Genomic DNA, 288,358 nt, shown 5'->3' with positions numbered 1-288,358 from the left:
CTGGGCTCCAAAGGGCCATTCAGAACTAGACTGCTTCAATCTGGGATCTTGACTGGTGCAAGTATGACTGACAGCTACCAACCCACCATGGAGCAGCCTCTGCCAATAAAAGCTGGTTTGCTTTGCACTTAAAGGAAGGACAATACAATATTACTATTCTGTACCTATAAAAAACACCAAACATGTCAGACAGTGGAACTGTGCAAGGAAGCCTAAATGTATCTGCTGAGACCTGTCCATACTCACACTGTCTTTACTGACTCAAGCAGAACAGACAGACATAAAACCAAAGGAAAATTTCCAAAACAACATACAGGCTTGATGTCCCGATGCAGGAATCCCACAGAGTGAATGGCTTCTATTGATTCCAGAATCTGTTTGCCCAATCGCAGCGTTGTGCTCAGGGTGAAAGTCCCTCGAGGCTGACTCCTTCTGAGATCTGCAAGATTTCGGCCCTGAAACAGTCAATAGAACACTTAAACCACCACAGGAAAGCAGAGCCTTTCACAGCTGTGTGTTCTAACATGCAACACCAAAAAAGCAGACATGCTACCCAGAGAGGAGCTCGTGCCAAATAAAGCTCTGCTTTATTTCTTGTAAGATCTTGCAGTTGTTCATTTTAGTTTTTAAGTGATGCATTTGCTGATGAGAGGATACCAGATTGTTATCTTGAGAAGTCAGCAGGTCACTGTTTGTACATTAGGCATGGCATGGACAGCAGTGCCTCAGACTGGAGAGACCAGCATCTCCTCACTGTTAAACCCAGACCATACAGAAGCTGAATTTAGCACAACCTCTGACTGCTCTCTGAGCCTTCTAAAGATTAAAGCAGTAAAAATTCCATCAGCAGGTCATGGTGCTGCAGTTTCATCAGAAACTTCCTAGCACACATTGTCTGGTTCAAGCTCAAGCCAGCATTGTTGTGGCAACACCACAATGGGGAAAGTTGTCTATCAAGAAAATCATACCCAAAATCAGGAGAGGAGGATTTTTCCACTGACTTAATACTTATCAAAACAAATTGCTAATTTACCTCCAGTTAATTAAATCTCTGAGGAAAAACAAAAGGGCTACCAGCTATGCATGAAAATCAAGACAATTTAGGAAAGAAAAAGGAAAAAATGACAGAGTAAATGCAAGAAAAAATCCCAGTGTTATTTCCTGTCTGTCATCTCAGTTTTGTCTGTACCTCTTTAGCTTTGTAAAGAGAAGCTACTAAAATGACTGTATTCCATGGCAGAGTGCTCTTGTAACCCACAGAACTAATGCATTTACCAACTCATTAAAAACACTAGAACAGGAGCCTGCTGTTTCAGAGAACATTCACAAGGAATAAAAGCTATAGGGACATGCTGTTCATTGCTATGCTTTAGAATCTCTTGATTCTGCTTCTGTAAAGACATATACAGAAGACATCTAGCATCAATAGAAGACATATGCTTGTAATACAAGTCCACATGAATTCAAGCATAATTCCCAACAGCAAATATATAAAAAAATCCAAACAGCTGAGAAGAAAAGAGAGATTGCTCTCCAAATGCCATCTCTTCATCCACTTATTTGCAGTTCTGAAGTTATGTACAGACACAATCATGGTGCTAGCTGGCTCATGTAGCATATGACAAGTCTCTCAAATTGTTTTGAGCCATGTTTCACTTCAGGCTCTGGACCCTTGAAGAATCACACCTGACACAGGCCAGCTCATAGATACAGCCAAGCCATGGCACACCACCCAGGTTTGCTCCTTATCATGAAGAAAATCAAACTAAACCACCTCTCTAGTGGTTATCTTCTTGAATTTCTGTGACACTTTACTAGAGGCAGCACAGCTTTGTCACTGCTATTCTGAAACATCCAAGTTATTGAACTGACAGCAGATCTTGCTTTCCACTGTAAAGCTGCTCCTTGAACACCAGCTCTCTTATCCAATGATAATATGGAAAGCAAGGCTCATTTTTTCAGCGCTGCACACTGAAATGTGCTGTAAGTTTCCCCACCTGCTATTGCTACCAGGAAAAGACACAAAATGAGCATTATTTTCCAAATAAACACTCAGGCTGATTATGGACCAGTGCAGATGCAACGAGTTGCAAAACTTGGGAGTGGAAGCCTCAGTCCTGGTGACTGAAGGGAGAACTGCAGTACACAACATTCAGAGTGACACGTGATAAACCATGTCTCAGCAGGTCTTGAAGTTGAAGGAGAATTTTAGCCTGAACAGTGATGGTGCAGAACTAGCTAGTGCCTTATGTATCAACATCTTCATCTGCAAATAATGAAATTATTTTTAGCTCTGCCTACTCTACGAGCTCGGTTACATAGTCAAGAACAAATTAGAAAGTAAGAGAATCCATGCAGAGAAATTTCTTTCCAAGATAAAGTCTCTTTTATCAGGCTTGGTAAGGACAGGATTGGGAGGGTAGAAGCCTTGTTCTTCCATGAGCTCCAGGCTAGCCCTTTCATGAATCATATTCATGTTCACACTGCAGCAGCAGCAGTAGCCAGGGTTGTTTAGAAAGTAAAGGGTTTTTTCTATCCATAACAGCAGTTGGGATGCCAATGGTGCCTAAAAGGCAAAATCAAGCACCAGGAGTTTACTGGTTTTATACAACTGCCTTGCAAAGCAGAACAACAAAAGAATCAGAAGATTATTTTAAAGAAATACTGGGATTTGCTGGTACCTGTTTTGCTTCACCTACTGCCTAGCAGTGCAGTCACCATGTGGTAGCTACCCAAGTATTTGTCCTTATTGACTTGATATCAGCAGTGTTCAAACAGGAGTAAACACTTCCACAGCAGAAGCAGAGTTACTGCTGAGCTTGGGAGAGAGAGGGGAGCCAGAGATCACGGCCTTTCACAGAGAAACTGTGCTGCTGCTGTGACACCACGGCTCACTCTGAGCTCTGATACCAGGCATATTTTGAATGCAGCATCACAGCTCAGCAGGAGGTATTCCAAAGAGCTGCCACTGCTGCACAATGCTGTGGGTTGCTCCTGTGAGCATTCTGAATTGAGTGCTTTCCCCAGAAAATTGACAGAAAGCCATCTTAAACAGAAAAGCAGAGCTATGAAATATTTTAGCACATCTTGACGACTGGAGCCATCCCAAGGGATATCAAGAGCAGCACCAGCCCTTCTCACCCTCTTCCATTCCACCCTCTTTCTGTGTACAACCAAGTCTTTACACCAGTGCTTGCCCTTATTCCCTCAGTGTAAATCCTTCCCAGTGATGCCATCTCTATTGGACAGACAGGAGAGGCAAAGGACAGAACTCACCTGAAGCTGCATGACCACATAATTAAACTTTTCATTTCTTCCACAGCCAATAAATCTGCAAACATGATCCTTCCCTGAAAAGAAACAGAAATGAACAGAATAGAACACAAGATAACAACCCTGTGATCATGATGTTTAGAGAAATGGTTTCTGATTCAGGGCTGGTACCCATAAAATGGTATCAGGTAAGGAGTTATGCATAAAAAACTGAGCTCAGTTCATTACACCAACTTTACTCAGTACAAGCTGACTTGTACACACCACCACCACCACATTTACCTACTAGCACTGCTTACCCTGAAACAGCTAATCTAATGCTACCTCAACATGAGCAAACCCTGATTTTTATAGTCAGAGACAACTGAAAAACAAAGATGTTTATGGAAATACTCCACTGAAACATAAAAGCAATTTCATAAAACAACAGAAAGAAAAAAATTGGGGCCATTCAGTGTCAAGTTCTGGCATGATGTTAGTACAAACTACACCTATGCAGGCAAAATCAAACTAACTCAGCCAGCCCACATTACTCAGCTGGTCCTCGGGGGGGAGCAGAGGCTGTGGTTTCAGACCCTGACCTGTAATGGATTTGGGATGGTTTGCTCTCTGGATTCTCGGAAGGGGAAGGATGAGGCATGAATTCCCTGGTCACCATCATATTTTTCTGAAAAATCCCCTTGCCCAGGATTCTTCCCCTGGGAAGCTGAGAAGCCTCAGAGAGAAACAAAAACAATATTATCACATTTGCTTCTCCTGTGTTTTGCTGCTTTGGAATATGGTTGGAGATTGTTTATCCAACATGTGAATTGTTTTAACTTAAATGACCAATCACAGTCAGGCTGTGTCGAGGCTCTGGAGAGAGTCATGATTTTTTCATTAGTATCTTGTTAAGCCTTTTGTAAGTATCCTTTCTCTATTCCTTAGTATAGCTTAGTATAGCATTCTTTAATATATTCCATAAAATAATAAATTAGCCTTCTGAGAACATGGAGTCAGATTCTCAATTCCTCCTCTGTCCGGGAGACATATGCTGATAACAGCTATTGAATGTCACTACATGACTGATAAGAACTACAGCATCACATTGGGAGATGCTCTGCCCAGAGGGAGGAGCCAAGTGTTCCTACCTGGATATAATCTGGGGATTCTGGAGATTCTGGAACACCAGCACGGCTTCTCCACTGGATTTCCCAGAGGACCAGCTGCCTCTTCTTCCACTGGATCTTCAGAGGAAGACTACACCTTTGCTACAGGATCCCTGCTCCAGCAGAACCACCCCTGACACTGCAGGAGGGCTGCAGCCACAATTCCAATGGGACTGCTACCAACACCCTGACCCACAGGGTGTCAGGTCATATTCTGACTCTGTCAGTTTTGGTTTGGTTTACTGCATTGTTTATTTTATCTTTTTATTTTCTTCCCTAATAAAGAGCTGTTATTCCTGCTCCCATATTTTTGCCAGAGAGCCCCCTTCATTTAAAATTTATAGCAATTCAAAGGGAGGGGGTTTAGATTTTCCATTTCAGGGGAGGCTCCTGCCTTTCTTAGTAGACACCTGTCTTTCCAAACTAAGACACCATGCTGCGCCTGATGCCCCCAGGACAGGTTGTCCCTCCTGGCTGCCAGGGCACTGCTGACCCATGTTCAACTTGCCATGGACCAGGATCCCCAGGCCCCTTTCCATGGCACTGCTTTCCAGCATTTCATTCCCCAGTCTGAGCATCCAGGGTTGCCCCAGCTGTTTTTCAGTGCCTCCTGGAATCACCTTCTCAGTAACTTCACCAGGCACTGAACTGAGACTGACAGGCCTGTAGTTTCTGGGGTCCTCCTTCTTTCCCTTCCTGAAATACAGGACAGCATTCACCAGCTTCCAGTCAGCTGGGACCTCTCTGGACTCCCAAGACCACTCAAAAATCATTGAGAGAGGGTTTGCAATGACATCAGCCAGGTCTTTGAGGATTCTTGGCTGAATTCCTTCACAGATTTGTAGGGACCCAGCTGGAGCAGCAGACTCTGCACAATTTCAGGGTCAACTGGGAATTGATCATTCTCACAGTCAAGATCCTCCAAGCTCAGGGCACTGAGACCCCCTTAGTCCATCAGCCGTGTTGAAGACAGAGGCAAAGAATGTGTTAAACACCTCTGCCTTGTCCCTGTCTCTGTGAGGTGACCATCCCCATCCTGCAAGGGGCTGATGTTATTTCTACACTGCCTATTTCCATGAAGATATTTGAAAAAAAATCCTTTTCATTGTCCCCGGCAATTCTGGCCAGCTTTAACTCCAGCTGAGCTTTGGCTGCATGAATTTTCTCCCTGCAGTGGCAAGCAGCATGTCTGTATTTTCCCCATGTCACCTGGCCTTGCTCCTACTGGGCACATGCTCTTCCTTGACCCTGTTTCTCACATACCAGCCTGAGGGTGGCTACAGATACTGGGTGCCACTGGTTTTCTGCTGTTGACAAGCTCATTGCAAATTCAGTGTTGATTTTGACAGGTTTTTGGTTTCCTGAGGAAACCCCTTGAGATACTGTGTGGATCTAGAACGCATCCTGGTGTGGGTATTGCCAAGAAGGAACGACCAGGAAGCCTCAGCTGTCCCACCCACCTTTGTGCCACATGTCCCAGTAGGGCTGGCCGTGCTGCCTGCCAGTGTGAAGGGACCCTCAGAGCCAGAGCTGTCACTACAAAGTCAACCTCAGAAAGAATCAGTTCTGTTTCTTTAGGATCTCATGACACTTCTGCGCTTCAGCAAACTGGCCACCCACACAGGTGGCAGAGAGGATGGACAGGAGCAAGCCCACACTCATCCCAGCCATGATTCACAGATTTACACTGAGTCCCACTTGCTTTGTTCGCCTTTCAGAGCACCAGGGGATGGATATTGAGGCACAAGCCAAAACACAGTGACTGTTTCTAGTGACAATGAGAGCTATTGTGTGGTGAAAAGGGTAAATTACTCTTTTTTTTTTTTTTACTTGCTTTTATTTTTTTAAATAATTGCAAAGCACGGACACCACGTGCTTTTTGCTGCTGCAAAACTACAGATAAGCATTAAAAACCAACCCTCTGCCAGGGAGAATCTGCCCACCTAAATCACTAATTTCAGTGAAACCAGAGAGGTAGTGTCCAGCAGTATGACTTAAGAAATATCCTTGCTAATTTCTAAAAATTCTTTTAAATCAGTTTCCTCCATAACACCACTACTTTCTGGATCACAACATTTTACAGAAAGAAAAAGCATTTTAATTTTTATTATTATTAAGAATTTTTTGCTTGTTTAGGATAATAACGTGTTTCTGCTTACTACAATTTTTGAAAATGATGAATGGACTGACAATTCTTGATTACCTGCATCCCCAAACTGACATGATTTTATACTGAATCCTCCTTTCCAGTCTAAAACAGGCTCAAACCAGTTGGTCTTGGGAATTTAGGCTCTGCCTGGAACAGCTCTGCCATGCACTATCTTGCAACACAAGCAACACCAGGAAAATAGAAGAAAGGAGGTGAAGGAAAACTATGCCCATTTCTGCATGAAACAAAAAGAATATAAGAGAGTGTAGGAAAGGCAGGCCACATTTAGAAGTGCTGCATGCACAGCCAGCCAGTCCTACAGGATGGATGAATGCCTGCAGCACCAAAGCCTCTGGGTTCCAGAGGCTTTCACTCATTAGTCATCTAAAGGAGGCACCAGATTACAACTGTTTGCTCTCCTGGAGCAGTTCATGCCATGCTGAAGTAGCAGATGGAGGCTGACAGTCAGGTGTGATTTTGGGATTCCTGCAGCTCAGTCCTGAGGCTGATCAGAATTATGAAGCACACAAGAACAATCGTGTTAATTACCTCCTGTGCAGACAGGATGCTGGAATTGTCATTCCATCCATGAATTCCCTTTAAGGCAGCAGGAAATAGCCTCTCTTCTCACACATGCCCTCCTCGAGCATGGAGATCATAGAAGAGAGCAGCAAAGCATATTTGAACCCAGAAAAGAAAGAAGGGAGGGGGGGAATGTATTTTTTTTCCCAAGGTGTACTTGGTATGGGAAGCATCACGACCCTTTGACTGCACCAACTGCCAGATGACACTTGCTCCTTTGCTAGACTGCTCTGCTCAACAATCACCCAGATATTCCAGAGGGTCACAAGTTATACCATAGAAAATATGCTCTGTATCTGCTTTTGTTTGGTACTAAAACAAAGCAAAAAACAGGGCAATAGATTATAAAGAGTTTTGGCCAGTTAATTACCTTACACTAGAGGAATACATCAGCCCAATGTTCATAAGCACTGACTTGAGAAAAGTTTCAAAGTGTTTTATTTTGTTGACAAGCATTTAGTTAAGGCAAAATTTTAATGTTCAGCCATAGAAAAATATTCTTTCTACTGCAGTCTTTTAACTACAATGAATATAATAATGTCCCATATAATATGGGGTAAGAAAGATTTCAGTCACTGAAATGGTCTTCACCATTCCTTTTCTGAAGAAACTTAAAAATGACAGTTAATAATTATGTTCTCATGTATAAGAACCCCTTCAACCCTTGGAGAGATATTCATCACCTTGTAGAGATATGATTAAAGTCCCCATTTGAATACTTTAAAATTTTCATTACATGAAAAGCTTTCATTACACAGGCCCTAAAAGAACCTAAATTATGATCCTTTTTTGAGTCTATTTTTTCACAAGGATCAATTTCAAACTGGTGGACACCAATATTCATTCCAATCTTCTACTCATTTAAGTTCTTAAATATCCCTAATGTATTTTCAATGCAGCAATGAAACGAATCAAATAAATACTAAGAAGGAAATATGTGACATTATTGTTGCAACTTGAAGTTGGTTTTTTTTGTAAGAGACTCCATATTTCCTGTGTTTTCACCAGAAAATCAGTAACCACTCTTCTCCACAAAGAAGTTTAAAAATGTAATCTTTTAATTTTATGCTAAAATTCTGTGATTCACCTCCATGGAGTAGCTGTCTCATTCCTATCAGTTCACCCAAAACACTGAAGTAACTTCTGCTGCATGAATTATCATAAATCTCATAGCAATTGTTACTCTTTTTACTGTTACCTTACCAATTCTTGCATTTTCTCCTGCACAATACCAACATCACGAGTTCAGCAGGGCCACCAGGATGGTGGCAAGGAAAGGAAAATGTAACATTAACAGAAAGTGCCAGAGAACTGGGTTTGTTCAGCCTTTAGGAAGGCAGCAGAAGGGAAACTCTGCTGGTCCAAGAATGCCAAGAAGATGAAGCCTGAATTTCCTCAGAGCTTGTCCTGGTTTCATCTGGGCCGGAGTTCATTTTACTCCTAGTAGCTGTTACAGTGCTGTGTGTTGTATTTAGGATGAGAACAGTGTTGATAACATATGAGTGTTTTTTAGGCTGTTGCTTAGTTCCTACCCTAAGTCAAGGACTTTTCAGTGTTCCCCTGCTCTGCCAGTCAGGAGCTGCACAAGAAGCCAGGAGGGAGCTGTGAGACACTGCAAAGGTTGATGTCTCGAGATATTTTAGGGCGCACGTGTGTGGGGCAGGGCAGGTTGGGCCTTGGCCTGGCAGTGCACCCCTAGAGCCAGCATACCAGCCTGACAGAGCTGCCAATTGTCACACTGGAGGAAATGCCCCACACCCCATCCCTGGAGCCCCTAACCCAGCTCCTGAGTGGCCAAGTGACCAGAAGTCACACCTGGGAGAAGGGCCCAGGAAGGCCAAGAGCTATTTAAGGCCAAAGCACATCTTGACCCCACCTCCTCTTGGAGTTTCTATCAGATGAACATTGGTGGAACCCAGGAGCTGGTAGCTGTATGTGTCCTTCTCTGTATCATTTCTGTCCTTCTCCTTCTTCTAATTCCCTCTTTCTCAGTAACTTAAAATCAAATGGGCTTCGAGTTTGTGAAGTTGAGTGAGCTAAGTCAATGCTTTGAGAAGTGTTTTGTGTTGATTGAATGCTGCTCCTAGCCTTTTGCCAAAGTTCTCTGATTTTCTAAAGCTACCAGTAAAGCTATTTTGTTGTTCAAATCTCTTGAGAAGATCTTGTTGGTGTTTCTCCTGTGTGTCTAAATGAACAACCATGAGCTCTGTTAAAAGCTTCATTGAGAGAGTTTTTTGGGGCCTTGCAGGAGCACAGCTGGAACAGCTGACCTGAATGGGCCAAAAGGATCCTGCTTACTATGGGATGTCATCCTGGGTATAAAAACTGGGGCTGATTCACCAGGAGCCACTGCTTGGGAATGTGCTGGGCATTGCTCAGAGGGTGGTGCATCACTTGTACTTCTTGGGTTTTATTCCCCCCTTCCATTTTCTTATCTCCCTTTTCATTACTACTGTTATTGTTCTTATTTCAATTAATAAACTGTTCTTATCTCAGCCCATGGCTTTTATATTTTTGCCCTCCTCCCCATCCCATGGGGGCAGGGGTGCTGAGTGAACAGCTGTGTGGCACTTAGTGCCAGCCACCCATGACAGAGGCACAGAGAGGCACTGGGCATGAGCTGCAATATGGGAAGTTCCTATTAGATGCTATTTCTTTATTCCTCCATGAGCATGGTGAAACCCTGGAACAGGGGCCCAAAGAGGCTGTGGGATTCAAAACTTCACTGACAAAAGGCCAGAGCAACCAGATCTATTTCTTTTCTGCCTGGAGCATGAGGTTGTACTAGAGACCTCCAGAGGTCTTCCCTGAGAGCCTAAATTTTCTTCTGGATCTGTGTCACACACTGGGAAAAGCCCAAGTGCTTAGGTCACTAAACATAACATAACTTGTTTGAGCACTTGGCACTGCTGGGGTCTCAATGATATGAACAGCAATGGACATGTAGCTGTACAACTGCTCTCACTGGTATTTGGAAAGCTGCAGTTGTTTCTCAATGCTCTACATTATAGTGTACATTTTACACCCAGACTCTTCTTTATTTGCCTGTCAGTGTCAGGTTTATCAGCTTATCACAGGTTTTGTATGGTGGGGATATTGAATTAACTTCTGTGCAAATATTGTAAAGAAATGGAGGATTCATCAGGACTAGAAAATGAAATGAGAGTTATTTTCATCATCTAACTTTACTTGAAAATGCTGCCTTTAGCTTGGCAGAGCTGGCTCACATAGATTTCTTTCCTCTGCAGTTACCAAGTTTCATCTCTGGCCAGACAAACCAGCCAGACTTCAGGGACTTGTCAACTCAGCTGAACAAAGTTTTGAACATGAAAGAAGACAAATTCTCTGCTGGAAGTAAGGCTTAAATAACTACACTACTCAACAGTAATCAGCTAGGATTTAACCAACTGGATTAAGCTTGCTATTGCTTCTGCAAAAAATCAGTGAACTAATAGGCACAAACCCAAAAGGTTGGTCATTGTCCCCTAATCAATTAAAGTTAAAACTACCTGACCTTGCACAGCATAATTTCCTCTAGTTGTTTCCCTAAACTAAATTATCATTACTTGAAGAGGAGTACTGATAATAGATCCCACACAGGTCAAGACACAATACTACTGGAGCAAAAATTCAACACAATCTCAAAAAAATGTGGTTTAAATCCTTTTTCAGCCCTGCCATGACCTTCCCCCACCCAATGGCACCATAGCATAAAAATCATGTGTAACAAATGCCAGCTCATTCAAACACTTCCACATGGAAAAATGCAGTGATGGGTAGAGAGGCTGAAGTTACAGCAAGTCTGTGAATCTGCCACCCTGTGATGGCCTAAAAGCCTGACAAGGGCAATTTACTCTGTTTTCTAGTCTTTGCAGAGAGCTTGCTTACATCCACCTAGAAAAATATTGTAGAAACATATAAACTGTGTCTACAAAAGTAAAAGAAACTGAATCATAGAGCATTAAGGTGCACTAAGGCACCACTTTAACACAAAAAAACTCACCTGTAATAAGAACAAAAACCCCTAGGACCAGCAAGTAAGAAAAGCAAGGTTCCTCTTCTTCCATTATTTTGCTAGGAAACTCTTAAAGAGGGAACAAGCAGTACAGGATCTGCTGTAACAAATTCAGGTACTCAAAAACTACACTGCCTGTGACCAGGCTGCATCTTGCACAACTACTCAATATGCAGAAGATCTCTGCACTGCAGAATAATATTAATCAGAGTCCTACACAATGGAACTGGTTACACTGAAAAGAAGGCATTTACAAAGAAAACAACACACTGAAGAGAGCTTAGCAATATCTGGCAGCCAAGAGAGATCAAAAGCAAATACTCAAGGCCTTGTAACCTCACACCAGGGCAACATTGCCACTGCAGATGAACAGAAAACATTGCTCAGCACAAAAATAATCTGGCCATTTTAAATTACAACCTGCTAGGCTGCTCCAAAGAGAATCTCAGCATAGGGGACTGAATGTTGTGGCCATATTTAGAGAGCCTATGGACTAGGAGATATACAAACTGCACTCCTTGTGACAGATCCTTGTGCAGCACTGTTTTGGTCTCACAGGTCCCCAGGGTGCTCCCAGAGACACCTACCAAGAAGTGGGTAAGGACAGGGAGAATGCCTTTCAATTCAAAGCATCTGCTTCTGAGCCTCACACAGCCCCAGCTGAGCATCTAGAGAGAACACAATTCCTGGTTTGGCTCCTAAGATACTTTCCAAACCTCTCTCTGCAGCAGCCCACTGGATTTAATCAGAGATACTGGTTTACAATTTCTGCAATTAAGGCTTCTGTCAGAAAGGCAGACTGATAGGGACAGCCCAAGCCAAGCACCCCAAAAGCTATGCCAGAGCTGGTCTCACAGAGATGTGGCATTTTGATTAACCTCAAAGATCTCAGAGACAGGAAACTGAGTCCAGGTAGTACTGATGCTCCTTTGCCACCTGAATATTGCTCCGCAGTAAATCCAGCACTGGGAAAAAAATCACAGGGAGAGCAGGCAGATCACTGTCCATTTGTATTTCAAAGGGTTAGAAAATCATTGAGGAGATGGAAAAACATCTGCTCATTCAGATGTGATAGTACTCTCCCTTCCATATGTTCAATGATAGGAAACCATCACATTTTTTCTCCTCATGATTCAAAAAAAACAGGAGCCTCAGAGTCCTGGTTTACAGAAGCAATGAGGTTTTAAAGAAAGCCCCCATACTACCTTAAATCATCCCAACTACCATGTGTCAGTGCTCCCAGAGTGGCTTTGGGTCATGTAAGGTTTTCTCTGAGCAAACAGACCATGAAGTTCTATTTCAGGAGCATACCAAGTAGTCCCAAAATCCTAAATGAGAGGCCAAACCAACAAATGCACCCTCAGACAGGAGGGCAGATTAGAACTAACCCAAATCAAAATCCCAATAAAGCCATGAAGTTTACAGTGTAAAACCCCCAAGCCATATCTGCTGGAGATGTACAGGCATGAGCAACTGCTGCTCCCCACTGACCTGCAGGTACTGCACTGCTCACTAATGGAGACATTGCTTCAGAGGCTGAAACACAGAAAACCCAGCCAAAGCTGTTCTTGCTCTCTGGGTATTCAAGTTACTCCTTCACTTAGCCACACAGATCTTATTTCCATTTACTTTTTAATGTATATGATCCAAAGGCTTGTCTGCACAGCAAAACACTGGCAGGTCCAACTGCACCAGCAACTTTCCCTGCTGGAGACAATCTGCAGGAAGGGTTTTGTCACTGCAGCTTAGGCTTGGTTTCAAAGTGCTTGACTGCAAAGTAGAAAATCCCATTATGTTAAGATTGTGTGCAAATGGTACAATCACACACACACACCCCTCACTTAAAGCTAGTTTTGCAGTAGTGGTTAAGGGAATAAAATGAGGGCTTGGCACAAAAATAGTATTCTGACAGAGAAGCTGTATTCATGCACAAATTCACTGTGCAGATGTGCCCTAACTGTCCCTGAAACAGTTTCTGAATTTGTTATTGGTAAGATTTTCAACCCTAGTAGTGTAATTCTCTACTAGCTTCTCTAGGAGCAACAAGACGATGTAAGGCAAACACTGCTCCACAAGGATTAAAATAAAAAGCTATCTTGTGGTGCTCTGATTAGAAGTGGTCAGATAGAGTAGCACCAGACAGAATATCCTGAGCCCTGCAAGTCCAGCCTGGACAAGGAAATATTCTACAGCAGCTTTGTGGGATCAGGTTTTGATTTTGACTAATAAGGTCTATGGAAGGCAAGAAAAAGACACAAATGCTGCTAAAAACTTCTTGGGTAAAGGTGCAACAACAGGAAACGGAGAGCTTCAGCTTATCACCTGCTGGAACAAGAAACTCCATAAGCTCACTTCTCAATTGTGTTTCATCCAAAGCATAAAAGTGCACCATTGCTGGTGTTTCACAGACCCAAGACAGTGAACAGATTTGGAAGTTTGGTCAGAAGACAACTTATGATCCTTGCAAGTAACAATGCAAGTTAGAAAGAATTTTGCCTTTGGGAAACATATTAATACATCTAAAAGATGCAGAAAACTCTGCATCCTATACATCCACTATACATCCAGAAAATTCAAATCAAGTATGAGCAGAACAAAATGACTCTACAGAGCAGGTTAGAGATACTGACATGGCAGTGATCTCACACAGCCAAGCTCCAGTATCTCAGAGCCATTTGTGTTGGAAGGGACCTGTTGATATCATCCAGTCCATGGCCGTGCTCAAGCAGAGACAGCTAGAGCAGGTTGTCCATGGTCACATCCAGCTGGGTTTTCAGTATCTCCAGCCATCTCTCTGTTCCAGCACATGACCACCCTCACAGCAGAAAACTACACATGGTGTTTATCTGAAGGTTCAGAGACCCTCTAGAAGAGTTATTCCCTGACTGGCTCCCCAGCTGCTCTGTGTGGATTGCTAGTGCAGGACATTGTGAGGGACCTACCTGGAGCTGTGTTTCCCTATGTGACTATTCCAGAAACTGTCCCAGAAATCCTAACTGTTGGCAACAGCCTGCAGTCCACACCAGCCAGGAGCTACTGCACTCAGAGGTCAGGCTGTACCCAAACCAGTCTGCAGTATGGGCCAATGGCCAACCTTCCCTATCCCAAACTCTGCTGAGCTCTAGTAACTTGTAAGATTCTCATCACAACTTCTGGAAAGAGCAGCAGCTCATTCATAAGTCCCTTAAGGTTGGTGTGACACCTAAATAGAAAACCATAAAGTTGCACTGTTTAAGAGGGATTGTGATTTTCAATTCTACCAGAAAAGTACAGAGGAATTTTAGACAATATTGTTCCCTTGTTTTTCTTCTGGATATCCATGAACTGACTGTATCACCTATGACAATACCAAAAACTTACTCTACCCACCAACTGTTGGAAAAAGGCAGTATCTCCCTCCCTGAAATGTTTCTCACCTCTTTGCAACACTCACAGTGAAAACATACACAATACGTGATTCCCCATGCTCTCAACCCAATTTCTTATTTTAACTTTATCATTTATTTCAGTAAAGCATTTGGGGATTAACCTTTAACCAAAAAAAGCTAAATTCCTCACAGAACAGCTTGATTTGTAAAAACATGGCTGAAGTAATGTGTCATTCTTACACAGGATAGCTGATGCACAGCCAATTCTGCTTCTTCTGTCTTTTCTGTCCTTTTCTTGAATATTTACTAACTGCTTTGCCAAGGGGCTTTTCCTAGTTCCATATACCACCACTCCCTCTCCCCAGTTACCAGCATCATTCTGTACACAAATGTGGGTGTTTTTTCAAGCATTTGGTTTTCTCAAAAATCTTCCAGAAATAAACACAAGTATTAGTCAACATCTTCTGATGCTAGTCCTGCTTTAGTGATTTCAGCTCATGCTTTTCAAGCATTCCCTACCCTGGATGCAGCACCTATTGGCAGTGGCCAGCATGACAGCATTGTTTGTGGTACTCTAAAATCCATCATTCCACACAGTCCTGCCCTCACTCAATTCAGAGCAGTTTGAAGTGTACATCCAAACAAAAAAAATCTCAATCACAGCCTTACTTGCCCTCATGGCAGTGTGTCCAGACCTCAGACACCCACTCTGCTCCTCTCTGGGAGCTTGTGTATCCCAGGCCTTTCACAGATCAACAAGTCCTCATAATGACCTGGGCTGATTTCTCCTTTACACAGCTCAGCTGCATCTTTTACAATCCAGAGTATTCAAAAGAGGCCTTATCAGTCCTCCTCTTGGGAGAGCTGAAATGTGGAAAACTATTTGACCTTCAAAAATAATTCACTGGCTTTTACCTAGAGGCAATCTGTCACAAACATTGAGTAACTCATTTCACAAGGCCTGCAACAGTCTCACCCTTGAATTCAGTTCAATCTCTGGAGATTTTGTACAGAGGCAATGGTACAGATTCATAGGGCCACAACATTATCTCTGAAGCATGAGCCCTGGTGATAAGGACCCTACTCAGTGCTTCAGCAGGTGTTTCCTCAGCCCAAGTGGGAATCCTGCAGAAAGGAACATCTCTAAAAATGTGTATTATACTATAACACATAAACTGTACCTGGCAATAGCTGGCTTTGCCTTAAAAAGGAAATCCATGCACAATGCCCTTCAGGCAACAGCAGTTCTCAGTTCCTCAAAGGCAGTTTTAGAAATTCCTTGTTTACATCCCTCCATGACAATCTTTTTAGTAGAAGCCCCCCTCCTTCAGCCAGGAACAACTGCATGAAGACAGCTCCTTTCCACCCTCATTAAGAACAGGCACATCACTTCACTCTTTGCCTTCAGGACAGTGAGGTACATGAAAAATTAGTTAATAGTCAGTTTCCCTATACCTCCTGTTGTCCACTTTTTGCATTTCTCTACTAGTCAACCATTTTACTTGGAGACTCTGTCATGCTTTAGTGCTCCATGTCCTCTGGGAGGCAACCTCATTTTTTAGTCAGATGCTGCTCCCTCTATTCCTTATTTTCTAATCAGTATCACTAGATTGCACAGACCAGTGGACCAATAGTTCAGTCTAAATCTCCTCATTGTCCTTATATCCTGGCAGACAAAATAGTCCCTGTTGTTGGATCTCACTTGAGTTGCAGAATGTAACAACTTTCTGAGCTGGATGACTTAACAGGACATCACATATAGATGGAAGCTGAAGAGAAAACTATAAAAACCATTTGCAACTTTGGATTCTAATAGTTAACATGCACTTTTAGTACTTCCAAATGGCTTTTTGCCTTACCTTGCAGCTTTTTCAGGACAGCCACTTCCATCTTGAGAACTTGCTTGGGCTGCTGAGCTGATTCCACCTTCAAGGCCACATTCTCACGGGTCAGCAAATCCATTGCCTCGTAGATCTCCCCAAAGCCACCTCCACCGATCTTCTTCAGCTGCAAAAGTACAAAAGGGTTTGCTACAATGTGCACAGAGGGATCAGCAAGCTGCCTCTCACAGTGCCAGCTCCTCGACTGTGTAAGGAGAGCAAGCTCAGCTCCCAATCTGTGCTGTGCCTGAATCCCTTCACTGCACAGCTTGGCAAAAGTCCAGCTACCCACTTGACAGTGCTATGTATAAATTCTTTGCTCTAACAACAAAGAACAAGCCTAGCAAGCAATGACAGGTGATATTTTTTTAAAAGCAAATGATAATGCCTATGGCCTCCATGACGTTTTTGCCAAAATTCAAGGAAAGACCCTTCAAGGAGATAGCAGAACCACTGTCATTCCCCCCCAACAAATACATCTCTGTGGTAAAAACAAATCTTTCAAGAAATAAGTTAAATGAAGTTTACATCTCATTCAAAGACTTTAAAAACAGAATAAAACATCCACTGGAATCTTTTACAAGATTCTTTACCTGGAGTTACTTCAGTGTCACATTTCAAAGAACTGCTAACAGGATTACCTCAAAACAGTTGGGTACAAGCCACCAGTACAACTCCATTCTTTCTCAGCCTCTTTTTCTCTTTAGTTTGAAAGCCAACCAAATTACGCTTTTTGTGTCTCTGAGCAAAATTAAAGACCGTTCCACAATAGGAATCCATGACTTCAGCTGACATAAACTCAAAGCTAAAGACGTCTAAGTTTCAGCATATTTGATATGCACCTTCTAGAGACAGATTGTCTGCCTGTTCTAGAGTAGCCTCCCATTCAGAGAGCAAGTCAGGATCCTCTGCCTTTCCTGGAAGGTGATTCCTTGATCCTCCTTCTGCTGAGACTTGACAGCATATGTGCACATAGTTATATATAATCATGTATAATACAGACTCCTCATGTGCTGCAAGAGTCAATGTCTATGCCAGGAAAATAATTTTATATTTGTTTCTCTTAGATATATTTAAAGCCTACTGTGCTGCCCAGGAGGCAATTCAGGTTTACACTGAATAACACTGAACACTTAAGAGAGGAAAAGAAGTTTCAGTCAGACAGACAGTCAAACATGGATCTTACACAATGTTTAATCAGGTTTAGATGATATTTTAGTGTCTTCTGTACCACCAAAGGCCTGTCCTGTGCATCTGTCCAGTTTGTTGAACAAAGGGCCCTGCCTACCAAGAGCAGGGTTCTTTCCCCTCAAAGGTGACCAAAATAATTTGCTTTTCTGGCTTCCAGGTCAAGAAGAACAGTTCCACTTGAAGAAGGAAGTGTTTTCCATATTAACAGCTTGACAGCCAGCCTCGTCTCTGAAGCTCTAACTTGATAACCCTTTGAAAGCTGCTGTCCAGAGCAACTTCTTGTCATTTTTCCTCATGACCTTCCACGGGGCTAAACAGGCACATTTATGCAGTAAACAGCCAATAACTAGGTCACCACAGATTATTCATAAATTATTACAGTGCAGCCCTACTTCCACTTGGAAATTCACACTAAGTGAGCTGGCTATTAAAAATCTTTCTTTCAAAACAGTGCTACATTCAGCATAGCAACAACACGTCAGCTAATACCTCAGGATTCAGCAGACAAGATCTTCTGTTGTCTGATATATTAATGAGAAAGGGAAAGGGACAGTAGAAGCTACAGAAGGCAAAAAGGTAAACTGGGAACTGGAGGGACAATATTGAGACTGCACACCCGGCAAAACAGCCAAACTGGAGGACACATAAAGGTCTACAGAGAAACAAATGGGAGATCACACAAGATCAAGATCAAAGCTTCTGCTGAATCAGAAAACTGATTTTATACACACATTCCAGCCAATGGAAGGCTGTCAAAGCTGCCTTTGTTTCCTTGCATCCTTGCTCACACTCTTATGGAAATTATGCTCTGGCATACTTTTCCCAGCACACCAGATGGTACCATCCATTCAACATCACCACTAGCACTGCCATACTTCTTGGTTTTTCAGCAACAATGAGGCTGTCAGGAGCCATTTCCTTTGCTTTGGTCCAGAGCAAGCTGATGTAAGTCAAGGTCTTGGCTGAGGTCAGGAGCTTATGTCACATCCATTGCCTCAGTGTCTGGGTGCTCCATGGGAGTTCACTTTCTTAGGTAAACTTGGAATAGCCTTTTATTAGCCTTGGACACAAAGGAGAGATGGGCACATACCACTCAAAAAAGCCCAAACCAGTAATGAAACTGCAAACATAAAGTCAAGGAAGAGAATGAAGCATCTAACTAGAATTACCTAAGTGGTAATCATGAGTCATCACCCATGTTAAGCCTCACTGCCTTGGGGATATTCTCTTCTGGTCCTGCCACAGCCCACTTACAGTTCTGACTGGGATACAGGCTGCCAACACCAGCAGGATTCATCCCACCTAATGCACGAGCCCCTGTGTGAGCTGGGTGTCCAGGTGTCTATTCCAGGCTGTGGAATCAAGTGAATAGTTCATCTGATCAAACAGGTAGGTATTTGCACTTGGACACAGACAATCAGGAGTTACACAGCACACAAATGGCTCCCTTTGAAGTCTCCTTTAAATATCCTGAATTATTTTTGATTTATCCTGAAAAAGACTCTTGTAGCACAATCTTCCAAAGCTTACTAAAAAAAACCCCAAAACAACAACAGCAACACACAGCCTTCTCACTAAGCAAAAATCAGTACTTTCAGACACAGTTCAAAAAACCAAGGCAACACACAACTCCAGCCAAAAATAAGCTTGAATACAAATTTCATCTTTTATTCCAGAAGCATTAACGATACCACTGCTCTGAACAAAGTCTGCCTTCCAAGGATATCATATAAGGACTAGACCTTCCCAGGATGACATTCCAGGACCAGGGCAGGAATGGTTTGGTGTCAGAATTGGTGGAAATGTAAAGAAATGTGCACTCTAAATCCAGTGCAAAGGACCAAATGGGAAGTCAGCAACCCTTAGTGAACTCAGCCAGGGTCAAGGCTGTCATCCACAGGCTTCAGAGATTTGACAAGGTCAAACAATGACCACTGTGGCTGTCTCCTAGGAGCACTTGTACAGCCAAGCCTGCAACTCCTGCAGCCCAACTCAATGGGCTACTTGATCCAGAAAAGGCCAATAGGCCTCATCTGACTTAAGAGCTCAGGAAGAGTTAACCCTTGTTCACCAAACTCTCCGGAGTCCACTCCACTTGCTTAAGTTGACCGGATCTGATCTCAAGGGAAATGAACTCATGTACAACAGGTATGAACTGAGAAGCCAATCAAGAACTCAGCCAGCCACATTCTAAATCATCTGAAGACCTGTCAAAGCCCACTTAAAGCAATTCAGAGTGAGACCAAAACAGGCCCTAAGTCTGACAAAGAACCTTCCTTGTCCCAGGTTCCATCTTGGAATAATAAATTGCCTTTCGAAACAAGACAACGTAAAGAATCCACTAAAGTTTTGTGAGGTTTCTGGGAAGGTTTTCAAAATAAACTGGAGAGCTTCAGATCAAGAAGCTCAGAAACCTGAAAGAAAACAAAACATGGATTGCACCTAGGGAAAGAACATACACATGTACAGGAGTCATCACTTGTGTTCAAAGCTCAGTGCAGGAGCTGCCAACTCTGTCTTGCTAATAAGTGTCAGTTGTGAATCCCCAGTAAAAGGCATTCATGTGAAATAAAGAGATACATCAAAATTCAGCTTTAACATCCATACCTAGTTCAAAGCAAGTACAAGTTACATTTCACTTTGTTCCCTCCCCTGAACAAAACTGTTCACATCATTCAGAGCACACGTGGATCAAGACCCTCTGGGGACTCAGAAAAATGTGGCTCCAGTACTGCCTAAATTTCATCAAAAGTATCTGCAAGTAAAGAATGATGACTATAAAGAATACTTCTAAATCTACAAGTTTTGATAAAAACCATAAGCACACCCTGTCCATGTCTTTTTCATAAATAAGAACAAAAATGTTACTGCTGTCAGACAGCCAAATTTACTGACTTCAAGTGACAGGAAAATGAACGACCAAGAGGCTAACTGCAGAGAACTAGCATCTTCATTTGTCAAAGTTTGTCAGCCAGCAGAAAGGAGGAAAGAAGGAAAGGAATTCAAGGAATACATTACACCAATCTAAAATTAGAAATCGGCTCAATAATGGAAGTATGCCAGCACTAAGAGCTACAAGGTTCAAGCAGATGCCCAGCCAGAGACAGTCAGAGACACTGGGAGGACAAATTACACAAAAGACCTTCTGGCAGTGGCACCCCAGCATCACATAAATATGCCACACACCTGCTTGAGCAGGATCCATCACCCACAGCAAAGATTGGACCATACAGCTGGCACATTCTGGGCTAGATTCAGGAAGATCTGTGACAAAAGGAAAAAATGCTACTCCTGATACTACAGCTGTATGCTCACTTTAAGGTACAGTCCCTTTTTCCTTGGTCACTTGATCCTATGCTGTCCATTTCCTTGGGCCACCAGAAGTATTTTCAGAGCTTTTCCAGATTACTCCAAGCCCCCCACAGCTTGTGGTTCTGAATGGTCCCACACCAGCTTAAAGAAAGGGAAAGGCACAGAAGGGCTGCCTAAAAGGAAAGGGTCTGCACTTCACTCTTTTTTTTTGGGGGTGTGGGGGAATGACTGTTCAATGAAGGCTCACAGTGCACAAGTCAGCTAGCACATGGTCAAATTCCCAGCTCTACTCAGAGCTGGGAAGAAAGGATTTCTCATTGCTATTTACAGCCTTTAGCAAGTCATGTCATTTCTCAGAGCCTTCAAGTGGGGCAATGACCTCACTGCAGTATTTAAGGCTACTGTGAGACATTATAAAACATAAAAGGTTATTCCTCTAATTAGAGGTAGTTGTTGTTGACAATACAGCTGCACATTTCTATCTTTTCCAAGGCAGAGTTAGTAGGCAGAGCTTCTAGTGGGCCCCAGTCACAGATTCATGCAACAATGAAGCACCAAATCCCACACTTAGTGCCACTACCAACTTAAAAATTGGTTTGAAATGTTCCCTGTAAGCATCACCGAGCTTATTTTAGACTTTATTTGGAGGTTTTGGTGCTTGTAAGAGTTCTGCTGTTGCCAAGAACGAAGTTACTTTGTTTAGACCTTGTTACAAAAATACTCCCATCATTTACAGAAGTTTTAGCACTCGTCTCTATGAAGAAGCAACTCCAGGATTGATGAATAGGGAATGGTACAAGCTAAAGTTAGCCAAGGTAAAGGAGAACAGAGAATCCCAGAATCACAGAACTGTTCAGGCTGGAAGAGACCTCTGCAGATCACCCAGCCCAACCCCTCTGCCTCGACAGGGTCACCTGGAGCTGGTGACACAAGAACCCATCCAGGTGGGTTTGGAATGTCTCCAGAGATGGAGACTCCACAGTCTCCCTGGGCAGCCTGTTCCAATCCTCTGCCACCCTCAATGTGAACAAGTTCTTCCTCATGTTAAGGAGGAATCAGTATTAGCAATCATGCACCTGAAGCAAAGGCATCAGGAGAGTGCTTTAATTCAGCTTGGCAAAGAAAAGCACCAATCTGACCAAATTCAGGCTCTGGGGAAATTTCTGTTTGTGCAGGGAGAGACAGCTAAAAGCTGCAATCATTATTTTCTGAGACACTGGTAAGCACAGGGCATGTTTCAAGTCCCCTATGTCAGTCAACCCATGGATCATCCCTCCAAAACAAGTACAGCTCCAGTCCAGAGCTGCAGGAGCTCAGCAAAGCTTTCCTTCAGCTGTGACAGAAAGCTTTGGGAGGGGCAAAGGGGCTGTCTCCATTTTGGTGTCTAATCACAGAAAAAACTGAGCTTCTCCATCTGCTCTCAAGAAGCCAGGAGAATGAAGAACAGTTTGAATTCCTTAAATATAAATAGGCTGCTCAGCAATTGGCCAGACAGAAAAGTGAAGGCTGAGGAGAATGCTGGAACAAAGTGGAGAGAGGCAATGGGGAGCAACAAGAACAGGGCTGGGTCTGATGAAAGCATAATATTTTGTCTGAAGTGGGCTATTGAAAAATAACCTATCCACAGCCTGGAACCGAAGTGAATTCAGAGTCCCAAGCTTTTTTAGTCCTCTGCTCTCCACACTCCACTGCAAAACTCACAGGGCCACTGTACCACAGCCAGTCAGCATAAAGAACAACTCAGTGCTATCACTGCAAATCACTTGTAGTTCAAACTAGTGAGGCTTCTGCTGGGAGTTTAACAACTTAGAGAGTGCTGGTAATCCCAGTTAAAAATTGAGACAATGCTATACATGGGATTTATATGTTTTTTCAGCATTTTAAAAGCAAAGCCTGTCCAGCTTGCACAACATGGGAGATAAGAACTAAAACTCTTAACATATGATGGTATAATTTTAAGAAGTATCTCAATAAATTTACACAGAAGTTGAACCAGCTAGTTAGTCATGGACTTTCTGGCTCTTGAAGTAGCTGATGTTCCAACCCAAAACATTTGGTTTTACATCATCTTATTGCAATGCAATTTATTTATAGTCATGTCTGTAGTATTCTTTGCCACAGTAATTTGAAATCTAATTTTCTACTAGAACACTATTCAGTCTGCTGCAACAGTTCAATCCTACATAAAAATCCTTGGCAGATTTAGCCTTCTGAAAATACCACTCAAAAACCCTTCTCCCTGCAGTATCTTGCTGACATGTCAAACCCTACCACTCCAGTGTTGCTTGCCAGAGGCCAGGATTAAGCAGGGAAGCTGCTGTAGCACTGCAGGAGGAGGAGGAGGTTTGTTTGGGCCATTAAAACCAGAGCTACTCACCACTTTCCAGCGATCTTTGACCACGTAGTTGGTCGGGAGAATGTCGACCTGTTCCCCTCCACCACTCATGTTTGGTTCGTCCTTGATGACTGCTGCTAGGCACTGCATTTGCCAGCCAGAGAGTATTTCAGTAACTCCCAGTTTAAATGAGCCATTTATCTGAGGGAACAAAAAGGGGCAGGGGAATGAATGACAAAATTATTCCAGGTCGCAGTACAAGTATACATGCTGCATTCTCACAGGTCTTGCTTGTGACTAAATCAGAGCCAGCCTCTCAGGAAAGAAGGCAAACTCACCCTGCAAAGCCCTGAGCTCACTCCATGCATAACCTGACAGACACAACCCTGCTCCAAGTCAGCAGCACAAACTAAAGGCTGACAACCACCAGCTACACCATGCAGGAGTCCTGAGCTCTTGGGCTTGACAATGCAAGGAGAATCCAACACCAAAATGTTGCAAGGGCTCTCATTGTTACCAGGTGAAGAAGTCTTGCTTTAGCAGGGCAGCTGCTACCTCAGCAGCTTTTATGGCTTGCATTGGATGACATCCAAGACAAATCAGAAAGGTTTGCCAGGTATTGCATTCAATAAGCCTAAAAAGTCTGAATAGGGTGGAAGGACTGTACAGGGCCAGGGTTACAGACACATCACTGTAATGAACAGCCAAGCAGAGCAGATGGGGAGCGTTAGAAAAGGCTCCAGCCAGGCACAAGTTAGTCCTCCTCATACCCTACACACAGTGCTAAAGATGATCAAATTAAAATACAGAGAGATAACTTGTGCCTGTGGTGTTCATCTTGCCCCTTTTTCCCGCTTTTATATGGAGCTCCAGATAGTCTATGTTGATATGAATTTTAAGGGGTTTTTGTTATAAATCTTCAGCAAAAATGACTTTTAGAAACACATTAACTCAGCTTTCCTAGAAGAAAATGAATGAAACAGGCCTAATAAAAGATCTTGCTCAGATATTTTACTGGCTTTAGAAGTAGGCTGTATCTTTTACTAAGCATGGATCTTGGCAATTTTATTGTCATTCCCCAAAACCATGAATATCTTCCTTTCTAAAAATGAGTGTTACTGTAGCACTCTGGTTGCAATCTTAGATTAACAACATAAATGCCAAATTTTTTAAAATACTAGAGCTGGCCACTCAACCATCACATTTCTTCAGGTTCAAAAAAAAGGCAAAAAAATGACCAGTTAATTATCAGCTCAAGTAGAGAAAATAACTCATTCCCTAGCAATAAAAGGACTGAGAGGGAAGGCTGTGAAGGGGCCAGTATGTAATGTGCACAAGGAAGCAGCAGACAGAAGTATGTCAAAAGTGCAAGACAAAGGATGATCAAATAAAACATGAACAAAAGATCTCAGAGATCTTACAAAAATCTTCACAAAAGAAGATTTCATTCCAGATATAGAAGATAACTACATGAAAAAAAAGAGCAGCAGACTAACTCAGCAAGAGGGCTGCTGAGAAATGTTCAATTCAACATCTGCTAAAGGATAATCAAAATAATAGAAGAGAAATAAGAAAAAAAGTGGGTATTAAAGAGATTCAGAAGAAAGGTGCTGCAAAATGTTCCAACTTCTCACTGAAAGAGTCCTGCATCTGTATGGGGTAGCTGTGCTTTCAATCATTGGGTACAGAAGTAAGAAACTGGAAAGAAAAAGTACCTGCTGTGTTTGGCAGCACAACATTTGTGCTTCTTCTTCTTCTAATGAGCAAGTGGAATGCCATTCCCAAGTTCCTTTATGCTCACCAGAACACCTGAACCAGCCATCCCTAAGCTACCAGTGAGCACTGAGCACACAACCTCCCTGCACATCAGCTCAGGAGGCACAGCACCCCTGCAAAAATGCCCCTTAATGTTGGCTTTTCTTCTGGTATTTAAAGAAAATTTAGTTCATTATAGACTGCCCCAAACTTTTAACATTACAAACAATAATAAGACACAGAAATAAGTATGCCCTCCCTACTCTTGAAGGTCTCCTCACATCACTTTAGTGATGCATGTCATAGTAAGATTTCAGTCTGGTGACTGTGGTGGAAAGTCATCCCAAGGAATAATTTTGGGGGAGATACTGAGCATGGAAGTCCACGAGCACTCAAAGCCAGGCAAGGTACAATCGCTTTCCCTGGTGCAATATTCCACTTTCCTTTATCAAAATTTTAATACATGTGTACAAAGATATCATGTGTGTTATTTAAAGGAATCTGGCTTTGAAATAGAATAAAATTCTCCTGGGCAATGCCATGAATAGCAGCCATTTGGCAATATGGAATTACAGAACTAAGTTTACAGATATGCTCTGGTATCACCAGAGTAATGCAGCCAAAACAAATGCCAATTTAATTATAGGCTGAAATGAATTCCAAGCTGGTTTAGATCACAGTAGCAGCACAAATCTAAACTTTATTCCCTAGGTAGTACAAATACTGCAGAAACATGCTCAGGCCTATGGGCCAAGCATTACCTACATCCATGGCAAGACATAACACATCAAACTAAAAACCCAGGAGGGTCACAAGGGGCAAAAGAAGCAATGAAGGTACCTTTGTGCAGAAACCACCAGCACAGAAGGGAAGAGGCAAGAGATGGCCAGTGGGAGAGTGGTAAGGCAGTTCCTCTCCTTCCCAGTACACAGCAGAGAGCATAATTTCGGCATGTTAAATGTTACCCAAGCCCCAGTCTCCTTACCTTTGAAATGTACTGACTACTGAATATAAAGAGACATAATTTAAAGTACAGTGACTGTGAAAACAACAACTTTCAGTTTGTCTTTTCCTGTAGGAAATGGACAAGGTGTCAAGAGATTCTTGTATCCCTGTCCCATGAAGTCATGCAAGGGAGTTGAGCAAGCTTAAGACACTCTAAAACTGCTTTCCTAGAAATAGCAAGTGAAGCACAAAGGAAAGCAGCTGAGAAATAAACAGGGACAACAGTAGGACCAAATTCCATCTCTTGGCCAACCTCAGCATGAAGAAGTGTGAAATCAGCTCTTCCACACTGATATCTCCTTCAGCCAACTACAGAAACTTTACAAACATAGAAACTTTATAGCTTTTTAAATTTAGTCTTGGCATTTATAATAAAAGAAATGCAAAAAATCCCCATGTTCACCAGTATACTGAAAGTGGCAAGAGCAGTCTGAGGAGTCATTTTATATGCCTTCCCAGCTTTTATTCTCTATCCTAGACACCCATTCCTAGCCAACTCAGGTCAGGATACTGGCCTAGATGGACCTGTGGTAGGACTCGGTATGGCCTGACTTGTGTTTTGGTGAGGAGTGTATTTTCAGCAGAAGGAGTGTATATATAATATATATGTCTTCTCTAGCTGTTCAAGGTGGCCAGAGAACAAAAAATAAAGAATCAATGGGAAGAAATCTCATATACACAGCCCAACCACCTTTACAAGGTTGTCTTCCATACAAGCAAAATTTTAAACAGCTTTATTGGAATAAAAATATTTCCTAATTTTACAGGATTATAGCATTCTTAAAATTAAACCTATAAATACCAAGCACACCCTGTAGGAATTCCTAATGAATATATGAGATCTTTGCTATGTTGGCTTGCTTCACTCCCAGTATATCACAGTTGGAGAGCTCAAAATACAACCCACTCACATCAAGCTCAAAACTCATCAGACATGAGGTGGTTATTAAAGAGCAGAACAAAGCTATGGAATTCTGTCTCTCACCACCTTACTAAGGGTCTTAATCTCACTGTGGAGGTATTGCAATATCCCACTTCATTTCAGGACACATCCTTACCTCTGGAAGTCTACAAATTAGAACAATTTAGACTGCTGTAACCCATGACCCTCTTTACTTGATCAAATTCCCCATCATGAAGCAGCTCAAGAGCATGATCCACCCAAAGAGTGGATCCCAGAGGTGTTATGGAATGTTGATGTAAACTACAGCTTTTTTTTTTGTGTGAGACAAAGTTGGATAACTGCAAAACCAAAAGAAGTAGCCCAATAAACTGCAGTCTAGAAATCAGGTCAATCTCCCTGTCCAATACCTGCATGAGAGGAACAACCAAAAAACAGTTGTAAGTAGAATTTAAACATAATTTATCTGTTCCCAATATGAACATGAAAGAAACAGATGGGCTGGGGAATAAGATGAGAATATAACAAGTAAGACTGAAGCCAGTGGAGTTTCCAAGTGCCACTTCTCAGCAGCACTAAGGCTCAGTTAATGGAAGCAGTAACTGCATGGGCTCAGTGTCCCTCACTGTTTTCCAACATAATCTCCTTCCAACACATAATACCAACCATAAAAATTAAATCACTCACATTGAAACAAATAAAAAACCCTTACATCTTTGTACCATGCACTAGCATTCCGTTATCAGGACAGGAATGTGTGTAACAGTACAGGAAAATAAGTTGATTTAAAAAAAATACAGTGCACTGGACTAACAGCCCCTCAGCCCTGGAATACACCATACTCCCTGCTGAACTTGAAACAGCAATGAAAAACAAGCCATACACTGTTAGAGTAGGTCTGACAGCAGGAGCTCATGAGGTTCTGAATTATTCCTTGAAGACATCTCCCTTCACTGCCTGCCCCTGCTGCAGCAAACCCTGCTTAGAGAGCAGGCTCAACTCCTACCAGCTGCAGCCCAAAGCCTCCTCTGGGACATATTCTTCTCATAGGCAGGGAATGGCACTAACCTGAGAAATTCTGGACTTGCTGTTCAAAGCATTTCACTTCTGTAACAATCAAAACATCTAAAGGTGAGGTTGCAAGATGCTGGGACTATTTTTCATCTTTGAATGGTTTATGGCCATTAAGGAGTAACTGGGAAAAACAAACAAACAAAAAAAAAGCTGCAATCAAGACAGACTGCAATCAATCAAGGTCCAGATTCTCTGCTAACACGAGGCTGCACTGAGCAGAACATACATATTAAACACAGTAACAGATGCACCTTGACAGCATTATTATGGCTACCCAGTTGCACAGCCAACTGAATTATCACTGCCTGCACAGTGAAAGTAACAGCACAGGACCAGAGGAAATCAAACAAAACCCCCAAACAAACACCACCACACTGCCAGAGACTGCATTCACACACATTACAGAGCAGTCAGACACACCAGTAATTTCTGTGCCAAACCCACCTATCTGCAGGGAGAATCAGCACAGGTAATTATGACAACAGATCATTAGGAACATACAGCAGATAAGCACGCCTACACTGCCAGGGGTTTATGTGATCCTAATCCTCCCCAAATACATCTCAGCAGTAAAAGCAAAACAATGGGGAGCAGGACAATTTGAAAGGAAAGTCTGTTATTATCTTCCACCAATCTCCTTGATAGAGTTTCTCCAAATTTGAAACAAGCAGAATATTAAATCCAACTCCAGGAAATCCCTCTGATATCATAACCAGCTCAACCTCCACTAATTTAACAGGCAAGCATTATGGTTTGCTTACAATGAACATTTAACTGCAGCTTAAGTATCTGTACCTGCAAAATCAATATAAATCACTACTGAAAAGCTTGAGTAGTCTGCTGGCAGCCAAAACAAATATATCTGAATAAAAGCAAGAACTAAACATAGGTTGTACTTCTGATATCAGACTCAACCTACACCTGACACACAAGGGTATGTTGTCATCACCTGATCCTGGACCAGAGTGTGACCAGACCCTCAGGTAATGCAGGATGTCCCATCAGGCACATGCTGTCCCTTCTCTGCTTTTGTGCAGAGCCTGTTATTCATCTTCCATCAAATGTGGCCAGTCCAAGTCAGTTTTCAGAGTGGCCAATAGGACCTTCCTTGAGTCTTTATTCTTGAAGAACAGGATTTTATCTTGAAAAAAAACACTCAGGCACATAGCAAACTGATAACATCTGTTGCTCAATGGTCTTATTATAACCTATTATATCAGGTTATTAAAGGCCCCATAGCCTAAGATCAAACATTTTAAACCTTCATTCCAGAAAAAGCTGTGTTCATCTTACCATTCAAAAATTTTAATGATAGATGCAGTCACCATAACCATCAATTATTAAATAAACTTGCCAAAAAGTTCTTTAGAGGTTAGGAACATAACAGTGAATTCCTGATGAGAGATGCCATCATTTGATTCAAATTATGGGAGACAGGGTATTTTCCTAAGAAAATTCACGTATTTATAGATTTGCCATGTAGACTTCATATTACCAAGCACATTCATAATAAAAATTAGCATAAGTGGGGCAACTACCACTTGCTGCACTGATGTCACATCAGACTAAATGACACTAAATGGAACAAATTTTTTTTTAGTCTTCAAGCCCAATGCTGATCACAACAGATATTCTATTTGTTATTACACAGAAGAGGTTTCCTGGGACTGACAAAACCATGACAAATCATGCCAACTGTTAGTCCCTTAATTCATCCTTCTACAGCCCATTTTCCCATTTTTGTAAGAAACTCTTCCCCCTAGTTGGAGCATGCTCAGGGAAACAGGTACATCCCCCCTCTGCTGCTGCAAATCTACAGTTTCATTCTCTGATCTTCTGTCTCATCCCTTTTTAGTTTGCAGACAGCTGGCTAAGGAAATTTTCCTGTCTGAGCATTCAGGAACCACTCTGGGAGTCACACTGGCACCACTGGACTTTTGTGCCCTTACAGGCTGTGTTCCTCTCGTGCTCTTGGTGCCCCTTGCACATGCTGCTTGGTAAACGGGAATATTTGGTCTGGGGTCTTCTCCTGTTTTATTTGGGCTCCACAGTCTCTGCATGAACCAGCCAGCCAGCTCTACATGTCCCCATGCCCTTTCTTTGGCAAAGGGGTGGCACCATGGCTCCTTGCCTGGGCCTCCAGACATTTCCTGCCACCCAGGGCACAACCTGCAGCTCCCACTGCACTGCACACCCAGCTACCTGCACCAGGTGTGTTCCTCAACAGTTCTTCCTTTATCTCGATTAATCTCACCTGCTAACGCAATAAAAGAAAAAAGACAATTTTGAAAACAATTCTGAGGTGTTGAATGTGTCCTTATTTATAGTAATGTCCTACAACATTACTAAAAATAACAAACTTAACAGAATTGAAACTAACAAGATTACCACAGGGAGAGTCCATAGATTCCTGTGCACAAATACTTAAGTGATTCCCAATTCAAAATCATGAGGGATTCTCAGAAGCCAGTCATTTATCAACTGGCTGATTATCTCTACTTGTTTGATGTGAGAATGGCAGATTCAATTTTCCTTACCTAAATCTTTAAAAGCAAACTAGAAACACAATAAAACATGGACCTTCCTGAACAGGTTCTAGTTTGGATTTCCTAAAGAATGCTTTAATTAATACTTCACTTCCAGGCTGTATATGATGCGCCAGCATTTCAGGGAGTGATGGATATTACTGAGCACACTTTGTTTGCTCTTTGAACTCTGTGCATATAGCAAACATACTGGATCAAGTGTTCACATGCATCCAAGAAGCTGGATTCACTGGGATTTAAGTTCCTGTTAGCTAAAAACCTTCCAAAGAGAGTTTGTGATTCTCTGGAGCCATCCATGCCTTTTGTACGTTGTTAGCTATTGCCTCTGTTCCCCCTGGGGCTTTTTCATGCAACCATCCAGCCAGAGTGATTAAATATTTCTTTGGCAGAATCAGTTTTACCTCAATTGTCCCTACTCCATCACCATTTTGGGTTGCTTCCCACTTTTCCCACTGTCTCTCTTCTTCTGTTAAGCAGTCCTTCTTATACATAGTCCTGGAGTCTATCAGATTTGGCCTTTGCCTCTGGTCACTGCCACAACAGCACCTTGTCCCAGAGGCTGCCTGGCCACAGCCTTTACAGCTGCCCTGGACTGGGTAATTCCTACAGAATTCCCACAGTGCCTCTTTTGTGGGGTGGGAATGCATCACAGCAATTTCTGCAGGTAACTGTACTGATTCTAGCAAATTGCATATTCCCCCTCCACTCCACACCTTTCCTTGCTGACATGGAAACCTCCACTCTTTCCATGAGATTCTTGCTGCATGACCCAACCCAAAAGCACACCGAGACTCCACACAGATGTCATTTTCCTTTGGAAAGAGTTGGTGCAGTTTTGGGTTTTTGTGGTTGAGATGACCCCTGAGGTATTAGAAAGTCTTGTTTTTCCCAGCCCCACGACCGAAGAAGAAGTTGAGATTTGTCAGTTCTGCTTTTCAAGGTTGTTTATTTTTTCTTATTTATTGTATTCTTTTTCTGACTTGCTGAGATTTGTCTGGCAGGTCCGGTTGTGGCACACAGTGTTTGCCTTTGGGGTGGTGTTAATTTTTTATATTACAAATTATGTCTATTTTATTTACAATAATTTTCTAATACCTATCACCTATGTTAGACAGTCTGTCTCTACTCTAAACCAATCAAAAAGTGTAACCATCTGAGCAGAAGATGGAGGATAAGAAGAAGGACAGGACACACCTAGAGTATTCTATTTTGCTTCTTGAACCCCCATTCTAAAACCCTAAAATTCTACTTTTTCGCTTTGTGACAAATTAACTACCATTCTACTTAAATATTTGTGGCTTGTAAATCTTCCCACAAAGTTGGTAATTTTTTCCATGGGCTAAAATCAAAGGCACAGGTGTCTTTGACTCCCTGCCAAGGTCCCAAATCACCCAGGGCAGCCAGAGCAATGTCCTGGGTCCCAACAGTGCAGCAATGATGTAACAGCTCAAGCTGGTGCCTCTGAGAAGAGTCTCCAGCAAAGGAATCCCTGGGATACTGCACCCTCACTGTGCACTGCTTCCAGGGGTGGTATTTCTATGCAAGAGCATCCTGGTAAAAGACACAAAAATTCTTGTACGTGCAAGCATGGTCTGTTTGATTCCTTTCTGCACTGCTGTGTGAGTCAGTTTCCAAGGAACAATGGATACCAGGATTATGGAGAGTTCTACAAGCTGGTCAGGACTGCCTCTATAAAAGCCACTTCCACACGTGCTGAGAATGCCATCTAGTTCTCAACTGTCAGTACCTGCCTGCACTCTCCCAGAGCAGGCAAACAATTGCTTCCCATCCAGGAGTTTTCCTATCTGTGGAGTTAAGCAGCTCCATGACTGAGCTCTATGCCTTCTCCTTCTGCTATCAGATTTTACACCAGCTTGTTGTGTCATGGGGAAAAAAAAAACAACCTAAAAATCAACAAAACCTCCAATACAAAAAACACACCAGTAAAATCCCCAACAAAATTTCAAAATGTGTTCTTCTGGACCAATTCATTGACATAAACCACATTTATACTTTAATCCTTCATTTTCCAGTGCTATGCCAAGTAACTGGATTCTGAGAATTTCCTGTTACAGAACTAATATGGTCAGAACTTGTTTCTATGAAAAAGCATCATAAACCTTAGACCATCTTTTAATGTAAAAATGATTTTCTATTCATAGCTGTAGTAAAGTACTGGAAAAGTAAATTTTGTACACGACTTGGTCAATGCTCATAGCAATTCTTCAAACCTATCTCAACCTGAAATGAGTAATTGTGCATTCTGTGTTCAGCTTGCCAGAGTAAGCTGGCTCCTGGTGAATGCTCCTAATAATAAATACTCCACAGACAGAACAATTACTGGTTCAAGTCCAGCCTGGGATGTTTGGAAGGGGAAAAAATGTATATAATCTCATCCCAATCAGAAACACGGGCAGCAAGGTTAAAGAAAATGTGTTTTGCAAAAGAAGAAACAAGCACACCAGAAATACCAGCCTCTGAGCTGCCACCAGACTTGAAAAGAGGCTGCAGGACCTATGCAACCAGATAGCTCTGAGCCCTGGAGACCAAATGGCTCCTGTAATTTCCTCCAGATTACTGTCACAAGAGTGACAAACTACTTGACTACCTGCCCTTTGCATTGCCACCTTTTACATTTTCTTTTTTGTCTTGTTCAATGGACAAAGCCCCATAAACCTTGTCTCTGCTTGAGAAGCAACCACTCCTTATTGCTTCATAGAAATGGGGAAGGGCAGAAAGAAAAAAGTGCATCTTCAACAAAATGCTTCTTAATACAACCAAACTCATGCTTAGACATCTATGAATAAGCCACAGAGGTCATGAACACAGAGCAGAGCACTGCTACAGAGAGAAGCACAAAAAAAAAAGGGGAGGCAATTCTGTCCTTGCCTACTCTGAGAGACAGTAGAGACTGGTAGAGTACAGTAATCTGTGCCTCATGGCTACTAAAAATCCTGAATCAGAAAAAAATCAGAAAAGGTGCCTTCCACCTGAAAACTAAACTCTCTAAAATGCATGGAACTTAGCCCAAAGAAACCCCCCCTCCCCCCCCAAAAAAGGGAATGTAGTGGAGAAGTACTTCTCTATTATGAAAATTTAAGAAACTGAAAGGCTCTGATATTCTAGCTCATCTTCTGCTAGAAGCTGAAACCTGACAACTGCAAATTAGTTTTTCATGGGTGTTTTCCTGAAGGACAGGATCTGGAACAAGAAAGAGGGTGGATTCTCTTTTCAGACCAAGGTTGGGCACCTCTAAGAAAGCATGCTTTAGCTACTACCAATTTTACTAAAAGCAGAAACACAAAAAAAAAAAAAAACCAAAAAAAAACAAAAAAAAAAACAACCAAACCAAAACAAAAACACCCAACACCCACCCAAAAATCACATTTTGGGTGCTTACACACTAATGAATGAAAGGTGAGAATTAATGGGAGCACTGTTACACCATATTACCTACACTACCCCATAAATCCTACAGACCCCAATCCTGGATCCACAGCTTCAGGTTCCTAATAAGCCAATCTAAAAATCTGCCTGAAATGAAGAGAAACAGTTCCCCTCTCTCCTCCCAGCTCTGAACTCATGTGTGTAGGATTCCACCACGGGCCAGTGGCCACCATGGGTCCAGTGACCTGTACTAGCAGAAAAATTATTCCTCTTCCTAATAAATAAGAGCATTTCCTTGGCATAGAGCTTCCTGAATTGGTTCACTGTAGGGTCAGTCAAATGCAAGAGGAGCAGACCTCAGATCCATTTCAGCTTCAGTCAAGCTGTGCTCTGTGTTTGTCTCCACAGCAGGAAGCTCTTGGCCTTCTGTGAAATTACAAGATTCAGTCCCTTCTGCTTAAAAACAGCAACTCTGGAGTTACTGGAGTAACTCTGCCTGAGGCTAACCTTTTTTTTCCCCCCCAAGAATAACAAAATTTAAAGAAATCAGTTTCAATAAATTACTTGCACAACTCCTAAACTAGTAAATTTTAGAAGTCTAATGCAACTGGATTCTGTTTGAATAATTCAAGACATAACTAGACCACAAAGTCTTAAGTTTCCTAATACAATGTCACCACAAAGGTGACTTCTATTCTCTGGCTGAGGTGCTACAGGAAGCAAACAAGCAACTTTCATGAAATGAGGGAAACAAGCCAGACAATTTATTAGAGTGTCCAATCAAGAGAAGCACTGTGCTGATGCCTCTATGAAGGTGAAAGTATTGGACAGCTACACCATACCCTTGTTTCAGTGAGCAGAACAAGTACCAACAGTACCAAGAATTTAAGATGCATGTCAAGTGGCACAGCAGGTGCTGGGAGGCAGATTCTCAGGAAGAGCTACAAGTACAGGGGAAAAATGGGCTGAATTTTAGAAGAAACATCTCACACACACACAGAGAAAGAGTAGTTTCAGGATTATAAGGTATTTAAATGGAACCCAAAAAAACAAAGAGATGCAACAGGTTTCAGAGGTATGGTAGGGAACAAGGATGAATGGATTCATTCTTGCTACCCAGGCACATTCTCCAGTGCTCCATGGAAAAGGTACACAGAAAAAGGCCAGGTCACTCCAGGGGAGAAAGAGTACTACACACTACAAAATAAACAGCCAGTCTCACAGGAGATAAAGAAATAATTGTGTATCAAGGCTAAAGGGAAAAAATGTAATAGTAAAGCTACCTCATCAGACCAGAATAAAGCAGCAACAGTGATTTGCCATGTGAGAACAGATGGCCTGTGCCTTTAGGAAACAGGAGGCAATGGGGAACTTCAGTTTCCTCATGCAGATCAGACTATATTACAAAGATGAAATTTTAAATATAACTTACAAATAATTCCACTTTGTTAACAGAAATGTATCACCTTAAAAAAAAAAAAAAAAAGAAAAAGAAAGAAAATCTTTGGCCAGTGCAACTTCTACTTTGTTTTAATTCTGACTTACTGGGCCAACAGAAGGTTTTTAGAATAGAAGATGTGTGCAGAAGAAGAAAACAGTACAAATTATTCCAAGTGATGATGTTTTTTCCTGATGATGTAGAAGAGGTTAAGTAAATTCTTCTGGATAAAATCTACATATTTTCTACCCATATGTGATGAGAGGCCACCCAGCCAGTCTGCTAAATGATGGACAGATAAGAAATAGAAAGACTTAAGGAAAGATCAGAAAGAAGATATCTAGGATTTTTGGCTGCTGTTTGTTTTGAAGAGCTCTGCAGAGGATCTGGAAGATCAGTCTTCCACAACAGACATGTTTAGAAAACTGAAGATTAAAAATTAAACTAAGTGGCAGGCAGGAGGGAAGAAGCCTTGATTTACAGATCTATTAGGATAGGCAAGGTGCTTTTAGGAAGACTCAACATGCACATGTGTGGTATCAGGCCAAAGGCCTTGGAAATTAGGATGTTCCAGGATAAAACTAAAGTTTCTCTAGAACTAATAACTGGCTAAAAGAGAGGAAAACACATAGGAATGCAGAGGTAGGTTTCACAATAGAGTGCTCTTAGCACACCCTGTGTGCATGGAAAATTACTCAGGCCAACAAACAAAAAGGCTGAAAAGCTGCATCCTGCACCCCCAAGGTGGTAAGGCCTGTGACCAGGACAAGCACAGTGTGCCCACCTTTTTAGCCTTTCCTTGAGCATCATCTCTTGGTCACTGGCAGAGAAAGGCCTGGAGCAATCCAGGGGTTTGGCCTGAGTGATCCTGTAATCAAAACCTTTTCACCAGACACCAATGCCTCCCTTTGTCTTTTCCTGTCTGACTGGGAGGCCACCCAAGCTTTGTACCCAGCAGCTCCTGGGCTGACAGAGGGCCTGACAGCAATCTCCTGCTGCACAGACAGAGAGGAATCCACCTCCATCTGCCACAGCTGACACCAGATCTCTTTCTGAAGGCTGGGATGCCTCATTTCTCCTAAGAGGAAACCTGTGCCCACAGGCATTCTCTGCCCTCCATTGCACCTATCTGGCTGGAGCCAGCCCAGGATCCAGTTTGCTCCTTTCATATTGCTCACCAAATTAAAGATGACACAGCCTGACACCAAAAGGAAGGGGCTTCCAAACACATCTTGTTTGATTAGCTCTACAGTCCATCACACTGTCAACATCTTCCTTTTCAACTACAAAATAAGATCCTTTCCCATGTGTGCAGCTCTTGAGCAGAGGAAAAGGCCCAACAGAAAACAGTGTGGGACCGGGTAAGACCAAAAGGGACTAAGGGATTGTGAATCCTGTGAAAAAAACCTACTGTGGCAGTTTTATATTTTCCCCATTGAGTCTTAATATATTGATGTATCCACCAGTGTCCAGAAAAGCAGAAAAGTTCATGTGAAAAACCACTCGATACATTAATGTCGAAGACACATTGCCATTGCTGGATTATTTTCCATATTTTTGGGGATAACTGCTGTGGCTCTCAACACTGTGATCCACAGGCACTGGGCACTGCTGTGGAGAAGACCATGGATTGGTCTGACCAACAAGGATTGCCACTGTCCATTTCAGAGCTGGGCAAACTCTCACATGCAAGGGAGTCTCAATTTTCAGATGCACCACGTAAAAGCCACACCATCTCCCTCACCTCTCATTCCTGAAGTTTCAACAAATATCCAGCAGATTCTCCCACTCTTCCTCTGGACTAGGGAGGGAGGTCTCATAGCTGGCCTTCCTTATTCCTCCCTCTCAAAGTAATCTTAACATTTATTCCAAAGGGACTGTGTCCCACAATGACATTTAAGGGGATTTCATGATGTTTCAAAGGAATACTCATTTTTTGTTATCCTTGATGGAAGAAGGGGAGGGAAGCACTGGTTGTGTCCACTTTGCTTCTTGCTCAGTAGACTAACAGAGCTAAAACAGTTTTTTAGCAACTGCTTCCACAATGGCTCTAGCAAATATTCAGACTGTGCCTTGCAATACTCAAAGTGGAAGACACCAACCAAGCCCAGACATCCTAAAAAATTAAGGAAGTTTACGAAGTCCTTGAAGACTTTATAAACACCTATTCCTCCATAAGGACCTATTTTCTGTCCTCTGTTCTGTTCTCAAAGTGAATCAATGTTACTGGAAGGTCACTATGGAGTTTGGCAAACAAATCTAACCTAGGAGCTTCCCAGGATGAGGAACTGTTCCTGAAGTGTTTCCTGTAAGCCCTGCACATTGATACACACAGAGATAAGACTAAGGCAAAAAACTAAAAGGACACAATTGAAGAGATGAGCCCACAGCAAGACCCAGGTGAGAGGAGTGTGCTACCTGACAAACCATAAAGTCATCAGTCAATCTTTCCATAAGAGAGAGCAAGAAACAGCATGAAGGGATCCCCACACTGAAGATAGAGAAGAAGGATGGACTAGGCTCTTCCTGGATCTGGCTGATCATTCCTGCTTTGGAAAACAAGTGCCAACTGCTTCCAGTGGAGGAGAGCTGCATGCAGGCTGCCTGCTGCCTTCACCAACAAACACTGAGGACAGAGAGGGAAGGAAATCCACCCATGGGCCATGAGCACCACTTGGTTAACACCAACACTGGGAGCTGAAGGAATAGATTTCCTAGCACTAGAGACACTCCCTTCTGGAGGACCAAGAGCATTGATAGGGATCTGACTTCTCCCTTGAGGACTATTCCAAAAAAAAAAAAGAAAAGAAAGGTTAGGCAGGTGTCCCCAGGGTGTGGTAAAAGTGTCCTATAAGAGATTCCAGTGTTTTATTTCCCCAGAGAAAAGGAACCCAGCCTGCTCCTGAAGGAATGAGATTATCACAAAGCACGAAAAAGCACACAGCAGTAACATCAGTGAATACCACATACACCATTCATGAGCACCACATCTCAAAAGTTTCTGAATCCACCTATATCACCAGGAGGATGCTCCTTGTGAGCTGGATGATCACTGGCACACAAAGGAAGAAAGCCAGAACATTAACACATCATTCCTATTCTGCCCCTCTTTATCCTCTCAAAAGAAGGCAGCACACTGAAACGTGGTGACACACTGACACTCGTGAGACAGAACTGATGCTCTTTACTCAGAGCACCTGTACAGGCACAGCACCTACGAGCTGAGGGAGCATTAGCACACCCTGTGGCACAACACAACATGAAGCTAAATTCCACTCGTAGGAAGTCCCCAGGATGATAATCTCTGTTGTGACTCACTGAGAAGTTTATTGCTAAAAGGCAACATTTTCAGTGAGACTACAAGAAATCCATGTGAAATGGTAGAATTAGGAAACCTTTCCTTCTATCAATCAAGATTAAGAAAATTCAAAACAGGTTTGGTTTGAACTGCTCAGAAACATGATACCAACAGGTATTGAAGTCCCCACCCCTCAAAACACACGATGGGTCTTGAACTTGAGCTGTCAAGAGTGACAGTGTGACTTCAGTGCCTCGTGCAGCATTCTGGTTCCCTGTTAAATCCTAGATGCACGTCAAGGTCACGGTGTTCATCGGGAGAGTCCTCAGTGGGTCAGACCCAGGTTACCGGATACCTCCTCTCGCGGAACGCAGGGAAAGCAGCACAATGACTACGGACACATCCAGCAATGTCAGCTTGGGCGCCACCAGCAATACCGACACCATAGCAGGACACTCTGAGCCCCAAAGCTTCAGGAGACACGGCCGCGCACACAGGAGCACCATTTCCACCCCGCCAAAAAGGAGAAACTCTCAGCCTCCTGCCTGCAACCCGAACACCACGGAGTTATCCCAAGGTAACGCGGCAGAAGGAAGCGCTCGCTCCCTCCCCAGAGCCCTCCAGGGAGCGGGCTGCCTTTTCCCGTGCGGCCGGACAGGCACCCGCTGGCCCCGGGCAGGATGCCGTGCCCAGCCCCGGGCGCCACCGGTCCTCCCGAGGTGGCCGACACCCTCCGTGCGTTTCCCCGGAGCCCGGCCCGCCACAAGGCCGTGGCTGCCTTCGCACCTCGGCCCCCGCCCGACACCGGGACCGCCGGTCCCCGATACCGCCCGGCGGGGCCGCTCCCTCCGGCGGAGCATCTCAGGGCTCGGGGCGCCCCCGCCCCTGCCGTGCACAGCACAGCGATGCCGCTGCCCGCCCCTCCCGCGGCGGCAGCCCCGGGCATCGCCGCGACCCCCGGCCCGGGCAGGAGCGGTGCCGAGGGGCGGCCGCCGCCCGGGCCGCCGCCCTGCCCTGCCCTGCCCTGCCCTCACCTCGGGCCGTCCCGCCTCCCCCCGCCGAGGAGGTGGCCGCGTCCGCCCCTGCACTGCAGCTGCCGGCACGCCGCCCCCCCACTCCCCGCCGCCCCTCTCGGCAGTTGGTTCGCCCCACCCGGCCCACCTTCTCATTGGCGGCACCGGGCCGTCACTCCGCCGCTGGCCCGCCCACCCCCGCGGGCACGCTGGGAACCCGAGTCCCGCGCGCGGGACTCTCTCCCTTCGGCTGGAGGCGCCGGGTGGGGCGGCAAACTACATCTCCCGCAGTGCCCCGCGCGCAGCCTCGGCACGGCCCGGCCCGGTGCGGTCCCCGGTCCCGCATCTCGCAGGCCGCCAGCGGGACGCTCCCTCCGTCCCTCCCTTCCCCACCCGTGCCCGCCGCGGCGCGGCCCGGCCCGGCTCACCTGGCCCCGCCGCCGCCGGCGCCTCCCGCTGCGGCCGGCGCAGGCAGCGCATGCCCCACGCCCTTCAGTGCGGCTCGTCGGGCGCGGTGCCGCCGGCCCGGCGCGCTGCGGCTGCGGCTGTGGGACGGGCCGGCCCCGAGCGCATCCTCCCCCTCGGAGCCGCGGCGGGCGGCGGGATTCGCCCACAATGCACCGCGCGCCGCACCGACAGCATCAGCCTGACATCACCCGCGGGCCGTCCCCGCCCGGCCGGGCCCGCCCCGGGCCCGCCTCCGCCGTCAGGCGGCACCGGGCAGCGGCTGGCGGCACACGCGGCCGGGCACCGCAGCGCGCCGCCGCTCCGCGGGCTTGGAAGCAGCGCACTGGCGTGGGACTCGGCCGGGGACTGGGAGCGGCAGCGGCACGGCGCTGCCCCGCCCTGGGACCGGGAACGGGACCGGCAGCGGCAGTGCCAGCGCCATCGCGGGCCCTGCCAGGACGGGACCGGTGCCTGTCTCTGCGCTGGTGGCATCAGCGCTGGCATCGCCAGCATGGCCCTGGGCACTGCGCTGCCCTGGGACCGCGGCCAGCGCTGGCACGGTCTGCACAGGGCCGGGTGACTGCACTGCTGGGACCAAGGCCAGAGCCAGCACATCTGCCGGAGGCTGGGCTTTGCATTGCACAGGGACCGGCAGCGACACCACTGTGGGCCCTGTGCTGGCAGCGCAGTTAGTCCAGCAGTGCTGACCTGCAGCTTTTTACTCCAGTCCTCTGGGGCCAGGGCCAAGATGGGACTGGTGCACTACACTGCACTGCAAATCTGCCCAGGACACTACACTGGGACCAGGACCAGCATCACTGGCCTTGGCACTGCACTGCTAGGATCAGAACATTCCCCATCCACACTGGGCCAGATCTTGCCCTGCCAGGGCTGGGAACAAACCCAGCAACTCACAGCTGGGTGCAGCACCCAAAACAAGGCTCAGACAAGTGAGGCTATCCCTGCATGCAGCTGAGCAGTGTGCCTGTCCCTGGGCAGTTTCCCTACCCTGAGGGGCACAGCAGTGCCCCTGCTCCAGAGAGGTGCCATTCTCCCTGCTCTAGCTCATGGTGGATCACACTGTACTTGAAGCACAGATAAGCACGTGGCTCCTCCAGATGTGCCGTGCAACGCTCATGGCTGTGCCTTCTTGTTCCCTTTCCACTGCAAATCATCCATATTCATGCCTCTGTCCCAAACTGTGGATGGGCACTGTTCTGTGCCTTATTCACCTTCACAAAACACTGCTGCCAGACCCTCCCTGCCACACACTGGTGCCTTCTCCCTGTCCCCATCAGAGTGTCCCCATCAGACCCAACCTGGTGCTGATCCATAGATGGAGGTTCCCATCTGTCTTGTGAATGGGATGTCACAGCAGCTTCCACAGGGCTGCTGTGCTCCCCCATCCCTTGTGGGGCACACCTCCCAGCCAGGACTTTTCCCCCCACCAGAGCAGTCCCTTGGTAATAGAGGGGATTTGTGGTGACAAGACAGACATGCTTGTGCCAAGGCAGACCCAGCACAACCCTGGCCACCCCCAGCCACTCAGATCAGGGAGAACAGGGCTACCAGCCCCCCACAATGTTCCTCCACTGGCTGGAGCCCCCTGCATTGAGGATTTGCTCTGTGCAAGCATTCCACAGAGACTCCAGGGAATCTTAGCCCTGTAGCAGCTCATCCTGCAGTCCCAGGGGTTAAGGCACCCACAGCTGCAGCTCATGCCAAGGTTCCTGTCACTCCGGGTTTATGATTGAGTGATGATTAGCAGTTGCCATGTGGGCTCTCTGTGCTGCAGGTCAAGACCCCACCACTTGTATTCCCAAGCACTGAGAATTCATGGTGCTGGGTTGGAGAGGCAAAGGAAGTGGGCAAACCAAAATGAGGTGAGGGAGCTGGTTTTCCCCATGAGGTCATCTTTACTTCTCAGCATCACTCAGATCTCTCTTTCACAGTGCTGCTGGAGCACCAAGCACACAGCCAGCAGTAAATTGGGTTGAGCAACAGTACCAAGCTGGAGGGGATGGAAGGGTTTGATGCTGGAGCCTTTATTCCACGCTCAGGTAGGGCAGCCCCAAGTGCTGCCTAAGGGGAGATGTGGAGATTCATCAGCAAGGACTTTCTGGAGCAAAGCACATAGCAAACCCAGTGTGGGCTGCTGATGCAGGAGAGGAGCCAAATGGGGAAGGAAGTTCTGTGTTGATGGGTGTCAGCAGCAGCACTGAATCCCCTTGGTTTGAAATTCAGCCTTGAGCAGAAAACTCTGGAGAGTGGGACAGCTAATGGCCTGGCCTGTACAGAACCAGTCTAGTTATCTGGATATTTTTAAGTATTGTTTTTCTCCCCTATCACTCATTGGGCATTTATTGCACATTCTTAAATGGAAGTGCAGCAAATCTACATTTTTCACACAGTTTTGACCTTTGTTTCAGGTGTGACCAGTTCTGACAAAGATTCACATTCCAGATTAGCTCAGGTACTCAGCTCCTTCAAACCTGCTGCATTTCCCATTGCTTTGGACACAAGGTCTGTGTTCATCTGTTAAAGTGGAACTGGAGCCACTGCATTTTAGCTTTATTTCATCCTTGGTCTAAACCTCCCTTCTGCAGATGGAGCTGAATGGGCTTAGAAACCTGCTAGAACAGCCACCTGGGAACATGTCCAATTTAATCTGCAGGCAGAAATGTAGCTGGAAATGATCAAAAGATTTTATTAAAATCTGGGTTAATTGTGGCTTGGGAGAATTTCTAACACAGACCAGCATGTACTTTTGCTCTGTGGTGGTGTTTTTGCCTGGCTCTGATTTTCTTTGTGGAGCCAGATATCAACTGTGTGCACACCATGTGAGAAGACCATTGGAAAGGACAGTTAGGAGCAGATCAGTGATAACCAAGTGACAGTCCTGGATTCCACAACTTTACTATTCTTCTTTTTAGGTCATTAAAAATAGGAAAAACAGAGGGATGAGCAATTGAGAAACATAACACCTCATTGAGTAAGTCTTTTATGTACTGACAGTGTTGTATTTGTAGGGTGCCCCATGGCAGGAAAGAAGGATGTATCTGACTCCATGTTCTTAGAAGGCTAATTTATTATTTTTTGATACTATATTATATAAAAGAATACTAAACTAAACTGCACTAAAGAACACAGAAAGGATTCTTATAGAAGGCTAAAAAGATAATGAAGACTCGTGACTTCTTCCAGAGTCTCAACACAGCTTGCCTTGATTGGCCACTAAGTCAAAACAATTCACATGAAACCAATGAAACAATTTACCAACCACCTGTTGGTAAATAATGTCCAAACACATTCCAAAGCAGCAAAACAAAGGAGAAGCAAATCAGATAATTATTGTTTCCCTTTTTCTCTGAGGCTTCTCATCTTCCCAGGAGAAGAATCCTCCCTGGATTTTTCCAGAAAATATGACAGTGACACTGACAGGAATCAAAGATAAGGCAAATAAGTAACTGCTGGTAGCAGTTAAGAATAGGAGTAGAAAGATGTGGAAAGTTGGGGGGTTTTGGGTTTGGGTTTTTTAAGGTTTTTTTTCCTACAGTTCTGTCAGCAGAAATCTCAGCCCCTATTCAACTGGCACTGCTCATCAGTGCCTGCCATGACTCCAGCACAGAATACCCTCAATCCAGGCCAAGATCTGCAGCTGTTCAGCAGCTGTGCCAATTACCTGCTAAAATCTCCTGCAGGGCACTGAGATTGCCTGGCTGGTCTGGGAGACTGTGCCAGGAGGCTTGGCTGTAGCAGGGAATTATTTCTTCTGCCCTGGCAGCCACAAGCATTTGGAAGCTGTCACACAGAGGTGGCATTTCCAGATGAGGGTCTCCAGAGCTGGGAATGCCAGCATTCCTGTTGGGACTCCATAATTCCAGAGGGCCCTAAGAATGGAGAGAGAGACACAGTGAATGGAGGAAGCAATTCTGTGACAAGTCTTTTATCCAGCACCAGCCTTTCCTGTCACACTCAAAATACTTAAAAATGAGAATTGCTGTGACACCCCTAGGTTCTCAAAAAGTCAACAGCCTGATATGCCAGCCTTCACTCCCTTGATCAGAAAGTCATGGGTAGAGCAAGTAGGCATTGCAAAATCTCAGGGACTTTTCCTCTCTCCTCATCTCTTTTTGAGTCAAGAAAGGAGATTTGGGCTTGTGCTTGGGTTCAGCAAGCGATCTCCTTGGGGTGATCAGACTGGATTTGGATTGTGTTGCTGCTGGCCATGGTTTCCTCTGAGGAGAAAGGCAGCCAAAATTTGAGAGCAGGGGATGTTCTGGTGAATCATGAGCATAACAAAACTTGCTGGTAGAAGACGAAAATCACCCTTAGTGGAAGAAAACCAGAGAAGGGTAACCAGATTTCAAAGGCTGCAAATGAAGCAGGTAAGCTTTAACGACAAATATTCAAATTAATGCTTTTTTTTTTTTTTTTTTTTTTTGACGACTCGTTTGTTTGTTTTGTGAAATAGCATTCCTCTGAAATCCTGAAAGGGGTAGGATTTGCATATGAGTCATCCTTGACAGGAAACTTCTGAGCAATCCTTGGGCAAACCAAGTGAAGGCTGAAGTGCTCTCCGTGCCCCTGTCTGGCACCAGGTGGCACACGTGCTGCTGTTTGGAATTTGGGGCTTGGGCAAACCGAAAGTGACAGTCAAAACACAAGCAATATCGAACTACAGCAGCCATACACTAATGCCAACTTTACAAGGAAATTAAAATTGTCCTTATTCTTGCTTTTTACCTATAAAACACAGTAGAAAAGTTCAGCAGTGTCAGAAAGTCTCACACAAAAATCACAAAAAAGTGCCTGGTGATATATTTAGAACAGAAAACCACCATTTGTTTCTACCACTGCCAGAAGAAGCTTCATAGCATATAGAGTTATTTTAAGTTTTTAATCTTGAACGTGAAATGTGTTTTGCCTGCCCAAACCTTGGGAGTGAGTAGAGTTGATGCTCAGGTACTTTGACACTTCTTAAGGACGCCCAGACCATGCCACTCTGAGCTTTCAGACTCTGTGCTGGGAGGCTGGACCAAGCTATCGAAAAGAATTTGTGCCAGAAAAGAGCGTGTCTCTACTATAGACAAGGAATAAGCTCTGTGCTACCTGCTGTAAAACCTTGCTACTCATTGTTGAGGGTTGGCACCACGAAGTCGGGGTGAAATCTGGTCCTTAGATTAATATGCAAGAAGTGTGATACCAAAGCCAGGAATTCCACGTTATGGATGGTGCTGGCAGGGCTGCCAAGTAAAAAATGGATGTGTACCCGGCTTAGAGACACCCACCCATTTCGAGCAGAGGGGGACAGGGCTATGACCACTGTGTGTATGGTGGTGTAGAAGGGCACAATGTGTTTGCCACCTACCCAGGAGCACAAGTACTGTCTGTGCATGAGGACTGTGCCGCTGGCCATGCTCACTTTGTGCTCAGTGTCTGGTAGATAAGACAGCGACAGCGTGTGCGTGCTGAGAGCTGCTTTTTATGCTAAAGTTCCTGGCTGTACCTGGGCACCCCTGTTGTGGCGGTGAGGATGTGAACAGGGGCTCACCCCTGCCTGCACATCCGTGCAGGTGATATCCCCACAGGGCGAAGTGCTGGGTTTCCCCCTCTGGGTGTAGGCGTATCTCTCCCGGGTGCGGGGTGTCCCTGGGCGCAGGGCGCTCCCAAGGGTGCGGGGTGTCCCTGGGTGCGGGGTGTTCCCGGGTGCGGGGTGTCCCTGGGCGCAGGGCGCTCCCAAGGGTGCGGGGTGTCCCTGGGTGCGGGGTGTTCCCGGGTGCGGGGTGTCCCTGGGCGCAGGGCGCTCCCAAGGGTGCGGGGTGTCCCCGGGTGCGGGGTGTCCCTGGGCGCAGGGCGCTCCCAAGGGCGCGGGGTGTCTCCGGGTGCGGGGTGCTCCGGGGGGTGTGTGCGGGGTGCGGCGCTCCCGGAGCCGCCCCGCCGGGGCAGCCCCTCCCCGCAGGCGGTCTCTCTCGCTCTCTGTTTCTCTCTCGCCCGTTCGGTCGCTCCCTCTCCTCCCGGTCCGGGCGGACGCGGCGGGGACAGCGACGCAGGGCCGTGTCCCCATGGCGCTGGCGGCCGCCCGAGTGCGGACTCTGCGCGCCCTCAGCTGCCCGCGCCCCCCGGGCCCTGTCCCGGTGCCGGTGGCGTCCCGGAGCCGCTGCAGCCCGGCGGGGGCTCCCGGGGCCCTGCCGCCCGGAGGGTACCGGGCCTGGCGGGAGCGGGCGGCCCGCGACCCCGCCGGGTTCTGGGCGGACGTGGCGCGGGGGTGGCTGCGCTGGGACAGTCCCTTCCACACGGCCTGGCAGCCCGGCGACACCGCCGGTTCCGCCCGCTGGTTCCTCGGCGGCCGCCTCAACGTCTCGGGTAAGGGGTCCCGGCGGCGCATCCCCGGCGGGGCCGCCGGGCTGGACGGGAGGCGTCCCCGAGGGGCGAAGTTTCGCCATCGCCCGTTTTTAGGGGTGAAAACGAGGATTTCGGTTGGGCGGCGCTGGGAGGAAACAAGCCAGGAATTGCGAAATGCTGTTAGCGGGGAGAAAATCCGAAGCCGGGATAACCCTGGCTAAGCCTCTTGCCCGGGCGCTGCCTCGCCCTTCGACCTGCGGGATGGGATGCCCAGTTTGGGCTCTGCCCGGCCCCGTGGTGGCTCAGGATGATCAACAAGTGGGGAACGGTCCCAGGCTTTTATGGCAGAAGCTGCAGGGATTTTTTTTTTTTTTTTTCTTTTAAACGAGGATCTTGGTATTTTCCTCCAATTTCACCACTCAACATGAAACAAGAGTAAAATTTGCCGTGGCTGCCCTGACTGCCTTTGAGTTTTGTCCCTGCCGTGTCTTGCCCTGAAGGTCCTGTGTCCTGTGTCCTCTGGCTGTGCTTCATCCTCTGGGAGTGAGCCCCAGCCCGTGCAGGGTACCACGCAGTGGTGATGGCTTTTAACAGGGATATGAACATTTCTGACCTTCATTTCCCGTTCCTCGGGGAGAGCACCGGTTCAGTAGTGCAGTAACTGTAACATCTCTGGCCACTTTTTTTTGACAGCCAAAAGAGAAAACCCTCCTCAGGTCTTCCAGAGAGCATAAGAGAGTGTTTCCTCCCAGGGAATGATGCCCAGCAGTGGATCCCAAGCCTATGGAGATGTGTGTACAGCCCTGTGCCCAGCAGCCAGCAATCAGAGGATTTTAGCCAGAGTTTTGTTGTCATTAATTCCTGTTGAAAGGAAGATCTTGTCTGAGCACAGCCTATCAGGGATCTATTTCTTTCCTCTCTAGAGTGGGATCAACACTTTCTTCTGGATCCTGTGTCAGATCTTTGATATCCAGATATTGCTGGGCCTTGGATCTGGTTCCTCAGCAGACAGAAAATGCCACTCAGGTTTTGGGTTTTTTTTGCATACATAAAAGAAAATCTTTGAAACAGATGCACAGAATGAAACAGGTTTGCTGTTGCTGGTTTTGTTTTCAAGCGTGATGAAGGCAGTGTGGGGAGCACAGGAAGTGAGAATTTTTCAGTACTTTGTCACGGCCAAGTGGCTGTTTTTCTGTTAGGAAACTCTGATTTTGTCCTTTCACCTCTTGATTTGAACACTTGCAGAAACATGGCAGCAGTTCAGGTCCCTGATCCAGAGCATCCTGTGTGCATGTCTCCCAGCACAGCTGAACCATGAGCAACTGAGTCATCTGATGCTCTTTGCTTGAGGGCCCTTGCAGAAGGATTTTGGGGACCTCTGATCTTCAGAGCTTCTGGACTTCTTGCACTGTAACTCCTGGCCAGGAGAATAACCTGGCAAACTACTGCATTTCCCACCAGGACACATTCTCAGGAGCTTGTCTTACTGAGATTTAATTGTTTCTGAGCAGTCAAAGAAGCAAGAAAATGTATGGAGAAACCACTAGGGTGTAGTAGTAAGGGGAAGGTCACTAAATTCTATTTTGTAAAATGAGCAAAAGGCTCATGTAAGCCTAAGATCAGGAAGGAAATAATAGCACTTGGCTCTGGTTCACCTGTTCATTCTTACTGAGCACAGGGCTAAATCTCCCACTTGGCTCAGCCAGGGCTTTCTGCAGCAGAAATTCCCTCTGAAGGCCAGTCTGGCTGCTCATGAGTAAGAAAAGTTGTTTGGGCAATGAATGCCATTTTGTGCTTCAGTGTAGCGTGGCACATTAAGTGAGGGTGTAGCTGTGAGGAGCTTGGAGGTGGGAGTTGCTGCTTGTTGTGGACCCAGCCACAGCAATGGACACAGGCAGAGGAACCCAGTGTGTAACTGCTTAAAAAATTCCCCACTAGAGCTTTTGTCCTCTTGTATCTTATTAGGATGACTTAAGAAATGGCTTTGTCTTATTTTTATGGTACTGCTGCAGGGTTTTGCGTTAAAAATAAAAGACTTTTAACAGCTGAAGAGTGCTTTTTCAAATTTTTGAGATCAACATTTGGTCTTGCAATGAAATGTGTTAAATTCTGAGGAATTTCTTTCTTTGTGCACCTTTAGGGGCTCATTCCCACCCCGTGTGATGTTATGATCACAGAGCAGCCAAAGCTACTGCAGCACACAGCTTTTTAAAATTTATCTGGAAAAATTAAATCCTTTCCCATCAGTATTAATATTTCCAGGAAATATGATCTGAAATCCAGCAATTTTAAAAAAGGTTTTTCTCTGTGTTATACAGCAATGTCCCTGACTAGTTGCCTGTTGAAATAAAGTAACTGCCTTTGAAAGATTACAATGCAATAAGTAAGTGTCATATAGGCTTGGAATTAATATTTAACAAGGATGTTCTCTAACTATCAGGCAAGTTGCTAGTGAACATGCAGGCAGGTTTCTTTTGTGGATTCTATAAATTTCTTCAGGTTGGGTGCTCTCCCTAAGTCCTCCATTTCAAGTTGCTGAGGGGGAGAGATGCACCTTTAAAAGGGAATTTTATACCTTTAAATTTTAGGAGGTGGAATACACAGCCTGAGACACATTAATCTTTCCCATGAGTCTGAAAATTTGTAGATGTCTGAACTTGGAGTTTACCATAGATCCCACAGTTTTAGACATTTTCAGTTAGCTGAGGTTCAACCCTTTGTTATACCCTGGAACAAAAATGTTTCACATGAGCTTTAATTAGAAAATCCAAATGGTGCAGTGCTAAATATGCCAGCTGGGGAAGACTGTCTGTAGTGAAATGCTGCTCTGGGGAGCAAAAACATCAAAAGGGTGTCTTGCCTTTGTGCTGCTGGGAGCAGGGGAAGGATTTGGGCTGGCTTAAGTCTCGCCAGTGGAGCTAAATGGCTGAATTGAGCCATGAATTCAGCCCGTGTCTGCATTTGCCATGGCCTCTCATGGGTATCCATCTCTAAGGCCACTGTGCCAATTAAGTGTAGAATTTATTGTATAGCTTTACTGGAGCTGCAAATGCTCTCAGTTCCTCTGTAATACATTAGTGTGTGTCTAGCAACCCAAAAACTGATGTTTCATCTTCTGTTTGCTTGCTGTTGCACTTGACCAAGCTATGTTTACAAAGCACCTTTCCTCTGTTCAGGCTTTGTTTAAACCTTTGGGGTTTTTTTACAGTAAATTGCTTGGATCAGCACGTCGAAAAGTCTCCAAACAGAGTGGCTTTGATTTGGGAGAGAGATGAACCTGGCACTGCAGTGCATGTCACCTACAGGTATGGCACCTTCTCACTATGCCTGGCAGTGTGGGGAACAGGAAATGGGATTTTTTTCCACCTGACAGTTTCCTTTTTGCTTGCTGGAGATACACATGGGAAAGTTTCTGTGAGCAGCTTCTAGTTTAAGCAGAGTAGAAAACATCTTGGTGCAAACATCTTGAGTTTATGGTCAACAGCTTGATACTGAGCCCTGGCTGGAGGGGATTTTAAGCTCTCCATGTTTCTCTTTCCCATCCTCAGTGCAGTTTAGAGCAACCTTGAGGCTGCTCTGAGTGACACTGACTTGTGATTGATGCTACAGATTGCAGGGCTTGTTAGAACATGGCAGGTTTAAGCATATTTTTTTCTCCTTGCTATGCGCCCTCATTTCGGAGACAATACTGCCTTTTACATCATCTCTGTCTCTAGTGAGATTTAAATGTTTCCCAGACTTGTACGTTCCTCAGTGCATGTTTTAGGGAGCCAAATGTTTGAGCTGCTGAATCTCAGGGAGCCAGATGTTTGTTCTGTTAGATCAGAAAACAGAGGAGATGAAGAATGTCCCTAGCATCAGACCTTTACAGAATGTTTTCTGGAACTTGTTGGGATTCCTAGAGCTCCTTGGGTCTGAATAGATTTTAGTGGTCTGATTCACCTCCAGAATTTATGAAAGCTCCTGGAAACATTATTCATTCGAGTGAGGAAAGTGGTCAGCAGGGAGGAGTGGGTGTAAAAATAACTTTGAGAGGTTAGTGCTCCATGCAACAGAAATAAACACTGCCTGATCTAAATCTGTGAGAGGAGTGCATTGGTTTTAATGTTGGTATTGTTGTTTGGCAGGGTGTTTAGGCCTGTTATGATATAAATACGTTACAATGAGCTGGGTGGCTTGGCTCAGTGCTTTTGCATTTTGCCATTCTGGTGGTAAACATGGAGATGGAGCCTGAGGTTTCTCCCGGTGTTTATGTACGGTATGTTTTTCTCCCAGGTCTGTGCACTTTTACCTCTCTCTTTATGCCTCAGGCATGAACACTAGGGGTAGGAAAGAGGTGACAATTGTGCTCAGATCAACCTGATAAGAGAAGCAGCCCAACAGACAGCACAGCCTCATTCAAGGCGGCTCTAACCTTCCCCTCAGGCTGCTACTTGAAATGTACTGAGCTGCTGCAGACACTCAAACATCTTATCTGCAATCTCTGGAGATAAGGGACAGCTTTTCTGAACAGCAACAGGTTTTTTTTTTCCCTGGTCATGCCCAAGTTGGGCATTTGGAAGAAAGTATATTTTCAGCGTGTGGAATTGTGATTGTTGTGACATGAAGACAAGTAACCATATCTAAAAACTGAACCCTTCTTTGTGCAGCCTTACAGAGATACAGTAACTGGTACCAGAAAGGAGAAAGACGTATTGGCAATCTCTCTTTTCAAACTTCTGCCTGTATTTGAGAGCCATTTTTCTGTTTCTGCCTGATACTCTGGGTTAGGTGTGACTGCATTTGAGTTTCTCAAGAGACTTTGGTCCTACCACGTGGTAAAACAGGTCACTCAGTTCTCTGCTTATCTCATTAAGGCAGGAATAGCTTTGTTGAAAACAGCAATACCCTATGAGTATTTTGCCTTTTCTGTGGTCTTTGGGCTGCATTTTTACGGGTTTTTAATGGGTCAGGAAGGCTCAGTTGAAAACCTTTTGCAGTAGTGCCTTATTTGAGCTGGAAATTTTGTAAGGGAAAGCCTATCAGGGAAGGAGGTGGCCCAGGAGGTGGGATGCTGGTGGTCCTTGGTGAGCCTTCTGCAGCACATCAGCCTCAGTGTAAAGGGGGAATGAGAGGGATGCTGGACGTGTCTTGGCAGAAGAGAGATGCCCCTTTCCTTAGGATCTGGATGCCCTGTTAATGGCACAGCAGCCTCAGAGTAAGGGCTTAGCACTGTAGGAAAACAAAGACTTTAATTTGGGCACTGCCTTATGGACCAGCTTTGAGTAAGGTCATGGATTCAGCTGGGAGAGAGCTGTGCAGGGCTTATGTGCAACATACTGCAAGGCATCAGTTTTCTGCACTATCTACTTTGCAAAGCTTGCTGCTGTGAGCTGCTTCTCCTCAGAGATAAGCCCTGGGCAACACAAGGAAAGATGCAGCTGCTGGCCTGGTCCTCTGCCTTCTCCTCTGGGGAGTTGTCAGGGACAAGAAAACAGCTGAGTGCTGGCCTTGTTCCCATCACAGCCTGCAAAGGAAGAAGGTGGATGTGCAGGAAAAGGGCTGGAACAGGCTTTCTCCTCCCTGAGGAAGGGAAAAACCTTCATCAGTGGATTGTCCTCCATGCACTGGCAGGAAACACAGCTGCACTGAAAGTGCTGTCCCAGCTAGCTCATCCTTGGCAGAAATAAAAGCCTCAATTTGCCTCCACTGTGGGCAAAGAGCTGGTGGGCTGTGCTGTCAGTCAGCTCACATCCCTGCCAGCAAGGTGGGTTGTATTTGTGCAGCAGAGTTCAAGTGCTGTGTGCTAGGGAAGGAATCCAAACATCTGCTGGTGGGCAAAGATACCCAAAGCCATGGGTGAAACATTGCACTTTTGCACCAGGAGATGATGGCTGCCCTTACAAGCCCAGATGTGATGATCTTTTTCACTGCTGAGTTTTGTCCTGTCTCTCTAGCTGATGCAACTCAGCCTTTTAGGGAAAAAAAAAAGTTCACTGGCCATTTTTGCTTTTTCTTCCCTGTGGGTTTCATTTCTATCAAGTAGAAATTTAGCTGAGTTTCAAATCATCTCTGGTTTTGAATGAGTAGGCAAGAGACTTGGGTTTTTACTGCTTTGTAACAACAGGGAATACAAACCTATTGGGCTCTGGTGGCTGCAGTCAGCAAAGTGGGGACAGATCATGCAAATCAGTTTTTAAGAGGCTTTCTGGCTCTCCAGAGGCTGAGCCACCAAAAGCTCATTGGTGGGACAGTGGCTTAGCAGCACCATGGTGCTGTGAGCTGACAGCTGAATTTATTGTCAGAAGAGTCCAACCAGACCAGGAGTGTTTTGTCCTGCTTTGTGGATGTTGTCAGGGCTCAGGGCCTTTGAAACCTTGCAGAGGAATTCCCCAGTGCATTGCTGAGCCTGGATTTTTAAAGGTTCTGTGCCTTTCAGAAGCAGGTGGAGTTGGTGGCCAGAGCTGTTGGGTTGCAGCTTCTGTAAGTTCAACAAGAGGAGGTGTTGAAGACAGCAGCTAAAGTTATGCCAGCCCTCCCCCTGTCTGACATGGAGCTATTTATTCTCTCTGGTGCTTCCTGGTTTACCATTGTCTCTACAGTTTATCCACCTGTGGATCTGCAAAATCCCATGGCTGTTGTCAATGGGAGCTGTGGGAAGTGGGCAGCAGAATGCATTAGCTAACCTGTTTTTCAAGAGTTGCAGCAATCAGTTGATTTCCTGGAACCATAGTTTGGATTAGGCTGAAACTGTTTGAAAATTCAGGCCAAGTGTCCAAAGTGGGCATCAGAGCACAACTGCCCAGCCTTCCTGCAGACATCCTGAACCCAAGGCAAGGGAAACCCCTTGTAACCTTTTTCAGGTGAGAAAGTGAAAAATCCATGAGCTGTCTTGGATGGGGAAAGCTGCAAGCCTGGGCAAGATTTACTTGTCCACTTTCTCAAAAGAAGGGTGATCACTTTGGTGCTGGAAATGTTGCTGCCAGAGGGAGAATTCAAAATGCAAAATACAAAGTAGGGAGAGAGGAAAGCTAAATGACCAGAAATCAGGGGTCCTAGGTAGGTGGGAGGGAAGTGGTTGGACGTCTTCATGAGCAGCATGACAGCTATGCCTTTAAAAACCCAATGGATTCCTCAGCCTGAGCTAAAATAGATGAAATTGTATTAGAGATCACAGTGAAGACTGTAGCTGGAAGCCATGGTGGTACTTGCCATTGGCAGCAAACTCTTTTCCAGAGCTGCCTTTGTAAGTCGAGGTTGCAAGTAAATCTTGCCCAGGCTTGCAGCTTTCCCCATCCAAGACAGCTCGTGGATTTTTCACTTTCTCACCTGACAAAGGTTACAAGGGGTTTCCTCTGCCTTGGGTTCAGGATGTCTGCAGGAAGCCTGGGCAGTTGTGCTCTGATGCCCACTTTGGACACTTGGCCTGAATTTTCAAACAGTTTCAGCCTAATCCAAACTATGGTTCCAAGAAATCAACTTGATTGCTGCAAGAAATAGTCAACCCAGCTTTTGTGCCATGACAGCAGAGAGCATGGCTTGGGCTAAGGCTCTAAACCAGGTACTGTCAAAGCCTGTATATGGCATTGAATGCATTAAGAAAAAGTCTAGAATCATATTGCAATAGGCTGCTTCCCAAAGAAGGTCTTGCTGCAATTTTTGTTTTTATGTAAAAGGACCTGGCTTCCTTTGTTTAGAAAGCTGTACGCTGTCTTGCTGTGGCAAAAGGTAACATCAGACTTCTTACTGGAAGGCTGTTTGTGCAAAGCATCCCTGAAACGCGTCAGAGAAGGGCCACGTGGTGCTGATGGCTTTTACAGAAGTTGTTCCAGACACTGCACTGAGCAGTGGGCTCTGGAAGCTGTATCTGGGGAGAGATCTGGGAGAAATATGGTCTGTCAGTTCCTGAACAGAGATGTAAGGACAGGGAGAGGAGTGCTGTCTGTTAGATTAGATAGAAGGGCTGGCCTAAGCAATGATAGGCTGGCTCTGTTGGAGAGCCAGCCTTGAAGGTCTTGTGCTTAGGAGTGGTGCTGTGGTAGCTGAGGAGATGCCTGCATAGTGAGTGATGAGTCTGGAAGACAACAGGCTCAAACCTTGTCTATGGACAAAATGAAGCACGCCTTTTGGAGAGAGACACCAGAGTTAATTATTAGTTTTAGCCCTTAACACTCAAATCCTAAATCATACTGAAAGAAATAGGCCCTGTTGGTCACCACTGATACCCACATTTGTCTGGCAGCAGGTCCACATGTCTCTTTCTGGTCCTTTGTCTGTGTTCATTAATGCCTCTGCCACCTTCCTGGCTTGCTTTGTTCTAAATGCACAGACTGGATCTCTTGCTCTTTCTCCTTAGCAAATGGTCTCCCCTTCTGGTTGCTGCTTCCCCGTTTCTCCTCTCTGCTCTGACACTTTACCTGCTGGAGCAGTGTTTTCCTGTCCAATTTGTTCTCCTATTTGCTCTCAACTCACAATTTGCTTTTGCAGAGGATCCTCAGATTGTTGTTGCCATGAACTGACTCTGCGGTTTCTGTGTCGGGAGGGGCTGAGCGCTTCCCTTGGCTTGCAGCACATTTCCTTCTCCTGCTGTGGCTCTGCTGAGATCCTCCTGCTGTCTGCCCTGCTTGCACAGAGGCTCCAGGACCTTCTGTGAACCCCATGGCTTTGTTCCTCTCTGGTGGTTGTTCCTGCCTCCCTCTGCTGAGTGCAGTGCCCTGCTCTGAGTGGCTGCACTGGGAATTCTCCCAGGGAATGCAGGCAGCAGGTGGATGTGCCATGCTACCAACACCATTCTGGCCTGCATTCCATGCCACTGCCTCTGTGTCAGGGGTGGGGCACTGGCTGGGTTTGAGGGTTTCAGTTACTCTTGGCTCTTCCAGCCTTGTGTGATGGAGGAACTACAATGCCAAGCTCGGCAGTAGTAGCAGATGGGGAGGGTGATGATGGCTGTGGTCACCTCCTGCTCAGTTTGTTTAGGTCCAGTGACTCTGCACAGTGCTCATTCCTCCCCAGGATGTGTCTGGGTTGAGGACTGACAGTGTGTAGCACGTTGCCTGCCTGTTAGATAACAAAATGTGCTTGAAGGAGTCAAGGGAAGGATTCCTGACACAGTATTCCTGCTAACTCCCTTTCCTGAGCTGGAGAGCAAGTCTGACTTGCTGCCACAGGAGCCAAAAGACATACCTGATGCTCAGGGATTTATGCAAGTCTTTGTTGGAGTTCTTGGCTTCACCTTTTCCTCACCTTTGTGTCCATTCTTCCATGTGCTGCAGCTCTGAGGGCCCTCCAAGGCTTTTTTATCCCAGCATTTCAGCACACAAAGAAGAGGCAGATAGATCCATGGGTAAAGACTGATCCATGTTGTCTATCACCTTATTTACACATGCTCATTAAGCAAATATCAAATTGGGGTTAATCATATAAAACAATGAGAGCTTTTGCCATTGTGGCCACCAAATCCTGAATAAGCAAAAGGAACAAGAGGAATCATGAAGTTGCTCAGAAAACAAACCTTAGCCAGAGATACTCTGGCATTCCTGTATAGGAGAAAGAGGCTGCAGCTCAGAAAGCACTTTAGTGTTTTCCATTGCAGATAAGAAGTTTTCCTTTTACTTTCTCACAGCTGTCTCTCTGGGGCTGTTTTCCCTTCATGTACTTTGTAGTTGAGCACCTTTTGTTTTGCCTCTTTGTTATTTATCCTCATTGAAATTTTTCTTTAATGCAGCATCAGATAAATTCCAGGCCAGAAAATGTGGCCTTTTAGGACAAGGCACCAAACCAATGGTTGGGTGGGAATTCATTATTGCACAGAGTTGCTCAGTTCATGAGCTCAGTAAAAGCAAAATAAGAAATCTGTGCACCTCCATGGTCATGAGGGGCTTGAGGAGAGGGTTTCAGTGTTGTGCTTTTGAGTTTAGGCTGATCTTCCACTATAAGGGATTGAGGAGAATTCAGTCTGGGGTGCAGCTACTCCATCCCTGCTTTCTGCAGACTTGTGGTTACTGCAGGGGCAGCTGTTACCAGCTACTGCCAGAGAACTGGCACTGAACACATCTGGCCACCTCTCAGAGTTCAGAAATGACTCTTTATGTGATGCTACAGGAGTAGTCTTAGAATAAATAGAATAAATAATATAAAATAAATAATATGAAGTGCTGTGCCTTGGATTTGTCTCATTTTCCGTGTCTTCTCTCTTGGTTTAAGACAAGTTAAGGGATGGACTCTCCAAAAATTACTTATTCTCAGTTTTGATAAGATATTTCCAAAGCAGAGCACTTCAGCTTTTATTTCTGACTTGCAAAGGTTTAAAAAAAGGAACAAAATATTTTTTGATGGACCAGAAACAGCTTTTATTTTATTTGCTGCTTAGCTACCAGTTGAAAATTGGGGTTTTTTTGCAGCTATTGCTAGTTATGGAAGAAGAGGATACTTAAGGATGCTGTAAAGCATGAATCCTTATTAGGTAATGCAACCCCCCTCCAGATTAATTTCTATGTTAAAAGTTATGAGGGTCTCTGGTGGTGTAGCTTAGAACCCCTAAGGGTTCACAGGTGGCAGGTTGATGATGAACATGCTGGAGGGTAGAAGATGTCTCTCTTCTCTGGGCCTTGGTACTTAAAGAGTTCATGAACCCAAAGGACAATTCCTGGCAGGCTCTGCCAGTCTGCTCCTCAGAGCTGATGACTGGCACCAGAAGGAGAGCTCTGCTGCTCCTTGTCAGCACCTCCTCCCTTGCCATGGGACCACTCCTCACCTGGCACAGTATCTCTTGTTCCCAAAGCCCTTCCACTGCAGGCATACAGAGCTGTTCGGTCCATGGCACCATCCTGGCCCCAGGTTTATTTTATTGTCTTATCCCCTGTGCAGGCATCAGAATAAGGGAATGTGCAAGCCCTTGCCCACAAAGTGCTTTTTCATTCCTCAGAGGAACGTTTTTGTTATTGTCACCGTGTCATAGCAGAGTCCCATGAAAAGAGACTTTGTTCCCATTCTTGGTGTTCCTGAGTTTCTCTGTGCAAGAGTGGCAGCAGTACCTGTGTTCTGAAAGGCTTTTGGGCTGCAGGTGATCCAGCTTTGATGAGAATCTTGTAAAATCTGCCCCTATACAAGTGCCTCCAGAGTCCTCCTGTCTTTCCTCATGCATGCAAACATGTTGCTTACTCTTGCAATTTAAAGAGAAGCTCCTGGTTGAGGAGCACTCCCAGCTGTTGCCCCACTTAAACAGTGTGGCAAATCTTTGGACAACACTTCCATTCCATCTTGTGTTTATCCCACTTGTGTTCCCAGTGGCTTCTGACTGGGTAAAAAAGGCATCAGGAGTGACTGAAATGAGCCCTGATTTCTGGAGTGTGAAAAATGCCAATCACTTGTTTTTTAACATTTTAAAAGTTTAATAGTAATAAAATGGATATAAAAAATAGCAATACAATTAAAGTAGTAACAACTTGGACAAATTGAATTAGGACAATATGAGACAATAAATACAAAGAGTTACAGATGTCCGGGTACCTTTTTCAGGGCAGCACAAACCCGAAAAAGGACACACAGAGGATTAACCCTTAAAAGCCATAGCCTGTTGCATATTCATACACCTCATACATGATGTATAAATTCCATTCAAATACAGGATTCTGTCTGGTCACCATCAACTTCTTCCTCCAAATCCTAACAGCGCCTTCCAGGTGGGAAGAAGTTGGTTTCTTCTGCTAATGGAGCAATAAATTCTTTCTCTCTGAAAGATTTAGGTGTCCTATGGCTGCTATCTCACTGAGAGTCCTTTCTTTAAAAAAAGTATCCTACATAGCAAAGTTTCTATTTTAACATTTTTTATAACCTAAAACTACATTTAACACAGTACTTAAGAGAATTAATACAGCATTACTTTCTAACACAACACATATAATATTCACTTTAATATTTGCAAAAAGCCAATAATAAAATACATGCATTTTTCACATGGAGGCAGCATGACAGCACCTGGCTTGCTGCCTGCTGTGGCCACATTACAGCCCAGCAGCTCTGGACCGTGCCTGCAGCTCTCTCTCCTGTCCTTCTGCAGCAAGCACCACTCTGCCCTTTCTTCTCCTCTCCACAGTGGCAGGAGCAGCCTGGCTGCCAGCCTGCCCCAGGCCACCCTTCTTTAAGATGCCCTGTACTGCTGAGATGAGGTGCAGAGGTGAATGTGAAGCCTCACTCTGCCCAAGTTCATCTTTTCTTTGCTTGCCCCGTGTAAATCAGGTTGTGCACTCACATGACAGCATTCCTTCTGTGCCACAGGGAACTTCAGGATCTGACCTGCCGCCTTGCCAACACCCTGAAGAAATATGGGATCCAGAAAGGGGACAGGGTGGCCATCTATATGTCTGTGTCCCCCCTGTCAGTGGCAGCCATGCTGGCCTGTGCCAGGATCGGTGCTGTTCACACCGTGGTCTTCGCTGGATTCAGCGCCGAGTCCTTGGCTGGGAGAATCATGGACTGTGAGTAGATGCAGCCTGGGGAACAAACACCTCTGTTTCAGTGCTCCAAGGCATGTCCCAGCCCTGTGTTTTCTTGGCAGAAGGAGTTTTCTTGGTTCATTCTCGCCTGGCAGGGCAGTTCACTCTCCCCTGCAGAGTGCAGTGAGGAGCCTTGTCCTGAGTGACACGTGCAGTGTCCTCTGGCCTTAGAATACTTAAGAATTTGCTTAACATTCAGTGTACTCTGGGTTATTGCTTGACAGCAGTGAAACTGGAAGGAAAACCAGATCTTAGGGATAGGGCTTGATTTGTTGTTTTGCAGTATAATTGCAGTGTTTCTTTGATACTCTTGGACAGAACTCATTCTGCATTCTCAACTGGGATCCTGTGATTTATGTACAGTACTGGAAGTGTTGGCAGCCTGCCCCTGCTCAGTGAGCCCTTCTACCAGCAGACAGAGCTGTTCTCAGCCCCAAAGTACTTGTATATTGTGATTAGGTAAAAAGTGATGCTAAAAATAGCAACAGAAGAAGAGGGAAATAGCCAGTGACTCATGTCCTAGCAGTCACATCAGTTTCTTTGTGGCTAGTGTGAGGGAATAAGTTTTACAGAAATTGTCATGTTCTTTTCTTCTTTCTAGTGGAGTTGATCTGCAGAGAGCAAGTGCATGTTTTAGTTATCCCTCACACAGGGAGCTGGGAAGAAGCTGTTCTGCATGTCAGCTTTGCAAGGCAGGGATAGATGGTTTAAACTGCAGTGAGTGACACTGAGCCTGCACGTTGGGAAAGACTTCCTCTCATTCATGATAGGCTTTGGAGTGGACTGCTGGGGAGAGGGTAGGGTAGATGCCACTGGAATGTTTTAGGAAGATGGAAGGGATAGCTGTCAGGAGTGGTTTAGCTGAAGCAGACCCTGCCTTGAGGTGGGGGAGATGGACTGGATAACCTATGGGGGTCCCAGCTACCCTGAATCTCTGTGTGTCTCAGGTTTTAAAGTTCTTTCATCAGTGACACTGACTGGTTTTGACTGGCAGCAGTTCTGAGTGTTTGTCACACATGTTGTCCTGTACATCACCCCCAAAGTAATGAAAGCTGGGTGTGCATACTAGCCTGGAAGACAGGCTGGCATGTCTGCTAATTCTTTCTCTTTTTAGCTGGATGCAAAGCAGTTATCACATACAACCAGGGAGTCAGGGGAGGCCGAACCATAGAGCTGAAGGCAACTGTGGATGAAGCTGTGAAGAACTGTCCAAGCATCAAACATGTGTTTGTGGCTCAGAGGACAGATAACAAAGTCCACATGGGTGACCGTGATATTCCCCTTGAAGAGGTATGTTCTTGTTGGATAACTCCTTTTAGGTCTGAGTGTTGGCCAGGATAACCTTTCTCTCCATAAGTGCTTTTGGGACCTGAGTTCTGCTCCTTACAGCATCTTCATCCTCAAATGGACTGCCTGTATTTGCAGACTGCTAGGATTGTGAGTCCATGCAGCTCAATCTATGTCTGGTTTATCTCAGCATGGGCAGGGGCTGTGCTGCTCCATTTCACAAGTCTTGCAAGCAGTGCTGAGATTTAAGGAGTGTTTCCTGAGACCCAGAGGCCATGGAGACCATCGTGGCTGTTGTTATTTTGCTGTGTTCAGACACTGTGTTATGGATTGCATGTGCACTCAGACTGGACCCTGCTGAAAGGCAGTGCAGAAATAATGAAGTTCCTAGAGAGGCTTCATCCAGCCATGAACAGTGTTGTGGTTGTCCCATGGTGGTAGAACAGTGATGGCTTGGAAATATTTAGAGCCTGTGCTTCCTGGGGAAGAAAACAGCAGCTGTTTTTATGTATTTAGTGCCACACATGGGATTCCAGCCTAATGCAGAAGTAGCTTTATCAGTTTGCTGGCAGCAGTAAACAGGAACTACTCATGCTAATAATGCCTGGAAAAAGCTAATCTGCTGGCAAGATAATTGCTCAAGAGTCTCTGTGCTGGTCACATGAGATAGGAAGAAGTAAAAGTGTAAGTTAAACAGAGAAGACAAGCTTTACTCAGAAATTGTCTTACTCCTTACTCCACAAAGGACACTGATTATTTTCCTTGGTCTGCAAACAGCCTGAGGTACTTTAATGATCCAAGAGCTGAGCTCATGCCATTGTCAGTTTTGGGATCTGAAACAAAGCAAGTATTAAACAGTTATTGGTGTTATAACTGTCCTTGCTGATCTTTACAGCAGCTGTACTTTCCAGCTCTTGTGCAATGGCTTACTGCAAAATATAAGCTCATGTTGTAATGGAGCATATGAGGATTCCATCTTTGTTTCAAAAACTGACAAGTCAACCTGAATTGGCAGTGCTGAAATGTCATGAGAAATACCTGAGATGAGCAACAGTGCTCTAACTCAGAGGCTAAGAATTACATTTTGTGAACTCTTCCTATTTTATTAAGCTTTGTTTGTCAGATGATTTTAAACAGCTGGATTTTAAACATTACCTACTGATGGTAATGTTCACTTGTAACTACAGTGTGTTTATAGTGTATTCTCATAAAAAGGCAGTACCAAGAAATTCCTCCAAGGGGCCACCTAATAATTCTTGCAGGAATTATTCATTAGGACAGTACAGAGCTCGAGAGAGGCTCTGACCCAGCAGGGCATTGCATCCTTCCCTCCTGTGGTTCTGACTGTGGGGGTGAGGAGAGGATCTCACCCAGCTAGGCAAAGAGGGGAGTATGAAGAGAGTAAAGACAGAGGCAGGAGAGTAAAGCACTCTTCTTCTGGGTAGAAAAATTAGAATTTGAGGATGGACAGGGCAGTCATCCACTGCTGGGGCCAGGGAAGGGAGGTGAACACACAGTTTAACTGTAGCACTGCAGATTTTACAGGAAAAGGAATGTACTAACAATATCCAGCCAGCCTTGCTGCTGCTGTCAAGTGTTTGCAGTCACATTTTGGATTTCTACCAGCAGCTTGCAAAAGCTTGAAATCTAAGCAGCTATGACTTACCATTTATTCCCCAGAAATGTTATTTTATCTGGCCAGTTCTCCTTGACTTCTCTGCCCAGCAGAGGTACTGGTGGAAATGTTAGATGCTGTGGTAGGAACCTTTCCACCAGGTGAGCCCATTTAAGCTATGATATATCCATGGACATTTGTGAGGGGCAACAGCAGTGGTGGCTCTTGTCTCTGGATGCTGTGGCCTTGCTTACAGAGGGAGTGATGCTTGGCTCCATATAACCAGTCTTTCCATTATTATCACATTTTCTTTCTCAGGAGATGACCAAGGCAGATTCCACCTGCCCTCCAGAGAGCATGGACAGTGAAGATGTGCTCTTCATGCTGTACACCTCAGGCAGCACTGGGAAACCCAAAGGAATTGTTCACACCCAGGCTGGATACCTGCTGTATTCTGCTCTCACACACAAGGTAACTCAGCTGCCTCCTCTGAGAAAGGTTCACTTTTTTCAGTGCTGACAAGGGAGACCTGGATCAGGGAGGGGTGCTGCATTCTCTGCTTGCTGCCCTGTTGGCTTATTGGTTGTAAACAAGCTGGAAAACATCTGAGCTGTGTAATTAATCTTCAGGATATGTTCTGAGGAATATGATACTATGCAAACCCGAACACAGAATTATGAAAGCAAGGAAATAGCAGCGCTGCTCTTGCATTTAAAACGTGCCAATGTTGGCTGCCCAAAATTTGCAGCTGAGGAGATTCTGGAAAGAATCTTACTGGCAGTGGTAATGTGGATATTATTGTAGTATTTTGCATTGGGGTGCTGCACTTTTTTATTTCAGAGAGGATCTGGACACTTAAACCAGCCTCTTCACATAGTACTTGTTCTCTGAAGAACACAAATTGTATTTCTCCTCTTGTGTTTGCACTTCTGCTTTTCTGGGTGTTTCTGGGTGATCTGGGGAAAATGTTTTAACCTCCTTTCTCATGAAAATGGAAAGAGTCAAGGCACTGCTTCTTGAAGCTTCTGGTCTGAGGTCTGCATATTAAAAGGTAACAGTGAAATGAGGAGAGGACTGTGGTGACAGATCCCCATCTGGTTTTAGTGGTATCACCCTGTTTGTAATCACACACAATTCATGTGAAGGTTTTCTTTCTTTAGGCTGACATGGTTGAATTTTTAGAAGATCTGAATGTTCAAGTGTCAGACTTCTCTGCATGAAGGGCATTTTTACATCAGCTTTTCTAAGTGACAGCATAAACACCAAAGCATCTCTTTCTTAGTCCAGAAGGTAGATCTGCACCTTGGTGCATTTTCTCCACCTGCAGAGTGCAAGAGAGGGAAAGGCACGTGGAAAAGTAAGGTGAGAATTGTCTTTTCTAGATAGAGAGATCAGCTGACCTGTGTGATCTCTGTGGTCTTTGCACTCACATGTGACACTCTTGTCACACACTCATGGGTTTGTTTTTTGTTTTTGGTTTTTTTTTTAGTTCTGATCCATAAACCTGACTCCTTATGAGTCAGGACCTCTTTACCATATGGTAGAGGAGTTAGATTTACAGTGGGAAGCATTTGCCATATCCAAGAGAAGATAATGAGTTCTCCAAGATCTTTATCTTGAATTTGATGAGTAAGGAGAGGGTAGCATCTGGAAAGTGACGCTCTCATATAGAGAAGCTGAGTGGCTAAGAATATTTCTCAGTAAATGTCTTATGGGCACCTATCTCCAGGCAGGTGATCCAGATCTCTCCAGATCTCTCATGGAAATCTGTTGATATTACTGAAAGATCTGAGACTTTGTGGTCTGTAGCTTCCCTGCAACTCAGAATCAGCTCTACTGTGTGGACCACCTGGAGCAGGCATCCTTAGGTATCCAAGGCTCTGAGCTTTGGTTGGAGCTTTGTTGCTCCAGCTGAGCAGCTGCTGGTACAGCTGTGCTTCCTGTGTGTTTGCAAACGTGCCAGGAGCCTGGGAGCCCTGGTGCTGGTCCCTCTGATTCACTTCCTCACCTCAGGCTGGTCTTTGTTTGGCCATGGCCCACACGCCAGGCTCCGCTTGCCCCGTGCACTCTCCTGCTCCCAGCTGGATGCCCAGTCCAGCACCTCTCCTTTGAGCACCTCCAACAGGAAATCAGCTGGCCTTACATTTATCTTTGCAGTATGTGTTTGACTACCAGCAAGGCGATGTTTTTGGCTGTGTGGCCGACATTGGCTGGATCACAGGACACAGCTATGTTGTGTACGGACCACTCTGCAATGGAGCCACCTCTGTCCTGTTTGAAAGCACTCCAGTGTACCCTGACCCAGGTGAGGAAGTGGTGGGAAAAGGTTTGGCTAGATACAGTAAACAGGTTTAGAGACCTGTCCAGGGTGACCTGCCTGCTGAGGAGAGGTAAGCTCCATTGCTTTGGATCCTGTGTATACAACACTCAGGAACATCTGTGAATCCAGGGTAGGGAAAAGAAGCTGTCATTGCTTTTGCTGTGTACTCACAGTAGTAACAGCTCCAAGCTTTGGCTGTTAACCTTTCAGCTGAGCGTTTGCAGCAGTATATCAGTGCTGGAAAGGGAAAAAGCCACTTTGTGATTTCCAGGTCGTTACTGGGAAGTGGTGCAAAGGTTGAAGATTAATCAGTTCTACGGTGCACCTACGGCGATACGCCTGCTGCTGAATTATGGAGAAGAGTGGGTGAAGAAATATGACAGATCTTCCTTGAGGGTTTTGGGTTCAGGTAAGGGACATGAAATCTTCATCTGAAAAAGACAAAGGGTTCTAGCTGGTGAAATGAAGATGCCAGAGGAGCTCAGCTGATCACATGGAATGTGGTTAGAAAAAAGATGATGAAGCAGGCTCTGTGTCTGGCTTTTCAAATATTTTCTCAGCAGAAGAAGCAACAAAATCACATTTTGGGTCCATTGAACTTTTGGATGATTGCCTGTTTCCTAGATTATTCTGCAGGGTCACATTCTTGGCTAAAAAGATTTATCTAATGTTAAAGGGCATCACTTTGAATTTTACTGGCATAGGTGACCCAAGCAGCATTTTTCTGCATTATTTTCTATTCTGGAGGTTCTTATTACATGACCTGCATTGATTAGTTACTTTCAGTGATATTAATTTCTTGCCTTTTGGTCCTTCTGGAAAAAGTCAGTCCTCAGTTACATGAGTGCATCGCAGTCCTTTGTGCATCCCAGGAAAAGTGTGGTGAGCGTTCTGCTTGGAGATCTTGTGTTCAGCTTGTGGTGCACCAAGAGGGAGAATGAACTGCCTGCAGTCTCCTGGGTCTCAGGTTGTTTTCTTTCTTGTTTTGCTCTAGTGGGAGAGCCCATCAACAAGGAAGCTTGGCAGTGGTTCTACCAGGTGGTGGGAGAAGGGCGCTGTACCCTCGTGGACACGTGGTGGCAGACAGGTAAGAGGCAACTTTGGGGGGCACAGGGAACCCAGACAGGCTGCTGGTGGGGAGAGAGGGATTAACACATATCAATTTGGTCCAACAAGTCTGTCAAAAAAACCCCTCCTGGCATTTGGATAAGCTTTTGAGAGTCACTGGGGAGTTTCTGCACGTAACAGCAATGTTATGTGCAGAATGTGTTTTACAACATGTAAAAGCAATAGCAATGTTGGTTTTTTTGTTTTCCTCTAAATGTTCTTTGATATTCTGAGTGCTGGAAAATGCCAATTGCTGCTAGAAAAACGAGGCAGAGATTGAATTTCTGGGCAAAGCTGGCAATAGTCAGCTTGAATTGCAAAATTCATATTCAGTTGATTAACTGTCCTAACCTTGTTATGGTGTTTTCATGCAAAAGCACTGAAAGCACCGCATGGCCACAATCTATACTTAGGTGTGCTTTGTTCTCCTTTCTGGGAATAATCAGGGCAGGATGGGAAACTCAGCTGTGTAGTCAAAGGGACCTGGTGCAGATTGGAAAGGAGTGAGTGGAGACTTGCTGGCTGCCCACCAGCAAGGTGGCTGGAGGACAGTGGCCATCACCCAGCAGGGCTGCTGAAGAGCACCTTCTCCCATGATTGAATTGATGTTCTGTAGCTGCATCGGCCCTGGAGCTCTGATGCCTCAGAAAGGATGCACTTGTGTATTGGCAACATGCTTGGCCCAGCTGTGGGCAGCAGTTGAGGTTTTTTTGCTGTGTACAAGCTGCTGGACACAGTGAGTGCTGTCTCCAGGCCAGCTGGAGCAGAGCTGGCCTCTTCCTCCTGGCCCCCCTGGCCACGTGCTGTACCCAGAGTGGGGTTGTACTGCCTGGTGGGGTCCTCTGCTTGAAGGAGCCCTGCAGCTCCTTCCTGGCTCCTTCCTCAGCACCCAGTCCTCTCTCTTCTGGGCACCAGCACTCAGGAGTTGCTAGAGGTGTCTTGCAATATGTCCTTCTCAAGTCATGAGATCCAGTTTGCCATGGAGACAGGAGCACAGCTGCTGGCATTCTGCCTCTGCTGAAAAATAGTCTTAAACTACCATTGAGCAGCATATTCATTCCCTTTCCAGTCAAGCTGCTCCTGATTTTGTCCTTATTCCTGCTAGCAGGCTCTCTATCTCAGTGTGATAAATTTTCTTCTGGCACACAACCAAGTTCCATTTAATCCAGACCAGACTTGCAGGCTCTTTTTTTTTTTTTTAATTTTCAGAATTGAAATAAAACCACCTCAGAATTCAGAGCAGCAAAGTTAACTGCTATCTACTTCACCTACTGATTTCTTAAATCTTTTGAGTTCCTACATGCTGAGCAGAAGGAAAGATGACTGGCTAGGTCTTTCCTCATCATATGCTTTCTTCCTCACTGCTCTGAAAGAAAACACCATGGAGAAGCAGTTGGTTACTGCACACTGATGTAATTGAGAAGAATTCAGTTTTGCCCTAACACTTTTTGGTTTGTTTAACAGGTGCATGCAGTGTTCATGCTGTGTTATCTATTTCCTCCAAAGTACAGTGTTCTATCTTGCATTAAACTGTATCTCTTCTGGGATTTTGTCAGGTGAGGGGTTAAAAAACACTGCTAGTTTTTTAACCCCTGTTAACAGTCTGTTAGTGCACAGTACTTGGTCTTGCCTTGAACCAGGCACAGTTTTGTAGGTAAACAGTTACCAGCTCCTGGAAGCATAATTAATGATAAATATTCATGACATTGATTTTATTAGAAAGTGGAATCAATCTTTTTCTACAGTTGATGCTTTAATAAAGAGGAAGCCAGTTTAATCCTGGAAAGATTATATATGCCATTTAAACATAAAAGGAGCGTGGGAAGAGATCACAGGAGCAATGTGATGGATGCTGGCTGTGGTCCTGCAGTGTCACCTTTCCTATACAGTTTCAGAATAGCTGGTTAATTGTGCTGCTGTGTGCAGTGTCCTCCACGGGACACTGCTCTCCAAAGCAGCAACCTGTTGCCAGCTAATAAAGCCTGGCAGGCATCAGCAAATGGTGATTTAAGGATCCACTTTAAAGTCTTTGGATGAGGCAAATGAGTGAGAGAGCAATCATGAGAAGCAATTTTAATAGTGTGGTGAGTGCAGATGAAAAATTCCTATGGATCTTGCTGTTAAGATACCTGGTTGTGATTGACAGTAAAGCTGTGTTTGAGTTTTAGGTGTAGTTCTTCATGATGCAGAAGAATCACTAGGTATTTTCACTTTTGTCACTGATTTCACCAAAAAAAAGCAGCCATGAAGAGTCTCAGGTTTCTGTGGTTGAGATGACCCCCGAGGTTTTAGAAGGTCTTTTCTTTCCCAGCCCTGTGACTGAAGAAAAAGTCAAAATTCATTGGTTTTGCTTTTCAAGGTTGTTTATTTTTTCTTACCTAATACATTCTTTCTCTGAACCACTGAGGTCTGTCTGGCAGGTCAGGTTGTGGCACACTGACCGCCCTTGGGGTCGTGTCAGGTTTTTATACTAAGAACTAAGTGCACTTTATTTACAATAATTTTTCAATACCTATCACCTATTTTAGGCACTCTGTCTCTACTCTAAACCAATCCAGAAGTGCCACCATCCCAGCAGAAGATGGAGGGCAAGAAGAAGAAGGACAGGACACACCCAGATTCCTCCATCTTGCCTCTTGAACCCCCTTTCTAAAAACCCCAAAATTCTACTTTTTCACCCTGTGACAAATTAACTATCATTCTACTCAAACTCTTGTGGCTTGTAAATCTTCACACAAAGTTGGTCATTGTTTCCATGGGCTAAAATCAAAGGCACAGGTATCTTTGACTCTGTGCCAAGGTCTCTGAGCCCCCTGGCAGGGTCTCAAATCACCCAGGGCAGCCAGAGCAATGTCCTGGGTCCCGACAGAAGAGAAGCTGGTTTTGAAAGACATCTCTGGATACCCCATGGAAGCTTTTGTTGTTGGCATTGTCTCACATTGGTTTAGGCTGGGTTGGTGCTTCTGGAACAGATTTCCCCAGAGCAGTCACTCCAATCTGTGTGTAGTGGCAGAGAGCCCCACTCTGCTGCCAGCCAGGATCTCTCCATGTGAGAGGGGAGCCCTGTTCAAAGCACCCATCCCCTGCTCAGACCCTGCTGTCCTTGCCCAAAGTCTGGGTGGGTTTGTACCCTGCTGACAGCGTGGGCAATGTGGAAACACAGCTTTTCCCTGCCAGCTCTGCCTCTGAATAGAAAGGCTTCATAAGGGCAGGGTAGAGCCTAGGAGTTTTGCTTGATGTCATCTGTCAGGGGTTAAAACTGGTACTTCTAAACCAATTTATAAGAGGTCTTCACCGTGCAAATGATTTTTAAGGCACCCTTGCTACCATACAGCTCCTTCAGGAGTGAGGCTTTGCTGCCTGGTGTGTGGCTGGGGATGTGGCAAACACCATGCTGAAGCACAGCTCTCAGTGCTGCCTGGAGGATCAGGAGTGGCTTAGCAAGAGCAGCCTTCAGCTCAGTCAGGGTCCCTGTTCTGATGCAGGTTTTGTCTGTGCAAACAGAGGTCAGCAGGTGTCTGGGGTTCCAGCTTCTTCCTGGAACAATTCAAGCTCCTCTTTTCAAAAGTTACAGAAACATGAAGTGAATGCATGCCCGTCGATAAAATGGGAAATACTTCTATGTGTGAGCTACATGTGAAAACATTTTCTAGAGATCTAAAGCTTAAGGACATCAGAGACCCTTCTTCAGAGCTGGATGCAAATTCAGGGTCAAAATCAGCCATTCCAACCCCTGGTTTCAATTTTCACAAGCTCAGCAAAGCTGGTAGAGGAATGCACTCTCCATGTGGCAGAACTTACCTTTATTTATAGAGCTGTATTTTTAAAAGCCTTACTCTCCTTTGTTTTTGTTTCTCTCTTGTGTTTCTGAATTAGATTTAGAATAGAAAAGACCTCATTAAGGCTGGAGTCTGATTTAATGTTCATCCCAGCAGGAATGGAAAAGGATGATTAAAAGGTTCAATTTTGACTAGAAAATAAGCTCAACCTGCCTGTAAGGGGTGGGTTAATCTCATGCTCTGTAATAACAGTAATTCAGACTCCTGAAGTGTTTTTCCTGCTAACCTTAGACAGCTGTGGAAACACTAGAAGGAGATAAATCCCCTGACATGCTGATGCTTTCCCTGTAAAATCACTTCTGGGTAGGAAGTGGGGCTGCTGAGTGCTGCCCATGCCAGGCTGTGCTGCTTTCAGATGTCTGTGCTGCTTGGTCCTGCAGAAATCATTCCCAGTGGCTTTCTTGCAAGGTGGCTTCACTGTTTTTCTTCTTGACCTAAGAAGAGCTGGAATTTGCTTTCACCCAGCCGTGGATGGACTACATATATTTTGTTTTTCATTTCTCTTCCAGAAACTGGTGGCATCTGCATTGCCCCACGGCCCTCGGAGGAGGAAGCTGAGATCATTCCAGCTATGGCTATGAGACCTTTCTTTGGGATTGTGCCTGTGCTCATGGATGAGAATGTGAGTTGGAGCTGTGCTGGGTGCCCAAATGAGAAGCTGGTGTGTTTTTCTGCTTTAATCACCTTTTGGGTGGCAAAGGAACAGCATCCAGAAGCATGATTGTTTCTCCTTAAAAGTGGTGGAATAGATGATCAATTTATATTTATACATAGAGAGAGCATATCTCAGTTGTCCATACACATTTCTCAACAGGGCATTGCAAGGGTCTACAAGAGTTGTTTGCATTTATTTTCTCCACTTGTGACCCTCCCCTGGCAGTCTGCAGTGAGCAACAGGGTGACTCTTGCTGGATCCATGACACAGAAGCTGTTTATTATTCCTCTTTTGTTCACCTGTTCATCCTTGCTGTGCTTGAACCTGCAGGGAGAGGTTATAGAGGGCAATGATGTGTCTGGTGCACTCTGCATTGCCCAGCCATGGCCTGGCATGGCCAGAACAATCCATGGAGATCACCAGCGCTTCATTGATGCCTATTTCAAAGCCTACCCAGGTAAGGAAAGTGCCAAGGGAAGGCAGTTTCACTGCACTAAGAAGCACACTGAATATTTTCAGCATGAAATTATTGAATATTGAATATTCAGCATGAATACTGAATATTTCTGTACCATGGTGGCTTGGGGTGTGTGTCACAGGTTGCAAGCAGGCCCTGATGGTTTTAGGTAGTGTTGACCATTCTAGCTGTCAAAATGGATGTATTTTCTAGAAAACTTTAATGCCCAAGCTGTAAAGTCCAAGTACCTTTTCTCTGGAGCTTTGTATCTCACTTGGGAAAAAGGCATATTGGATGGGAAATACCTCATGCATCACTGAATCTTAACCTTCCTTTTTAAAATCTGGTCAAGTTTTCTGGTAAGTAACTAGAAGTGGCAGAGAAACGTTTTTGATAGGACATTGGACAAGACAACTGTCTTCACTCAGGAGAAGAAACTGAAAGGGATTTGAAAGCTACAGGGTGGCAAGAATTAGGCAGGCAATCCTGAAAATTGCACGAAATACAAAATGGGCTGGATAATAAGAATGGGAAACTGCTACAAGAAATTGAGTGACCCCATAGTCTCTTATTACTCTCTACATTTGCATTTATGTCTTGTTGTTATTTAGTTGATAGTTGTTTAATTGATCTGGAAGGGCAGAAAACATGACTGAAAGTCCATGAATAGGGCAGTAATGGGTCCTGGCAAGAACCACCTTCAGATTTCACAGCAGTAGCTGCCTGCTGCTTCTCAGATGTGCCACTGGAACAATTCAGATCTAAACATGGGCTTGGTGAAGAGCCAACACAATCTGTGTTACAGGATGTTCCTCAGTGACATTACAGTTTCCAGGAAACCTTGGGCCTTTTCCAGTTTCCATCAAATGGTTTAGACCCTCCATGCTTATCATGGGCTGGTTTGGAGTTTTTAGCTGATCTGATTAGCAGTGTTTCTCCCACATTCACATGCTAGAGAGTGACTGTTATCTGGGACCTGGATCTTTGTTAGCTGGGAGGGAAAATGGCTTTTCATCCACCCTAGTGTAAGTGATTAAAAAAAACTGGCAGTGTTCCCACGTACAAAATGTAATAGAGCTGCTCCCTTTCAGCTGAACAGCTGGAGTTTTCCACTGTGTGCTGCCAGCAGCAGTTCTGAGCTTGACCAGTAGCCTGTGGCATGATGGCAAATGTCATTTGAAGTGGTTTTGCCTTAGTACTGTGTGCACCAAGAGGTGTGAGCACACAGCTGCTGTGCAGATGTAGGCAGGCAAAGCCTAGAGAGATCAGAGAGCCCCTCTTGGTTCTGTAAATCCAGCTGAGCGTGGCTGGGTTGTGTGGCTGGGCTTGGTTTTATTACAGGAACCTCAGCCACTGGTTGCTGCTGATTGCCTGCAGTGATTTGTCCATCTTGGCAGAGACCTGAGTGTCACATACATGTTTCTGAAAAATCTTTTTGCTAGGATTTTTTCTCTTGAGAAGCTGAGAAGCCTCAGAAACGAAATGTAAACAATAATTATCTGCTGCTGTGGAATGCAACAGGTGCATCTTTGATTAGTCCATTTGGTTGTTTCTAATTAATGGCCAATCACAGTCCAGCTGTCTCAGACTCTCTGAGAGTCACGAGCTTTTGTTATCATTCCACTTCTTTCCTTGCCAGCCTTCTGATGAAATCTTTGCTTCTATTCTTTTAGTATAGTTTTAATATGTCATTTTCTTTTAATATAATATATATCATAAAATAATAAATCAGCCTTCTGAAACATGGAGTCAAGATTCTCATCTCTTCCCTCATCCTGGGACCCCTGCAAACACCACCACACCTGAGCTTCACCATCTTGGTGCTATTCAGGTGCTTCTTAGGAGCCAGCACAGCCCAGGTGGAGCAGAGGAGGGCAGGGATGGCAGAGGGGAGTGGGAAATGGTGGGGGGCAGGTCCCACAGCTGTGAGCTTGGGAAGGTCTGTGAGCTGCCCTATGGCCATCCTACAGTGTGGTCTGTCCTGCACCAGAGCCCAGCACTGGTCTCGGGGGTCTCTGTGCTCCTGGCTGGCCCCAAGATGTGTCAGAGTCTCTTTTCCCAGCCCAGCAGCCAAAGGAGGAGTCAGGATTCTTCTGTTCTGGTTCTCAAGGGTGTTTATTTGCTGTTATCTATAATATTCTTTCTCTGACTCACCAAGGTGTCTGGCAGGTTGGGTTGAGGCACACTGACCACCTCAGAGGTGGTGTTATCTTTCATACTACAAACTATGTGTACATTATTTACAATAATTTCCCAATACCTATCACCTATGTTAGACAGTGAGTTCCTACTCTAAACCAATCCAAAAGTGCCAACATCACCCAGAAGATGGAGGCTAGGAAGAAGGAGAAAAAAGGACAAGGCACACCCAAATTCCTCCATCTTGGGACCCCAAGCCCCCATTCTAAAAACCCCAAAATTCTACTTTTCACCCTGTGACCAACTAACTATCATTCTACTTAAACTTTCGTGGCTTGTAATTCCTCATACAAGGTTGGTCATTTTTTCCATGGGTCAAAATCAAAGGCACAAGGGTCTGGGGCTCTGTGCCAAGGTCTCTGAGCCCCCTGGGCAGGGGCTCGAGCCCTCCAGGGCAGCCAGAGGGATGTCCTGGATTCCAGCACACTGGCACACTTGCTGCTGCTGACCTGCCCTGTGTCTTTCTGCAGGTTACTACTTCACAGGGGATGGTGCTTACAGGAGCCACGAGGGCTATTACCAGATCACAGGGCGCATGGATGATGTCATTAACATCAGTGGACACAGGCTGGGGACGGCAGAAATTGAAGATGCAATGGTAAGAAGTTCCAAGCAGGTGGGGGTCCCTTGGCAGGGCATATTCTGTGGGGTAGGGTGACCCTTTCAAAGCAGCTTTCAAACCCCTGCCCCTGCGTAGGCACAGCTTGATGCACAATGAAACAGCAAGTGGAAACAGCTCCCTTATTGAGGAGACAGCAAATGAGCAAGTGAGGGGAGCCACACTGTGGGCAGTGCCTGCAACTGAGCTGTCAGAGCTGTGTTTCCTCTCAGTGATGCAGTTAGATTTTGGATGCTGGTGGATACTTCATAAATATCTCTCCTATCTCTTCCTTCCCCTCTGCTAATACCTTGTGGTGGTGTTCACAGGGGTCCCAGGATGAGGGAAGAGATGAGAATCTTGACTCCATGTTTCAGAAGGCTGATTTATTATTTTATGATATATATTATATTAAAAGAAAATGATATATTAAACTATACTAAAAGAATAGAAGAAAAGATTTCATCAGAAGGCTAGCAAAGGAAAGGAAGGAATGATAATAAAATCTTGTGACTGACCAGAGAGTCTGAGACAGCTGGACTGTGGTTGGCCATTCATTAAAAACAACCACATGAGACCAATCTGAGATGCACCTGTTGCATTCCACAGCAGAAGATAATCATTGTTTACATTTCGTTTCTGAGGCCTCTCAGCTCCTCAGGAGAAAAGATCCCAATGAAAGGATTTTTCATAAAAGATATCTGTGACAATACCTGACCTCTCCTCCCTAAACCTGTGGTTCCTGCTTATCTGAACTGGCTGAGTATGCCTGAGAATTAGGCAATGTTAAACACAAAGCAACATTGATTTATGTCAGCTGCAAAACTAGCCTGCCATTTTGAGAGAAAATAATATTATCTCTGGGAATTGAAAACAAAAAGTCCTCAGAGGGTTTCTATTTAAAGCTTGACCTGTATATTTATTTCTATATTATGTGCCTTGCTTGTAAATGACACTTAAATGTAACATCTGATGAACTGAGCTGTTTTCACATGCAACACAGGATCCTACTTTATCCCCTGTGAGTAATTCTTTTGTCTGTGCAAGTTTCTGACCATAGCTATAGGATCCAGTTCCTCTCACAATCTATGTATGTGTATGCATCTGTAAAAGAAAATATATTTGTGTGTAGATTGCTCTCTGATGTTTACTTTCATATTTTAATCTAATTTAAGATAACATAATCCATTCTTGGGTGTGGGATGCAGATACATGGTTTCTTCTGGTCTGTGCACTTCTTACTGCAGAAGAATGTTAAATTAAACTCTGCAGTACAACAGAAATAATCACTGATGTGTAGCATAGTAACAAAAATGCATTTTGGGTTAGGGAATGAAGAAATCTGATTCTTTCCACTTTCTGGTGTGCTTTGGGCACTTATAAACACAAGTCCAGTGTGGGCTGGGATGTTGGCAGCTTCACTTTTTACCTCTGCTGGCCACAGCTCTCTGTAGCACTGAGAACTGCAAGACTGGTTTTGCTTGTGGTTTGCCAGTGGCCAGTTGCCATCTGGGACCACAGTCATGCACAAAGAAGGAGAAAGAGGGTTTCCAGCTGTTGCAAATTCAGCTTGGTGTGCAGTGAGCTTAGCAGTGGGTAGTTATTTTTTTGTTTATAAAAGCAGGGCCAGTACAGAGTTACTCCCTGAGATGTGGCTGTGGCCATGGCCACCAGCTGACCCTGCAGCAGGACATTGGCATCCAACTTTCCTGCAGGGCTTTCAGCAGTTCTGATTTGTGTATTTGTGCTTGACTTTTTGTGAAGGCTGATCACCCTGAGGTCCCTGAGACAGCTGTGGTTGGGTACCCACATAAGATCAAAGGAGAAGGTATGTGAAAAGTAGTGTCCTGTCATGACATCTGCATACACTTCCCTTAAATTCTAACCCTGCATGTTAGGAGTTGCTGAGGGAATGGGAGGGCAGTTATCCTTAGGCTGACTGGCACTGCTGCCCCAAGAGACAAAGACAGCCAGGAAAATAGCTACATGTTCCTAACCTGGCTGTTACTCCCTAAACTGTTTTCATCCATAGTGTTTGTGTATATGGTAGAACTTGCTTTAATAGGATTGTGCTTAGAAATGTCCTCTGAACAGAATGGGAATGGCTGATTTACATTGGCCAACCTTTGATCCCAATAACACTTTGGTCATTTATGCTGACTTGTCATTGTCACTGACATCAGTCACAGATGCCAAGAAAAGGCTGGGCCATCATTTGAGGGCTGTAGTTTGACTTGCTTTTGTAAAAAAAATCAATAGTTTTCTTGTAGGTCCCTAGGTTGTGCATAGGAATGATTTGAAACCTTCTTTGGCATTCAAATGAGCATCCTTGGTCTTTCCAGACAGTATCTAATATGATGTTTGTGCCTTCTGCTCACTTGTCTTCCAGGTGCCTTTGCTTTCATAGTGCTAAAGGAACAGACAGCTTGTGTAGACCATATCAAAGAAGAGCTCAAAACCATAGTGGCTTCCAAGATAGCAAAGTATGCAGTGCCTGACCACATCCTGGTAAGTGGGAGACTGAAACTGGTACCAGCAGCAGGAAATGGACACATCACACAACCCTCACTGTCCTGCCTGCAGTGCTGCTGCTGTCCTGCTCTGGCAGGAAAACAGAACTGGCAGGAGGGATCCAGGGAGGGGGAGGGCAGCTGCAGTGGTCTGTCTGCATGTGAGAGAGGCACTGAGAGGCAGTGACACTGCCCAGCTGGCTTGCAGTCAATTAGCATCAACACCAGACCTCAGAGCACTGACTGTGTCTGTTGCACAGCAGGCCTGGCCCTGGAAGCACTGATGAGCTCCAAGCTCTGTCTCAAGCCTCCTCACCTTTCAGCAGCTCCTTTTATTTGTTAGGGGGAGAATTCACAAAGCTGCCCCTTAGCTGTCCCCCAGGCTCTGCCTGCATCCATTTCTCTCTTCTTGGAGGCAGTGACCAGACACTTCTTTGAGGGGCTCTGCTTTAGCCACATGCATGTAAGGTGGACACCAAGGCACAGGCAACAGAATACAACAGGAGCAGCCAAGAGTGGCTCCTTCAACTTGGAACACCCCAGGATATCCTCAGTGGGTTGGAGAAGCTTCCAGAACTTGCAGGTGTGCAAGGGAATGCCTCCATTTCCCTGTGTTTTGGGGTAGTCCTGCAGAGAAGTCCTCTAACTCTTTCCTTGCATGTCAGTTAATGCTATAGAATTTTGTAGCCTACTGGCCTGATTGTGCAGCAAAATGTGAGACCTGTTGGTGTCTCTGCTCAGTGTCTGAGAACTCTTCATCAGGCTCACATTTATGCTAAAGCCTTTGAATTTGCTGCTAAGTCCTTCCCAGGAGGCATAGCCAAGGCATTTAAGATTGTTCTGGTTATGAAGGAAGATGTGTAGGCTGACAGATACCAGGCAGAGAGAACATCAGCAGACAGGAGATACCCCTTGAGCTGGAGACCCTGCAGCTGATGTGCAGAATTGTGTTGCTTTATATTCCTGTAATTTTTCCTTTATACTCTGTAAACCTGAATTATATATATTATATATTTATTATAGATATATTATATAATTTTATATATATATATATATATACACACATATATATTTCTGTCTGTTCTGGTAATGTGTTGAGATTTATGTCACCATTTGTGCTTAAGTTTTCATGTGTAATTAGATTTTAATAGTCAACAGCATGTTGAGGACCTGATTCCTACAGGAGCTGTGCATCCTGCAGCACTCAGTCTGTACATGGAAATGGGGAACAAAATCCACTTAAAATAAGAATAAAATGTATGGCTAGTGACACTCCTTTCCTTGGATGTAATCTTGTGTGCTCCAGGATGTATTTCCCAGGAGCCTCAAAGGAGCTGTGGCCATGAAATAGTGTGCCAGGTTACAATGGTCCAGCCAGATTTCCTTGTGGTTTCCAGCAGGACTCCAGTTCCATTAAAGGTGCATCCTTCCCTCCTTTGCAGGTGGTGAAGCGCCTCCCTAAAACCCGATCAGGGAAGATCATGAGAAGGCTGCTGAGGAAAGTAGTCACTGAGCAATCAAGCAACATGGGAGATGTCACCACACTTGATGATCCAAGTGTTGTCAAGGAGATACTGGATGCTTACCAGAAATACAAGGAGAAGAATTCCTTGTAACAGGCGGCTCTGGAATTTCTCTCCTTCGGAAACGTGGAAGGTCTCAAATAACCAGGCAAACAGCATAGTTCTCTCTTGGTGGTTTTTTAAAAAAGCTGTTTCCTTCTAGGGGAACAAGATTTTCCACTCCACAACATTTTTTGGGATGGCACAGGGCTAGGAGCAGTCTGCAGTTTTCCACTGTCAGTGAACTCCTTTTCCTTGTGCTCAGGGCTGCTGTAGAGCAGCTGCTGGTGGTTTCCATGAGCTGTGCTGAAATTTAACATGAGCTAAAGCAAGATACAGATGCTCTTTTTAATGTTACTGTACAGGGAAATGTTTTTTACACCATGCTTCTTGCTGTTTTAAAAGAAGCCCTGGAAAACACTTTTTCAATGTTTTCCCTTCAGCTTGGATATCTGAGTCTAAGCAGCTGTATTTCACTGCAACTGTGGTGCCTTTTCAGCAATTCTGGGTATTCTAGAAGGTGTTTCATGTGCATTATTTACTAGGGACATGAGAAGGACATGGCCACTCTGATAATTCTTCCTTGACTTTACCCATTATTCTAATATCTCCTTTCCTCATATGGATTTGTTGCTGCCACCACATGTCCTGGGACTTCCCAGAGATGGTGAGCCTGTGACCCTTCATGTCCCACCTTGGTAACCCAGCACCAGCACTTGCAGCTGCAAAAAGGAGCCACAAAGCCCCCCACTGACTGGACTTCCTACATCTCCTCAGTGCACTGCTGCCATGCTGATTTACCAAAGAGTTAAGTGCCATGTGGGTACCCACAAACTGCACAGTCCTCAAAAAAAGTGCCTCTTGCCTTTTGGAAAGTGAAGCAGCATTCCAGACCAGCAACCTCAGAATAGCAGGGAAAAACAGCCTTTGTCATTCCTATGCTTCCAAGATTGCGATTAATGTAGTCAGTGTTTTATTTCTGGATTCATTTTATCATGACCACATTCCAGTTGAAGTGCTCCTTACATTTGGGCTGTACAGAAGAATTTGCTAGTAGGGCTACTTATTCCTGAATTTAATTGGAGCAACACTGCTTTTTCCAGGGTAATTGTGTACCAGAAGGACAATTTGTGCACCTAACTGGAGGCAGGGAAGGCAGGAGGGAAATGGGTAGGTGATCTCTAGGACTGGGAAAGGTGTGGGGAGTTTTTTGGCCAGCAGAGATTCTGGTACCACAAGGGGAAGCAGGCTGCTTGAAGTCTGATATGTCTTAAAGACAGGTGTGGTGTCTTAGATCCTCTGAGGACACCAGCTGCATTTGCTTTTTTTAAAAAAAATATTTTAAATGTCTCTAGGGACTGAATAGTACAGTAAGGAATACCATGCTTTGTTAAATATCCCATCCTTCTGACTGATTGCATTTTACATAAGGTAAGTAGACACCCTGTGGACTTTCTGGGAAGTTGAAGATCAGAAGGTTTGAAGGTTTGACAGGATGTTAATATTTTAGGAGATAGACAGTACTTTATTGCCATTGCAATGAAAAAAAAAACAACCTGCTTCCTTAAGTAATTTTCAAGTGGGAAGCAGAGAAGAGTTAATGTTTTTGACAGAAAAAATGCTCTCACTTGTTTAAACAAGTTGTCTCCATGCAGTCTGAAATAACAGTGTGGAGGAAGAAAATCCTTTTCTTTTAATCAAGAAAGCATTTTTTATATTATGGACATAAAACTTCCCTGTCTTGTTGACCTGAAATTTCCCTGTGTGTTGTGCCAGTGGTCACAGACCCATGGTTTAATTCATCTGAACTTTCACAAACACTGTCTGTGTGAGGAGCCATGTGCTCTGGTGCATTGGGACATCTGTCATCCAATTCCTTTGCTCAGGGAAAATGAGAGATGGGAGCACTCCCTCACCTGCATCCCTTTTGTCTCAGCTTGCATGGGCTTAGGGACCATGGCTGCCAGGGAGGGTCCAGGCTGGCCAGGAAGCTGCAGAAGCACAATGAATTCACAGCTGGCACAGCTGTGCTGCAGATGGAAAGTTATGGATGCCACATCCCTGAAAATGTTGAAGGCCAGCTGGGATGGGGCTGTGAGCAGCCTGATCTAGTGGAATTTGTCCCTGCCCATGGCAGGGGGGGTTTAACTAGATGAGGGGGTTTAAGTAGATGATCCTTGAGGTCCTTTCCATACAAACCTCATTTCCACAGCTGAGCTGTGGTGCTTGGGATGCCCACCTGCTCAGAAGCCAGCTTGGGGTACTCCAAGAGAGCAGGTGCTGCTGCTGTGCTGCCCACATGGTGTCCTGCAGTGGACACAGCTTGTGCTGGGCAGCCTCAGTCTCTGGGTAAAACTGCAGCTTGTGCCAGTGTCCCAGCACTGGCTCTTGGAGCTGAGAGCCTGTGCCCAGCCCATGCTGTGGCACCCTGAGTCTGGTAAAAACACAGCTGGGCAGGGCTTGGAAAGAGCACCTCTCATGGAAAGCAGGATACTGTGATTTACTGAGTAAGCTACTCATAGAAAGCTTTAAATTGAAATCGAAATTTTACATTTTCCTTCCGGAGTTTAAAGTTTCCATCCAGAGAAGTCCCCATTTCTTCTTTCTACCCACTGTGTCTGCTAGCTGCAGCAGTTGCCTCTTCACTGCAAGCTTGAGCTGAGCTTTGCATTTTCATCAACAGCAGCACTGGTGTGTGGTGACAGTGCTTTCTACTTCACATGCAGCAGGCTTGTGGCTCAGGGAGGGATTCAGCCCACAGCATTGGCTCTGGTTTCCTCAGTGCCTGAAATGCCAGGAAGGAGGAAGTTTCTGAAGTACCCCAGGCCTGCAAGGCTCTTAAGACAAGCTGATCTTCACCAGTCAGTGGTCAGATATCAGTGGGATCCTGGGACAAACTTGGGGGCAATTGCTTCATTTAGAAAAGCAGAGTATTTGAATTTTTCTAAACCTTTGTGTGTGCATGAGTGATGTACAGTTTGTTTGTCAGACTGCCTTTGTATCTTCATTAAAAGAGATCCAAAGTCAATTTTACCTGTTGCCATTTATTGCAAAGGGCCAGTATGCTTTTGTCTCCCCACTCAGTTTGCCAAGACCTGGTCATGGTGCTTTTCCCCCCAGGTGGAGACACAGACCATGATTTTTCCAATTCTATAAGGGGAAAGCTCCATCTGTCCAGAAGTATGTTTTGTACAGTCTAATGTTAAGCCTTTAATTGGATTTTGTTTACTTGTAATCATGCTTTAAACACATTTCTTGTCCTTTACCAAAACCAGTGTCTTCATTGATCTCTGTATTCATATTTTCAGTAAAGGAAATAGGTGTGATGGTTTGGCTTTCCATTGTAGGTGTCAGACCTGTCCTGTCAAGGGTCTGGGACTTTCTCAGTTCTCTGAACTTTCAAAGGAAGGCAAAGGAGTTTGAGATCAGAATGAATTGTGATCCAAATTGCTGGTTTGCTTTGCTCCTTTTCTCTAAGCAGTAGCTCAGAGGAAATGAGTTAATGCCAGAAAAGTGCCACTGCAAAAAAGAGCAAAGTAGAAGAATGTTTGGATGTCAATAAGCTGCATGTCTCCTATGAATCCTGAGATCCCACTGCTTTACACGTTTTCCTGTGTGATGCAAACAGAGAATAAGGAGTGGGAGTATTTAATTACCATTAATTGATATGGATAGTTCTGTTCCTTGCTTTGTGCACACCTTGCACAAGCAGAAAGCAGTGAAAGCAGGGTGTGTGTGGGCAACATGAGAGACAGCATTGTGTACAAAGTGTATAGCTGTTCCAGAGACAAGCAGGTGAGAAGGAATTTCTTTCCAGGTGCCTTGGATCATTTGCCAGTGACACAAAACACATCCTCTGCAGGGTGTCTTGTCCCTTAAGAAGTGAGAAAGACTGAGTTTCACCCTCTGCCTGCCCCGTGGATAAAACAATAGGTGTAATGAGGGGATGAACACCGTTAGCCTTCTATCTCCAGCAGCTGCTTTTGGAAAGGTTCCAGTGCCACTTGTAGCCCTCTGGCAAGTCACAGAAAGGTCAGAAAAGCAGGTGTCCATCTCCTCACTTTGTCTCTCAATGCCACAGCTGCTCTGATCTATTTACTGATAATTTACTGGTAAAAGTGGAGACTGTTTTCTGGTCTAACACAATTATGTTTAAGGGCTGCCTCTGTGACCAATTAAAGCCACAGAAATTGATTTCAGCAACAGGTTTGTTTTTCAATTACTCAGGAACAGATGATCCTTTTCCACCTTGAAAACAGAGAGTTCTGGACAGGGAATTGCCCTCTGCATGACTCTAGAGGTGAAGCATGTTTTTCATGGCCTGTTTTGTCTGGGATAGAAGGATCTGGGGACATAACCACCTTTTGCAGTAGAAATGATCATGGCTGTGCAAAAATTACCAGCCTACAAACAGTGGCAATAAAATCTGCTGTGGCAGATCATTCTTACTCTTGCTTCTGTTTCTCTGTAGCTTCTGTGTATCTGCCTTGACTCCTCGTGTCTGAGCTGACAGCTTACTTTGGCTTTTGGGTATGATGGGGCTGGGAGAGTAGAACCCAGTGCTTTTTAGTGTTCATCCTGTGCCTGGCATGCAGAAGACTCAAATTTCTTTTTATACTGGTTGAATTTTGGGGATGTGATTTTACTTTTCTCTGCAGAAGACCAAGATCTTGTACATTCCCAGGAATGACAGCCTCACAGTTAGATGGGGTCATGGAATAGAGGTCCCAAGATTCTGGAGTGAGCTGGTTGTTCAGGAAAATGGATGTCCTAATGGATCAGTGCTGCAAACCTCATTTTGCTGGGTCTTTTGCCTGAACTCAGCCAGAGCACAGAGGGAAGGCCCCCCTGCCATGCCTCCCTTTCCTGGCTAGAGACCCTTGTGGTGTTTGTGAGGTCCCTCGGATGAGGGAAGAGATGAATCTGACTCCATGTTCTCAGAAGGCTGATCTATTATTATATTATATTACATTACAATACATTACATTACATTACAATACATTACATTACAATACATTACATCATGCTATACTAAAACCATACTAAAGAATAGAGAAAGGATACAGACAGAAGGCTTAACAAGAATGATAATGAAAAACTCATGACTGACTCCTCAGAGTCCAACACAGCTGGACTGTGGTCATTAATTAAAAACAATTCACGTGAAACCAATCAAACATGCATCTGTTGGTAAACACTCTCCAGCCACATTCCAAAGCAGGAAAAGAGGGAGAAGCAAATAAGATAATATTGTTTTTTTCTCTGAGGCTTCTCATCTTCCCAGGAGAAGAAATCCTGGCAAAGGGATTTTTCAGAAAATATGACAGTGACAGACCCTCTCTGTGGAAAGCCCACACATTTTGTTACTACACAAGATGCCAAACAGCCTTTCACATTCCTTGGCCAACTGAATTCTGGGGTCATCTACTGGGGAGTGCAAACCTGCTTTTACTTCAACTGCCTGGTGCCATTGTTTGTGTCCCACCACTTTGTTTGATGTGAAGAGAATGAAACAAAATCCCACACAACAAGCTGCAGCCCAGAACTGAGTGGGAATTACAGAATTAAAGGCCTTGACAAGTGTGCAAAAATTTGGGAAGGGTTCTACATCCTAGACAGTGTGAAAGCCTCAGGCCTGGCCTGGCTGGGCTTAGGGCTGGCTGCCCTTGGGAAGGGAATGGAAGGGGATGGAGCTGGGCTGGGGTTTTGCAGCCATGGGAACGAGAGAAGCATGGGGAGCGTGTCACAAAGGGGCAGCCCAGGCTGGGCTGGTGCAGGCTGTGGCTGACACGGCCCCAGGGCAGCAGCCGCCTCTGGCTCTGCCCCTCTGTGCCGAGCGCTGGCGATTGGAGTCACCCTTAGGCCTTGTCTAAGGCTGGGCCCAAGCTCCCGGCGCTGCCTGCACTGAGCGTGTTCCAGATTCAAACCCTGACACTTCTGCCAGGCAGCAGCACGGCTTCAAACATGGATTTCACCAGAAAAGGAAAGACCACGGAAGGAAAAGGTGAACATAGAAAGGAGCGGAAATGCTGGAGCCAAATGGAAAAAAATCCCCCCAGACTGCAGGGAAAACTGGTCCATGGTGGTCAGCACTGGCTCTGAGTCAGAGTAGGTGCCTGACAGCTACAGATGATCCTGCAAGGACACCCATGGCATCACAACACTGTCTCATTAGTTTTCACTGCTTTCTCCTTTTTGACAGTGGCCAAATGACTCCTTCTGTCAGCCAGGACAGGGACTGTGGCCACAGCTGACCCCAAACTGGACATGGTCATGAGATGCAAACCCTGTTGCTTTCTTTGCCTTCAATGTTGAGTCTCACTACAGATAAATTTCCCATTCTTCCTCTGCTTGCTGATCGGGTCCAACCCTGAGGATGGTATTATGGCGCTATAGAAACACCAACAAGGCCTGCCTGGTGGCTGAGAGGTCTTTGTGGTTTTCAGAAATAGCAGTCACAGCTGTGTGGGTATTTCCTGCAGATTCACACAAGGCCAGCCTCAAGAAGGAATCTTTTTTCCTCTCTCACCATTGGAGCCTTCCATCTTTCCCTTCAGACTTGCTAACTCAATACAGCTCAGAGGAATTAAACAGTCTAGTTTCAGGAAAAATAAAACCAAAGAAATTGTCTCAAAAATTAAAAAAACCCTTGAGTGTCTCACCCATTAGATGTGTTGATGAAAAGGTGGGAGTTCCCCTAACTCACTTCTTGCCTTGTGAGCATGGCTCAGCCTCACACAGAGGTGAGGTGGGAGCTGGGCCGCTCTCTGTTGGGAGGAAGGCTCTTGTGGCAGCCCAGAGAGGCTGTGCACATTGGCAGGGAACAGCTGTGCCCTGCATGTGCCCCTGCAAGGAGCTGTGCTGCTGCCAGTGCCCCTGGAGCTGCAGGGCTGCTGAGCTGTGGGGCAGGCAGAGGAGCAGGAGGGTGCATGTGCAGCTGAGCCATTCCTGGAGAGCACAGGGCTCTGGGCTCCCTGCTGTCCCAGGGCAGCCCTGAGGCCAGGCTGTGCCTGTGGCAGCTCCATGGAAGTGGCTCAGGGTTTCCCCCTGGCCTGATTCAAGTTGCTGCCATTCAGAGCATGTTTCCCTGTGCAGCTGTTTAGAAGTTTCCAGGGAATCTGTCCCATGAAATACAGAACTTCAGGTGCTTTAGGTTTGCACTGCAGGCTCTGATACATTTTGTGTCTCCACTTTGCAGGCCTGACTGGCTCCCCTCTTGCCAAGAGGGTTTCCCTGGCAAATCCCTCCATGCTCCTTCCTTCCAAGCCATTGCCTCCCATCCAGAAGAGCTCTCTTGCAGCCATGGCAAGCAAGATATTGAGCAGAGAGCAAGAGATTGGCAAAAATGTCACCAGGTATGATGAGGACAGTAGAAAAACCCAGGAGCAGAGTTCAGAGAGAAAAGGACGTAAGGTAAGGAAACCAACCTAAGTCCAGTGTGGTGAATGTTCAGTTTATGTGCAATAGGAAGAGCTCTGAGACCTTTTCCTGTGCTGTGAGCCCAGGGACATCCTTCAGAATGACTCTGTGGGCACTTCAGAGATGGAGATCAGCACTGGCTGTGAGGCACCTTAGGGGCAGGGAGAGAACAGTGATCTAAACCCACTGCCATGCCATCCTAAAGGCCAGTGGAGGCACTGGCACCCCAGAACACCTTGATGCCAATGCCAGCTGGGAATGCAGCCACACTTGCAGATTAGTGAGCACGACGAGTGAGCTGAGAAATGTGGGACATGGTCTCTCCCTCACCAGTTCCTTTTCCATTCCCCATCCTGAGCCAAGCTGCTGCATCAGGTTGACTTTTCCTGTCAGTCCCAGTTAAGAGCATGGCTAAACTTCTTGAGGCATCAAAGGGGGCAAGCTGGATTCTTTATCTGAGCACTCTATTCTTTATCTGAGCACTCCATTCTTTATCTAAGCACTCTGTTCTGCTGTTTCCAGGTTCTCTTGACGCCCATATGTCCCAGTGTTGGGGTTATGAAGAAGAGGTCATTGCTGCCACCTTTGATCCCCCCTATACCCAAGGCAGGCAGTCCAGCCTTTGGCAGTGAGTACAAGGTGAAGGCTGAGCATGGCTCAGCCTCACACAGAGGTGAGGTGGGAGCTGGGCCTCTCTCTGGCAAGAGGAAGGGTCTTGTGCCAACTCAGAGAGCCTGTGCCCATTGCCAGGGAATGGCTGTGCCCTGCATGTGCCCCCTGCAATGAGCAGGAGCATGTTTCCCTGTGCAGCTATTTAGAAGTTGCCAGGAAAATGTGTCCTATGAAATATGGAGCTTTAGATGCTTTAGTTTTGCATTGTGGCCCCTGTTATATTTTGTGTCTTCACTCTGCAGACCTGACTGAGTGTGGCGATCCCAAAAAATTTTTCCTGGACACTCCCTATGTGCCCTTACGTGCCAAGCTCTTGCCTCCCATCCAGAAGAGTTCTCTTTCTTCTGAGCCCAGTAAGATGTGCAAGAAGAAGAAACAGGAATGTAGGGAAAATCTCACTGTCTCTGATGACAGCTGTGGGAATAAGAAGGAGCTGATTTCAGCAGGATGTAAGGTCAGGAAAGAAAGCAAAATCCTGTATGGTAGATTTTCAGTTTATGTTCTGTAGGAAGCTCTGAGACCTTTTCCTGTGCTGTGAGCCCAGGGAAGCAGCTGAGCCAAGGAAGAGCTCAGCTGGACACTGTGCTTCAGGCTGTATTTGCAATGGGTGTGTAGTGCAGACTTCATGTCCTCAGCATGTATCAGTAACAGGAGAGGTCCTGGAATGGTGTCTGGGCTCTGTCGTGGTTCCTCATCTGTCTCATGCCTGAGAAAACACCAACAAGCAGTCAGAGCAGCTCAAGCTGTCCACTCTTATCAAGTGTATCTCGGTCTATCCCTCACCATTTCTCTTTCTATTCCGTACCCTAGGCCAAGCTGCTTCATCAGTCTGACTCTTCTTTTCCTGCCCAAGTCCCAGCTAAGAGCATGGCTAAATTTCTTGAGGCATCAAATGGGGCAAGGCTGGATGCTCTTGAGCTGAGCAGAGTGCTGTACTCTTTCTAGGTTTCCTTGATGCCTGCATGTTCCAGTGCTGGGGTTATGAAGAAGTGGTCGCTGGGACTGCCTGTAATCCCCCCTATCCACAAGGCAAACCATCCAGCTCTTGGCAGGGAGGGGAAGGCTGAGCCATGCTCAGCCTCACACAGAGGTGAGGGGGGAGCTGGGGTGGGAGGAAGGGTCTTGTGGCAGCCCCAGAGATGCTGTGCACATTGCCAGGGAACAGCTGTGCCCTGCATGTGCCCCCTGCAATGAGCAGGAGCATGTTTCCCTGTGCAGCTGTTTAGAAGTTTCCAAGTTTCATCTGTCCCATGAAATACGGAGCTTCAGGTGCTTTAGGTTTGCCTTGCAGGCTCTGATATATTTTGTGTCTTCACTTTGCAGATGTGGCTGGCCACAGTCTTTCCAAGAAGTTTTCCCTGGACCCTTCCTATGTTCCCTTACCCACAAAATACTTGCCTCCCATCCCCAAGAGCTCTCTTTCCTCTGATCTAAGGAAGAAGCTGCCACCGGTCCAAAGAGTATTTAAAGAATAGGATTTATGTGTTAGGGTTCCTAGTCAACAGATATTCTGTATGTTCTGATATTTAGATGTAATTTTGAATAACTGTGTTTTGATTGTGTCTTTAAATGTTGACGACATATTTTTAATTGTATATACTTTATTTTGATGATTTAAAAACCTTAAATAAATAAATTTAATTTAAATAAACCAAAAGGAGAATGTGAGAGCAGGACCTGCTAGCCTAAAGATTATGGGAATGCAGCTCACTCAATGTGCCAGTGTCTCACCACATCCTTTCTTCACTGGGCTGCTCCTCATCCTCTTTTGCCATGTTTTCTTTGTGTCATTTGTGCTGCTGTTGTAAATGTGTCATTACAACAGGGCCACACATTGACATGTTTGGGGGACAATGGATCCAAAAGATCCTGTCTAGTCAAAAGTTTTCTACCTAGATGAGTTCTGTGCTCACCAAAGGCCTAAGCAAAGAAACAAAGAGAAGTGTGCCCAAGTGGCAAAGCTTTGCTCCTTTGCAATCTCACACAGATCTGGCTCACCTGGGTAACCTGTTCCCAGTTCCTCACCAGCCTCACAGTAAAGAATTTCTTCCTAGAAAATTGCAAAGAGAGTAAAAATATTTCTGTAAATACATCAGCAACAAATGGAGGGCTAATGAGAATCTCCGTCTTCTCCTGGACATGGGGAGAAACACAGAACAAAGGTTGAGGAAAAGCCTGAAGAACTGAATGCACTCTTCCCTGGGTAAAAACTGTCAGGATGGCTGGGCCCAGGGAGGGGTGGGATTCAGTGGAATTAAATCCAGCTGGCAGCTGTTCCCCGGGGCTCAGATGTGATTCACATCTTTGTCAATGATGGGGAGGATCAAGGGCACCTCAGGCAGTTTACAGACGATGCCAAGCCGGGTGGGAGTGTTGATCTGCTGGAGGGCAGGAAGTCTCTGCAGAGAGATCTGGACAGGCTGGATCATGGGCTGAGGCCACTTGCATGAGGTTCAACAAGGTGAAGTGCCCTGTCCTGCCCTTGGACCACAGCAGCCACAGGCTGGGGACAGAGTGGCTCCTCCAGAAGAGGACCTGGGGGTGCTGGCTGGCAGTGGCTGAAGGTGAGCCAGGTGTGCCCAGGTGGCCAAGAAGGCCAATGGCATCCTGTCCTGGGTCATGCTTTAGTGGTGGCCTTGGCAGAGTCAGGGGTCTCAGGTTATTGGAAGGACTCGATGATCTTAAAGGTCTTTTCTAATGGAAACAGTTCTGCAATTCTAAACCTCCTGTCCTGTTTTGAAGGATGCAGTCCCAAATAGACCTGCATTTGTGTTTTTAAGGAATTTAGCATTGACCTCTCCTTGAAAGTATTAGGATTCAGGCTTTAAATGCTCTCAAAACACTCTTATTCCTTGATCTTAAGCTGTGTGTTTGAATTGAGGTGCTTTTGTGCAGGAAGGTTGGACCATGGGATAAATGCAGGCAATTCAGCTGCAAAGGCACTTTTTTCACCTGCTTTTCTGCTTCTTTTCCCCACTGGTGGCAGATTTGGGAGTATTTGTCTTGTGCTTTGACTTCTGGCTCAGACTTGCTCATGGATGTGTTTTAAAATCTTATCTACCCCTTTGTAGTGAAAAATGCTTGCAGTCTGGTGGGAATTGCTAGAGACAAGGCTTACAAACCAGCCCCCAGTATGATTAGCCCAGTGTCCCTGCTTAAATCCAGGTATGCTTGTATTAGAAAGTAACTAACTATTCCAACTCCCCTGCCCCCTCACATTTTTTAAATCTTTTTGTAGCTTTTGGGGCAAGTCCTGTGTGCCATGCCAACTCTTTGTTATCAAATGTGTGAAGTGCTGTGGCTGCTGTAGCAGCAGGCTGAGTTCAGTGGAAAAGCTGATTATATCAGCCCACTGAACACTGAGGAAATCTGATGCAGAGTGCAAAGCTGCTTTGAATAGACAGGAGAGATGAGACTTGAAGAAATAATTTTGTGAATAGAGAAAAAGGGATCAAACCTGTGGGACATGGTCTCTCCCTCACCACTCCCCTTTGCATTCCCCATCCTTTCCCAATCAGCTCCATCAGTTTGACTTGTTTATTCCTGCCAGGTGCCAGTTGAGGGCACATCTCAATGTCTTGAGGCATGAATGGGGGCAAGGCTGGATGCTTGATCTGAGCACTGGGTTTTATTCCTTCCTGACCTCCTTGCGTTCTTCCAGCGTTGGGGAAATGAAGAAGGGGTCATTTGGAAAATCTTTGATCCCCGTAATTTGAGCTCCAATCTGTAGAAATTTAGCAAAAGAAGTTGGACATTCAGAGGATAAAAAGAGAAAAAAATGCTTTGGAAGGATTTTTCCTTGCTAGTGAGTGAGTTTCTACCTTAAACCAATCCAAAAGTGCCACCATCCCAGCAGAAGATGAAGGCCAAGAAGAAGAAGGAGAAAGGCTGGACATGCCCAGATTCCTCCATCTTGCCTCCTGAAGCCCCATGCTAAAAACTTCCAAAATCTATTTTTCACCCCATGATAAATTCACTATCATCCTACTTCAACTTTCATGGCTTGTCAATCCTCCTACAAGGTTGGTCATTTTTTCCATGGGTCAAGATCAAAGGCACAGGGGGTCTTGGGCTCTGTGCCAAGGTCTCTGAGCCCCCTGGGCAGGGTCTGGAGCCCTCCAGGGCAGCCAGAGGAATTTCCTGGGTTCCCACAGGTGAGCCCCAGGCAGGGCTCAGCCCTTGGGCATGGTCAGCACAAAAGTGTTTCTGAAGACCACCATGGGCTGAGGGGAGCCTTGTGCTGCCAGCTCCTCTGTCCATGGGCAGGGTGGGAAGGGCGGGTTGGGCATGGCCAAGATTCAGTGACCGCCCACAGGAAAAATCTCAGCCTTGTTGTTCTCTGAATTTTCAGGAAGGAAAAAACCCTGCCTGTAGGTATGTAGGGGGATAGAATAGAAGAAAATAAAGATAGTATAGAAAGCAATCTCAGCCCTAAGGAGTTGCAGCTGGGCCAATGATCAAAGATTGGGAGCAGGCCTGACTTTACCAGGCCACAGCTGTAAGCAGTGAGAAGAAGATGCTGTAAAAGAGTGGCTGGGGTGGCTGGGTGAGAAGGGCACTGGAGTCAGTTGGCTGCTTTGTGATAAGAAAGAGTCAGTGCTCTGAGGAGCTGCCCATGCACAACACCAAGGAGGTATGAAACTTTTGTGATAAGGAGACAGCAGTATGGAACCCCTGCAATGAGATGGCAGCACAGGTCAGCTTTGGCTTTGGAGCTCCTCCTGGGGCAACTCAGGGAATTACTCGGATGGATTCAGGTCCAGAGCAAGCAGGGTTGATGCCAGCTTGCCTATTGCTGCACTGTTTCATGGGCAGATGTTAAAAACGCCAATCATTGTTTTTAACATTTTTAAAAGTTTAATAGTAATAAAATGGTTATAAAAATAGTAATACAATTAGAGTAATAATAATTTGGACAAATTGAATTAGGACAATCTGAGACAATAAATACAAAGAGTTACAGACAGTCCAGGTACCTTTTTCTGGGCAGCACGAGCCTGAAAAAGGACCCACATTAACAGAGGATTAACCCTTAAAAGCAGCAGCCTGTTGCATATTCATACACCTCATACATGATGCATAAATTCCATTCAAACACAGGATTCTGTCTGGTCAGTGTCAGCTTCTTCCTCTGAATCCTAACAGCGCCTTCGAGGCAGGAAGAAGTTGGTTTCTTCTGATAAGAGGGCAATCAGTTCTTCTTCTCTGAAAGATTGAGGTGTCCTGTGGCTGCTATCTTGCTGCAAGTCCTTTCTTTTTAAAAAAAGAATCCTACACGGCATCGTTTCTATTTTAACAATTTTTATCACCTAAAACTATATTTAACACAGTACTTAAGAGAATTAATACAGCATTACTTTCTAACACGACATAATATTCATTTTAATATTTGCAAAAAGCCACTCATAAAATACATGCATTTTTCACAGCAGAGTAGGCAGCTAAGACGTCCTAAAAAGTAACAATTGGCCCAGCTGCCACCATCAGAGCGCTGAGAGCTTTGGCTGTCCTGCTCTCCCTGCCCCACTCGTGCTGTGTGGGCTCCTTGCTGCTCCTTCCCCCAGGCCCTGGGGAGGGAGGCACAGCTGAGGCTGCTGGCTGGCTCCCGTGTTCTTGCGGGTGTTTTTATTTTTTTATTTTTATTTTTCAAATTTTATTTTTATTTTTTCATTTCTGTATTTTATTTTTTAAATTATTTACGTTTCTTTAAGGGTTTTTAGGGTTCCTTTACCGGTTCTTTACGGTTTTTAGGGTTTCTTTACCGGGGCTCTACGCCGATTGCGCCGGCTCTACGCCAAATGCTTAGCCGCACGCCGTTTGCGCAGGCTCTACGCCGATTGCGCAGGCGCACGCCGAGTGCGAAGGCTCTACGCCAAATGCTCAGCCGCACTCCGACTGCGCAGGCGCACGCCATTTGCGCAGGCTCTACGCCGATTGCGCAGGCTCTACGCCAAATGCTCAGCTGCCCACCGACTGCGCAGGCGCACGCCGTTTGCGCAGGCGCACGCCGTTTGCGCCGGCTCTACGCCGATTGCGGAGGCTGCACGCTGATTGCGAAGGCTCTACGCCAAATGCTCAGCCGCACGCCGTTTGCGGAGGCTGCACACCGATGATGCAGGCGCACGCCGATTGCGCTGGCTCTACGCCAAATGCTCAGCCGCACGCCGACTGCGCACGCGCACGCCGATTGCGCTGGCTCTACGCCAAATGCTCAGCCGCACGCCGATTGCGGAGGCTGCACGCCGATTGCGCACGCGCACGCCGATTGCGCTGGCTCTACGCCAAATGCTCAGCCGCGCGCCGACTGCGCAGGCGCACGCCGTTTGCGCAGACTCTACGCCATTTGCGCAGTTTCTACGCCGATTGCGCAGGCTGCACGCCGATTGCCAAGGCTCTATTCCAAATGCTCAGCCGCACGCCGATTGCGCAGGCTCTACGCCGTTTGCGCAGGCTCTACGCCGATTGCGCCGAACTTGGAACAATTTCCAGCACCTAAAGGGCTACAGAAGAGCTGCAGAGGGACTTTTTACAGGCACGTGCAATTGTAGGACAGGGGGAATGACTTTAAACTGACAAAGGAATGTTTTAAATTGGATAGTAGGCAGAAATTCTTCACCGTGAGGGTGCTGATGCTCTGGAACATCTTGCTCAGGGAAGTCTGACCGTGGTCCCTGGTGTTCTTGCCTTCTTCTAGCCATTCAGTGGTGGCTGGGAGCTGGGATTAACTTCTTAAAATAATGGAAAAAACTTGAATCTATTAATTTGATGCGTATTGAATATTGGCCTTTAAAGCCTGCTTTTTTTTTTTTTTTTTTTTTTTTTAATAATAATATGTAGAGCCTCTTTGTCTGGTATTGACTTCCATCCTTCCATTCCTGGGACATCCACGCCAGAGGAGGTGACCCTTTGTCAAACACCTGTCCTTTTAGGGTCAGGTGTTCTTAGGAGCTTAAGATTAGACTTAATTTACTGCAGACTGCTCAGACCTTGCTGGGAGGTGGCAAGAGATCAGCCAAGAGTATCAGAATGATCCCCTCTGGCCTATTTGTATTTCTGTACAAGCAGTGATGATCTTTCCTCTAAGCGCCTCTTGGCTTTAGGCGGGGCTTGAAAAAACAGAAATCTCCCAGACATCCAAGTGAATGAAATGAATAATGTATTGAAGAAGTAAAATTGCTTGGCATAGGGTCAAGTGAGACAGTCCTGGTGGCACGTCCTGCTGGATGGGAGGGAGGGAGGGAGGGAGGCAGTGGGGGTGCTCTGACACTCCTGCCCAGGCAATGCCTGGCCACAAAAACTGCTCCGGTATTCCTGAAAGGCTCTGAAGTGTGTCCTGTCCACAGCTCATGTCCTCCATGCCCAGTTAATCCCAAGGTCCAAGGTTGTGTGGGCATGAGCTACAGGTCTGAGTTGTGCCCATTTGTGTTTTGTTTCTGTCAATGAAGTCCCTTTCGTTTTGTGCATGTCAGAGGAAGCAATTGAGGTGCAGCAGGTCTCTCTGGCAGGAGCCAGGGGATGGTTTTGGCTCTTGCAAAGATGAATCTGTTCCCTTTAGGTGCCAGTCCTTCCATCTCAACTGACGTGAGACTCCTCCACGCTTTTCTATTCCACCTCATTGCCCGGATCCATAACTCTGGTCAGGAAAAACTGCCTTCCAGCAGAGGGAAGAGATTCATTGTTGCTGTGAGCAGAGTCCATGCAGGTTTGCCATGAGGTTTTAGCAAGGCAGCAGGAATTACAGGGCACATCTGGAGCTGATGAGCCATTTGGTTATCAGGCTGTTTCATGGCACAGTGTCAATAATCTCTCAGCACTCCATTAAGGGGGGGCTTTCAGGGCATGCAGCTCTTGTTGGTTCATGACTGCCTCCTAATCCTCATTTTCACCGTGTGCTGATTCAAGGTCTCCCAGTGCTTTTTGCAGAGCACAACTGTTTTGCAGTTAGGACTGCCCAGGGAAAGGGGTGCTGGGCTGAAATGCACCATGAGAGGCCAGCAGGGGCAGTGAATCCCTAAGGCCATTGCTCAGGGGTGCTTCTTTACCCAAATTGAAAATGAATCTGCTGCTGGGAGGAGGGGGAAAACCTTTTTCCAGGTTTAACCAGAAAGGGAGAGGAATGCACATTGCTAAAGGACGGCAATGATTCCATAATGGACACAAAGCTGAGTCTAGGAGACCTTGATTTTTGGAAATACACTGAACTGCTCCTCTAAAGACTTAATTTTAGATGCTGTCAGCACCCACAGTGAGGCGGTTTGTTGGTTTTTGGGTTTTTTTTCCTGTGGAGGGATGAAATAATTATGTAAAAACCAACTCAACCCAGCAAATATTGGCAGTGCCATGACAGCGAGCAGTGCCACACTGAAAGCAAGCTGATGAATTATGTTTGTTTAAACTTGCAATTGAAGAAAACCAAAGCCCAAGCCCTCTTCATTTGATAAGCTTGGAAGGGCTTCAGACAGAGGGCCAGAAGTGTTGGCACATCTGGAGGGGATTCTCTGCCCTGCAGTGACAATTGTGGGGCCCTCCCTTGTGAAAGGGGATGAGAACTTCATGCCCTGCCCTGCTCTGCACCTTTGAACAAGGCCAGCTCTTGCTGGGGTGTGATACTGGGGCTGTGAAGGTGACCCCCCCCGACAGCAATGCCAGGTGGATGCTCCTGAGCCCTGGCCTCTGCAGGCTTGCACAGGAAAATGCTCACTCCTGAGCCTGGCTCCTGGCTGAGAGGTTTCATTTGGGTGTCTGTCAGTTCATTTCTGTGCTTCACCTATTGTAGTTCCTCAGATGAAGAAGTCAATCTTTTCTAAAGTTCTAATGTGAGAGCTAAAATCCCTCTTGTAGTGCAGAGGCAGCAGCAATTTGCCAGCCCAGCTCCATCCTGGGGCTGTGCCCATGTCCTGCCAGGGGGTTTGGTTGCTGCTGGCCCTGCTGGCACAGAGACCTTGTCCTTTGCTGGGGCATTGCAAGGAAAGGGAGGAAGAAGGGCTCAGAGTCCATCTTGGGTGATGCTGCTCTTCCATGGCTGCCAAAAGGAAGGGAATCTGCTGGCTTCATCTGCAGAGCCCCAGGTTGCCAGAGATGGGAAGGGACGATGGTGATGCTGATGATGGCTGAAGGTGCAAAGCCTCTGTTTTCTGTGCTGTGAACCACAAGGCTGGTGCACAAAATGCTCATCAAATGCAGAAATGAAGCTCATTCAGGCAGTTGTCTTTCCAGGGTGTCAGTCTGTCAGAGAAAGCTGTACCCAAGCTGGCCTCTCCCAAGCAGTTCTGTATTTTCGCAGGGTTTACAAGCTCTGTTTCCATTGGGACATCAGTTCAGCCCAGCATGCCTGGAGCCTGCAATTCCTGATAGACAAACAGCTGTGCTCTGCTTCCCCCACTCTGGCCAGGTCTAGCTTCTCCCTCCCCAGACACTCCAGAGGGACACAAAACCTGCATTTGTCTCGGTGAAAATGTGCTGAGGGTGGTGAGAAGTTGCACTCCAGGTTGTTTCCAGCACAGGATGCAGAAATGTCCTTTTGTGCTCTCCATAACCAGCAGCAGTTGGAGGCTGCAGGAGTGTTTGGAAGCAGCAGGGCTGTGTTTGCTCCAGTCTTCCTGATTTCCCTGAGGGATCTGCTTTTGGCTTGGCTAGAGGTTGGTGTTGGGGCTACAGGAATGTTCAAGCAGCTTCAGCTCTTAAAGCCTTTGGAAAGGATCTGGTTTTGCTCCAGCTCTGAGCTCTCCATCCTTCCAGAGCAGCCTCTTAAACCAACTCCTGCTGGTCAGGGACAGAGCCAGTGCCTTGTTTGCTCACTTGTGAGGAAACAGCTCTGCAGAAATTCCCAAGTCTCTCTGTAAACAGCTCCTCACTGAGGTGCTGCCCTTCAGGCTTTGGTTGTGAAGGGTGTGAGGAAAGCAAGCAGCTCTGAAGCAGATGAGCCCCCTCTTGCCTGTTGGAGTGTTGGATAAAGCAAAGATGAACCTTCAAGGTCCCTTCCCAGCCAAACCAGTCCATGGTTCTTTGGCCTGGAGGCAAGGGTGCACCTGTCACCTCATTTCTCTGCACAGAGAAAAGCAAGGCACAATTCTTCCCAAGAATATTTCTGGGATTCACATTCTCTGAACCTCGGAGGAAGGAAAAACCATTCTTACCTCCTTTGCTGTGCCTGTGTTTGTGCCAAAGTTGAATGCAATATGGAGATGGTTTACCCACAGTGATGGTGTTTTGTGTCCTTGGCCTGTCAGGGCCAGGGGTGTGTGTGTGGGGGGACTGTTGGGTGACAGTCCCAAGTTCTGTGCAGTGTGAGCAGGGTTGAGTGCTTGGCAGGTTCAGTTTAGATGTAATGTAATATAGTATAATAAAGTCATTAATTAGCCTTCTGATAAGGCAGCATGAAGATTGGAAATATTTGCACATATAATACTAAAGCACACATGAGCCACCTTTCTGTGAGACAAAGACACAAGACTTGGCCCATCCCTAACTTAGGACACAGCTAAAAAATAATAGAGATTTTTCACCTATTTTTGAAGAACTCTCTAAAACTAATGGCAGATGATCCAGCTCTTTTATCTGGCAAGCTTCCATGCAAAATTTCCTGCTGATGCTGGCTCAGACAGATGGAGATTTGAGAGGAGGGGGAAGAACAAAGTGCCATAGGGCTTTATTGGATGAGCCTTGCAAGGTTTCTGCAAGCTTCTCTTGCAAGGTTGATGAACCTTGTGCTTGTTCACTTCCGTTTTGCTCAGTGTTTTAACCCTGCTTTATCTCCTGTGGTCCAGATGACAACATTTACACATCTTTAGAAAATTCAGTGGGATGCTCTTCAAACAACGAGTGACTTTGCAGCAGTGAGGGCAGAAAGTTGATGGTTTTACCTCAATCTATAGTTTTTCAATATTGCTAAAGAAAGTGCTTTTCTGTGAAATGTCTACTTTGGTTAGATCATGGAAATTTAGTGCTGGCTGGTGCTTCCATAAGATGAAGAGTAAGAATAACTCAGGAATGTTTCATCATTTGTCTCTGCACTAATCAGAAATGGTAATTTGAGCTCCAATCTGTGGAAATTTAGCAAAAGAAGTTGGACATTCAGAGGATAAAAATAGAAAAAAATGCTTTGGAAGGATTTTCCCTTGCTAGTGAGTGACTTTCTACCTGTAGGAGCGTCGGGGGGTAGCGCGGTCGGGAGAGACGGAGCCGAGAGATCTCTGAAGCCAGGTCATGGAACTTGGGGTTTATTGCCAAGGGCCTGGGTGCAGGGGCCTTTGGGAACTTGGGGTTTATTGCCAAGGGCCCGGGTGCAGGGGCCTTTGGGAACTTGGGGTTTATTGCAGAGGGCCTGGGTGCAGGGGCCTTTGGGAACTTGGGGTTTATTGCAGAGGGCCTGGGTGCAGGGGCCTTTGGGAACTTGGGGTTTATTGCCAAGGGCCTGGGTGCAGGGGCCTGCTGGGAGCTGCCAGGCACACCTGAGAGCAGGCCCGAGAGAAGAGAGGGGTAGAGAGGATGAGAGGGTGAGAGCATAAAAGGGTAAGAGAGCAAAGGCATAAGAGAGTAAAAAGGGGTAAGAGGGTAAAAGGCAAGAGAGCAAAGTTCCCGTTACAATACAATAAATCTTCTTCTGTATTGAATATTCTGATTCTCAGTAACCAATCTAATACAGTATACAAATCCTATAGCATTTACATACAGCCTATAGGAATCACTACATTACCATACTGTGTTACATTTTAAACCCTAAAAACTCCTCTTTGAACCCCTTCTGCTGAGCTAGTAGGGTCTGCTCTGACCCTTGGACCTGTCTGCAAGCAGAGGGTGTTGTTTCACCAAAAGGGGATTACCTTCAGCTGGTCAGCGGCTGGACCGCGGCGTGGCGCCGCTGGGAGCTCGTAAGCCGGGCTGGGGTGGCTGCCGCCCCGGCGGGCAGGGACGGGAGAGGCTGCAAGCACCGGTGCAGATGCCGCGGCGCCGGCACGGGGTGGCTCGGGGGGCCGGGGCGGCCCGGTCCCAGCGCAAGCGGTGCGGTGCTGGGACGGGGGGATGGCGCCGAAACACCGGCAGGGACGGGGTTAGCCACGGGCGTCCGCACTGCTGCGGGGCCCGTGGGCAGCTCGGGCTGTGCCGCATGTGCTTGAACGCCGGGGGCGGGGGGCAAGGTTCCCGCGGCAGCGGGCACAAGGGCGCCGGGGACACCAGCGCGGCCGTGCCAGGCGTGCTCGGCACCGCAGATCCGGGAGCGGCGGGGGACTGCAAAGATGCGGCAGCGACGGACGCAAGTGGGACTTTGGCCACCATGGGCGCTGTGTCGGCGGGGGCGAGGGGGACTTGGGGGGCGGGAGGAGCGGCCACATTCGCCAGGGGCGGGGAGGACCGGCAGGGGCAGGAGGGGGCGGGGCCGCGGTTAAGCTGGTGGGCGGGCTCGGGGAGGCGGGATTAGGGGGCGGGGCCGGGAGAAAGGCGAAACCGGGGGTGGGAACTGCGGCAGCCGGGACAGGAGAGGCCAACGGGATGGCAAAGGCAGGGATGGCGGGAGCGGTGGGAGGGGCCATGGGGTCGGGTGGGGCGGCTGGGGCAGGGTGGCAGCGGTGAGCAGGACTGTGCTACCGGAGCCGTGGGGTCTGACGTGGAGGTGAGGGGGCGTGTCCTGTTGTGGACTCGTGGCGGCAAGGAGACGGGGGACTCGCAGCAAGGGCGGAGCTGGGTGGGGCGATGGCTGCTGGCACTGCCCTTGCAGCAAACAGCTCAACCAGCGCCCTGCAAGCTGGGACGAGCACCGCAGCAGCCATATCCTGGAATAAGATACTATTAAAGTGCTTTATTTAAACTGTGTCCCAAAAGACAGTCGCGCTTTACGGCACCTTTTACGACAGTCGCGCTTTACGGCACCTTTTGCGACAGTCGCGCTTTACGGCACCTTTTACGACAGTCGCGCTTTACGGCACCTTTTACGACAGTCGCGCTTTACGGCATTTTTTTGCGACAGTCGCGCTTTACGGCACCTTTTACGACAGTCGCGCTTTACGGCACTTTTACGACAGTCGCGCTTTACGGCATTTTTTGCGACAGTCGCGCTTTACGGCATTTTTTGCGACAGTCGCGCTTTACGGCATTTTTTTGCGACAGTCGCGCTTTACGGCACCTTTTACGACAGTCGCGCTTTACGGCACCTTTTGCGACAGTCGCGCTTTACGGCACCTTTTACGACAGTCGCGCTTTACGGCACTTCTACGACAGTCGCGCTTTACGGCATTTTTTTGCGACAGTCGCGCTTTACGGCACCTTTTACGACAGTCGCGCTTTACGGCATTTTTGCGACAGTCGCGCTTTACGGCACCTTTTACGACAGTCGCGCTTTACGGCAGCTTTTACGACAGTCGCGCTTTACGGCACCTTTTACGACATTCGCGCTTTACGGCAGCTTTTACGACAGTCGCGCTTTACGGCAGCTTTTACGACAGTCGCGCTTTACGGCAGCTTTTACGACAGTCGCGCTTTACGGCACCTTTTACGACAGTCGCGCTTTACGGCATTTTTGCGACAGTCGCGCTTTACGGCACCTTTTACGACAGTCGCGCTTTACGGCACTTTTGCGACAGTCGCGCTTTACGGCACCTTTTACAGCAGTCGCGCTTTACGGCACTTTTGCGACAGTCGCGCTTTACGGCACCTTTTACGACAGTCGCGCTTTACGGCAGTTTTACAACAGTCGCGCGTTACGGCACTCCTGTTTATTACAGTTGCGCTTCATGGCACTATATGGGGTTTTTTTTCTTATTCATTTATTTTAAATTAATTTATGTTTTAAATTTTAACGTATTTTTTAATTTTTTTTTTTTTCTCTTTTTAAAAATTTTTCTTTTATTTTATTTGGTGCTGCCCAGCCCAGCTCAAGCCAGTGATTGTGGTGGTGTTTGAGGGTCCCCAGGACAAGGGAAGAGATGAGAATCTTGACTCCACCTTTCAGAAGGCTGAGTTATTATTTTATGATATCTATCCTATTAAAGGAAAATTCGATATTAGAACTATACTAAAGAAAGAGCAAGGAGACATCAGAAAGCTGGAAAGGAATGAATAATAAAAACCTGGGACTGCTCACAGCCTTGACGCAGCTGGACCATGATTGGTCATCAAGTAGAAACAAAGCACAGGAGACCAATCCAAGATGCCCCTGTTGCTAAACCATCTCCACAGCCAGCAGAGAGTTATTGTTTCCATTTCTGTTCTGAGGCTTCTCAGGAGAAAAATCAGTGCCAGGTGATGGCACAGGCAGCATGGGCTGGCCGAGGTCACTGTGTCATCCCTGCCAGCCCAGGTGTCACAGCAAGGAGGAGAGAGCTCACCCTGTGCTCACATAGCCCTGCCAAGGGACTGGCTGCCAAAACAGAGCCGTGCCATGGATGCCAGTGTCTGCATGGCAGAGAGAGGACATGAAAAGCCACTGAGGAAGCTGCCACCTCCTCCCTGAGCTCTGCCCCGCAGGCCAGCCATGGGCAGCCACTTTGGGAAGGCTGCATTTGCTGCCCATCAGCTGCTCTGTGTCTGACAGGAATTTCAACAGCCCAGGTTTGGGTTGGTGCTGAGCAGAGGGCAGGGAGGAGAAAGGGAGAAGGCTCTGCTGCATGGCAGGTGGATCCAGTCAGGGCCAATCTGGGGAGCAGCCTTGTCTAACAGCATTTCATTTTCCAGTTCTACCACATTTCATTTCATTCTTCACTTCTGCTAGAACTGCACATCCACAGGTTTCAAATATCCTCCTCAGTCACAGCAGCCTGCTTGAAGGTGCTGTGTCTTTATCAGACCCTTGATGGTCCTTCTGAAATGTGAGTCTCACTGGCTGCATCCAAACCTTGTGCTTGGAGAGCATTCCTAACTAAAGCAATTTGGGCCTTTGGGGAAGAAGGGGCTGCAAAGCATTTCCTAAAGCATTTTCTACTCCAATTTCATTGTGAGGAAAAGCATCTGAAGGATGATGCAGGGATTAGGATTGAGACAAATCTGAGTTTGGTGGGTCAATTTTACTTTGAGAGCTTGAGAAACACAGGAAGCCCAAGTGATGATCCCAGAGGGTTGAACACAGAGGTTTCATCCTCCCAGACATACAAGGGCCTTAACCTTAAAACTACTGCTCTCAGCACGGAGCTGTCTCAACGCTGCATTCATGTTTTCTCCTCTTTGTGCATGTGTAGAATTGCAATCCCTCCTGGGGAGGAAGCTTATTCCAAGTAAATTCCTAAACAATCAGCTGAGAAAAAACCTGAAAAGTTCTTTCATTTGATTTTCTACTCCCTGCCAAATGCATGTGCATGCCAGGTCTTGAGCCTGGTACTGGAGCTGAACCTTGAAGGAGGAATTGTCTACACAAGGCTTCTCCTTCACTTTTGGGATCCAGTGCTGATTTCAACCAGGTCTGATGAGAGAAGTGATCGTAAATACACCACGTTTCTGTGTGGTTCATGAAAAATGAAGAGCAGGTTTGGCCCAAGGCAGGTGTTGTGGTCAGATCCTGTCTGCTCTGCGTGGAGTTTTTGGTCTCTGGGGACTTCTTGTGTGGGGCAGGAGTTCACATTGCCAGCATCTCCTGCTGGGCTTCACTCCCACATCCTCCACTAATGATTTTTGAGGGTTATCTGGCTGCACTGGCCAAAGATGCTCTGCTAAGACTCCTTCTCCTTCAATTCTTCCAGGTCTCATCAGCTTTCACAGCTTTGTATATTTTTAAATCCTTTGATATTTGAAACACTGTTCCCCTGCAAGGCCTTCTCCTACATCCCAGCTTCTCAGAAGGCCCAAGGGGACAGGGTTGGCCAAGGGTGGAGCTGTTCTGGGTTTGTTGGTGGTGCCTTGTAATGAAAAGTGTGTTCAGAGCTGCTCTGCTGCTTCTGCCCATCACTTTGACAGGGAAGGAGTGTACGGGGATATGATAAATCACTAAATTGTCACTTCTAAATGCTGCTTGCAATGAAAACATTGTGTATAAACCCTCCTGAATGGTGTTAAATTTGTCTGCTATATTTCTTCCCTCCCACCCCACCACTGCTGCTCTAAGTATGATCCCTTAGTAGCTCAGTCTTTCTTTGTGTTTTGACATTTATGCCCACTTTCCCCAAATCTCTGGGGGTTCTTTCTAAAATGTGATATTGATTTTTTTTTCCTTGGTTTAAAAAAAACCCTGAAATACACACACACACACACACACACAAAAGAAGCAGTTCTCCATGGGCTCAGCCCTGAGTGGTAAAGGAAGAGCAACAGGAAGGTTTGGAGTGCTGGAGAAAGTCTCTGCAAGGCTTAAAGGAGCATCCCATTTCCACAGATAGCTTTTCTTTTTTTTTTAATGTGTTATGGTGCTGGGAAGATCTGGAAAGAGTGCAAGTCCCTCATTCCAGTTTGGATGTTTTGTTCTTAGAAGTGTTCTTTCAGCTCTTGGAGAGCATAGTTTTGGATTCATCCTCACATCCTCCAGTCTTGGTGGTTCTGTTGGTTTTTTATTTCCCTTTCTCTGCCCTTTTCCCTGCCCTCATTCCCCTGATGGCTGCAGGGGATGTGACTCAGGCACTCATCACTGCTCTGTAGCTTCTTTACAGAGCTAAAACTGACTGGGTCTTTTACCCTCCTCTCATAGCAGTGGTGCAGAGTGAGGGACATGGCAGGGCAGGGGTTTTATCTGTTGGTTTATCTTCTGGTTTGATGTTTAACACATGATCACCATGTCAGGCTAGGCTGCAGGGGAGCACATTGACAGCAACGCAGTGGCTGCACGACAGCCACAATCTGATAGAAAAAGGGTCTGAGGCTTCTAACAGTGCCATGGTGACTGAACTGAGCCCAGCCTGGGTCTAGCTTAATCCCTGATCTGTGCAGAGCCCTCTCCTGTGCTTTCCTGAGGCTGGGGCAGCTGGAGAGGTTGCTCTCCATGAGCACAGGATGGCAGCTGTGGGCTGAAACTCACTGAGCTGCCTCTCCAGGACGTGATGGGGTCGTGAGGGATTTAAAAGAAAAAACATTACAACATTACAACTGTCTTTGTCAGTCTTCCATGCTCACTTAAGCTGGCTGTTGGTAATTTGTAATATTTTTTTTTAAATAAAAACGAAATGCTTTCACTTTATAAGTAAATATGCTTTGAAGAGGGCTTCAAAGGAAAGATTAGTTACTATCCACCTGTTGCTAAATTCATCGGTGGATGGTCCATATACTGCATTTTTAATGTCATTGATACCTGATACAGACCATTCCCAAGCTGTTTGGTAATTATTTATCAGCCATCTGCATCAGCATCATCTGCATGACCAGTGATGGCCAAAAAGCAGGAAGGAGAGAAAGGGGTTAAGCTGTAGGCAGGAAAGGGAAGGCAGAAACCAAGCAGCAAACAATTGGCACCTGGGCTCCACTGAAGACTAAAAGTGGGAAAAATGGCTTAACTGAAAAATCTGCCTATTATGTGTGCAGTCTCCAAGGGGAAACAAACAAACCCATTCAAAGGAAGGGGAAAAAAAAGGCAAAGAATTAAAAAATCCTTGTGCTGTTGTGCAGAACTGGGGGGTTTAACTCTTCCCAGTCTCAGGCAGAAATACTTTTATAACCAAACCATCTCCCTTTTTAAAGCATTTAGTTGGATTGAGTATTTCTTAAGTCCTCCATCATCAGGACCAGTTTGGGTTTGGCAACTCAAACACCAAAGCTCTTGGCAAGGCCAGGACAAGTTCAGTGGTTCTCCCTGTCCTGAAAGAGAGGAGAAAAGGGAAGTTAAGCTCAATGCCACCCAGACCCAGGAGAAAGCACTTTCCGATCAGACGGAGCGGGGTATTTGCTGTACCGCCCTTTTTTCTCCCTACCCAAGGCGCACATGCGGACTGCCGCCATCGTTGGAAGGGCAAGTGAGTGCCGCGCTGGGCCGCCATCTCAGGTGTGGCATAAAAGTGACTTTTTTTTCTCTCCCCTTTCCAGTTTCCACCCCCTGCAGAGGCAGAAAAACTGCCTTGCAATCAAGTACAAAGCCTGCCTGGCAAGCTCAGGATGCCAGCAGCCATTTCTCCTGGATTTCCTCGCCACAATCTTTGGTACTGGCAGAAGCCACTCCCGGCCGAGCCACCATCTATGTTGTGGTACCTTAGGCATCCCCCGCTCCTCACTCAGGCGTTTGTCCAGTCGGCTCGTTTGCAAATTTGAAATGAATATTATATGTGTTGTGTTAGAAAGTAATGCTGTATTAATTCTCTTAAGTACTGTGTTAATACAGTTTTAGGTTATAAAAAAATGTTAAAATAGAAACTATGCTATGTAGGATACTTTTTTAAAGAAAGGACTGGCACTGAGAGAGCAACCATAGGACACCTAAATCTTTAAGAGAAAAAGCATTTATTGCCCTCTTATCAGAAGAAAGCAACTTCTTCCTGCCTCAAAGAAGCTGTTAGGATTCAGAGGAAGAAGCTGACACTGACCAGACAGAATCCTGTATTTGAATGGAATTCATGCATCATGGATGAGGTGTATGAATATGCAACAGGCTATGGCTTTTAAGGGTTAATCCTTTGTTAACGTGAGTCCTATTTCAGGCTTATGCTGCCCAGAAAAAGGTACCTGGACATCCGTAACTCTTTGTTTCTATTGTCTCATATTGTCCTAATTCAATTTGTCCAAATTATTATTACTCTAATTGTATTACTATTTTTATAACCATTTTATTACTATTAAACTTTTAAAATTTTAAAAACAAGTGATTGGCATTTTTCACAGGGCACTTGATTGGTTCATTCCTAGGTAAAAACGTTATAACATTGGTTTCAAACTACTACCCATTCCTAATCAGAGTTTCCTACATTCCTGTATACAATAGAGTGGCTAGAGAGATTCTTTCCAAATAATTCTTTCCAAGTGGTTTTAGAGATAAATCCCTATTCTTTGCCAATACCTACACCCTCCCTGTGAATTTTCTGGCAGCTTTTGGTTCCTCTGGGGGAGGGTAACCCAGCATGATCCCCCTCATTCCCCGCTCACCTGCTCCTCCATCACAGCCTGGTGTGACCGTGTTCACAGGGGTCTGAGGATGAGGGAAGAGATGAGGATCTGACTCCATGTTTCAGAAGGCTTGATTTATTATTTTATGATATATTAAAACTATACTAAAAGAATAGAAGAAAGGATTTCATCAGAAGGCTGGCTAAGAATAGAAAAAGAAGGAATGATAACAAAGGCTTGTGTCTCGGACAGAGAGTTCGAGCCAGCTGACTGTGATTGGCCATTAATTAGAAACAACCACATGAGACCAATCACAGATTCACCTGTTGCATTCCACAGCAGCAGATAACCATTGTTTACATTTTGTTCCTGAGGCCTCTCAGCTTCTCAGGAGAAAAAAATCCTAAGGAGAGGATTTTTCAGAATATATCATGGCTACAGCCTGGCTCTCCCTCCTAGGGACACTGGGGTGCCCCAAATGGCATCAGAGCCCCCAGCTCTCTACCCTCTCTCCCTCAACGTTCCTTCCTCACCCCCAAAGAAGGCACAGAACAAGTCAAACTGCCCTGGACAGCAGCGTGGTGCTTTATTCAAGCCCTTTCCACGTGTACATCCCCCCCCAAAAAAAGGACATTGCTGCAACATGAATGGGGGGAACCCCCAGAATTTCCTCCCCAGCCCCGCAGTCACAGGAGAGAGGCAGAAAGAGGGAGGGGCAGCAGAGAGAACACAGGAAGAAAAGTAAGAATGAGGTGCAGAATGAAATTGAAAAAACAACCAAAACAACAACAACACACCTTGGGATGGACAGCATGATAGAGAGGGATTAAAAAAGAATGGGGACTGGGATCATGATACAAAGATCCAGTAGAGAAACAATGGCACACAGGAGCACCACAGAGCCACCAAGAATAAAAAGGGAATACAAGTAAGGCAAAAACCAACCAACCAACCAACCAAAAACACCAAAAAACCAAACCAAAACAAAAGCATCCAAAAGAACCACCCCAAAACAAAACAAAAACCAACCAACCAAAAAAAAAAACAAAAAACCAAACTGCAATGGGCAGCATTACAGACAGGGATTAAAAAAGAACAGGGACAGGGAATGGTTCACAAGCATCCAGTGAGAAACATGGGCATGGAAAGCACAGAGAATAAAAGAGAATACAGAATAAACCACACAGAATAAAAGAGGAACAGGAGTGAGACATGGAGAAGGACAGAGGAAAAGGCAGAGGACCAAACACACAATGTCCTCAGAATGAATGTGATGAGATGCTAGGACGTGTTTTGCACAGCACAGTTTATAAAATGGTCTGATTTTCAGAAGACAATTGAGAACAGACAGCAAAACTGCCTCAAGGGTACAGAGGTTTCCTAAGAACTCTCCTGGAACAGGTAAAGAAGAGAAACCACACAGACTATCAATGCAAGACTCTAAAACCAGCAAGAGATTTATTCTTGTGTATTAAATGTTAAAAATCACATGCATAATTATAGAATATTTTAGTTAAAAAAATATTTCAAAAACCAACCCTGACAGTTTACCTGCAACTGCTATAAAATATCTATTTTATATATATATATATATATATATATATATATATAAACATGATGATTTTCTGTAATCAAAAAAAAATTAGACAAGGATGCAACCATCCAGGTAATGCTGAGTGAACTGATGCCCTGCATCGGACAGTCTTGTCAAACTCCTGCTGGCAGAACTGAGCTCACCCCAGTCCACGGACGCACTCGTCTCGCACACGGATTCAAATGCAAGTGACAGCTGGGGAAACAAGGAGTGGAAGAAAATCATATTTTGCACACTACAGCCAAGACCTGTGAAAGGCCACAGTAGAATATGCTGCAAAAGAGCCCATGGTACAAGAAATGCAGGCTCATGGACTGTCTCCTCAAGACATGCTGGTGGAATATTCTGCATAGCTGGCCACGTGCACAGTGCCCCTGGGTCCTGTAAGTGACATCAGAAACGTCAGCACGTGTTTCACCAGGCACTTTAGGTTTAAGACACGTTTTAGCTCCTAAGGAAGGCAGCCAACAAAGATGTTTGTAACAATTACCAAGGAACAGATATAAAAATGACAGGTTGCTGGTTCTAAGCAGCCGAGTCGTGGCTGTTCTGAAGAATGGCCCCATATGGGTCGCTGTTAAGGCGCTTGTAGACAAAGTGGAAGACCTGGGGCTGCGGACGGCTGTGCAACTCTGCCTTGATTTTCTGAGGGTAGGTATCCTCTGTCAGTTGTTGCCAGGTGTCATCAACAAAAAGAAACAGCCTGTATTCTTCTGGATTTGCCACTTTAAACTTCTCAGCACAAAGCTGACAGACATCTTCGGTAGTGATGTATGGCCTTACTAGCAAAGTCTTTCCTGTACAGCCGCTGTTAACCTCCTGGAATGCAACACGAAGGTAGTTCTGTGAACAAGAAAGCAGACATCAGGAAGTCAAAAAGTCCTTAGCCTCTGAAAACTGAAAAGTCAGCAACAAAAAGCAAGCCTCTCCCTGCTCCAGCTGTGAAACACACTCTGGTGATTCCCAGACATTACGGCCATCCCGTGAGCTGCAGCCCGGCGTCCAAGCCTGGCCTAACCCAGCTTTTCACAGGACAGCTTTACAGGGATTCAGAAAGAAAATTTACTCTGCACCATTCAAGTAAATGCACCTGATCTTGAGGCAAAAGCTGGATGTCTTCTCCTGTAGAAACTGACACACGCCCACGGATACATTCTAAATAGGCCCCACATGGAAATGCAGTTTCATCTGCTTCCTGTTTGTTTTTGTCTTGGGGTGATTTTATGGTAATACTGTATTCCCCCATGGTCTGCTTTATGCCCAGAAATGAGTCCTGGAGCTTTAGGCTGGGTCCAGGGGAGGGCTGTGAGCTGGGGGAACTCTGGCACAGGTTGTGTTCAGGCACTCACTCCCCGTGTGCTTGGCTTTGCGGCGTGGAGGGAGTCACATTTCTGCTTTGGGCTACCTTGGTTTTATTAGCCGAGGCAAGAGGTTTTCCTGGGACTGCAACAGCAATCCTCCAGTGACTTCTGTGGCTTCCTCTGGAACTGCTTGGCTCAGCTTTGGTCTGACAACCAGACCACTGGTGGGAGCTGAATGCTGCATCCCCACTCTGGACCTCGGGGAGGCCAGGCCAGCTAAAGAGGGAGCTCTAAATCAACCAGCAGCGAGGAGCTTCAATACATAACAGTTATTCCTTTTCCCCTGCCTGCCCTGTGGGCACTTTGTTTGAGAAATAAATTGTTTTTGTCACTTTCATCCAAGAAATTCCTTTCATATTGATGGCAAGGGAGTGCCCAAACCCATTTTCTTTAGAGAAAATGTTAATTCCAGAGTGTTTTCTGCTAAAATTGTCTCTAAACCAGAGACAGTTTTAAAAGAAAAAAAATCTGGAATTAAAGACTAAAATGCAGTGAGATTGAAGGAGGTGGAAAAAATTAAAAGGAGAAAGAGTTGTTTATTGACTGGGCTGGCACCCGTGGTTTGTAAGCTGAATAAATTAAGCATTGAAAATCCCAATGGTAGAAGTTTACCTCTCACAGAAACAATCTGTTTTAACAGCTGAGAAGAACCTTCCAATGACTTAAGTTCCAAAGAGCACTCTTGTCTAATTAAGTATTTCTTAATACCACGAAGACTGAACACTAAACTCTGCAATAGGTTTTAAAAAATGGGACTGAACCCTGACTGAACAGAACTAAGCCATTTTTTTAACCTGGTTTGAAGAACTTGTAGAAAAAACACAGCCCTAAATAGGGCAAAACACACTAGATTTAATTTTTAATTAAGCTATCACACACAAGACCTGCTTTGAAAAGTGTGAGTTTTTAGATGGACAGGACTGCTGGAAGGAAAAGGAAAGGCTGAAGTTTTTTTTACAGATGCCCAGAAAGCTGTATTTCATCATCATCAAAGTACTGGGGTTTTTGTTTTTCTTTCCATTTAGGGAAGGTGGAAAAACAGCCTCCAGGGCCCAAGAGCCAGCAAGGCTGTGAGACTGCAGCACAGAAATGCCATGACCACACCCTGATTCCCTGGGAGAGAGATGACTGGAGCTGCAGATATGTTCCATGCTGGTTGTAGGCAAGGTGCTCCATTTCAGGACTGCAAGACTCAGAGAGAAAAGAGAGAAAATCGCCATTCTGAGTAGACAGCAAAACACTTGCATTTGTGCCAAGCACATCCTGTAGGTGGTGGATCCACTAATTCCAGGCTCTCTTTTGAAAGCAGGAGAAGCACTGGACACACTCACTGCCAGGTCTTCCCTGCCCCCTGAATCTTCCTGCATCCAAGTGAACACTGAGCCTGGACCAAGTTCATCTGCAGAGAAAGAGAAGATGGAACTTCCTACAAAATCCTGCAGAAAGAATCTTCTGTCATTTCCTCACCAAGCAGAAATAAAGGTGCTGGATGCTCCTATGGGAAGTGCAGAGCTTTGGCAGAAAGAACAGACTCCAGCTGCTGGAATCTGACACCTAAGTACAGGCCAGGAGAACAGAACGTGGATCCCAGGGAGATGGACAGGCTCTGGGCACTGGAATTGCTCGTAATGGCTTCTCCTCTTCCTAAATGCAGACAGCTGAACTCCAAGGAGTAAATCCTCTCTTCCCAATTCCAACTCCCTCCCCTCTTTCAGCTCACAAACTGCTGCACCTTAACAGTCAGTCCAAAGCAGATGGAAGAGATGCAGGCCTGGGCTCAGAAGATGAAGTGATAACCACTGCTTTGTTATTCTCCAGCTGAAGGTACTGCCCTGCTCTGGAAGAGCAGTACAAAATACAGGGGACAAAAAAGAAAAAAAAAGACAAAAAAGAAAAATGTGAGGACATCCATATCACAGAACTCTGCTGCCTGCTTAAACTTCAAAACTGTTGGGGAACATTTCTCCCACCTCTGCTACCTGCTTTAGCCACCACTGGCTACTGGGCAGCTGGGCTGATTTATACCCCTGGAAATCTGGATTTGATTTTCTGAACAATAAAGTGTGCAAAACAGCTGAATCTAAGATACAATGCAGTTTGTCCTCGCTTCACATGACTTAAAAAGGAAGGTAAGAAAGGTCTATTATTTAGTGTTTTCTTCAGACCATCATAATGAAACTATTTGATAAAAAGTGAGTGCAAAGACTTCAAAGAGGCAAATTTGCCATCTGTAATCTCAGCACTGTTTCACTCCACTTGTGGCACCAAGGGAGTTTGCTACAAATGATACCTCTCAAATGGGTATTTCGAGCAACACAATCATCCCATTTTCTATTTCAGCCCGAAGCTCTACCTGAAAATCATCAACTGAAGGTATTGTCCTGTTTGTCGTCCTCCTCTTGTGCCACTGGCGGAGAGTGTCTCTGGCCTCTGAGCTGAGCAGCTGGGCAGCTTGTTCCTCCTGGAAGTTCTTGATCAGTGAAAGTGCTCCATAAGCACTGGTCAAGTAATAGCCCCCTGTGAAGGACAGCAAGGGAAGAACTTCTCAGAGTGGTCACAGTCACAAGTGCAGGCAGTTTTCTTTGAGGTATATATACATACACACAGAGAGGCACCCAGCCACACACATAGATATGCAAGTTGCCAGGATATTTACACACAAAAGGAAAACCCTTCCTGGCCTGCACAACACTGGAGGGTGTGTTCTCAGCTGCTCAGAGACATGCAGGGGTTCCACGTGCTCCACGTTACACAGCAGAGCCTTGGGTCCACTCCTGCTGAGGAAAGCTGTTTCCTTAAATGACTGATAAGAGAATAAAATAAAATCTTTTAAAACTCCTCTCAGTTGCCCCATCTCTGTAAAAGCTAGGAAAACCAACAACTCTTGTAACTCCTTTACTCCTGAGTATTTACTCATCCAATCTTGAACACCAGCTTTATTCTAAACAATTTTCTAACAGTGTTTTGGTTTCTTCCCAGGGCTTCAGAAGCGGATGAAATAAACATGGCTGTTGAAACAAAGTAAAAAACAATCTAACCCTGTTCATCAGCTTAAAAGCAACCACCCTCAGTGGCAATAAAGCAACAACTGAGTGTGAGACTTGTACTCTGGAATCCTCTCAAAGACTTGCCTTTATTTTTAAAACAACAACTTCTTAGCATTCCCCAGAATGTCCAACTAATTCAGGAGATGGTGTGTACAGTCCTGCACACTCCCCATTTATTGCATGAGTAGAGAACAAATTAAAGCCACAACAGAGTTGCCAATGTACAAAAGAAGCTGTGGATCACAAAGTAAAAGAGTCTCAACAGGAGGCAACAGTCTGCAGCAACCAGGAGAAACAAAAGACAAGCTGTCTTTTCTTTTTAAAGTCAACTATTTGGGTGGGAGTGCTCAGCTAAGAGCAGAGTCTATTCAGAGGCACTCAGAGATGCATTGGATGCCCACAGTAGTATTTTTTGTATTACTGACAGCATTCCCTCTCAGCCTTTAGCTTTGCAACAAGATGAACACATAAAATTCATGCAAGACCCATTAGACAAACTGGACAATACATTACAGTAGAAATGCACAACCCCAAAGCCCTACACAAATTTTTCTGCACAGCAGAGCTGAGCTAGTGCCAATGACAGGCCCAAGAAAGAGAAGGAATAATGGCATGAATTCTCCCAGGCATAACAGCATGCAAGTGGGTACATGAAAAGCAATTTCAGAATGCCAGGATACAGCAGGAACAGGAAACACACATATATACCTAAACACACAATTAAGCTTGGCTGCAAGAGCCTTCAAACCTCCTCATAAACCTTTTAGATTCTGGGGCCTACCAGGGCCTTGCAGAAAACTTCTTTATTAAAAATACTGCCATGAAAACAGCAGAGGCAGATTTCTTTGCCTCCAGCAGACTTTAGCCCTCATTCAAGAAATGCCTCAGGAAACATACTGCTAGAGCTCATAAAAACACTTTGTGAGAAGCAAATGCTGGGAAGAAGGAAAGATCATTAAAAGGGGGCAACATTCTCAAAAGCACTTCTGCAAAGGTGCAAAGAAGTCCCCCGGAGGTCTTCACAAAGCACATAACCCAAGTCTTATTATGTGCCTCACAATTTGCTGAGTGCTGCTGCCCCATAAATCCCCTCAGGAAATTTTCAGGCACAAAAGGCTCAGGCCACTGGGCACCTGCACAGTGCATGTGTTTGCCTGCTGAGTCAAAACTGATTGGAAACAATGTATTTGCTCACAAAGCATCACACAGCAGCAGATTTTCCATCCACTGGGGTTTGTGCTCTGCAAGCTGCCCAGCAGTGGAAATGATGATGACATTCTCTTGTTACACTATCAGCATCACTGTGATTAGGTCTCCCCTTAACAGGATTCTTACTCAAACAGAACACCCCCTCACTAGTCCTTCAGGCAGTTCTAGTAAAAAGAAATAATTACCTTCTCCATGCAGCAAGGATGGATCCAACAGCTCCATCATGTATTCGATTTCGGTATCCAGCTCCAGCATGTCACACTGAGCTAGCACATATGTCAACACAGGCAAGAAGTCATCAGCTCCATACAGCCTCCCTGGGTTGAAGGGGACACAGGCAGTGAGAGACAAGCCACATTTTTTTACCAGTTCCCATGTCTGAAAGGAAAACACTCTTTTGTGCCTTCTCTACCCAGCATGTCTGTATTACTCCAGAACCTCCTCAAGTCACCAATGTGCAGCAAAGCGAACAGCACCTGGCACTCACTGTACAGGAGACAAGCTCAGTCCTGTCCTTCAAACAAGCACAAATCTCATGATGCACACCTTGAGGCATGCAAGGGAGATTTAGAGACTGGGCTCACCCTGGCAGCAGCTCAACTGGTGAACTGCTGAAAAGGCTGCCAGGCCAGTCTGGCCTGACCTTCACCTGCCCTGCTACCATTGCCTAAGAGGTGATGAATAGGCATTTTCTTTGTACATCCAGGGACTGCATCCACTTTCTGGAAGCATTCAGACACAAATACCAGTCTCTGAGTATGAATCCTACAGCAGAGAAGCCTGAATATAAAAGGCTATAGATTTGACAAGAAAACTCAACTCATTTCCTTGACAGACAATTGTCAAAAACACCAGAGAGGTGTTCTACAAACACCAGGTGCTGCACCTGAAGGGAGCCTACAGGAAAGATGGGGAGTGACTGAAGGGCCTGGAGTGACAGTGATCCACAGAGACTGCAGAGACTGTGCTGTACCTAGGCCTGTTTGTGCCCCTGGCACTTTTCCTGCATTTGACTTTCTGTTCAGAAATCCCAACGTGGCCAAATCTCTGGGTCAGGCAAAACAGTGCTCACTGCAGGATGGATGTGATGGTCACTCAGAACTGCCCAGAGCAGGAGCCAACTCACAGCTCTGGTGAAACTCAGGTGACACCAGTGAGGCACACACTCCAGCTACCACACTTTACCTGGCTGGAAGTATAGATACTCCAACAGCTGCTGGCTCAATGCCATGTTTGACTTCACATGACAAAATAAGACAGCCCAGTGAGCACTTGCCAAGTCTCAGCCCAAGTCTCCCAGTGCAGCATTTAACCAGCAGTAGCCTCTCAGTATTTTCCTTCTGCATGTTGGAAATACCTTACTCAAAGCAATCACATCACAGTAGGGAGAGATGAGTTTACAGAACTTCAGGCCAAGATCCCTGTATCCACTTTTAAAATGCAGAATTTTGAAATGCAGTAATAAGCTGGGCAGGAGCTCAGTCCTAAACCTTGTAAAAGCATCTGGGGGGCTTTAACAGCCATGAGCTTTCACCATTCATGTCCAATCTCCAAAGAAAGCAGGTGTCTTGATCTGCACCAGACCCAGCTGCACATGCAGTGCTTCCTTGGAAAGAAAACTGCCAAGCCCCTGCAGCAGCTTATACTCACTTAGGGGGAAAAGAATCTCCCACTACCACAGCTTTGCTACACCTTAGCTCATGACCTGTCATAGCAGTGTGCAAGAGAGAATGGCAGAGTTGCACCTATAAATTCATGCCATCCAGAAGAGGGTTTTGGACCACTGACTGCTCAGCAGGTCTTGACTGGCCTGTAGGGCTATTTCAATATTTAGGTGCTTTTGGGTTCTTGCTACAGTGCAGAAATAGATGTCATTTCTGTTCCAAAAGCATGACAGAAAGTGTCCAAATGAGAACATTCAGTGGCACAGCAAGCCAAAAATATTGGATTAGAGGCTGCTTTTCTCCCCCCATTAAGATACAACCATTGTAGTTGTCATATTGCATACATACTATTAAATGACAATAGCTAAATATACGGTGTTACCTCTATTACAATTTGCAGAAAAATACTCATTTAGAATCAATGTTAAATTCAAGGCTCACAGGACAACCTTTCTGCCAGGCAACTTCAAAAGCCTACAGTTAAGGAAAGCTGCTCTTTTTCAATTGCTTCACATCTATAGGATGTGTAGGATCTGTTGGATGCTCTGTCTGGAATGAGGTAAAACAATGCCCTGTTTTGCAAAGTTATCAGTGGTGAACTAAGAAGTGGTGCCATGCTGCTTTTGGTGTTGAATTATGCTAAACTCAATCTGACTCATCAACCCCAAAGTTAAACAGTGATGTGGAGATAGAGTAAGGTATCCTTATCTAAAAACAGAGGCTGACACAGCTGGCATGGAGACATCTGGCTGACAGCAATCAGTTTGCACTCCAAAAGTCCACTCCTGCTTTCAAACAGCAGGATCTTCTAATATTTCCCTTCTGGGAGTGTGTGTGGAGACTCCTCCCTTGGGGGGGAACGCCCCTCACAGCCACTCCTGGAGGCTGAGCAAAAGAGATTTGCCCCCCCTGGTTAAGAAACATCAATCTCTACCCAGTAATTGTTTTGGGTCCTTTTGCTAGCTTTAATATAATTTTGTTATTATAATTGCTTTGATATAATGCATTATACTATACTAGACTATACTAGTAGTTTTTACTTCTACACTGTGTAGTAAATGATTCAGATTTAGATCTTTTTGGTCTAATAAATTATCATAATAAATAATTCATTTTTACATGACTTCATCTGGTTTGTCATCCTTAATCCTGTAGCACCAAGTAGTACAAAGGTTCAATTACACCTCTAAAATTCCTTGGATTTTAAACCATTGCCAAAGTCTGGGCTAAGGTTGAATCCAGCTGCACCCAGGCTCCTCTCTGAGGAGTTCAGAAAGCAGAAGGGTCCTTCCTGCACCATGGGAGGGCTTCTCTAATCAACTTTGCCTAAAGCTCAAACTCCACCCATGACAACACCTCTGCTTCAGACTGAGTTTTGAAGATTTGCAGCCAGATAGTTCAGAGACAGCAGGTCAGAAGCAGAGAGCAAGAATTCCTCTCCAAAGGGCAAGGAGAAGCTGCTGCAAGAGCTTCAGCAGTAGAGCTGTCTGCAGAATGAGATGGGCTGATTCCTCTGAAAGACAACATCAGGTATGAAATATCAGTGAACCTGAGCTACCAGAAACACCATACCTGAGTTATTCTCCATAACAGTGTAAATCAATTTGCAAACTCTCAGCAGCAGCATGACTTTCTTTTCAGGTGAATACATCTTCTGCATAGTCATGAACTTGACTTTAATCTTTTCAACGTCCACAAAGTCTGGTGTTGGGACAAACACGCCCAGTTCCTGAGGATTCCTCTGCCGCACCAGCTGCAGGTTTTCCTTCAGTTGTTTCCAGGAACCATCTGTGGTATGAAACTCTTTCAACATCGCTTCAATGTGACCCTTCAAGGGCTTCAGAATGCACTTATGCATGGCCTTCTCCAGCACAACATCTGCAACAGGAAAACACAAATCCAGCTGACTTCCCCCTCTAAAGCAGAGCCAGCATTAACATAACCATTCCCTGAAGAGACCCTGTCGAGCAAAACCTGCTTTCTAAGGCCCATTTATTACACAAGCTGAGTTTCCAGATGTTTGTTAACACCAGAATCCGCACTGAATTGTCATTTCTGGTAATGTGGTAAATAAAAAACACCACACCCACACAGACTACAGATAGGTAAAAACAAAAACAAAAAAAAGCTGTGGGTCTATTAAAGTTTTTCTTTTGTTGGTTGGAAGTCTGCAAGTTTTATTTTACTTTAAGTTTAGCTTTAACTCCCAAACTTAACGTGAAACACAGTCAAAATCATAATTTTTGTCTCCTTTGGCATCAAAGCCTGTTCTTTTTGCATAGTTTCCATTGGAAACTATAACTCAACAAAGATTTCCTAAAACTTGGCTCAACTTTGTCAGGATCTTTATGAAGCTGGGCAGATTACAGGCTTTAAACTATAAATGAAAACCAAGCTGTGTTTTTCCAGCTTCAGATTTCATCACACAAGCTTATATACAGCTTTGTCATCAAGTTTGAAGTTCTTTGGCAATTGTGTGCACATAGCACAGTAACTGCTAACTTCAGGACTTATTTTTAATTCTTGTTCTACTCCAGTTTTTCTGTAACCCTCATTCTCCATTTTCATAGTATGGACTGTGTCAACAGAGAAAGCTCTTTGCTCAACACTTTCTCTGCAAACTTTTACTGTAAAAGCTAATTTCCCTTCTCAGCATCCTTATGGCAACACAGTTAACATTAGTTCTTAAGTTACATCGATTATTTGTACCATGGTGGGGAATGCTCCTGTGCCATCCCTACGGGAGAGTGGGGCAGTTCCAGAGCCTGGAGCAGGCAGATGGACCAGAGGAGCACAAGGACAGAGAGCACACAGAGGAGAGGCTGTGTCACTGCCAGGCCACACCTTTACACAAATTAGCAGTGGACATTCTTGTTAGTAACAGTGACTCATTACAGCTTCATTAAACATTATGCCCATCCCAGGTTCTTTGCCTGTACTTCTGTGGTTTTTTTAGACTACAGTGACTCATTACAGCTTCATTAAACCTCATGCCCATCCCAGGTTCTTTGCCTGTACTTCTGTGATTTTTTAGACTACAGCCTCTTTCTTTTCTCCCTACTCTCCCCCTCCCTTTTGCTTTTTTTTTTTTTGTTTTGTTTTTTTTTTTTTTTTGGTTGTTTGTTTGTTTTTTTTTTTTTTAATCACATACTGTTTCTAAGGCTTGGTATTTACACAGACACACACATACTCTCCATACAAGCATTATTCTGTTTTCTTGCTTTTTTCTTTCATTTATCATATTCTTGTGTCCAGCCCTTTTTCCTTTTGGGTCTCCATCCCTCTCTATCCCATATAAACACCCTTCACACACACATTTCTCATCCTATGCTGCCCTGACTTCATATGTAGTTTTTTATCTGTGTTTGTCAGTAAAGGCACTGGAAAAGGCATGATCAGTCTGAGACATGCTCTTGGTGGCTTCTCACACAGCAGCAAGGGCTGGATCCAGCTTCCCAGCAGACCAGAGCCATCAATTAGCAACGTTAGCAAGTGGCAACACTTCACCTCTATTGTACTTGGTAGAGCCACACCATCAGCACCAAACCAGCCAGGTAAATAGAAGCATCACCCTTCTGCACAGGGTGAGAGACAGAAACTGCCTCTCCCTGCCATCAAAGCAGTCCTCAGGGCTCATGGGGCATAAACAATTGCAGAAACAATTTTTCACCAAGAAAAACACACGAGTCTCACCCACAGGTACATTGGCTAGCTAAATTTCTATTCTAGAGTGTACAAATCCTTCCTTGCTATCTTCACTGATGACTATTTTTTTGGCAATTCAGCTTACTTTAGTCCTACTACCTGATTTTTTCAAATAGGAAAAACAACTGCTTTGCTTGTAAGAGGAACACCTCTGCACTGTGCATTCTAAGCATCTTGTCTTGTTTATTAAAGCACTTGGTGCTGCTAAACATTATGCACAGTGGGAGAGCTCTGTCCCCATGAGAGCTGAACTCCCACAGGCTCCACTGGAAGTTTTGTAGATGAATATTGAGCAGAAGCCATCCTTCATCTCAGCAAAGAGGGGTCATCACAACGTCTGTTCACAGGAGCCTCGGGAAAGTCAGTGTGATTCTGGATGTGACTGATCCTCTATAGGAACAGGAGGCTTCCCCACATCCCACAGGACCTGGATGCTGCTGGGAGACAAAATTCCTCCCCAGAGTTGCAGTTCTTGGCTGGGGCCAGGCTCGTTGAAGGCTCAGGGTTTCTGCCCTCAGCCCCTCCAAAGGCAGTGCCACTTCCACAGAAGAACCATGCAGATTTTAACAGCTGTGCAAGATGGCAAGGAGGTTTCTTTCACATTTGCTATTTTGTCACAGGATCCAAAAGCAGTGCCTGGAAATTGCTTTGAAATTTACTCCATCACATTTCCACAGTTTCCATGGAAACTTGAAATAATTCTGAAGCAGCACAGAGGAAGGGATCATGTAACTCGTGGCTGTGCTCAAAGCTCCACACAGGCACAACAAAACAAAGAAAAAACCACAACAAACAAAAATCCTTCAAGCCACACACAAAAAACCCTCAAAACAACACACAACCTTTTCTTCTCCTTTATGAATTCTTGGCACACATGTGAGAACCACTGAGTTCTGCCCTCAAATGAAAAAGTGGCAAAATCCAACAAGCTGATGAGGCTAACAGCAACAAGATTGATAAGGGCTGGACTGGTTTTTTAATGGTCAACAGTAATACCCATATGTATCCTAACAAATACAAAGCTTGCAAAAAAATTATATTATTATTAAAGCCTGGTAGGACAGCACTTCTTGTGATTTGATCTTAGAACAATATTCAGTGTCATGGCACCTGTGAGCATTTTTGGGGCCAGACCACCCACCAGCGACCCATTCTTCAGCACTGTTGCTTCTGGCTGCTTTCACAGAAAGGTGGTTTTGGGTAAGACCCCACAAACCAATTCTCAGCCAGAGCAGTTTTCATTGTTTGATTTCTAATGGCCACAAAATAGTATATGAGTGTTTCCCAGACAAATCATTATCTAAGTTGTGAATTGAGAACTTAATTTTTACCTTAACATCTCTGTATATTTTTAAGATCCAAATCAGCAACAAAAATTCTGTTTATTCCAGATGCATGTTTTCAAATATCCTCCCAGGATGCTTACAACTCCAAAACCAAAACAGATACTCTTCAGATAATGTTTTTTAACTGAATATAATATCAGCTGAACACTGTGTATCGTTCCTGAAATGCTTATAATTAGCCTGTAGCCTCAAAATGGGAACTGGAAGTGCTTTGATAAATGAATTGGAAAGGCCAGCCAGCTAGTTTCGTTGTAACTTGTGGAAACACATCTGTATCCTGTGCTGACATGCTATTTTTGTTTTGCTGCCAACCACACAAGTCTGCATCTAGACAAGACAACACATTAGTCATTGCCAGTGTCCTTACACAGCCTCCTTACAACCCTCACTTCCTCAAACTCTAGGCACGCTCTCACCTTTTCCAGGCTCTCTGTTTTCCTCCTACCTACCAACTATTGCTGCTCCACTGACATGACTGTCACATTCCAGTCCCTCCATTTACACTCAAGCCCTGTTTACCATGGCCAAACCATTCAGCAGGGAAATCAGAGGTCAGCAGAGCAGACTGAGTGAGCCTCAGAGCCACCACAAAAAGGCCCAGTCCTGCACAGGTCACACTGCCTGGGAGCTGAAAGCACAAAGTTGCTTTGGAATACCACAGAGTGATGGCCAAGCATCCATTTCTTGGTGGGTGCAGACATGGCAATCTCCTCCACAGGACCAGGACTTGAAAGTAAGACCCCACACAATCCACATTCCTTGATAATCAGCACAACCCTGAAAACTGAGGTGGTTGATCTACAGGCAGTGGTGGCAGAGACCCAGCAACTAGGGATGAAAGTAAGCCTCCCCTCATCTGACCTACATAAAAGCACACAAAAAAAAATCACACAGCTATCTGTGCAAGGTGTGCTCTGCTTTAAGCAGCTGTGAGTTACTTAAAACTCATGCTATAGCCGTGTGGTAAGCACATGTCTTCTCTTGAAGTAGCAGGAAAGAAAAGAAGCTGGGAGAAAGTCACAAAGGAAATCCAAGGGATGGTCAGACACAGAGCCTGGTCCCCTGCCTCTGCTCAGTACTTTCACCACTGCTTCCTGCTTGCCCTGTCCTGTCACTCCTGTGCTGAAAGGAGGGGCACTGAGGGATGTGTTTGTAAGACTGAGCTCAACGTGAAAAGATGCAACAATGCAGGACAGGACCCCAGAACAGCACCTAAAAAGTAACACAGTGAAAAAAACAGCTGGCATGAGTTTTTCAAGCAGAAATAGTGACATACCATTCTAGCTCCTTTAGGAGGATAAATGGATTAGTAAAGAAGAGGGGATCTGGGGTGGGTTGCTGCTTAACCTTTTTAAGACCCATAAGTCTAATTCTGTGCACCTTCCATATAAACAAACCAGGGAAATTCTGTCTTGCCATAATAACCATACGCAGCATGCACCAACAGGTGCACAGAACACTGAGAACCCAAGTATCAGTGGCTGGCTGTCAAACAATGGGGGTCACTCCTGGGCTTCAGTCAATTAGCATGTGTAGCTCTGTCTGCCTGCAACTCCTCTGTACAGAGCCAAGGACCTTAAATAAGGCATGGACTGCCAGTAAGAGACCAACACATTCTCTCCAAGCTTCTTGAACACTCAGCATTTAAATATCTCTAACGTATTAGAAATATCAAACCAAGTAATAGATGGTATTGTTTAGGGACGTTCCCACATGATCAGTTGGTACCTTACTGACAAGTGGTTTCAACCAGTGATTTCTTGGTTCAGGGCCAGATTTGGGCACTGAGACTGAAGTTGTTTAGATGTCAGATGTTAGATCCCACTTGGCAAAGTGACAGCATCCAACTTGACTCCATTCTGTTCAGAGCCAGGAAAAGATGAAAAGACAAAAACTCCCAAACACCTGCTGATCAAGCAGCTCTGGACTATCTCCTCAGACCAGTCTTTATTCTGTGGATACAAACTGAGGTGTGGATGCCTTTTAAAAAAATAAATTACATTCATCCTCAAACAATAAAGAGCCATGTGCCTTACTCTTGACTCTGTGCCAACACTGGGAGTCCCATTGCTTCAGGGAGGGTTAACAGCCTACAGTGCCAAGGTTAGGAGGCATCTGTCAGGGCTAGGAACCCTGAAGGATATTTTCCCAGTGATTTTGCAGAAGCTTAACTATTTTCCCTGTCTGGGAAGCTTAAAAGATCTGCTGCAGAAGTCTTTTGCTAGCAAGAGCCCATGATGCAATTCTAGAAGAAGATCCACATGATCAAAAAGATCATTATAGAGACATTGAAAGAAGTTCCAAACACCGAGGGTTTCATTAGACCTGGGGGAGGTGTTCCAGCACCTACTGAAGTTCAGGAGACAAAAGAGGGTTAAAACAAAGGCTGAATGACTCAGAAAGGAGGAGCATTATCCCAGAGGCACACATGCAGCACCAGGCTGACACGCTGGAGGAAAAAACTGCACCATGGAAGTACGAACTGACGAGAGAGGATAAACAGCCACTCACAAAGTTACAATTTGAGCTGCAATTCCATATTGAAATAGTCAAGGAAAACTATGGAAAACAGGCAGGACTCTACTTCATAAAAAGCTCTCCATAGGGATGACTAAATTTTGCTGTCACATAGTTATCTAGTTAGATCAGTAACATCTGATGCTCCTGATCCACTGCAGTTGTTTGCTGGCTCAAGCCAAAGGCAGTAGATGATTCAAAAGCAAGTTCTTTTTCTGTTTAAACCAGCCCACTTTATAAATTAATTGTGTTTAGTCACATGATCAAAACCAGACTTTCTGTCGCTGAAGAAAACCAGGGCAGTTTTATTGTTATACTTCATAACTTATGGTACTCCAAAGTCTGAAACAGTTAATAGCAGACAACATTTTTTCCAGTCTTGGGAGACCCACAATCCCATTAAACCACACCCTTGTGAAATGAAAAGTACATAACAAACTAGGCTTTCACAAAATTACAACCAAACTCGATCTGAATTGCTTTGTCAGACATCCAGCACTCTACAGAAATGCAGGCAAAAATGCACCTCCATCCCCTGCTTAATTTGGTGCTTTTTCTTCCATGAAACACCCACCTAACAGTCTTCATTATTATAGTGAGAATATTTTATGTCTCTGAGTCTCAATACTGGGGACACTTTTCACATTTTTCTATTTGCTTTAGCAGCCCTTGTGACTTTTGCTTGACACTGTGTAAATGCAGCTGAGGTTACATGAGAATACTTCATCTTGGTCAAGGACAGACAGAATGTCAATATAAAATTACCCTCTAGTCCCAGGGAAGGAAGTGTCTGCCAATTTTGCACTGAGCCAACTGTTGGGACACTGGGGTAGGGAGAAAAACAAACAAATTAGGACTGAAGTGAGCTCACAAGGAAAGTATTCTGCCCTGAGGCGTGTTTACCTCTTAAATGTGGCTTACAGACCTTTTACAAATACTGCTCAGACTCTGCAAGAGAGGCAGCAAGATTTATGCAGCAACAACGATTTCACTTTTCTGGATATACAAATCTCTCTCTCTCCTGTTAAAACATATAGCTCATCCATAACCACTCACAAACACATCTAACAGAGAAGTACAGAAAACTACAGAAAACAACAGCCCCTTCTGCCTCCTGCACATGTTTGTTTTCTAAAACTCTTACACACCTTTTTATTTAGTTTCAAGTGCAGGGATAGTACAGCTTTGTTAGAAGTGACTAAGAATGTCTGGAGGAATCAGATTTATTTCAAAACTAAGTTGTCATAAAATGTCATTGGTTTTGAATAAATTCTAGTTCTACAGCTACAGTCCATATGGTCAGATCTGGCAGTTTTAGACCAAACCTTGAGAACTATGTCAGTCCAATTCAGAGAAAAACACATGTGTGCCAGCAAATAAAGGGTTCTCTATTATCAACAGTAAAGCAGGTAAAAAAAGTAATAATCACAGGTAAAAAAAGTCCACATTGCACTTATTTTAAGGATAACTTCTTATGAAAAACTTTGTAGTGTAATCATCCCAAGGCAACAGAGTGATTTGGGGTGGGGAATGGAGGGGGAGGTTGTTTTAAGACTCAAATACTCAGTAGTCCAAGCTCTACTAGCCAAGTTAGCCCCACCTTTCTGAACTGGACAAAGACTATCACTTATAAACACAGATTCCACATTTTCACCTTCCCTCCAAAACACAGGACAGTGTTTCTTACCTATTTGGTCTTCAGGAATCAGTGATTCGATTGGGGGATCAAGTTCGGAGCTTTGGGACAAGTAGTTCTTGACTTGGGTCATGAACTGACGAATTGTTTGCAGCATATCAGTGCTGGAAACATGGCACTCCTTGTTTTCTTGCAGAAAGCTGACATAGTCCTGCACTAAGCATCCAAAATAGGTACGTTTGTCCCGGGACATCTCTGCAATTTTCTTAATCATCCTCTTCTCCGGGGTCATGAAGGAACTGAAAACTCCACTGACTTTCCGTAGCTGAGATTTCACAATCTTGGGGAGAACAAACGAACTGCTTCTTTTCTTCTTGGGCTTCAAAGGGGGTGCCATGCTCTCCTGGTCACTCTCCCCCTCAAAGTCCTCCAGGCTGCTGTTGGTGTCCCCCTCATAGCCGAAGAGCGGCATGCTCCGATCGAAGTCCAGCGAGTCAGATGAGGAGGTGGAAATGCTCATGTCGCTCAGTCTCTGCCGGCCTCCATTCCACGGGATGTGTGACTCAGAGATGGCAGCTGGAGTCTTTTTGGGAGCTGCTGGAGCCGGCTGGGGCAGGGCTGGCAGGGTTTCACGCGGAGGAGCAGCCGTGGCTGCCTCGGGCACGCACACGGAGGAGCGGGGCCGGAGGGCGGCCGCGCTCCTGGAGGCACCGTCAGCCTCGGAGCACAGCGCCTGCTTCTTCAGCCGAGGAGGCGGAATCGGGGTGGGCTTGTTCTGCAGCAAATCCGAGCCCCTCTCCTTCTTATGGCTGAGTGTTTCTGGCATGCTCGCCTGCTTTATAGTCCTGGAAATCTGCGGGCTCGTGAGGGTGCTATTAATAGCAGGAGGTGGCGGCCGGGGAGGGGGGGAGCGAGGCCTCGCTGTGCCATTCACGTCTGGAGTTCTCGGGCTCTGCCTTTTCAGACTTCCACTGACATCCTGGCTGTGCACTTTTAAGAAGAGGGGATTAATGAAACACAGCGCTCCGTTGGTCTGGCTGCACTCCAGCTCCGAAGGCGTTCTGGTTCGTATAGAATGCACTCCATTTATAAGGCAGAGCTGGCGGGAGTCTTTGCGAGCACTGTCCAAAGGCACAGGCCTACAGGGAGGTGAAGGATCCGGGGGTTTGCTGTTAGCCAGGGAGCTCCAAAAGTCTGAAAATCATCATTGCATTAACGTAAGAATGCTAAACACCATGCAGATGGATTTCAGAACATTCAACTCAACAACACCAGTTTAAAACATCGAGAAATTGAAGCAAGGTTTTATTAATTAAAAGGGGGGGAAAAATCCAGTGAACCTTTTAAAGTACCATCAGACATAACTATATGCTACATTCCTTGGGCTGCTCTTACTCATTTATAAATACCATGACCAGTGCATAGCCTCCAATCACCCCACTAAGCTTAAAATTAAACTGAGAATCAAAGAAAGGAATGGAGACTGTAACAGAATAGTTTTTACTGGCTTGAGACTGAAATGAACACAAACTTCTCACTAGCATCTCACTCAGGAGAAATAAAGCAAGATTCTCAGCTTTAATAAGCTCACTTCATTAAAGACAATGGTTAAGCTGATTTACACCGGCTAAAGGCCACTTCCAGAAACTCTACAAGTATCTTGCTTCAGTTTCTTTTCATAGTGAACACATGAAACTATACATGAAAAGGCAGCTCCCATTTTGCTGTGGTGGATGCACACATCACCTTCAGCAAGGCAGACCAAGCAATCCAGTGTCTAATAAAGGTGCCTGCTGCCCTGCCTTTGCTGTGGGGACAGTTTGCCTGAGACTGCAGTGACACATAAAGAGACCCACGTGCAGTTCCACACTAGTGGCATGGAAAACCTATGCTACACCAGCAAGTTGCAGCTGCAGCCTCTGCACTTATCCCAGACAAGTGTCAGCATGTTTGTGCAACCAAGCCACTGCTAAAGAGTGCTGGTGCCTGAAGGTATGAAGATTGAAACCAGATGTGCCCTTGAAGGCAGCAATCATGCTGAAATATGGGCAGAGTACCAGAGGAGGGAGATTTAGCTAAAATTTGCCAATCTTGACATGGTCCTTTTCCCAGAGTGTGTCAAGCTGGCTCACTGGAGGCAACTGAGCAATGATATCTGAGCCCAAGGGCACGAATGCCAAGCATCCAGAACAGGTCCATGGCCAAGAGCCATGTCCTGCCTGTGGGGCAGAAGACAGGAAACAGCCCGTGGTGACAGGCCACGGCCAGAGAATGTCTACAGGCACAGGCATGTTTCTCTGCATAGTTATGCCATGTTGCTGGTGTTCCCAGCTTCATGACTTCACATCCTGCCTGTGATCTCTCAGTGCCTGTGCCTGGCATGTGGCTGCTGCAAACACACATGATGTAAGCACTGCTGCAGGTGAAACACAAGGGAGACTGAGAAAGAATCATATGTCCAGCACATGAAACCTTGCAGGTTGGCAACAGCCTTGAATCTTTACCAAAAGCTCCTCCTGATGTGGTTTGCTGGGCTATGTGCTATTGACTTGTGTTGTGCAGCTCTCCCTCTGAGCCTACTGCACAAGAGAGCTCTGACAGGAGATACAGACGGGGTTTTGTGCTTAGGCGTTCCTCAAAGAAAACTCACACTTAACAGGAAGGGCTGTTGGGAGTTTTTAGGCCCCTCTTGAGTCCACAGCATTGAAAGGCTCATCTTCTGGTGTGCTCTTCTGCATGTGGACACCTAAAACTCCATCAAAATCTCAACTTTGTAGCCTGCTTTTAGCTCATGGAAACTGTGATCTGGTGTATATCAGGTAATTAATCCCAAATACAGCAACAACACAGACACTGATCCATCAACTTTCAAATGTAGTAGCTACAGAAAAAACACACACAATGCAGAGACTGTTGAAGACCAAGACTAATTCTGCAGCAAGCAGGCCACAGTGCTCTGGGGTACTGGTGACAAAGTGTGGTTAGCCTGGAGAGCTTGATCAACATTACCATTATCATCCCCTCTGGAGAGACTCACCTCATGCTACTTTAAGGCTTCCATGTGGCACTGGGAGACTGTTTTCATTACACTGTATCCCAGTCAGACCTTTCACTTTCTTTTTGCCATCTAAACATTGACATCAACACTACCATATTTGCCTCTATTCCCATGATAACCCAAAGTTTCACCTGATTACCTAAACTTGCAGATAAGCAGTGCAGAAGTAATTCTCTCCTCTCTAAAACAAACCCTTTAATTGCACTGCTACTGCAGCAAACCAAAATGCAAAGCACTGCAATACATCCCCAGGTATGGTTTTACTGCAAAGTCCCACCAGACAGTTCAGGAGATCCTCAGGCTAACATTGATTCAGAGACGACTCTTTTCAAAATCAAAGATTATTAAAAAATCTACTGCAACAAAGGTTGCTGACAGTCAACCTTCCCTTCCTGGAGAAGGAAATGAAGCCACTCAGCACTTTGCTCAATGCAGAGCTGCTTAATGATTCATCTGGGTGGTGCCCAAGTTTCAAATCCCAGGAGGCTTTGCATGCATCTCCTCTGAGCTCAAGGTATGCTTTACAAAGGATTTGCATCCATCTCCTCTGAGCTCAAGGTATGCTTTACAAAGGCTTTGCATCCATCTCCTCTGAGCTCAAGGTATGCTTTACAAAGGTTTTGCATCCATCTCCTCTGAGCTCAAGGTATGCCTTACAATGAGCCTGTGTTTGGCTGAAGCAACCAAGTGATGCAAGGACACCCTTGCATTGTCTTCTGGTATTTTAAAAATTTCACCTAACCCCTGCCCATGGATACATTCTACACCATCATATATACACTCCTCATTTTCTAAATATGCCACTTCATTGATCCCCAAATTCACCATTTTAAGTTTCCATGTCAATCTGAACAGAAGTTATATTAACAGGGGACCTCAGTTCCTACACTCTCCTCACAATAAATTATAGAGCCAGTGCTTTATATAGGCTCACACAGCCAGTGCTATGTGAGCATGCAGTTTGGTCTTGGAGCAGAAACCACACCAACCTCTGTGTGGGGACTGTGAGATTTGCTTTGCCCAAGGGTTGCCCAGAGAGGGAAGAGAAGAAGGAAGAAAGAAACAGCACTAACAAAAATATCACAGGAGGCACAGAAGGAAGGAAGAGCACCACTCCTTGGCCAGAAGAAGGTCTGGCCTTCCCAAATAAGGGAAACTGCTTTTCTAAACAAAATTTGTATCATCACTAACCAGTATGAACTATTTACTGATACAGCTTATTTCTTCAATGTTGCAGGTGTGCTACAGGGAAAGACATCTGTGTAGAGAACTACTTACTCAGTCCAAGCTGAGCAATCTCTTCAAGTTCAGCTTCTGTCTTTGCTGCAGCAATTGCATGAGGCAACTTCAGTGTGAATGGAAGGACATCCCTGTTTCCAAAGAGAAAAACCATTATGGTTTTCAGCACCATCCATAGTTTGAAAAACTTTTTTTTTTTTTAAACACTGGCAGTGTCTGATTTCTGATTATCTTCTTCTTGAGCTGTGTCAGGTAGCAAGATCCTTAAACACACAGCACAGTTAAACATGACATTACCAACCCCAAAGCTCCTTTACTTTGCAGAGTGGTGTGAAGGGCAAATGGCAGCCAAGTGCCCAGGACTTTCCCTAGGATCATTTCCACACAGCCATCCAGAATTTTCTGCCTTTCCAACAAAAGCTTTTACACCTGGTCTTCTACAAGCAGACAGTGAGATGCAAACTTGTTACCTGCCCTTGAAACTTCAAAAAAGCTTCTCACTTTCTGAATAAACTGTTGACTGTTATTCCAGTTTTCAGAATAAGAATTTTATTCTAACTGTTGCTAAACAGCAACATCTGTAGTAGAAGGACCCATAGAATTGAGACTAAATGAGAATCCTACACAACTGGTGTCAGCATGAATTTTGGTTTTAAGGTTGTGAACAAGCCAACCATCTGCTATAGCACAGACAGATTGTGGGTCTTTATCACATAAATATTCTCTATGTTGTATGTTAGCTTCTTGAAAAAACAGGATCTCAGAATTCCACTCACACTCAAGCCAGGCATATGCACAGGACTGATACACTAGCTAAAAAGCATTTGAAAGACACTTTAATATGGTACCACAGAAAATCCAGAGTCCAGATCATCACCATGGTTGCAATTAAAAAATAGGTAAACCCTCATAAAAACTGCTTGGCTACCTCCTGCAAGAAATTCCCTCTGTTTTTAGAAAATCCTCCTGGATTTCCTGTGATGTACCAAATGGTACTGTCTCTTTTTCACAATAGCTACCTATCTGCCCCCTTTAATCTATACAAAGCAATATTGAACCTTCAGTGAAAGAAAATGGATGGACTAATGCAAGAAACCTGTTTGCTGAGTGATCCTGTAGGTACTTAGAGAGAATTTACCAGAGCCTGGCAAGTGTGCAGGACTGAAAGGGTGACAAGATAAGGAATATCTCCTCATTAAACTACATTTAAACACATTTTCAGCTCATTTCTCTTCTGAGTTCTGACCAATTATCCATGTGGTATCAATGCTGCTTTTATTACATGCACGTACAGCTCAGCTAAACAGAGGCTGTAGGAAAGGCGTCTAAGATGCTTTTCCACCACAAACAAAACCAGCAAGCACAGCAGCCCAAGAGCATCCCCCACCAGAAACCATCACATGGTCAGCATGAACTGGCAGCCTCAATGCAGTAAAAGGACTGAGACTATCACAGCTGCCTCTCTGCTTCCTTCAGAAGATGTGCACCTGGGCAGTTTGGTTGTGCCCTGTCTGTGGGTGCATACAAGGCTCAAGCATCAGTCTGGAAATTCTCACCAGTAAACTGAAGTCAAATGGAAAATAAAGGATGAAAACACCAGCTACATTTTTTTCTGCATACTACCTGGAAAACAAGTTTGGCAACCATAAACTGCAAAGCTGACAAGGCCATTTTTGTTGTTCACCATTTAAACTGACATCTCCCAGTTGTCATATTCTACATATCTGACATTTTTCCATTATGCTCCAAAAATTCTTCTCACCAGCAATTCCAAGAAATGGACTTTGCAAGCTAGTTTATGATTGTTTTTAAATGAGCTACAGAGCATTTAAGAAAGCCTCACAAGATATCAGCTAAAGTAAAGTTCAGCTTGGCAGCACCTCACAGCTGGATGTGTAAAATCACATCAGCCTCCCAATAATCAATATGAAGTAAGACAGAGACACTTGCTTCCAAGACTTATCTCTGATTGCTACCATTACCTTCTAAGGCTATCCAGGAATATTCACAGATTGGCAACATAAATAGCACCAATAGCTGAAACAACTCCTCAAAACTCATTTTTTTTTAAATTATTTTCTTTCTAGCAGATGTGGCTTGGAACAGAGCAGCACCTTACCTGCTAATACAGTAGAAAGCAATGAGTCTGAACAAATCAGCAAAACTTATTGCAGACCCCTCCAAGGAAAATGCTGCAAAGAAAGTTACAAGAAACAATCACACATTAATCCACTGTTTCTTAGAACAGTTTAATAAAATATATCTTAGATTTTAGCATGAAGTTAGTAAGATTCCACCATCAAACTAGCTACTATTTGATTAAGAGAAAACAGCTCTGTGAAGAAGTACATATTCCTGCTGAAGGCATTTTCAAGAATATACTGATAATCTTGGTGGCTGGTCTGCTTTTGTATTCCAAGGATATGGTCTAATTCCTGTAAAACAGATTAAGTGTGATGAGCCTGCACAATGTTTTGCTAATAGACAACAAATCAATAACTGAGGCTTTGTTTGCCCAGTGTACTAATATGCCTAATTTTAAATGTCTTATTTCCTCCTCTTGAATTCTATTCTACTCACTTGTCTTCACCTTAGGAGTGTAGAACATAAAGGGAGATAAATTTCCATCCACTTTTAACCTAAAAACTCTTTAAAACTCTGACAGCTGTTGCATGCCACTGCCTTGCACAAGGGAAGAGGAAGACAGGAGCAGTGCCTTTCATTTTTCCCCACTTGATACCATTGTTTCTTACTGATACAAGTACTTGTTCTCAGTAATAATGACAATTACCTCAGGCTCTCTCTGAGGCCAGTAGCAAATCTCACAGGTCAAGCAGAAAAAGCTCCTACAGTGAAATGATCCAGATCTTTTGCCTCTGGTCTAAAACCTCAGCTGTAACAAATAGCTAAAACCATCAGTAAATATCTCCCCCTTGTGGAAGAATTTTGTTCATAAAAGACAGTATATAATTCTTTTCTAGATGGGAATTTCAAGCCTATAAACACAGCCTTAGACCACACTTACATCAGCTATTACTGACAACTTTCTTTTTGCCTTGCCTTGCTTGTAACTGGAACTAAAACCAGACACACAGAATTAACTTTTTGTTCATGTGTGCAGGGGAGGGAGAGATAAAAAAGGAAAAACTCAACTAAAATTATGTCAGTTTACAAGTAGAAATAGAAGTTAACTATAGACTCTGTTTCAGGGATGATTAACTGAAACTTTTGCTAATTTTCTTCAGTTTTCTCTTTCTTGTTAAAATGAAATATTTGCTCCACTTGCAGTTTCAGTACCACATACACTCACCAGCTGCAGCTTCCTTTTTTCATTCCTAAATCTCAAACTTATTTTTCACACTCTCCCTTCTAAAGATATGAGGGCATTATTGGTTCAAAACAATTTGGAGTGTTAACATTTGCTCATTTCTACTAAAAAAAGAAAGAACAGATATAGTTTGAATTAAAAAGAGAAATCATTGATTTTGTGACAGAAACAGTTCTAACAGATTAAAATCCATTTAGCTATCACACACCAAAAAGAAAAACCAAACAACCAAAAAAACCCAAAACCAAAACCCACCACCAACAAAAACAAACCAAACAACCCATCCCACACCTCAACTGCAGAGAGTTCATGACAAAGTTGCATTCAAGAACATTTCATTGAAAGCAGACAGCATTACAGACCGTGTTTCTACAAAAGACTGTAAGTTTCTAAGAGGATAAGTACCCATAAAAATAAATGAATAGTGGATTCATCAAGGTACACAGTGGAAACATTCCAGTTGAAGCAGTTTTAAGTGTTTCTATATATCTGCCCTCCTCATGGCAGAATATGCCAGACCCACTCCCAGAGCCCACCTGAGAGAGCAGCACAGGCAGCCCGTGACATTATTTGCATGACTTTGGGTATCCTCTGCTGTGGGTTTCAGCAGTGCAAATGCTCCTGCATCCTATAGGGAAAAAGTACCTAAGAAGCAGCTGAAAAGTATGTAACTCACAACTTACTATATGTACTTTCTTTTATGGCAAATTCTTTCAGGCAGGACCCACAGTCGCTGGACAGACGCAGAGAGATGACTTTCTTCTGCAGCCTTGCAGATTTCCTAACCAGAAATATCTGTTGTGGAGAAGGCAGAAGGACATGGTATTAGCTTCATCACAGATGCCAGAATAAATACAGATCATACACAAAAAGGAACCACAACAATCCCATGATGTCTGCTCTACAACATACTGTAATTTTACTTCGTCATTACTGTATTGGGTCCAACACCTGGGTGTAAAATTGTCACAGACATCTTTTATGAAAAATCCTTTCCTTAGGATTTTTCCTCCTGAGAAGCTGAGAGGCCTCAGGAACAAAATGTAAACAATGATTATCTGCTGCTGTGGAATGCAACAGGTGCATCTGGGATTGGCCCATCTTAGATGCTTGTAATTAATGGCCAATCACAGCCCAGCTGGCTAAGACAGAGAGCAAAGCCACAAACCTTTGTTATTCATTCTTTCCTATTCTATTCTTAGCTAGCCTTCTGATGAAACCTTTTCTTCTATTCTTTTAGTATAGTTTTAATGTAATATATATCATAAAATAATAAATCAGCCTTCTGAAGCATGGAGTCAGATCCTCGTCTCTTCCCTCATCCTAAGAACCCCTGGGAACACCGTCACATAAAATGGCAGCACAACATTTGAGAAAAGCTTGTCCTTAAAGAAATTGAGATTCTTCTCACCCCAGGAGGTTGTGTCTGCAAAATTTCCAAGGCTTCAGCATCGTTCAGACCAAGCTGCAGCCACACAGGGTGAGTATGGAGGAGCTTGTCCAATATGCTCAGCTTGTTGGATAGGCTGTCATATCCAGAGTCCCGGGGACAGCTTTTGACATCATTTTTCTCAGGAGAGACATTATCCATATCCTTTATTAGACTGTGGAAAATTTAGAAAAAAGAAATTAGACATGTTAACTCTTATAAACAAACACTTAGGGTCAGTGAACAGAATTACCACAAAGCTCATGGTGCTGCTGACACTCTGGGCTGGTACTTCTCCTACTGAGAATTCTTATATTTAGCAACACAAAAATCTCTTCAAAGGTTCTCAATTCAAAGCCAACTTGAAAATAAGCCTTAGCATTCTTCTGTGAGGTTGGAGAAATTCAGCCATCACTTCAGGCACACTTGTATGTGCAGATGTGATTGAGAGAACATTTCACTTGCCTTCTTTGCTGTGCTAATATATGGAAAAACTTCTCTTCAAGGATATTTATGCAATTCAGACACTTTTATTCCCAGACTGATTGCAAATGCTGCAACCCACAGAAATCCTGGTCTCTCATGCCTGCCAGAAAAATCTGTTCAGTACTCTGACAATGGAGCAACCCACTACCTATTGGTGATCACTGCACCAGACACAAGGACTTTGTCTGTTTGGAGGGATTATTTTCACAACACAAATCCACAAACCAGCATCACTTCACCTTATGCCCAGACTACTGTCTCTGCTCCAGCAGCTCTGTTGCCTTCACAGCTGTATATCTATCTTTGCTCCCCTCTGCTAAGAGGTCAGAGTGGGAGGAGGTGAGAAAGAGATGAGAAACCCAAGAAAGAAACAAGAAAAAAAAAAGTTAAACTCCCAAATAATCCTCCCTAAAGCAGAGCATAAAGAATATGCCATAAGTGGCAGCCACTTCTTATCGTATTCCTGCTGAGTTCTGTAAATATTTACTTTTTTTTTCTTATTTTTGCCATGAAAGGTCCTTACCTCACATTTTAATACTACACTTCCCAAGATCAGAAACAAGTAAGGAATTGTATATTTATGTTCCAAATTCCTTTGGCTGTGGATTGACTGCTATGTGAGAAATAAAGGCTTAGGCTAGGTGTGAATGTGGCAAGGTAATGTAAGGTTAAAATTTATTTGGAGCAGAGCATCTAAAGTTACTGCTACATTCAGTAATGAAGTAGAGTTCTTGGAGGCTGCAGATTCTTGTTATTAAAAATCTAAATAAACAGAATACTTGGAGAACTCCTTTTGTTATGCAAAAGCTTCACCATCACCCATACAATACAGAACACCCAGTACAAGTGCACATGTGTTGCAGCCTCAAATTCCTCATTTTTGAGCTAGAAGTACATCCTGTGGTTCTCCCCATGCTAGAAAACACTATGGAGCAGCTATTCTGGTAACAGCTTCCTGATGATAAAATTCAGGAACAGACAAAAAGCACCCTTTTTGCAGAGGATGTGTTCCCCTTACAGACCTTTTCTGCAGCAAGAGAGGACAACACAGCTCCACCTCCCCACTGCACACTGTGCAGCTCTTCTGAATTCCCTGCTTTGGACAGGCCCTAAGCATCACTAACAGCATTTACCACCCTCATTATGCCAGCTACTGTACCCTCAGCAAGTAGGGACAGAGTTCACAAGCACAGGAGCACTTTCAAAACAATACTTTCAAAACAAACAAAAAGCCTCTCTGCCCCCCCTGCAAAAATCCTCACACCAAAGAAAACAAGCTGAACCAAATTAAAATCCACCAACCAAGCAACAGAAAAAAAAACCCAAATTACCAAACTGCTTTCTTCTAGCTTTGCTCAGCAACTTGCAGAATCTCTGCAAAGGGCAAGCAAGGAAAGAAAATGGGGAGGAGAACTTTCCCTGTATGATCAGATAAGAGCAGGCAAAATCATTTGACATTTTATTATCTGGATCAATTACCACTACCAGCCTCTTTATTTTTTCCTCTTTCTGTTTGCTTATTTATGATGTGATACTTTTCAGATTTCCAAGGCATCTCAAATGCAGATTATTTCCCCCCTTGCCCACAAGCATCAGAAGCTTTTACTAACTGCCAGTATACCTTCAAGGGGCACAAAATACACAGAAACACATTGGGTGCAGGAGGGAAGTACTTTTTACATCAGTCATGAGCAGGTCTGAAACTGCCTCAGTAGGAATACTGGCTTCCCTTTTCAACCAGTCCCAGCAGAGCCTAGTGTTGCAATGGAGGAATCTCCAAGAGGTCAAATCATGAACCACAAAAGTGTTTTCCTGAGCTGTACCTCCAGTAAATATTGTTCAGAAATTCTCCACTCACCCTCAATGCCAGCCAGCTGCATTACAAACCACAGGGAGCTGTGGCAAAGTACAAGTTATACACCAATGCTGGCTGCAAGCTTGGACAGATGCAAATCATTTCCACTCCCCTTGGTCAGGAGGTGAAAAACAAATATGCTGCAAAGGGGAATATATCCAAGAGGGAAAAGTGTTTTTACTGCTAAAGACAGCTACCTCACATTCAAAAGAAGGTGTGTGACTTGTATGAGCTAGAATGCCTAGCATTGCTTGATACCACAAAACCACCTAAAGCTGGCAGGAGTTTGCACAGGCACTTGGGGTCACAGTGTTCCTCTTTGCCATGACTGGCTTCATGTTGTCCCACACCCCCTAGACCACCATAAATTGGAATGGGGAGCTGTGGCATTCACATTTTCTAAAAAATCCTTTCACCCAGGACTTTTCTCCTGGGAAGCTGAGAAGACTCAGAGAAAAAAAAAAGAAAACAATAATTATCTAATTTGCTTCTCCTGTGTTTTGCTCATGTGGAATGTGTTTGGAGATTGTTTCACTGGTTTCTGCTGTGAGTTGTTTTCACTCATTGGCCAACCAGTGCCAAGCTGTGTAGAGACTCTGGAAAGAGTCACGAGTTTTCATTATTATCTTTTTAGCCTTTTGTAGGTATCCCTTCTGTATTCTTTAGTATAGTATTCTTTAATATAATATAGCATCATAAAACAATAAATTAGCCTTCTGAGAACATAGAGTCAGATTCATCATTCCTTCCTGCCACGAGGGTCAAATACAAAAGGAACTTTCGGGTTTTTTGAACCTCCAGGTACTTACATGCACAATCCCTCCCACATGCTGAGATCCAAGGAGGAAACTCTGACTTACATACACAGGCACCTCCTTGGGGCAGCTGCTTCTCCTCCCTCAAGAAATAAACCAACGATTATGAATATCTGATCATGATCAGAATTTCTGCCACTCCTAAACACTAATGGTTGAAACAGCACCAATGCAACTCAGATAAAACAGCACTAGAATGTTACTGCAATCTATGGAGAGGTAAACAGGAATACAAAACACTAAAAAATATTTTCTATTCACAAATAACAAAGGAGGCAGAGAGAAACATCTAACATGGTAAACTCTGGAAAAAGCACATCTTGGAAAAAACACACCTGGCAAACCACATACAACCTACAAGAAGCCATTTCCCAAGGCCTGGGAGCAAATGCAGTAAAAAACCCCACTGGTTTGTTTTGACAGGCTATTTGTAGTGGTCTAGCACTACTGAGTATCATATTCCCAGTCTGACTTTTTATTCTTAAAATAATTTTAATTAATGATCATTGATTAGACATACAGTCAAACCCTGACACATGGGAGTTCTCAAAACTCGTTATGTTTTAAGAGTTAGACTAAAATTATTTGGGACTGAGATGTGTGTGGAACTACTCTAGAAACAATTGCATGGAAAGAATAACCATTTGAATTCATGAGCAATGGATTAACTCAAGTGTACTGAACAAGAATAAGAAGTTCCTGTAACCTAAATGCTAGCAAAATATGCTCACAAAATATGTATATTATGCAACAACTAAATTCCTCTCCTGGTTTTACTTTCAGGGTTTGGAGGATGTTTGGTTGGTTTGTGTTATTTGTTTGGGATTTAAAAAAAAAAAAAAAAAGATTCCTGATAGAAGACAATCTGACCAGGTCACATTAAATTCAAAATTGGAACAGAAATCAGCATTAATGAATGGTGTGCTTTAATTCAGGGCTGCTACACAGCTCCTCTTCAGTGGGAAAGGTAGGCTTCACCACTACTCACAATGAACAAAAGAAAACACATGACTCATGCAAGTTTCCTTAGATTTGACAAAACCCATAAACACGTGGGAAGTACAGAGAGGTAACTGCCAAGATAAACAATGCAGTGCTGCATCCTGATTAGACTCAGCTCACAGTAAAAATGACAAGGATCAGGCTCAAGCTTTGAACCAGGATGATCCTTGGTCATGATGTGAACCTTGCTCCAGTCCCACAAAGTTAACCACCTCACAGTTTGACTATTTTCCTGGATTTCTGTAACTCTAACAGCTCTTTATCACCCAGCCCAGTCTATACAGTGATATATACAGATACTGAGCATCAGCTGGGAGGGGCAGAGAGCCAGTGGTAACTTCCTCCTGCATCCCACTGCAGCTAAAAGGACAAGACAAGGCAGCTGGGAAGGAGGTTTCTGGATACTTGTCAGCAATAACAGAAATGGTTCTCTCTGCTGGACAGAAGATGGCTCTACTGAAGTGGAAAAGAGCTGTGCAGTGCAGGACACAAGGCAGGGAGCAAAGCTCTGCCCCTGCTCCTTCCACAGGAGCAGAACAGGAAAGGAATCAGCTGCTGCAGCTGCCACCAGCAGCAAAGCATCCCTGAACTATTCCACAGGCACCAAGTGCCCTGGGAAGCCTGGAGCTTTACAGCCTTCCCTCCAGAAGGACAGCAGGAAGAGATGGCCCCTTATGGACATTCACAGAGATTTTCAGAGGGCCTGGGGCCTCCTGAAAGATCATCCAGGTGTCACCAGACCCATCCCACAGGCTCCTGGGCTGCCACTGCATGCAGAAACTCTCTTGTTACTCTTTCAAAGGTTGCTGGAATGGCATGACAGAAAGCTGTACCACTAATTCCCTTTTCTGACAGCTCCGCTCATTTGAATTATTGAGACAAACTTCTGCACTGGGAAAAAGGTGAGGCATCAAAAAAGTGGGATACTGAAACAGCCCCTCTTAAAACACTTTTTGGCAAGCCTGGTTTTTTGCCTGGCTTTTACATATTTACAAGCCAAAGTGAGCCCTTGAATCATTCTTGTATGAAATGGAGTCATAGCCTTGTCACTGTCTTGTATGTATGGAATCATACTGTATGAAAAGGAGAAATGAGCCCAAAATAAAGGAGCATATAAAATGAGGAGTGTAAATCTGAAAGTCACCACATAACCACAAAAAAAGCCCAAACCACAATACTAAGGCTGCAGACACACAATTTCATGTCCCTATCTTTCTGAACTCAGCTGAGAGTTCTTCAATGCCTTTCCAGAACTGCTCTGGGTGTCTGTGGACACCTGCTAAGGTGGAAAAAGAGTGAGGAAAATGGACATTCCATTGAGCTCAAATATCCCTAGATGCAAATCCAAAGGTCATTTCTAGACACCAACTTCTGAACTGCAGAAAGCAATAAGAAGAGAAAATTCCATTAACTGCCAGGTTTTAAATTAACCACAAAGAAATTAAAGTTATGACAGTAAACACAGCCTTGTGAGGTGCCTAGTTTAAACAACAACTCTGGAAAACTCTTGTTGAAATTACTATAATCCTGCTCTGTAGAACTATATTAAAAAAAGGTGTCAGTGCACTAAATTACTTAACTTACCAACTTTGATACAACTTTTTCCTTACACAGAAGCATGCAGTTCAGAATTTTGTGGTCACAGTAAGGTTTGACTTTGGCTCATTTATTCAGATTTCATATTTCACATTATCATCTTGATAAGAAAATAAATTTTTGATGGTTATTATTATTTTTCATGGAAATTGCATTATTCTTTTTTATGTTAGGTTTGCTTTATCTTAAACCAAACTATGTTTTGTAGTCAAGATTAACAAATTAAGATTAAAAATCCATTAAAAAAACAATTAAAAATTCATGATCTGTAAAATGGGGAGGTTTAGTTGACTGTTTCCAGCTAAGTGCTTCCACCAAGATTTTAGAATCAGCAGACCTTAGCCTTTCATGCATATGATGTATTCAAAGATACAAGAAGTCTTTTCTTAACTGAAATGTAGCTGATGATCTCTGGAATTAATTAGCTGAATTCTCAAAATAAAGAAAGTATCCTTTCTGTCCCTCTAAAAGAACTCTCAAAAGCTCTAAAACTTGAGTAATGTTCAACCAGGGCCATAGCCAAGAACTTTAATTAGTTCAACTGTCTTACATTCTTTACTACTTGGCCAACAAAGCTGCTGCTTAATGTTTCTGAAAATAATCTACATGTGCTTTGTTGTAAATTCCAGCAGATTTCAACAGAATTCACAGGAAGAAAAAGAGCTAAAAATCTTGGATGTAATTCTAAAAACAATTTTCCACTTCATTAACTCACTGCTAGAAGAACAAAGCCCACCAGCTCCAGGGCTGGCCAAGGCCATGCAGTCAGATAAAACACAACACCTACCACTGGTTGCTTTCCTCTTTTAACAAATATTTCAGGTAAGTACAAAAATGTTCTCTTGTTAACACAAGGACTAAAATATTGATTATCCTCCAGATGTTTAGCAGATGTAACTGTTCAAGAAAAGCCAAAATGCTGGGGTCCCATTCTGCACACTTAAAGGTACAATTTTATTTTTTTATGTGCAAGTTACTCATATATGAATTAACTTAAACACATAACCCACATATGCATCAGCTCATAGCAGTCAATATTTTACTTCCTAACCTGAGAGCATAAATAAGTCCTGTTACTGTATCTTGAATCTTCAAAGAGCCACTTGAAGCAATGCACATTTTGTCTTTACAGCATGAAAGCAAGGCTGTGCCACAGACAATGATAATAATGGTAGTAGTTTCCTGCTTTAGACATTCATCAGTATCCAAGGTTTTTAACAAGGAAGTGAAGCTCAGTTGCAATTAGAAGATATTAAGGCAACTACACCAAACAACTGAATCTCCTGCACAAAGGCAAATTCCTTGGATAAAGAGCAAGATTATCTACACCTCCTATGCTGCCAGGGAGAAAAGTGCTAGGACATAAGCCACCCAAGAAGAAAGCACAGTGAAAACATTCCTGTTGTGGTAGACTCTCCAGAACCATGAAAATAAACATTTTAATCACCTTTGCCAATCAGCAGCTTCATCTTCCACTGGGAGATCTGTCTGTACCATCTCCTGTTTCAGTTCTCCGATTTCTGAGGCAATTGTGTCAATGAGCTAGAAAGGGACAAAAATAGTATGACATCAAGTGAGTGGAAGAGGCGTGGAAAAGAAGCCAGGGCAAGTTTAGTCACCAGAGATTACAAACTTTTTCTTTTTTTGTAAAATCGCATCCTATTTGGACTTCCCCTTGCAAAGGAACAAGTAAGGGTTGGGGCCACATTTAAAGGTTCTCAGAGGAAGAGTAATTCCTGTTCTGTGCCAGTACAAAACTTTCCAGTTTGGCTAGCCTTTTAATTTAAATGGATTGAATTTGCAGCCTACACAACTGAATTTGCAGTTGTGCATTATACAACATCTTCCAAGAACTAAATTATTTAGCTGTTTGTAGCATTTACCTTCTCAAAAAAAAAAAAAAAAAAAAAATTAGAAGAATTCCATGTGCAAGAGTTTTATTTCAGAAGGGAGACTAAGAATTATGATACCATGGAGGATGAAAAGCAATGAAGCAAGAAGGGAGCAAGAAGGGAGTGGGTGCCTGCTTTTCACATTAGGTTTTGGACTCCACTTGAACACAACAATTCAATTAAAAAAGAATTGCCTTGCAATCCTTCAGGTAGAACACCAACCAAAATTCTGGGTATGAGGGTAAAAATCCATTTTAAGGTAGGCAAGATTAGCACTGAGGTTGTATCCTGAGAAGTTCAGAATTTGCTAGCCAGACTTTAGGGAAACATTTTATTGAGCAGAAACCAACCATGAAATTTGCAAAGCCTGCTCTCTTGAACACTTCTTTGTAGCCAATGCATCAAGTTTGCTTGTCATGCCACACCATGAGAGCCTATAAACCCTAGAAGGGTTCCCTCTCTCCTGCCAGGAGGGAACCCAATAAAAGGTTTGCAGTGATGTAGCAATCTCTACCACCACCCCTGCACATCAGAACAAAAAAAAAAAAAAAACCCTGGCATATGAAGCAAAACCAGCTTTGGGGTCCAAGTCAGAACAGTCTTCACAGCTGCCCTGAAGATATGAGCCTGAGTCCCACTCAGGGCAGGTAACTCAGTACAGCAGCATTTTCAAAGAATTGCAGGCATCATTTTCCTAAATTGTTACATTGGAATTTTTCCTCCACCTCAGGAATTCACACTCTCCTTTGCTGAGCACCATTATTCCAATCAATTCAGAAGAAGTTTTAGTCTCTGCTTACAACTGGCCAACATCAATAACTGAACCTTATGTAAGAATGAATTACCATTACCCACACCCCAAGGGTTTTCTTCTGTCCAAGTCATAGTTCCCAGTGCTGGAAATTATATGAGGTTTAGCATTTTTTAATATAACTTTAGTCAGGGAGAAAGGAATTGAAGTTTCTTTTCAAAGGACTGTTCCACCACAAGGTGTGATGAGCTTAACATCTCAGCAGACTGGGAGCAGCACACAAAAAGAAGATACACAAAAGATAACAACCATTAACCAATGTCAGCTCCAAACATCACCCCTGGCATGGTCCAAGACTCCTGGTCAGCAAAGAGATAGACAAGAGAATGAAGAATGAGAAACTAATCAATATTAAAGGCAAACCAATAATCAATAGGAAACCAAATACTAAGATCATGGGAGCAGTGAACATTGGACCAATGAATTTCTCTGGGTTTTGACGAATGTGAAAAATCTAATAAAGACTTTTGTGATGGAATGATTTTCTCTGCACAGCCAGGGCAAGGAGTGGATGAACTGGTTTCTGTTGCACATCCTGGCCAGAACAACACCCTGGCAAGAATAAAGTAATGCCTTAATTCTCTAGCACTAAAGATTGTTGTTGGAGAGTTTTTGTATTTCCTGTAGTTTCGATGACACCAGCCATGTGTACCACTGACACTGCAAAGACATTGCACCTGCTGGTTCCCAAAGAACCCTGAGTCACTGCAGCCAGATGCGAGCAGTTCCTCCCTGACTGTTCCAAGGGGCAGCTGGAGGAGCACAGGCCAGCCTCAGGGAGCAGCCAGAGTGGGCTGAATTTCTGCATTGCCAGCAAAGCACCCTTGCAAAGCTACTTCAGCTGGTGACTGCATGAAAGCTGAGCTGCTGCTCCCCATGAACCAGCTCTGCATAAGGAGCTCCTCTTCATGGGCAGCATCACCACAAATCTTTGCATCTAAGACCAACTGTGGCCATAAAGAGCCATCACTGCGGTGTGCCCTGTTCTCTGACACACCAGCAGAGACTAAGTGTCTTGAAGGCCAACAGTCTGCACAACAAAGGAGCTTTTCAGCACCCCTCCCTGCAAAGCATACAATGTATGAGCTCTCCACATGTATTTTCAGCCACTTCCTCCATGCCTGCTTTGCTGAGTCACTACCTGGCTGGCAACTGAGTTAACTCTGTTAGTGGGCTTTGACCTGAGCTGTGACAAAACCCATCTCCCTCCCAGAAAACAAAATCTCAGGGAGCTACAGCAAAGAAATCTCATCCAAACTGTGCTAACAGTGAAGTAATCTTAATGCTTTTGAATTTGTATGCCTGCCTTGAAGAGAACTCTGAAGAGAAATTATTCCTGAGAGGAATTCTTCCATGTTTAGCAACTTTGCTTCTTTCCCTAAAGAAGACTTCAACAAAATGGCACATTTCAAGCAGCCTTATGCTCACATTCTATTCTACAGGCTAAATTTCTTGGGTATGCTACATAGCCTCCATGACAAATGAGCCTCAGTCTCTGAAAAGTCAATACACTCTGGACAAGGAAATCAGGTCAAAGTGTGGCATCAAACCCCAAACTGACCTGTGAAGTACCCCAGGATGGAGCACACCACAACCCAACCAAGACTAATCACCAACCACCATGTACTCCACTTGAACCAAAGCAATGACCTCTAGGAAGAAACCCCTCATTTTTTTCTAGAATAAAGCACCAATATCTTCTGCAATTTCCAACTAATTTTCCTTAAATTCTCTTTAATGACAAAAAAAGTTGCTCTTCCCTTGATTCAAGAAAATCTTATGGAGTCACATCATTTGTGTATCCTTGCAATTAACTGACCCATCCTGTTACAACAGCATTTTTCTACAAAAAATGTAAGGTGTAGTCATGACTTTATGACAGCATTTCCCAGTATTTAGGATCAATGAAGCTTCTGGTGGTTACAGAGCACACGTGATGCACAGGTGACCAGCATCATACAAGGTGAGCTGTTAATAACATGTTTCTACAAAACACAGGAAGGATCCTGGCTATGTACTATTATTAGCTCCAGCCCTGAGGAAACAAGCAGCAGCAGAAGGCTCTGCCTTTTTAGTGCAAGGCTAAGAATATCAGAATTCTTCAAAGACACCTCTCTATTTGCAACAAGTATGGTACCTCTTTGGCTGGAAATAATGGGAAAACTCATCCCTTTGTTTCAACAGACTTGAAATCAACACAGTAAGAGGCAACTTCCAAAGGAAGATGCAGAAGAAGTGGATGTATATATTTGTCAGAGGCCTCTGTTAGTGTAAAACAGCATAAATGAGCCCAAAGACTTAAATAGTAATCAGAAGAAATCTGTTGGGAACTGTTTAGGTCTGTGAAATAGATATTACCCTGCTATGCTATAGAAAGAGGAGGTTTACCTGAAAAATGCATTTGGAAATATGACATCTTCTCAGGTGGTTAATTAATCAGTATTTCATAAAAAACAAAATTAAAATGAGATCTTATATAACATGATAAAATAGCTATTTTTGTGAGCAGTGATTTTTCCTTTGGAATTTATTTCTGATAAAGCACTGTTCTGTAAATTCAGAAGACACTACAGTATAACCACTGTAAACCCAAATAATAATTGTGACTCAGGCAACATGAATTCACCCAGCAGCCCAGTACAGTGCTGCCTAACCAAATCTATCCTAAACATCAGATTGCCAAATACCCATGTACTAACTGTTTACATTCCTAACATCCATGAACGAAATGACGAAATGCAAACATCTTAAACCACAGCATTTCCTTTCATAAAGCACCACGCTCTGCTTATTGTCAATTGATTCAGAGCTCAACAAGACTGAGCTCAGCTTTTGGGAGCTGGCAAGGGCGACAGTGAAACTCCTACATACAGCCCACAAACATGGCACCTCAGCACCCCAGCATTCTCTCACCGTAACACAACACCTACTGTGCTTTGCATCATCCAGGATGTTTTACAAGCAGCAAAAATGTGTGTTCACCAGAAGCAACTCACTCCCAAGGGGCTCCAATCACATTTGTGAAACTGCTCTACTGACACTCACATCACTGCCGTGCATCAGGGAAAGAAAGCACATGCCCAGGACCAGATATAGACAGTGCCTCTCCCAGAAACCCAGCATAACTACAGCTCTTATTACTCACTGGACTGGAAGAGTTTCCTGTTCTCAAGAAGAAGATTGATGGCTTTGATTTGATGTCTGTTCCCAGACGTTTTTAGAAAAAACTGCGTGACAAATGAATTCCTGCTCTTTGTGCTGAAATGTAAATAAGCTCATACAGAGAATTAATGAAACTGCCATCATCCTGAGAAGGCAGTAAAAGAGTCAGCCAAGACGACCACTGCAGAATGTTTCCAAGCCCTGAGATTTACAAGAACTCAAGAGGAAAAGGTAAGATGGGTGCTCCTAATCTGGCAAAGGGACACGGGTTGAAGACAGCAAGATTAGAATCAGACTGGACAAATGAGCCTCAGCACTTACCACTCCCCCTTCCCGCCAGCATCTCATTTTTCATCCTTTCTGGAGACCTGCATCCTCTTTGGCATCACATCTTTTCCTTCCTGTTTTGATAAGCAGAACATAGCAGCCCTCACAGAGGGCCCTGTGTGATGAGGTGGCCAAGTGCCAGAGACGAGCCCATCTGAGAACGCTGCTGCTGAACTTGTGCAAGCCTCTGAATGCAATCCAATATTTTGATACACGTCTGCAGATTCTGGGGAGCTATGAATTCTCAGGGCCACTGACCTTGCTCGGTATCTTATTCATCAGAAACAAAGTTTTACCTGATGCTTGATTTTGGAACAGAAAAGCCTTACTGCTGTAAAACAGAAAAGCTTTACTGATGTAAAACCTCTGATGCCAGTTCAGTAAACACTGGAACATTTTGATGAGAAGGAGGATAATTCAGTAAAGAGGACATTTGTCAGAGACATATATTCAGCCCCTTGCCTTATCACAGACTCTCTCTGTAACCACTGGCAAGCTATTCAGTCCCAGAATTATCCAAGACTAACCCCATCATTGCCTCATTCTTACTACTGTTGGCTCTGAGCATTCACCAATCAGAAGGTGTAGAGTCCACAGAATTTAGCCTCTAAAACTACAGACTTCTGCTCTGTCTAAAATGGGGACAATACTGTCAAAAATGGGGACGACTTCTCTGTCTAAAATGGAGACAAAACAGTGAAAACAATGGCTGTGAAAAAAAAAAGAGATGGTAAGTAGTTCTCATTGCTACAACTTCTAAAAAACCAGAAAAGATAAAGTTGGAATTTCCCAACTGGTATTTGTCAGCAATTTTTCTGGCAAATGTTGCTGAGAATGGTAAGATACTCCCTTAAGAAGATTTAAGTGCCCTGAGAATCTGCATACCACCGTGGTAAAGGTTTCTTAGGCAACTGCAAATTAACAAGCACAATGTGAGAGCCATGTGCAAGGACAGGGGACAGTCTGCCCATGTGGGAGAGCATACTGAAGAACAGATCAGCAGGGATAAAAGGCCATATCTTGATTACTAGGTCTCCTAAACACAGTCAGACAAAGCAAATTAAAATAATGCAAACTCAAAAAATCTGTTGTGCCAAGTGTTTTGCTTGCTCACCGGCTCAGCTGTAGCAAACAAATGTAGCTGTTGTCACAATTCTGCTCACATGGCAGAAGGAGGAAATAAATAGTAATTTCACTGTACACACACACAAGCTACCAGGTGCACTGCACACAGAAAAGAAATGGCTGGGCACACTGACTGCCTGCAGCTTCCAATCCCACACTCTATGCTCAGAACCATGGTCCAACAGTACAACTTCCAAGGGCTGGAAAAGGAGCTTGGAGGCATCTCTTCCCTGCCAGCATGTCTTTAAAAAAATGCAGGACCTTAGTTTTCTAATTGACAATGTTTCTTGAAATTGCCCAGGCAGACTGCAGACTGCATTTCTAATCATTTAGAGTAACTGCAACCCCATCATCATGAACAGAACACCTGTTCCAGCATCTATTTTCTACATAAGAATGACATCAGGAGTCCTTCAGCATACATGCAAGAGACAACCTAGAGATATTTCTTGGAACTGAGACAGCTCCTTGCTGTGATTTGAAAATAGGGCTATTCTCCCTCTTTGGCTGTGGAGTGCTATCAACAAGGCTGATGTTTGTACTCCTGTGTTATGAGAGGTAGCTGAAGTGTGTTGCAGAACTGAGAGGTGGTTCCTGCCACTGGATGACCCTGGTAACTGCTGGGCAAGACAAAAGGAAAACACAATGTCACTGCAGTGCTGACTGTTCATTTCCTAAAGATTTCCCCAAGGGAAACTTCTGCCCCAGAGGAAGAGAAGGAATGCCAAAGATGGCAGCATCAGCATCTTTCACTGGAAGAAGCTACAGCAAGTGATGAATATTCTAAGGGATGTGATCATTGAATTCAGTGCTCAAAAGCACCTGTAAATTTTGATGGCTCCCTAAAGCAAAACCCTGCCCAGCAAGGCAGCCACTGTGACCCTGGCACACAGTTAACAGGATTCAGTCATCTTTAGAAAACTGCACTGGTAACTCCTACTGCAGCCTGGCTTTTTGGGATGCCACAGTTGTTCTCAAAATAGGCAAAGAAATGAAACCAATTTTCAATCCAGTAATGGAAATCATAAACCTGTACCACAACTTTAAGTGACACAAATCTAGTTTATGAAGGCTGCAATAATTTTATGCCTGTGCATAATAAAGCTTATGTTCTCAGCATTAGCAGCAAAGAAAGCCATGACCTATTTTACACCAAATATTCTACTCCATGTACAGAAAAAATATACATGTGAAATAACTGGGGGGTGATCTTAGCCAAAAATCTGCCTGTAAAAAGAAATGCTCAAGAAGTATTTTACAGAAAAGGCTTACTATGTACCACAGAGAGTACTGCACATTCTGCTGTGCTCATTTCACATAAACCCAAGTATTTTATGCTCTGTGTAAGTATCCCATTTACCTTAAAGAAACTTCCTCTTTTGTCCACACAACGGCTTCTCATTGTCAAAGACGACATCTTCCCTGAGAAGACTCCACTGTATGCCTTGATCTCCTAAAAGCAGACACATTTTTGTAATGGTTAGTCCAGTCTGTAGGAAATTCCTCTGCAATTCTAAGCCACAGAAACAGTCACAACAAGCCTCCTGCCAAACCCTTTCTGTCAACAACATCGTGCCATTTATTTCCTACCAGAGTCCTTCCATATCCCTTCAATCCATTATTTTTCCATAAACTCCTTCCAAAATACAGTGCTACTCAGAGCTCTGTATCTCTCCCTTCTTTTCACAGCTGATCCTGTAGCTGTGACTAGATTTTAATGTGCTCATTAAAAAAGAATGCTAAAACATAATGATTGCTTTCTTTGTTTACTTGACCTCAGTCTGCAGTACAAACAGAACAAAATGTTAGATGTCATTACAATCCACTCTCAAATATTACAGTATTAGCAGGACTTATCAGGAGGGGAAAAAAACCAGTTTAAAATCACTCACAAGGGAGAAAACACTCTACCATTAAAGTAAAATCCAACAAACAACAACAACAAAAAGCCCAAACATCCCCCCAAAAATGCTGCTTCAGATTTCTAAAGTGCACCTGAGTCATATTCAAGTCAGGAACTGAAGATGAATTTAGGAAGAAGCAGCATTTTCTATCATCAGGTAAACTGAAGGAACAGTTCAGCACCCAGGACAATCCACTAATGCATCCATCAGTGGGGAATATCAAGAGGGGGATCTCCATCTGAAAGTAGAGTAGCAGAGTTCCTCTAAAGTCACAACCAATTCACACCAGTAATTTGTGAATGAGCTTCTGAACCAAGCAGGATTCATTTCCATGGCTAAGAAGTCATCCTAGGATTTTTACAGGTGAGCTGTGACTGTATTTAAACAGCCTAACTCTTCTCCTTGCACACATGCTTTCCAACCACATAGCAGGGAGTCATGTTGGAAGTTTCACCTACCAAAAGGGAAGTGCAAAACATTACAGAGTAGAGACACAGCTTTTGATTTGATACAAGCAGAAATTAAAATAAAAGGCTGTCAGCAGCAGTGCAAACCAAGTTTAGTGGTGTGGCTGCAGAGGGAGGTGGAGCAGAACAAAGCAATTGGGACAGAGAATGCTGACAGGTAAAACCCCAAATTAGACACATACCCCACACCAAACACATGCATGCTTCAGCTTCCCTCTAATGCCCAATGAGAAAGAATTGACACAGGGGAGGAAGACCAAGGCAGAAGGGTTAAATAAAAAACACTGACAAGCAAAAAAGTACTTGAGAAAACAGAGAGGTACAAGCAGGAGAAAAGAAACATTTTAATTTTAATATGTAGCAGGAGGCTTTAAATAGTTTGCCTTGTTTCCAGAGGTCCTACCACAAGAGCACTAGAATAGGTTACATTTTTCCACTTGCATTCTGGTTAAAAAGCAGTCATGGCAGGAAACTCAGCAACATGCCAGTTTTCCAGGCAGGGTTTGTAGACTTTGAAGGCTGAAAGTAAAATCTTGAATTCTGCACTGTTGTGAAAACCAAACACGAGGGGATGAGCAGGAGAAGACAAAATAATAGTGCTGAGAAAAAAAAATTAAAAATAAAAAATTCCAACTTTTTTCCTAAATCAGTATATTTAAAAGATACATGCCTGGTGAACCTCTAAAGAACTGTGAACTGTGTTTCTTTACCTAGAAGTGTGCTTAAATAACTTGACTGCACTAATCCCATAAGAGATGATGTTCAGTGGGTGATTTTGCAGGTGCTACTAAATAAGTTAAGCTCTGTCTCCTCATTTGCCACATACACAAGGGGACAGAGCAGCTGTTCCCCTCTGGGAAGCATAAGAAATTACATTTTTTTTAAAAATCTTCTTTAGATCAATTCTGGAAAGAAAATTTTCACCTGAGAGTGGTAAGGAGTTACATTAGAAGGTTATGAGCAAGATCCTGCTGTTGTCTGTACATCTCTAGTCTCAGTCATTAATCACTCCATTTGCCAACAACAACTCCTTCACAAGAAATCTCATGGGTTTTATTTTTTTTTTTTTTCAATTTAACCACAAGGATGTCTGCATGCAATCCTATTACCAAAACAAGACCATGCTGGTATTTTTACATTCTCCACTCAAATGTAGAGAGGAAGGAAAACACACACACACAGTTTTTGTACTTCAAAGAGTGGTATGACTCCAGTCAGAAGAAAGCCTCAAACAAAACCACTGCTTATTTCACTTGTAAGAGGTTCTGGAGCTCTAAACTTCTTCATAACTTCTATTACTGTCACTATTTATGCAACATTACTGCTATCTGTAGGACCTTAACCCTGAGCCTCAGCTGGGCTCTTCTCAGCTCCACACAGCCAGTGAATCAATCCCCACCACTTTTCATGGTTACAATGTAATTTCAAACTAATTTAGGGTAACCTAAATAATACTTCATGTTTGAGTGGGTTTTAGTATTTCAGACTAAAATCAGCACAATGAGAAACACTGCTGGGCTTCTTTGTGTTTGATGGGAAGGGTTTTTTTGGTGCAGATACTTCTTTTTCAATAACACAAGATACTAGGGCTTGTTGGTAAAATGGACAGCCAGGCTGGGTGCAACACCCCAAAACCCCAAAACCATATTTTGGGGTGCAAACCCCAAAACCATATTATTTCCATATAATGCAGAAAAAAACTGCAGAAAAACAAACCTACTGTCAGGAGGCTTCATTTCTCTACATAGCTGTGCACATCTGATGCTTACTCAGATCCAAGACAGGCTGGGAAACCGCTGCTCTGAAGTGGTCCTTGTTGAATTTGGACAGTATGAGGCTGTCAGAAACAAAAAATCTCCATCCTCTGACTGAGAAGCTAGGTGGAGCAAGCCAGCAAAGCTTGTCATCTCCTGCACCTACTGGAGAGAAGCCTTTTCTCCTCCTCCTGTGCTCCAGGCACCGAGGCAGAGAGCCCAGACAGATTCAGCCAGACACTGCCCAGGTGCTGCCTGCCCAGAAACCCACCTGGAAATGTCACCAGGCTGCAGGAGCCAGCTCACTGTGTAATTCATGTGGCTTTTTGCCTGGCCATCTGGAGGGAAAAGCCTCCTCTGTGTCCCAGGGCTTTGTCCCAGCTCTCCCAGACATTCCCTACCCAGAGCACTTCCTTCCTGCAGCTCCCCACATCCAGGACAGAGCTGCTCCTGTGTGTGACCAGTGAGACAGGGCAGGGAGAAGGCATGATCTGTCTGCTTGGCAAACCTCCCTCAAGTGCAATGCTACTGCATGATGCTCATGCCCATGCAAGCTGTATGTTTCAAGAAATCAGGTGCCTTTTTGTCTTTCTTCCATTCCCTCCTCCTGCTGGTTTTCGTTCACACAGGAATGCCAGAGCACCTTTCACATGCCTGTATGCAATCTGACTTCTGACTCCTCATCAAAAAAGCTCCTACTTTACTCCCTCTACTGCAATTTTACTTGGATTTTTTGGTATGTTCTTATATTTAACTATATTAGACCACTGTGGCCGTGTTCACAGGGGTCTTAGGATGAGGGAAGAGATGAGGATTTGACTTTATGTTTCAGAAGGGTGATTTATTATTTTATGATATGTATTACATTAAAACTGTACTAAAAGAATAGAAGAAAGGATTTCATCAGAAGGCCAGCTAAGAATAGAAAAAGAAAGAATGATAACAAAGGCTTGTGGCTCGTGATTAGCCATTAATTAGAAACAACCAACATGGGCCAATCACAGATGCACCTGTTGCATTCCACACAGCAGAAAATCCATGTTTACATTTTGTTCCTGAGGCCTCTCAGCTTCTTGGGAGGAAAAATCCTAAGGAAAGGAATTTTCCTAAAAGATGTCTGTGACAAGACCACCTCACTGGACTTTTCAGGATCCTTCCCTTTAATCATCTCCTTCCAATCCTGCTTTTACAAAGCAAAACATCCCATTTTCTTTAGCCCAAAGACAAAACAGTCTGTCTCTGCCTCCCCCGAGCTCAGCCACAGCAATCTGTACAAAGTCCCTGCCCACAATCCTATCTCTTCTCTTTCCTAAGGAATCAAGGCTATCCAACTGCACTAGCTTCCTGTTCCTTGGTTCCTAACTAGGATTTTTTGATCTTTTGGCCAACCTAACAAGACAAAAAGACAGCAGGAAGAGACTCCATGTATTCCACTACTGAAGGAAGAGATCTGCAGCTTTCCTTTTGCTGGCTGACCCACAAAATTATCACCTTTTGTTTTTTTCCCTGTATTTTAAATGTGAGTTACCCCACTGAAGAAACCCAGCCTGCCCTCTTTCATTCTCTGCCTGCAAAGGCTGTGCAATCACTGAGCACAGACTCTCACAGAAACTACCTCAGGCAAATGAAGAAATGGTTTCACTGTTCTGCAGCCAAGAAAACACAGGAGAAAAAAATCACTCCAGACCTAAAGTATAAGCTGGCAAAGGTCACTGATGTCAGAGGGTAATGCTGGTGGCTACCTGTCAGAGCATTCCCTTGGCCAGCAGTGGGGTACAGCTGGAGTACAATCCCTATTGCCCCATAACAGAAAAGCATGGAAGCTAGGGAGAAGGTGCTACAGATGTACTTGTAAAACCTATGGTGAATTAGCATCATATTACAATCAATTTTTACAGCAATTTATAAATACATAGTATTAAAACAACTAAAATTAATTTGGTGAACCCTTTTTTTAGTGAGTTAAAGTAGAATCCAGAAATGGGAAGGATAAATACATTTTACTTAATTTAAAAAAGTAAAAAAAACCCACCCTGCTCAAATGCAACTCTACACTTGACAATATGCCAAGAGATATACACAGTACTTCAGATTTTCAGCAAATGCAATCATCCTCATGCAGTTCATTTCCCTGTTCTCCCAGTGCATTTGCCAGTCCCAGGGAGCAGGCTGTGTTCATCTCTAACCTACAAAGCCCTGGTTTGTCCAATTACTCTGACCTTATCTGAATCTTGGCAAAATTAAACTTTTCCTTTTGAAAGTATTTCCTCTGAGAAGCTGACTGCAAGCCTCCTTCCAGGAACATAGATACAACTGAGCACAGTATCACTTTGAAAATCTATCAAATAAGACCTTCAGTCTGCAGACTATCACTGGTGCCAGGATCTGGCAGATCTCTCAACTCAAATGTTGCATTGTGTTAACACAGCTGTATCCACAAGCAAAATGTGAGGGGATTATGTAAAAAGAAATCCTAATTTCCATCATTCTTCCGGCTGCAGAAAGGGTTTACAGTCTTTTTTTTTTTTTTAATTCAAGTAATGCAAGGGCACATTACTTGTAGAAAACAAGTAAGACATACAGCAAAAATGGCAAGTCACTCTTTACACACTGGTGGATTTTTTGTATTTTGCCATTTTATTTAAAGAGTTTTTAAAACCTTGCAAATAACAAAAATTCCCTCACCCTCCTTTTCCTTCAAGCACTCTTTATACTTTTCTTTTTGTTACCTAAACATAATGTGTTTGTGTGAGCTGCCCCCCGAAGAAAGCCACCCGTATGATGTCAGTGAGTGCTTCACTCAGTATTTCTGCCCTCCATGTAAAAAAGATCTTACAAAGATAAACATTCCCTACATGTAGGCAGAAGGGCCATGAGCAACTGTTTGCAATCCTTTCCAGGAAACAATGCTGTCTTCATAAACTGCAAAGGAAACATAAATATGCAACTTTTCAAAGGCAGTGAGGCGGGTCTCAGGTAAACTGTATCAATGCTGCCCATCTGGCTTAGCACAACAGTGCTGTAAAACCACAGCCAGCTCTCCAAGGACACTCCACATCACTAGGCAGTGAGCCATCAAGTACCAGCCAGTGCTTAAGAAGCTGTCACCAGCACAGACTGATCTTCAGGGACTGTGACAAGAAACCCACCTGGACAGACCAATTTTTAGGGGCTGTGATCCAGTCTATGCATCAATCATGGCATAATTACACAGCATAAAGTGGGAACATCACGGCCAGACTTATCCACTGATCTTTCTACATCTGGTTTCAGCCAGTCATCACTCCTGCCTCAACCAATCTTTTGCCAGCAGGCTTATTTTTTTCCCCTTGATTCCAGATCCTATGTGCTGGCAGCCTTTTATGAGACTAAAGGATAAAGAGGAGTTATTACTTTGAACTTGTTTTAGTGCAGCATTCTCAGGAGAGGCTTTAAGTCCCATCAGATTTTGGGCAGATCCACTGTCTCACTCACAGCTGTCTACCCACTTCTTTTATCTACGAAGCCATAAATTCAGAACTGAAAGCATCTGAAAATCCCATCTGAAGGGCACAAGAATCATCCTGGCTCTGCTCCCATCAACAAGAGCAGACATGGCATCACTCTTTCCAGCAGAAGCACACAGTTATGCAAACACTGAATGGCTCAGAAAAGCCAATCCTCACAAAAAGCTTCCTACAAGAGCTTTGTATGAGCAGAGCACGGTGCAAAAGCACAGCACCCCACCAGGAGAGTTCTGTTTGCTGCTAGCACTGTCCCTCTGCACCCCTTCCCAAGTTTCTTCTTCCTCTCTTCCACTAAACAACCTCTTCCTGCTTGCTCCCATGGCATACTTTCCACATTACTGAAAAGGAATAAAACCCCAAGTCATTTCCTCTGGCACAGCATTTAGTCATGGAGGATACTATCAAGTCTCTTATAAGAGAATGATTGTTTGTTGATACATTCATGTCTTGTTTTGCCTCTGGAAATGTCAGAGAAATAAATTTAGGAAGAGATTGACTTTGATTTGGATAACCTTTCAGAAGGTTTCTATTCTTCCCAAATTCCCCGGCCTACATACCTCACAAAAACTAATCAAAAACTAATGTTTCTTGCAGTGTTTCTGTAATTTCCACTTACTATTCCTGCCAAAACCACCGAATAATAAAAAGAATAACATTCACAAGTGTTTTCAAACATCTTTAAAAAGTTTAACATAGAGCTGCACTTCCTGGGAGAAGCAAGAAAAAGTAATTGCTTGAATTGCTTCACAGTCTAGAGAAACTCCAGTATTCATAGTGACACTTTAATGCAAAGGGACATGGGGTTCAGCACCTACATCTAGATGAACATGCACAAGACAACCACTTGCTGGCCTTCACCATGGCTTATTTTAGGCACCTGGGAAAAGCATCTTCCTCCTGTACCCTGAAAGCCAGAGCAGGATGAGGGTTTCAGTGCTCAACTCCTAGCTCTTACCTTCTGGCCCAACAGAGGCAGGCATCAAAACAAAGCTCTGTTTGCTCCACTGCCAGGGGTGACAATGCTCCATGCAGGAAGGGAGAAGAAGAGACCTGACTTCTGATGGTTCAGAGAGCCTGAACACTTCTACCTACTCCCATATTTCCAAGATCACAGAATTGCAGAATGGCTTGGGTTGGAGATCTAAAAGGGTCTTGTTCCAACCCCCTGCTGTAGGCAGGGACACCTTCCACTATCCCAGGTTGTTCCAAGCCCTGTCCAACCTGGCCTTGGACCCTTCCAGGGATAAGGCAGCCACAGCTTCTCTGGGCACCCTGTGCCAGGGGCCTCACAGGGAAGAATTTCTTCCTAATATCCAATCTAAGCTAAACTTAGTCTCTGTCAGTTTGAAGCTACTCCCCTTGTCCCACCTTAAAACATTTCTTCCTTGTGGCTGAGTATCACATACATCCAAAGCTTGTGCTCATTTTGCTCAGTGCTTCCAGAAAAGCTTCAGCTGATTTCCAGTAAGAGCAATTCTTTTTCAGAGCTAGGGGAACAGAAATTCTTTTGATAAACTCTTCTTCACGTAATTCATTGAAAAGGATTGCATTTGTTCACCCAAAGCAACACACAAATGGGAAATCATGGCAGACAGATCTAAAAGTTGTTTGACCTAAAAAGTAAATATGAGACATGAACACAAGTGGGAAATAATGGCAGATAGATCTAAAAGTTGTTTGACCTAAAAAGTAAATATGAGACATGGACTGCAAGACAGAAAAGTGATCTTTAAAGAACTGCAAAAGCTGTGATTTTTTTAAGCCCTAAATATCTTTTAGGCTCTTTATCACTAATAAAAAAAAAAAAAAGGAAATGTGAAGTAGTTTGTATACCACAAACAATGACAAAGATATCTTCTTTTAGTTCTAATGCAATAGCATTTTCTAGTTGTGTTTGTTGCATCACCAATATGCTTAACAGGTATCTCTTTGTAAGAAAATAACTCCTTATAATAGCAAGTAATGGTTTCATTATTCCCTATGAAATATTTTGCAAAGTAAACTGCTGTTCAGGAGGCAGCCAATGCCAAAGAAACTACATCCTGCATTTCATAGAATCAACAGAAAGATTTCCATTGATGGCTGTAATTACTGGAATGAGTTCAGCACAGGGCATTACATGGTGTGCAAGAAGAATCTGTAAGATCAGGAGTCCCTTAGGCTGTTATTCCAAACTCCAATTAAAAGCTTGGGCTGTGCACCTCAGCTTCAGCACAGGCCAAGGCATCAGGGCAATGATTAACCAGGGAATCAATACCCTTCTCTTTATTCTGGTGTTGACCTTATGCTCATCCTTGTGTGACACGTTCAAAAGATAATATGTAAATGCCACTAATCTAAAGGTTTAGCTATTAACTAAGGAATCAGATCATCAGAAGTGCACCACACTTGGCACCTTGTTTTTTGGATAGCTCCCAGTGACAGAAGCTGCTCATTTCCAGTACACATGCTGCTCTTCCTCTGAGCTGAGTACACGAAGTTAAATACAGAGTACTTTATTTCAGCTGAGTCCATGGTAAAGGCTCATATTTGAATTCCTTAATCAAAACTGTTAAGATGTAATCACCCGGGACATGGGACACTTCTCAGTTTAGCCCTTAGCATTAGTTAGGAATAATTTCACCCTTTCTTCTTTATTCACACTTTCAGCATATTACATGAAATAGGAAATTCTGTGGACCACAAAAACTCAGGATTTATATCAAACACTATGTACACAAGCACTAAGGAGACAAACCTAAACAGTGTGCCGTTGTATTTAAAATAGAAAGATGTTTTGGGATTTCAGGAAGCATATGTGCCCTCTCTGATCTATCCAGAAGTACCAGAGTTAATGCACTCTTGTGATTTAAGAAATGGGACTCACATTTGGTGAGAACTTAGATGTGTAATTAGTTTTTGTTCCCCATGAAAACTGAGAACGGCACTGCCCTACGTCAGAGGGTTTCCTCATTGAGTGAACCACTCAGAAGTGACAATTCCAAACACTGGAAATAGGGGTGACTCACAGGAACCCCTCAGTGTCACCAGGACACGTGCACAGGAAAGAAGGGTGTGACCAGAGGAGTGGGACAAGGTCCCAAGCTCCTGATCAGGCTGCAGGGAGGGCTGGACCAGCTGAATTCTGCAAGCCCCTTCTAACCTCTGTTTTTTGCAAAGACGTCACAAAGTGGGAAGGGGAAGGAATGGGGAAGTGTGTGCTGGAGAGGTTGGGTATTATTTTTGGTGGGGTTTTGGTTTGTTTTGTTTGCTTCTTTTGCAATACTATCAGAGGAAAAGCGTGAATTTTTCTTACTCCGTTTCACACGGGGTGGGGGGGAGACTTCCACTGCTCCAAAATCCATTTTTACGTTTCATCACAAAGGAATTGCTACATTTACATAACCCAAAAGGAAGCACTAAGTCAAAAAGCATAATATATATAATATAAAGCTTAAATAATATAATAATTACAAAGCATAATATCAGTTTAAATAATTAATAAATCGGACTCTAAACTTTGTATTTATTAGCAAATGACATACAACCGAGCCCAAAAAACTGTGTGAAAAAACATCTAAACTTGAAGCAAACAAATTAATGTGCTGTTGGAACTACGTATCAACAGGAGGAATAAAAATTTGGATGTATGTTTTTTACAGGGACAACCCGACTAAACAAACCACAACTATTATTTATCTACCACTGGAAAATGTTTAAAAAATACCCTGGGCAGCTCACCTAATAAGTGATATGCAAATATTTATCCAAGTTTAAACAAATGAGGAAAAATTGCAGCGATGAAACCTGATTTTTTGCCCCCTAAAGCAAGTACACCAAGTGTTGTAAGTCACCTAGTGTGAAGCCAGTGAAATTCCCGAAAGGATCCATTTTCAAGCTGCCTGTTTAAGAATGCAAAGCATCCCACATCCTGAACAACACCAAGTGACTAACCTGAGGGCACTCCAGCTGCAGGCGTGGGTTTGTTTTCTGTTCAATAACAATTTTATTTGCTTGTCGTTAGTTATATTTGCACTAGTGCTTTCTGACCAAGAGGTTAATGCAATCCAGCAGGCTGTATGAGGAAGATCACATGTGAGTTTTTGTGGTTGCACTGTTTATTTTAAACAGCTGGACATCAGACATGATGGACAGTTTGCTTCTTTTTTCACTAAGCACTCACTACTAATTTTTGAAGAATGCTGTAGATTTCTTTAAAAAGCACTTTTTGTAGCACACTTCCAATGTGGTTCAACAGCCTTGAGGGTGCACAAACACAGCAAACCATGAGGCTGAGTACCAAGGAGAAGATTTATTTCTCAATGAACAAAAGAAAATATTTTCACTAGAAAAACTTCAAAAGAACAGTGCTTATGTTTTGACCTGTTTGTTTTGGTTTATGCACAGAAGAGACTCCAAGAAAATCTTGCATTAGTTAAACCAAGGTCATCTGCTCTCCACACAAGGATGAACCATGTAACAACACTTCTGCCTACAGCAGAGTTTTCACTGTCCTAACCTAGCTCAGATCCACTGACAATGAACAGATAAGCTGCTCACTGTAGAAAGCTTGCACGGAGACAGCCTTGGGAACTGGGTTAGCCCCACTAGAGACGTGCCACCTTCTGCACCACCACAGCACAGCACTGCTAACCTGTGTTACAGAGAGGGAAAGCCACCACTAGGCTCAGAATGTGTCATTTGTTCCTGTAACAGACTGGAAAAAGCAGACTGAGCCATGAATGTGTGCCAGCTCACCGCTGCACAAGTGTGCCAACACAGCAAGCAGGATACACCCAAAGCACACATTCTCACTGTCCTGTCAGCTGTGCCATATGCACATCAGAGGAGATGGAATGCCTGCACAAAATGCCTGCACTTTATTTTGTGTTACTAGGAGGTTAAAAACCAAAACAAAACCACAAATCAAATCCTGGAGAGAAAAACTTTATTTGCACACTCTATTTCTTGCCTGGTAGAGGATCTGGTTGGGGGCAGAGGCACGAACAGGGCAATAGAACAGTTCTTCAGAACCAAGCCTGTAGATAGCATAATGCATGGTATTGCCTCTACCTGACCTAGCTGGAAAAAGCAGGACATAATTTTAAATTCTCAAAATAATTTCAGATTCTTGTATATGCCTCAGAATGATCAGGTCTCTAAGACTGGTTATAAAGAGTGACTGTTCTATAAAATCCATGCACAACTTTGACCAACCATGCTCTGAAATACTAAGTTTTCTTTTTTTTTTTTTTCATACAGCTACTGAACTACTGTCTGTCTGTGGGACTGGAGAGGTGGAGGGATTCACCTCGGAGATGTTTTCTTTTTGAGGGACAAGGGAGTTCCAAATATTCAAATATTTAGAATTTACAACTTCATTTCCAAATATATGTTCATCAAACAAAAGAGAAAAGTCAGTCACAACATATGACTGATAAACAGTCTTAAATGTTTCTCCTTCTATCCTATTTCTTTATGGAAAAAAATATTAACTAGTAAAAACAAGGTTATGACACACAGCAATGAAACCCAGGAAATTCAAAACTGATGGCTGTTGAAATATCTGTCTCAAGTTAATTCCACTCCTCTTCCTGTTTTCTTTACATGCACCATGGGACTGGCAATGTCAGCCTCAACCAAACTTCCTGGCTCAGGTCCCAACCTGTGTAACTTCGAAGTCACGTAAGCACAGGTCACCCTTCCTGTCCTCATGGGGCTCTTCTTAATCCTCCTTCCAAGGACAATTGTTCCCTCAGACTTCTCCCTGCAAGAACTCTTCCCTCTGATAACCCCATCACCTTCTGTCAACAGCTGACTTGTAAATCCATCAGCAGTGCAAAGGTTACTGCTGCTTTCCCAGCCCTCTTCCTTTTCCCATCTCTAGCACCATCGTCTTATTCTGCTGATCCTGAGCAGCCCCAGATTCCCCTGCCACAGCCCCTACACCCAGCTTGCCTTCACTCTTGCAGCTGAACCCCTGGGGATGAAACGTCATGGCTTTGCCAGCTTCCTTCCCTGAACCCTGTAAGGTTTCCATCCACCAATCCAATCCTCTTGCTTCTCAGTTTTCACTGTTTTTTACTTCCTACTAAAGCTCCTCTCCTTTTCTACCCCTTTTTCCCAAGCCACCTGCATAAGGATCCCAGACAGGCAGGATTTCATATTCATAGAATCACAGAACAGTCTAGGTTGGAAGGGGCCCTAAAGGCCATCTAGTTCCAACCCCCATGCCGTGGGCAGGGACACCTTCCACTATAAGGTGGACACCACGCACGTTCCACAACACCGTCACTTTATGCAGCTCTGAGGAGCCTTCTCATCCCTTCCCCTTCTTCCATCACTTTTGTTTTTAAGAAGGTGGACCAAGATCATCACACCCTGGTAATTCCCCATCTGCTTCTTTACTCCAGTCCCTTGAAAGGCCAGGACCCATACAGCCCACAGATAAAGAGGGAGGAATTGATGCCACAGCACCAGCTGGCTCTAACAGTGAGAAGAGCAGCCTAAAGCCTCTCCCAGGCTGTCTCCTTCCAGACTAGGAGGGATGAAGGTCCTCCTTTTGGGATGAGCACTCTTCCCTTCTCTAACTTCTTTTTTTTTCCCCAGTTGAATGGTGGATAACATCAAAACCAAACTTTCCTTCCTCAGCAGCATCAGCAGTCAAATCAAGACCCATTTGATTAGAACTAAAAAGTTTCTCCTTACTCACTGGATTAATGAGTTCATAGAAACTCTTAGCAGGGGAACTCCTGAAGAAAGAAGCGTGGGTGTTTAGCTCTTCTCTGTTAGTTTGCTTGTGTAAACAATTTGTTTTTTCTCTCCTGGGACATTGTGTTTTGAAATAGGCTTTTTAGAAGGCAATAAACCTCATTTGCTGAAATGGTGAAATTGGGTCCAAGTACTGCCAAAAGCAGCACACTGGTGATTCCCCATATTTACTGTAGTGGGGGGTTATGTTATGCACATAGATCAGACAGTCTGTTGGTGTCAATTTTTTTCTTTCAGATCTGAACCAAATGCAATCAAACCCAGAAAGTAAGTCAGCAGTCAGGTGACAGGCTGCTTCCTAGGGTTTAATTCTTGCTGACACACTGGTACCAAAAGATTCCCATGACTGCCAGCAGCAAACATTGGCAACCATTGTGTATGGAGAGCTCAGGCTAAGTGTAGTGAGATACACATTACATGAGTCCTTTTAAAAATGAAGAATTAAATTGGTTAACAGCTAGTAAATTCCATTGCTCTCGTTCTGCAGATAATAAAGAGGAAGCTGCCAATAGGTGAAAATACTTCTTAGGTTACATAGCACAGTTTCAAGACTTAACATGGCATTCGTTTATTGCTTCTACATCTGGTGCCAGTTATTTTTATGGAGCTTCTTTGTATAAATTCAACAACTTCCAGGTCTATCAACCACTCTAAAAATAAACACCAACAAGTCCATTTCTGTCCTCTGTACCTCAGCTATGACGTATCCCCTGCACAAACACGAGCCCATGTCCCTGGGGAGTCACAAATCTCTTGACTAACTTGACCTGCTGTGACTGAGCTAGGGGAACTCAATCCAGCCCTAAAATTAATCTTTTTGTTCCCAGTCAGTAGTCTGCCTTTGTTCCAAAACCACAGCACCAAAGGTCAAATCAAGGAGAAAACATCTTCCACAGATTGTGGACCATGACCTCAAGTGGCCAGGACTGCTGTCCTGCATCTCTTCCTACTTGCAAAGTTCTATTCCTGCCTACTGGAGAAGGTGAACATGAACAATGCCCAGCAAGGAGACGGCATCAGTTTCCCCCTCTGCTCCGTCCATCCTGCCTATGAAGCCTTAGCCTAAGCTTCCCACCACAGCAAACACTGGCTACCCCGTGCTACCAGCACTGTAGAATTCTGCAGCAGGAGTTACTTGTTTGAAACCTGCATGTTCAATGAACTTCTGGCAGTTTCTGCTTGTTAATCTCTTGATCAGAAATACATTCCAGCAGCACCTTCAAACAACTGTCATGGCTCTTGGCACCTTGCCACACAAAAGCATCTCTCTCCAATCTCCTAAAACACACAGTAAAACCACACAGAAACATTGCACAAACACATTTCACACCTACACATGAATTACACTATCACACTCAGGCCTGGAAAAGTAACAGGTCCATTTACCATTCTACGACTACCAAGGCTGTATGGCAAGAAACTCTCCCTAAGAAATCATAATTTTGCCAAGTCCCAGACATTTACAGGCAGCCTTGGAAGACCTGACCTTTAAGTGTGATGACCATCCTATGTGCAGTTTGGAGTTAGTCTACACTTACACACCACAAGCTCGGGGACTCAATGGGGCAGGTGCTTTGCTGAAATGGATCTGCAAGAAGAAGATCTAAGCCTTGCTGTGGCGAATGACTATTTTAAAGGCAGGGAAAAGACCATAGCCTAGAAATGGGTTTAAACAGCCAAGCAAATAACCATGTTGCCTTCAGTTAAAAGCTGGCCAGCTTGAGACAAAGGCCTTTCAACTGACAAGCAGGTGTCTGTGCTGGCCACCAGACAGTGGATGAATAGAAGGAAAAGGTTCCATAAAATGCTGAAAGAGTCACCCTGCAGGCATCATACACAATCAACTTTGCCAAAACTTTACATGAGCTACTCTTCTTTGGAGTTTGTACCTTCAGACTAAAAAAGTGTGTACTATGTCAGAGACACAGATGTCAGAGACCATTATGTCAGAGATAAAGATGTCAGAGACCACGTATCCAACCTGTGAGTGACAAATTCTGATGTTTCATCTTTGTCTAGACCTCTCCCTAGTTTTCAGAGTTAAACACAGTCTGCTGGCCTGAATTAGTGCTACTTTAAGAAAATGCATCAACCAGGAAAAGCATGAACAGAGAAAAACGGATGGACCGTTCATAGCTAAAATTAGATATATACTGTACAAACATTTTGCTGGATGGAAAGCTTACTGGCAAAGCTGAACCTACAATCTATCTTCCTTAAATTTCTTTTCCTTCTAATGCACCAAGTTGCAGCAAAATGTTCCAAAGGAAGGTTTCCACTAGCAAAATAAAGGCTGTTTTGTCATTCTGTTGGGCCCAAGGTCATGCCCTGCCTCAACCCAGGGCAAATGCCTGTAACCAGCATTACAATCTGATCCTATGCAGCAAAGGAAATATCCCCATGGACAGAACTGAGCAGGGACACAACACCCACCTGCATGTGTGAACTGGAAGGCCCAGAAACAAAAACCCCAAGAGTCTTCTCATCATGACTGGTGCATTGCCTCCTAGCAGCACTTTTAACCAAACTGATGAACACAGGCCTTTGTGAAGGAAAAGGTGGTATGAAACAACCTTGATATTGAGACTACCTTCTTCAATTCACTGCTTCCAAGTTATGGTCTCAATCCAGCAATCCTCAGTTAAACATACTACCCAGCTAACCCCAAGACTTCCTTAGTTTTACATTCTGTACTCCTGTGATGCAGGAGGAACATTATTGAGATTATATGAGCTAACATTCTTCTAGTCACAATCAGAATATTGATAGTAACTACTGAAAAACAACTCCATATGTTCTTAGAACACATAAAACAATGAAAAGCAACACACAGAGCATCAGTGGAACTGCCACACTATTATGCACTCCTTGCCCTGAATAAACCTTAATTAAAAGGCTGAATTTAGACATAACTCTCAGGCTGCCATACTAAAAAGGAGACAAAAAGCAGCTGCCTCCTCTGGCTCACTGTGGGGTGGTGAAAGCCATGGTTCTCTATGGCATGGCAAACAGAAGGCCACCAGCAGCCCAGGAAGGTGCCCAGTGTGTCTGCCCAGAGAGTACACCACCCCAGCAAGGATCAAATCACACAGGATCCAGCTAAAACATTTCTCTGGCTTCCAGAGCTGTTGTAAACCACATGGAAATACACCACAGCTATCATGGTGCATCACCATAAGTGATAGCTAACATATGCCCAAGCATTCATGAAATACCAAGGGATTAAAAAAATGTTTTCCATATAAACATCAAAAAATGAACCTGCACTATAACAAACCAAATATTTACTTTGGCAGATCATTATATTCTAGCAAAAAATTTGCAATAAAGGTGAACATTTAAAGAGACATACTGCAAAACAGATGCTGAAAATATCTATGTAGGGCTTCCTGCCAAAGTGGAGGAGCTATGCATCTATCAGTGTAACAAACATGAACCAAGAATTTTTATGGAACCACTAAACAGAAACTTTGAACTATCCAAAGGAAAGACAGCTGCTGGCTTGATGGTGAACTCATTTTTCCCTCTGCTAAAAATTCCAAGCACTACAGTTTGTAGAGAATATAGTACATAAATTAAGAACACCAACGCAAGTTAGAACTGAGCCTTTCTACCTAACTCCTCAAATATCATTTCCTAAAGTTCCAGTTTCCAAAGACTTCACCAGCAATTCCCAGCTCTAACACACATTCAGAGAAACACTTCAGGATGGGTTTTGATATGCACCATCTATTTAAGTCAATCAAGTTCAAGTCCCCAGCACATTTTCTACTTCCACCTCCCAGAACTGAATTGTCATAAACTTCCAAAACAACCATCATTTTAACAGCTGTGTCTAGATAAATCTAGTAAAACCAAAGTAAAAATTTAGGGATATGCTGTGGCACAGGTGCATGCACAACTTAAATAACCTAGAGTACCCTAAAGGTTCCTAGTCATGCATCCAGACAGTTGTGGTCCTTAGCAAACACACCCTGCTTCCTTCTCCTAAGCTATTCAGTGTGTCCAAAGTCTGATTTTTATTCTTGCATTAACTACCAAGAATGCTGTGAGTAAATTATTCTTTTTTAAATCCCCAGCTGTAGCTAAAATAGCTTATTACAACATTTACTGGGGGCTGACATTTCATAGCTGCCAATATCTAACTGCTTTTTGAAAAAAATTACAGTCTCAGCAAGTTATGCAGCATAAAGCCTGCCAAGGCCCCAGCTGGCACGAGGATGCATGTTTATCTTTCTGAAGGTTATGGTTTTGGTTTGTGGCTGCATTTAAAAAAAAATCAGCTAAAAAACTTAACTTCTTTGCAAAAGACGGTGAACAGTCTCCCACACAAGCCAGACCCAAAACTGGCAGCAGGCATCCCCAGGCCTTTTTTAATTCCTGAGGTTAAATTATCACAAGGCTCATAAAGCTGGAGTACACAGCAGCACCTTGCCACACTGGCTCAGGCACACGGGCTGGGCTGGAACACAACAGCTTGGAATTCCATCCACTGCTCCACACAGGAGAAACCACCCATGCCACAGGATCTGGCTTTTGCACTGGGTACCTGCAGGGCAGCAAGATAAAAAAGGGTGCTTGTAAACAGCATTTCTCTGGGCACTGGCTCCCTGTGCTGCTCTGACACTCACTCAGATCTGCCTTCTTCCATCCCCCGTGCTCCACAGCTCCAAGAACTCACCAGAACCAGGGAGCCAACTTAATGCTCCCCTTGCTTTCCAAATATTCACTCTCAAATACATTTAAAGACATGCCTTGGCATGTGCTCAAAAGTCATCATTCATTAGGAGAAAATACTAAACAAAGGATTTAGATTTAGAGGAAGACAAGGCTACAGATCCACAGTCAAGTTAAGAAGGGAATGTCAGCATATGCAACACACATCAAGCATGAAAGCAAAACCAGTAAGGTTCTGGGTTATTTTCATGTTGCAAGCATGTATGTTTCAACAAAGCCAGCACTGAGGAGCCCTGGAGTTAATTCCTGGAAAGCACAGATTTCTATTTAGCAAATACAAAGTAGAAGCCAAAACCATCATTTTTGATACAAAAAAAAAGTGCAAAAGAGCCATTTAAAAGTCAAAAAAGTATCTGGCTATTGTGGTCTCTTTCTTTTCCTGTACAAACCACTTGTGAGACCTTGTTTAGAGCACTGTATTTAGTTCTGGGCATCTGGCCAGATGACATTCACATTCTGGAGCTGGTGGAGTGAGGAAAAAGAATAGTTTTGGGGTTTTTTTTGAGTAGAGTCCCTCAGAAAAGAGTTGTGTCTGCATCTAAGCATGTATACATGAGACTGGGGGGGTGACTTAACATCTCTCACCAGAGTCAATCTGCGGTGCTCTGCCAGTTGTAAAGGAGCAACAGCAATTTGCAGCAAAAGATTAGTCCTTTTGTTTCTGAATACCATACAAAATGATCCAGTGCTTTCAGACTTCTCAAGACTCAGAAAGGCAGCACCTGCTTATGTGCAAAGCAGGGCTTTTACTCTTCAAAGACAAGTTATAGATAAGACATCTTCCAAGAACACTCATTAACAAGGCTGTCTCGAAAATCCTGCTCCAAGATCAGGAGGAAAAATGTCATTTTCTCACCCTACCCTCATATTATACACAGTGTTCACAGACCAGAATCCTCCCCTGTGCAGCATCATTACCTGTTTTCTCACACAACACCCAACACAAATGGGTGCACTAGTACCAAACAGTATAATGACAATTACACACTACAAAATACTGTTATTCCTGCCAGAGGACTGGTAGGACTCCAGGAACTTTCTTTTGCTATTTTCACTCTATCATGGTGAGATCTTCATACTCCTCTCCCATATTTATGCTGATGGTAGAATCCTTACCAGCTCCAAAGGAAACAGTACAGCATTAATGCACAGCAATTTTCAACTGAGTTAATTGTTTAGATCAAAATTTCCAAAAAAACAAAACAAACCTAATGACAGAACATGACTGCAGCTCCACAATTTCTTTTCTGTTATGTGTAGTTTCACTCTGCTCATTGCAAGGCAGAAACACGGCTTTAGCCATCCAGCAAAATTTTCAATTTTACTTTAAAAAGTAAACAATGGGTTCTAGGTATGCAGGCTCATAAAATCTACATAAGGCAACTAAAAGTTACATGGATAAAGCCAAGCTCTTGGGCCTGATTCAGCATTCACAACAGCACAAATTCAGAAGCAACAAAGTCAATCAAGGATAAAACATACTGTCAGCAGAGGAGAACCAGGCCCACCCTCCTTTGACTAAAGAATGATCCTCATAAAGCATGGACTTCACAAGCATGAGAGAACCTGGGAATGCTGTGCTACACTGTTATGCTTTTTGTTTTGCCTGAAAACTTGAGGCAACTGAAAGAGGCTGCTACAAACACTTCCATGCAGAGACTCTTGGGCACAGAGCAGCAGAGTGCACTTCACACACACTTTTCCCAGCAGCACAACACCCAAATGACAAAAGGACCTGTGCTTCTGCACTGCACAAACCTCTGCCTCTGTCTCACCAGTCCCATCACCAGCTGGGACAGGGGATGCTGTTTGGGGCAGAATGCCCAGTGTGGAGGCAGCCATGGACTGCTGTGGTGTGCCTACAGGTCCTTCACCACCTCCCATTTCTGCAGCAGCCTTCTAGAACAAGGAGGCAGAGAAACAACCGCACGTGTTTGCCTTGGTATACCTACAAAAAGGTCCTTGAAGCCAAATTAACACAGGCTGGGTTATAGCACAGCATGTCTCCCCTGCCAGGTAAGGATCACACAGGGCTCAGACCAAAAACAGGATCACATCATGTACACACTTCAGACTCTACAGCCAAGAATGCAAAGCAGCAGCAGCAGCTGCCCTTCCACAAACAAACCATGTCATGGCTCACGGCAGCTGAGACAAAGAAAATTCCATGTCCCTGACAGCTCTTCCTCCTTGTCCTGCTCCAGCTGCAAGTGCTCAGGACTCCTCAATACTCATGGTAAGGTGAACCAGAGCACCTCAGCACTGGCTGACTGCAGAGTATCAGTACCACTAATGTCCACTGCAGCCCTACTCTGGATCACAAGCACCATAAATGCAAAGATGCATCCATGACCTCCTTTGCAGCTGCCAGTAATGTGCTCCATGAGAAAACACAGGCTAACAGCATTGCAGTAAGTGTACTGATGTAGCATTTAATTTGTCAGGAGAAATTCATTTTTCAGTGTTCTGAAGTAAGACATGTATTAGAAAACTAGAGCCTCATATCCATCCAATTAATACTAAAACATCTCTGGGTTTTGCTACACAGGGATTCAAGGTAATGCAGGGTACTGAATATTCAGCCACACTTCCAACCCCTCTCCTGACAGGCATTACTGATTGGGTGGTAAGTGACTCAAACAAAAAAAAGGTAACTGGCAGGCTTGAATCTGCCTAGCATTGTCTCCACAGCAACTCTTCACTGAGGAATTTTAGAGAGTTTTTTTGAGACACATCTTGAGAAATCTCCAATTGCATATTGGAGGTATGTAAAGCCTCTTACTCTCTTACGCTTAAACCTCTTATTCTTGAGATCTGTATGGTATGCCAAATATTTATTACAGCCACAGGCAGGAGCTACACAACCACAGAGCCTGCAATACATTTGACCACAGAACCAGTTTTCTGTGTGTCACTCCACTGATGTTTGAAGTCATCATGTCTGCAGGGTAAGAGCACGATTTTACTGTTTAATTCCTTTTTCCTCCTGATACAGTCTCTTAGTGATCCTACAGAAACAGTAAACTGTGGCTGTGGTTTTGTGAGATGTTAAGATAAGACCTGAGTCCATATCTACTTGATACAGTACTCCATCAATCCCCTGCTGCTGATGGGAGATGAATTGCCTCACGTTATTCTCACCAGCAGCTCTTTAACTGCTATAGTAACAGCTCTGTTCTTTTCTTTTCAAGGCAGTAGGTCCCTTCTGAAAAAAATTCAGTCACCCTACTGATCATTCAGTCTCTCAGTAGCCACTGCTTGAACTAGCTTTAAAAACACCTCAAAAATGCCCCAATAGTTAAGTGGAAGAGCTAGTCTTCTACTGCAAGAGCAACAGGAGCCACCCCTCCTGGTCCTGTCAGCCACACAGCAGAGCACCTGTGCAGCTGCCCACCCACCAAATGCCTCAGCAAGGCTGGGAGGGAGGAGGGGACACTGGAGCAGAGCTTCACACAGACACCACAACTACTTTCCTAGGGCTGCAGTGAGGGACACTGAGCTGGCTGGGAGTGACAGAGTCATCCACCACAGTTCACCCACAAGAGCCCTCTCCAAGACACTGCATCCAGCTGTGCCAGCAGCAAGGGCTGCCAACAGACCCTGGGCTAGCACAGCCTCATTCCACTTCCTCTTGCTGATCTAATTAAATAGTCAAGCCCCAAGGAATAAACTGGTATTTTTGGAGCTAAACAGATCGGAAGCTAATGAACCTTAATATAGATCTAGCCTGAGGAAAGTCAAGGGCTTGGTTGTATGGCTACACTGGCACACTTTTACCACAACAAAACACAGAATTATTCATGGAACCGGTGCAGACATGGTTGAATTGAACACAGAGCTGCTGTGGAGCAGCAGAGTCACGGCTGTTGAGCCCTTTCTTCTCCAAGCACTGCCCCACGAGCCTTCCAGTCCCCACCTAGCAAGCACACACCTCTTCAGGTACCAGAACTCCACTCACCCAACCAGTTCCTCACCTGTAACCCCAAGCTATCCTCTGAGAAAGGGAGAGAGAAAGGGCTCCGGCCACCACTGTCCTGCTCATCCCCTGGGGCTTCTGCTGTCACGGAAATACCTGGTGGAAATTCTGCTCTGCTCACTCCTCATCAACTCAGCTGGGCTGGCGAAGGCACATAAAGACCTTCCTTATTTAATAGGAAGCATTCATGAAATACCATTAAGAGTTACACTTTGGGAAATCAGCAAATAAAACAAATGAGAGAAGAGTAGCCTGAAAAGATGGGAAGACGAGCTCACAGAAGATAACACACCGTCTGCTTTTCTGCATCTACCAAACCACACCTGCGCGATCTAAACCAAACATTTGAACGCAATATTTACAAGGAAACGCTTCAGCAGAGGACGCAGCCAGACACACACCGCATTCCTGCGTTTTAGGAGCCCACGTTTCAGATGCCCGCACTGAGGACTCCTCGTGGAGCAGGGGCTGGACTCCTGCCCACGGCGGGCGCTGCCAGGGCCGGGGCCGCACCGCGGGACCGCCCCGCACCGCGGGACCGCACCGCACCGCGCTGCCCTCAACCGAGCCCGGGACACCCGAGGGGACAGGGAGGCGGCGGGACGGATACTAGCAAGGTGCCCAGCCCCGGGACCGCAGGGACCGGCCCGACCCGGCCGCCCTTGGCTGGGAAAGGGGCAGAGCCTGGTGAGAGCAAAGCGAGGACAACGCTGCCCCGCGGCACCCGCGGCTGCCGGCGCTCGGCTGGGCCCGTCCCGCCCGCTCCCGCGGCGCTTTCGTGGGGGTGGTTTCGATCGGGCCCCGCCAACAGCACGGACGGCCGCGACCCCCGCACGTCCCGGCGCCCTTCTCTCACCTCGCTTCGCCTCACCTCGCCTCCCGCGCGTCGGCGGCAGCGCCGGGCAGCGCAGTCGGAGCCGCCCCGGCCGGCCGGGCCGGGCGGAGGCGCGGGGATGGGCCGGCTCTGCGCCGCCGCTCCGCCGCCCCGGGCCCGGCCCCTGCGCATGCGCCGCTCCCGCAACGCGCTCCTCCCTCGCCGGGCCGGGCAGAGCCCCTCAGGGCACCGGGGACACGCTGGGCACGGAGCCGGGCGGGGCAGAGCCCCTCAGGGCACCGGGGACAACCCGGGCACGGAGCCGGGCGGGGCAGAGCCCCTCAAGGCATCGGGGACACGCCGGGCACGGAGCCGGGCGGGCAGAGCCCCTCAGGGCACCGGGGACAGCCCGGGCACGGAGCCGGGCGGGCAGAGCCCCTCAGGGCACCGGGGACAGCCCGGGCACGGAGCCGGGCGGGCAGAGCCCCTCAGGGCACCGGGGACAGCCCGGGCACGGAGCCGGGCGGGCAGAGCCCCTCAGGGCACCGGGGACACGCCGGGCACAGAGCTCGTGGGGCAGACACAGGCATCTCCAAGTCATCAGGACGCGGGCGATGGGCGCAGTTCTCCAACTTGGACGGAAGAAACTGGTTAAGATCATTCGCAGCCTCGATGCTGTTAGGCTGTGTATTTTCCACAGCTCATTCCAGGCTGCATTTCAGTGCAAGTTATCTCAGTAACAAAACAATGAGAGCAACATTTCCCTTCCATTCTGGCAGCTGCAAGCAGTGCCCATTAAGAATGCCAGTGACCACAGTGAGGAGCACCTGCCGTGTTAAGCCTGGTTACAAACACATTCATACACGTTCATAGACACACCGCAGTGGCAAAATCTGCTTAAAGGGGGTATAAACAATTCCAAAATCGAGACCATTAAAATGAAAGGTGGATGCTTACCTAGCTTTGAGGAGGCAGGACAAAGGGATGCTGTTTCATGTCCAAGAGGGTGATTTTAATAGTAATCCATGGCTTCCATGAAAACTCCCATTTATCTTCAGGCCCTGGTTGGCCCACTGAGCAGCTCCTGTTGCTGCAGCCTCCATGCAATTTACAGCTGACTTTTGAGAGAGACATGAACTCTGGCATGAGCTGGAGCAGTCCTGCTTGACAGCTGTGGCAGCAGTGGTGACTTCTGCAAGGTCACTGGCAATGGCTCCACCTGCATGAATACCACACAGAACTGGGACATTAAAATGCACTTATTACTAACTATATTGTGACTGGCTTTTCAGTCCAATGGGAGCTGCTGGTGTTTATTCAGGAGCCTAGAACACTGAAGTCCAGCTTTGTAGTATCTGGTTTGGTAGAGCCATCAAAGCCTTTGGCTACCCTTTCACAGAGAGAAGGGGAGACACTGCTGCTCCCCTCTCCCCACCAAACATTTGAGAGCAGTGAGGTGAACTGCCAGCCACAGTGGAAAACAAGAGCAGAAAATGCAGTAAGCAAGAGGCAGGTTAGGGCATAGCCAGCTCCACCAGACTGGAGCAGAACTGAGCTCCAAGGCCTGGAAAAATTCACTTGAAAAGCCTCTGCCTTTGAAGAATCTGAGATACAGCGTGAAATTTCATGGCTTGTGTTTCTTATTTATCCCTGAGACCCCTCCCCTCAATCCAGCTGTGAGATGGGCTTGGCATGGTTTCCTGTGCATACAGAAAGCCTGTAGAACAGCAGGTTTTTTTATTTTTCCAAGCCCTGAACAGCTGGACTGTATTTCCCATCATATGGGTGCGGGTCAGAGACCAATTTGTAGGCAGAAGGATTTAAGGTGGGATGGCCCTAAGCACCTGACTAGGCGGACAAGACTGGCATCCATCCTTCCCCAAGCTGCTGCTCTGCTGTGTTATAAACCATGGAGAGGTGAGGGAAGATTTCCTATGGAATTTGGGGTTGACTGGGCCAGGGCAGTATATACTTCAGCTATAAAAATCATGTCCCAAATTCAAATGAAAACCATGTTACCAGGATGGATCTCCAGTGTCCTGAGAAGATGCCACAGGGAAAGAACACAGACTTGCTTATCTATTGTCACCCGGTGGCAGCTGCAACAAGGAGCAGAAACTGTTAATTCCTTTGGCTAGCTTGTCTCATGGCAGCCAAGATTCCTGCATCAGACACTTTCCTCTTGCTCTGGCTCCTGCCCTAGACGCCTGTCACACTGCTGTGAGCTCTGCAGGAGTGAGAAGAGAAACCACAGCCCAGGAAAAGACAGAGCGGTCGCATGGATCTCTCTCCTGTGAGCTGAACACGTTGCTGCTGCACCACAGGAACAACTGTGCCATCTCCCAGCCATGGAGGTGCATCCACCCCAGCCTCCACAACCAGGTCATGTCCACCAATGACTTCAGAGTGACCTTTTCTCACCTGAAAACATGATGTGTGTTTCATTTCATAGCATGTGATAGCTATTACTTCAGTGCATTCCAAATCTGGCCCTTGGCAGCATTATGTGTATTATATTTTCGGCTTCAAGCTGGATTTCTTGTTCTGATTTGCACTCAGCTGTTCCTTATAGCAAGAGAGGAGGGAGATGGGAATCAAACTGCATGAAGGAGGCACAGCAAAAACTGCTTAAGAGCAAAACAGTCCAAGATGTTCTGCTTAGTTTTCCTGATTACTTTTTCATACACTCTGAACATATCAAAGGGAACATAATTACACACTAAAAACCCCACTGACCAAGAAGTGAACAAAACCCCACAGAACTGAGCCAACTAGTTTTTCTGCAAGCCTAGATTTTGTAGCTAGGCTAGTATTGGGATCCTGAGATGTTCTGTGCTCTGTTCTGTTGCCCTGCAATGTACAGTGAGGCAGAATCTCTCCTTGTTCCACCTCTTCCCTTTCTCTCAGCCTTGTCCCATGAAGGTAGATCTGGCCAACAGCTTTCCAACACTCCCTCACATCAATACAGATCTCCATGGTGGGGTTCTGATGAGAGAACTGACAACAGCTAAACTTCCTGACCAGCCAGGAAATGAAAAAGTGGAAAAGCTGCATAACTGTGTTTCCAGCTCAGCAGCATGCCCTTTGTACCTTCCCTCTCTTTTAATTTCAAGATCTTTTTTTGACAACAGTATTCAAACACAATGTATACTTATACAGGGATGTGCAAACACTTGGACATCTCAGTTCCCAAAGAAGGTGTGCAGGAGAAGCCCAAGTTTCTCAGAAAGCCCCTGCAGAGTCAGAGCAACACAGAAACACCACACACGTCTCTGAGCACTGTGAAAGGAAGAGGTGAGGGCCATGGCATCTGATCCATCTCCTCACCAGCAACCTCACCAGCTCAGGCAGCAAGAAGGGAGGTGCAATAATGAGCCTCCAGCTGCCAGTGAAAGCTCATTCCAGATGTGTATCTGCCCAAAGCTCTTCCTTTCTCTATAATCCAAGCCAAAGTAACATGGCAGCAGTGATGAGCCCTCTGTCAAGGGAGATGATGACTGCCAGACACTAGCTGGGAATAATCCTCAGGAACTTGGGGATGATCTGAGCCATATTCTGATCCCACTGCTGAACATGTATCTTTTTTTGGGCGGCACAGTGTGGGTAGGAGAGAAGCAGTGGTAGGACCTGTGTTTGGGTAAGGACTTCCTCAGTGCACCCCAGTTCAGCATCCCCGATTCTGTCTATGACCCACCACTGAAGCACAGCAACTTGAGCTGATCCAACTTTGGATTTGGAAGTACCAGCTACTGAATAAACCAACCTCTGCCTTCACTGTGGTGGATGGAATCCTGGCAAAAACCAGCATGCTCTCATCACCTTCAAAAAAAACAGGCTGATATTTCCAGTATTTCTCTCACTGCTGTCTAAACTTGCAGGAAAGTAATGATTGTGATTCATCCTTTTATCTTTACACCGAAGAGGGAAAAAGACAGTGGTTTTAGCCTGGCTTTAGAATTGTTTTCTAAATAAAGTCATCTGTGCTCTAGATCTCCAGTTACAGTGAGGAATGCCATACACCATACCAATTTATGGGACAACAGATCATTAGGGAGAACTGTGATGAACCAATTATTTGTCCCTTCAGCATCATGTTTTGACAGTGCACTGTTTAACTAGACCCTACAAAAATTTAATTACTAATGTACTTTATGATTCTTAATTAATACTGTTAATATCTAATCCTTCCCCAGACTTGGAGTGCCCACACACAATACTGTTTTAAGGCAGCAGCAGGCATTTGCTTTGTTACCTCTTGGCAGCCAAACCAGACCACTACGAACCTGGAGGAGAATCAGGCCTCCTCTATGCTCAGATAGCAACAAGAATGCCAGTATTCCAGGGGAGGGAAAAGAATTCCTGCAACTACATTAAAAGCTCTTGTGTTTATTAGTGAAAGTACTAACATTTCCCAGTATGCTTTCAAATTGTAGTCAAGGATTTTGCCTTTGGTTTGGAGCTGTTTGTAAAAACAACAAACTCATACCCAACCAGTAACTTGAGGATCATCAGCTGCAAATGTAACTCTCACAGATGCAGGCAGAAGCTGGCTGGTCTAGAACCTGGTGTGCACCCTTGGGAGGTTGAAGAATGTCCTGAGACTGGTCTGCGAGCTAAAGTGCTTGCTCTTCTCTAATGGGGAGCAAATTTGTGTATACAGAACAAAACCCATTGCAGAGCCAAACAGTATTTGTCTAAAGTGCCACTAAATATTGCTACCATTCCCTAGAAAGGCCAAGCAGCATGAATTCAAATGGCAGGAAACAAGAAGAAGAGATAGTACCTAAAATGTACTACCTGTGAGTCCAAGTTCATTAACCATTACTTGACAAAACCCAGCAGATTGTTACCTTGTGTTTGGCACTTCATCTTCAGCCTGGAGAGAGCTGCATCAGCCAGGAGTGAGGACAGGCCAGTTCTTGGGGTGTGTTCAGCTAACACAGACCAGCACTCTAGAGGCAGCTTGGTATGAACAGGACAACAGGACAACCTCAGCAACACAGTAAATAGCTTTGAGTAAGGATGACAAGATCTGGCCTGTTAGGTTTAATATTTTAATCTGCTGCCCAAGTGTACTGTGGCTCTAATCACAGCCTCAGTGGATTCCTCGAGTAGCTGAAGATTAGAGAGACCATCAGTAATCCCTGCTGAGCTGCACAGATGAAAGCTAACAAGAGGATTTAAGGAGGAAATAAGATATATCCAGAAATTCATTAGGTTCCAGTTGAGACAAGACAATCCACTAATACCTGACAACTGAGCATAGTCCAGAAAACTGGAAACAGATATTGAAAGTGAGCAAATTTCAACAGGCCTAATGCAGATGTGATGAACCAGTTATAAATATTCAATCCAGGAAGCTCTGTCACTAAGGATGGATAGCATTCCTGTTGGTAACTGTAAGGCTCTATGCCCTAGATGGCATTGCTCTGCAACATTAGAAAATACACTTCTAAAATCCAAGCTCTCCCTGCAGTCAGCACAAAAGGATTTCAGGCAGGACAAGTGTTGATTTAAGTTCACACACAAAGCAGAGTTCTCTTTTTAAAATGTTACTTGTTTGAGACATTTGCACTGCAGCTGATATATTAATTATGCCACTTTTTCTTTTCCCTGGTCATTTTTAAAATGCTCACTTGTAAAATCTTCTTGTGTGCACAGTTTGAAGTAGTTTCACTGCACCTGCTCTCTCCAGGCTGTGGCATTCAATTGTTTTTGTTTATTCTGTGCTACTCTTCTCTAGCTATTTGCTTGGCACTGTAAAGAGAGTGCTGTTTGTTCCCCACAGTCAGAGGCTGAAGATCAGCCTCCTCCTCCTCCCCCTCTCTGAATGCTGCAGCCTGCTCAAGGCAGCTGGACGGGAAGTGGGCAGGAGCTCAGCTGTGCCCCGAGGGCTGATCACTGCTGCAGCAGGGAGGGAAACCGAGCAAACCCAACATACCTGCAGCTCACCCCAAGTGCCAGTGTCTCCACACTGCTCTCCCCAAGGCATGGCCACTCCTTGCCTCTGCTTCAGCTTCCCAGCAAGCACAGTGTGCTGGGAGCACCCCTGTGCATCCATCTCCCAGCACCAGGGACTGGGAGCTGCACTTCCAGGAGCTGTGCAGCCCAGCAGCAACACGCAGGCTGCCCAGCTTTAGGCAGCAGAACAATTGGATTTTGGCACTAACAGCTCTAACAATTAAAGGCCTTGTTTTCCAGGGTGTGGTTAGCATGTCTAGGATGTCCATGTCCTGGCATGCCCGTGCAAAGGTGGGGAGAAGCCTCAGGTGGGAAGTCTCACCTGGAGCTTGGAGGTGTGCACAGGGCTGTATGGAAATGCCCCAGCCTTCCTGCAGTGTAAAATCCCATTGCTTTGGGATGCCAAGCAGCCCCACGACCTGCCCAGCATGCAGTTTCTTCCAACTCTTTCTGTTGGAAGAAACAGGTCAAAATCAAGTGGGCAGAGCCTGGAGGGAGATTTTTATCTGCAATTTACAGAGAACAGATCTCTTACCTCTGCAAATACTATTTCAAAGCAAATAGCTTCTGGGGTGGCAAAGACACAAGTCAGGCAAGCTAGAAGTGACCTCCAAAGGGGAAAAATAAAACCAGATTTGTGCTCTAGTTTTGCATTTAAGGTAGTCATGTGGGAGAGGAGGGTTAGTTTTCTTTTAACCAGTTTGTACTTTTGCTCTGATGCTTCTTTTTTTTGTTGTTGTTCTGCAATAAGAATTCACATCTTTGCTTAATCAGGGTTTGTGATGGTTGAAGAATAACTGTAAATGCAACACAGGAACAGCTTCTAAAGAAGCAGAAGTGAACACATGAATATGAATACATGTTCATCCATATCTACTCCATTGAAAGCAATGATGGCTTGCCTTCACACTCTGATTTTCCTAATTTTAATGAAAGTGGTTAGAAATTCAAATACTTGCCTGATCTCTGAAAACCAATTTCTAACTTTCCAGGCCGTAAGCCACATAAAAATTTTCTGAAGTGAGGCACGCAAGGCAGAATCAAAAAGATGCACATGTGGCAGATCACCATGGCACAGGGCAGGGAGTGAGAGCATCTTCAGAGACCAACAGCCAACTGGAGCTGCACTAAACTGTGACAAGAAACAAGATTATCCTTGAACCAGAAAACCAGTCACGGGGAAACATCTAGAGAGATGGAGCATCTGTATGGATTCCAACATATGCTTTGGGTTGCAAAGTAAACTATCACACCAATGGAAAATTTTTTCAAGACAACCACTGGGCTGGCAACTGATCAAAGTCATTTTCTGCATTAACATCAAAAGCTGCACCTCATCCCTGCACTCGTGGACAGAGTGTAGGATGAGCACGTGTGTCTTTTCTGCACTGCAGGACTCTTCTGCAGCTGGAATGAGCTGTGGATGTGCAAATAACCTGCCTGAGACACAGCACTGCTTCTTGGAGACATGGGGTGCACTTCAGAACAAACAGATCCTTTTGTCAGCAGATGTCACACAGACACAAGTAAAGGTGGTTAAGGTGAGGCAGCCAGACCCAGTTACATGCCAGGATCTCAAGCCTTTCCTTCAGATTACTTTGGATTCCTCAGGAAATGATGAAACTGAATTTAGCTGAAGCATGTACTGGATGACTTCTAAAGGAGCTGCTGTGGTGCACACACCTTTACAGCAAACACACATTCAGTGGCACAGGTAATGCAAAGTATAAAAACTCTCTTTTCTTCTTCCTTCACTCCCTAATCCAGTGCTTAGGTCAAACAAGGGGTATAAAGTACTCTCAAAATTAAGCCAAAAATTAACAAATCATTGGGATTGGAACCCAAAGGGGTGCTCTAGTCCTATGTCCAAGCACACCCTGAAATGTTAAGTTGGTACAAAGAGAGGATATTTTTATTGATAAACGTTATATTGTCTTAGTGTAGATGTCTGACACATTATTAAATCAACTGACAAAACATTTAAAGTAATTCATTCTGATAAAACTTTTTGATATTCCATAGACAATAGTGCTGTGAATTTTGTTTATAGTATAACACATTAAAAACACAGAAATACAAGTTTCTAATTTCATAGGTTACCAGCAAACAGAGAAAAATGCATGCTTTCATTTCTGTTAGATTTGTAACTTACACAGGCAAGTGGAACAGCTATGCATAGAAGACTACTCTACAGTAAGTTGTAAAACATACAGAAAGGCTGACCTTATAACACTTGTACAAGTATGACAAAACCATTGCAACTAATTTCAAAAGGTAACAAATGTTTTGTCTGTGGCTCCACCATTTTAACACTTTCAAGCTGGCTTAATAGAAAGCTATTTTGAGTAGAATTATATTACTAGAAACCACTGCTTGTTTTGCTTTCTGGCTGGTTGTAAATGAACATACATTAGATGTACATTTGCACTCAGTTCCACCTACATTTTCTTCCTTATGATTAGAAGCATCACAGAATTGCCCAGAGATAAGGGACCCAGACAGTGTCATTTGATTCCCCAATCAAGCAGAAAGTGCTCCTACCAGTCACTTTTATTGCTGTGCTTCCTGCAGCTTGGATGCTGTGACTGTATCACAAAGCAGAGACCTCTCCACACCCACGATTCAGAGACTGGCACACTCTCAGCCCTCTGTTTTAGAACAAGCCACAGCAGGGATCAAGTTCAGCAGCCTAAGACTTCAGCAACAAACTTCAGTATAAACCCAAATTTTCAGTTATAGCTCTGTGAAATTATCAGATCTCAGCTGACTGCTGGGCCCTGAAATGATTTAAACACCCCACTCCCCCCCCCAGGATGGAGTGCTAGCCCTGGGGCTGTCCCCACATGCCTTGGTGATGCCAGGCTGACTGTGGGTGCTGAGCTTGGCTGCCTTTGGCTTGGCACCCTTGTACACACAGCAGTTTGGATTTGGCTTGGAAAAAAACACTGGAAGGGGCTAAAAGTTGCACAGCGTACTAGAGGGTTAACAGGTCTGTCTGCTCACCTTTTTGTTCTCTGGAATCCTGATTTACCTGAGTCTCAACTCCCATTGCCAGGCCGGTGCTGGAGTGCTTGGCAGAAGTGCCCCTTCCACTTGTCACACACCCACAAGTGGCACTCCCACCCTCCCACACATCCCACTGGCTGGAGCTCTGATGAATGCACCAGCAAGAGGAACACCCAAACCACTGACAGACCTTGCCAGGAGGCTTCATATTGCACAGGACTTTGACAGACAGCAAAAACATTAAAAAAACAAACCCAAACAAATCTCCCAAACCGTTACAAACATCTTCTGAGCAGTGCTTCAGTCCTGAAAGCAAAGATTGGATGCAAGGATGAAGGTAACGTTCCATCAGTAATCTCACACAATACTGCCTGCATAGCAGGGATTCCCAGCTTTACAAGGGGGACAGTGAAGTCAGTCACACTGCTCCTCAAGGGAGTGCTAACTAGAATTCACCCCTAAATCTTCACTGCACACCAGAGAACTCTCAGGTGCGCAGACTGTGACTGGCACACCCGTGCAGCCAGGGGAAGAGTTGGAGATATTGGGTTAGGCATCTCTCTCCCTTCTCCCTCAGAAAGGGACAAAATACTTCTCACCTGTCCTGACCAAAGACCAAGGGTTGCAAAGCTCAAGTAGCATCCAGGAAAATCTCCATGTAAATGTGACCCCAGTATCTGAACTGCAGACAACTTTTTGTGATGCCATACTATTTTCGCCTGCACTTGCTCTCCACTGGTGCTGCATGATTACTGTGTCCTTTGCTCCTGGCATCCATTACAAAAAAAAAAAAAAAAAAAAAAAAAAATTACTACACAAACATGCTTGCTTTGGCTTCTTTCAAAAACCTGTTGTAGTTCAATCTGTGCGCTTGCTCACTTCACCTATAAGCAATTTCACAAGGCAGTTCCATGATACAGAAATGCATGTTATGCTCAGAGGTCCTGACTGCAGTGAGAAACATGAGAGGAAAAGGTTGTTTCTGAGAACCAAGGATGAAAAACTCAGCTGAGCTCTATGCTTGACAGAATGTGGGAGCTCACGCTATGCAAAACTTGACCATTATTACAAACCTTCATGAAAGACTGAGGGCTGTACTTGGTACAATCAGACCTTATCTTCCATTTATTTCTTTCCTGATCTAAAATTGCCCCACATCTTTAAAAGATGGCAAAATAAAGTCCCCTTGAATACACTGTCTGTAAATTGTTGCTGTTGTGTTTTCCCCCAGGAAGCCCTACTGTATCCCCCCTGATAGTGATGATGTGACAGATTCCTCTACACTGGAGATCTGCTGACCCCTGAAACCAAAGCAGTGTGGTGGAAATAGGGGAGAGGAGCTGTGTTTGTGAGTGGTGGGAGCATTTTTACTGCAGGATTTCAGGGTGGGAGGTCCTTGCCTGCTGTAAATGGGAACAGCCCTGCCATAAAGCTGGGACAATAAATGCCAGATTCCCCCAAGCGTTAGCTGGCACATGACACCTGGTTTAGGGGGATCTTCACATTTAACCAGAGCCAATCACTTACTGTTGAAAAGAATTGGGGAAAACATGTCAAAGGAAGATTAATTCCTTAATGAGAAAGGGGGAACAAAAAAAACCCCTTCTAATAATAATAATAATAATTTTTAAAAAGTCTACTTGTGGGTAAATTATGAAATGTGGATTTTGGTTATTGCAAATGGTACCTCGTGACAGTGATATTACAAGTATTAAAAGTGCAAGGAGTATTTACTATTTACATATTTCTACTCTTACAGATCACCTGCAGAAGCATCTTTGGATCTCTCAGCATTTCTCAGCTTCTCTACTAATAAAAGTTACAAGAACTATTTGAGAAGGTCTCACCCCTTTTTGTGGCCACTTAAAAGGACAGAATGATGCTTTAAATAGCTCAGTCTGCTTGGCCCCTGATCCAGGGAAACCTGGCATAAGCTTTAGGAGGGGACCAAAATGAGGTTCCTAAATCTTCTGCCAGCATGGGGAAATATTTTCTTGAACCAGGGGCTCAGCACTCTGTGTTTGATAAATAAATAAATAAAATGCACAAATACTGCAGTGCAGAACTTTCTGACCTCCTCAATGTCTCACACATGCTCTTTGTTTCCCTCCCCCCAAAGATGACTTTATATTCAGCAATAGAACTGGAATTTTAAAATGACTAACAATAATTAGAAATATTACTCAATGTACACAGATGTGTTACACAGATGCATGGCAACTGCCATGCACCACTCACAATACCTTGCTAAAACAAATAAAAACTTTGCTTGAGTTTATAAATAGGCAGGTGTAAGACTGTCTTAAGTACTCATACACCTATAGTATCTTAGCACTTACCACGGTAAGAATTTATTCCTATGCAGAAACAGCTGGTTACCACAGGGGCTTCAATTTAACAACAGTTAACACATATACTTTACTAGGTAAAGTGTATATATATGTATAAATATTGTATTTTGCTTGAATACAAATCTATGTTCATATTAAAAAAAAAAAAACACTAAATACCTGACAATGAATTATATAAACTTGTGACCAAGTCCCTCAGTAAAACTCCCATGGTATAATCTGGTTTCACAAAGTGTAAAAGGCCCAGGTCAGATCTAAAATCCCTTAATTAGATCAATTATATTTATTGTATAATGCATGTCTTTGCACAGGGTGCAAAATTCCCTTGAGGGAATCTCTGAAAACACGTGAGAAGTGTTCCCATGTCCTGTGCAGTGCCTGATTATCCCAGTGGAACTTTCCAGGCACTTTCCAGGCAGGCAGTTTGTGCTGTTTGGAGTCAGGTGCTCAGAGGCTGGTGTGCCAAGCAAGGATCTCCTTGCATTTTCTCCCATCAGCTTACTGGATCAAAACCTGCACACTATTTGTGCTAGCCCAGTGCATTAATTCTGTGTTACAGAAAGCAGCATGTGGGCCAGAGGGATACAGCTTATGAGAAAGTGGAAGCAAAATTCTGAATCCTGCCAACACAAGGAGCAAGATGAAATAAGGAAGCAAAGTGGGTGGCAGCTGGCTGTACAGGAATACATCTGCCCCTGGGAGAGATTTCATGGAACATCCCAATTATTTGTACAGGCTCCATCCAAAGTCCTCCTGTGACACAGCATCTGCCACTCACCATCCTGCTCTGGAGCCCTTGTTCCCTCCCCTGCTCCAGCATTTATCAGTCAAAAGCAACCCTGACCAGAGCTAAGGAAAGACTTGGTCCTCAGGAAAACACATGCCCTGCTGTGAAAAAAGGGGCAAGTGTAATCCCAGGCTGGCAGCAGCAACCAGGAGCCAAGGGACCTGTGCCCCTGCAGCCCTCTCCTCTCCTGACAGAACAAAATGCTCCACAGCAGGCATCGCTCCTCCGGGAACCAAGGTTTGCTCTGCTTGTCAGGCACGCCAATGGAAAACCTCAGTGACAAATTCTCAGCACTGGAGAGGATCTGTAAGCAGCTACAAACATCCTCACAGGGTCAGGCATACAGTGGTGTGGTTTTCCTCAGCTGGCAGTAAAAATGTTGTGTTGAATTGCTGCTGTAAAATTATCACGTTGACTTTTAGCACCATTCAAATCCTACCTGGCAGAGACAGATTACACTGACAAGATTTCTGTCAGGTTGTTCTGGTTTGGGGGGTTTCAAACTTGTTCTGCAAGTCTATTAGAAAAACAGACACCTATCTAAAAAATACCACAATAAAATAATTTTTGCTACATAAATACATTTTAAAATGTGTTGCTTAAAACAATCTGCTTTTTTTGGAAGCCTTCCTGAAATTAGGTGCTTCTACCCAAACTTGGATAACTTGGCCTGGATGTCAGACTGTTTCAGGCCAGCAAATAATCAATTTCATAGCCAATTTACATCCCCAGGGCACAACTAAACAGACTTCCATTTCTTACCCTATTGCTTTACCAGAATAAAGTGAACTTCTCCAAAAGGCAGGGATCAAATCCTCACCAGAGCTTGATTCTGCAGATTCAGCCAGACAAGTGCAAGCACTTTGGGCAGAAGTTGATGCTTTTTGGAACTGTGCTTCAGATTTGAGGCCACTAAGTGGTAACAGAGTATTCATGTAAATTCCCTTAAAGGTGCTTGGTCTTATTAATTAATAGTCATTTATCTATTCAGGTAAGAAAATAAAAAGGCCACTCACCCCAAAAAACGCAGTGTCCCCAACCCTCCCAGGACTCACTGCTACAAACACAGCACTGACCCTACAACAGTCACAGGGGTTCTGTCCCTGATTTCACAAAGGTCAGATTTCACTCAAGTCCCTGAATACTGAACACTCCCTTCCTGAAACTAAGCCCTGCATTCTGCTGGGTACATCCATTCAGCACACTCAGACTCTGCAGCTCCTTAAATCTGAAGTGGCTGAGGTCTTTCAAATATTCAAACTTCCACTGCTTTCCTTAAAACCATGGCTTTAAACTGATTCAGTTAAAGTTGTACCAGTCTAAAAGGGACATTCTTACCAGGATTTAAGTCTCTTTTAGACTAACTTGCAGTGGCTGCTGATCAAGCAAAACTTTGAAAGTACAAGGCAGAATTAAATTCAGGTAAGCGTGGTCCACTGAGATTGATTTTTAAAATATATTTTTAAACAAGTTTAAAGCTCCAGTGGTGTAACTTTGAAAGTGACAAACCTCACACTATTGCATCTCTGTGAACTATAATTGAAAGGATTAGGGTTTCCAAAAATCTTAATATAAGAAATATTTGTCAGTCAGCAGAAAGCTATGGTTTTCTAAAAAGTTATTCAACAATACTGAATGTACATTTTATCTCACAAGTATCAATTGGAAAAGACATAAAAATCCCTGTACTGACAGCAGGGTATTAAAAGTTACCTTCAGGTTACTCCACCTGCCTTGAATGTTGTTTTTTCTAAAACATGACTGCCGTTCTACCTGATTTGTTTTGTCAAGGAAAAAAAAACAGTCCTGCACCTCATTCTTCACGAGCACCACCATCAGAAATCCAAAGCTAATCAATTGATTTCAGTGACACAGCTGAGGACAGAGATCTGGAAACTAAGCATGCAAGTGGCATCACAGCAAAACCAACAAATTATGCAAATTAAAATCTCCCATGCACACACTTCATATTGGTGTTCCTATCACATAAAAAGTCTATTAAAAAGCGCAGCACATGCAAAATAAAATTTAAAAAAAAGGGGGGGGGAGAAAAAAAGGCAAGTAAAAAGTTCACCTTTGGTAGGGACAAAAGCAGTTTTCCCAGCATGTCTTAAGACCATCTCTTATCATACCCTCTCCTGTCATTCTGCCTTTGAACCACTGTCAAAGGAAGGCCATCCATGTCAAGCAGATCTGAAGCCAGACAAGGGTCACAAATTTAAGTCAAAGTAAGAACTGCAGTGGAGCCTCTCCATGGAGAAAAAGGCTCTTTAATCTTCCTTTGAAATACTCACTGAAGATCATCTGAAATTGCTAGGAATGGAAACAAAAACAGTCGCCTGGTCCAAGAACCAAAGCAGCCTCGGACGCGAAGGTGACCCTTGCTTTCAGAAGATGAAAACCGCAAATGAATCACAGTCATGCTAAAAATTCCCAACACAACCCAGCTTCCCTGGTGGCTCCCTGCAGCCCCCAACCCTGAGCCTCAGAGTCCCTCAGCTCCCTCTTTCCAACCCCAGTGGCTGTGCCAGCCTGGCTGGCTCCTGAGGCCCTGCACGCAGCCCCGGGCAAAGCAGAGCCTCCCACGGGGACACTGCAGCCAGGCACTGGCTGTCCTCCAGAGCCTGACCTCGGGAGGGGAGAGAGAACCCCCTGGGAGGAGAGAACTCCTGGGAGACTCAGTCCTCTGCAAGGCCCAGCAAAGCTCTGAGTATGCCCTGCATTGGAAGAGAACTGCCCATGCCACTTTTGGAGGCAGTGTACAGGAAGGATGCCAAAAATTGCCGGTTTTTTGCTCTTCCACACAGGCTGTGACTGTGCTAACAAGAATGAGAGGCGTTCTCTCTCCTGGCACACTCAGTTGGTCTGCTCTGTTCCAAACCAGGCCTGCACCTGATGATTTCACTGCAAATCATCAGCACATCTATCAGAAAGCATTGCTTTAGATGTGCTTATCGAGCCATCTACGGCACAGGTAACGGCAGTTCATGGTACCTTTTGCTTCTGCTTAGAACAAGCTGCTTGCAGAACATTCTGGCAACACACACAAGTATCAAAGCAAGGTATTTCAGGTTTTACACACAACACAAAACTACAATTGCTACAGTATTTAACGCACACCAGTAGGAAAAGTTCCTAAGAAATACATGTGTAGTTTTTGTGCCATGGGATAGGTAATGGCTATTTCGCAGAAATAGATCCAACTGGCTCCATTGGAGCAGCAGTATAAATATTCAAAATAGAAGAAATAATAGGCCCTGATATGAAACTTCTTTTATTCCTTCCCCTTATCAGCAAGGACACACTCTGCTTAGGAGCAACTGCATCTCGCTATGAAGTGAAGCTGCGTGTTTGTGGGGTGGCTTTAGTGACACGTGCCACATCGTTGCAATCATCATTTGATTTACAGAAGTATTTTAGGCATTTTAGTGGTTGCTATTATTATTATTCATCTCATAAACAACAACAACAAAAGAAACAAAAACCCAGCAACAGAAAGGTACAGTGGGCTTCCTAACACAAGAGGATGTCATGTGGGCACAGCTGTGAGAAGGCTGCTCAAACCTCAGCTGCAGAGCTCAACAAGCAGCATCCCAATTGCTTTCCAGGATGAAAACTGGCAATGCAGGCATGTCATCCACTCTCTCTGCTGTCTGTCCCTGGACCCTTTCTTCTTCTTCTTGCCAGGGATCCACAGGCACACGTTGTTCCCCGAGCGAGGCCAGTGGGACCTGGCTTTTTCCACAGGACTTCGCTGCCACACACAGTGCAAGAGCTGCCAGTGCCTCCCCGTGTTTGGTGTAACAAACAAAGAAAACCAGCTGCTCAGCTGAAGGGAAACCACAGGGTGTAAATATTTTCATTTACAACATTTTGCCCAAAGAAAATCAGATCGAAAAAAATCAATTCCAAAAGTGCAAATGAAAAAAAAATTGGCTTTTCACCTGTGAACACAACATGGCTCTCTTCTTTTTTCTTTTAAACTGGAGCGCTTTCTTTTCCTGCTATAGTTTAGGGTTTGGTGTTTCGGGTTTTTCTCCTTTCTTTCTGTTATGTAGGGTTTGCTGTACCTTTACCATTATTTGCCACTGTTTGTACCATAGACAAAAACATTCACCTAGCTGGTAGTCTCTTAATACATTTCATAGCAGAACATATACAAGAGGATCAGAAGTGATCAGTGCTTAAAGTAAATACAAGAACTGCAGTGGCAAGAACGCACAGTATCAATACATACAAATGAAGCAGTGATGGTGTTTCTCAGGGGTGGAATCTGCCTGCATATTAATACAGAATTATACAAAATCTAGCAGGGATATTTGAACAATGAATAGCTAAACTTTCACAATAACTTAAGATCTGTGAGCGAGTCTGCATTGAAGATATTCCACATTTTAAAATGTGCCATCTCTGTCTGTGTCTTCCTCCCTCCCAAAAGGAGAGGTGATGAATCCACATGATCTGTTATCAGATAAGTTCAACTGCTTAAGACGAAAAATATCTGGCCAGGTCCAGTGTATTCTTTAAAGAATGGCAAATTATGACTTCAGTAACTATGTCTGTGCAAAATATGCCTCTTTCCTCTTAAAGAAACCAGTGTCTGTAACTCATTTAGAAAAGTTTTCACATGTACTTATGTCCTTCTCAGAACAAGTAAGACATGAACTATTGAATCCCCCCAAAACAAGAAATCTGATGAAGCAGAGAAAGTTCTGACCTTCCATTTCCATGTGCAGACCATTAAAAACCAGGCCACCTCCTTGGTAGCCCTTCTGGGCTGGAGATCAAACTATTGCTTGGAAATAACAAACACCCTAGTAATAAAACTCCAACATTCATAGTAAAATGGTAGCAGTGTTTACCCTTTGAATCCACATTTAGCTTGCATTCTTTAACAAACCTGTACAAGGTTAATTATTTATAGTAAAAAGTCATCAGTTTTTTCCTTGACAATCTTCTTTTATCCATTCTTATGCTGAGTACCTTGAATTGCATTTCCATTTTACACTGCCCTGTGGCCTTTGGATTGTTATAGGAGACCCAGCACTCAGGAGGAGAAGATGCAAGAGACAACGTTAATCTCTGGCAAGTAAAAAAAAAAAAAGAACAAAAGCAACACCCCCACCCCCAAACAAACAAAAAAAACCTGCAAACCCGAAACTAAAAGCTAAAAACAAACAAAAAACACTCCCCACAACCAAAAAAAAAAATTATTCTCCTTGAAAGTCAGCCTCCATACGACGTACCCTCTCCTGCATTGTAGCAATAGTCTTAAGTCATAAATTAATTAGTCTTCCATCAAATAACTTAAAAAAAGAAGGAATTGTAGCAGACCAGTTTTGACTGGCTTAACGCCAGTTAGCAGCCAGTTCATCTTGAGTCTCAGTCACACTGTTCAAAAACTGAGCAAGGAAATCACATGGATGTTGAGAAAAAGCTCTTCACATCGATGAAGGATTGTTCCAGGCTGTGGGGGCCAGGGAGAGGGCAAACCTAGACGGGGCCACGGGTCCTATGAACAGTGAACAGGATATAGGTCACGACTTGGAGGTGCACTGCATCCAGGAAATCCAGCCGTGGCTTGTATTGCACAGGTAAAAAGGAAGCTCCTCCCGACAGTCTGCCACCTGGGTTAGTGATCTCTGCACATTGGCAAGTTCACAAAAGTGAAAACATTGAATTCTGTCATGATGGAGAAACACAGGAAGATGCCGTAAAGGGAAAGGCACACACACCCTAGCTTCTTATCCAGTTTCCATTTGTTCATGTGGACACCAAAAACCTACAATAAACACAGAGTAAGCCACCACAGCAGGAACATTTGGAATAAAGTGGTAAATCCCCTCCTCAGCTACAGGAGCCAAAAGAGGGCTGTCCCCTTACTGATGACAATTAGTTGGAAGCAATCACAAACTGCACCAAGTGAGCTGAAAACCACAGCTCAAGTAAATCAGAGCAGCAGTCACAAAAGCCACCCTGACTTGCATCACCTCACCTTAGGTTTCTACAATGAATTTAATTTTGGCAAGAACAATCCCATTTCATTAAATCAGAAACGGATTTAAAGGCCGGGTTCCTTTATTTTTTTTTAACTGAAAATGCTTCACATGCTCCTCTGCATCTCAATCTAGAGCCACACAGTCCAAGACTGCTTGACTTAGCATAGCTTGCTCCCACCAAAGATTAACACCTTGTTATGTGGGAATTCTGTTGGTGTGCATTGCACAGGATGCCCCTCCCATCTCAAGATTTGAAGATGTCACATCATTCCTCTTCTATCATTTATGGGAAAGGTCAGGGAACACCAAGTACTGATTTCAACACTGTCAGGCACTTTTTTCTGCACTGTGCTGTGATTCAGAAGGATCCTAGAGAGGGCCAAGAAACCTGCTCAGCATTTTGTCTGCTTGTCTCACAGGACAGTGGATCTCATCATGCATCAAAGGATCTGCTTCAGCTCTAGCACAGAAATTCCTAATGGCTCCTCCCATGGAAAACACACAGGCAGGAGTGTCATCCCGTGGGAGTGACAGCTCCTGCAAAGAGCCAAATCAAGGCCTTGGGAAGCTTTTCAAGCAGGGAGCACCCCTACCCCATAACAACAGACTTTGCAACCACCATTTCAGCTGGAGGTGAGAAAGGAGCAGGTGAAGAAAATGTCTATAAAAATCCCTCTTTTGGAAAAGAAGAACAAAAGACTATATACATACTGTGACAAAAACTGATGCCAGCAGGAGACCAACAGAATATATAAGTCCTCTGCTGTTTAACCGAATCTGTAAAAGAAGGAAGTTTATCAAACCATCTCACAATTTCAAACAATATTCCTCTCTGCTTATATTTCCACAATCCTAAACTGCTGAGCTGCTAAACAGTGGCTTGCAAGCTGTAAATGCCAAGTCAGACCATTACATGGCAGATAACGTTGCCTTCTCCCTATTTTGCCAAAGGAGTCTTATTAGAGGAGCATCCTTAGGACCTGACAACATTTCACAGTGTTCCATGTGAGCTTTGCCATCCCTTGTACTATTATATCATGACATTTTCTAACTCCTGTAGAGTTCTGTAAGAACAAACAGGGGAAAGGAAATTTTGCATTCAGTTACCAGTTAAGGCTTCACAGTAGGGGAAAATAAACAAGGACACACACAAGCACCTGATTTCTTCCCCACTCTCACCTTATTTCTTCTCTAATCTTACTCCTCTCGGTGAAGGGAACAAGTCAGTAATCTCAAAACCAGAGCCTCAGGTGCTGAAAAATTGTCAGTATCAATGCATCATGGCACACTAGCATAGGCTGGACATGATTTAGCACTGAGGCAGATCAGACAAGGAGAAACCTTCCTGCCTGCAGGGCTGTGTAGCAGGCACATCACAGGCTCTGGTGCCAGCTGTCTTCATGGCAGAGCCCCAGTTACAGTCACTGTCCATGAGAAGAACTGAGATGCAGGTCCACAAAGCTGGGAAGCCATTAAACTGCCACTTTTAGAGGCTTTGAGCCTCACCTAAGGAAGTCACCTGCATCTTTAAGGCCCAAATACTTTTTAAAATGTGATTTTTGTGAGACACAAACCTAATGTTATAAAGGAAGGCTACAGGGAGTAAAGCCATCTCTCCAATCCTGCTCCTCAGCTAGAATCACACTTCTCCTTGGCTTCCCATCCTTCTCTTGGGGAACTTAATCATTATCCTTTTGGCATTTTTAAATGACCTCAAACAGCACCATCAGGGCAGCACTCAGTGGAGTCTCTCAAGGCACTTCCCTCCAGGAGCTACTGTGTGGAGGGGACATCCTTCTAGGAAAGGTTGGCTTCTCAGTGCTCCCATCCTTCCAGTTAGATTATAAAGAATCCAAATTGCAAGTGAAGTGGGTATTGCTAATGTGTCAAGCAGCACTACAATTTTAAGATTGCAGCAATACAGATACACTTGTATCCTTGTGCACCAGAGCCAGGAAATCCTTTTCACCCCACTATTGCTCCTAAATCCAGAATAATGATTTAGGTTCCCTCCCCAGGGACCACTGAGGGGAAAGGCAGAAAGGATGATCAGTCCTGACACTTGGTAACTCTCACCTGCCCTGCTCTCTGCACACCCAGGATCTTCTAAGCCAATCCATGCTGCCTGAGCTGTGCTGTTCCCTGTACACATCCTAAAACACCAGCTCACACAAATGGCACCCTTCCCTTCCCTACTGATTGCTGACACCATAAAAAAGGCTACAACCATGATGATCACTTTGTCTGAAAGGTAATGGAGGATTTCTTTAGGATGAACGTGCTGTAAGGGACAGCAGGACCATTACATTCTTATGGCCATTACATCTTAAATACAATATTCTCATCACACTGCTCAAAGAAATGGAGGATTTGGATTACTTCAGGGCATGAAGACTGATTTTGGGACTGTCTGCCTAACTGAAGATGAAAAATGTCATGATCCCACTGCTAATGTAAACTTCAGAGATGGACCAGCCCTCTTGGCTTCAGTCATTCCTGTGCATCCACTCCTCCTCTCTTGCTTTCCACCCATCAGAATGGCCCACATGTAACAGTTAACCTGCATTTCCATTATTATACAGTTCAAAAAAGCCCTACACTGACTCTGTGTACTGAAACTAAAATACACATTTAAAGCTGCCTTCCCTGCTATATCCCAAATGAACAGCAGCTGGCTAGGAAAGAGATAATATTTTACAATAAATTCCTGTCTGGATTTTGGTCAGGAATTTTGTTTGACTAGTGCAAATATTTTTTAAAACTGTCAGTATAAAATGTATCAATTGGAAAGGGATCTACAGAAAAAGGAAGCAAATGAAAAAGATGGAATTATTTTATCATGGAAAATGTCTGAATTTAACCTAAAGTGCAAAAATTTAACCTTAATGCTGCTTCTCAGTTACAACTTCATGCTCCATAAAACCAGCAGAGCATTCCAAAGGCCTCTGTGTCTAATTTGCTGAGGACAGTGCTTCAAAAAAAGAGATGTTTGGTGCTGCTTTCTTCAGACTATCTGCAAGGCTCTTCCTTGGAGGTCATTTAGGGGAATAAAAGATGCCATTAGGGATAATTCAAAAGCAGAAAATGTATGCTAATTATTTACAGCAGCTTTACCAATGTAAGAGCCACACACACCATGCTGTTCCTGTGTGGGCCAAGCAGATGTAGCAGCCCCTTCTGCAGTGTGAGCACCACTTGTTCCAGCTGTCCTTCTGTTATTTCCTATTTGCTTCTCAATTGTTTTATAGCCCTTTTCACAATATGGTTTCTGTCCTTTTCTACCTGCTCCATGGCAGAGAGGGGCCACGCATACGTCACCTCCTGAGCCTCAGTAGAAGCATCTGGAATTCTTCACACCTTTCCCAGTACTTTGAGCTCACCAGGAATATTTTTTTTACTCAAACAGTTGCACTTTTTCTTCCAGAAATTCCAGCTGTAATGTGTATCTAGTTCAGCCAAATGAGCTTCCTGACAAACCCTTTCTTTTCCTGAATTTGACTTTGGACTACCCGCTGCTGTTTCACAAATTTCCCATGAGTCTACAGCTCTGGAAATACAGATTTAACTGATTCCATTCCTATGGTAATCACCAGCCTACCCCATTTCTTATCATGACTTTTAACTAAGAGCACAGAAGCCCAGAAGATTCTGAAATTTGAAACAGAAGCTTAAGAAAAATGTGTCCTTGATCTGTCAAATTAGGGCAGAAATAGTCAAGCAGCCCTCTCATGAGACGAGTGGCATTTCCTGCAAGAGGCAACAGAATACATTTCCTTGGGATATGTGAAAATGTGCAAGCTCAGGGAAAACAAGGGCAGCAAAACATTCAAAACTCACAGTAAGGGAGGAGATAATTTCAGGTTTTGGCAAAGACTGGAAAATGAGTCTCAGCTGGAGTCCTTTTAATTGTATAAGGAAAAGTCCAGTCCCCTGTTCATTTAAGAATAGGAAGTGCCTCTTCCCCAAGAGAGAACAGGCTGCAGAAGAAGCACTCCCTCATGCTGCAAGGAGGAAAAATTAGTATTCCCAAACTCCCCTTTGAGAACTGGCTTGTGTGTAGGGGCTGAAACAAGGCAGAAGAATGCTGTTCTGGCTGATCATGCACAGAAGGTTTGCACATTCACAGCCTCCTCTGTCAGAGTTTGAGGGGGGGCCACCTCCCTGCTGCTTGTGCAGCAAATGCAAAGAGGCTGCCACCAGCTCCAGCCATTCCCATGCTGCTGTGGTAACCAAGGCTGAAGCCAATCAGCAGAGGAAAAACAATGGATATAAAAGTTATTCTATTCTTAAGTTCTTTGCTGGCAGCTGCTTAAGGGAAAAAAAGGAGCCATTGCCAAAACCTACACTGGTTTTGCTTCAGGGCCTTAATATGACAGAAATTACCCCAGTAAGGAATTTCAGAAGGGCTATGCTTTGTTTCCAGTCCCTCAGCTGAAAAAGCTGCAGGTCTTCTGTATGTCTGGGTATCCTTCTCCTTCAGTGTCTCTCCCTGGCAATGGAAATTCAGTCTAAATCCAGCATTCCTGAGGTCTTGCCATGAGACAGCGGTCTAAGCAAACTGGAACTTCAAACATTGATGCATTGCTGCATGTTTAAATGGAATTTCCTTCTTAAACCTGTTTTTAGACCTCTAAGAAAGTGCCCCTGTTTTGCTCCATATCACAAAATTCATTTTGCAGAGGGTACACACCTGGAATGCTGCACATGACCACTCACATTATCATGCAGGAGGTGCAGGAGCTATAGCTGGAGAGCACTCCTGTAATGATAGGAGGATTGGCAGGGACAATATTGCTCTACTACAGCATAATCATCTCAATAATCTCTCTGCCACAAAGCCAGGGAGCCAGCTTTGTCCCAACAAACAGTGCCTTGGAATTTAACCAGTGAAAATCAACTGGTCAGCAAGGAGCAGAGCAGTGTGGCTTCCCATCTCCATCTGTGCTTTGCAAGGATTTGCTTCCCTCTGGATCCTCTGATGCCTAAATATGATGGGATTATTTCTGCTGTCTCAAGCTGCTTGTTTGGGTAGAAAGAGTATCAGGTCTCTCAGGCTGTCAAACTTTGCTGAAACTGCCTGAAGTTATCAGGCAAAGGAGCACATTGGACTGACATGATTATACTCCCAAATGCTGACGTGATCAAATCAACCTGGCTCTTTATCCTTAGGCTAAAATTCCTGTTCTCTGAAATACTGCTGGATGATGTCTGGTTTACATGCAAAACAAAATATTCCAGAGGAAAGCAACTGGATAGAAAATAAGGAGGAAAAATCCTTCCACTCTGCATATGCCAGGTGCACTGGGGAAGGATGCTTACTGGACTACAGAGACAGCAACGTGTCCAGGACTCAATGCTGGAAGAGAGGAGAGAGTGAATATGTCAAAGGACTCTGAAGGTCCAGAGGGATGCTGCTTTTGCTCCCAAAGCCCTGCTGGCCTGCCAGATTAGCTGTGTACACAACAGAAGGGGAGAGCTGCTGCAAGAGGGTGGCCAAGTGAGCAGTGGAGGTGGAAGCTCCAGTGGGAAGCAGAGGGAGGCAGAGTTAGTATCTGGACATTAATGAGGGTTCAGAAACAAGGACCCTTGAAATAATAAACATATGGCTGGGTTAAAGACTTGGCAATGTAAAAACAGAAGGGATCTGATGTGGAAAGTTTAATCCTGAACAGATCTGCCTTTTCATGGAAAAAGGGTTGGTGGCTTGGTCCAAGCCAGGAATTCTGGAACTGACACTTGAGCTGAAGGCAGAGGGTGAGGCACTTGCAGCGTAACCACATCCTAGGGGAAGATGTTTCATTTAAAGCAGGAACACAGAAGGAAAACCTCCTTCTCTAGACAGATGCTTCCAAGATGCAGCTTGAGAATCCTAAGATGGTTTTCCTCTCCTTTCTTGTAATAAGGAAGGCAGAATAAAATAAACACTAAGCTGAAGCATAAACTGACAACAGGGCTGGGGAAGCAGCAGTCAGAAGAGAGGCACTCAATCAAAATGTGATTTAGACACAAGACGTGTCTCCAGGGATTCACAGCTTATTTCCAGTTCTGGAATTCACCTACTGTGACTCCAGCAAGCTCATTTGTCTCTCTGACAGGTCCCCCTCCTGCTCTTTTCCTGACTCATTCTGTTAGATCACAAAGCTGCCTTTTCCCCACTCAGACACTATCCCATGGAGTAAGCTTGTTTAAACAAAAAGTCGATTCCACATGAAGCCACTTACCAAGAGGAGATACTACAGAGACACATTTGGGTCCTGCCAAACACCAAAGGAGCAGTACTAAACCCTGTACAATTAGCCCAGAAATCACCTAGCACTTCTGACTCCCAGTGATATTGAGTGGACAACCAGGCTGGCCTGAGCCCACGAGCCCCAGTGCAGTTAGCAGGGCCTGCTCATGCAAGCAGCCCAAGGCTCAGCCTGACAGACCTCAGGAGCTGGAGCTCCACATCTGCTGCCCCCTCTGACCTGGGTGCCAGGGATGATGGCCACACTCCTGGAATAACAACCAGCATCTTGGAGCTCTAGGCACTGTCACCAAGGTATACCCGACCCAGCTAATGCCAGCCTTTGCTAGCAAGGTAGTAATACTTCAAAAATTAATTACTAATAACAGGGTGAGGAAGGGGGGCTAGCTTTGTTTTAAAGTCCAATTACCCAAGAATTTGGAGAGAAATCCAGGAACAGCAAGTGAAAACTGAGGAAACTCTCTTTTGCTAATTGTGGGGCAGTTTCCAAGACTGCCTTTTCTAACCATGTGATCACACTGTACAATGGACATTTTGGGTATGCAAAACAGTAGCGATACTGTTATGCCTCCATGAAAGCTGGCGGCTTCTGTTCAGCCACTTCTTTTCATCCTTTTTCACAAAAATATAGATGAGCTACAGATAAATTGCTCATTAAAGAAGGGGATTTTATTCCTACAGCACTGCTTCCTCGTGGCACTCCTATATCCAAGAAGAGGGAAGATGTGAGGAACTAAAGGCTGGTCAGCCTGACCTTGATCCCTGGGAAGATGACAGAGCACATGATCATGGGAACCACTTCTAAATACACAAAGGACAGACATGTTAATTTATGGGGGGGAAATCCCTCTGACCCTGCCTGACAGCCCCGTAGGATGAGGGGGGACTTGCTGGGTGAGGGGAGAGCAACAGACATTGTTTATGTTGACTTTAGCAGGGCTTCTGGCATTCTCTCAAACATCCTCAGAGACAAACAGAGGAAGAACAGTCTAGAAAAGTGGCCAGTGGAATGGCCTGATAAGCAGCCAAAGCACTGTGCTCCAAGGCCAGCGGGGGGTCAGTCACTAGGGCCTTACCCCAGGGGTCAGGACTGCTTGGTGCCTTTTTTAATGAACTGGATGATGGGGAGAGAGATTTTAGTGCCTTTTTTAATGAACTGGGTGATGAGGAGAGAGCAGACTCAGCAAGTTCACAGTCCATATGAAACCAAGGAAGGTGGCTCGTGCTCTGGAGGACTGTGCTGCCATACAGAGGGAGCTGGACAGGCTGGAAAAATGTGCAGGCAGCAAACTCATTAATATCCACAAAGGGAAATGAAAAGCCCTGCACTTGGGAAGGAATAACTCCACAGATCAGCTGGAAAGCAGCTTGGCCAAGAAAGACCTGTTGATCCTGGTGGACACCAAGATGGAGCATCAACAGCATCCTGGGCTGCATCAGAGGTGTTGCCTGTAGGGAGAGGAAGATGATCCTTCTCTGCTCACATTGGTCCAGCTCTGGGCTCCTCAATACAAGGAAAATATGGACTTGGAGCAAGTCCAGTGAAGGACCACAAGGAAGATTTAAGGGATGGCAGCATCTGACATACAGAGAGGCTCAAAGAGCTGTGACTGTTCAGCCTAGAGAAGAGAAGATTCAGATTCAGGGGGATCTTAGACATGTGCATGAATACCTGGTGGGAGAACACAGTGAAGGTGCAGCCAGACTCTCCTGAGTGATATCCATTGAAAGGACAAGAGGAACCACACTATTTTAAATGCAGAGATATATGAATGCTTTTGACTGTTGAGAGTGGTTAAAAATCAAACAGACTGCTGACAGTGGCTGTGCAGACTCCATCTTTGGAGGTACTCAACACTCAACAGGACAAAGTCCTAAGCATTCTGCTCTAGCTGGCCCAGCTTTGAGCAGAGGGCGGGGGACTGGACAATCTCCAGAGCTACTTGTCAAGCTCAGCAGTTCTGTCATTCTCCTGCCTTTTAACTTTGCATTCACTCAGTGACTGTAATCAAGAGTCTTCTCTCTGCCCTACCCTGCTGTCTGTGGGGTCCAGGTAACAGCAACAGCCACAGTGACTTCCCTCTAGAACTCTGTGGCATCTCCTGCTTTTACTTCTCAGAAGGAACCTTGCAGCAGCTCTGGGGCAGAGGTTGGCTCTTATTCTTTACTTCCCAAGTGATAAAAGTTCATTGGTGTTTGGTATTTTGTCTTAAACAGGAAAGCTCTGCAGAGTTTCCTGCTGACGGACATGCTCTGAAACACGCAATTATTTAACAGCTTCCTTCACTTTGCAGTGTGTTAACAGTTTAGTAATGCCAGAATTTTTCTTAGCAGAAGCCCTGCAAATCTCATCTACATTTTATATTTCACCTGTGTGTTTATCCCCTCTGCCTTATTAAAAACAGAGTCATTCTTACTTGGAATACATTCAAGAGTATGAAAATCCAGTGCACTCTAGTAAAGCTAGCTTACTCCAGCACAGACTTCTGTCTTCCAGGAAGAAATGGAAGTACTTGTCCTCAAAAGGATGGGAGATGTCCAGTGACAATTAATTTCTACTTCTCCCATATCATAACAGAGAAAATTACTTGTTTTTTCAAATAAAATCCATAGAATTTTGGACTTTTTTTTTTCCTAGAGAGATCTGGCTTATTCAAAATGAATAAATAAGTCATAAATAAGTAACAATGATGTGAACAAATGCAGGACTTACGTAAGATCCATAATTCACTGCTAGGGTCTGCAAAGCCCATGGAAGGCCTAGGCCAATTAAAATATCAAAAACATTGCTTCCGATGGAATTGGACACGGCCATATCCCCCATACCTGCAGGAATGGAAACCACAAACGCTCAGACATGTCTCAGAAAAGTCCTGCAGCTTCAATCTGAACTAATCCAGGCAATTTCCCCCGATTAAGGCCAAGATTTGTGGAAGATGCCCCTCACTCCCTCCCTTCCCTTTGCCCCCCATCACACAAGGCCAGCAGGCTTAAAGGGGCTTAATCCACCTTTGAGGATCATGTGAGAATTCCCCTCTTCTAATCCTCTGCTGCTGAGGGGACCTGCTGTGCTGGCTGTGACCTGCCAGTCCTCTGGTGCCATGCTCAGGGGGACTTTTGACCCTTTACTGTGACCATGACACATGAGCTTCTGCACTGGATTAATTGCAAAAGGTCTTTGAGCCATCTCTTCAGCAGCTGCTTATTTCAGTGACAAGCCACTGGTTTTGCTCCCCAGAGCAGTACTGGCTTCTTGCTTTTCCTCTTTACACACCTGCTGCAAGGGCTACAAATATGGGGGAGCTGCTTTCCTTAAAAACAGCAGTATCTTCCAGTCCTTATGACTGTGAAGAAAAGCTGGAAGGTGACCTGAAAGATTCTTATGCCAATAAATAGTTCTATACCACTGATACTCAAATTAAGAAAATTACTGTGGTTATTGAGGAAGGCTTGAAGCTGACAATACTGCCAGAACTTGTTCCACACTTCTGTTGAGAACCTGTTAACTGCTTTGCAATAGCAGCACAATTTATTTCCTTCTTCGTTCTTGTTTTAAATTCCAGGCTTGTGGAAAGAGCTCTGTATATTCTCCTGCTGAGGAAACATCTGTGCTACCTGAGGAGGAGCAGAATGTCAGGACACAGCTCCACAGCAGGATGCCATCCCTGCAATGACCCACCTTGCCTGGCCACGATCAGGCTGGCCATGCAGTCTGGCACACTGGTTCCTGCTGCCAGGAAAGTGATGCCCATGATCACGTCTGGAATTCCCAGTGTGTACCCAATGATTGTCACCTAAGGAGAGCATGAAAGAAACTGTCAAGCTGTTTACAAGAATTAAGAGCTGACACCAACTTGGCCCAAATCTGCAAGATGCTGAAACAGAGAGTATCTCTCAGTGCAAACTCACATTTCCTTTAGACCAAGGCAGTTACAGGCTTTGTTGGTATATTCATCAACTGGCAGGGCATAGCACTCACCTGCTGTGTACCCTCTCAGGTTAGCTGTTCCATACATTTCCTCCACAGTTTTCCTGATACTAATCTGGAAAAGAGACTGTATGGTGGCTCACTACCCTGGGTAGCTGTCTCCTGATCTTGGATGAAGTTTGTAAACATTATTATATACAAATACTAGCTTGGATGAGGTTTTTAAACATTGTTATACACAAATACCAGCTAAGCAGACACAAAACCACCCTATGGCTCTAGTTCTGCAGGAATTTGACTGAATGTCATGCTATTGTTCATGCTAAGTTCAAAGTGTTATCATTCACAACTCCATGTCTCTTGAGCTTGCTTGCTCCAAGAGAATAAAAAGTTGTTGTGACCACATTGTCACTCAGCACCCCTCACATTACCCTGCAGGACTAGGAGATGTTCCACTGCTGCAGCTGTAATTGTTGCCCAAGGTAAAGAATCTGGATGAAATGCCAGCTCTAAATCAAGCTCAAAGGCCATGGCTACTGGCCCCTAATTTTCTTCTATGAGTGTGGACAGGTCCAAAAGAAATAGAAGCAAACCTAGGGTCCCTCACCTGAAAATTCAGGTGTGCAGAACTTCCTATGCATTTCTCTAGACTGCCAAACCCCCTCCTGCTGCTGCTTCTCTCAGTCAGTGGTTTCTGGGTTAGTTGGTACGTACCATCCACACCATCATGTAAGAAAAAGCTGCAATCCACAGGGTAGAAGAAGCAAAGGTGACCATGAACCATTTTTCCAAGTGGGGTTTGTTGCAGTTGGGCACTGTGAAGTACAGGACAAAACTCAAGGGCCATGTGAAGACCCACTTCAACATTTCTATCTTGCCAGCTGCCAAACAACAAAACAAAGGGAAACAATCACATTTCAGAATGTTATTATTTTGTTAGCATGTGCAAACAAGATGCCAGGGACACCTCAGCCTGTTATGCCAACATGCCATTCCTTGTTCAGAAGATAATGATGTGATGGCAGACAGGAGGGCAGAGACAGGCACAGGGGTATGAAGGGACTCCCCCAGAGTTTAAGTAATGGGTCAGATCACACGTGCACCCTAGTCAAGTTCTTACAAACCCACATAAAATGCAAGTCCAAGAAAGAGATCTGATTCACCTTCAATCACCTAATGGGAGGGTACAGAAAAGATGGAGGCAGGCCCTTCACAAGGGAATTACAAAATTCCTTGCACAAGGGAATTACAAAAGCCAATGGACTCAACTTCCAATAAGGGAAATTCAGAATGGATAGTACATTGAGTTGTGAATTTTCTCTTTTTTTCCTACTGGGGTGGGGGGAGGTGGCAGTTGGTCAAACACTGGAACAGGTACCCAAAAGTCTGTGGGATGTCCATCCTTGTAGATAATAAAACTCAAGTGGACACAGGCTTGGAGGAGGACCTGCTCTGAGCAGGGGGTGGAACCAGAGATCTCCAGAGGTCCAGCCTTTCACATACTATGAAAGTCTATAGGACATCTAAACTTTAAAGCTCAGATCTTTTCCTCACTCAAACTACAGAAATGCTGTTTGAGTGAGACCTGAACAGGAGTTCCCAAAATTGTATCTAGACTGTGAAGGGCAGAACCACTCCCTACGGTATTCCAGCTCACCTGCAACACAGCAAATCTTTCCAGCTATGACAACTGTGACTCAAAGGCAGGACAGGGATACATTATGATCACCCCAGGACCAGAGCCCTGCTTAGCCTAGTAAGAAGCACTAGGCTAAAAGGAGATCTCCATCCTGCAGGTGCAGTGCTCAGCAGCCTGAGGCACACGTGGGTCCTCACTCTGACCTTCACTCAGGCTCCTTGCCAGCAGCCCAGCCACCCTCAGCTTCCTCTACAGTGAGCAGAGATCCATCTCTCCAGGGGGTGAGCCATGTTCTGGGGGAAGAACCCACCCTGTGGAGATTGCTGTGTCTCCCCTGCAACTGCAACAGCAGCTGGTAATTATTCCAATAAGCAGCACAGGGCCAATGCAGGAGCTGCAGCAGAGGTGTGCCCAACCCCAGGAGTCTGCACCCTGAGAGGTTCCTGCTGCTTCCCAGTCCCCCATCTCTTTTACATGTGGCCACGAGCCTCACTGCCAAGTGAAAGCTGATGCAAGCCCTCAGAGACGCTTCCACCTCTACATCCACCCGCAATGCTTTCCACCATATCCAAACAAACACCACACAAACGTGGGAGAGCTTCTTACTGGGGAGGTCAAAAGGCGTGTAGGGCCCTTCATGGTCGTCATCATCATCATCATCATCATCCTCCTCCTCCTCGTCGTTCTCGTTGTTCTCGTTGTCCTCGTTCTCGTTCTCGTTGCGGGCCTCGGCCGCGTCCTCGTCATGCCGCGTGCCGTTCACGCCACGCTCAGCAGAGTTGCTGGGGCCTGTTCCATTCTCCACCACGTGCTTGATGGGGATTTTGATGGCTACCTCTGACTCCCCATTGGTGTAAGTCCTGCTGTTGATCAGCCTCTGTCTCTGTAAAGAAAGGCAGCCTTGCTGAAAAGTAAGACTTTTTTAAATTTGAGGGTTTTTTTAAGCAAAAGGGAGGAACAGAGAAAGAGAGGTGTGAAGAAGTCTTTAAAAATTGATCTTTAAAAGGAAAAAGAATGATTTTCAACAGGTACAACATGATGCTTGCTTGCAGACCACTAGAAAAATCTCACATGTACAACTTTTACAAGAGGAGGTCCAGTGGCTGTGGAATTGACTCCAGGAGTACTCCAAGACACGCTTGAGTGCAGTCTCGGGGTAGTACCATATTATCAAACAGATCTGTGCAGAGGGCACCTCCTGTGAGCAACAGCTACATGTAATATAACTCCATAACAACCCCTGCTAAAATTTCCATGGGCACAGAGAGCAAAGGACATTTAGTGAAGTCAGTGCCAGAAGGATAAAATCTCAGAGAGCACTATCAGGGATCCAGAAGAAACAGCAGAGTTGCCATTTCAAGCTAAATACAGCTACAGGAAAATGCAAATTCAGGAGGAGCAGGGCAGGTGGGGGGAAGGGGGAGATAAAAGACACACCTCATTGATTAACATGCGGCTGGCCATGGAGAGACGTGTTTTGGGAGGGAAATGGCTGGTTATCATGATCCGGAGCCCAGCCTCGGAAAATGAAAGCTGGTGTGGGTAGGCAGAGAGCAGCTCATCAACCATGATCACTGAGGCTTTTCGGTGGAAATTTCCTGCAGCCAAGGAACAAAAACAAATTGAAGCCTTCTTCCAGCAGTCTCTCCCTCTGCTCTATGTGGCTCTAAGAAGAATGAACCCATAGGTTCCAGAAGTTCTCTGTAAGAACCATTCCTTCAGCTACACCATTCAAAACAGGCTTCATCTGTCCTTAATTTCTGCCTTCTACACACCTTATATTCCTGTTTTTAAATAAATTGTCAACATAGTATGACCGCTCATGCTCCTTACAGAGAACTACATCAGCTCTGCAAACTTCATCACAGGCCTGTGTTAGGCACACCACTGCTTCAACAGCAGCTATCCCACCCAGGCAGCTACTTCCAGTTGCAACCTGCACTTCTGTGAGGATATTGTCCTCATCATCCACTGCTGTGCACCTGCAAGGTACCAATACAAATGAAAAGAACATGCCTCCACCCTGGGCTTGCAGCTCATGGCTGGGAACTGCCACCAAATCCAGCAGCAACTGCATGTGCCAGAGCAATCCACAGCGTGGGAGCAAAGGGACAGGAGACAGAGGCTGGTCCCTGGATCGTGCTCCACCTGGAGCACAGTGCTGATGCCCACTGCCTCTGGGGATCATGCTTCCTTCACCTGGATGACACCTTGGGCTCTGAATTCTGTGCATGGACTGGGACTTAGCAGCAGGGAAACCTGAGGCCTTCTCCAACACAATTCTCCACAGGTTTATTAAAACCAGTGTTAAACACCTGGCAAATGTTTTGTGGCATTACCATTTTTAACCATCACTGTTAGTCTTACACAAGACTATCTCCTCAGCCTTTACGTTACTTTTTTTTTGCCTACTGAGGCTTTCATGGAGTACAGTAGATATGTGAGCTCCTCCATATTAAAAAAATAAAACCGCAAACCAACAACAAAAACCAACCACAAAGCTTTTCCTTGTGAGTTTTTCCACACTGGCACTTGTCGAATGGCACCTGGAAAAACTGCCAAACACAGAAATCTTTCTGTTTCAAACTTTTTGGTCCTCTGTTCAGAAAAGGTTTCAGAAAAGGCCTCAGAAGTCTGAAACCCCCAGGCACCCCATTGCAACAGGTGCTGTTGGTGGCCCTGTACCCCTGGCTGGGACACAAAGCAGCACCACTTGCCCCTCCAGGCTTGCTGTGGCCCAGTCCCCAGGAAATACAGGAACAATCTGCAAGAAGATGAAGCAACCCTTTCATCTTCCTTCCTGGGCCAGTGTGAGTAACCACAAGTGTCCAAATCAAAAAGTTATCAGCAGAGTATTCTAAAAACCCATTGTGGGAACATTTAAACCAAATCCCACTGGGTAAAGTTGGATGTGCAAGGCCTGAGCTTGTGCTCACTGAGGTTTCCCAATCCAGATTTCATGGTGCAGAATTGCCAGCGTAGTTCTGCTGTGGAGAGCTCCAGGCAACAGAGAGCTGTCCCCAAAAAAGCAGCTTCTCCAAATCAGAGTGCACAGCACTGCTGACAGCCTTCCCTCTGCAACAGGCCTGGAACTGAGAGCTGGCAGACTCCTCTGCTGCTGCAAATAAACCTCACTACATTTCATGCTTAACTGCTTGCTGGATACAGACTGTGCCTCTCAAGCCCCATTTGCAGGAAAAGAAACCTATTTTTGGGTGGTTGGTTGGTCGGTTGGTTGGTTGGTTGGGGTTTTTTGAAAAACTAGCTAAACAAAAGAGGCAGCCCATCTGTGGTCAGAGACCAGGACTGATTTTGACAAGATGGAGCTTCTTCTCAGGCTAAGTCAGTGCCTCAGGCAAAGGGGAGGTGTTATTCCTGAGAACAGGTACATATACATTCCAAACATTTACTGCACATGCTTGCTGTCTGCTTTAAAGACAAAATAAATCCACTGTGAATAGCGCTTAGGACATCCCTGCAAATGCAGACATTGAACAACTGCTGCTGAGCTAAGGGATGGGGGAATTTTTTTTAAGCTGAAGAAATACAACCATTTTTATACATGATCATGACTAAAGTCAAACTGGATCAGGTTTCAGCCAAAGTGAAACACCCTTAAAGACCACTCACATGGAAAAGTTGTGCATGGTAAAGCCAGCATGTGCAGTAAGAGCACAGTACCCAGACCCACAGAGAGTCCCCACCCTCCTTTCACTGGGGATAAGTGTACACTGGTCTAAGTAGGGCCTTTTTTCTTGCTCAGTTGATGTCCCTTTGGAGAGGAGTTAAATTTAACTGGACATGTTACTTCAGTGCACAGTAACAGCATCCACAGGAGGAATTAAAGGCTGTAACAGGCCAGATAAGCAGCCCCTGGGCTTCAAGGAGTCCTTGCAGCCAAGCAACTTGTCCAGCAGCAAGAATCAGCCACAAGAGGCCTCAGCCACCTCCAGTAGCATAGGCTGTGGTGGCTGGGATCACCACACCGTGTCCCCCATCTGGGAGAGGGGTTCCAAAAGGACCACCTGCCCCCTCCTGTTTCATGGCCTAAAAGAGAGCAGCAGTTCCCCCCATGTGAGCAGGGAGAGAACACCCAGAATGATGCAAGTGACAGGGTGACTTACTGGAACAGTTACCTTTCTTTAGTAACACCACTGTGGCATCACAGTTGCTGTTGTCATCCATCTCTGTGTTACTTGCTAAACCATTCACCATATTTGCAGAGTTTTTTGTCTTCCTCTCAAAGAAGTGATGTATGGTTGAGTTGTACCTGCACAAACGAAACAAACTCAGGATGTACCTTTAATTCTTGACAGTCTTCTTTTCCTAGCCTTGTATCCTGTGCAATACAGCTAAGGGAGGGAAGTAAACTCCTCTGGATATAAGGAGGATCCCAGAGCTGATTGTACATCACACAGTCTCTCTATACCCAGAAGGCTGTGAAAGATAGAACCCATGGATCTTGAATGACATGCATGTTTATGTGTTAGGTGTGTTAAATATTCTGTATCATGAGTAAAATCTTTGCTTGTCATCATCCAAGTATATTTTTTTATCACACAATCACACCTGAGTATCAGCATTATTTTACAGGGAGGACTCAACCCAGAAACACAACACCTTACGCTAAATTCATCTCAGCTTTGGCAGGGGTGGGGAATAATCCTTACTTCTTGGAGCATCTGGGAGCTGACACAAGTATGAGCCAAGGCTCTCCCCATGACACTCAGAGGCAAGGGCAGACCCCTATAAACACCTGGCAGAGGTCCCTAATTAGGCTGACAACCTTTCAAGCTATATCCAAACAGGTCTGAAAAGCCTGTTCACATTACAACATTGTTTTTAGAAAAAAAAAAAAAATGCACACATTACATCTGTCTTGCTGGTCAGTTAAATGTTCCAAGAGTAAAAAGCTACCCTCCATGTCAAAATTTCTAATTAACAGATGAATTCTGACTTGTGTTCCCTTCAGCCAGCCTGAGTGTTTTGCTGTTCTCACTGAGAATTGCTCTCACAATATTACTCTATTCATCATTTCAAAACAAATCTCTAGTTTTACTTGTGGAGACAAGACCACTGGTGTGTTTGGCAGCTGGAAGGTTTTGTTGAATGTTCCAGTTTGAATCTGGGTTTCCTTTCCACTGGCTTTTGAAAACAAGACAGGAGGAGGTGAACAAAACAGCAGAACAGACCAGTTTTACTAGCAAGAACTTGTGTGGAAGAAGTCACACAGGCCAGATGCTCAGAAAATCACTGCTGACTGTGCTGTAATTTTATCACTGATCTCCAGGCAAGCAAGAACTGCTGCAGAGCTTTGCTCCCATGAAAAGTGGACTGGAATCTCACTCCTGCTTATTTCCAAGTAGAGATGCTAAAGTGAAGTCAGAAGAGATTGTTTTGGTGGGACTTGCTCTGCCACAGGTTTGCTCTTAGCTTTGGTCAGTTCACACAGGAGGAGATCCATATAGCACAGGTTCACAGGACAGTTTAGGTTGGAAAAAACCTCCACAATCATCCAGTCCAATGTTAATTCAGCACTGCCAAGCCCACGCCTAAGCCATGTCCCTAAGCACCATATTTGCACATCTTTTAAACCCCTTCAGGAATAGTGATTCCAACACTGGCCTGGGCAGCCTGTTCCTGCAGCTGACAACCTTTGTGGTGAAGAAATTTTCCCTAATAGCCAAGCTAAACCTCCTCTGGCAGAACTGGAGGCTGCTTCTCCCTCTTGTTGTAAGGGCTAGGTGAGGCAAGGAGAGCAAGGAGCCTTAGAAATTAAGATAAACTGAGGGCACATTTGACTTACTTCATTATAAAGATGTAGATCACATACATCAGCACTAAGACTAAGGACTCCCACCTGGAAACAAGAGCAACACAAACACATCAGAGCAGGGCACGGCATCAGCAGCCCCTATTCAGCCACTCCCCCGTGTTTCTGACACACCACAAGCCTGCAGAAAGGATTGATCCTCCTGGGCTGCCTTAACATTCCTCTACAAAAAAAGAGATGCACAAAGAAATGGCTCACACACCCTCCTTTGTTTTCTTGACTTCTGTGATTTTACTTGGCCAAACTGACCTGTCAGCTAAGAGCAAGAGACAAAACCCAGGAGTTCAGTGAGGACACCCAAGGACCACCAACACTTCCATAAGGACAATGACCATGGGATGTGGCCAAGGGAGGGGAGCAGCCACCCTGCTGTGCCTGCAGGAGTGTAGAGCAGGATGCTGGGCTTTGTAAAGCCAATTGTGCTGAGACAACCTGAGCAAGATGCTGGGCTTTGTAAAGCCAATTGTGCTGAGACAACCTGAGCAAGGGGCAGCTGCTCTGCCACTATCGCTGCTGTGTGAGTGCTGAGAATGCAGCAGGCAGCAGTTCAAACTGCTGATTAGATACTGACAGGTTTTTTTCCCTCTGCTGTTTCCGTGTCAAACTAATGGAGTAATGAAATTTGTATGAAAACAAATTACAATATGGCTTTTAGAGCTTGTTTCTAGGTGATCTTTTTCACTGTCCAAAATGCTGTATTCTGCTTAGTTCCCCATGGCAAGCTGCTAGTCCTTGTGAAAATCATCCATTATCAAACTAATTCATGGAACATCTTCTCCACAAGGATCTTGAGATATTGCACTAACTATATCAATGTTTCATTCCCTGCTTCTCTGCTTCTTAAGATTCAACATTCAGCTTCTGTGCTATGTGTTTTGGGGTTTTTTTTAGACCTCAGTTAAATACAATTGGCCTTCGAGTGAATTTCAGTTAAAAAAAACCACACCAAAAATCAACAAAGAAAACCAGACCATTGCCAGGAATGGGTGTTTGAAATCTGCCTCTGAAATGGGCAAGAGCCAGTGAGGGAAAACACCAGCCCAAGCAGCCTGACGCTCCCTAGTGCTTGTAATCCAAATGACACCAGCTGGGAGTGACACCAAAGCCAAAGCTGTCACCTCCACTGTCACCTTTAGATGTCACCACATCACCTCTGGGATGTGCCAGAAACAAAACCATGAGTCCAAGGCAACTGAAAAGTATCTGCAGCCCTCCAAGACAACCATACCTACTGCACTGCACTTTAACACATTAATAGGGATATTTTTTTATTATTTATTTTAACTGGTCGTTCACTAAATTATGAAACATCCAGCTGCTTGGGTAGCTCCTTCTTGCACACCCACAGCTCTGCTGAGCATACTGTCATCCCCAGACTGCTGCAGGGCATGCAGAGGGCACTGACTGCTGCCACTGTACCAGGAACAGTCTGATTATCCTGGGCTTTCTTCTCTAGCTCAAAAAATTAGTTACTCTGGCTGGTTTCATGCTGACATTTCTCACATAGCAGCAAATAGCTGCCCTGCAGAACTTTTTAGCTTTCTCCTTCTCATAAATACTAATTATGGAAGCTTTTGTGGTATAACCAGAAAAAATTAAAAGAAAAGGGATTCACTTACCAGGAAACTCTTTCATCATAAATAAACTGTGGAGAAAAGATTTAAAAATAGCATGTTATACACAAAACCATAGTTGAAAACAGCGCATCACCTGAGGCAGGGAACAGAGTAAAGCAAGCCAGGGCTCGTGGCAATGGCATCAAGCTCGGGTGTATTTTGGCACTGCCCTCCTGCCCAGCCTTTGAACTTCTTAACCCCTTAGTTTCGCTCACCTAGTCAAGGCTAGCAGGTACCCCTTTCCCAAATGGCACTGGGTCCTTGTGCAGCAGTTAGAGGGAAAGCAGTGCTGAGCCAGAGACAGGGCTGCACCCCTCTGACCAACCTGGCTGTCTCACCAGACATGGCCTCCTTCCTGCTGGCTCCCAGCTGGATGCCAAGTGACCTCCCAGCAGATCCACAGCAAGCTCTGCAGCTGCTGCCATGTCCTGCTGGGCCCAGGGTGTTGTTCCCATCAGCTCAGGGTGACCATCACCCCAGCTGACTGTAGCTACTGACAGCCCCTTTGGCACACCTGCTGATGGACAGGCACTGTGGCTTCCCCAACAGTGCTGGGGATGCACCTCCTCCCTGAGGGAATGCACCTCTTCCCTGAGGGAATGCACCTCCTCCCTGAGGGAAAGACCAGCGCCATGCTGAGGGGTGTGAGGGAAGGACAAGCGCCATGCTGAGGGGTGTGAAAGAAGGACCAGAGCAATGGCGAAGGGTCATGAAGGAAGGGGTGTGAGGGAAGGACAAGCGCCATGCTGAGGGTTGTGAGGGAAGGGGTGTGAGGGAAGGACCAGCACGATGCTGAGGGTTGTGAGGGAAGGTGCGTGAGGGAACGACAAGTGCCATGGTGAAGGGGCATGAGGGAAGGACCAGTGCCTAGGTGAGAGGTGTCAAGGGAGAACTAGCGCCATGGTGAGGGTTGTGAAGGAAGCAGCAGCACCATGGCAAGGGGTGAGGGAAGGGCCCACACTGGCAGTGCCTGAAGGCCCACATTGGCAATGGCTGAGGGCTCACACTGGCAGTGGCTGAAGGCCCACATTGGCAATGGCTGAGGGCTCACACTGGCAGTGGCTGAAGGCCCACATTGGCAATGGCTGAGGGCTCACACTGGCAGTGGCTGAAGGCCCACATTGGCAATGGCTGAGGGCTCGCACTGGCAGTGGCTGAAGGATCACAGGGGCAGTGGCTGCCATGCTCCATGACCAGGCCATTCCCCTTGCCATGCCCAACCAGCCCTGCTCTTCCTCATGCCTCCTCCAGTCCTGCTCCCACCACAGCGGGATGGCTGCAGAGGGCCCTGCGGTGTCACAGGCATCTTTTATGAAAAATCCTTTCCTTAGGATTTTTCCTCCTGAGAAGCTGAGAGGCCTCAAGAACAAAATGTAAACAAGGATTATCTGCTGCTGTAGAATGCAACAGGTGGATCTGTGATTGGTCTCATGTGGTTGTTTCTAATTAATGGCCAGTCACAGTCAGCTGGCTCGGACTCTCTGTCCAAGACACAAGCCTTTGTTATTCATTCCTTCTTTTTCTATTCTTAGCTGGCCTTCTGATAAAATCCTTTATTCTATTCTTTTAGTATAGTTTTAATATAATATATATCATAAAATAATAAATCAAGCCTTCTGAAACATAGAGTCAGATCCTCATCTCTTCCCTCAACCTCAGACCCCTCTGAACACAGTCACACCACGGTGTAATGGTGCCTCCACAGGAGGCTGGAGCTGGAATCACATGCAGCCCTCATGGCCCCAGTGACAGGCTGTGGTCCATTCAGCCCTTCGAAAACACCAGCAGGGAAATGTGTGCCTGCACCAGGGATTACAGATCCATGGCTGTGCCCCAGGGAAACAGGAGGGAAAAGGAACGAGGCCCTGAAAGCACAGTGAACACTTCCCCTTGGCCATACAGCTGTAAATAGCAACTCCTGTGTGACAGCCGGCACGAGGCAGGAGTTACACTGGTTACTGGAAGAAAACATGACCACAAAGCGTTGTAAATTACAGTTCCCAGTCACTGTGATCTAATCTGACAAGGCCTGTTTTAGGTTACAATGTTTTGGTGTGATGGGAGGTGAAAGCGTGTGCACTGACTTCTGTGAGTAAAAATAGCACCCATCTCAATTTTGCCTCTAATGACTCTGACCGTGTCCCTTCAAGTTAAGATATACATGCATCTTTTTCCTTTCAAGAGAATAAGGAGTAAGTTTTGCCAAACTGTACTAGAAGACAAGGTAGCACTGTAATATTATAATAAAGTTTAAAAAATCATAGGGCTGAATCAAGATGAATTAAGTACGGTAAATGTGGTTTATATCCACTTCTAAACTCTGTGGTTCAGAGTTCACTCTCTCTCTCATCGAATGGCCTGGAGCAGCAAACAGGTGGGTCTATACCGCTCTATTTCTTACAAGAGCATTGTAAGAAATACTTCCTCTTCTAGTGCAAATAGAGACAAAGTCATATTGATTTACCCAGCACAGTATCAAGCTTTTTAAAGTTGCTGTATCTCAGCATTGGAAGGAATATATTTCCCCTCAGGTGTATTTATGATTACTAAAGATACCAGCGGGGTCCAACTTTTAACACAGCACCACAGGCTGTTGTTTAAAACACCATGAGAACAAACTTCTACAAACTATATAATTCTTCAAGATTGATGACTCTATTCCAGCTGCAGAGAAGTCTCAATGCCCTCATGTGGAAAAATTATCCCTGCCTACAAAGCACTGAAGTGTCTTCTAAGAGGTTACTGTCAAGATGTCAGAACAAAACAAAAAAAAAAGCTTTTTGTTTTGCAGCTCACTGCTAGTAATTATGTTGAAAAGTTATTTTTCACCAGGTACAAAATGGCTGGCCTTGCAGTATGGGGAATAAAAGTACAAACAGGTTGAGAAAGATCCCCTGTTTGGGACAAGGCAGATAGAGGCCTTTGCAGCTACAGAGTATATCTGGAAACACAGGCTTGTTCGGCAGGAAACAAACCAAAACCCACTGTTGAAACACACTAACCAAAGTAACCCAGACTGCAAGGAACCCTCTTCTGACTCTGAAGTCCCCTTCTTGCTGACATATGGAAGTTAACCTCCCAGATTCACTCTTCCTGTCTTAGGGAATCTAGGGTACTAGGCTAGGGTGGGGAGAAAAAAAGATGTGCAACTGCTACCTGAAAATTCAATTTTTACATTTCCTGGCACTGTTTGGTATTGGTTGCAAAGGTAATACTAAAATAATAGCAGTGTCTTTATTTAACTCTTGTGCCAAAATTTTTTCAAGGAATAGCCCAATTCTGAGAGATTCGGAGCATTTTCTGAGCTTGATGAAAATTGGGATAGGCACTAAGAACTGCTGAAAGTGTAGTTGTTGTTAGAGGACTTGCTGTAAGCATGCACTGAACCTTCCCCTGTTATGTGTGGAAAAACTAACCTGAAGGTTTTGCAGTAGCTGCTCAGGATCTCTCTCCTCTGGGCATAAGTTCTGCCTCCTTACAGGTGAGTGACATGCATTTCATGAAGTCACGAGGGCCAGGAGAGCACTGACCCACCCACTGCAGGGCTGCCCAGGGGCTCAGAACGTGGGTTTAGCTCTGCTCCCCATGTCTGCCCTGGGCCACCATGCCCTGCCTCAGCTTTCCCTCTGGGCTCTCCAGACACTCCTCCACCTCCTGCCCTCAGGCCAGGCATCCCAGCAGAACCAGGGAGACCACGAGCAGTTTTCCACAAGCAGAAATCCCCGTGAGTGCCCGAGCTGGGATCTCAGCTACACGACTGTTCTGCATGGCAGGTTCCCTTTAGAGGTGGTAGCAGACATGGGCTCCCACAGATGGGAAACCTTCACAAACAGCAGACATGGGCTCCCAAAACCTTCACCAACTTACCACGATGAGTGCAACAACAGACAGCGTGTAGTAGATCGAATCTCTCAAGAGACTCCATGATGACAGCGCAACAACCTGGGGAAAGAGGCAAAGACAGGGTGTCAGCCAGGCTCTGCAGCACAACTGTCACACCAGCAGGGTGTCCCCAGTGCCACCTGTCACTCTGGGGGAGCTGTCCCCACTGTCACACCAGCAGGGTGTGCCCAGTGCCACCTGTGTGGGGAGATGTCCCCACACATGCTGGGAACTCAAGAAAGAGGCCTAAGACTGGGAGCACTTTCTGTGGCTGGTGGGGGGACAGCTGCAAGGGAGACAGGAACTGCCACACTGGAAGTATCTGTGGACTCAGCTGTCCCCCATGTCGGGCTTTGTGTCCCCACAAAATCTGTGAGGGCTGCTGCTTGTAAAGCTCAGCACGACCACACTGATGAGCATCACTACAGCTCTGTGTGCACCTACACAGGTTTTGGGACAAACACTCAAGTCAACACTCCAGCAAAATGTTATGAACAAAACTCAGGAATTTTTGGATGCAGTGGAGAATAAAAAGGGATCACTGTGCAGTTCACGTCACTTGACACTTTCCAAAGCCACAGAAATGAGGAAGAATTCTCACTGCAGGCTCCACGAGCCTGCAACTCAGAAGAAAATACCAGTGAACAAGTGAATCTTTAATTTCATTAATAGTATTCAAAAGGACATGTGGAGGTAACATCTTCAATATGATTCTATTTTTTGCAGCTCTAGGAAGTCCCCTCAGTAGAAGCTTCTCCTCAAATCTGTATTTCCCAGTTCTGGAGTGCATTTCAAACACTCTGGATTACATCCTTCAAAGGTGTAAAGCTGAAGGTGGAAGATGGGAGATAGTTCATTTTCACTGATTTGGATCTGAACATAAACATTAATTTTCTGACTGTACCCTCCAGTCATGCTTGTCCATGAATCCAGTCACATGAACAGTAACATCATTTTCAGTTCTATTTCATTGTCAGCAAAAATAGTTTCCCAAATTTCTCCAATATTGGAATTTTCCAAAACTGCTAATGAAACAAATGCTGTAAAAAGATACTGACCATTATACCTGAAAAATCTCTACAGTCTCTTAGTAGCAAGGTTTTGTAAAAAATTGATGTGATTTATGCCCAGTGTAAAGTCTCTTTATGCAACCATTTACATGTTAGAAACTCCTACATGAAGCAAAAAAGCAGGCTTTTAAAGCCGTTGGGTCAAACCAGATTTCTACCAGCTGACAATACATTCCAAGGCAAAGAGACATAGATAAATGGAGATGCTTTCTGATGGAAATTTCCAAATGTAAAAACCTGGAGCTGGGTTCATAATTCTATTCAGAGATCCTCAGTTAAATCTCACATTTTACATCAGCGTGCCCCTTCATTCTGATTGAGCAAATTTTGCAAGGAAGTTTATAGAAATGATAGGACATTATTCCATGCAGTTTTCAGGATGCTGCTGAAGGTCCTCTGCACTTGCCTCAGCAGGGATGCATGCTGGTGGGGATTTTACAGCTGTAACTTCAGTTCTGCACACAGAAATCGCTTTTCTGAAGCAAAGGACAGCCCCCACAGGAAAAGGCTCTGTCTCCTAAGCTCTGTCCCTGGCCTAAGGGGTGTCACCAGGCAGCACAGCACACCTCTGAAAGCAAGGTGCCTGGCTATGAGGAGTCAAGGTAGTCTTTCCTCCTGTTCTTTGGTATTCCGCAATGATCTTGAAGGATAATATTTTCCCAAGGAATTTTCCTCAGGCACCTGAATGAGCACAGTAAGATCCAGATGCTTAAATGCAGCTTTCCAGCAGGGGCCTACAGAACTGATAGACCAAGATCCTGTGGGAATCCCAAGGACCCTTGTGCTGATTCCAGATTGGATTGTAGGGGAACATGCTCATGCCTGGCACCTGTACAGGCTGCTCACATTTCACAGACATCAGAGTGGGTCTCCCTGATGCAATAACTGTTGGGCAGCTAAATCTCAGACATGTTTAGGGCCCAAGTCACCTAGCTGAAGTTTGTCATTTGATTCATGTGATACAGGGAAGCCACACAGTTAAGGGCAACCATGCACTGAGGGTGAAAGGAGCTCATGAGCACTGAGAGAGCAATGGCAGCACTCAGCCTGGTCAGAACCACATCCTGGGGCAGAACTACCGAGCTCCTGGGGGCATAAATTGTGCCTTGCAGCCACCAAGGACTCCACATAAACCTTAACATGCTGTAAACCACTGAAATTACAGATCAGCAAGGCAGAAAAGAAATGAGGGAAGCAATCAGCTTGGGTAAAAACATGATCAAATTTGAGTTTTAAATCAGCAATAATGTCATATTGTAACCCAGCAGCGAGCTGGTCCTGTGGGAGCTGAGCATAAGGAGGCATCTGTAGAGCCACTGATTGTCAGTGCAGTGACGTTTCCTCCTTTTGAAGTGAGTACCTGAAATCCAAACACCACACAAATGCCTCTCAGCTGTTCCTTGACCACTTTGTGGGGACTGAACCCAGTTCACCTGAGCTGGAAAGAAAAGCTCTGAAGTCAAGGCTTGAACAAGAGCATCCCCTGATGGCTCCACACAAGACGCACTGAGCCTGCTCCCCTGCATGCTACAGCATCACTCCTAAGGGTAAACTTACCCATAATAGCTACCTGGTCTCTCACAGGTAAACTTTCACCCTGCAAAATCCTACATGTAAAATTCACTACTCAGAATGCTTACTTCCCTTTTTGATTGGCTGGAGAGCAGAAAAATCAAGATTTTCTCAATTCTAGCTTGATTTCTGAGGTTTGTAACCCCTGAAGCTGTAGCCCTGTGCAGCACACACTCCTCCTCCACATAGCACATGTGTAGAGATCAGCCACCAGTGGGAAAATCTCCCCTAAAATCAGACACTGGTGTCTGCTTCCTGTAGCACTGAAGTTGGCTCAGGGCAACCAGGACCTCAGTGGCAACATGCCCCACGCCTCATCCTAGGACTTCATTTTTTATCCTCTGTAAAACTGACCCTTCTCTCTTCTGCTCATCCAAATTCTCTGCTCTTAGGAGCATGGAAGCTTTATCTCCATCCAGGAGACATCCATCACCAGCTGGCTGTTTTCCAGCCTGCTCTGCCCACAGCAGCAACAGGCCCAAGACAAAGCACATGTGGCAGAGCAGGGCTGCTGCTCCCTCCCTGGCAAGGATGTCCAGAGGCATGTGCACTCCTGAGTATTCTGGCTGCTGAACTTCCAGGGGAAGCATGCAATCCCATCCATGTTCTTCAGGGATCTTCTTCTCTCTGAATTGTTTTGAGGGTTTTCCTCATCTCACGGCCAGTTCTTTGCTTGACATTCTCAAGCGCTGATCAGCTACTAACACTGCTGGGAAATGCCAGGCTTTGGAAGCAATCTCCCTAATCTTGTTTCTCTGTTACCCTCTGGCACAGAAGGTCTAGATTTTGAGGTATTAAGAGCTAATAACCTAATTTGCTGATGTGGAGAGGCAGGAAGGGTGAGAGGCTTGGACTAGGGTGTCAAAAGATTAAAGACAATCCCTGCAAGCGATTAGCCGTGAGCCTATGGAGGTCAACAGAGATGTGCCAGCAGTGAATCCACCACCATCAAAAGGCATCCAGGAGCAGAAAATCTGGGTCAGTCCTCGTGCTGCCCCTCTTTGATGTGGACTGCACAGAAGTGATTAGGGAAGCTCTTACACCAGCCTAGCAGATGCAGGGATCTGGCTTTAGAGCGCTGCCTGAAGAGCTGCGGCTCGCTGTGATCCCTCACAAGCCTCTGGCCCACAAGCGCTGTGCCAGCCCCCTGGGCGAGCTGCAGCCAGCTATGCCATGGAACCTCCTCACACGCTGCTCCTGGCTTGCAGGAGCTGCCCACAGAGCTGAGGAGGAGCCTTCTGAAGCCTGTTGGAGTCCCCTCCAGAAAGGGCTGTGCTCCTGACACTGCTGTTCTGCAAACCCTCAATGCGATTTCAAATCAGTTCCATGGTAAAACAGCAGGATCTCAAGCCAAAGCAAGAGAAATGACCAACTGCTGGCCACTGTTACAGGAAGCAGTGGGCTCAGGTGGAGGTCTGGGACAGATTTTCAGGGAATCAGGCTGGCCAGAGTTTGCAGTTAATCTATGTCTTATGCATTCAGAATTGTACAAAAATAAAAAGGGCTCTACGTCAGGTATCAGGGCATAAGCTCTGCCTTTAAAATTTGCAGCTGATTATTTTGCTCAGCTCTGGTAATTCCAAGGACCTGGCTGCCTGCCTGCTCATTCTCACTGGTCAAGGTATCAGTGAAGCATCACAGATTAATGGGAGAGTGTGATAGTGCTTTACTTATCTTTACATTAAATTAGGCTGTAGATCCACCTGTGGCTGTCAGCAAGAAGCCATTGTGGAGCCTCTGCACCTTTCCTGGGAGACACAAGCAGGACTTGGTATGGTTTGGAGGGTGGTGGGTTCCTGATGGCACTTTTGGCACATCCATAAATCAGCCAAGCAGGTCCAACAGGATCCTAGAGGTGCCATCTCCCAACACAGCAGGAGTCCTGATCCCACATCCCCTCCTGGCACACTGAACCACTCTGCCACAGCAGACCTTTTAGACAGACTCCTGCATGGAAAGCCATTGCTTTCCTGTGCACAGCCCCAGGAAAGCCAGAAAGGCTTTCCAGCAGGCAGCCAGCATCAGCCAGAGGGCCCTGTGCTGGGACAGACTGCACAGCAGGATGTCCTGGACTAAGTGACACTCCCTCTATACCCCATGGTCATGTCCGAATATCCCAGGACAGTACAAGTATCCAGCTCAGTCTCCAGACCATAATTTTGGCCAAAGACCCCAGGGTCTCATGATGCAGCATTAGGGCTTGCTTGAGGCTTTGACCAATACTAACCACAGCTCCCAGCTTCAGCAGAACACCAAATATGAGCACAGGTCAGGCCAAAGAAAAATCCAGGCCTAATCCATCTCTCTCAGGCAGTTAAAGCAGCCATGATCTAAGGGACCTGCTGTGAGAAAAGCCTCCTTCCAATTACCAGCCCCTAATTTCACCTCTGGTTTGCCATTCTCTGCAAAGCTCAGTTGTCACTCTGGCTCCCAGTCTGTACACTGTGCACCAACTCCATCTATTCTCATTACTTCCCCAAGAATATTTGCTTTTTTAGGCCTCTCTTGATATTTTCATCACTGCTGCAGCAATCTGTCTATGTGACATTCTCAGAATGGAAACAGTGGACACTCTCCAAACCTCAGGACAAAGCCAGAAATATTTCCCTGCTCAACTGGTGGTTATAATCATCCATGAGTTATTTGGACCAGCATGTCTCTTTAGCTCAGATTCCCACAGTGCTGAGGCAGCAGGACCCCAAGGCCTCTGCTGGACCACAGGATCCACAGCAGAATTCAAGGATAGCTGCAGACAGGAAAGCATGCACAGAGTAAACATCTCCCAGTCTCTGGACTGGCCGGTCCTTGTCAGAAGTAAAAAACAGATTTTCTATTATCTCCCTTGCTTTTACACTATAAATGATTAGAGAAAATATCATACAAATGGTACATCCATGGTATTGATCTGTGTGTCAATTTTGACAGAGAAAACCAAAAATATTGATGGTTTTTGTGACAAATAGGAAGTAGCCTTGGTGTGATGCTGATAGGAATCCATTTGCAACTCTTCTGATTGCCCTGGGCAGCATCTCTAATTAATGGTACCTCTCTATCCTGAAACTCCATCCACACCTCTCTGTCCTGCTGCACTCTCAGCACCTTACAGACTGCCTGATGTTGCACAGCATCCTGCCATCATCCCCCCTGCTTCCCCTGTACCTGGGCTTTCACACACCACTGTGTGTGCCATGCCAGCAGCTTTAGGTACCCAAGGACCACAGCCTTGGCCTCTGCACTACTTCAGTCTGACCTATTAGCGTGTCCCATGTCTGCAACACAGCCCTGTGTCAGTGAAAGACCAGGCTCACGGTCACTATAAAACGCTGCCAGCACCAAACCCCAACGTGCCCTGGGCTCTGAGAGCACTGAACAGTCCCAACAGCTGGCACTAAGTTCTCCTTAAACTACTTCCCCAGAGTTTTACGTGTTTTCCACCTATGTTCAGAGATCAGTGAAGAAAAAGCAACAGGATTCCAACTCTCACCTTATAAAACTTCTCCACAGTCAAGGAGAGGAAAATAAAAAAGCTCATGAATGCAATCAAAGCCCAAAGTCAGTAATGGCTGCAGTCTGAGTTGTGAGTGAAATTAAAGCTTAAAAGATTAAGAAGCATGCAAGCTGGCTGAATGGCAGAAGTGGGGTAAAACAGCTTACAGAAGTCCCAGTTGCTTCATTAAAAAACATTCTACCAGGTTATTAAACTCTGTTTAGTGTCCTGGTCAACATGCCCAACATAGGCGTATTTTCCACTGACATAACCCATGGCAGCTGGTAATTCCTAGAGGCACCTCAGCTGGCACAGGGGTTCTGTGACCTGGACAAAGGAGAGCCTGCTGAATTTAGTTTAATTCCTGAGGTAAAAGAATCCCACTGGAAAAGAAGGAGGCAGGTCAGACAGTCACTGCCATCCTCTTCTGCTCCAGTACGTTGAGGAATGATGCCCCTTGACAGAACCAATAACTGGAAGAGGATCTGTGGCACAAGCCAGCATTCCTGGTCCCCTGCCCCACCCAGAGAAGCCTGTCTATTTCTGGGGAAAGGTAAAATAGAGAAACTTGGACTCAACCAAAAAACAGAGCAGTTAAACACTGATTAACAAATCAAGCCACGCACATTCCATGCAAAATTACATGGAGTGACTTGCAACTCATGGTTATGCTGCTCTCACATAAGCACTTCTCAGCCTCCTCTGCAGCACTGCAAAACACTGTGGGTCAGTGCTGGGAGGACAGGATGGCGAGGAGAGAGCAGCAGAGCTGTGCAAACAAGATGAATCTGGATGGGGGAATGTCCAAAAGTGAACAAGCTCTGCTTGTGCTGGCCTGAATGAGAGCTGAATGAAGCAAGGACAGCTTCCGAGAATGCCGCGTCCTTGCCGCCAAGGACAGCGAGAGGGCAGGGGAAGGAGGGGAGGGCCTGAGAAGCACAAACATGAGCGTGAGAGAAGACAGGACAGCTCAACCAAGGCCTGGAGGGGACCCCAGGTTAAGGTCAAGCTCCCCATCCACAGCTGGCTTGCAAGCATGGAAAAAGCCCGATGCAATCCATCACAAGGCAGACAGCAGCCTCCTCGCTGCTATCCAGCCTGTGTCCCCGCTGCTGGACTACTGACTGAAGGGCTGCATCTGCTGCCATTTCATTCTCCCTCAATGCTCCCTGACCTCCTCGTTCCCCCTTTTGCCAGAAGGAAGCAAAGCAGACACAGCAGCTGAAAAACAACAGCTGGGTTATGTGCCTTAGCAGTTGCCCACCTGCAAGGAGACGTGCTGGTGTCCAAGGTGTAGGGACATAGGAGGAAACAGCTGCAGACACATCCAACCTGCGCTGCACAGGCAAGTGGGGAATGAGAAGAGCTCCTAACTTATTTCCATACTTATTTTCATCTACTGCCTGGATGAAATAAGAGAAATCCTCCTCTGGGTGTGAGTGCTATGCAGAATATTTCAACAGGCTGCAAGAAGAAAGCAGGAGGAGCTTCTAAGGCTCACTGCCACAGGCACATGGGCAGCATTCACTATCCACAGGGAAAACTTGAGCTCTCTCTCTAAACATGCCTTGATCAAACACCTCAACACACACCAGACATGAAGTTCTTCTGCTTCTGCGGAGGCCCAGATTAAGCTATATTTGAAAGCTCTGATTTTCAGAATGTGGATGCTAATTTAGAAAATCCAGCCTTCATGGGATGGCTCTTGTCTGGCCATCAAACACCAGGGCAGCCTGCATCCACTGTCACTTTATAAATTCCGCCAATCTAAAATCTCTGGAGGAAATGAAATGAAACAGTGGAAAATACTATTTCCCTGGCTGCAGAGCAGACTCCTGCATCTCTAGAGGTGTCTGCCTGGCATGGCTAACATTAGCCAGGAGAAGGAGACATAGAGCAGAGGACTGGGGAGAGGAGAAGGGATCAAAACCACTGGAAGAAAGCTGGATGCTCGGAAAGCAGCTATGGGTGGATGCATGACCCAAGGGAGGAATGTGGTGAAAGTTTTTCTCTCAGGCCTCAAGAGCGGCAGGGGGAGTGACAAGAAGGAACGCCATCACCACCACACTGGCAAGAGCAACCACTAAATGTTAGGAGATGTTAAATCACTTGCTTAGTTCCAGACAAGAACCGCCCTGGGGATGACGGCAGGGCTCAGGACAGAGGCATTCCATGTGGTGCCCTGTGGAAGGAGGTGGGAATGAGGAGAAGAAGAGGCGCTCATATGGCTCAAGGAGTTGAATGCTCCCAAGGAGAGCTGGGCTGTGTGGAGACTGACATGGCCACTCAAACCAAGGCTTTCCAGCAAGGAAAGCCCTGTGGAGCAGCAGGAGCAGCTCCTGGAGCCAGGACCCACGAGCATGCCACAGAATCCTATGTACCAGGGGAAAGAGTAGGCCTGTGCCAGCTCTAATTGGCCCCTAAAAAGACAAGTTATTCTTTTTTATTTAATCTCTCTGTGCTTTGTTTCCCCATCTTTAAAGCATCCCTTCATCTCGCAGAGGTTTGGGGAAGATTAATTAACTGCTCATCAACTGCTCAGATACAATAGTGCCGAGATCGGCAGAAGTTCAAGAGGAAATTAATAATTCTGCCTCTGGAACGGGGCTTGAATAGAGCCTGGTAAATAAGGCAGAAGGGCACAGAGTGAACAATAAGAGAAAACAAAATCCTGAATATCTGCTCATTAAGTGAGCAAAGTCCATTCTGTGTGCAGAGGGAGGCAGGGAGCCCGTGGAGAACCCGGCAAGAGACTCTGTAATTAAAGCCTGGATAATAATGCACACACACTGGGGGGGCAAATTAAGGGTGCACAGGGAACCCTCACACTGCTATTTTCTAACTTTGCAGCGTTTGACTTTCAACCCTCACAATGGTCTTTCAATGCCTTTTTTAGGTGTGCAGCGTCACACAGAGGCGTGGGCACGCTTCCCTTCTCCTGTTCCAGCAGTGGGATGCTTATTCTGATTTATCCTGAAAAGTGTGTGCATACAGCCAGTAAAGGCTTGGAAGAATAAACAATTAGGGCTGGTGCTCAAGCAAATGCATACCAGCTTTTTGGGGCTGTGCATTTGGTTCTTTCTCTAAACATGGTGCACAAACTCAAAACCAGTCTTTTCTTAGGCCAAAGAACAACACATTCAACACAGCACATACAAACTACAACCTAATTAAAAAATAAAACATATCCTGGAGAGGGCTGGACAGTATTTTACAATTCAACTGTTTACCAGTCAAAAATAAAATAAAAAACAGAAATGCAGCAGAAGGCCCCTGCAGGTCTGACTTCTGGGATTCCCAGTCCATGGGCAATGCTTCTCAAAATCTGAGGGCTCCAGCTGCTCAATCCACAGGTCTGAGCTCAAAGAAAAAATCCTGGAGCACAGCAAGCAGCTTTGACCAACAACCAGCCCCCAGGCTCACCTGGCAACTCACCACTGAGATCCAGGTCCCCAGCAGAACAGAAATCTCACCAACAACCAAATTTACCATCTATGTTAGTGCCTCTGTAGAGACATTGTTGACAATAAAATCGAATTCCTACTCATACTAACACAAAGCAAATGATGAATCACACCACTAAGAGGGAATGACTTTTTGGTGAAAGGCTGGGAAACAATGAAAAGCATAAATTGATCCAGAGTTTTATATAAAACATTGCAATTATTGACGCTGAAATTTCTTATTTGCTCACTAAAATCACGGTTCCACACGGTGACGTCAATCATTCCAGTGCTCACCCACCCTCTGAGGGTTAGACTGCAGCAAAGAGAGGTTATGTGACGTGACAAAACAACCCAAAAATCATCAGCAGAGTCCCAAGGAAAACAAAGATGGGGCAAAGCAGTCAAAATCTCAACGCTTGGCTTGAAAGAAACTCACAGACTATGCCTAGGATGACTTGAACTCCTGAAAGCTACTATGGCTGAAAGGCTGAAGATGTTTTACAAGGGCATTTTGGCTGTGATTTATCCTTCTGAAACAACAATCTCCCATCTGTAAAAGGCCTCTGACATTCCGACATTCTCTGTCAAGCCCCAAACTCTAGCAGACCTTTTCCAAAGCTGTGGTTTGTAGCCATTTTTTAGCAGGTTTGAGGCATGCAATCAATACTGTGGAGAGTAAAAATCAGAATTGGCTCCTCTGCCATCATTAACTGCTAGACAGTTAATCACCTTCATTTGCATGAAGAAAAGCAGCCTGAGAAGGAAGTCCTATTGATGACAGGAGAATACCTCTGGGGAGCAGAGCCTCATGCCCTGGGATGGCTTTGGTCATTAAAAATGTACCTCAATTAACTGGGTTTTCACAGTAAGAGTTACGGCAGAACCACTGACACGCTGAGCATCTGTAGCTGCCAGCTGCATGTTGCATGCAAATCAGGGCACGTGGGTGGTTAAAAAGCACTGCTGTGGCCTTATCCTGAGGCCTCCTCACACTGAAAATGTTCACCTTCAGCCTGTAGAAGTTCACAGCTAATGAAAACAGAACTGAATCATAAGGAAAACAGAGCTGGATCATAAGGAAAACCCCATCTCTCTGCATGCTTTCCCAGACTGACCAAGGTCTTCTCACCTCTTCTTCCATTGCCCTGTGCTGGTAACATGACTCTGCTTCTCCTCTTTACAAATAAATCTGCACAGTAACACGCCAGAGAACATTTATGAGATTGTAAAAACACTTGGCATGTTGGCAAGTGCAAAGGTAAATGCAGATTCAGGTATTTAATTATACAGTCAATCATGTCTGCAATTCAGACAGCAGCTCAGATCTCACAGCTTAATTGCTTTAATTTCAGATGAACAGCTTGTGTTGTCAGGAGTGGTTTGACACGCTGGAGAGCAGTCACAAACTACACGAGGAGCAAACAACCAACATTTATTCCTCTGCCCACCCACACACCTTGGGCAGCTCAAAATGCCTGAGCTGACCTTTGCTGCTGCTGCTTTTCATTTCAGAAATGCAGGAGGAACGGCACAGGGCCCTGTTATAAACAGCAAAACCAGAAAAATTTGTGGCAAGGTGGTGAACCTGGCATCTGATTTTGCAGTACAGCCAAGGCACAGGGTGAAGCAAGAACTGTAGGGAATCATTAAATGCTCTTACCTGTCCTGCAAAAAGCCCACACACACCAATAATACAGAGGATGTTGAATACAGCCGAGCCCACGATGGTTCCAACGCCTACGTCTCCTTTTGTGATAAAAACACCTGAAGAAAAAGTTCAAGAGAAGCTGTGTAAATGGGAAATGCTGACTTTCCTCACATAGAATTGCAGACCCCACACCCTATTAATGAATCTAAAGGCAGGTACTCGGCAAACTGCAGAGAGTTGCTTTCTGAGGGGACCTGGATGGATTGTGTGATGGAAACCAAGCACATCCAAGTTATTAACTTCCTGGTATTGTGACCCAACATTATGGCAATACACATCACAAAACACTGAAGCTCATGGCAGCAGCTGGTGGGACACAAATCCACAGGAAACTGTCTCCCATAAGATATTCCCTGAGCAGTACTCTGCTCCTTCCCATATCCCCATCCCAAATGATCCCAACATCATTCAGTGGGATGAAGCTTCAGTAGAAGCTGGAGATGATTCAGAGCTGTCTGGCCACAGCTACTCACAAGCCTCTCAGGATGAGTTATGGGGCTATGCCACAAGCTTTTTTCAGAGCTCTTCTGTCAAATTTGGTTAAAATTGGCCAATGAGGTTAATGGTGAGGGAGATGAACTGACAGACACATGCATCACTGTGCTGCACAAAATCCTTTCCTTAGGAAGCCAGCCTAAAAATAACACTCCATCTCCTGCTAGCTGTCAGTCTGTTTAAATTCACCTCTTGCTTTTAAGGTTCCAACACCAGTTCACATATTTTTTCCAACTTCATCCTTTTCTCAGAAACACAGAAGCCCTCACCTGCTAAGTGACACAGGGCACCTGGCAGGTTATACCACAGCAGGAAAATTATCCTGGTGATCATCAGGGCTTCTCTAAGTCACCTGAAGGAATCTGGTTTTATTTTCACCCTGATGCTGCACTACCCTTAACCAAAGGACAATCCCAACTTGGTCCAACTTAAGCTCCCAAATTATAAGGCTTTGTTTGTGCAATCAGACCTCTGCAGAGCACACAGCTTCACAGCAGGAACACTTCACCCTCTTGATGTGGTTAGGTAGAACATCACTCTGTAACACTGCCTGCAGTCCCCCTTCCCCACTGCTGTGGGAGCACTGAGAGTTTTCCCAGGTTTTGCACACTTCAGGATGGCTGAATCCCTTCATCACACTTCCCATAAGCAGAGAGCTGCTTTGGAAATGTGATGCTCTGACCAACCTGTTGCTGTAAGAAAGCATTTCAAATCCTCTCCTCCACCCCACTCTGGCTTTTCCAGGGAAAAGCAGTGTTGGAAGACTAACCAGAGGGCAGGTGATAGCAGAGAACCTGCCACTGAGGACATAACAGTGTGCCAGGGTACCAGAGAGGGAAATCTGGGGGAAATCCTTTCCCACAGCGTGGCAGATGGGGCAGGAAAGTGGACAGGAGAGGATAATGCTGTAGGTGAAACCTGGTTAATGGGCAACTATGGTAAAGTGCCCACTGATCCTGGCAGGGCCAAGGTAACAGTACCCCCAGAGTCACTTCACCTTGACTGTGGCAAGGACTCCCCACAGTCAGTGCCATGTGTGCCCAGGAAGGCTTATAACAAACGTTGCATGCACACAGCAATCCCATTTCAGCTCTGAAAACAGCCAGGGAATGGTGCAGGTTTAGGGAAGCAGCAGCAGGCTCCTTACCTATGACAGATGTGAACAGCTCAGGAGCAGAGCTTCCTGCTGCCATGAAAGTTGCCCCAGCCACATCTTCACTGAGATGCAAGCGCTGCAGAGAAACACAGAGTCACTGATTAGCACACTGAGCAGCTGAAGGAATCCCACTCCCAGCGTTAACCTGCCTGCTGACAGCGGGCACCTGTAAAGGTAAACCTGTAAACAAAGGTTAAGTATAGGGGAAAAGCCACCACAGACACTGGCTACTGAAGGGAGCATCACCTGGCAGAGAGGGCAGGTTATGCCAGGGACACTTTTAGAGAGGAGGGAAAGGTCACCACGCCAGCCAACAGAGAAGGTGGCTTCACCACTCATGGGTCTGTGTGCTCCACAACCCCAGCAACACACACCTCATCTTTCCCACTTTCACCTGTAAAGGGCAGGGCTAGGGCTCAGGCTTTATGCACCTCCACCCACCTTCCCTGGCACAAGTTATGCCTTGCTTTACCCTCTCCTTACCCCCTTTCTCCTGGACTACATCACTGACCTCCTGTACCTGTCCCTCAGCAGTACCCAGGGACTGTCTAATAAAACTGGGAGCTTCTGGAAGGGAAAGGACCCACTGTTATACAAAAACTTCATCAGCATATGCTGCTTCCAGATTTCCTTGGTTAATTACACCCTCTGTGTTTGCACTCCCACTGTTCCATCTGCACCAGCTCCCAGGGACCCAGCACCCATCTGCATCTGCTCAGCAGATGCCACAAGGCACTGAAGAGGAGCACCAGCTCCTGCCATACGGCCACCACCCCGAGCTGTTACTACACCAAGGCAGCAGCTGCCACTGTGGGAGCACAGGAAAGGTAGCCAGGAGCATGGGGAAGGCAGCTCAGGGTGGTGGGAAGTGTCCCTGGCAGAGCTGGCTTTTGAGGCAGCCCCCCAGCCTGGCAGGACACCGGAAACCTCCCTCTGTCCCCATTTCCCTGCAGCTCTGCAGGGCTCCTCTGCTGTTTGCTCCTTGGCCAAGTACCTTTGCACAGAGACAAGAGAGCAGAAATCCTCACAGCAGCCTTTTCTGAAGATTCTACAATGGGTATTCCTCGCCCCTGAGGGAGGGTAACTCTATCCACTGCCCATACAGAGGTAACAATCCTTTGTACATAAGTTATGGGGACAAGGAAAAGGACAGGATGTGCCCTCACCAGGAGTGCCTTTGAAGCAGAAGACCACAGCATTGCTGGAGTTGCTATAAAGCTTGTTGAACGTGATAAAATACAGATTTATGGAAAACTATTTTAAACAGGATTAAAACTATCACGAAAGAAGCAGATCCTCAGAGGCCAGGTTCTTCTGCAGGATGCTCTATGAAACTATGGAGACATCCATCCTACAACAGCTGCTGGAACTCATGGTGGTGCCTCTTGAAAGCAAGGCCACCAGCCAAGCCAACCAGCTGTGCTGGCTTCCTGGGGGGGTGGTTTGCCCTTGGGCATATTGACAGCACCCCAACATACAAGCCTGTCCTAGACACTGCTCCCTCAGCCCAGGTTTTGTTCATCCACAGACACCTGAGCCAGCTTCTAGAGCCACAATTCCCAGTCAGGTTCACTTGCCTGGGACAGAGGAGGTCAAAGAACTCAGTGTGTCTACATCCCCCAGCATCTCCTATCCCCACACCCACCCCAGTGTTCCCTCTCCTGAACCTTGCAATGGGGTTCCCCAGATTCAGCCCCAGAGGGTGCAGCAACTCTGCAGGACAGAAGCTCCTGCCTTATGTTGTTACCTTTCAGTTACCTCTATACTTAAGCACCAAAAAGTGGAATTTCCTGGGGGCTTTCTTCTTTGATGATGCAAAAAAAGGCCCACACAGCAGAGTGCTGAACTTCAAGTATCAGGTTAGTTTGGAGACAGCCTCCATCAGTGCTGTCAGCACAAATGACTTGCCCTGTCAGCTCCTACACCTCTCCCAGGGCAAGCACAGCCCACGCCCTGATGGGTGACACTTGCTCCCAGGCACATGGACAGGTGTCTTCTACAAATGGCACAGACCTCTCAGTGCCAAGACCAGCCATATTCTCCCCTCACAGAGATTTCACTGCCCTAGAACTGACAGCAGATACGGCTCGCAGTAATTTTGGGCACATGGTCTGTGTTTGCTCCGTGGCTGTCCGAGCTGATTTAGGCAAAAATGTACTCCTTGTCTTCTAAAATTTAGGCATCCTGACCTTACCAAAGAGAAATAGAGTCCTCTGTAATTGCTGGAAGCATTCACAAGCTTCTTTACAGCTGACCTAGCTGTCCCTGCTGCTTTACAACTTACACCCACACAACACAAGGTCTGACAGTCATGACTGTGAGGACAGGGTACAAGATCCACGGTTTCTACTGGGGTAAATCACCAGAGTTTTAATTTCTGTCAGTTAAGGCTAGGGCCTGGTGCTTCTGCAGAGACATCTGCAAAGACACACAAACAAAAGGCAGCAGCAACCACCCCAGTGTGAATGCCTGGAGCACCTGGAGAGCCTGTCCTGCGAGGAAGAACACAGAGCTGAGTCAACGCACACACGTCATGTTGAGCAACAAGACAGGCAGCACAGGCAACACTGCAGGACAACAGCAAATAAATACACCATCACCACAGCCCAAGGCTCTCCAGAAGTGCTGTGAAAGCAGCACAAGAGGAAGGAACAGAACATCTAACACTCACTTCACAGATCTTTTCCAGCGAAGGGACGAAGAAGTCATCGCAGACGATTGCCAAGGCGTAGAACATGTACACAGCCTGCAAGGGAGAAGAGAAAGGGCTGAGTCTGGAGACTGCCACACAGAACTGAACAGCAGCATCCCAACCCATCCCAGGTTTGATTTGGTACAGACTTTTCAAGAAAATAAAATGCTCTTGCAAGAAGAATTCATAGAGCTGTCTGGGATTTAATTGAAAGATCGTGGAGTATTTATCCAAAAGTTCTTATAAACTATCAAAAACTGCCAACATTTTATCTTCACCATAAAGGCTGCTTTTTCTTTCTTTTTCTTTTCTTTTTTTTTTTTTTTTAATTCTCTGCACATTGCTAAGCCACACTGAAGTATTTTTGCCTTCCTTTTTCCCCCCATTGGGCAGTGCAAGGCTTTTTTATCACTGTGTTCTGTGAAAAACTAAACCCTGGAGGAGTAATTTCTGAAGTCCAGTGTTCTGAAAAAGGGAAAAGGAGCTTGTTTTTCTGGACTGAAGTGCCCTGCCATGTCACCTGGGTCCCAGTGGTAAATTTCAGATAGGAACAAATAAAACCAAGGGGGAACACAGGACTCAAAAAGACACTGGGCCAATCAGTTCTTCAATTTCATGCAAGAAGCATTTAATCTGGGTTTCTGTACTATTAAACAGAATGTGCTGGGGCCTGATCTCTGCCCCAAGAGGCAAACAGCACAGTGTGGCTCACATCCACACAGCAAAGCCCTGGAGGGCAACCTGGCCCATCCTGCCCACAGGGAAGGAGGAGCTCACTCCCCACCTCAACACAAAGACTGCCACTGGATGGGAAAATTCCCATTGGCATAGGGGAAAACCAGGGAAAAGCCTGCCAGGCACCAGCAGAGCACACCCCCCCAGCCAGGCTGAGTCTGCCTCCCAGCCCACGCTGGTTTTCTGGCATGGACACATCCAAGACTTGCCGCAAGGTTCAAAGACAGCTCCACCTTTTTGGTGACACCTGCCAAGGACCAGCACAGAGTTACTTCTACAAGCAGTGCAGCTCCAGTGACTGACTACAGCTGAGAGAAGTGGACAATATTTGTAGAAAAACAGTGTATTAATCCTAGGGAACCACAGTTCCAAGCACATCACCAACAGATCCTCTGGCTTTGCTTGTTGTTGAAGTCCTGCAGAAGTTCAGGTAATGCAAGGAGACCAGAGTATTTTTTTTCTGGAGAGAAAGCAGCAATAAAAGTGGCCTCCAGGTTTTTTGTTATTGTTTTGATTTTCCAGGAACAGGTTTAAATCCCCCAGCCCCACCAAAACCACAGATTCTAATTTGCCAGAATTACAACTTTGCTGCAAAAAAGCCAGTAATTACTGTACATCTCAGCCCATGAAAACTTTTCAAGCTCAAAAATAATTCAAGTGTATTTTTATCAGGATTAGAAATGGGAATTTCATCATAACAAATTATTTTGACAATCTTGACACAACAGGTGCTAGAATGTCACTTGGATAGTTTCTGTGCTTCTTTGTCCCTCATCATAAACATGAGTAAGTGTAACTTAAGCTTTTTGAAAATCTCACACTGCAAAACAGCCCCAAGGGCCACAAGAGTAAGCAAAATTCCAGGTCTCCAACTCTGTTGGGTGCAGCAAAGAACCTGATCTTGCAAAGGGAGCACCAGCTGCTGACACAATACCAACTGTATCAACAGAGATAAAGGAAGATAGGAACAAGGATCAGAAAGGGCTCCAGAGAGTGATGTGGCCAAATTCCATTGAAATCCAACGGAGAGCGGGTGCCTAACTTCAGCTTAGATTTTTGATCTGCTCATCATATTAATCTGCAGTGAGTCATGCCCTCACTGCCCTGTCCCAACACACAGCAATGCCTCTCAAGAATGCTAATCTGTCCAGCAGCATCGTTCCTGTAAAGTGAGCATGTCCTCTCCGTTTGACACGATCCACGCCCACGGAGCACAGGGCTCCACGTGGCTGCTGGGCCTCCTGCACCTCCCAGAGCCAGCAAGGGAAAAAGGGCCAAGGGGAGGCAGCATGCCATGCCCCAGAGCCCTAGCAGCTCACCCCAGATGCCCCCACACGTGCACTGCCCTGCACTGTAGGTGTCCACAGATGATGCCACGTTCCACAGGGCTCACCGGAGGCACCAAGGGCAAGGCACCCACCAGTTCTTCAGTTTGGACAATTCCTACTCTGGAATTTTAGATGCACATTCAAATGATGCCAGGGGAGGGATTGTGTCGCTTCCAGTGCACTCAAGACTGACAAAGCACCTCCATGTCCCAGCATTCAAGTGGAATCTCATGGTGTCCTGGTTGTGAGAGGGCACAACAACCACCTTCAAGGGTGACAAGGGAATTTTCCTTTGTCTGCCCATGCTTTCTCGTTAGTAGTGTCAGGTACAAGACAAAAGGCAAAAAGGGCACTGAAATGAGTAAGGAACAGAAAAATAAATGTGAAGGAGCCCCCCCAGGCTCTTGCTCATCCCCCCAGGAGTGGGGACTGGCCCCCTGCTGCAGGAGCTGGAAGCACAAAAGCAAACCCACTGCACTCCTCGGGATGGGCACTAGCACTGCCTGACAGCACTGACCAGGCTGAGCCCACGGGACCTGTGCACTCCAGCATTCCCTTCAATGACCTCACTGCTGCCACAAATCTGGCTTTGGCTCTGAGTCTTCCCTAAGTTCATTCAAGTGGCTTGGGTGCAATGAAGTGCAAAGTGTCAGAATTGAAGGAGTATCTGGCCAAACCCCAGCCTTGTTCACAGCCTCCATCACTGGAAGCTGCCCACAGTCAGTGAACACATGAGGACAGGCACTGTTACTTCCTTGGAAGTTCTTCGGGCTTTTTGGTGGGGCTTGTTTGTTTGCTTTTTAAACAAACAAAACAAAGCAATGTTTAGAGTTTGGGCCAGCAGGAACACAAGCAGGAGGGGGCTTTTTTATGCAAGAGGGAGGAAAGGCAGGAGCATCAGGGAGGCCAGTCTGCATGGCATGTCCCGTGAGGAGAGGGCCAGCAGCACAGCTGAGACACTCAGTGTGATGAGGTGGCACCATCTTCCACCTAAGGCATCCTGAGATTCCACCAAGGAGTCACATGGATTTCTCCTTCAGCACATGGCCCCCTGCCTTCACAAGCACCATGGGAGCAGCAGCTCTGGAAAAGAGCAGGGCAGCACAGACTGAAGGCTGTTCCACCTGAAAGTGCCTCTGGGAATTAAGGAATTGGATGGGGGACATGGAATATGGCCTGTGCAATGGGAGCAGAGTACAACGTGGAGGACTCAACACACAAAATAAGGCTCAGTTGTTTTCAGTTCCAAGTGATGATATGGGAGTCTTTAGCCAGGCAACACACTTTAAAAAACACACTCACTCCTCCTCCCTCAAAGGACATTAAAAAATTAGGAAAATGCAATGGCCCTGCATAAAAGGATTATAAATGCCAGATTAACTACCACATTAGGACTGATTTTAAAATGGTGATTCTAACAAACAGAGATGCAATCTCTGCATCAAAGGTGATTAGCTTTCTTACTCAAAATACCTGTTCCACTGCACAGCACAGAAATGGTCATTTTTCATGTTTGTCCAGCAGTCCTTTGAGCTTCCCATGACAGTCTTCACACCCAGCCTCGCTTCACTGAGTGAAGGAAGCTTTTCACAAGAGAGCATAATGCCATCATAGGAGCAGCAATCCCCACAGACCTGCCCTCTTCCCAGGGGGCTGTGAAAGCCTGAGGTTGCTGCTGGCAGCAAAGCAGGGGTGGGGTGCCTGCTGCTGCCCCACAGACCCTGCCCTGGGGGACAGGACTAGCAAGGGGCCACCCCTGAAACCACCTTAACCAAGCACAGGGCTTTTCTCAACTCTGACTGCATCACAAACCTGTCGGAATCCAGGAAATTCCTCTGGCTGCCCTGGAGGGCTCCAGACCCTGCCCATGGGGCTCAGAGACCTTGGCACAGAGCCCAAGACCCCCTGTGCCTTTGATTTAGCCCTTGGAAAAAACAATTACCAACCTTTATATGAAGAATTACAAGTCAAAAGAGTTTAAGTAAAATAATAGTTAGTTTTGTCACCAGGAGAAAAATAGATTTTTTGGGGGGTTTTTAGAATGGGGGCTTGGGGTCCCAAAAATGGAGGAATTTGGGCATGCCCTGTCCTTCTTCTTTCTTCTTCCCAGCCTCCATCTCCTGGGTGATGTTGGCATTTTTAGATCGGTTTAGAATAGAAGCTTACTATCTAACGTAGGTGATTGGAAAGTTATGGCAAATAATGTACACACAGTTTTTAGTATAAAAAGATAACACCACCCCAGGAGTGGCCAGAGTGCCTCTGTCTGTCCTGCTGAGTGGACCTTGGCAGGCCAGGAGAAAGAATTGTATAGATAAGAAAGAATAAACAACGTTGAGAACAAGAATAGAAGAGTTCTGACTCCTTCGAGTGCTGGGCTGAGAAAAGAGACTTTCTAACACATCCACGGGTCACTCTGACCAGCAGAGATTCTGAGACAAACCCACCTAAAACTCCATTGCTGGAGGGAAATTAAAAACCCCCAACCAAGGCAGGGAGAGCCACAGAGCCTGGGCTGACTCTGTCCAGCAGTTTGTGTACCATGATGTGCCCAGCCGTGCTCCCACAGATGGCCAGGGCACTGGAGAAATCAACCCCCTAAGGAGACAGCCCTGTGCTGCAGGAATGAGATGTGTCTGGCCACTGACCCGATGCAGAAATAGACAGAGACAGGACCCGTCCAGGGCGACCTACATTTCCCAGCTCCTGGCAGGAGGCAGGGCAGGGGCCTGTCAGAGCCCTGTTCCCATGGCTACAGGAAGCAGTGGCGAGGCAGGAGCAGGAGGGATGGCTGAGCACACACACTGCTCCTCCAGCCTGCTCAGTCCAGCTCTGACCATGCACAGGCTCCTCACACTGGCAAGCCAACATCTCCTGGCTCTGCACTCCACACCTGCTGGAGGAGGCTGGGAAGAGAGGAACCAACACTGCGCAGTCAAAAACACCAGGGTAATGCAGAGACCAAACTTCCCATTCTCAGCTGCCAGCCAAAACCTTGGGAATTTCTCAGCAAAGCCATTTCCCCCCTTGTTAGCATTCAGAAACACATAATCACATAAGTGATTATATGCAGGTGCTTTTATTAAGAGCTCTGGGTGTCAGGAGTATTCAACTCAAATCTGACTCCGACCACACATTCGAGATGATCATGTTTTTATATTCTATCCTTATATAACTTTCATGTTAATTATTAAACTTATATTGTTCTATTGTATACATAGATTTCAGTCAAGCATGGCTTCTCATGGTTCCCCCTTAAATTTCTAACATAGTTTCTCATGATTCTTATGATTCTACAATAATTATATTTAGTTACTAAACAATCACCACATCTAACAATTATATCATTTATCATCCTGCTTACACAGGTGCAGTGATCTGAGAAAACACAAAGCCTAACATTTTCAAAGTCTATCTTTAACATTTTCCAGGGCTCCACTATCACCCTGTCTCAAGGGGGTAACTGCTGCCAGCGCCCCTGAGCATGGCAGGGCTGAAGATCCACATGGGGATGTCAGCTGGAGCAAAATAAAACCAGGAAAAGGCTAAGAGAGCACCTACACAGCCTTCCAGTGCCCAAAGGGACTGCAGGAGAGCTGAAGAGGGACTTTGACAAGGGCTTGGAGTAACAGGACAAGGGGGAATGGCTTCATGCTGACAGAGGGCAGGGTAGATTGGGTATTGGGAAGGAATTCTTCCCTGTGAGGGTGCTGAGGCCCTGGCTCAGGTTGCCCAGGGAAGCTGTGGCTGCCCCTGGGTCCCTGGAAGTGTCCAAGGCCAGGATGGACAAAACTTGAAGTAACCTGGGATAGTGGGAGGTGTCCCAGCCCATAGCAGGGGAGCTGGAACTGGATAATGTGTAAGGCTCCTTCCAATCCAACCCACCCTATGATTCTACAAACAACAATATTAAGATTGCAAAAAGAAGCTCTTGGGTGCTAGGGAGCTCCCATGCTGCAGGAACAGCACCAGACTTACAATCCAGACCCTGGCCCCTCCAAACTGAACATCCCAAACCAGTGACTTAGTGGGGAGTTGCTCAGCAGCTCAGCTTTTTCTCAGAAGGGCCATGGAAATCATGAATGGCAGTGAAGCAGTCAGCTGCTGAGCTCTGAAAAAGTATCCAGGAGAAATTAAACAGCATGACTCCAACCTGTAATAATATGCCTTCAGTGGCCCACTTCTCCTTCAAACCAAAGTATTTTCAGTTCAGACCTAAAATTATTGCTGACCTACCCAGTTTCTCCTAGATTTTTCAAGTGTTTAGGGATTAACTTTCATCTTTGTGAAGTTATCAGATCATGTTTAGCAACTGACACAGCCCCACTGTGAAGATTTGCTGGGGTCTCTTTTCCCTTTTTATTAAACAACAGGGAGAAGATGCCCTGGGAAGCCTCCTGCTCTTCCCCAGGGTCCCAGTGATAGCTTTTGCCCCATTCCTCTGGCTTCTGGCAAACCAGCTTTGCCTTGACGTCTTTCAGAATTAAACATGAAAGTACAGGCAGAGGGGCAGAGAACAACATTTTTAGTGAAATGAATAGAAATTGTTTAAGGGGAGGTCACTAACATGACCTCTAATCACCACTGCATTGTTCTCCCTACCATTACAGAGCTCCTTTTACAGTCCAGTTTCCTCAAACCCATGAAGAAACCTCAGTGGAGGCAAAAAAACTCTGTGTCTGTACCCTCCTTCCCCAAAAAAAGTGCATTTCTGCTTCTGCTCTGATTTCATCACACGTTTGGTAATTATTTCTGGGAGGTAAAAAACAGAACTGGAGGTTCATTACCCCCATACAAAGAGCACCCCCCTTCCAACCCAGACTAGAGGCAGGTTGCTAAATGCTAACAGTGTTCTGTTTTCTCTGAGCATCAATTTTTTCTTTGACAAGAGGCTGTCTCCAGCTATCCCAGTATTAGAGAGGATGAATCCAGCCAGGTCCTGCACCCCAAGGACCACAAGGCAAAGAGTGGTCAGTAAATTTTCCTAAGTCCACCAAACTGCTGCAGAGAACAATGGAGCACCCATGGAACAATGGATTGAGGGAGCTGCCTTGCTGCTTGCTAGCAGGGAAGAAACTGAGTACATTTCTGCTGGGACAGTGGATGCTTTTCTACTTCTCATTAAAAACGGATTTTTCTCTTTATTCTGAACTAGACAGTTCAGTCCTCCAGACTCCATTTTGGTACATGTTAAAGGCACATTCACAACTGAATTAATATATGAATTTTTAGGAGTATTCTTGTTGGTGATATAAAATCCAGCTCGGGTCCAGTGCTCAGTTTCCAAAACATTTCAAAGCTCAGTGTTCCCATGGAAACTTGAGATTCTTGAACTTGCCAGGCACGGTCAATAGCAACGTTACTCAACAAATTTCTGCAGCTATTTAGCCAAAATAAAATCCTTACACAGAGGGCTCATATTAAAATACACAATACAATCTAATTTATGCTCAAAAAGAAATCATGAATCACTTCTCACAGCTAATGGTGACTGCTCATTTAAGCTGACTAAAAATTGTTAAAAGCTTCTAAACATTCATTAGGAGCAGGTATTTTCTTGGCTGCTTAAGAATGCCTCTGATGTAACTCAAAGAGCTGATAAAGCAAACTTTCCAATCCATGTAATGCCATGGATATTTCTATGTCAATTATTCTATGCCATAAACTTCAGCGTGTTCCAGAGTTACTTCTTGCAGAACTCCTGTATCTTTTAGCTCTCTGACATTTAGTTTTCATCTTAAAGATGCCAAACTGTCCCATTTTCAGAGACAACTTTCTTTTTACTGTGGCCTGACATTCTGATGGTGTCTACAGAAAAATTGAAAGCGGGAAGCCAGTTTAAACCATCCTTCCATTATTGACTCCTTTATATCAGAAGATCCCAAGAAGAAATAAAACATCACATCCCTGACTTCACAGTCCATACAGGAGATGAAAATGCACCAAAGAGAAAATAACTTCAATCAGAGCTCCTGAGCACACCGGGCCCTGTCCACGCCAGCAGGAGAAGAAAGGCAAAGTCACAACACTTACACAGAGGACGTGCAGGACAACAGCTCCATGTCTCCTGTCCTCGTTCGTGAAGATGTCATTGGGGAACTCATGGAGAGCTGCAAAAAGCAGGGAGAGGGGGAAAGAAAGCTCAGATGTTTAATCAGCTCCTCACACCCACCCCACGAGCTGCTCAGTAGCACAGAGAGAGGGTGCCCAACCCAGCCTTGCAGCCACCTGCCAGAGGCTCTGCCTCACCTCCCTGGGGCTCAGCTTACCTTGTCCCCAGGCACCACCTTCCCCAAATTCTACTGTGCCGTTTCCTGCTGTGGCCAGCACCACCCTGTGACCCACAGATGCTCCCCTAGAGCACAGCATGGCTCCTTCCTTGAGGGAAGCAGTCAGAGCTGGTGCAATATCTCCTGGAGGGGCTGGCAGCTCTCTTCCCACTGCCCAACAATGCACAGAACCACGGAGAGGAGCACAGCAAGCACTTCACAGCCTTTGCTGCAAATGCACTGTTGCAAGTCACTGAAAGACAAATTCCCTCCATTTGCTCAAATGCCTTATTACTGCTCTGGATGTTAATTGGATTATGAATGTCTTAAGAACAGCCTGTTAATTAGGCTGAAGGAATGGCTTTGGGTTATAAATCAAAAAGCCAGTGTGAAGACGATGCTCTAACATTCAAGTGCTTCTCAGTAATTCCAGATTTTGAAACAACAGCTTTCTTCTAATGGTCAGTTCTTCACATTCAGCCATCAGCTGGAAAAAAATCAAACTGCCTTTCACATCTTTAGCAGGCTCTTTCTGCTTTTGACATCTTTAGCATTAATAAAGCTCCAGCAATAGGGACTTAATTAGCAATTGCACAGAAGATTAAATGGAAAAACAATCCAGCTCACTCTCCTGGTTTTGCTGCCTCTGAAGCAATAACTGAGCAAAAGGCAGCTGCATTTTAATTTTGTTCCTCATGCAAGCAACAGCTCTACCCAGGCACTGCACCAGAGGAGGAAAACTCTTTTTTACATACAGTCTTTTACCCAAAGGCTCAGGTTATTACTGTTAATTGTATTCCTACGGATTGGAAAATTCTATAAGGAGTCCTAACAAACTAGCAGAAGCATCTTTAAAATATCCACAACAGAGGAACACAGCAATATCCTTCTCCTTTATGGGAATCAGCAATGCCTGTGACTTTTCATCACCAGTCAGAGCTCACCCACCAGGAGCTGTGACCACTTCCAGGAGCTGTGACTCCTTCCTTCCAAGGCAGAACTAGTCCTGCCAGGCTGCCTTCCCCTCCCACCCCAGCACATCTGCTGTGTTAGAGGTGCCAAAGGTTGCCAGGAACACCTTTGTTAGGTGTGCAGCCTAAGGAATTAGTCAGGGAGGTACCAGCTCAAGGACAGGACAGCAGGAAAACCCCAACAAGCAACACAAAACACTGTGGAAGCTGAGAGACAACAAAGGTAAATCAGGTGGAAAGGATTCGTCCTTCCTCAGCAAAACATCATTATGTCAAAATCCAGTGTTTCCCTCAGAGCTTTAAGAAAAACTCCTGACCAAAGGAAACACAGGGAGGTCTGCCTGCAGCAATATGCAAAGTGGTTTGCCAATACACGTGTGTGTGCTTCCCCTCCTCCTGCAGCTGCCTCTGAGACTTTACATTCATTACAGACAGATGATAAAAACACAATCCCTTTATCAAGAGTCTCTGGGAGGTTCAAGGAGCCTGAAGTGCACCTAAGGTAAAGGCATATGGGGAAAAACCAGTACAAAAATAGCATAAACTGTCTCTAGTGTAGTGGCTGGGAATCCTGGCCCTCCTTCCTGTGCACAGCAGAAATGCCCAGTGCTCCCTCAGGTTCAGGTTCCCACCCCACACTGGCAGGAAATGCACCTGCTTTTCAGAGAAAATCCAAAATGTCCATGTGCACATCCTCCACGACATTGTCCCCAACACAAACACATTCAGTGGGTTACACTGGGAAACATACAATTATAAACTAATGTATGCAAATTTGAAATCTGCTGCATTTTTATTAGCTGCATCAGGTGCAGATGAGTACAGATAAGAGGAGAGCTTTGCAAAACACAGGAGCTCCTTTCTAAGAAGAAATAAAGGGTGCTGCTGGAACACCACTCCAACAACAGCTGCCCTATTTAGTGGATTATAAAAGCCCAGACAGTTTGTTATTTCACTAAAAGAGTCCCCAGCCTTTGTCAGAAAATAGGTGCAGATTTTGCCAGGTTTATTTTGATTGCACAGAAAAAACCCCAACCACCCTGCCAATGAACCTAAACTCAAAGAATAAAAGACTTCTGCCTGATAATCCACTCTGGTCCTGCAGACTTGGCAGGTATCAGATTGGAGCAGCAGAAGGGCAGGATCTTCACAGAGCTTAGCACCTCCGCAGTTACCTCCTGCATTGTTGGCATCAGGCACAATTCCCAGGGCATTCCCAGGGGGTTCCAGCCCTTGGACATACACAACTCAGTCTCAGTTTTCAGTTCCTGAGGGTCACACTCCCAGAAAACCAAGGGCTGAACAACACTCCTTCCAGGGGTGCAGTTCTACCTTGCACTAGGGCAACTTGTGGAACTGTGAATGAATATAAGGAATATTCACATAACTGGAATTAGAAGGCCATTAGCAAGGTATGGATTGGCCTTGGAAAGGGAGCTAAACATTGCAGGAACAGATGAGCATTAGGTGTGAGAAGCTGTGCTCTTTTGCACTTGACCCCAGGTGTTCTGACAGGCTGCTGTGCAGCACAGGGACCCCACACCTTTTGGAGACACCATCAAAAGGGTATGGCCAGATTCAGAGGAAAAGTCTGGATCTACACCCGCCAAGAGAAAATTATTTTAGTCATAATACAATGAGCTGGAATTAATTCTTGTCCTGTTATTCTCAGTCAGTGTGCAATTCTGTAAAATTGGAACCCTATTCAGCCCAGAATAGGCTTACAGAAGGTTCTGCACTGGCTGGCACAACACAAACCTGTCTCTGTCCAGGCCAGGTGTGCAGGGAAGGTGCTGCTGTACCACTCCTTGGGGGTGGCACTTTTCAGAACCCTCTTCCCAGCTCCTCCTTTCCCTCTCACATTTAATGTTCCCACCTCTTCAAAAGGATTACTTTTCCAAAAATCCAGCACTGTACTGGATCCATAGTTACAAATGCTGAGACATCCACTTATTCTTTTAAGAAGTTTTTATATTGCTAGCCAGTGTTTCTATTCTGAGGACAAGAAAACCCTTGGGAAATCTCCCACAGCTTTAAGAAATGAAAGATGTTCATTCAGTGAGTTACAAGCACAGAAAACTCATATTTACAGCCTTGGTTCATTTTCTCATGCTGTCCCCACAATTCTTTCCCTGTGAATTCTGCTGTTGTCACCTATGAGGGACAGATGTTAGTGGAGCAGACCTTGTGATGTGAACCCAGACAATGTCTTTTGCATCCAGGCTGACAGCTTTTTACACAGGGAAAGAAAAGTAAACTTTAAAGCCATTAGTCACCTTTCTCCCTGTACACTCAGAATCATTGTTTTAAACTCAAGCTCAAGATTGCTGCTGTGTTGAGGGTAAACAACAGTACCACATTCAGCACCTGCCTGCAGCGTGTTTCACCCAACTCGCTGACCCCCAGCAGCACCCCTGGACAGCACCAGCTGTCCTCCCTGCTGTCTGTCTGTCCCTCACAGGGAGCAGGGACCAGCCAGGAGGTGAGAGGGCTCAGGAACTGCTGGATCTGTGCAGCATCAGAGCTGCCACTGCCTGCAGACCAGCTCAGGCACACACACACAACCCACCAAACCCTGCTCCCAGGGGGAGCAACATTATTCACACAGCACAGGTAAGGGACTGTGAACATCTTTAGCTGCATTTAAAATCAATGAGGTCAGTCAAATTCTCCCTGAAGGGAGGGCCAGTACCTTCATTTATACATATATATAATAATGTTTTACTCTCTACTAAGTGAAAATGGTGATTGGATTGCAGTGGCATAAGCCAAAATGCAAAGAGAGCCAAACTATGGTGATACATCAATAATAAAACATTTTGCTAATGTTTCACTCCTGTCTCCACTTTGCTGCAAAGCAGCAGCTGAAGCAGCACGGGGCTCAGAGCCCACAGTAAATCATGCAGCATGCCCAGAGGAACCATCCTACACCTTGCAGGGGCTTTTCCAGGCTCTGTGCCTGACCCCTGGGGGGACAGGCACCCAACAGAGGTGGCAGCAAGAGGCAGAGGAGTGGGAGCTTCACCCCTGCTGGAGCTACTGAGGCTGGCCAGGTACCTGTTCAGAGGGATGAGCCAGACAGAGCAGGTGTGGTGTGAACAGAATGGCACAGGTCTGAGTTTCTATTGAGCAACTTATGCCTGGGCTGGGGGAAGAAAGGAGGGAGGAGATGGGGGAATATGAGATGGTGAACCCTGTGCACCACGGGGAATTCAGAACTGGCAGCTCATTTGCATGGGAAGTGAGAACAAACATTACTCCCTGCTACTCTGGAGGAAGCACTGGAGAGAAATCACAGCCTGGAAACAGCTGCCAGAGCAGCTCCCAGGGCCCTCCACTCCCATAGGAGTGGAGCAGCTCCACTGCTGCCTCACAGCACCAAGTCCAGGAAGGGCAGCTCTGGCCAGGCTGGAGGGCTGTTCTACCTGGCTGTGAATGAACATGCACACAACCCACAGCATGCATGGTTCTGTGGGTGTCCCCAAAATCTGAGCAGCTTGTCATTCCATACACACCTGACTGATAATTCTCCAGAATTTAACATGTTCAGAACTTGCAAAATGCATCTCCTTTGAAAGAAGCATGTGAACAGCCCAGCCCCTGCACACTCCACACTGTGTGCTGCCCCTTTTCTCTACACTCTCCTGGCTGTGTGCTGGGTCACACTGTGCCCCCAGACTCAAGCCCTGCTCCATCATGGGGCTCTTTCCCTATGCCAGCTGCACATACACTCTCCTGATGCTTTCCTCCACTGCAGGAAGCACAGCCTTGAAGGAACAAACCCCTAAACTCAAGCAGAGCCCTTGTGAAGTCAAAAAGGTTCTGCCTTGGCTTCAGTGCAAATGAGTTGCTTGCAAGGTCAGAGGTGCATCGAGATCCAAGGACAACAAGCACATATATCTCAGCAAAAATGGGGGAGAAATCAGAAATAATAAATAATATGCAACAGCATATGGTTCAGAGAGAGTTTAAGTCAAATAACAGCAGCAAGTGACCTTTAAAGAGAAGGGTATACTTTCCTTTGATCAGTACAGGAACTAATTTCTGTCACAGCAAGAATCTGGCAATTGTTTCCCAGGATCTTTGAGCTTTTATATTCCCGTGTTTCACTTGATCATGCTATAGTTAAGCTGCTTTTATATATATATATAAAATATATATAGTATAGAGTATATATTATATATTTTATATATATAAATATATACACTATATATAAATATATATGTATATGTGTAAATATATATTTTTATATATTTTTAATATATAAAAATATATTTTATATATATAGTATATATTATATTATATATATATAAATATATACACTATATATGTGTGTATATGTGTAAATATATATTTATATAAATATATTTTATATATTTGTATAAATATATTTTATATATTAATATAATATCTATTATATTATATATATTATATATATAAGCTGCTTATATATTTTTATATATTTTTCTATTTTTTATATATATATATATATATATATACACACATATATACAAATGTATGCTTAAACTGACAGAGGGTAGGGGTAGATTGGATAGCAGGAAGAAATTCTTCCCTGTGAGGATGAGGAGGCCCTGGCACAGGCTGCCCAGAGAAGCTGTGGCTGCCCCTGGATCCCTGTAAGTGTCCAAGGCCAGGTTAAATGGAGCTTGGAGCACCCTGGGATAGTGCCAGGTGTCCCTGTCCATGGCAGGGGTGCCACTGTACAGGTTTTAAAGTCCCTTCCAACCTTTCTGGGTTCCGCAGTAGATTTTGCTCTGCTCTGTGCCCCATCGTGAGCAGCAATTGCTCCCTGTGAGAGGCAGCACAGGGAGCTATCAGCACAAGTGCCAGTGGTACAACTTTTACAGACCTGAGCACAGCTGGTGTTGGATCAAGATGTTACCCTTGACAAATGCTTCTGCAAAGTGATCCATTATCAGCCATGCACTCTGGGCAGAAATAGCTGGTACAAGGAAGGCTCTTAGCAAAACCAAACAAGAAGAACAAAAGCCAAGCAAGAAAAGAACAAATCCCTGGCTGGTTCCTGTCCTCACACGAACTGCCAGAAATTCCTAATAATTTACTGGCTTAATTACAGCTATTCTGGAGTTCCCAGACTTCTTTTGATTTGGAACGGAATACAGTCCCTCTTTCATTAGTTTTATTTTGGGTAACAAATATTTATATTGTGTTCATATCCATGGGCAGGCTAACCAAAAAAGGCAACTTTACAAGAAGCACTTCTATAAAGCCACCTGGAAAGGAAGAGATGCTGCTGGCACTCTCTTCTTTTCTGGGAGGGGGAAAAAGAGAGGGACTTTTTAATCTCTCAGCATCCCAAGTGCTGGATGCAGGGGTGCCATGAGCTCAAAGGAGGGGAGCAAATTCCCCTGTCTGCTTCAGTCTTAGCCCCATTACAGGGGTAGCTGGGAACCTGGATTGGAGCATACAAAAAAAAAAAACAAACAACCAAAACAGCCTCCTGCAAAGAACCAGACTTTTGGATTTTGCCAGAAACATGTTTTAAGTTGTGGCTTAAACACATGGTCCAGGAATAAAGGCAGCTTCAACGTGGGCTGGCTTTGGTGAGCAGCAGGGCAATGCCACTGTGAGCACCTGGAATGTGGCACAGGGACAGCACCTTGGACCAGAGGAGGATGTGAGTGGGACAGAGATCCTGGAGCCACAGAACTCTTTGGGCTGGAAAAGCCCTCACAGGTCACAGAGTGCAGCCCCCAAGCCAGCACTGCCCTCCTGCCAAAGCAGGCTCTGCTCCAGGCCTCCCCCAAAGCCATCAGGGCAGGGATTTACTGCCTGCAAATGAATTTCAACATTTGAACTGTCCAGGCTCATCTGTGGAGCAGCTCTAATATGCTTTAAGCTCCATTGAATGTATAAATGCTTAAAGCTATTACAATCTCTGCTATTTTACATTAGGCATCCCATTAACTATTTTCTTACTTTGATATAATCAGTGTTTACCATTATTTGGAGATCAGTTCTGGATAATGAGGACACATGGCTTGTCTCCTCTAGAGGCTCAGAGTTGGTTGAAAAGGCAGGGCAGCCCTGCCATGACAGGGAGCCCCTGTCCTGACACCCTGGGGAGCACAGGACAGGACCCAGAGCGTGTTAGGATTTTCCATTTAAGCTTAAATGACACCCAGAGGATCTGGTCCCTTCCCCTCTCAGCCACAACAGAGGCAATTTTCCTTTCCCATTTCCATCCCAACACAAGGTGCTTAAAGTGCTCAGGCACTTAAATCTTAGGAAAATTATATTTAGCAAATCAGAGACAGTTCCATACTTCAGACATCCATCATTTAGCTCTTTGCATATAAAACTGGCAGAGAAAATTTCCATTCCAAGATTGCAAGGTTAAAATGCTACACCTACCTAACGCATCTATAAAAGGAAATTAGAGCAATTCTTTACTTTGATAGAGCAATAAAAGTACATTAGAAGGGAATTCTTGGGGGTGTAAACATTAGCATGGGAAGGATTTCCAGGTGACAAAGCTCTCAGGATGACAGCCAGCCTTTTCCAAGGCATCCCAACATCTCTGGCTTCAGCTTGGCTTGGGATCAGCCACAAGCCCAGCTCTTGTGGAAGAGAGCTGCAGTCAGCTCTCTGGCTGGCTGAAACCCACAGCACAGGGGTCTTACTTGTGCCCTTTGAGCATCACCACATCTTCTCGAGCTCTTCTGCAGTTCATTGGTATTTCTGAACACCCCTCTGCTCCTCCAAGCCTAGCTCAGACCCTCAGCTCACACCAACTGCACACCTGACAGGTTCCTCAGAGTTACCTGCTCATGGTCTGGACATTATTTAATCCAATTTTAAATCCAATTTTTCCAGTTTTACTGCACTGTGATGCAGTAGCTGAAAATGTCCAGGTTCAACTGGGTGGTTTCTCAGCCTACTTATTACCCTGCCACCAGCAATTCCCTTACTCCAGGCTGAGATTTCAACAATTTTCTCAGTGTTACATGCATTCATCATGCACCTGGCAATGACCATCTCAGAGAAGACTGGGACACATGCTGTCCCAAGAAATGGGATGAAACACATTATTTCTGAAAAGAGTCCAGGCAACTGCACATCATTCTGCTGAGCAGAGTGAGATGGGAACTGGGGATGGCTGTGGAAAGAAGAGGATGCAGCAAGCAAGATCTTCCATGGATAGGAACCACCACGGCCTTGTCTAAACAAACTAATTGCTTTCCAGCAATTAGCACTGACTAAGGACCAATGTGACTCCCACAGCAAGGCTGTCACAGCACCCTTTGGAATCAGTGCCCTCAGAGGGCTGAGGTCAGTGAAACTGGGGCTTCTGGCTCTCCAGCACAGCCTTGACAGAGTGCACACTTTCTGTTCCCCACACCTCACGTCTGAACTGCACAGGAAGCTCGGGAGATTTCTGTCTCCTTTGTAATTATCTATAAAGTGCCACTCCTCCTTCTTACTCTCATTTTGTCCAGGGGAGCATCCCTGACAGAGGAGCTCAGTGCTGCTCATTGGACCGAGCCAGAGAGCAAGCACCATCAGGGTCCAGATCCTGGGAAAACCCACACTTTGCTCTGTCCTGTGTCACAGAGCTGGGTCCTGCCCTTTCCTCTGGGGTCCCACTGCTAGATTTCAGTTTTGCTTCCTCTTTTCCTCCTAGCTGGTTCCTACACAGAAGAAGAAGTGGTTCAGTTTATTCTGTGACTGTGGGGAAAAGTGAACACGCAGCTCATGCAGATGAAGCAAAGTACACAGCAGGTCCCTCTGCAGTTATGCATTTTGCTTTATGGTGACAGGCAGGCTTAGAGCCCAATCTCCAGCATAAAAATCACATCAATCAATGTCAACATACTAGTCATACATCAGAAAGACAATACTGGCTTTAAATAGGTACCAGTGGTTGCAGAAGACGAGGCGTTTCCAGAACTCCATCTCCGAAGCGCCTTTCATCTCACCCAGAAACTGAAAGCCCCTAAATATAGGACTACTGTTAAAAATTCATGAGCTTCAGCAGCTATTTATCAAAGTCATGGGAATAGGATATTTTCATGATGGTGAATGGCTTGACATTCATTACTAATAAGCAAATGTGCTCTTTATTACCATTTTAGAAGAGAACATCGCTCCTGATACCCAAGGAACATTGCATTACCACTGGGCCTTAGCATTAGTTTTGCTACAATACACACATCATTCCTGCCATCTGGATGCCTCATGCTTATTAGCTCCCAAATGATGATGTGCATGAGGCCAGCTCCCTGGAGCTTGACCACACCAGGCTGCTGGGAAGGTCTGTCCCAAAGGTGGGACTCCTCTCCATGAACCGTACCCCAGACCACTCCTTAAAGGATCAATCAGAATGAAGAAGTGAAAGAATAGTGATGGTTTAAGTTTCTCATGTCTTTTATACATGCAAACATTTATACACTTTCTATGTTGACATGGAAAAAGCATTCTATGCTATCTGCTGGAAGAAAGGAGAAGCAGAGAGGAAGGAGGAACTCCCTCATCTCCCTCACATGACAAGAGAAAGCTGGACACAAAAAAGGTTTCATTTCAGTGGATCCCCCAAGAATTTGTTCTTCCAAACAATCAGAGGGAGCTCCAAGGGCAGCTGTAATTACATCTAAATCCCCACACAGACAGAACACTTTTACATGTGGCTGGAGAAAGGACCATCTGTTTTACTAAGGTACTACTAGGCTCTTTTTTAATTTTCTTTTTCATCCCAATTATATCCTTTCCTCCCCTTCCTCCCTAAATGGAAGCACTGCATTGGTAATATCCAGAGTCTTAAAATAAGATTATGCTTTCAAATGAGAGAGTCTTTAAAGTCTTTAAATACCTTAAAACGGTGAACCAGTCTTTCAATCAATTCCAGAGGATACACTTACAACTTCATTATTATGGAAGAGCCTACATTTACCAGGCAACAAATGAGAAGCATTCAGGGGAAAAGTGCCTCCAGCCTCTCCTTTGATGAGCACCCCAGAACCTCTCTCTGGTGCCCCTCCAGAGCTTCAGACCTGCCAGAGGAAGAGGGAAAGTGTGGTCCTGGTTCCAGAGGTGCCACCAGCCAGCAGGAAGGGAACCGTGACACAGCAATCTGTGGGGGCTTTTAAACTATTTCTCCTCTTGCAGCCCCTCCTAGCTCTGTTTTCCACAGCAAAATCCTGTGTCATGGAAAGGTCAGCTTGTCAGGGTGGCGCTGACACTGCTGATGTTACAGCTACAGCTGCAGACAGAAAAAGAGCACCCCAGAGATGCTCTCCCATCAATGCCTTACCTAATACCTTCCATTTTACACCAAATATCATCCACCTCATCACCCTGTTCTCCCTCCTGCCACCCTGCCTTGCCTTCCAAGAGGGAAAAACAAGAAGGAGGCATTCCTATCCTCAAGGAAAGTCCCTTTGTGTGAAGGGCTGATCCCTGAGGAGGCCAGACATGACACACATTTTGCACAGGCTGGAATGGCAGAGGGGTCACATCATGGACAAGAACCCCCCCTTGCATGTTGCTTCTCACTGAGCAAATTCCAGAGATTCCCAAAGACCGCAGCCATGAGCTCATCCTTCTTTCTCTGGCAGCTCTGGATGCACTCCTGGGATGAGGGACCCTCCTGCACCCCACTGGGTCCAGAACAGGCTCCCACACAGGGCAGTGACCACCTCCAGCTGCTGGGCTCAAATATTGACTGTGTGCTGCTGCCTGTGCCCTGACTTACAGGAAATCCATCAATCCCACCCATTCCCAACACACAGCTCATGAGGGCAGCTCATTAAAACCAGGAGCCATCCCTTGCTGCCTGCTGCACAAACACCTGGGCAGGACAGCGTTGATTCCTACAATCTGCTATGGAAACTTGCTCCTCAGCTAGGACTGGGACCTTCCTGAGCCACAGGGAAAATGCAAATGCTTAAACCTCAACCATTTCATATTGTAAATTCACAGTCCAACTCCTCTTCCTAACAATGCACATACAGTCTGCAGTAAAAAGTGGCCCAGAGTCCCTGAAAGCATTAATATAGAGAAAATCCACTTGCACAACTCGTGGCTTTTAGTTTTAATGGCTGCAAGGAGACAGAATAGGTTTAAAGCAAAGCTAGGGAGGATGGTAAGCATCTCCTTGCATTTCAGCAGGCTACAGAAAAGCACTGTACCACTGAAGATGCAGAGCCAGAGAGCTGCTAAAGGCACAGGAACAGCCAGGCAACCCAGTGAGGGACACAAACCAGCTTGGGATGTGAGCAGGGACACAGAGGGGACACACCAGAACCAGCTGCAGAACCAGGCTGTGAGCTGCTCCCAGTGATTCATCCTGTCAGGAGGAGGCTTCCCTCAGCCACACACAGTGATCCAGGCTAATTTCCTCTGCTGACCTATACACTGCTGTGTCACACTCAGGGAACACATGCCAGACACTTTCAAAGAGCTTTGGGGAGGTTTAGCCAGAAGGGCAATGGATTTCAGTGGCAATCACACAGCTAAATACCACGTTTCCCTTGGTGGCATAACCTTTGCATAACTGTTACACTTCCCTGCCATCAATAATCTGCAAACAGCCTTAAAAAGGCCTCTCATCTCCCTTGCATGAGCCATTTCAGGGGCACACCTGCTAAGGAACCCTGTGCACCCCAGTGCAGTCTCTGAGGGTGTTATTCCCAGGTACCATTCCAGCCATGCAGAAACCCAAAGCACAGCACCTCTCTCTGCCTGGTTACTGGTCAGAACCAGGGTGAGGATGCAGTGGAGATGCAGAAATGTGTGTGCAGAGCAGCTGGAAGTCCTTTCAGCAGGGCAGGGGAAACTCTGGGTGTTTGCAGAGACTGAGGGCACATCACAACCCCATGCACCGCCAAGCTCTGGGGCACAGGGCTGTGCTGCTGCACAAACCTTGGGCATGAAACAGTGAATCCTGGAGCTGCAATGGTCTGGGAAAAGGGGATTGCTGAGAGCCAGGCAAGGCATGGCTGTGCATGCTAACAACCTGCTGCATGGCAGGGCCCTCCATGGCTGGAGTGACGGCAGAGCGCCCCAGCACTCTCCGAGGAGAAGCGCCACACACAGGCCCAGCAGCCAGCAGCTCTTCCTGCCCTGCCCAGCCACACACACACAGCAGGGCACTCTGCACAGCTGCACCTCTCTACTCACAGCTCCACACCCAAGGCTCTTCCTTGGCCTGTGCACCCCTCTCAGCCCCACCAAGGGAAGTGGAGGACAAACCACAGCGAGCACAGCCATGAGATCCCACACAGGAACAGAGCAGTGAACAAACAGCTCCTGGCTCAGATATGTTTAGTAAGTGTTTAGTTCCTTTTTGAAGGAAAAGCCCTACAACATTTTAGCTACACACTGTGGCTAAACTGGATTTCCTAAAGCACAGGGGGCAGCAGCAGACTTCACTGTCACACAGGTGAGATGCAGGGACATCTCAGAGAAAACAAGGTGATAACAATGATAACACCACGGTGCTTGGCAATCTCCTGCTCTGTTCTCCAAAACAGCCAAAAAGCTGTTTAAAGCTTTTCTTTAAAAGCCAAAAAGCTCTCCTCCAACCAAACAATGTCATGATTCTATGATAATTAACATAACCAACAGAAACCTACCCTGTGAAGGCAGTGACCAGAGTGACCCAGCACATCTCTGCTGACACAGAGCCCAGCAAGGAGGCTGGGGTCACCCAACCAGGAGGGTAACAGCCTGCTGCTGGCCAGGGTTAGTGCATCCCTACATTCCTGCAAAAAATCAGCTCCAAAATGATGGATGGCACACAGCAGTTGCTGGCAGCTGCAAATTTGGAATTGGGCAAGAAGCAACCAAGTATTTGGATCACAAATACCCATCTGTTCCACTTCTAAGGCTCCTTTCCATGAGATCTCCCAAACTGCTGCAAAGAGCTGATTAATCCTCTCGAAGCACAGACATCACCCCTGTCACTCCACTGAGCAGCACGGAGGTGCAGGGGGATGAAGTGACTCATGAGATGGCAAAGCAGCACCAAACCAAGGGACTGCCTTGCACATGCACAGACTGAGATACTTTCTCTCCTTTCCACCAGGCTCAGCATCATCACCAGAAACAGCCCCACCCCTTCCAAACCCCAATAAAAACCCTTCAAGCCTGATGTTATGGGACTCAAACCACAAAGCTTTTACAGAAAACTAAATTATTTTCATTAAATGCCTCTCTCCTTCCTCCAAAAGCCCTGATTTTATTCAGCTCTCTGCTGAGAATTTCCCTATCATAATTTGGCTCAGCCAGAACAAACCAAAACCAAGGGAAGTTTTTCTGCTGACTGCTTTAATCCACCTGAAGCCCTAAATGTACAGGGTTGGCTGATTTCTAGGGCAACAGTGCAAGCAGGGAATAAGGCAGCTTCAGAGGTCTGGACTCCTTGGAGGGGACCTGAATGTGGAATACAGCTCAGGCATTGAGGGACAGAGGATCTGACCCATCCCAGTGCTGGGTGGAAACCTGGGATGTGCACTTCAGCTTCCTGTCAATGCCATAATTTAGAGCTGAGACTGAGAGCAGCATCTGACCCCCCAGCACTACCCAAAGGCATCTCCACTTGTACAGAGTGACTGGATGGGAGGAAGTTCCCTGCCCAGTGTTCACCAAAACAGAGCAGGAACACCCTGGTGCGAGGAGATCTGGCACATGCCAGGCAGGGAAGCACATTTTCCCTCTTCCCTTTCCACAGCTGACTTTTCCCTGGCCCACTGTGCAGGTGTCTGGGACAGAGCCTCAGATCCCACAGGGCACACACTCTTCCCAAAGCACACACTGCTGACACTGTGCCACGGCCATGAAAACAGGACACACTTTGTGCTTTTCCCACAGCAAGGCTCCATTGATCAGCAAAGCAGAGTATTTTTGCCCCAGCCACGGGGAAGGAATTAATCCATAAAGCAGCATGCCCTTGGATGATGCCTGGGGAAGGCATTACCATCCCCACCTCATGCATTTTCTGATGAGTTTCCTGAAAGGCTTCCTAGCCCTGAGCAGGGAATCTTTTCCTGCACAGGACAAGGCTCTCTGGCACTCCACCACAGCAGCCTGCTCTCCATCCAAGCACTGCAGAGGCCAAGTTTTCCTTTTTCAGCGGTATGATATACACAGCTGGAGGTCTAATATGTGGATAGGATCCCCAGGGAGGGTTTGTGGTTGGCTGGGAACATTTCCTAAGGTGTTTTTGAAATCTCTTTTAACTCTGAGATTTTTCCCTCTTCCACGTTGATCCTCTTATTGCTGCCAAGCTGAAACATAATGAGTTCATTTAAACTGGAAGTGGAAAGGTTTGCAAGGGATCTGTGAAGCTTTAGCTGTTCCCATGTCAGGGACCAGGGCGAGCAGGTCTGGCTGAAACATCTCTAACAACAGCTATATTTCAAACAGAAGAAAGAGCCACCCAAACTCCCTAACACTGAAATTTCCATTTCAGCAGTATTTCAGTGCTTGTCAAGCTCCCCAGTGAGGCTTTACCTGAGCTGACCTTCCATGATCTCCCTGGCACCAGGCCATGGAGGGAATCCCCAGACTCTTTGCTAGGGTCCCATCACTCAAAGCAAGAAAATCAACAGTTCATAAACACTGGAGAAACATCAGGAATACAGAAGCACTCCCAAATCACACCTCCTTCTTGTCCTTTCCTGCCTACTGTGCAATTGACAGTTTTACTTTTATTGCCTGGCCACCCTCAATGCCACAGGAGCACAGTCAGCAACAGCAATCTGCCTTTTGCTGTCACATCACAGACACAACAGGGATTTGCTAATCAGCCACTTCTGCTCACTGCATTTTCCAGGTTAGACCTTTCCCCACCCAGAACAGGACATGAGCACAGAAAAAACACATGGTTAACATCCTCACTGTTCAGCAAAGAGTCAGGAGGCTTCACCCGAGAACCAACCGCGCTCTGCTGGGCCCGGCACGGAGAACAGCATCAACTTTGCACCTTTTATTAGTGAACAAAACAGATGCGCTAAAGGGTTCTCCCAGTGTCACCCAGCTGGCTGGTGGCAGATCTGGAATGAAAAGCTTCAAAATTCCTGCTCTGCTGATTTATTTTGGCTGCCAGTCCTACATCTGATGAGCCCTGTGTGACACAAAAGGCTGCCCCAGCTCCCTGTGATTTTAGAGATGGCTGACACTCATTAGGTTGGTGTTGCATTTCAGTGCACTGCAGAGGTTTAGATTTGTTTAAACCAAAAAGTTTAGATCAATTTAAAAAGCACATTAGACTAACTCATGGGAGACAGGTCCTGTCAGTGCCTATCAGACTCCTCAGTTTAGGCACAACTGCTGAAGAGCAACTAGTTCTGCTGGAGCTGGGATAGTAAAACCAACCTCTGGCCTAGCCCACTGCAGAAACTCTCTATACCTCCTAAATATACCAAGCCACACACCTGCAGCACTTTCTCTGTGGGGCAAGATCCAAAAATAGCCAGATTCTGCACACAATGCCTTCTGAGCTGGCACCCAGCGGTGGCAAAGGTCAAGTGTGCTTTGTTTTGGCACTGCTCAAGCAAGCCTGCCCCTTTCCAGAGAGGGCAGCCAGACCAAAGATCCTATTTCCAACACCAGCCACAAAGTTTATGTTTCACCTCCATCCTTGGCAGCTGTTTGCAGTTTTTACTGTTTACCCTGATATTTATTCCAAAAACAACACAACGTGCTCAACGAGGCTATGTCAGGAGAACGCAGCACACAAAATAATATCAGCAGGCAGGTCACTGGAAGTTTAGTGGCTGGATGCCAATCAGATAATGATCTGCAAGCTGTTTCTCAACACGTGGGTGAGCACATGGGACCCTGGGCTGCAAGCAAAAGGCAGGTTTTTTTCTAGATGAAGCACTCTCAGCACACCAAGGTACCAGCCCACAGAGTGATGGAGTTACTTGAAGCTGTGTGCTCACCTTTTTGTCTCATGGCAGTTCATTAAACAGAAGAGAAACACGTTCCCACCTGAACACTGAGCTGCCAGAGCTCTCTCCTGGTGCCCCAGCAATGCCACTCAGCTTAGGAATGAAACACAGCAGAGCATCCACAGGGTCCCTGAGAGCCCCCAGCTCCCAAGGTAGGGATTCCTCCACCTGAGGAAGCTGCTCCAGTCTGGCACCTCCATGAACCACGAACACCTCCCTGTACTCTTGTAAAGCCCTTCTGTACAACACTGGATTTGAGCTGGGACCTCACTGGTCCCAGTTTGGGGCTGGGCTGGTTTTCCCTCTCAGCCCTTTCTAGGAAGCTCTTCCACACTGCCCATCTTGTGGCTAGGAATTTCTTGTTTCCAGCCTGTGTCTATCCATTGCCCATTCCTATCCCCTGTTGTTGTGCCAATCCTGCCCACAAGTTTAGTGCTCACTCCTGGGTATGCACAGATAGCACTTTATTTATTTTTTTTTAACTATTGCACCAAATAAGACCAAGGTGTTGTTTTCTTGTTCTGAGCCTCCACTGTCTCCTGATTATCCCAGTATTTTCCATTTACCTGCTCCAGCCCGAGTTCCTTCCTCAGTGTGCTGACACTGTTGCAGCAAGCAGCCCCTAACAAGCTCTCAGTAGAGCTGTGGGCTGTGAACATTTTCTGATCCCTGCTGGAAATGCTTCATGTGCCAGAGCTCAGGCACTGGCTGCCCTCTGTGCAGGAGCTGTGCTGGGAGCTCCTCTCACAGCTGTGGCTGCTGTGCTCATCCTCATGGCAACCTGGTTCTCCTCCATCCCAACTCACAGCTGCTTGCCTTCCAACCTCTGTACACAATCCACCACCAAATACAAGGAAAACAACCAATCCAGAAAACCCAAATCTGGATTAACTCATCTATTTAATTGTTTCCAAGCTGCCTGCTTCTGCAGGAGCATAAAACTTCAGGGCCACACAGTTGGGCAGTGCAGATCCTGCCTGAGGGATTGATTTACTCCTCCAGTGGTTCCCAGGGAGCTTGGAAAAGGCATGGACTCACCCTGTGCATCCTTTCCCACTTCTCACATCCATAAGAGCTCAGAGTGCATTTTATCCAACAAGTTCCACTTCACAGTGACCCTCTCCCCGTGCTGTGGAAACATCTGGAAACCCAGGGCACAGGGAATATTTCTCTGTCTGCTCTGGGGTGCTCTGACCCCCAGGGGAGCACTGACTTTGACCCTCACTCATGGAGAAAGTTTCCTAAACTCCAGAATAGACCAGAATCCACTAAGGTGTGAAATAGATTATAGAGAGCAGTGTAGGTGTATCACTTAGGTGAGAAATTTAGGTTTTGGGATTTTTAGTATGTTGTGGATGGAAGCAAGGTGGAGGGCACAGGGTGTCATCCTGGGTTTCTTCTTCCTTCTTCTTCATGGGTTTGGATGGCATTTTGTGATTGGGCAGAAAAGTCCACATTGTGGGCTCTTTGGGATCAGTTATTGGGTTAAAAGGGAAATAAGCTAGGTATTTATACTATCTATCCATACTTCATTGGATAGTTTAGTCTTAAAAGGACCTTGTAACAAGGGATTGTTGGCCATTTTTGTGGTGCTTTTCCAGTGCACTGAGCCTGGTGCAAAACTCTAGATAAGGTAACAATAAACAAGAGAAAGAGGCCAGGGGAGTGGGATGGTTCTCCAGAGCCACCCCAGCTTGGTGACAGTGACACAGGCCCACGGCCAGCATGGAGGGGGCATTCATTCCTTCTGGCCATCCACCACAGCCCATGTGTGCCTGGAGAAGTGGCTCAGGCCACACCTCACAGAGCTGTCCCCTCTCTGATCCATGACCAACACCATGCTGAGGGCTGAGGAAGCAGCAGGGGCCAGACAACATTCCTGGGGATGCCCAGGCTGCAATAAAACTCACCTGGCTCCTCACCAAGGTACTTCTCCTCGTGTTCCTGTCAGGAGTGAAGAGCTGCTTCTGATGGCAGCAAGGGAGAGGGGACAGACCACACAAGCACAGGAGGACAGCAGGTAAGAGCTGGCACAGGATAACAAAAGTAAAGTAAATCCCCTAAAAGGCTGGCTTGGAAAGGTTACAACTGACCCCTGTCTTACTGAACATAACTATCCTCCTGTTCAGCAAGGTAGGTGCGATTATTTCTGGCTACAATTATTGAATTGCAACATTTTTGACTCGTTAAAAAAAGCAGCCTGATCTTTCCTAACCATAATCTTTTGCAGAAAAGATTCTGCTACCAGCACAGATAATTCTCTCACTGGAGGCAGTCCCAGGAATTTCTTGTTAGCAAAACAAAATTTTGTATGTGCACTCTAATGGTATTAGCTAAGTAAAATGGGGGGGGATTTGATAATTTTCCCTTAAAATAACTATCTGCAGTACACAATTGCAGGTAAAAGACAAACAGATCAGGAGACAAACTCTCCAGAGGCAGACAAATGCCATCTGGTTTATGAATCATATTCTAGGTATGACACTCTTCTGGCAGATGATACATCTTTTGACATACACAAATGTGTTTTGCTAAAATAAATAAAGAAATAAATGAAAATAAGGCTTAAAAGCTGCCTTCCCTCAGGTAACACTCCATAAACCCCCAAAGCTACAACAGAACCCTTCATTCCTCAATCAGGGCTAAGGAGTGATGATTTTAAGCTGAAGGAGGGTGACTTTACATCCGATACTAAAAAATGTTTTTCACAGTGAGGATGCTGAGGCCCTGGCACAGAGAAGCTGTGGCTGCCCCTGGATCCCTGGAAGGGTCCAAGGCCAGGCTGGATGGGGCTGGCAGCAGCCTGGGACAGTGGAAGGTGTCCCTGCCTGTGGCAGGGCAATGAGATGAGTTTTAAGGTCCCTTCCCACCCAAAGCAGTCAGGGATTCTATCCTAAGCCCTGCCTGGCACTTGCTCCTGTGGCTCAGAGGCACATCTGGCCCTGAGACCTGGCAAGCAGAAGAGCTTTGGGCTCTTCAGCTGGAATAAAGGCACCAGGAAGGGTCCTCATAGCATTTACTGTGGATTTCAGTCTTTCCCCTCCTTTTCATGCTGCACCTCCTCTCAGCAAGACAAGTCATTCCCTTCCAGCCCAGGCAACCTTTTTGTTCCAGGGAATCCTAGAGCTAACTTGCCTTTCACTGCTGGAAATTGTTCCCATCAGGAATGATGAGTCAGGAACCCCAAGTCTGGAGCAGTTGTGCTGTGGTTAAAAACAAATCCATCATCTTTCAAGACTTTCCCTGTGTTATCTGCAGGCTTTACAGCCCCACTAGATGTTATTGCATTATTTCCAAATTTCCCACAAGGCTCTTCAGTCTTGAGTGTCTCACAAAAACACCAAGTTACATTTCACAGAAAACCACAGAGTGTTTTCCTCAAGTTCATGTATAAGAAAAGTTACTGGGCAGAATGATGAACACAAACTGCTACAAGGAAATTATTACAGACACCTAGAAGCAAGATGAAGATTCTCCTTTTGCTCCAAGCAAAAAAAACCTTGACTCAGCTACACAAAGGTGGGTGTGAGTGTGAGTGGCCAGCCTAGCAGCTCCTGCTGCCCCAGCCCCTGAGGCTCCAGGGTTTGCAGAGTGGGAAAAATGCATGTACTTCATGATTGGCTTTTCGCAAATATTAAAATGAATATTATATGTGTTTTGTTAGAAAGTAATGCTGTGTTAATTCTCTTAAGTAGGGTGTTAAATACAGTTTTAGGTTATAAAAATTGTTAAAATAGAAACTATGCTATGTAGGATACTTTTTTTAAAGAGAGGACTTGCAGCAAGACAGCAGCCACAGGACACCTCAATCTTTCAGAGAGAAAGAATTTATTGCCCTCTTATCAGAAGAAACCAACTTCTTCCTGCCTCAAAGGCGCTGTTAGGATTTGGGGGAAGAAGCTGACACTGACCAGACAGAATCCTGTGTTTGAATGGAATTTCTGCATCATGTATGAGGTGTATGAATATGCAACAGGCTGCTGCTTTTAAGGGTTAATCCTCTGTTAACGTGGGTCCTTTTTCGGGCTCCTGCTGCCCAGAAAGAGGTACCCGGACTGTCTGTAACTCTTTGTATTTATTGTCTCATATTGTCCTAATTCAATTTGTCCAAATTATTATTACTCTAATTGTATTACTATTTTTATAACCATTTTATTACTATTAAACTTTTAAAATTTTAAAAACAAGTGATTGGCGTTTTTCACACAGAGCCTGCCCGAGACCACTAAAAAACCACTGCTGCTGCTGCTGCCACTGCTGCTGGCCACTTTTGGATTGGGGTGTTTGTATTTTCTAAAAATTTAATTCAACTAAGACCCTGAATACTGATTAGATCTAAGCCCCAGCCTAACCCTTCCAATGTTATGTAATCCCTAAAAATCCAAAAAGCCTTGAAAAGCTTAACTGTGACAGTGCTGGTGATGTCATGCTGCTGAAAGGTTTCCATGGAAACCCCTCCTACCCCTGGCATATGCCTGTGGCTCTCAGCGCCCAGCATCCTCTGCACAATGCCCCCGGCAGCACAGCTGGGGAGAACTGGGAGGGAATTCCTGCAGCCCCGCCAGGTGCACCCCAGCTCCCCCTGCTCCCCAGCCAGCCATGCCAGCATAAAAACCATCAGTGCCCAAAAGACCTCCCCGCCAGAACCCCTTAAAGGAGCAGGCAATGCTTCTAGAAAAGGGGACACTCAGTCCTGGCTCCCTCTGAGGCACATCCTTGTCCCCATTCCCAGCTCCCATCCCACATGCCAGCTTGCCCTGCAGGACAGCCTGGCAGCATTCACTCAGTGCCACCTCACATTGCCAGAGGGTCAAACCCATTTTCATCATAAGCAAGTTAAAAAAACAAAACCAGGAAAAACAAGTGAACGTCAAAAAGTGCTCCTGAATCCTCGTGTTTGCAGAAAAGAGCTTGAAAACCTCAGGTTTTTCAAGTTTCTCAAACCTGAAAGCAACTAAAAGAAGAAATGTATTGGCTTTAGAAATCTCTTTTTCTCCCTTCACTTCTCTTCACCAACCTTGCTATTCCTGTAGCTGTAAGGCTTTGTGTTTTTTTCTAAGGAGTAAAGCTTAATTTTCTGACCTATCTCTGCCTGAGCTCAGCTGACAAACTAAAACAAATGCAACAAATTAAACTCTCTGTTAATTTCAGATGCCAGCAAAGGGATGGCCCTTATGACTTTATTTTTCCTCAAAGAAATTGAGAAACTCCCCCTGTTGAAGGGTCCTGCATGTTTTAATCATCCTCTCCCCCCCATCCAGGGCACTCCTGACACACCCTTATGTAAGGGTTATAAACCCACTCCATGTGCTCAGAGCCATGCAGTGCCTCTGCCTGGGCTTGGTGCCCACATGCAGAGGTAGAAACCCCTGGGAGAGCTCAGCGCAGCCCCAACGCTGAAGACCACCCCAGACTTTACTGCAGATCACACAAATTATGCTCCCCAATGGAGCACAGAGAGCCAGAACCTCCCCTGCCTCCCTGAACACCAGGTCCAACTGAGCAGAAGGGCCAGACCCTTCCTTACCAAGCTTACACGCAGCCCCTCACCCTGGTTTTCAAAGACAAAGCCCTGGCAGGGGAGCAGGGGCATCCAAGACCTGCTTTGTCCCACATTTACCCTCCAGAGTGGTTTCCAGCAGAGGCCGAGGAACCCAAGATGGATTTTTTAAGAATGCATCACGTACACTTTGGCAAAAGAGAGAATAGGCTCAAAAAAGCTTGAGGGAAGCATCAAGCTGCTGTTTCCTCATCTCCCATGGAATCCCTGCCAAAAAGCCTATAGCACAATGCAACAAAACCCAACTGCAATTGTAACTTTTTTTTTTTTTTTAATTCCATGACGAGTCCAGATTTTTGAGCTTAACATGGATTCCCTTTTTTGGCATTCACAACTTGAACAGTTATACACATGTTCCAGCTTAGTTACCCCCAAAACATCATCCAAACATTACTATTTCAGGACATGCTGTGGGGCAAATAAATGAACCCTTCTGGATTGGGGGCTGGCTGCTTTGGACCATGTGCTTCCTGCCAACCAGACTTGCATCCCCCTCAAAGAACTGACCAACACCCTCAGACACAAGGCCCAGGCGGGGCTTGCTTTGCTTTCTCCCCCCTCCATGTTCTCTGCCAGGCTCAGTGCACCTCCACAGGTACCTTGATCATTATTCAGTGCAAGCAGAAGATGAGCGAAGCCACAGCAGCCTCACACAGCCTGCCTGGAAAAGCAATGAAATGGCCAAGCACCAGTGGCAAGCACAACAGGGAGATTTTGGGCAGCCATGGGAGTCTGCCCTGTGCCACACATCGTCCTCTCCCTGACCACACCAAAACCTCTTTCTCTGAGCCCTCATTTCTGGCTGCTTGCTGTGTGTTCCTGCAGCATTTCCAGGGAACAGCACACAGTGTTGCTCCGTGACTGCCACGGCTCAGTCCTCATTCCCACAGCAATGATGCTCAGGAAGGTCTGCAGCTTCTCTGTTTAATGCCATCATGCTGAAGCAATGCTCACAGGTCTCACAGCTCAGGTTGCTTGCTGGTAGCTGCATTTTGTTCAAATTCACGTCACAATTTCCTGCCAGCTCCTGAGGCAGCCAAGGACCTGCTCCCAGGGAAGTCACTTCCTTGTTCTGAAACTGATGTTCTGAACTGTAAGGATGTATTATCCCCCCATATTGTTTGTTTTCTTCACAGCTCCAACCCACTTACTCCATTTGTCCCTAAGACAGCCCAGCTCTCATAAACTATCACTTGGTGGCAAGTTCTTGCAGCCAGCAAGCAATAAAATCACCTCTGAGCCTCGTTCTGTAGCAGCAGGATTCCTATGGCATGCCTCATCCCAGACAAGGGCATGCTGCTTGGCCCCAGCTCTAATCAACATCCTTTCATTCACAGGCAAAAAGAAAAGAGAACAGCATAAAGAACAGTGCATTTCTCAGCACAGTGCCTTATTAAAAGAACTCCCTCAAAAACACCATTTAGCAAACCTAAACAAAGAAAACCCACTCCTCCTCAGTTCCTCCCAAACACAGCCAGCCCAGTCAGGAACCATTCCACGTGTCCCTTCTTTCCCTGGCCTCCACGAAGCCAGTGCCTCCAACAACAGAGAAATCCCCAGCTGCTGTCAGTCCCCAGCATCCAGCAGAGAGAGGGGTTTCTGTAATCTTTGTGCATCAACCATGGAGCACAAGGCCTTGCAGGCAGAGGGGTCTGTCACAGATATATTTTATGAAAAATCCTTTCATTGGGATCTTTTCTCCTGAGAAGCTGAGAGGCCTCAGAAACGAAATGTAAACAATAATTATCTGCTGCTGTGGAATGCAACAGGTGCATCTGGGATTGGTCTCATGTGGTTGTTTTCAATTAATGGCCAATCACAATCCAGCTGTATCAGACTCTCTGGTCAGTCACAAAATTTTATCATTCTTTTCTATTCCTTTCTATTCCTTTCAAGCCTTCTGATGAAATCCTTTCTTCTATTATTTTAGTATAGTTTTAATGTATAATTTTCTTTTACTATAATATATATAATAAAATAATAAATCAGCCTTCTGAAACGTGGAGTCAAGATTCTCATCTCTTCCCTTGTCCTGGGACCCCTGTGAACACCACCACAGGGGTCACCCACACAAAGGCAGAGGAAAGTCCATTTATTGTCTGACTCTTCCCTTACAAGTTAATTGTGCCATTCCTAACACCAGGAAACTTCTGAATCTCCAGCTAAGCTATCCATACAGGCTTTGCACTGACTCCCACTTATTCTTCCTCTAAATATTCAGGCTGGTAAATAAATGTTTTGCCTTCCCAAGCTAATGCATAATGTATAAATCAGCCCCAAACACAAAGAAACCTAAAAACAGTTCTCATAAAAAAGATTGAGATTTTTTCCATAAACAACAGCTGGCAAAAGGATCTCACAAAAGGAAAAAAAAAATCTTTGCAGATACATTTAATTGCTTCAGGATTTAATGCTTCTCCAGACTTGTTTGCTGCAGCCAATGTTATAAACAAAGTGCTTCAATCCAAAAACTGCAGCTCCATCTCCCACTTCAGGACACACTGCCTGAGGAGAGCTGGAACAGCACAGGTTTCTCCTCAGCTGTTCCAGCCTTCCACAGGATCCTGGAGCTTGCTCCCAACCTCCTGAGGGGACACTCTGGGTTGGGAAGAGGATGCATCACCTGTGGCACCCTCATGCTGAAACGTGAATATGAGGGTCTCAAGCACTTTCACCCAAAAATTAAAAAGCAGGTGAAACTGTTCTGTTGAAATTTGGAGTGAACAAAAAACAGTATTACACAGAAGAACCAAAAAAAAAAAAAATTAATAATGTTTTTTAAAAAGAGAACAATAAAGGCAACAGAGGGAAGTATTTATTCTGCCTTTCCTGTAAGTATTTTCACCTCCATATAAACAGTGCACAGCCACTCCAGAGTGTGTTTGCCTGTGTCAGCACTCTGAGGCCATCCCACTGTGCCTGCTGCTAAGCATGTCAAGAAATAAGGACGGATTTGCCCTGACAGCCACACCTGAGGCTCCGTACAGAACCACCCCAGCAGTTTCTGTTTACCCCAAAAAAATCAGATTACCTCATTTTCACAGCCCTGAGTGCCCCAGCCCTTGCTGCTGTGCCACACAACTTGTCAGATGGGCAACACCACCCCAAACCATTCCTGAGCTTCCCACACAGCCTGTCCTGCCCAGCAGGGGAATCTCTGCACAGCACAGAGCCTCCCTCCTCTGCAATTTCCAGCACAAACCTGGCATGGCACACAGCCTGGCACCTTCCCAGCACCAAGCACAAGCCTCCAGGTTGCTTCAGTTCTCCATACACTCACAGCAATACCCTTTGAGCAGTTCACTTAGTTCTTTGAGTTTTACAGATAAACTCTAAAGTATGTGCTTCTTCTGCTGGTTTTGTGGGAGTAGAAAAATAAGGCAGCGTTACTGTTATATTTTATGAAAAATCCCTTTGCTAGGATTTTTCTCCTGAGAAGCCTCAGAAAAGAAATGTAAACAATAATTATCTGATTGCTTGAAATGTGGTTTGGAGGTTGCTCACCAACAGGTGCATCTTTGATTGGTTCCATGTGAATTGTTTTTAATTAATAACCAATCCCAGTCCAGCTGTGTCGGGACTCTGGTCAGTCACAGGTTTTTTATTATCATTCTTTTCTAACCTTCTGATATCTCCTTTCTCTTTCTTTAGTGTAGTTTTAGTATAGCATTAGAAGAATAGAATAGAATAGAATAGAATAGAATAGAATAGAATAGAATAGAATAGAATAGAATAGAATAATAAATCAGCCTTCTAAAAACTTGGGAGTCAATTCTCATCTCTCACTCATCCCGGGACCCACAACAACACCATAACAATTAATTACAAGGCAGTAAATTAAAACTGGTCTGCTTGCAAACCTCCTCCCTCCGAAATTGGGCAACAGGCTCTGCTTTAACCCCACCAGCCCTCTGCCTGCCCAAGCTCCAGCAGGATTGGCAGCACCCCGTTTGTAGGAGAAGGGGATGGCACCAGCCCTGTCCCCCAGAGTGACACCCCAGCTCCACTGCAGAAGCAGAGTCACTGTGGGATCAAAAATCCATGGGGCTGGGAAAAGGAGCCAAAGCAATAAGACTTTCTCTAGTCCCACTGGCTGCAGGCAAGTCTGCACCTCCACTGGGAATGTGCCATGGATCTGCAAAGTCAGAATAGGATGGGAAACTGACTGACAGCACACACCCTTAAAAGACCACCCGATGCTGATTTATAGGCTCAAAGCAGCAGGGAATTTCCTACATGGAACAATCTGCCAGGGGAAGAAACATCAATCCTGTCTTCAGCTCTGCTGTCCCTGGCTGGGCAGAGCACTCCAAGTGCTCTGCAGAGCAAACAACACCCAGGCTGTCACATGTGTGCTCCAACACGGGTGCACGTGTGCCTGCACACCAAGGGCTCCTCCAGCAGCCACCAAACACCACCAGGAGCTCCAAGGAAACCTGGCCAGGCAGGTTATGGGTAAGGATGTATCACATAACTCAGGCTGCTGGGTCCTCCTGGCTCCCTGTGTGCTCACCTACTCTTTGATTCTGTTCTGAGGGCGGGTTAAATGTCCCTGTGAGTCTTTCCCAGGAGACAGGATTCAATCCAAACCATTCAGCACAGAGGCAGTGGAGGTAGGGCATAAGATGTACTGGCTTTCAGCAAAAGCTTCACTTGGAATTTATGGGGTTTTTTTAAGAAAAAGTGAGTTTGGAAAGACATGTCCAAAGGAGGAACCCAAATGCAAGAAGAACATAAAATTAATTCAAGCAGAGGCTGCATGAACAGCTCCATTCCCCCACTGCCAGCTTCCCCCCAAGCACAGGAGTGGTGGTGGCTCAGTGGAACTTTCCATCTCCCAGTCCAGGTATTTGTCAGCTCCTGCATCCTGATTAAATCTGTAATCCTGGTACCTGGGGATGGGGGAGAGGGCGAGCTTCAGCACTACCCACAGGAGCCTGGCTCCACAGGGATCCAACAGTCTCACTCCAAGACATGGTTCGTGGGATGGGATCCATCTGCACTGCCCTGTCCACTGCTCTCTGAGCTATCCTCTCTGGTCCCTTGCCCACCCCTCAGCTCTGGGGGCTGGGGGCACAGTGCAGTGACCAGAAAGGATCTGGCAGCACAGCTGGACAGTCTCAGCACACCTGCCCTGCTCACCTGGATGGCTGTGGGTCCCTGCCCTGCCTGGCCTTGCAGCCACACCTCTCTCACAGACCCATCAGACCAGGGATGCTGGCAGCCACCACCACATCTCCAGCTGTTGCTATGGATACAGGAAAGTCACTGTATCCCTGCATGAAGCATCCTGCCTCACTGAGGGTCCTTGCAGCAACCAACTGCCCTGGAGGACATCCTTGAGATCCTGCTTGCTTCAAGAGTGGCTCTGGTGTTCTCTCACAGAAAATCCATGCCCCCTCCTTCCATTTTCCTCATCACACTGGCCTCCTCTCAAGAGGCAGCACGAAGCTCAGCAACTCTTACTGTGGAGCACAAAGGCTTGCACAGGGTACAGGAAACACTCAAATTCCCAGGGAAAATGAGACACAAGGAGCTATTTCATACAGAGATACCAGTTACTGACTTGGTAACTGGGAGATGCAAGAGTGCACTGGGGAAGTGTCACTCAGGCCACTGGCCCCATCCCGGTGGCAAACACATCTTACACTTTGCTTGCGCTTTTCCCAGTGAACATGGCACTGGGTGTACAGGGAGCCAGAAGGCAGGGTCAGACACACCCCTCCAGCCTGAGCAGCCACCTCTGCCACTGCCAGGGCCCTTCTCCAGGCATGCTGTGGCACACTGACATCTCTACCACGAGCACAGGCAGGGATCCCATCATGCACTCAGCCTGCAGCCAGGTTTTATGGAGCAACAGGCTGAGCTCCCGTGGGCAGCAGCCTCAAGAGACTCCAAAGCAGCCTCCCCCTGAGGGAGCCATCCCTGCAGAGTGACAAGGCACAGGGCTCCCCGTGTCCCAGCCCCCAGGACATGTGAACCCCCATTCTGCTGAGCTGTGCTGGAGTTCTGACGATCAATAATTAATTGCCGCTTTGTTTTCTGGTGAAATTCTAGAGCAGTAATTATCTCTGTTTTAACATAAAATAATGATCACTTTCTCCTTTCCTCCTCTTCTGCTGCCAATTAAGAGATGGGAAGGCAGCACACCTCTGGCTCCTGATTCCTCAGAGCCCTTTGGGAGTGGAGCTGCAGTGCTGGGGAATCACCAGGATGCTCTCCTGGGCCACACAGCTTGCCAAGCTTGGGTCACGGGGACTCACACTCATGGGGGCAGGAGCTGATCCTCCAGTTGGTTTCTTCTGATACTTTTAATGAGTGCTAATTAGAAGTGGCCATTCAGGCTGTCAGCAGCTGCCCATCCATCACCAGGTGCCTGTGCTGACACTGCTCCTGTGTTTGTGTTCACCAGGACTGGCCTTGGTTACACTCAACTCTGCTCAGGACTGCTCGCTTCCTTTTATCCCACCTCTCTTTTTGATATGCACATACATATAAAACCAAGGAAAGGGTTTATTCCAAAGTATTTCCCCCTCCAGCAGAGAGGCACAACCACGACTGTGCAAACAACCTTGAGAGTTTCTGTCAGATCCTCATCCAAGCTCATGCCTATAAGGGACACTGCCAAGACCAGGGGTGAGGACAGAAAGCTGTGGCACTGCCTGACACTGCTTCTGGTCACTGGCAAAGGCACACCATGAGCTGGGGGGCAGCAGTTCCCCCAGGAGAGAAGCTGCCAGACAGCTCATGAAGCACTGGGGCAGCTGCTGCCCCACAATCAGTACTTTTTTCCCCAAAGCTCCAGCGTAAGCCTTTTAGAAGATATTTGACACTGAAATCCTGAAATTTTAGGGTATCTGACCATATTCTAAAATCCTGACATTCAAGATGGAAACGAAACCAAATCTGAAAACCACTCAGTACCCCTGGATGAGCACCCACAGAGTGCTCTCCATGCTGGTGACCATGGGGTGTATGCCTGGTTTGAACTCTCCAAGCAGCTGGCACCCTGTTCTGTAACTCCCCCCATCTGCCTGGAGCGTGCCCTGCTGGCATGGACAGTTCTGGACCGGAGGGGTTATCCCCCTTTCTGTGTGGTTTCATCACAGCCAGCACAGAAGACTTTGATCCCAAGGGAGAGCCCCTGAAGAGGCTGGGCTGAAGCAGGAGCTCTCCACCCCCCTGCCAGCATTAGGCATTTTGGATCTTTGGGAAAGAAAAACCACTCACCTCTCCATTTCCTAACAGGAGCAGCAGGGAAATGACAAAGGACCTGCACATAGGGGCAGCCAGTATCCAATCTGGGAATTCTTTTTAATGCAGTCCACAAAAAAAAGGGCATTTTAATTAAATACTTTTGTTTTACCCACTGCTGCACATTAAATCAAACTGCTTCAGCATTAATACTTGAAGCCATTATTCTGTGCATGCATAAGTGAATTTACGCACGTGTCTGTATATAAAAACTACACAATTAAGCACTGCTTAAAATGCAGATTGCAGATGATAAAAACTCCACCCTGACTGTATTAAAACCTGACTTGGGATGGTTTATTTGATTCTTGGTCCTTTAAATCTAGTGTAAATGCAATGAAGTCAATGATGCCAATAATAATTTACACTCGTGGAAAATCTGGACCTTTGATTTTTAACTACTAACTACTGGCAAGAACCAAAAAACAAGCAACAAAAATCCAGTTTGCAACATGGGGCCAGATGTTATTTTTCTTCCTTTGCAGTAATAGCTCAAAAATACCAAATTTAAAACAGAACTCTAAGAAAGGCTTGTCCTGGATCTTAGAGCTACGTCAGCTTTCAGCCCTGAAACTTGAGTTAATGCTTGAAGCCCCTGCTCACACATTCATGTTTGATCTGTGAAATACTATAGACACACCAACATTTAAAGCATATGCTGATAACTACTTGCTCTGATTTCCTTCATTATCAAGCTTACTCCCTCTACCCTTCTAGCATCATAGACAAACTTTCAAACAGCTTGGGAAAGACACTGTCCTTCATGTGATCTGCTCAGGAGCCTCATACTCTGTCCCAACAAAAACAACTCACACATTTCACATGGCCTGGGGTCAGCAGGCACCGAGGCAAATTCCTTCATTCCCAAATTTCTTGGTACTGCAAGTCTAAAATTTTTAACAACCAAAAATTTACAGCAGCACAGATTTTCCTGGGGAGAATCAGGACATTTTACAAAAATGCAGCAATGTATTTTTCAATGCTAAGTGGACAATTTGCATTTATCACGCCAGGCAAATAATTCAGGTGTGGAAAAAAAAAAAACATTCTGGTATCTGGCCAGTCTAGAACATCTACATCTGGTGCACAATCACTGCAATGTTATTGCAGCTGTGAGCAGCCATCTGCACCTCAGCAATGGCCCGAGGCAGCCAGAGCCACCAAACAAGGGGACCACATTGGCTCTTCCCAGTTGCCAGCCCCAAACCCTCCACTGGTGCTGCTTTCCATGCTCAGCATGTGAAAATCCAAGTGCATTTTCTTCCCAGAGAAAGGAGCAAGTCTGACTTGACAATTTTTTTTTCTTTTTTTTTTTTTTCAGTGCCTCCTTAGAAATTCAGGTCACAGGCTTCAAGGAAGACTTCTCAGATTACCAGAGTGATGCACAGCAGCAGCCTGGCATCCTCAAGTGTCAGAGAAGTAAAACCCAATTCAGGGAGGCACAATGTGATATTTATTCACATTTGAAGTCATGCTTTGTTGCTTAACACCTTTTAAATGCAAAGGCATTTAAAGATTTGGAAGCAAGGGTCCCCTTTCAGTATTTCAAGCCTCTCTGCTGCCTTTTCCACAACACAAAATAACCAAAGGAGTAACCCAAGCTTGCTGAAAGGTCAAAGAAGCAAGCCTCATTCCTCTAGATACAAAGAACAAACAAAAAAAAGTAATGGAGGAAAAAAGCCAAAATAAATCCAAAAACCAAGAAAATTTCTGGGTGTTTTAAAGTTATTCCAGAGGGGGAAACATAATCATAAAAAAGGACACAGGGCTTCCCCACTCCACCAATGGAGAGCTACCATGCAGATGGAGCTGCACTTCTGACAGACTCTCAAATCTCCTCCTCCTGTGCCTTGGGCAGCAGCAAGTGTACAGCTTCTGTTCTTTTTTACCTACAAGGATTACTCCCTTCTTCCTCCCCCCTTGCCATCACTTCTCAAGACTATGAACATGATTCTTGGGCAGCAACAGGCAATTAACCTTTGGTGCTCCTCACTCCCTGTGCGGCGTGCCACACTGATCTCCCCCCAGAGCTCTGTGAGCCCTCCCTGCACAGCCAGCCCATGACAGCACAGCATTTCCCACCAGGAACAACAATTAAAACAGGAATTAAAACAGTTAAGCAATTAAAACAGGCTCATCACAAGCATCACCAGTGAAGCAAACAAGTCCCAGCCTGAGAGATCTGCCCACACTACAGGTGCACATGCCGGCTGTGCTGAGGCTCTGAAGGCTGAGCCAAGGTTCTTTTCCCTCAGAACAAGCAGTTTAATTACTGTGCTGCTGTAAATTTTTGGTTGTTAAAAATTTTAGACTTGCAGTACCAAGAAATTTGGGAATGAAGGAATTTGCCTCGGTGCCTGCTGACCCCAGGCCATGTGAAATGTGTGAGTTGTTTTTGTTGGGACAGAGTATGAGGCTCCTGAGCAGATCACATGAAGGACAGTGTCTTTCCCAAGCTGTTTGAAAGTTTGTCTATGATGCTAGAAGGGTAGAGGGAGTAAGCTTGATAATGAAGGAAATCAGAGCAAGTAGTTATCAGCACATGCTTTAAATGTTGGTGTGTCTATAGTATTTCACAGATCAAACATGAATGTGTGAGCAGGGGCTTCAAGCATTAACTCAAGTTTCACGGAGGGCTGAAAGCTGTTTGATACGTGTGTAGTTATGGATTCTGGAAAAACTGACAGAAGCTTTTTGGGGAAGACACTCTGGAGCTCAGCACCTCTCCTCAGTCTGCACACTGCAGGGACAAAGCTGGCTTTGGAATCTGGAGTTTGCTTTCTCCTCCTTTTGTTTCACTGATGCAACAGAACACACTGAGGATGAACTGGGTAATAGCACTACCACCTCTCGATTTTAATCTCACAAGCTTTGTGTTATGCTCCTCCCTGAAGCTCTAGCTCTTGGAGTTGCACACATAATCACATGGGAACACTGGCAAAATTTTAGCAAGAAGAACACCACTGGCCTCCTGTGTATGCCCAGAGGGCCCTGTTTTACAGGGAACTGCACGGTTTTGGTGATCAATTCAGAGTTTTCAAGTACCCAGCCAAAAGCAGCTGTTCTGAGCTTCCCCTTTGGCACACTGTCCAGGTACAGCCCTGCTGTAGAACACACCAGGTCCTGCCTCAGGGCACTCCCCTGCACTCAGCCACACTTTGGAAGGCTGAAAAATCCTAGAGAAAATACTTGGGACCACCTCTCATTGCTAAGAGACCCTACAATCCAGCAGTCCCACAAAAAAGCCCAGCCCAGAAGGTGAAGCCCAAGCTCCGAGCAAGTCCAGAGCACAGCAGAGAAAAGGAAAACCTCCACTGTGGTTTCTAACAAAGGAAGCTCTGCAAGGAGAGCTCCAAAGCCCTCACTCAGACAGAGGTGGTGCAGCTTTGGGACACAGCCAAATCCAGTGTCTGGGCACAACTTGGGCACCAGCACCCACCTCCCTGAGCCCCAGCACCAAAGCTCAGCCCCTGGTCCCCACCATGAGAACATCTCTCCCTCCTGGCTGCACCAAGGGAGAACCCAGCTCCCTGCCAGCACAAGAACCCAGAAGATATAAGTGTGGTTTTGTTTGCATTTCTGAGGTTTTAACCCCAACATTCTGGTTTTTCTGACACTTTAGGTCTGAAGTTGACAAACAGAAGCAAAGTGTGGAAGCAGAAGTTCGAGCAAATTTCTGTCAAATTCACCAAACTTATAGCTCAGTGAGAGAAGAATATCTTTTTTGCTATTCCTCAAGGATATTTTGTTACTAAACTTACAGCAATTTATTTTTCTAACATTCCCCCAAGTGAAAGCAAGGTTTGGCAACTTGCAAGGCAGGAACAAATTTTTACTTTTCATTTTGCTAGGATAAAATTAATTTTGCTTGAGGGAAGGCAACTTTCAATTGGATTGAGGCTGAAGGAGGAACAGGAAAAAAAGGAAAACAAAACACTAAATCACTCATGTGAAGAGTGAATAGGATGCTGTATTTGCTTGGGAAGAAGGCCTTTCTAAACTCTGCAGTTCTCTGGACATGACAGCCCAGCAGAACTCACACTACATAAAGCCCACCACATGCATAAACAAAAGAGAGGAAAGAGATCAGAATGCTCAGCTCCACCCTTGGGGGTCTGGGTGTGTGGTTCAGTGCCAAAGGGGCTCCAAAAACACAGCCACAAGTAAGTATTCAACAAGGGTTACCTGCTCCACAGCCAAGCACTACAGATTACACTACCATGAGCTGTGACTCACTGGAGAAATATTGATAAAGTTGCTTTTGAAATAAGATGAGGAAATGTAAAAAAAAAAATAATTGCACAAAAACTTCTTTGGCTGTTTAATTTAAGCACTTTTATGCCTGAGGGTCTAAATGAATACAGGGAGACCTTTTTGTTCCTGCAGCAATCAAGTATTTCCTGCCATTACTGATAATGACTTTAAACCAGCACATTTAAGCAGGGCTGTTACTTTATTTTCAGCCTTTCTGAGGTGGAGTGGAAGTGCTAAAGAGGGGGAGGAAAGAAGGTGATGACAGCTCATCAGAGGAAGCATATGTCTGGTGAGGAGCTGGCACAGGGACCTGGGCACCCCCTCCCACCTGAACCTCCAGACATGTGACATGCCACCCTGACACAGCCCCAGAGCCTGTCACCTTCTGGCAGCTAATGAAAGAAAGAAGAGCAAGCTTTGGAGCTCCTCCAGTGCAATTTGAGCTCTGAATCCGGCAGCACAGGGACCTGACCCAACATTAAACCAGCTTAATCCTTTTTCTTGGCTTCTAGTGGGTGAATCACATTTCTGAACAGGACTGGGTGAGTAAATGATACTTTGCCTGAATTGACACAAGTCATTCTCACTCTTTCCTCGTCATCTTTTGCACGAGCTGAAACTGTCAAACATGGCCCAGAATCACAAGTGTTTTATTTAAACAGCATCACTACTCCAGTGAATAAACTGTCCAAATTGTTTTGCCCATCTCTAGTTCCTTCACGGGGATACTACAAGGACAAGGGGATGGGTAGGAGACAGCAGACACTGCCAGGAGAAGCCACCAAGATCCAAGAGGGAGGGGACAAGCAGCCCTGACTGCAGGGCTGGACACTCAGAGGAGAGGCACCAAGAGACAAGAGGCTCCTTAGAAAAGACAGCAGGCTGCTCTGTAGTTCTGCCTCCACAGGCACTCAACACAACCACAATCAGCCAGGACCAGGCCAGGGCCCATGATGGGCATTTCTCAGAAAAAGGCCAAAAAACCAAACCAAAACAAAATCCTAAAAATGGTCTTTAGGCTGGAATCAGTCCATTTCGCCACTTTAATATTTCTACAGTTTTTGTTGCAATGGCAAAGGGAGCAAAACCCCCACTATCTGGAGCAGTTCTGATGATGAAATGATGCTAGATAGGTCATTGGATAAACCATTAGGAAATGAAAGCAGCAGTTGGCAAATGTCATGGCAGGCACTCAAATGAGCCTGCAATCACCCGAGCAGCTAAAGGACACAGATCCTCCCTTTAGCAGGTCAAGGTGTGTTTATTGCCAACACAGCACAGAAGCCAAGCACTGCAAAAAAACACAGCACATTTTAACAGGAGGCATTCCACTCCCCTCCACCAGCAGGTGAGGTAAAACTGCTTTCTTAAACAATCCATTTCTGCCGTGCTGCAAGTTGTTTCTACAGGTTCACTTGGGAAGTAAGCAGGAAAAAAACTCTTTTTCAGGCAGCCTTTCCCTCCTGACACCTGCTCAAGGGAAAGAGAAGCACCTGCAGGCCAGCACAGGTGATGCTGGAGGGAGGTTTGAGCTCTGCAGATTCCCAGGTCACAAGGGCCCCCAGCCTTTGGTTACACAGCACTCATGCATTATGCTCAGCAACAGCACCACAAACTGCCCCAGTTTCCCTGAGCAGCCCTTGGAGAAGGCAAAGCAGCCATGCCTGGTGAAACCCCAAGTGCTGTGCCACCATTTGGGACCTGATCCAAAGGGAAGGGCTGTGCTGCCCTGGGATTGAGCTTTCCAGCAGCTCTGCCTGACAAGCACAGTTCCTGCTGCCAGGGCTGTGCCAGGATTTGAGCCACCCTACTCGTGGCCACACTTTCAGACATGCAAGCACAGCTAACAGCACTTTGCTCTCTGCTGCTGCAGGATGACAGGCAGCACCCCTGTCACTGATGTGCCCATGCCCTCCTGCCAGCTCTTTTACTCACTTGTCTGCTGAGCAGCACAACTGATGCATCCTTGCAGGTCATCCTCAGCCCTCTGAGCTCAACAGGTAAAACTCCCACAGACACTGAATTTTGGGAGTGGAACACTCCCAAATGCTTCTGACTGCCACCTGGCCTAACACCAACAGTACTTAACACTACTTAATGTTAATTGCATTTGCACTGTGACAAACCCGAACAAAATCGACAAAACCACAGGCAGGACCTTAACTCTGTCACTTTCACTTCCTTTCTGCACTACTTTGCACCAGTTTCTACTACAGAATGTCACATCATGACAATTTCAAGAGGAAACAGTAATTTCACATATCTAGGTATTTCTGCTTTCTCTCTCCTGAGAAAACACAGGGTGCTCAGTAGTTATTGTTCTACTTTCTGAAAAAAAGCGGGGGGGAAACCCAGGAGAAATAAAATCTCCCACAAATAAACTCACCACAAATAAAATCTCCCATGCTTCCTACAGACCATTCTATTTGGTGAGGGCAGCAGGAACAGCTGCAATAGTGAAACAGAAGGTGCTGAGCACAGTGGGGGAAAATATTACTGCCAGTTGCTGATGTGAGGCTGCAACACTGGGTCTGCACTGTGCTAAAGTTATGCAAACAAGCAAAAATTGAGGAAGAAGAATTTTTGTACAAGTTTTTGCTGTCTAAAAAAGACCATAATCATCCATCTGTCCAGAAATGTTATTAAGGATTATGGCAGAGGAAAAATTATAGGCAGAGAAGTGCAGCCAGAACTGGATTTGTTAGAATTTCTCCTGGGGCACGTAACCTACATTAGTCCTGAAGAACAGAGAAAAAAACCCTTCCCCTCCTCTCCCCAAAACTTGAGGAAATGCATTTATGGACTTAAAAATAAGCAAGACTTGGGAGTACAGATGTGAGGAAGCCACCAGCAGGACTGAGGAGCTGGAGGCAGCTTTCATTCCTACCTGGCTCAGTGCAGTTTCTGATGTAGAGCTGCTGTCCCCCATCCTCTGGAACGTCACTCACGTTCTGCTCACGTGCCTGCAGGAGCTGCCGCCCGCTCCACTTGTCACCATCTCCCACAGAATAGCTCAGGGCATCATAACCTGAAGGAAAAAAGCAGTGGATACATGAGGAAAGGCAACTCCTGATCATCTTGAAGCAGCCAGAACATGTGCATTTTAAAAGGTCCCGTGCCCCCTTGGGTTTGAAAGGGCAGTGGTTCTAAGCCCACTGGAATGGGCACTGCCAGCAGCTCCCCATCCCACGGGAGCCAGGTGCATTCCTCCACAGCTCCTGAAGTTCATCCTAGGAGAGCATCTCTGCTTTCCCACCCAGCACCATCTGACTGAAGCCAGAGCATGCCTTTGGCTCATTTCCACACCTCCAGTAACAAGAAATATCCATGAACACGAGGGGCAGAACTTGTCTCACTACCTTTGACTCACTCAACCCTTGCTCTGCTTCCCCTTCAGCTTTTCCTTGGTGCTGCTAAGTGAAGCTCTGTTTTAGCAATGTCAACAAGACAGCTGGCTGATTTCTACAATATTCCTGGCACAAGGCTGGTCAGCCCTGGACATGCCATGTCTGCCTAATCAGCTGGACAAACGTGCTCATGTGTCAGTTCCATGCCTCCTATGCTGGTTCAGATTCAAGGGAGGAAGAAAAAACCCCTTTTTTTTTTAAGCCAGAAGATACCCACACACCAAATCAGCCCTCTTGCAATGGAGACCTTGGAGGCCTTCAGTAACAAACTGAAGAGGGATTTCCTCCCACCCATTAATCCCCTTCCCAACAAGCAGAACATGGGCTCTCTCAGAAGGATTTCTGAATTATTCCCAGTTCTGTCCACTACTTTGGAAACAGATCACAGGCAAAAAAGCAGTGGGGTAGAGATTCAAATATTGGGCCAATGCCTCACAGGGTGATTAAGGACAAAGGAAAAGGTTCTTTGCAGGTTCCAAGCCTTGTGTTAGGTTCCCTGGCACATCCAGTTGAGAGGGCTGCCCAACCTGAGACTCGTCTGCCTTGCACAGATCATGCTCTGCTCAGGCCACTCCATGCCATGCCAGGAGGGAATGTTTGGGAAAGGGCTGCCTGGGAATCTGCATTCCAAGCCATCAGCAGTAAATGGGACCAATTCTCTCAGGATACACAGGAGTCATCTAGGGGCAAGTTTGGGGGAAGAGCCTAAAGCAGCCTGAAGTACCCCTGTTTTCTAAGCAAAAAAAACCCATTTACCTTGGTAAACCAAATGCAATCATTTGAAGCTTCAAACACTTTGTCCTTTCAATGCTTTACAAATGTTAGAGAATGGAATTTGCTGTCAGTTTAGTCTGTGAGCACCAGTAAGATTAAGCTGATGGAAGCGGGCGGGCCGGCATTTCCAAGAAGGAGCACAAGCGGTAATGCAGCATCAGGGATCTCCCCTAACAACAAACACTCTGGTAGCCTGAGCAAAGCAGTTTCAGTTCCACATACAAGCTGCTTTCAAAGCAGAGGAACTCTTTTCCAAGCCAGAGAGGCTTCTCTGTGTCACTGCATGGAGCAATGGCATGAGGGAGGGAGGACACAGAGACTGCCACGGCCCCTGACCTCAGGCAGAGCCTCTGCCTCTCTCGGGTGGCAAACTCTTCCAAGCGAGGGGTAAAGAAGAACAATGTCATTTAAGGTGACTTTGGAAGGGGAAAAGCTTAATTTGGCAATAGGAGTGTTTACAAAGGCTACATCCAGCATTGGCAAAAATCAGAGTAAATAGCAGTGGACCTGGTCCACGGCCGAGCTCAACACAGTGACTGACACCAGGAAAAGCTCTCCTCTGGCACCTCCAGGCTGGAGCAGGGCCAGCTGTCTGTCCCACAGCAGAATTTGCAGCCCACCACCCCTAAAATCCTGCCTAGGGCATCTCTATTCTAAAACAGATTTCACTCAACAGAGCAATAGAAAATAGAAGTTAGAGATGAACCTTTTTCAGAGCTTTGGCCTTCCAAGGATTTCCCTGTGAAAACAGGGACACGTGGAGATTTTAACCTTGCTAACAAGGACACACATAAGAGGGTCCCTGTGGTTTCCCCATGTGCTGGCAGCAGTCTCCTTGTGGTGTGGTGGAGGCTGCTCAAGCCTGCCCTGCTTTAGGTGCTGGCACAAGGCACAAGCACCAGGGGCATCACCTTGGCCACAGAATTCCACAGCAGGGCTGCCAGGCCACCACCACCACGGCCAAACTCTTCTTCCTAAGGAAAAGCAGGAAAACTTATAAAAAAGGAAGCTAACAGTTTTCTTTCTCAACTGTAGCTATTCAGGATTGGATGATTTTTAATGGGAACCAGAACAAAGAGTTTTCTTCATTTTCTCAGCAGAGGTAAAGACTGCTAAACATCCTGCCTCAGCTGCAGTGCCATTTTGGGCAGGTGAGATGGAATGCTATTCTTATTAATGTTCTAGCTGCTGGCTTTATAGTAAAGCAACACTGTGACACCCTCTAAAGCTCTGGTACAATGAAGAGTTTTTCCAAAGTTCTGTACCACAGCGTATTTCAAAGAGAGAGAATTACTTTTCCAAGCACTGAACGTCGCAACAAGGTATTTTCCACAACTCCACAATTACCCAGCACCAGTTTTACATTACACACTCAGAACCCAGGTTCTGGAGAGCTTGACTTGCACTTCCTCCCTGAGATATTCCCATGGACAATAAGCACATGAGTCATTTTTCCCTGTCTTTGTGCCTGCTCTGCATTTCATAACAGAACTAAGACAATGCAGACGCTGCATTTCGAGCAGCCTCTTTCCATAAGACAGGGAGTGCACGAGCGTGTGCTTGCTGGGAGTTCCTGTCCCTGCCAGGCTCAGCCTCTCCAGCAACACTGCTCACCTGTTATGAGCATGGAAGTGAGGTGGAGTGGAAAAAAGGACAGATCAGACAGCTCAGAACTCCTGGAAAGGCTCTGTGTGTGACCCAGATCTCCACGTGGGAACTCAGGAGCTCCTTACACTATTCCAGATGGCTCTGGCTGGAGTTTACAACTTTCAGTGCTGCAGAAACACAGCCAAACTCATCCTGGCTGCACTTCCCAGCACGAAGAACACCACCTTACAATGCTGAACAACATCCTCACGTTCCCCAACTGCACTCTGATCTCACAGGCACATTTATTTTCAGCAGCAAGCAAGGCACAGGAACCCCAATGAGATGGAACAGCAGACACCCAGCTCCTGCAGGGTACAAAGCAGGCTGGTGTGGAGATGGGGGTCCCATGGGACAGGGAGCTCCAAGCAGCCAAAGGAGACAAGAGCACCCAACCCCAGAGCTGGAAGAGGAGAAAAAACTCATCCACTGCAGTGGAGGGTTCGGCTCAACAATGCTGAGGTGAAGAAAGGCAACAAAGATGGAAAAGTGCTTGTGAGCAGCCAACTGGAGCAGGGGAGAGCTGATGGGCAGGGGGCTGGAGCAGGGAAGACCTGACAGGCAGGGCCTTTCTCTGGCACAAAGCACTGCTGCACAGGAGAGCTGGCAGGTATCCACAGCTCCCACTGACAATAAACTACTTTCTATGCAAACTGTTGGCCAGAGCCAAAAACAGCACAGCTTTTCCGAAATATGCTTGCCCTTCCTCCTCTCTCGTCTGTCCCTTTTATCTATTGTTCTCATGGTGGCAGCTTTGGGTTTTGGAGGGTTGGTTTCACAACCAGCTGAATTATCTCTGTCTCCCTGAATCGTTCCTGCAGTTATTACAACAGGGAAATATTTCGGGGGAAGAAAAAAAGCTGGAACAAGCATGAGCTTCTGCATAAGCCAACACAGAGGTGGAGAGCAGTGGTGTGGTGGCCTGAGGACAGAATGAGGAGCCCTGCTGGAAGATCAGCACACAGCTGAAGGAGTTGCAGCCCTGCTCCACAGCTGCCCTCCCACAGCCCTGTACATGTCCAGTGAGCCCCTGCACCACCAGACCTACTGCAGACAGCCACCACCAGGATCTGAGCTTGTGATTGCATAAACAGGTCATAAATGGATTAGCCCTTTGCCTAGGCTGGTTTGGGAGATGCTTTTCTTCCAAAATCATCAGCAGCCAGGACCATAAATATAGCATCCTCAGGGGAAAAAAAATCCCGAACAACAAAAGCCCCAGAAATCCTACACCTGGCTTTGACAAGCAGCCTGCTCCTTACACCTGATTTCAAAGCTGTATTTCCATGGATTTCAAAGCTGTATTTCCATGGCTCCTGACCTATATGGAAAGGTGCAGAAGGGCAGGGAAAGCACACTCCTGATAATACCTGTACCACAGGAGTGAGGCACAGAACCAGAGCCAAGCTGCAGGCAGCACCCAAGCAGGGCAGGGTCCCTGCACCAACAGCCCCTCACCACACACCTTCTGACATATTTTCTATGTGAAGATCAGTAGGAAAAAAACCCACAGCCCCCACAAAACCTACAGCTCCCACAGACCCCCAGAGAGGCTCCCCAGCTCCCTCCTAAGGAGCACAGAGCCCGCTGAGGGTCCCACAAAGCTCTTGCCCCTCCCAGCCCAGCACTGCTCTCAACAAAGCCCAGCTGGAGTCGGGAGGGCAGAGCACACTCCGAAGGTCCAACAACAGCTCCACGGTTCTCATGGCAACAGCAAAATGTGACTTTTGGTTTATTTTAACTCTGAAAAGCTGCCCAACCTCTGGAAGTGAAATTTCCACACGCATGCTGCTGGGGCCTGCCTCTGCTCCACCCTGAGAGCAAAGAAACTTCAAGGACAGGCAGAGCTCAGCAGAAATGCACTCATGGCTCATCAAGCTCCAGGTGAAGTGCCTGCACCACCTCAAACAGCAAAGCCCAGGGGATGGAAAAGTATCCCTGCAAGAGATGAACAGACTCCCCAAGAACTCCTTGGTTCCTGCATCCCAGAGGATGCTGGATTAAGCTTAGTTAAGTGAAGATAAATTCTGTCAATCATTACCTTCTGTGTTGTGCCAAAAACTGTTACTGAAAATGTCATTACTCCAAGCTTCCATGATTGTTCATTACCAGTTTGTACAGCAACTTATGTTTTCTCTAGTATTTGTATCAGCTTGACCATGAAATTGACCATTCTGTTCTTCTTGATCTACAATTAAGTGCAAAAGGAAGCAGGTAAAAAAGTTCTGCACCTGGTAAAAAATACCACTTTTTACTTCTCCCTGTCACAGCCTCATGTGACTCAGCTCCTCTCTAAAGTAAACAGGGTTTTACTTCTCCTGACAATGTTTTCATGCTTCTACAAACTCCCCAGTTTTACCACAGACATCCTTCAGTGACCCTGCCCAAATTCAGATAATTCTCAAGGCAGCAGCTTCCCACTGGTCTGTACAACAGCTCTGGGTACTGTGATTCTCTGCTCTGGTTTCTCAGGGATATCTCCCTCCCTGCTGCCACTCTCATCCCATTAGCATTTCACCTGGCACAGTGCAAAGTCTGGGCACTGCTGGCACCGTCTCTGTGCTTCACAGCCCTGGACTGCCCGCTGTGATTTCCAGAGCTCGCTGGCACAGCACTGGCACTGTCACATTTCCTGAAAAATCCCTTCACCAGGATTTCTCCTGGGAAGCTGAGAAGCTTCAGAGAAAAAGGAAAACCAGTATTATCTCATTTTTTCTCTCCTGTGTTTTGCTGCTTTGGAATGTGGTCTGGAGAGTGTTTACCAACAGGTGCATGTTTGATTGGTTTCATGTGAATTATTTTTACTTAATGACCAATCACCATCAGCTGTGGCAGACACTGAGGAGTCAATCCTGAGTTTTTATTATTCATTCTTGTTAAGCCTTCTGTCTGTATCCTTCTCTTTCTTTAGTATAGTTTTAGTATAGCATTCTTTAATACAATATAATAAAATAATAAATCAGCCTTCTGAGAACACGGAGTCAGATTCCTCATCTCTCACCTCGTCCTGGGGAACCTCACAAACACAACACAACACGTCTCCCCTGACAGAGCTGCTGCCCTTTCCTTCTGCCTTCTGTCCCAAGAACAGAAGGAACAGTCTCCTAACACCAGCCATGGAACAGTCTCCTGACACCAGCCAGAAAACTGCTTTTGCCTCCTCCTGCTCTTATGGCTGTCACAGAGCAAAACTGCAGGAGTAGGTGAAGCAGCATCCTTCACACTACCCTGCTGCAGGCGCCAATGCTTTCCCCTCTGCCCCAAATAAACAGAAATGAACTTTTCAGAGGCAGAAAGGGAGATGGAGAGCAAATTCCCCTTTCCAACACATCCCTGAGGCAGCTCCCCTGCCTGACAAACTCCTTCCCGTGCCTCTCGCCCTCATCCCTGCTCCCAGTGAGGGATGCCAGGGAATCCTAAAGCACATCCAGAGCCCCTGCTCTCTCCCTTTCCCACATTCCACTAGCAAACCCTGCTCACAGAAGGCAGGAGTCACAGCAGCAGGGCTGTGCTACAGGTGGCTGCACATCTGGGTCATCCCTATCAAAACCATCCATCACGATTTCCCTTCCTCATGGTAGACAAGAGAGGAGAAAAAAAAAAGAGCAGCAATGAATTAATCTCCAGCTGAATTTCCATCACTAACAGAGCTACTTTTTATACCATTCCAAGATCCTGTGGCTGCTTGAACCTGGCAATCATGACCTTACAAGGCTGGAAAAGGAGCACTTGAGAGCCTCACTGTTACCAGACAGACCCTTGTTTCTCGGAAGGATTGGGTAACGTGTTACAGAAAGAGCTAACTCTCTGGAGAAGGCATTTATCGTTTTAAAAGCAGTGAAAAAAAAAACAGTTTTTCACTTTTAAAAGCAGTGAAAAAACAAAGTGTATTTCAAGCCCCTGTGACAGGGGTGAATACCTGGGGTTTGTGCTCAGGAGCTGAGCAGTCACTGCTCCTTCCCCCCACATTTATGAATTTCTCTCCTAATTTTGAGCTGACGCAGTGGGAGGAAAGACGGTTTTGGGTCAGATGAAATGTTTTAGTGGAATAAAATATTTCATTTTGGTTTGCTCTCTTTTACACTTCTAGCTAAGCAGAATTCTGCAGAATTCAATTTAGTCCGAAAATACCATGAAAATGTGCTGGGAAAAGAAACATAGCAGCTCTTCCACCAAAAAAAAACCAAAAAAACAAACCCCAAAAAAAAACCAAAACAAAAAATGGGGGAAGCCATGACTTTATCCCAGTTAAATTGAAAAGTGACACCCTTGTAGCTTTGCCTGAACAATTTCTATCAGGGTCCAAGGCCAGGCTGGACAGGGCTTGGAGCAACGTGGTTTAGTGGAAGGGGCACTAAAAACAAGCCACCCCTTCCAGGAAAGAAAGAAAAGGAAAAAAAGACTGTCATAAGCCCTGTCTCCCACTCTGGTATCTCTGATGATAGGGGAAAGATCACAAAAGAGATTTTTTTCATGCTTTTCTCCACAAAAGATGATGAAAAAACTGGATCTTGCATAAAAGTAAACAAGAATGAAGGATGAAAAGACAATTTCTCCTGTCCTTTTGCCCTACATCTCCTTTCCCCTTGTGTTTCCCTGTACTACCACCACATGAATCTGTAATTGGTATTTGTTTAATTGCTGTTATTTACTGCTTCCACAGAGCTGGAAAGGCACTTGGGGAACAGAGACAAGTCTCAGCCCCAGACAAGACACTGGCTCTGGTATTTAACTCCACTGTTTGGTACCAAGTCTGGATTTGCTGCCCAAAAGCATTCCTAACATGGGGAAAATTCACTGACAGCCAGCCCTCCCAAGCAGCGCAGAGCTCCAGGGACAGAGTGAAAGGACAGGGATAAAATATAGCAGCACAGGAGTGTGGAGGAGCTGGGAATTGTGAAACAAGCAGCTGGGGACAGAGGTGTGAACCCAGGCCTGGCAGAGGGAGCACTGGAAATTCCCCTTTTCCTGCATCTGCTCAGAAAACCCCTGAGATGATTCTTGTCAGTGCTGAGAACATGCCTGTAACTGATGCTGTGCCTTCCTCCCCAGCAAAACTGAGTTCCTGACACCAAAGCAGCTTGGTTCCCAGGAATTAACAGCTGGAATTAACATGGGAGAGCAAGGTGCAGGTTCCCTGTGGTCCTGTTCCCTGCCACAGGCCAGCACATGGATCTGGTGGCTCTGAGAGCAGGAGGGAGCACCCAGGACCCTGAGCATCCTGGTGGAAAGCCTGGCTCCACACCCCTCTGTCACCACAAACAGTGCCCCCCACTGCACAGGGGTTCCTGCCCTCCTTCAGACCCATCTGTATGTCCCCAAGCCAGCTGAAAATCACCTTAGTGACAGAGAGTGTTTTCCCTCAGGTAGCCACTCCATTAAATATTGAAAGAGCTATTACCTTTCGGGGATGCCAGTACACTGGCTGTGTCCATTATTTATAGCATAATGGTATTCATTATGCATTTTATCCCATGCTCCTATCTGCTGATCTCATAACAGGCCCTTATACACAATTTTAAGCAATTCATCCTACCTTAATTACAGACAAATATATCTATAAGCCTCAGGACATCTCTTTCTAACATTTATTAGGAGTAAGCAAACATATCTAGAGATAAATCTGGTAGTCAGGGAAGAGAGGGACGTGGCCAAGCAGCCTGCGAATCACAGAGCTGGAGCCAGGCACATTGCAGTTAAAATTGCCAGCTTGGGCTAGCTGGAAAAAGTAAGTCCTGTCCTGCCACAGATCCCTCCCACGACATCCACTTCCCTGCTGGTGGATGTGGCTGTGAAGCCCAGGATCATTGAGCATGTGGGTGCGAGCCCCAGCACTGGCAGAGCCTCAGGGGGCAGGGAGGTCCTGCTCACCCCACTGTCCTTTGTGCCTCCAGGTCCTTTTTCCCAGTCCCTCAGGAGGGAATCAGTCCTGGGATCCCTCGAGCAAGAGGCAGCTGCCCAGCCTGGTGCCCCTCTGCTGCAGAGCCTGAATTATAACAGGACTCCTGTCCTCTCTCCCATACCCAAACCAATACAATGGTGACTGAAAAAAACACTTAAAGAAGGGAAGGGAAAGGGGACAAGGAAAGGGACGAGGAAAGGGACGAGGAAAGGGACGAGGAAAGCGAAAGCCTCTCTGGACACATCCAGGAAGTTCCTCATAAATCACCACAGATTAATACAGAGAGCTATCAAAAACTATCCCTGGCTTCAGCAGGTTTTGCACTGGTCCTTATCAGGGTGGCCCAGGAGCACAAAGGTGCTGAAGCCTTTCAAGGGAGATCTGTCTAAGGCTTGGCTGAAGCTTGTAGAGGCTCCTTAGGAGATCCCTGAAATGCCCCTAAAAGTAGATAACATGGATGCAATCCCTGCCCAAACTGGCACCTGCACTCTTACTTTTTCCACCTGGGAATGTTCCCTACCTGCTAGAAAAGACAGGCACAAAGGCAGCAGGTACCAGTCCCCAGCAGCACACCCTCAGAAATGAAGCCAGCCTGGAATGCTACAAAGTGTTTTAAGGAAATAAATAACACTACAGAGAGAAAAAAAAAAAATTGTTTTTAACCAGAGGTCCTGGAAGAAAAGGATAGTGCTCCACATCATACCAGAATCAAATGTCTGAGGCTGTCCTTTCTTTATAAGGCTCTAAGCCAGGCAGACCCTCCAAGAAGCTCTTTATTCTTTATTTACCCTAAAGTGAGACACTGCAGACCCAGGTTTAATTCACCGCTCCACTCTTAGCCCGTGAGGTGACCTTGGACAAGTTGTTCTGTCCAGATTCTCAGCTGGTGTCAGCTGGCACTGTGCCACCAGAGGCAATTTAAACAATTTGAGATGCCAGCCCCAGAGCCCCGGGTCCTGAGCCTCCCTCTCCCCTGAGCAGCTCTGCCACCCCCACGCCCCAGGGGCACCGAGTGGGGGCAAGAAGAGAACTCATGCTTGCCTTGGACACTACATGGTTTTCATAAAATGAAACAAAATGCCTGGTTTGGTTTGGGTTTTTTGGTTTTTTTTAAAATAGCCTTATGATCAAAGCTTTAAAAATATTGCTGTGTGAGGCCCCACCTGGAATTCAGCTCCACCGGCACCAGAAGGATGGATGGACCTGAGGGAGCAAGTCCAGAGGAGGCCACAAAGATGCTTCTGCTATGGAAGCTTCTGCTATGGATGCTTCTGCTATGGAGACTGGCACCCCTGCAATCTCCCTTTGGATCATTTCTTCATTCAAGAGGCTTTTACATTACTCAGTCACTTTCTTGGACAACTCCTCCACTTCTGAACAAGCTTGATTTGCTGCCTCCTCTGATTTAGCTCAAGAACAAATCCAAAGAACACGAAACTCAATTTGTTTTACTCTGTCAACAGCCAGCAGCAAAGTTAACTAACTTGAGGGTGTTTTTAAGTGCTGCCTGCCTCTCCTGCCATGCCACTGCTGTCCCAGCTGGAGCACAGAGCCAGCAGCACCTTGCTGTGAGCACAGCTGATGGAACCTGCTGAACAACAAGCTGTGTACGGCTGGGACCAGGTTCTCCTGAAGTGAATTGCTGCAATCGTTTACAAGAGATTCTTTCTGCCCCATCCTCTCAACAACACACAAATCAACTACCATGTATATGTGCACTGAGAATTGGAGGGTAGGTCTTGTCAGAGGAAAAAGGAATGTCCATGTAAGGCTCGTTTCTCCTCCTGCTTTATGTTACAGGATGTTCTGGCCATCTTAGGGAAAAAAAAACAGTTGAGTCTATCTCTGAATAAGGATGATTTTAACAGCAGACCCTTCAGTTGTTTGTAGCTCAGTTAGCATGTTTTTGGCTTGCATATCAAAAAGATTTTTTTCCTGGATTTCAGCAAGCTCTTTCCCAATCGAACCATTAAAATCTGTCTGCAGTTCTCACTGGATAGGTGATGCCTGATGCTGTGCACTGCAATCCCTCCAATCCCTCATCCACCATGGGGACAGGCACACTTCCCAGGGCTAATCCACAGGGACAGGGCAGAACATTGGGGACCAGGGCTCCACCTGGGAACCTGTCACTCCCAAGCCTGGAGAACTCCACAAATTCTCTCGTGCCTCAGTTTCCCTCCCTCGCAGGCTCCCATTTCCCCCAGCTCCCTCGCGGACACGCTTGCTCCCATTTCCCCCAGCAGGATTGGGGACTGAGGAATGGCCAGAGTGAGGAAGGGCTGGGGTAACCACCTGAACTGGACCCCAGCACTTGACACACTGCAAGGCAAGCCCTGATCCCAACTGCCTGTGGACACAAACCCAGCCCTGAGCTCTGCTCACATCATAGGAGGAGCAGCGAGCTCAGGCCAGGCTGTGCATCCCAGCCACTTTACACCAGCTCGGCACAGGAATGTCCCAGGAATGTCCCAAAACAACCAAACCCATGCCTCCAAACCCCACCTGACACTCCTTTGTGCCCCAGAGAGCTTTTCCCCTACTAAAAGAAGGTATTTCCTCTTCCCAACACACACTCACATCCTGAGCAGGAGTCGTACCCTGGCCTTGCAGAGCTGAGCAAGAGGAGAATGTGGGGCACCAGATACAGCTGGAAACACACCCTGCTCCCCTCCACTCCTCCAGGCCATTCCCAGGTCCCAGCCAGGACCTGGGGACCATTTGCTTCCCACAGGCAAGGCTTACAGACAGATGACATTCCATGTTAGCCAAAAGAGTCCATAAAAGGCAAATAAAGTCCCAGCAAGTACTGTCTCACACAGCTTTCTCCCTGGACACCACATCTGGACTCCTCTTCAATGCCTCCCTTCTTCCAGAAGAACAAGGCCCAGGACCTTTCCCTGGAGTCCTTGGTACAATGCTCCTAGTCCCAGGAATACAAAAAAAAAACAACCCCACCCCACAAAAACAAAATATCAAACCTAAAACGGAAAACAAAACAAAAACCCACAAACAAACAAACCAAAAAGAAAGACAGCAAGAAAAACCCAGCTTAAACATCTCCAGTTCACCTCAAGCTTCAGTCTTTATTTTGGCCTGGAGTCCAGCCCTTTCTGCTGGATGCAACATCCCATCCCACTCCCTTCCCTTCTCTTCCCTCCAACAATCAAGCACACTGAGAAATCCTGTTATTTCCAGAGTCTTCTCAGCCTGGTTCTAAAGAAAAGCTCAGCATCTAGAGATTGTACCCACTTTATTTTTAAATCTGAGCATGAAGCTGAAATCCAGCCATGCAACAGTACGGACACAGGGACTGCACCTATTTCCTGTCTCACACAGGTACAGCTGGTCCTCTGATTCAGCTGTCTCCTAAATCAGTGATGGAGGCCTCAACATCCTCCCAAAAGTGATGGAGGCCTCAACACCCTCCCAAATTCCTGGGCACAGCAGGCTCATCCCATGGCCATCTCGCTGTCCCAGCAGCTCCACTGCTATGGACCCCAAGGTGACAAAATCAGGGCTCATTCTCACCTGAATATTCCCTTGCTGACTGCTGTGGAGACCTGACCTCCTGCAGGAGGTGATGCAAGGAAAGGGAATGTGAACCTTGCCATGGGACAAGACAAAGGGATCCAACCCCGAGGGATCTCCAGCTCACTGTAAACTCCCCATGCAGATGCCCTTGGCAGTAAATAACAAGGACAGGCTGCTCAGGGCTGCGGGAGTCTGAGAGTCCAGCAAGGATCCCACAGGGAGGAGAGACAGAACACCTGCATCCCTGTAGGGACAGCCAAGAACCCATTCACGAGCTGCAAATTACACACATTTACCACCTTGTTTCCACAGGCTTTCCCTTTGATGCTGTGAGTAATGCCGAGCAGCCACAAGGATTTACTCACCGTGCAGCCCCGCTCTCCTGAGAGCATGTCTGCAGGAAGGGATGATTAGCATGGAAGGACCTGGAACACGCTGCCCACACCTGGGCATGCCTGACCAATCCTGCCCAGGAAGCCACAGCAGCGGAAAAAAATTAGGATGAGGTTACCAGTGGCTTTTGGCACCGGTCTGACTTGGCTCCTGCTGATAAAACCCAGAGCAGAACAAAGCTTTTCAACATCCCCAGTGCTCTCCAAAGCCCAAAGATTGCTCTAGAGAAGGGCAAGGAAGGCAAGGCTAGAAAGAGAGTAAAAGCTTTAAACTCTCTAAATTTGTTTTTAAAAATGAGCTGCTGTAGCTCAGCTGTGGGCTGTGAAAGGCAGCTGGGAGAGAGAGCACAGCACAGTACAGCTCCCATCACCAAGCTGTGCACTGGATCCTAAGGTGCATCCCTCAGACCCTGCACTCCTGTGAACCTCATGTGGTTTCCATTCCAAACCACAAAATTCTGAAATTTTCAGGCTCAGGTTTCATGAAACCTGGCTGTTTTCTTCAGCTTTTATTATTAGGGAAGGCTTTATCAACAGGAAGTCCAGAAGGGGTAACTTAAACCACTCCAAAGGAACAGAAACCAGAAAAAAACCCAATGATCTTCCTAACTACCAGAGAGTTGCCATCAATTTAAAGAACAAGAGACAAAACAGAGTGAAGTACCCTGGGACAGGCTAACACCTAGAAGCAGGTCAGGTCCAGGGTGAGGGGAGTTTTCCAACTGTGGGGCTGGATGCTGATCTCCTAAATGACCCTGTCCCATATCAGCACAGCCTTTATTTAATGTCTGTATCTTCCCAAGAGGATGCAGGCACAAAATACCTGCCACATGAATATATGACAGGTTCAGCTGAGTCTTTTGAGCATCTCTGACCAAAAATGGACAGTGTGACCAGCCTGCCTATTCCAATTATGGACTACTGAAGATTAGCAGCAGGAAGGAAGTACTGGGACAAAGCTGGAAGAACCAACCAAGCACACCCACCTCCTCATGAGCTCTGCTGTTCTGACCACAGCCACCACCCAAGGGTTCTCTGTAATGCCCCTCACCAAGTCATCTCAGTGTGCTGTTTTGGCAATAAACCTCCTTTATTTGTCCTGGGCTAGTTTTCTGCTGGGTTAGCCTGCTGGAAAGGCTCAGCTAAGGGCCACCACCATGCCAGAGCCCATGCAGGAGGCAGCAATGAGGGCAGGAGTGGCCAAAAGCCATGGACAGGGCAGGACTGAGCCCGCACAGCTCCATCAGCACAGACAAGTGTGCAGCACAAGCCGAAGGAACATCAGCTGCTGAATCCTTCTGCAACTCACCCTCTGCCAGCCTGGTGTTCTCCTTGCTGTTGAGCAGCTGGGGCAGCCAGCAGCCCTCTGCCCTCACACCCTGCTGCAGCCAGAGCTCCTGAGCATCCCGAGCATCCCGCATGGCCACCCCAAGCACCCTGACCCTGAGGTTCCAGGTGCTGTGCCAGGGTCCACCTCAGCCTTGGCAGGCCAGCCAGCCTGGCATGCAGCCTGGCACTCCCACAGCACTTCAATGAAGTGGGCTGCACACAGACCCTGAGATAGGGGTGTTCTGAAGGCAGTTCTCCAGCCACAGCCAGTTGTGCAAGCCCTGCTCTGCCAGCACCTGAAGCTGATTGTGGTCAGGTTCCTTCAGCCCTGCAAGCAGCACTGCAAGTCCCATCCCTGCTGCTCTCCGAGCTGCTCGACACGAGGGCTCAGTCTCAGTCAGCTGTGGGTGCAGGACCTTGAACAAGTACTAAATAAATGAACAAGTCATTTCCTGCAAGGCCAAACACGCTCCCTGCCAAAGAGGTCACATACCACACTCTGGCCTGATGCCTCTCCCGAGTTTGTGAGGGTAAATTCCCATATCCAGGGGTCCAACGATTACAGCAATACATCTGGGCTAGGATTACTCAGGCTGAAGCTAGGATTACACTCCACTGAAGAAGTGAGGAAAACAACTACTTTTGTGCTTTCATTGCGTGACCTCTAAAGTTCGGTTTGGGTTTCTTGGTTCGCACAAACCAAAACACCCCAATCAGGGAGTTTTCACTTTAACTCTCAGCTAGAGGAACGGGATCTGTCCCACCAAGGTTCTTCTGTGTTATTTTGGCAGTAAGGAGATCTGCAAGGAAAAGCCCTTTGAGGCAGGGCCCGTGACAAAGCGGTCAGGAGCAAACAGCCGACGTGGCTCATTCCAGATCCTCCAACCAGCACAGGGGTGGAAGGCGGACATGCCCGGGATCTTTGCTCCCCATCTCTCATCACACCACCCAGGATTGCTCAGAGGCTTTCTAAGAGTGTGCTTTCATGACATGGATGCTTTCAACACACCACAGCCCACAAGGACCGGGCAAATACCAGCCCTGTGAAAACAGCCTGAGCTTCGTTTTTAGGGTAAGTCTCAGAGCCAGTCAAAACGCATCTGGCAGGCCCTGCTCCACCATGCTGAACACTTCACTCCCATCAAGTTAAAACAAGACTTAAAAGAAACCTGAATCTTCCACACTTGAATCACGCAGGCCACTCCATGTGCTTGGATGTGCCCATCCCCATGAGTAAGGGCTGCAGAATCAGACCCAGCTTTTCCTCACCATCCTGCCAAAGACACAGACACAAAGAAGAGGAGAAAAATCCCACTGACTGATGCCCCTGCTATTTCTGCTGTCCGTGACAGCAAACTGGTTAAAGGCCTGACTCAGAAGCCTCCCTTGAAAAACCTGAATCATTACAATTTAGAGGGCAGTCTCATATAATGAGGTCTCCACTCCTCCCTCTCTTTAGAATAGAAAATTCGAGTCAGACTGATGGGGGGATAAATAAGGGGGAAAAAATAAACCCAACTTCACACTTTGTTCAACCCTTTCTGTGCAGGTGGCAGTTGAGCAGCCAGAGGTTGGCAGCTGGATCTGGGGTCTGCAGGGCTGTATTTGGTCTCAGTTACACCTCTCAGTTACCAGTGTGACCTCCTTAATGCCAGAGCACAACCACAGACTTACACTGCCAGCAAGCAAGAAAGGGGCACCCCAGCTGTATGATCACTGCCCAGACAAACTGTGAACTTGGATTTCTTCTTAGCACCAGATCTATTTCCAAAAGCTTGACCCTTGTGGGATAGAGAGATCATTGGAATGAGCCTCACAGAACACTATAATGTTTTAACACTTTGTTATTACACATCATTTAGCATCAGGAGATCTCAAACTCACTTCACAAAGTACCCTTATTTTTGAGACCCAGCCAAACGAGACATGGAGAGCTTTGATTAAGGCCCTCAGAAAAGCAGGGGGAGCTACCAGAGCAGAATCCCAGAGCTCATGCCCCGTCCCCTAGAGCTGCCTGCTCCGTATGGAGCAACTAGACCGCTGTGGTTACCTGCTCTTGCCTGTTTCCTGTGGAGACGTGCCAGCACACACACCTCACAAGGAGGCTCTGGCACCCGACACCCTCTGCACACACACACATACAGGTCTGCAGTGATCCCAAAAGCCTGGCTCCTCCACATCCAGACCCAGGCCATGGCTGAAACGGTGCCTGAGGAGAAGGGGACTGACAAAGAAAAACTGCAGCACTCGAAACGAGCGTGCATCATGCAAAGAGGTGATTCAAGCCTAGGTTTCTGAGCTGGATCACACCTCGACACCAAGGCTCTCCAGGAGCAGCAGTCACTGCAGCACCCCGGGCAAGTCTGTTTTGCCCAACCTCACACTGCCACCGGTCCCTCTGGCATCAAGGATGCTGGGAGCTGCATATGCCACTTGCACTCCAAACAGCACACAGTGAAAACCACCCCAGAGCCTCCTGCCAGAGCAGCAGAGAGAGAGATGCCAGTTGACACAAAAGCACTACAGTCTAGTCAAAAGTTTATGCTGTGGATCCTAAATGCTGTTTTTATGTGGGAAAATACTGAAACAACTACAGAAAAATACACCTTTCCACCTTCTGAGCACAACACAAATGCTGGAGAGCATCAGGCTGTATCCAAGGCTCCCCGAGAGCCCACTCACTTTGGGCCCATGCAGCGCCAGCGGATGCAGTGGATGCTGTGGAAAATTCCCCCGTGACATAATTCTTCTCCCTGTCACTCCTGGCTCTGCTTGGCAAACGCCATTCCTCACCTCTCAGATTAACTTTGAGCAAACTCTGATCACAACAGGCTCCCAAACTGAAGCAAAGCAGCCAGAGCCCTGACACAAGTCTGCTGCACCAGCTAGGGAACACTCCGGCAGCTCAGGCAGAGCGCAAAGGCACCTGTGGCACCAGCCTTTACGGCAGATGGAGCTCCTTCTGCACAGGCAGGGACCCCAAAACACAGGATGGGAAGGAGCACTGCACTCAAGAGAGAGGAGTGCACTCTTCATCTTCCCACTGACGGGAAGGGGGAAGAGAGCACAGGTGTGGCCCCAGCACCACAGCCCTTCTCCCCGCCTGCCTTTGAAGTTTAGGTAAAGGAAGGATGGATATTGGTGTCACACATCTGCATCTTCCGCGCTGGCAGACCTGAATATACCTCAGTACATACATAAACTCCTGTTTACTTACAACGACGCTCATGTTTTTCCTGGCCTTACTTCTTGGAAGCAATCACCACGTTTGTAAGAAAAAGCGTAAGTTTTAGAAGACATGTAAAAAAAAAAAAGACAATTCGATTAAATTGAGGACATAAAAGTCCCGAATCTTCAAAACACATCCCAACATCGTAATACTCCACTGCGTTCAAGCCGTAGCTGGTGTTTGTGCTCTTCCCTGAACATCAGAGCATTCCTCACACCATGCTGGACACCGTGAAACCCTTCAGACACGTCTGTTTATTCAAAAAGCAAATTCGAGTCACGGAGGCGTACGCTCTTCTTTCCTTAAAGGCAAATAAGCCTTGCCTAAATTCTGCTTACATTCGCGGCTCCGCAGAGCAACAACGCGAACCGCTTCCCACCGCCCTCCGCGCAGCCGAAGCGCGGCGGGCAGGGCACCCCCGGAACCCCGCAGGAGGGCTCCGGGCACCCGGTGCTCGCCGGGACCCCCGGGGCGGGCGGGCCCCGCTCCACACGCCGAGCTCCGCCAAGTTTCACGCTGCTCCCGCGGCCGCCCCCGGCGCGCAACGCCCCGGCTCGGGAGGGCCCCGGCGCGGACCCCGTGAGGGAGCCCCGGCCGGCGCGGACCCCGTGAGGGAGGGAGCCCCGGCCGGCGCGGCCCCCGCGGCGCCGCCCTCCACTCCGCAGCCGGGCTGGGCTGGCCCGGCCGCTGCCCCCCGCCGCGGCCCCGCACTCACCGCCGCGCCCGGCCGCGCAGCCGGCCAGCAGCAGGGCCAGCAGGGCCAGCGAGCACAGCGCGCAGCGCTGCCCTCGCAGCAGCCGCCGCCGCCGCCGCTCCGCCGCCGTGCCCGGGGCGCCCATCGCGGCCGCTCCGCTGCGCTCCGACCGCTCCCCGCGCCGCGCCGAGCCCCGCCGGGCGCCGCAGCGCCGCCTCCGCCCGCCCACCGCGGGCGGGACGGGGCGGGGGCCGCACGGCGGCGGTGGGGCCGGCGGGGCTCGGCCCCTCCTCGGGCAACGCTCGGAGCGGGCACGACAGCGGCGCGGTGCCCGCTGCCGGCTGCCTGCCTGGGAGGGGGCTGGCTGGGCATCGCCTTCGCTCGGCGTCGCTCCGTCGCACCCATCGCATCTCCCGCCACCGCTGGGGACCTCTCGGCATCACCGCCTGGGCTATGGCCTGTGCAGTGTTGGACACAGAAAAGCCCCAGCGCATCGCTGACCCCTCACCTGTGATCCCGGGCACAGCCCTCGCTGCCACCCCTGCCTTTCAGACAGCCGGGAGGTTTCTCATTGCTGGTGGCTGGGGATTTTTTCCCGTTTCTCACACTCTGCCCTCAACTTTTTGCCGGGTGAGCACTCATCTGCCCTTCATCCCGGTCCTGTGTGAGCCCTCTTGCTTCCCATTCACTCTACTGGGCACCCTGGCACACCGGCTCACACACCACCTGCTCGGACACAGGACAGCCCAAGCACAGCCACCCCAGCCCTCCTCTGCTGGGGTTGCCGTGCTCAAGAAACCCGGGCCAGCCAGGACCTTTCTTCCCCTCTCTCTTGTAATGTCGTAATTGCTGCTGGAACATTGACACAAACGCCTAGAGGCTGTGCTGAGCCCAGAGCGTTGTGCACACACCAGGGAACAGCCGCCCCTGCAGGGCCCACACTTGTGGAGAACTTTTCGGCTGGAGAGCCACTTTCAGCTGAGATGAATAGGACAGCAGAACAAATATCTCTGTTACCAAGGTCTGACTGTTCCCCAAGAGC

The 288,358-nt window shown here is 45.7% G+C and overlaps 4 protein-coding genes across 17 annotated transcripts in view; 1 reads left to right on the top strand and 3 right to left on the bottom strand.

The window, feature by feature from the left end:
- TTBK1 (tau tubulin kinase 1) overlaps positions 1 to 40,304 on the bottom strand; it is a 104,340-nt gene extending 64,036 nt beyond the window's left edge. Inside the window, exons 1-5 of one of the 3 annotated variants that reach the window (XM_071418868.1) lie at positions 40,099 to 40,304; positions 23,296 to 23,454; positions 16,395 to 16,542; positions 3,277 to 3,350; positions 315 to 455 (exon numbers count right to left, since the gene is read on the bottom strand). In XM_071418868.1, coding sequence (XP_071274969.1) covers positions 315 to 455; positions 3,277 to 3,350; positions 16,395 to 16,542; positions 23,296 to 23,403 — 471 coding nt within the window. In that variant the 5' untranslated portion in view covers positions 23,404 to 23,454; positions 40,099 to 40,304. Of the gene's footprint in view, positions 1 to 314; positions 456 to 3,276; positions 3,351 to 16,394; positions 16,543 to 23,295; positions 23,455 to 27,982; positions 28,210 to 39,691; positions 39,756 to 40,098 lie in introns of those variants that run through there. The other 2 variants (XM_071418805.1, XM_071418729.1) reach the window with 2 other exon arrangements.
- Positions 40,305 to 46,108: 5,804 nt separating this feature from the next.
- Positions 46,109 to 86,830, top strand: ACSS1 (acyl-CoA synthetase short chain family member 1). 5 transcript variants are annotated; one of them, XR_011677219.1, is made up of 18 exons: positions 46,109 to 46,483; positions 49,671 to 49,767; positions 58,718 to 58,917; positions 60,050 to 60,225; positions 62,156 to 62,308; positions 63,995 to 64,142; positions 64,429 to 64,566; positions 65,152 to 65,244; positions 69,613 to 69,725; positions 70,089 to 70,215; positions 72,885 to 73,012; positions 74,777 to 74,840; positions 75,402 to 75,520; positions 76,965 to 77,178; positions 84,283 to 84,497; positions 85,026 to 85,131; positions 86,121 to 86,265; positions 86,499 to 86,828. XR_011677219.1 is itself a non-coding variant. In XM_071418474.1 (14 exons), the coding sequence occupies exons 1-14, from the start codon at positions 46,183 to 46,185 to the stop codon at positions 77,136 to 77,138; spliced, it is 2,031 nt and encodes a 676-aa protein (XP_071274575.1). In that variant the 5' UTR covers positions 46,109 to 46,182; the 3' UTR covers positions 77,139 to 81,538. The 5 variants fall into 5 exon arrangements, 1 of the variants encoding a protein (XP_071274575.1); XR_011677206.1 differs by having other exon boundaries at positions 85,026 to 86,265; positions 86,499 to 86,830; XR_011677262.1 differs by lacking the exon at positions 85,026 to 85,131 and having other exon boundaries at positions 86,499 to 86,827.
- Positions 86,831 to 105,541: 18,711 nt separating this feature from the next.
- Positions 105,542 to 169,463, bottom strand: RIN2 (Ras and Rab interactor 2). Of its 7 annotated transcripts, XR_011677074.1 has the most exons (13): positions 168,284 to 168,407; positions 145,679 to 145,771; positions 138,449 to 138,543; positions 131,230 to 131,422; positions 130,502 to 130,613; positions 128,610 to 128,682; positions 126,530 to 126,621; positions 122,245 to 123,387; positions 114,562 to 114,867; positions 111,511 to 111,642; positions 109,423 to 109,586; positions 108,802 to 108,906; positions 106,415 to 106,551 (listed from the first exon to the last, which is right to left on the bottom strand). XR_011677074.1 is itself a non-coding variant. In XM_071417967.1 (12 exons), exons 2-12 carry the CDS (start codon positions 145,733 to 145,735, stop codon positions 106,234 to 106,236), a joined length of 2,685 nt encoding a protein of 894 aa, XP_071274068.1. In that variant the 5' UTR covers positions 145,736 to 145,771; positions 169,184 to 169,463; the 3' UTR covers positions 105,542 to 106,233. The 7 variants fall into 7 exon arrangements, 6 of the variants coding, with proteins under 6 accessions (XP_071274068.1, XP_071274312.1, XP_071273937.1 ...); XM_071417967.1 differs by lacking the exons at positions 108,802 to 108,906; positions 168,284 to 168,407 and adding an exon at positions 169,184 to 169,463 and having other exon boundaries at positions 105,542 to 106,551; XM_071418211.1 differs by lacking the exon at positions 108,802 to 108,906 and having other exon boundaries at positions 105,542 to 106,551; positions 168,269 to 168,408.
- A 6,614-nt stretch (positions 169,464 to 176,077) lies between these two features.
- On the bottom strand, positions 176,078 to 287,540 carry SLC24A3 (solute carrier family 24 member 3). 2 transcript variants are annotated; one of them, XM_071418322.1, is made up of 17 exons: positions 287,338 to 287,540; positions 269,296 to 269,436; positions 233,198 to 233,274; positions 225,081 to 225,155; positions 222,401 to 222,485; positions 220,711 to 220,814; positions 209,461 to 209,535; positions 205,597 to 205,622; positions 203,951 to 204,004; positions 202,269 to 202,414; positions 199,582 to 199,742; positions 198,751 to 199,027; positions 197,220 to 197,386; positions 196,257 to 196,371; positions 195,291 to 195,403; positions 187,042 to 187,107; positions 176,078 to 186,113 (listed from the first exon to the last, which is right to left on the bottom strand). In XM_071418322.1, exons 1-17 carry the CDS (start codon positions 287,459 to 287,461, stop codon positions 185,964 to 185,966), a joined length of 1,956 nt encoding a protein of 651 aa, XP_071274423.1. In that variant the 5' UTR covers positions 287,462 to 287,540; the 3' UTR covers positions 176,078 to 185,963. The 2 variants fall into 2 exon arrangements, with proteins under 2 accessions (XP_071274423.1, XP_071274478.1); XM_071418377.1 differs by having other exon boundaries at positions 202,281 to 202,414.
- Between the last annotated feature and the right edge of the window lie 818 nt (positions 287,541 to 288,358).

Source organism: Agelaius tricolor, unplaced genomic scaffold, assembly GCF_023055355.1.
Source record: "Agelaius tricolor isolate 1412-34295 unplaced genomic scaffold, bAgeTri1.0.p SCAF_1, whole genome shotgun sequence".
Lineage (NCBI taxonomy): Eukaryota > Metazoa > Chordata > Aves > Passeriformes > Icteridae > Agelaius > Agelaius tricolor.
The sequence above is the reverse complement of the archived record's forward strand: the minus strand, read 5'-3'. Positions and strand labels throughout refer to the sequence as shown.

Coding starts and splice junctions, on each gene's coding strand:
- ACSS1 (XM_071418474.1), top strand. CDS start 46,183: ATGGCGCTGGCGGCCGCCCGAGTGCGGACTCTGCGCGCCCTCAGCTGC. Junction 49,768..58,717: donor GCAGTGCATGTCACCTACAG/GTATGGCACCTT, acceptor TCTGTGCCACAG/GGAACTTCAGGATCTGACCT. Junction 73,013..74,776: donor CAGAAATTGAAGATGCAATG/GTAAGAAGTTCC, acceptor CTTTTTGTGAAG/GCTGATCACCCTGAGGTCCC.
- RIN2 (XM_071417967.1), bottom strand. CDS start 145,735: ATGTCGTCTTTGACAATGAGAAGCCGTTGTGTGGACAAAAGAGGAAGT. Junction 138,544..145,678: donor AAAGAGGAAGTTTCTTTAAG/GTAAATGGGATA, acceptor GTCCCTTTCTAG/CTCATTGACACAATTGCCTC. Junction 131,423..138,448: donor GAAGCTGCTGATTGGCAAAG/GTGATTAAAATG, acceptor AATTTTCCACAG/TCTAATAAAGGATATGGATA.
- SLC24A3 (XM_071418322.1), bottom strand. CDS start 287,461: ATGGGCGCCCCGGGCACGGCGGCGGAGCGGCGGCGGCGGCGGCTGCTG. Junction 199,743..202,268: donor AAAGAAAGGTAACTGTTCCA/GTAAGTCACCCT, acceptor CCTTGGCTGCAG/GAAATTTCCACCGAAAAGCC. Junction 186,114..187,041: donor TGGCATCAGTTTTTGTCACA/GTATGTATATAG, acceptor TGTTTATTGTAG/GTTTTTGGTGTCCACATGAA.